This window comes from Macrotis lagotis, unplaced genomic scaffold, assembly GCF_037893015.1.
Source record: "Macrotis lagotis isolate mMagLag1 unplaced genomic scaffold, bilby.v1.9.chrom.fasta BILBYCTG019, whole genome shotgun sequence".
Classification (NCBI taxonomy): domain Eukaryota; kingdom Metazoa; phylum Chordata; class Mammalia; order Peramelemorphia; family Peramelidae; genus Macrotis; species Macrotis lagotis.
Window position 1 is genome coordinate 330,011 of NW_027421926.1, and position 287,871 is coordinate 617,881.

At 36.3% G+C, this 287,871-nt stretch overlaps 1 protein-coding gene, 1 long non-coding RNA gene and 1 pseudogene across 3 annotated transcripts; 1 reads left to right on the forward strand and 2 right to left on the reverse strand.

Annotated features, from left to right (window-relative positions):
* The first annotated feature begins 52,860 nt into the window (after positions 1 to 52,860).
* Positions 52,861 to 78,179, forward strand: LOC141504005 (uncharacterized). The gene is made up of 3 exons (XR_012473176.1): positions 52,861 to 52,961; positions 55,156 to 55,355; positions 77,967 to 78,179. It is a non-coding gene; the product is annotated as an uncharacterized LOC141504005 (long non-coding RNA).
* Positions 78,180 to 82,295: 4,116 nt separating this feature from the next.
* On the reverse strand, positions 82,296 to 231,483 carry LOC141504008 (uncharacterized). 2 transcript variants are annotated; one of them, XM_074208856.1, is made up of 36 exons: positions 231,169 to 231,483; positions 223,424 to 223,538; positions 223,116 to 223,292; positions 218,687 to 218,793; positions 216,500 to 216,614; positions 216,192 to 216,368; positions 211,698 to 211,804; positions 203,290 to 203,421; positions 202,193 to 202,293; positions 182,707 to 182,743; positions 180,215 to 180,278; positions 173,741 to 173,876; positions 173,069 to 173,118; positions 169,298 to 169,362; positions 165,085 to 165,145; positions 164,440 to 164,459; positions 163,640 to 163,700; positions 162,663 to 162,759; positions 157,990 to 158,018; positions 157,816 to 157,894; positions 155,757 to 155,785; positions 155,581 to 155,659; positions 153,799 to 153,827; positions 153,622 to 153,703; positions 143,190 to 143,266; positions 135,536 to 135,768; positions 120,893 to 120,926; positions 120,208 to 120,346; positions 112,063 to 112,255; positions 109,254 to 109,407; positions 107,257 to 107,391; positions 97,182 to 97,490; positions 95,910 to 96,218; positions 93,474 to 93,748; positions 92,546 to 92,730; positions 82,296 to 82,726 (listed from the first exon to the last, which is right to left on the reverse strand). In XM_074208856.1, the coding sequence occupies exons 1-35, from the start codon at positions 231,384 to 231,386 to the stop codon at positions 92,703 to 92,705; spliced, it is 4,053 nt and encodes a 1,350-aa protein (XP_074064957.1). In that variant the 5' UTR covers positions 231,387 to 231,483; the 3' UTR covers positions 82,296 to 82,726; positions 92,546 to 92,702. The 2 variants fall into 2 exon arrangements, with proteins under 2 accessions (XP_074064957.1, XP_074064956.1); XM_074208855.1 differs by lacking the exon at positions 162,663 to 162,759 and adding an exon at positions 170,169 to 170,307.
* LOC141504016 (large ribosomal subunit protein eL42-like) lies at positions 90,071 to 90,544 on the reverse strand (annotated as a pseudogene).
* Positions 231,484 to 287,871: the final 56,388 nt, after the last annotated feature.

Here is a 287,871-nt window from a genome sequence, read left to right on the forward strand (position 1 = left end):
ACCCAAAGGTCAAAAAAAGAGAGAAAAGGAGTTCCCCCTGAAGTTCCAGCGGCTCAAAAAGCTCAAAGTTCCCTCTTATTTGCCCAAAAAAGAGAAGCTAAAGAGCAAGGCCAATGAGAAGTGGTTTCAGCTACTGCAGCAGGTCATCCTGGGACAACCCATCAGGGTGGCTGACCTCAACCTCACTGATGATAGTCTGGAGCTTAGTGAGAAGAATCAGGAGTGGCTGAAAGTCACTCTGCAGAAGCTCCAGGAACAAAAGCAACTTTCCTAAAATACCTACCAATGCCTATGCCAGCTGCTGGCTAAGGCCCTTTCAGAGTCACAAAGAGAATGGCTGTACTTGGGAGCCCTGGAAGTCATCACCTCACCCCAGAGAGGGCTTGCTGACATTCAGCCTCAACTCTCCCAGGCTGAGACAATATCTCTATAGACTCAGGGCACTTAAAGACCTTCCCTTCCATCAAGAGAGAAGAGGCTAAGCTTTGGCTCAAAACTATAATTGAGTCAGAGTCAGTGGTGTCCATCCTTGCCATTGTTCCGGGCCTCCTCTTTGGCTACCAGGGTCTCCACTGGCTCTTCCACCACTATGAAAGCCTCAGATCCTATGTCCCCTGGAAATTGGACAAAAGAGGTTTTCAATGGAGTTCAAGGGCAAGGGGGTGGCAGCTCTGTCATCCTTGAGAGATATGTCCCAGAGTGCTTCTGCCTATGTGAAAAAGTTACCTTTGATCTGGCAACTGAAAAGGGACATCCAGGCTTGGAAAATGAACAGTTCCCCACAGAGGGATTTGGGGAAGCGGGCCACGGAATCCTCTGCCATTCTTCCAAAGGATATGATTCCACGGGATACTTTTGTGACTCTGTACCATGTCTTAGTCAGCCTGCAGAAGCACTGTGAACAAGACCATTCCTCCTGGGAGGACCAGTAGTTCATCCAGCTCCTAGACCTGTACCATCTCAGACACACCAGGATCCACACACTGTTAAATGAACTCTTGGGGAAAAAGCAACAACTGCCACTGGACATACTCTGTAAGCAAGCCCTGGAAGTTGAAGATGGGGTGCCTGGGGAGTGCCTCCTCTACAATATACACTGCAGGCCTCCCCGGACACCAGAAGACCAATCCAAATTCCAAATGGTCCTGCCCCTGCCTGGGCGAAATCAAGTACATAGTTGTCTACCGAATGGCAGTTCACAGTATGGGATCATGGAGCTGACATGGAAGAGATTCACCCAACCTGACCCTGGCCATGCTGACAGGTTGCTCCACATCTCCATACCCACCACAGCTCCAAACACTGCCACGTTTCCCACCAAGTACTCCGTAAGACACCTGCCTCCATGCTTCTCAGTGTTGCCTGAGGAGAGGTATAGTCCAAGTTGTGTCCTTCACCCTGCTTTCTCACTCCAAATAAAACATAATTTCTTACTTTCAATAGAATGGCTCTGGCCATTCCAAAAGGAATATTTGAAATTCCCCTGGTTCATTGAAAGTCCATCTTTTTCCCTGGAAGAGGACATTCAGCCTTGCTTGGTAGTTCATTCTTGGCTGCATTCTAAGCTCTTTTGCCTTCCGGTATATTGTATTCTAAGCCCTACAAGCTTCCAATGTAGCTGCTGCTAAGTCCTGTGTGATCCTGACTGCAGCTCCACGATATTTGAACTGTGTCCTTTTGGCTGCTTGTAATATTTTCTCTTTGACTTGGGAGTTCTGGAACTTGGCTATAATATTCCTAGGGATTGGTTTTTTGGGATCTCTTTCTCTGGGGGATCAGTGGATTCTCTCCGTTTCTATTTTGCCCTCTGCTTCTAGAATATCAGGGCAATTTTCCTGTAGTAATTCTTTGAAAATGATGTCAGGGCTCTTTTCCTGATCATGACTTTCAGGTATTCCAATAATTTTTAAATTATCTTTCCTAAGTCTGTTTTCCATATCAGTTGTTTTTTCAATGAGATATTTCACATTTTCTTCTAATTTTTCATTTTTTTTTTTGTTTTGAAGTATTGATTCCTGATTTCTGGTAAATTCATCAATCTCCCTTTATTCTATTCTTTGTCTGAAGGATTTGTTCTCCTCAGAGAGTTTTCTTATTTCTGTTTCCATCTGGCCAATTTTGCTTTTTAAAGCATTCTTCTCCTCAATAACTTTTTTTAACTGTTTTGTCCATTTGACCTAAGCTGGTTCTTAGTATGCTATTTTCTTCAGTATTTTTTTGGATTTTCTTGACTAAGCTGCTGACTTCATTTTCATGTTTTTCCTGCATCTCTCTCCTTTCTTTTCCCAGTTTTTCTTCCAATTCCTTCATTTGATTTTCAAAGTCTTTTTTGAGCTCTGTCATAGCCTGAGCCCAATTTCTGTTTTTCTTGGAGTCTTTAGATGCAGGAGCTTGTGCTTCCTCATCTTCAGACTGAGTATTTTGATCCTTCTTGGGCTCAATTGCAAAATATTTCTCAATAGTCTTCCTTTTGTTTGTTTGCTTGCTCATTTTTCCAGTCTGGGCCTGGTTTGGGGTGCTTCCTGAGCTTTTGGGACACTCCCACAAGGGTCTCAGTGTGTGAGGCTCTGTCCTCCCTCCTGGTCTGTGAATAACCATATGCACTCCAGTCTGCCACGGGCCTGAGTTGGGTGGGGGGCCCTGCTGTTCTATGGGGGGCCTAGACTGGGATCAGGATCTGAATGTGGTCAGAGCCCCAGAGTCCTGTTCCAGAGGCAGAGGACAGAGCTCTGCAGTCTCTCTCTCTTCACTCCACTCCCTCAGCTCAATGGGCTCATGCCCTGGGCGCTCCTGCCTACCAGCTCCACATGCTTCTGTTTCCTGGATCAGAGCTGGGGAAAGACCATGCTGCTCACTGTGTGCCCTGAGGGCTGGGCTCCACATGCTAGCTCCGACAGAAGTCCCCTGCTGTTCCCCCACTTTGTGCCCAGTGCTCCTCGGGGTGCAGCTCAGGAGACTCCCCCGCTGCTGTGAGCCACAGCTCCCAGCGCCCTGGGGCTGCCTCTTGGAGGCTGAAGTTCTTTGGCTATGGCGGGCCACCCCTCCGGCAGGCCACCCCTCTGATCCCGTGGAGCAGAGACCCCCTGCTCTTCTCCAGGTTATCTTGAGTAGGAGAATTGCCTCACTGGGTCCCTTTGTGGGTTCCATCTCTTGAAAGTTTAGTTAGAGTCCTTAGCTTATGAGTTTTATCAGAGAGCTCCTAAGACTGGATACCTTCTTGTCGCCATCTTGGCTCCGCCCCTCAAACATGTGAAGGACTATTATGCAGGAAAGCGATCCTAATTGTTAGTCTAAAATCTAGAACAATGGAAATTTTAAGCAAATAGACATAAGTGTGATGTCAGGAAAACTTTGTAACAATTAGAGTGATTTATGAATGTGGTGGGTACGTTAGGAAATGATGTATTTCCCCTTTTTTCAATCAAAAGTTTGATAACTGTTTATAGGATATGTTGTAATTTTATTGTTTAATTATTTTTGCATTCATATCTGAGTCTTCATTCTTTTTGTTTGTTTGTTTTTTAGCTTTTTGCAAGGCAATGGGGTTAAGTGGCTTGCCCAAGGCCACACAGCTAGGTATTTATTAATTGTCTGAGACCAGATTTGAACCCAGGTACTCCTGACTCCAGGGCCAGTGCTTTATCCACTGAACAACCTAGCCGCTCCATATCTGACTCTTCATAATTGCATTTGGAGCTTTATTAGCAAAGATATTGAAGTGATTCACTTCCTTCTCTACCACCAAGGAAAATGAGGTGAACAGGGTTAAGTGACTTGCCCAGTATCAAATAGCTAATAAATATCAGATTTAAATTAAGGAAGATGGACCTTCCTGACTCCAGGGCCTGCACTGTAATCACTGAGTCATCAAGCTGCCCCCACATTGCATTAGGAATAGATTGAACTAAAAGGCTGCCAAGATGCTGTTCAATTCTAATATTCTCTCATTTTGAAATTCTATGGATAACTACTACCCTCTGGCATTATTTGATTTTTCTGAGTCTCCACAGGATTGCAAAGTAGAATTAAGAATAAAAAGATATTGATTAAAAACATAATATATTTTAGAAAAAAATTACTATTAAAATGGTTTTTAAGTGGAATTAAGATGTTCAAAAGGACATTTCAGTAAATCTGTAAACTCATCTATTTGAATTTATTTCCACTTGGTGTTCTGTATCTCTCTTACTCATGTTCTACCTTAGATCCTCTAATGAGGAGTAATGTCATATTCTGGAGGTCTTTTTGAGGTCTTTTTTCCATTTTATGAGGACTAAGTGACACCTTTAGATATGTCATTAATTCTCCTTTTTTCTTGTTCAATGACCTATTCTGAGCATATATCTCCTCAGATATATATATATATATATATATATATATATATATATATATATATATATATATATATATATACACATATATATTTTATAAAGTTTATATTCATCATTCCTTATTGGAAATGTGATGTGCCTACTGATATCCACTATTTTCTTTTCAGTCACCCATAACTTGAATTTTATATGATTTCTTCTAAGATCCATAAATAATCAGTACCACTAGAAAGATGAGTTGAAAGATGGGCTGGAAGGCCGATAATTATTTAAATGACATCATCACAACTTCTTTTGTTTTTGTTTTTGTTTTTTTTTAGTATTTGTCAAGAAATGTAACTTGATCTTAGCATTTGCATTAAAGACCATTAGAATGTGAACTATTTGAGGGCACAGAATTTTCTGTCTTTCTCTGTGTTCCCAGAGTTTAGCACAGAGTATGCACTTAATAAATATCTATTGTCAGACTGATTCCTTATTGAAAGAAGATGCCCCTTAAGTCCGGCTTTGGTCTACTGAATGAAATGGTATTTTGAATCACCAACTCATGGGATTTTTGTATTATCCAAATTTTTTTATTCATTTGTTTTTGTAAATTTGTCTATTGACTGTGGCATATTCTTTCTGAAAGTTCATTTCCTTAATGCAGCAAATGTAGGAAAGCATCGCACACAGGAATTTATGCTATGGAACAAGCCTTGGAATCCTAGGAATTGGAAAAAAGCCTTCACGAACAGGCCAGGCTCCTAAAAGACCTCAGCAGCAGAAAGAAACAACAAAAAACAATAATGTGTAGGGGCGGCTAGGTGGTGCAGTGGATAAAGCACGGGCCCTGGAGTTAGGAGTACCTGGGTTCAGATCCAGTCTCAGACACTTGATAATTACCTACCTTTGTGGCCTTGGGCAAGCCACTTAACCCCATTTGCCTTGCCAAAAAACCCAACAAAAACTAAAAACAAAAAACCCCAGAAAACCAGATAATGAGTAGATATTTTGATTGAATACAAGAGAACTTAAAATAGTGATAAATTTCATAGATGACATTAAAAAAGAGAAATCTTCAACACTAGTTGAACTCTTTAGAAGCATTAAAGATTTGATGAGACATAGAGTAATGATTTCATTGATGTAGTAGCTCCCCATTTATATTTATATTTTATTCTTATAAAGATTTTCTCAAGTTTAAAATGTATGCGTATCTACCAATAGTAAACATTGTCCTTCCAGTGTACATTTTTGAATGCGACAATGTCTGAGATTTTTATCTAATCTTTTGTTATCTTCTCCTTTATTCCAAAACTTATGAAATGACTCCTCAGTGCTTTCTTAATTATATCACAAGTAGATTACTTCATATTTGATCTGGTTTCAGAAATCATCATCAGTGTCATTTCTACATATTCTTCTTGGCATCTAAGGCATTAAAATGCAGTTGTGGTGACTTGATCAAATAATTATGAAATATATATTGATGTAGAAATATTGAAAAATAAGTTCCATTTTATAATGTATCTTCAGTCAATTTCATTTGTAAATATTTATGAATTCAATAGAATCATTTAGATCTAGAAGAGATCTTACAGGTCATCAAGTCACTTATATCTTTACCCCCATTTTACAGATGAGAAAAGCAAGGCACAAAGAAGTTCATTGACTTACCCAGGACCACAGAAATAGGAAATATTTCAAGGGGGATTTGAATTCAAATCTTTCTGAATCCATGTCCAGTATCTTAGCCCCCGATGCCTTATTGCCTTTCTGAAACCTCAACTGAATTTCATAAATAAACTTTTTATAGTTTTGTTTCTTCCTTTTGCAGTTGTATGAGTCTTCCTCAATGTTTTACAATTGAATTTTTATTCTGCATCAGGTTGTCTTCCTTGTCTCCTAGCTTTAGTAGGGAACTTAAAAGTGTTTGGTAGGGGCAGCTAGGTGGCGTAGTGGATAAAACACTGACCTTGGAGTCAGGAGTACCTGGGTTCAAATCTGGTCTCAGACACTTAATAATTACCTAGCTGTGTGGTCTTGGGCAAGCCACTTAACCCCATTTGCCTTGCAAAAAGCCTAAAAAAAAAGTGTATGGTGGCTAAAGTAGTTTCTTGGCTCTTTGGACCTCATTGAGCTGCTTGATTTTTATCAGTTAATCTTGATTATTACCATTTCCCACAAAAATTTTAATGCCTTTGCCTTTTTCCATTTCTGATTTGTTTCTGATACTTATTTCCATTTCTGTCTTTTAATAACTAATTTCAATTATTGTTATTTTTTTTTTGGTACTTATCATCTAACTCTTCAGGAAGAACATATTCAGGAGAGACATACAGCAGACCAACACATATTCTCAATAAGCCTACAAAAGTTTTTTGCAAACATGGGCTATATTTTCCAGAATACTTTCTGGAATCCCTACCTGTTCCCATCTTGTTTTTAAGCACTAAACATCAAAATAAGTTTTGACTTTTCATGACTTCATTCTCTTCCATAGATAGAGGCATGGAGATTACAATTACCTTCATGGTGGTGGTCTTATAGATACCTAATAAACATTGCAAAATAATATGTTCAAATACCATGAAGAGCACTGGTTCTTATTACTTTGGTACACAGTGAAAGCAATTGTAATCTGTCCTTCTAAGTCATCCTTCAGTCTAAGTACAACCTTGTTTTATCTATTTGCTTATTTCAGTAGCATCAATATGAATGTTATTGATTTTGTGGTATAGCATGACACTTTATCGTTCATTGAATATTTAAATTGTCAATAGTTTATATTTCTAAAATGACTAAAGCAATGTTTGACTCTTGCCACCATGTTCATTTTTTAGAGGAGGGATTCCATTTTTACTTTATTTCATGGTTTAGCCTTCATGGGTTAGACCACTGTCAGTGGTCAAGGTATTTGACAGGGGATCCCTATGTACTTAACTCAGTTTGTCATTCATTAATTGAACAAGAATTTATTAAGCACCTACTCTTTAGCAGGCATTGTACTTACTCTGGGGGAAAAAAAGGACAAAATAGTCCCTACTCTGAAAGAGCTTACATTCCATTGTGGGATAAAAACAAAGCAAACACAGCAACCTATATAAATCTAAGGAAAAAACAATATGATTACAAATGCATACAAAGTAATTCGGTTGTATATAACTTATATATACTTGAATTGAGCCTTCAAAGGAAATTGGGGATTCTGAAAGACCCAGGGATGTTAGCATTATCTCTCCAGCATGGGAGAATGCCATTGTAAGTTCCTGGAGAGAGGAGATGGAAAGTCTTTATAAGGAACAGCAGGTAGTCTAATTTGCTTGGAACTTAAAGAAATAATATACAGTAAGCCAGAAAAAGGGATACTGAAGCCAGATGCCCAAGAGCAGTTTTTTCCCCCTAGAATACATGAAACTTTACACTTGTGGTAGAAACTACTAGATTGTGTATTTCATGGGCATAAGCTTTCAGGACCACAGAGTCAGTTCCTTGTCACAGTTTGAGCTCAAAGAAATATGTCTCTGTTAACAGGTTGGAAAAACCAGTCACTGTCATGAACAGACATCCAGAAAACGACTCCTTATAGCTCTCAATGATTATCTTTGACCCCTTGTAGCCCTCAGTTCTTGTCTTTGAAAGTCTTCCTGACTTCCCACAATATTCGACAGATCTATATCCTCCTCTTACCTGTGGTATTATGAAGGCCTTCTCAACCACTTCTACTACCCACTACTACCACTACTAACTATAACTCAGACTTATACCATTCTCTGACCCCAAAATAAAGTCATTCTTATTGCCATGTCCACAGAAGGGCCAGGGTCACTATCCTAGAGCTTGTAGCTAAAAATGCTTAGCAAAGGGATATTTAATTCTTCCATTTTGTGGAGTTTTTTTGTGTAATGTGACCAGATTCAACAAATTCAATAGCTACTTGGGGCATTTCTAGCAGACCCATTTTCCACAGCTCAGTATTGCAACAATTTTCACAAACTGCATGTGGGGAACATCTGGGGTCAGGAGTACCTGAATTCAAATCTGACCTCAGACACTTAATAATAACCTAGCTGTGTGGCCTTGGGCAAGCCACCTTGCAAAAACCTTAACTCTCTTTCTCTCTCTCTCTCTCTCTCTCTCTCTCTCTCTCTCTCTCTATATATATATATATATATATATATATATATATATATATATATATGTATATTTAATTGACTTTTTAAATATCCCTTTGGATAGATTAGAATCTCAAAAAACTCAGTTCAGCAAATGGAGTATCCATTACATGATCTTCCTTGGACTGTTCATTAACTGAGGAAGATAGAAAGATGGTGAAACTGTACAAAGTCTATATTGGGGAGAGTTTCAAAGTTTTTAAGAGAAGATGAAATGGGTAAAAATATGACATAAATTAGGATATGGAATAAGAAAAGAAAAGTTCAAAGGGAGGGCTAAGTTTGTCTGAAAGATCAGGGGTAGTTGCTTGGAGAAGGTAGCATTTAATCTGGTCCTTGGAAAAAATCCAGATGATTTTTACCTGGTGAAAGTATGATGTAGTAGGAAGAGTATCTGACTGTATTGGAGCAGAGAGGCTAACAATGCTGGTCTTGGTGCTAGCTCAATCTCACCTTGGATAGGCACCCTGACTCTGGGACTCTGGTGAAGTCACTGACCCTCTATCTGCCTCAGTTTCTTTTTTAAAATGAGATGACTCTATGAGGCAGCTGGGTTGCTCAGTAGATAGTGCACCAGCCCTGGAGTCAGGAGGACTTGAGTTCAAATGTGGCCTTAGACACTTAATAATTACCTAGATTACCTAGCTGTGTGGTCTTGGGCAAGTCACTTAACCCCATTGCCTTGCAAAAACCTAAAAAAAAGTCTTCAGCCTATTCTCATACCAACTCTCATTATGAAGCTCTCTGTATAGCACTTTGAGTTCAGAAGTAGGGATACACACAAGGCTAAGCAGAACCCAAAGTGCATGTGACATACTATATCACCTTTAACCTTGATCCCTTCATCTCTTTAGTGCTGATCTGTCATAACTTGATCACATATTGCTTATTGAAGATGTAGGATTGGAAACAGGATCATGTAAACTTTAATTTTTAACAAAATGTGGAACAGTATCCCTACCTTCTATTTATATTTTTTTGATGTAAGACCTGGTGAGATTCATCTACTTAACTATTCCAGGAGATGATTCCATATAGGACAATACATATTGGTTCTTTCTTTCCAAAAAACTGAAACATGGGAGCTCAAATGGCCTTTGAAGATGTAGGTCAGTCCAGATAAATAGATGTGTCTGGGAGGTAACAAAACATTAATCTTCCAGGTTTGAAAGTATCTGGAAGCATATTCCTAAAGTATATGAAAAATTAACCAAACCAGTTAAGGGCATTCCCTGATGTTAAAAATAGATCAAAATTAGGTCTCTGTCACTGATTACTGTGTAACCTTGGATTCATATCTTGATTTTAACTACAATTATCCTTCAAACTCTCCCCATCACAGTTTTGATATTTTGCAGGTCAGTATTAGAAATTAAATGGGAATGTGTGTGTGGGGGGGAGGAGTTTTGCAGACGTTATAGAAGACATATGGATGCCAGTCAATGACACAGAACCTATGATTACTTAACCTAAATTTTGCAATAAGATATACTGTATGTACTCCAGAAAAGAAAAAAAGAAAAAATTAAGACTTTTTCTCTGCTATGAAGGCAAAATATTTTACAAGAAATTTTCAGATCATAGGAGTGCTGCCCTCCTAACCCCTCCATTGGGGCAGAGATAACTGTACTTTGTTATATTTAGTCTCTTTAAATTATGAATAATACATAGATAGATAGAGACCTGTCTGTAGATAGATAAATATAGATACACTTATTGTTTTCCTATTAGAATATGAACTTGTCAGACACAAGCATTTATTAAGTACTTAACTTACAATTAAGTATTTAGCTTACTTAAGTACTAGATACTGCAAAAATAGGAATCATTTCAGTAGTTTGGCTTTTTTTTAACATTCTCTAGTTCCTAACATGGTTCCTCTAGTAGGCATTCATAAATTATGAATTGATTGTTTTACCATGACCTCAGTGTTCTCATCTGTTAAACAAGATTAGAACTAGCTTACCTGTAAAGTTACCTTATAGCTCTATTACAATATACTGGTGCTGGCTAAATTTGTTACTGCATTCTTTTGGGTTGTAGGTATAATAATGCATTCATAAGAAATCATCATTTCATATCTATTTTTATAATTACTTTGTAATCATTATAGTAGTCTCTTTAAGTGCTAAGGATATTTTATATTTTGAAATGATCTTTAGAAGACCCTATGTAGTGATGATCCTATACTAAATTTGTTTAAAGAAAAATATATTCAGAATCTGAGACATGAATACCATGTTAACAAAATTCAAGTTTCTTTGCATATAATCAATTGTGATAAGCTGATGATTCTGATAATAGACTAATGAACTAAGCTAGTATCTAAATTTATTAATAATTTCTTTGTTTACAACAGTTTAAAACATTTTTTGAGTTCTGTGTATTATCTCAAGTTCATTATTCCTCATTCATTTTATTGTTCTGAATATTATTTCAATGTTATTTCAGTTGCAGCAGGAGTTAGAAGAAAGTCTAGCCAAGGCAGGTATGTCCAAATTATTTCTAAATAAAATATACTTTGTTTGATGTTACAATTAATTTTTATATGCAGGAAAAACTCACACAAATGTTAGTCATTATTATTGTCCTTAAGATATTGGTTGATTTTAGAGCAGCTCATCAAATTACTCCTATAATATTTCTATTTGTTCTCTGGAATAGAAGTATATGAGCTGCAATTCTAATTTTGTTCATACTAGTCAGTTTACACTCATGTTGATATCTTATGTCCTTTATTGTGTTTGTCTGTTTTAAGAAAGTGTGAATCACACTTTCATTTAGTTCATTACTTGCATTTTTATTTTTTTGTTAAATTTGTAACTAAATTGTTGAAATATTGTTCTTGCAGTACTATTGATTACTAGACAAAAATGTAATTTAAGACACCGCTAGTTAAATTGATATTTGTAGATGGTTTGGGAAAAGTGGAATTAGTTTTGATATGAGCTTCAAAACAAACCTGCATGGTATGTGACTTTCAGGAAAGCTTGAATTTAAGTCATCCTTTTGATACATAGTGCATATGAGACCATGGACAAGTCATTTAACTTCAGTGATCAAGAAACTCTAAGACTAAGTTGGACCTATGACCATTGTTATGATTCTCACACCTGGAATTTGACATGATGAATTATGAATACCTAGGGGAAAAAAAAAACATCACACACACACACACACACACACACACACACACACACACACACAATGTAAATTGTTTTTTCCCCAGTTAATGTCAGATTTGAATCTGTCTTGTAGGGCTTCTCCATTAGAATCAACTGAGGAATCCTCAAGTTTACCAAATCTGAAGCAGGATCCAGTTTCCAGAGCAACTCAGGAATACATAGACATTTTAAAGAAAAAGTACTTGATTTAAAGGAAGAAATATTGTACATCTATCAAATAAAATGAATATTTGGCTTTCCATTAAATATATAGATGTGAAACATCTAATGTATTAGAAAATGTGTTTTGTCATACATTTTAATATGTAGTATGCAAGTATTTAAAAAAAGATTTGCATAATTCTTTATTAAAAACTTTGTTTCTTTATTTTTGAAAAACTGGTCCCAAATTAGTAGTTGTTGTAGGTAGTCTACAAACCATTAAATTGTTTTTAATACTTGTGCTATTTATCTATCTTTAAAAGTTGTACTCTGTTTTCTATATAATTACATTTTATGTTGGCCTAAGCATTTAGCAAATTTATGTAAAATTATTTGGATATATTAATGCTATATCTACTCTCAGAGTTTGAATTTATCTGCAACAGTGCTGTAAAATTTATAGATTTGTTTTTTAAATTGAAATTTAAGTTATTTTACGCTAAAATGCACTTAAACATTGTTTTAAACTTAATAAAATAGATCTTTCTCTTGAAGTTATATATATGTAAATATATATATATATATGTATATATATATATATACATCCTATATATTTATATATGCATAAAAACACTCCCCCCCCCAAAGACTAGATTGGATACACCACTGCTTGATGATCAGATCTTGTTGTACAGTTGTATCAGTCCTGTCTGTATCTTTGAGATTCCATTTAGAGTTTTCTTGGCAAAGATATTGAAGTGTTTTGCCATTTCATTCTCCAACTCAGTTTATGATTGAGAAAACTGAGGAAAAAGGGTCAAGTTACTTGTCCAGGATTGCGTAACTTATAGGATAGAAGAGCATAGTTAGTAGAGGTTCTCTTCTTTATACAAGTAGAAATCTTGTCTACAGGATCAGCACTCTCTCCATTGCATCAAAAGACAGTAAATATCAGGACTGGGATTTCAGAGTTAAACTTTCTGATTTTAACACACTTTTTTTATTATATTATAAATATCAATATTTCTTATATAAAATGAAAAATGATGACTATATATTTAATTGAAACTTTATTACATAGATTTTAAAATATTTTTTTCTTTTTAAAGTAATATTGATGTGTTTTATTTTTACATTACATTTTCATATTGAGAGGTCCCTTGAAATAAAATAAGACTAAAGAAAAAAATAACACAGCGACCTCATCTAATAGTGCATGCAAAATTTCTATATCTGTGGCTCCTTCCTTTATTCCCCCCTTATCCCTATTCACCTCATTGAAAAAATAAAAGAGTAATTCTTTATGACAAATATGCATAGGCAAGGAAAACAAATTTTCTCATTGAATATATACAAAAATATAGAGTATCTCAAAAGTCATAGTACATTTTAGGCTTTAATTACTTGAAGTATGAATGCTATAAATTTTTGAAAAACATAATTTGGAAGTTTAGTTATTTAAATTTTAAAATCATTTAGTTTTGCCAATTTTGAATAAACAATTTTAATTTTAACAAGATGGAGCACTCTGCCAGTATATTTTTCTATATATATAAATTTATAAAAATATATATATGAAAATTGGGATTATATAATATAATATTTACATACATATAAAATATGTATGGGAAAATTTTAAATACATATTTTCTCTATATAAACTACAACAGTTTCTGAATGAAGACTTTCTCAAACTGATGGATCAGTCAAAAGAGGTCTTCTCCCTTAGCCACTTTTGTTATCTGATCTGTCTACATTATGAGCATGAAAGCTCATGTATCGGGCAAAAATTCTTACTTTTGATAATCTGAAAGCTAAAATTGCAAATTCAGCCCTATATAAATTCAATCCTATTACTAAATAACAACTGATGAAATTATTTTATATTATGACACAAGACAGTGATGTTTAATAACTTCACATTTTAAAATAATTAACCTTTCAAATTGGTTTTATAAGTTCTTCAACATTTCTACATCTGAAGAGATAAAAGTTCAAAAATGCACTAAGGATTTTGAAGTATATTGTATGCACTGTAACATATTATGTAACCCTAGACAAATCACATCTCAGTGCCCTGGGCAATTTTCTGTAGGAAGGGGAAAAAATCTACCTCAGATCCAGGATCTAACCCTTCCTTGGCAGATCAATTCAGGATATTAAGAAGAAGGCTGATTAATGAAAATAGAATCAAATCAGAAGAAATAATTTGTAATGCTATCTATTTTTATAAATCAAATTTCTATTACATATGTGAGTATAGTTTTTCCCCATTACATGTAATGCTTCCTGATGGTTTTAGACAGATATTATATATCATTGTATATCACTTATTCCTGTGCTCTCAGTGTTGGAACTGTGCCCAAAGAGCAATAAAACTGATTTGACTCTTTGACCCAGCAATACCAATACTAAACCTGTATCCAAAAGAAATTACAGAAAATGAGAAAAGTCCCACAAGTTCAAAAATATTTTTAGAACCTCTCTTTGTAGTGCCAAAGAACTGGAAACTGAAGGGGATGCCTATTAATTGAAGGGCTAAACAAGTTATGATATATGAATATTATGGAATACTGTTGTTCTATAAGAAGCCATAAATGTTCAGACTTTAGAGAAGCATGGAAAGAACTTGATGCTGAGTGAAGGGAGAAGAGGACCAGGAGAGCACTGTACACATTAATAACATTGTAGGTTGATCAACTCTGATGGATGTGGCTCCTCTCAACAGTTCAGATATCTAGGAGAACCCTGGGACACCTGTATTAGACAATGGCATCCACATCCAGAGAGGGCAAGTCAACAACCAAAAAACCCCGTAGAATCTGAATAGATACTATGTTCAATTTTTAAAACTGCTCTTATGTTTTTCCTGTGCCATGGTTTTCTTTCTTTTCCCTTAGTCCTAATTCCTCATACACATACTGATTAATATGTAAATATGTTAAACACAAAAGAACAAGCACTGTTTGCCACTGAGGGGAGGGGGATAGGAAGGCAGGGTGGCAGAAAATGTATAAATTATACATAGGTTATTGGATGAATGTTGAAAAACGTCCATAATATGTAATTAGAAAAATAATATATCAATTAAAACATCAGGAAAAATGAGTACTGTATTTTGTCAAAAGACTTTCATCTTTTGAGATGATTTTATGCTTTTATGATTGTTTATTTTGTTACTGATATGGTCAATTAAGCTGATTGTTTTCCTAATAATGTATTATCCCTGCATGGCTGGTATAAATTCTACCAGATCATATTGTATTATTCTAGTAATAATTTCCTACATTTTTACATTTGATTGTGAAGGTTTTGTGCCACAGTATAGGCTCAATTTTTGAGAAGGTCCCAGATATCACAGAAAAATAGATATATTGCTTTATATTCCACTCAGTTTTCTCCAGAGGTTTATCATATCTCATTTTTCTAAAATTCTATTCAATTTTTAACTTTCTTCTTGTTTATTTTATGGTTAGATTTATATAATTATGAGAGAGAGGAGGCTGATGTCCTCCACTAATATAGTTTTGCTGTCTTCTTGTCACTCTTTAGCTTCTTTCTCTAACAATTTGGATGTCCTAACACTGCTTTCCGCTTCCATTTATGGGAGAGTTCATTCCATTCAAATTCAAAGTTTTGATTACTAACTCTATATTTCCCTCCATCCGATCTTCACTCTTTTTGTACTTTTCTCTCACCTTTGCATTCTCACTCCCTCACCAGAGTTTTGATTTTGACTGTTGCCTCCCTCAGTTTGCCCTCCTATCATCTCTCACTTTGTTTTTCTTATCCCTCTCCCTTTTTATGTTTGTTTACTTTTACTTTTTTTGCCTTTTTTTGCAAGGCAGTGGGGTTAAGTGACTTGCCCAAAGCCACACAGCTCATTTTTTTTAAGTGTCTGAGGTTGGATTTGAATTCAGGTCCTCCTAACTCCAGGTATGGTGCTCTACGCGCCACCTAGTTGTCCCCTACTTTTTCTTTTGCATTTAATTTTATCCTCCTTTTTATCAGCTCTTCTTTCCCCTTTCCTTCCCTTATCTGTATAATAAGATAAATTTCTAAACTCAATTGAGAATGTATGTAATTCCCTCTTTGAACTAAAACTGTTGGGAGTAAGTGCTTACATCTTCCCTTATGTGGCATTATTTAGCCTCTAATGTCTCTGTCTTGTTGTCCTAATGTAATTCAGCAAATTATCACTAAGAAAATAAACTGTGATGGTTAGGATTTATATCAAGAATTCATGGTTCAATCAATATTAGGAAAACAATCAGAATATTTTACCATATTAATATTGAAACTAAAAGAAATCATATGATCACCTTAATATATGTTAAAATCTTTTGACAAAATATTGTACCTGTGCCTATTAAAAGCATTAGAGGACATAGAAATAAATTCCTGAATATGATAAGCAATATCTACCTAAAACCATCAAGCATTCTATGTAATGGGGATGCACTAGAAACATTCCTTTATAAGGTCAAGGATAAATCAAGGATGTCCAATTAAATCTATTCAATATAAGATTCAAAATGCTAGTTTTAACAAGAGAAGAAAAATAAACTGAAAGAATTGGAAGAGGCCATGGGAAAGGAAAACTCAGTCTTTGAAGATATGTTATAATCTGAGAACTTTTAGAAATAATCAGCTAAAGAACCTGAAAAGATTAACTTTTTTTCAAAGGAGAAGGATTAAAATAACCCATCATTTCTATATGTGACCAACAACGTCCAACAGTAGTAAAAAGAGAAAATCCATTGAAAGTAACCATAAACATGAAATTCTAAAGAATCTAATTCCTACTGCAAGACAGTGACTATATGAACAAATTACAAAACACGTTTCATGTAGATGAAAGCAAATCTAAACATATTAAATGTTAATTGCTCATGGTAGGCTGAGCTAATAAAAATGATACTAATCCTTAAATAAAATTACTTTTTCAGTGCCATAGCAATCAAAACTACCAAACTATTTTATAGACCTTGAAGAAATAGTAACAAAATTCATCTGAAGGAACAAAATCAAGAACATCAAGGGAAGTAATGAAAAAAATGTTAAAATGTGTCCTATCCATAACAGATCTAAAACTATACTATAAAACAACTGGCAACAATATTTGGTACTGGCTAAGAAACAGAAAAGTGGATCAATAGAATAGTTTAGGCACAAAAGAAACTCTAGTAATATGCATTAGATAAACCCAAAGAATTTGGGGGTAAAAACTAACAAAAACTAGCTGGGAAAACTGAAAAAGTATGGTTAAAAACAATACATAGACCAACATCTCATAACTATACTAAGATAAGGTCAAAATGAGTACAGAATTTAGACTTAAAGTATGATTGCTTAAACCACTTAGGAGAACAAGGAATAATCTATAAAATGAGGAGAAGTTTATGACCAAAGAAGAGAGATTAAAATTTTAAATTACAAAATGAATGATTTCAGCTACATTAGATTTTACATAAACCAATTCAAGACTGGCAGCAATGTAGAAAATTGGGAAATAATTTTTACTGCTCATGTTTCTGATAAAGGAATAAATTCTAAAATACATAAAGAATTGAATCAAATTTATAGAAATAGAAGTAATTTTCCAATTGACAAATTATAAAAGGATATGAAAAGGAAGTTTTCAGATAAAAAATTCAAACTATTGACATTGGAAAAATGTTTCAAATTTTAATGCAAATTAAAATAACTCTTGAAATATCACCTCACACCTATCAGATTGTTGGAGAAGATGTGGGAAAAATGGGACACTGATGCACTGTTTGCAAAGTGAAATGATCCAACTAATCTGGAAAGCAATTTAGAACTGTCCCAACAGCAATAAAACAGTGTATATACTTTGATCCATCATCACCACTACTAGGTGTATATCCCAAAAAGGGCATAAAAAAGGGGAAAGGATCAACATGTATAAAAAATATTTATAGTGGCTATTTTTGTAGTGGCAAAGAATTGGAAATTGAGGGAATGCCCATCAGAGGGGAATGGCTGAACAAGTTCATGTTTTATGAATAGAATACTATTGGTTTATAAGAAATCATTAGTAGTTGGATTTTAGAAAATCCTGGAAAGATTTGCATGAACTGATGCTGACAGATATGTAAAATCAGGAGAACACTGTATACATTAACAGAACCATTATGAGATGAACAACTATGATAAGAACAAGTCCTCTCAGCAGTTCAGTGATGGAGAAGCCTGAGAAAGCAGTTATGGAATATGCCATTCAAATCCAGAGGAAAAAATTAGGGACTCTGAATGTAGAGAAAAATGATACTATGGTCACTTTTTAAAATTTGTTTTATTTCTTATTTTTTCTCTTTATTCTAATTATTCTTTCACAAAATTATTAATATGGAAATATGTTAAACACACTTGTACACATACAATCCATATCAGATTTTTTACTGTCAAGGGTTTTGGGGAGGGAAAGGAGGGTGGAATTCAAGTGCTTACTATAGGATAAATGTTGAAAACCATATTTGCATGTAATTGGAAAAAATTATGTGTGAATATATCGAATATAGTTTATAAATCGTGTTTCAATCATAAACACTTTATTTTCTAAGACATTTGAACTACTGAATAATTTTTTTAAAGGAAAGTTATGTTAGAGACAGCTAGGTGGCATAAGTGGATAGAGCATCCTGCTGTCATGAGGGTCTGAGCTCAATTCTCAGTCTCAGATACTTCACATGTACTGTGTGACTTTGGGCAAGTCACTTAACCTCACCCCCTTGTTAAAAAAAAAAAAAAGACAACAAGATTTAGGGATCAGCTAGGTGGTGTAGTGGATACTGAGTTCAAATCCAGCCTCAGACAGTAATTGTCTAGCTATGTGACCCTGGGCAAATAACTCTTAGCCCCATTGCCTTAAATAAAATTTTTTAAAAAGTTACTTTAGTGAACTTACAAAAAGAAGTAATTCAACAGTTTTATTTGTATTTCAGTGCTAGAATCTCATTTCTAAAATAGCTATAAATACTGTTAATTTTATTTGTTAGACATTTTGCAAGTAATGCTCAATCACAGTTCTGACTCAATACAAATATTTGCTAAAATACTTGTCAGTTCACTGAAATTTAGTGAAGAGCCCAAAAGAAAAATAAGAATACATTTATATTGGAAGGAAGCCTGTTTAGGATATGATTCTGAATCTGCTCTGATTATGAAATAAACACACTATAGCCAAAAGCACTCCAGCTTACAACTCTAGACTGGTCAAGTTTTATAGTTTCTATTAAGAGTCAGTTTTTTGGTTTTGAACTGATCCTTACCCCTAACCCCAATATACACTCATACCAGCTCAGTTGATTTAATGTCAGATGACAATTTGTTAATGTGTTAAAGGCTATTCCTTTACAAAGGATATTCCTTTACAAAGGATATTCCTTTAATAGAATGGAAAGATGCAATACCATTAGCTGGGGAAAAAATTAGTCACCCCTTTGAGTTTTAGATAACTAAGCCCTAGAATTAGTGTAAGAGTTTATGAATGTCACCACTTGTTTCAGCAGGAAGCAGATGAGAAGCATCTGAACTGAAAGACATTTCATCAGAATTAGAATCATTTGGCTCCTTGCATCTTTTGTCTATTTCTCAGGTTTTTAAGTCAAGATCCTTACCTCACTTCCTTGCCCTGCATTTGGATTTTCTTTCTTTTGGTTGCTTGCCTAGTCTTTGAACATCCTCTTCACTTTTGGTCATTTTGTATTTTTATATCCTTTCTCCTTACTTAGTCTTTACCAGGATTTGACTCCAGAAAAGGGTTACAGTGAAACAAGATTTAAGTGGAAGTAAAAAAGCATTATGGCCACCCATTTCATTCAAGAACTCATCTTTTTAACTGCAGGTTCTGTGGGCAGGGAAGAACTTGGATTGTATTCAAGTGTTTCAGTTAGCTGGAGTTCCTGCTGCTCTGTTGCAGCTAGGCAGGCCTTTTTATCTGTTCCCTGTATCTGTCTTTTGGGAAACTATATAAAGAACCTTTATAAAAGTTAGATATAAGCCAAAATTGAACACAGTGAACACTGATCAAGATTAGATGATATAAAAATATGAGAAGGCCTCTTTGCCAACATGAAGGACTATAAGAATGGAACACTACCAGAAATGCTATCTATAAATAGAAACACATATCTCAATTTGCCAGGTAATTTGATGGCTTAAATTAGTAAGGTTGAAGAGATACTGACAATGAGGATTAATAGTTTGACTGAAGAAGGAGCATTACAATTTTTAAAGTACTTATAAAGTACTAACAAAAATGAAAAAATTTATGATAGAAATCTATTCAAAATAATAAAGTTCATAAAATATCTAGGAACTAATAAACTAATACCTATATTCACAAAGCATCCTTATAAAAGTTAAGGAGATAAATAATTGAAGAGTTAATTTTTCATGGTTGATTACAGACATAAATATATATTTTCCTAAATTAGATTTAAAATTCATTTCTATAACAAATAACTCAAAGGTTTCTTTACAAACAAGGAAGAACAGAGGAATAAAATTTATTTGGTGAAACATAAGAACTAGAATCTCAAGAAAGGCCTCTTTTCTGAAACAAGGATATAATAGATCACCAGAATTCAATAATAACACAGCAATTATCAACAGTATTTTTTTATGGTATAAAAAGTAGATCAGGGGCGGCTAGGTGGCATAGTGGATAAAGCACCGGCCTTGGAGTCAGGAGTACCTGGGTTCAAATCTGGTCTCAGACACTTAATAATTACCTAGCTGTGTGGCTTTGGGCAAGCCACTTAACCCCATTTGCCTTGCAAAAACTAAAAAAAAAATTAGATCAGGAGAAAAGAGAAACCTAGAAGCCTTTAAATAAAGTAGTGCATTATTGTATGAACCAAGAGAGAAAAACTGTCAAATTTTAAAATATCCTCAATTGACAAAGAATTTATAAAGTTAGAAAATAATATCAAAGAAATTAGGTTTGAGATTGACATTTTATACTATTAACCACAACCTAGCTGAGGTATAGGATTTGTGACTTAAAAATGAAAGGTACATTATTTTTAAATTATAGGAAAATGAGAAAGGGTGCTTACTTAACAATATAACTACATAACTATGTGTAGGATTCTTAAAAAGGCATAGAATTATTATACAATATAAAAGACCATTTTTTCACATTAAATTTAAATGGTTGTAGTAAAGCTAAGATGAATGTTGAAGCCAGAAAGAACTAGATTCAAATCTTGTCTGTGACAAGGACCAGCTACATCATCTTGGTCAAGTCATTTGATTCTCAGGATCTCAATCAACCATAAGTTGGTGATCTGGATTGGTGGATGAAGTTTCTGAACAAAAAGGTGTATAGTAATGGACAGAAAGTCATTCTCAGAATCAGAACTGGATTAAGCTCTCACCTCTGACATATAGAAGTCACATGAATGATCACAACCTCTGAAAGACATTTTTGTCTTTTTTGTACCCTAGGTAACCCTCTATGGCTATAAATTGCAGAGAAGGTGCCAATCTGTATTTGAAGAGAAGGTTCCTTATAGAGAACTCCTTGACTCAGGTCAAAGAAGACACCAGCATCAAATACATATGAAAAAAATAAGGGATGGAAATAAAGTCATAAGATGAGCCATTGCCAATAGGATTTTGAAAATATAATTCTCTGAAGAATTGCCAGCTATACAACAAAAATGCATTAAGTTACCCATATGTAGATGAAATCGGTAGAATATAATAAAAGATGGACAATCATACTAATTCTGTTAATGGAGCAGTGATACTACCATTCCAGAAGAAAAAAAAAATTGGAAGGATAAAGACATACATTCTAACAGTAATTGCTAAAAAACAATTAATAAAATTATTGATCCAGGCAATGAAACTCACATCCTTTCTCTCCATAAAGAGACTGGGACTCTAGATGCATAAGACTTTATGTGTCTTCAGGTAGAGTCCTTTTCTCTCACAGGGATGAGGTTGAGGCTCAACTGGAAACATGGGGACTCCAGTGAAAATGCAGGCCACAGTCCTGGTCTTCAGTGACAGCGGAGATGATCAGTTTGATGTCTAGCCATACTGGAGCTCTCCCACCCGCTGTGCTGGAGCTCTCCTGCCTGATTACAAAGCCAAAAGCTTCCATTACTGTTACAAGGTTAGTACAGATCCCATCCCACGGCTCCTGTGCTGGCTCTCTGCTCTCTAGCTCTGGCTCACCCACATTCGGCTGATACAGACCTTCTTGGTAATGTTCTTCTTTGTTCTTCTCTGGATTTACTGGATTTGAATTCTGTTAAGAGGCTCATTTCATATTAGTTCTGAGGGGAAGTCAAGAGACCTTAGCACAGTGCCTGACTTCTCTCTGCCAGCTCAGATTTGTCCTTCTTTCAGAAGAACAAATGATGATTTTAAGATCCCAAAATATCATTCTTATAAAAGTCTGGTTTGTATAAATGGAAATGTATTAGTGATGACCCAAGAGCCATTGTATTTCTTTTTAATGGGGTTTCCAAGAAGAACCTGACAGAATTTGTCATAATATTAATTTGATGTTAACCCCTGATGGTAGTCCTTTATGGGAAATTAGACCTAATAGTGTGAAAGCAGATTAAAGAGAGCAAGAGAACCTAAAGGGTGAGTAGGTAGATATCACATACCCAGATGAGAGATTGAAGCCCTGTTTGGGAGCAATTCCTAACAACTGGTTTAAAGTATGCCGTAACATATTTATGATTTTACACAAAAATATATACTGTCACTCGTTAAAGATATGATCATATGCTGGTATTTCATTTTATGACTGATTTGAAATTGAATCAAAATTCACTTTATTTTGAATGGAAGTCACTTCACCTTTTGTTGGGGGCCACCGACCAAGGTTGGTTGGGTAAATCCCTGCCCTCTCACTTACCTTTATCCATGGTAAGTCTTCGGTCGTCACCGGCCTCCAAAGAGGAATAACCAGACAGAGCACCCGAGGTATCGAAGTGGTGTTTATTCAAGAGTGATCACATCTCTCTCTCTCTCCCCCGGTCGTGCCACAATCTATATACCTGAGGCCACACCTCCTCCCACCCTCTAACCCAATAATACATAAGTCTTCTGAAAATCTCCTTATAAGGTACTTCATACAGCCAAGCTAGCCACATCCCTTAGTCCCTCCCCCAACAACCTTTTTGCCTCCATTTCATCACCTGTAAAATAAGCAGGGGAAGGAAATGGTAAAGCACTCTAGTATCTTTGTCAAGAAAATACCAATTCTTGTCATGGAGTGTTGAGCAGCACTGAAACAACTGAACAAAAGCAATTCTGCAAGATATGTTGTGAAAAATTCTGGGAAAAGTAAGTGTGCTAAGTTTCCTGTACTCAAAGACTCTTTAATATTGCCAAGATCAGAGTTCAAGCATTTGCTGTGTTAAACTGAGCGAGTCACTTGATTTCTATTTACCTCAGTTTCTACATCTATAAAATGGAGATGATATTGATATCACCAATTTCCAGGGTTGTTATGAGAATCAAATGAAAAAATAAATATGAAGTACTTAGCACAGTGCCTAGACATAGTAAGTGCTATAACTATGTTAGCTGTTATATGACAAAGAAAATGTTGAAAGTGGACTGTGGTTATTGTCACCAGGAAACTTGAATAATGCAAAAAAGCAAACAATTCAAATGAATCTTTATTTTGCTGCTCACATTTTCCCCCAACGCTTTTCTGTATTTATATTATTTATAATCAGTATTAATAGATTCATGCTAATATATCCCAAAGAAATATAGCTACAGATGCATCAAATGTTGGATCATAATGTAGTTTTAATAAGATTTCCATCTTTTGGAAATGTATTTTTATTGTGTCATAAGATGAAAAATCTAAGTCAAAAAGAGTGCTGACAATTTTGCATTTCTCAGGTTTAACCACAAATGAGTTTGGTTGACACAGATAAATGATGATCCTGACTGCTTTACCTCCTCCGAAAGATGCTATTTCATAACTTCCCATTCATTCTGAAGGGAAAAAAATGGGTCAGTTTGTCAATTTCACATTTATTGCTTTTATCTTTACAAATATGAAATATATATTCACTTCACATTATATATTATACAATTTAACTATATTATATTTATATAAATATTAAATATAGATTCACTTTTCACATTTTATACATATAAAATAGTAAGATTCCCAAGTTTCAATGTTATAAAAGCCAACATAGTTTCAAATATTTCATTAGGTTGAGCAAACTAAATTTCAGCTAAAAGTAGTCAATTATAAAAAATGGCATTCATTCATTCATTCATGCATCAAGAAATTATTAAGTGTTTGTAATATTCCACACTGTGAAGAATTTTAGAGATACAAAAAAAGAAACCATCCATTTTCTCAAGAAATTTTAATTTTTATATTATCTTCTTATTTTATTGCTATTATTTGTTTTATAGCCTCTTTTTAATTTTCTTTTTATTTAAAGCAATGGGGTTAAGTAACTTGCCCAAGGTCTAACAGCTAGGCAATTATTAAGTGTCTGAGGTCACATTTGATCTTAGGGCCAGTGCTCTATCCGCTGAACCACCTACTTATCCCCTATATTTGTTTTAAAAACCACCTATATTTCTTTCCATGTCCCTCTGTTCTTTCTACCTCACCCTGCACCAAACCATTTTACATTATTTTCCATAAAATATTTCCAGGATAGAGAGTATAATGGTAACAATTAACAAGAATTTGGACAGACTTTGGGAGATGGTGGAAGACAGAAAGACCTGGTTTCCAGGGGGTCAAAAAGAGTCAGATCCAATTGAACAACTGAATAACACTGATACTACTTAATTGACTGGAGAATACCTTACTATTTCCCTTGTTATTGCCCCAAAGAAAGAATATAGTAATTCAACAACTATGTCCCTCAATCTCTATTTCACTCATGTAGTTTTCAAATTTTATCCTTTCTCAAATAAAAACCATCTAAATTTTCTTGTCCAAGGACCTGTAATTGTCTTATCCATTCCTATGTTTTCAATTTAATTACATATATAATTTCTATATGTGGTATAATATTATATGTCCCTGAATCCACCTCTTTTATGCCAGAACTTCTTATTATTTAATCCTATCTGCCATTTTTGTCAAGCTTAAACAGTATTTTTTAAAAAATATTATTATAAAGAATATTTGTAAATGTGATCACATTTAAGCATGAGATGTGAAAGGGGGAGACATTAACTTCTGCATTGTGGGGAAAGGAACAAATATGCAATAGAACTGCCTCATTTATGTTAGGTAATTTAGATTATTATAGGCCAGGGAATTCACCTTTTTAATGTAATCATGCCACAGTGGGCCTTTAATATTCTGGTTATGAATATAAATGTCTCAGTCATTAAAATATTCCTTCTTGAAAATGGTTGCCATCAAAATGAATGCTTGCTTTGTATGTGAATAGAAGTGAGATTTATATACATGACGATGAAATGTTCCAGAAATCTAAATAATTTGGGAACATTTGCTAAGGTCATGGAAGGTCTTCATAAATCACTCTCTGGGGACTTCAACTTTTATTTTTTAAATTAAGTCAGTCAACCATTTGAAATTTGTTTTTAGTTTTTTGTTTTTTGTTTTTGCAAGGCAAACGGGGTTAAGTAGCTTGCCCAAGGCCACACGGCTAGGTAAATATTGTCTGAGACCAGATTTGAACCCAGGTACTCCTGACTCCAGGGCCGGTGCTTTATCCACTATGCCACCTAGACGCCCCTTTGTTTTTAGTTTCTAAGGGAAATTTAACAATGATGATGATGTCCACCCATTGAAGGGCACCTCTTCCTGTCTGTCTCTCCATCTGTCTGTCTGACTATCTATCTGCTGTCTCTCTCTCTTTCTCCCATATATATGTAACTATATAAGTATGTATGTATGTGTATATGTATATTTTTTAACTATTTGACTACAATTTTGTTTAGTATTGATCATGAACTTTGTGCACAAGACGCTAAACAAAGTTCATGAAGATAAAGTTTGCATTATACTAAAGTCTTGTTCTAAATTATTAAAGCCAAGACTGTCATTTTGTCGTCATTTTTGTTGGTAAGCTTCTGAGAGAACTGATTATAAACTTGAAATATGCAATAGGGATTCCACTCCTTATTCTCCAGATTGTCTCTCCCCTCTACCATAGAAACTTCCTTACTCTGAAACTTCATTTCACCTCTAGACTTCTCACACTGGAATTACCTTCTGCCCCTTTAACCCTTTCCTCTGATTTTAAAGAAAGTACCCAGGGCTCTATTCCTAAATATCTGGACTTTCACCTCCATGCCCCCATTTAAGTAGATCCTCCCTCTCACCAACATTGCCCTACTTTTCAGCTTCCTTATATGTACCATCCTGTCTCATTATGATGTAAGTTCCTTAAAGGCAGGCGTAATCATTTTGCTACTATTTGTATCACCAGTAAATAACAGTATATATCTGGCACAAAGTAAGTACTTAATAATTTTTTTTTGTTTTGTTGACTTGTTAGATAAAAAAAAATACTTGTGATATTTACTTATTTTAAAATTTGGTGTCTTAGACATGACTTTAATACGTTTTTGATGATGATTCATTTCTTATCAGTACTCCATTCATAAAAAGCATCAAAGACTGTAGCTTTTCCCAAGTAATAAAAATGCATCTACTGAAAATATGACAAGAAGCTAATAGTGAGTGAAACTTTTTACTTGGCCATTTTCAGAGGATACGTCTGAGTCATTAGAAGTCGGATGGGAAACTTCAGACCAAAGAATGTGGTAATTCCATGAAGATGATAAAAATCTAATAGATTAGAAAGCCAAAAATATAAGAGAGCTATATAATGTCTTATGTAATCTTTGAAAAAGGAATACCACAGAAATGCAAGTATGAATTTTTTTATCTGAAAAAATAACATTTGTTGTTTGAAATGACTATCTGGGAGCAAGAGGGGAGGAGGAGGGTTACTAGGAAAACCTATGCTGATTTAAAAAAAAGCCAGCAATTAAAACTTTTTCTAAATAAAACATTATATTCAGCAAAAATAGATTATTGGTTCAGCTAGATGGAGAACCTACCATCCCTAAGTCTTACCATTCTGGGGTTAGAAGCATTAGCCAGAATGTTGTGCTGATTTTCAGGGCAGCTAAAGAGTCCAGGAAGTTATGTCGATGGTTCAAGCCTAAGTTCTGAATTAAGTGTTAAGATTCATTGCCTTTTAGGTAACAATTAGCCTAACCTATGTGGGGTAGATCTTGCTCCTCCTACATTACTTGTACTGTGTGTCTCTGGACAATTTTTTTGCAATGTATTATTATGATAAACAATTAGAGAACTTTGCAATGTCACAAAATGTTGGACAAAAATAACTACAATAAAGCCATCAATAACTGTGTCCACAATATCATCTAGATTTCCCCCCACTGCCTTGGGTGTTCCTGTGGTGGGGTTCCCAGACCTTCTCCACTAGTAGTGTAACTTCGGGCAAATCATTTTATTTCCCTTTCGCATAATGAACACATTGAAACTTTAACTTGTTTGGCACTTCATTTCATGTGAAAGTTTTTTGAAAAGAATAAAAAAAACTATGAAAAATCAATTTTACCACATAAGGGTACCATACCTTTGTTTTATTTTCCTTATTCCTAAAACACAGATTCTATAATGATTCTAAATTAAGCCAAAATGGTGCAGTCTATACTTTGCCCTGATAATGAGGAGGCAGTCTAATGGGAAGTAAAAAACCATGTTACAAAACTCCATATATTAAAGTTTCCTCTGAGCATAAGTTCCTTGAGGTATGGATTTTTATTTTTGGATCTGTATCACCACAACCTATCATAGTTCATGAGACAAAATAGGAGTGTAATAAATGCCTGTTGATTGATTGTGGAACATTTCTTATCTGTTATACTCATTTAAGCAGATGGATCGTACCTAGGAGTCTCCATAATATCTTCCTGACACATTTAAAAGCAGTAATACTCTTGACCAACCTTGTTGCTTTCAGGGATATTGAGTTTTATAGCTTGTTTGAGCTCAGAAGTTCTGAGCAATAATGAGTGCAGTCAATAAGGTACTCAAACTAAGTCTGACATTACTATGGTGAGTCTTCAAAATTGAAGGGCCACTAGACTTCCTGAAAAGGTTCAACTGATCCAGACCAAAGTTCCTGTACTGATGAATTGTGAGCTCAGGTTCTTGAATGATCACCAAATTTTCAGCCTGGCTAAGATAAGGAGACTCAGTCTAAAATAAAATAAAGAAAAGAAAAGAAAAGAAAAGAAAAGAAAAGAAAAGAAAAGAAAAGAAAAGAAAAGAAAACAAAAGAAAACAAAAGAAAAGAAAAAAAAAGAAAAGAAAGAAAATCATACATAATAGACCAGGAAACATATCCTTACTACCTTTTTTTCATTCATTCATTTTTACTTTATTTTTTAACATTTCAACATTTTATTTGTTTTTCCAATTATATACAATAGTAATATATACCATCACATTTTTTGCAAGGCTCTGAATTCTACAATTTTTCCCCCCTCCTCCCTTTCCTCCTCCCCCACAGAAAGCTGTCTGTCACTACATTGTTTCCATGCCATACATTGATATAAATTGAATGTTATAAGAGTAAACACAAGAATAAATATAAACCCCCTCCCTGCCCCAAGAAGATGGGAAACCTCAAAAATACAGAGAAAAAGAAAAATGTACTTCAGTCAGTGTTCAGATTTGAATGACTCTGTCTCTGGGGTGAGTTGCTTTCTTTATCATAAGTCCACCAGAGAAGTTGCTTCAATATTTTTCCCTCAGTTGCTGTTACTAGCGGTACCTCCACTCTATTTCTCCCCACTCTCATTTATTCTTTTCTCTCTCTCCTTTCATCCTGGCCCTATCCAAAAGTGTGTTGCATGTGAGTACCCTCTCCCTCCATCTTCCCTCTCTTCTATCACCTATTCCCCCCTTACCTCCCACCCTAATCCCCCTCATCCCGTCCTTTCCTCCCATCCTTTTCAAGGGCAAGACAGAGTTCCTTGCCCTATTAAATGTTTATGTCATTTCCTCCCTGAGTCATTTCCGATGAGAAGGAAGGCTCACTCATTCCCTTTTGTCTTCACCTCTCCACTCCATTGAAAAAGCTTTTTCCTTGACTCTTACATGAAATCTCTCAGCCTCTTCTTCATCTCCTTTTCCTTCCTCCCAGTACTTTCCCCCATCGCCATTTACCATATCATACTTAAATTCCACTCCTTCCTATGTCCTGTCTCTATATGCTCCTTCTAACAGTGTTTATAAATGAGAAAATTCATATGTGTTATTAATATCTTCTCATGCAGGAATACAAACAGTTCAACATCATCACGTTCATCATAGTTAGTCCCTCTCTTCCACTCCCTCTATGGTTCACCAGAGTGCTATACTTGGAGATCAAACATTTGTTCAGTTCTTGTCATCTCAATGGGAAAGTTTGAAAGTCTCCTATTTCATTGAAAGTCCACTTTTTCCCCTGAAAGAGGATGTTCAGTTTTGTTGGGAAGTTGATTCTCGGTTGTAAACCAAGATCTTTGCCTTCTGGAATATCATATTACAATCCCTATGAGCCCTTAATGTAGATGCTGCCAGATCCTGTGTGATCCTGACTGTGGAGCCTCAGTAGCTGAACTGTCTGTTTCTGGCAGTTTTTAGAATTTTCTCTTTGATTTGGGAGTTTAGAATTTGGCCATAATATTCCTGTAAGTTTTTCTTTTGGGATCCCTTTCAGGGGGTGACCATTGAATTCTCTCGATTTCTATTTTACCCTCAGCTTCTAGGATCTCAAGGCAATTTTGCTGTATTATTTCTTGAAAAACAAAGTCTAGGCTCCTCTCCTGCTTGTGGCTTTCAGATAGTCCAATAATTTTGAAATTATTTCTTCTGGATCAGTTTTCAAGGTAGGTTGTTTTTCCAATGAGATATTTCACATTTTCTTCTAATTTTTTGGTATTTTGGGGAAGAGTTTTATTGCTTCCTGGTTTCTTGCAAAGTAATCAGCTTACTTTAGTTCCATTCTGCATCTGAAGGAGTTATTTTCTTCAGTGAGTTTTTTTAAATCTCCTTTTCCAGCTGGCCAATTCTGCTTTTTAAGGCATTCTCATTTGCCTTTTGTTTGGCTTTTTCCATTAGGTCTAAACCGGTTTTAAACGTATTGTTTTCTTCAACATTTTTTAAATATCTTTCACCAAGCTTTTGATTTGGTTTTCATGTTTTTTCTGCATGGCTTTCATTTCTCCTCCCAATTTTTCCTCCACCTCTCTTGCTTTTCAAAGTTTTTTTTTTTTGAGCTCATCCATAGTCTGAGCCTATTTTCTATTTCTCTTAGCAGTTTTGGATATGGAAGCTTCAATTTTGTCATCATCTGAGTATGTGTTTTGATCTTCCATGGTACTAAAGTAATTCTTTATGGTCAGAGTCTTCTTTTTTCTGTCGTTCACTCATTTCCTCAGCCCAAGAAAGTATAACTGCTTTCTCCTCTGACAATCCCATTACATAATAACAACTATTAAGAAATGATTTTGAGGGGCGGCTAGGTGGTGCAGTGGATAGAGCACTGGCCCTGGAGCCAGGAGTGCTTGAGTTCAAATCCAGCCTCAGACAACTAATAATTACATAGCTGTGTGGCCTTGGGCAAACTACTTAACCCCATTTGCCTTGCAAAACAAAAAAACAAAAACAAAAAAAATCAGGGAACTGGGCCAGGATTAATATTAGATGTTCTCTCTTGTAGAATGGAAAGGCTACTACAGTTTTACCAATGTCTACAATAACTGGTACTAGCAAACTAAAGTGTCTTCAGGTTTCCCTATGACTAGACAGACTTTTGAAATTGCCAATGAAGAAATTTACTACAACAGCAATTAAATCATAGCACAGAAACAAACTTAAAAAAGATTCAGAGGCAGCTTGGTGGTGCACTGGAGAGAGTTGGCCCTAGAGTCAAGAGGAACTGAGTTCAAGACTAACCTCAGACAGTTCTTACTTATTATGCCTATGACTTTGGGCCAGTTGGTTAACTCCATTGTCCCCTTGTAGCCCCTTCCTAAATACAAAAAGAAAAAACCCAAACCAGAGGCTATATGAATCAACCTTTCAGACATGCACACACACACACACACACACACACACACACACACACACACACACACACAGACAAACGACCCAGCATTGAATTCAGTTGGATGCACAGATCTTGCCATGATATACAAGTTAAAAGTTTATGTTACGCTCAAGGAATGAGGTGACCTCCTGTGCTGTGCTCTTATATTTAGGCAACTAAGAAAACTTTGTAGAATCTTTCATTTTTAAAGGGACATTTTAATATCAAGGGTAATTCCATTACCTTTTTTTAAGTTTACTATCATGTTGCCTAATTTAACTAGTGACATTGACAATTTAAAAAATATTTTATTTATTTTTCCAGCTACTTGCAAGAATGGTTTTTACCAATCATTTTTTGCAAGGTTTTGAGTTTTATATTTTTCTCCCTCCGTCCTTCCCCGCCCTTTCCCCTGACAGAAAGTAACCCAATATAGGCTCAATATTTATAAACATGCTAAATATAGATCCATATTGATCATGTTGTAAGATAAGAACCAAATCCAAATCGAAGAAAACCTTAGAGAGAGAGAAAAAAATAGCAATACATAAGACAACTTTTAAAAATTTGTGATAATGAATTTTGATCTTCATTTAAACTTCCCAGGTCCTTCTCTGAATATGGATGGTATTTTCCATCGCAAGACTTTTAATGTTGACTTTGATTATTGTACTGCTGAAAGGAACAAGTCCATCATAGCTGATCATCATTCCAGGCTATTGCTGTGTGCATATTGTTCTGGTTCTTCTCATCTTGTTCAACATCAATTCATACAAGTCTACAGACTTTTCTGAAACTCCATCCTTTGTGATAGAGTAATAATGTTCCAAGATATATATATAAACCATAACTTGTTCAACCACTTTCCAATTGATGGACATCCCCTCAATTTCCAATTCTTTGCTAACTACAGAAAGAACTGCTATGAATATTTTTGCACCAGTGGAATTTTTACCCTTTTTCCTGATCTCTTCAAGATACAAACCCAATAGTGGTATTGCTAGATCAAAGGGTACGCACAATTTTATTGACTTTTGGGATAATTCCAAATTGCTCTCCAGAATGGTTGAATCAGTTCATAATTCTACCAACAATGCATTAGTGTCCCAATTTTCCCACAACCCCTCCAACATTGACTATTTTCCTTTCTAGTCATATTGGCCAAACTGATAGGTGTGAGGTAGTACCTCAGAGATGGTGTAATTTGCGTTTCTCTAATCAATGATTTAGAGCAATTTTTCATGTGACTATAGATAACTTTGATTTCTTCAACTAAAAATTCCATTTCCATATCCTTTGACCATTTATCAATTGTGGAATGATTTTTTTTTATAAATTTGACCATTCTCTATATAATTTAGAAATATAAAGTACATTTTTAGGAACACTAGATGTAAAAATTGTTTTCCAACTTACTACATTCCTTTCAATCTTGGTTGCAGTGGCTTTGTTTGTGCAAAACCCTTTAAATTTCATGTAATCAAAATTATCCACTTTGTTTTTCACAACGTTCTCTATCTCTTCTTTTGTCATAAATTGTTCCCTTTTGTAGATTTGACAGGTAAACTATTCCTTGTTCTCCTAACTGGCTTATATTACCTTTTAAGTCTAAATCCTGCACCCATTTTGCATTTATTTTGGTATACAGTATGTGATGTTGGTCTACATTTAAATTCTTCCATATTAACTTCCAGTTTTCCCCAGAGTTCTTATCCCAGAAGCTGAAATTTGGGTTTATCAAACAATAGATTATCAAATAGTCATTTAATTCTGCTTCTTTTGTACCCAATCTATTCCACTGATCCACCACTCTGTTTCCTAGGCAGTATAAGACAGTTTTGATGACTGGTGCTTTATAATGTAATTATAGATCTGGTAAAACTAGACTACCCTTCTTAGCATTTTTATTAATTCCCTTTATGTTCTTCATCTTTTCTTCCTCCATATAAATTTAGTTACTATTTTTTCTAGCTCACTAAAGTAAATATTTTGAAATTTTGATTGGTAATGCACTGAATAAGCAATTTAATTGAGGAAGAATTGTCATTGTTAGTATTTTAGCTCAGTCTACCCATGAGCATGTTTCATTGTTCCAGTTATTTAGATCTGATTTTATTTTTGTGGAAAGTGTTTTAGAGTTGTTTCTGAGTCTACGTTGGCAAGTAGAATCCCAAGTATTTTATGTTGTATATGGTTATTTTAAATGGAGATTTTTTTCCCATCTCTTGCTGCTGTAGCTTCTTAGTAACATATAGAAATTCTGAGGATTTCTGAAGGTTAATTTTATATCTTGTGACTTTGCTAAAGTTGCTAATTATTTCCAGTAGTTTTTTAGATGATTTCCTAAGATTCTATAGGTATACCATCATAACAGTTGCATAAAATGAGTTTTGTTTTTTCATTACCAATTCTAATTCCTTCCATTTCTTTTTCTTCGCTTATTGCTAAAGCTAATACACCTAATACAATATTGAATAATGGTGATGATAACAAGCATCCTTGTTTCACCCCTGATTTCATTGGGAATACTTCCAGCTTAGCCCCATTATAAATAATGCTTACTGATGGTTTTAGATAGATAATCCTTATAATTTTAAGGAGCATTCCATTTATTTCAATGCTCTCTAGTGTTTTTAAGAAGAATGGGTGCTGTTTTGTCAAAAGCTTTTTCAGCATCTATTGAGACATGATTTCTGTTAGTTTTGCTATTGATATGGGCAATTATGCTGATAATTTTCCTACCATTGAACCAATACTAAATTCTTGGTATCCTGTTTGATCATAGTGTATTATTCTAGTAATAACTTGCCAAAATCAATTTGCTAATATTTTATTTAAAATTTCTTCATCCATATTGATTAGGGAAAATGATCTATAATTTTCCTTTTCTGTTTTGCTCCTCCCTGGTTTAGGAATCAGCACCATATTGGTGTCATAGAAGGAATTCATAAGAAGTCCTTCTCCTATTTTTTGAAATTGTTTATATAGAATTCAAACTAAATGTTCCTTGAATGTTTGATAGAATTTACTTGTGAATTCGTCTGGCCCTGGAGATTTTTTCTTAGGGAGTTCCTTGATGATTTGTTCAATTTCTTTCTCTGAGATGGGATTATTTAGGTATTTCATTTCCTCTTTTTTTAACATGGGTTGTTTCCATTTCACATAGATTGTTAAGTCTATTTACATAATGTTGGACAAAATACTTCTGAATTATTACTCTTATTTCCTCCCCATTGTTGTCATCTATTTCATTTTTGATAATGGTAATTTGGTTTTCTTTTATAATCAATGTATGCCGGGTTTTTATTTACAACGCCGGCTTCTTTATGCTAGTCCGTCCTCTTACTCACCAGTCCAACGCATGATGAGTCTTCGGGGTACCTCCGGCCCCCACTCTTTGATGGGGGAAGAACCAGACAGAGCGCCTGAGGTGGATAATGAGTCTTTATTCTTCTGTGATCACATCCCGCGCGCTCCCAACCTCTCAGCAGACACTTTTATCCCTTCTGTCCTCCCTCCCATGAACTCTTACCCAATGAGGGGCCGAGTTCTGTAACATTCCCTTATAAGGTGATTATGTTTCCCCCGCTAAGCGACCGCCAAGCCTCTTCCCCCCACCCCCAACATCTCCCCCTTTCTGTTTTACAAGGTTATCACTTGGTGTGACCTTAAGTGGTGCTGAGGTTAGCCTTAAGCGGTGTCATTTCTACTGGCCTCTGATAGCCGGGGGCGAGGAACCCTGTCTTAGGTCATCTCCTTCAATCCAGGACCTTGCCCGTCCTAGGCGCCCGACACCCTCAGGGCCTGTCTTAGGTGGCTGGGTTAGGAGAGGTTGCCCGTCTTGGGGTTTACCTCGTCTTACCCCTAGGTGTCACATGTCATGCATGGCAGCTAGCCAGACTTGGGGATCCTCCCCCGTCTCCATGGCCATGAAGGCTTTCTGAGTAAGAAGCATATAGCCCCTCTGTCGCCTAGCTAGGCGGCAGAAACAGACAAGTAGGGTGATTCCCAGAATCAGCGTCCTTGTTCACCCTCAAGGGGGTACCCTCCCGCCATCTGGCAATCCCTCCATGGTATGGGATCCTCGATGTCTTCCCCTGTGGCCACACATGAGGGGCCCCACCGAGGAATCGTGAAGTCCCGTTGAGTTTGATTCACCAGGGGTCGCCAACCCAGAAGGCCTCGGAGCTGGGTCCCCTTTTTTGTCCCTGCTGGGCTGACAGTCGTTTGCGGGAAAAGGCCGACGCAGGGGTCAGTCGGGGCAGTGCTATAGTTAAAAACCTTCTGCCCTGTGGAGTTGAAGTTCCAGGACCGATTTTCTTCCCTGATGTCGAAACATAGGGAGTTGTTCAGGTCCCAGCAGAAGGAGTTCTGGACCGGTGCTTCAGCGGGGTCCATATATGCAGAAGGGAGCCCCATCGATGTATTGGTCACTAGCAGCCGAGGGTAGATCGGGGAGTTCCGTGCTACCGGAAGGGGAGAGGGAATAACTCGAAGTATTCCCCATGTCGGATTTCCTTCAGATGGAGCACCTCGAAGGATCCCTACGACGATCAGAAGGCCTGAAAAAGGAAGAAATTCCTCTCACCCCGTAGGGTTGGGCATTAATCAAGGTCTCTTATCTTGTAAACAGGGAGCCATCTTTCTGGCTCTTCTATCTTATCCTCGGGATGAAATGACAGGTGGCCCTGTCTTCTGTTCTTTACCGTTACAGGGCCATGCCAACCTCCCTCTTCATCTCTCCACATGACTTTAGAGCCTGGTAGGGCCTTGGTGGGAGAGGGCAGGAGCGTTGGTTCTTTCTTAGCATGTCCTTTTGGGGAGAAAAATCTCTGGGCGGCTGTAGTGCCGTCATCCCTGACTTGTAGGAAATTCATGGTAAATAGTACCTGAGACAGGTCTAAATGGGTCAGTGACCTGCCAACTCCCCCTTTCTGTTTAAAGAGCGTAGTTTTGAGTGTGTGATTTGCTCTTTCTACCAAAGCTTGGCCAGTGGGATTGTAAGGGATCCCGGTGGAATGGGAAATGGAAAATTCTTTGCAAAAGGAAGCAGAGGCTCTCGAGGTGTAGGCGGGCCCATTATCGGTTTTGATAGCTGAGGGGACGCCTAAGACAGCCATCTGGGCATATAGATGTGAGAGAACGTGTTTAACCGCTTCTCCTGGCTGTAGAGAGGCGAAGGTGAAGGAGGAGAAGGTGTCCACCGAGACATGGATGTACTTACGACCCAGGTGAGTAATGTCCATCTGCCAAAGAGCATTGGGGCCGTCCCCACGTGGGTTAGACCCCTCCGCGGGGAGGGCTTGTCTAAAGGGAGCACAAGAAGTGCAGGAGCGCACAATTTGGCGAGCCTCCTTCCGGGGAATGCTGTATAGGCGCCGGAGCGACCTGGATGACAAGTGATACTTACCATGTGCCAGCTGGGCAGGTGTGGACAGGTTTAACAAGAGAGCCCTATCTGCCTCCGCATTGCCCTGGAATATGGGGCCGGTGGAAGAAACGTGAGAGCGCACGTGAAGAACAAACAGGGGGTGGTTTCTATCACGGAGGGAGGATTGCAGCTGTATAAGGAGTGGGCTAATGGAAGAAGTCGAGGAAATGAAGGCATCTTCTAAACGAGGGATTAGCATGGCACAATACATACTGTCAGTAATAAGATTAAAAGGGGTGTCTCTGTAGAGACGGAAAGCCTGAAGTATAGCATATAGTTCATTCTTCTGAGTGGAGTCAAAGGGGGTATCAAAAATCCAGGTGGTGGGTCTAGCAGGGTCATGGACCACAGCACGGCCCAACCTGGTAGCGTCAGTGAAGACATTAGCGCCGGTCACTGGTTCTGGGGACACTAGAGGGCGCGGGCGGGAAAGGTGCAGTTCAGCGAACACTCTAACCACGGGAGGTGGCGTGAGTCTGGTCTGAGAGAGGGTAGTCAGGACAGTGGCCCAAGCGATAGATCTATCAACTAGCGAGTGGGTCACCTCCTCTGGGAGGGTAAAGTTGAGGACAGGCAAGAGGCCAAAGAGACGCTGGCATCGCTCTGAGGCCTGAAGGCAAAATAAGGCCAGGGCCTCGCACCAGTCCCGGATGATGCTCTTAGTGGTCTGGGGGTATAGCCATTCAAGGCATACATGTCTCTGGAATAAACATCCCCAGCCAAGGGAACTGTCCCCCAGTGTGTGGAAGAGGACAGGCGACTCCGGGTCGTATTGAACCAAGAAGGAAGAGGTTCTGCGGAAAATTCCCGAGAGCGCCTGTCTTGCCTGGGGGGTCCAACTTCTAGGGGATGACAGATGGGAGTCGCCTTTAAGGACATCATATAGAGGTTGCATTAAGGAGGATGGGAGGGGCATAGCGGGACGCAGCCACTGTATGGCGCCAACAAGCCTCTGAAAATCATTAAGAGTAGTGTATCCCTCGACGTTGATCGGAGGAAGTGCCCTACTAAACTTTCCCGGAAAAATCCTATGCCCCAAGTAATCATAGGGGAAATCCATCTGTAGCTTTTCCGGGGCTATGTGAAGCCCCTTCTTGCGGAGGACATGGGTGGTGCGTTGCAAGCAAGCCCGAGCCCCCGTCACAGAAGGTGCTGCAATCAAGATATCATCCATGTAATGTATGAGCATGCAATTCGGGAATTCTTTTCTGATAGGATGTAGCAGAGTATCCATGTAAAGCTGGCACAGGGTGGGGCTATTGGCCATTCCCTGCGGTAGGACGGTGAACTGATAACGTTTACTGGGGGCTTGGAAATTGATCACGGGGAGGGAAAAGGCAAATTTTTCTTTGTCCTCCGGGTGGAGGGGAATGCTATAGAAGCAGTCTTTAACATCAATCACTATAATAGTCCACCCTTGCGGGACTGCAGTGGGCATAGGGAGACCAGGTTGGAGGGTCCCCATGGGTACCATGTTGGCATTTACTGCCCGAAGATCAATCAACATTCTCCAACTCCCCCCCTTTCTTTTTTATGACAAAGACGGGGGAGTTATACGGGCTAAGGGACGGTTCCACTTTGTTCTCGCGCAGGAGGGTCATTACTATGTCTGTGAGGGCGATGAGCTTTTCTTTTGTCAGGGGCCACTGCTCAACCCAAATAGGTTTCTTATTAATCCATGTTATTCTGGGGGAAAAGCTCATCTCTAGAGTGGCCCCAATTAATTTCCCCGCAGGCTATCAGGGGTGGCAAGTGTCAGGTTAAGCTGGCTCAAGATGTCTCTACCCCATAATGCATAAGGGAGGTCGGGTAGGCACAGTGGGGTGAAGAGTCCAGATTCTTCCAAAGCTGACCACCGTAAGGCGTGTGCTGCTTTCATGGCAGATCTATTGCCCCCCACCCCGGGCACTGCTTGAGGGCTCTGTAGGAGTGGCCACTAGGGCCTCCACTGTCCCCTATTTATGACAGAGCAATCGGCTCCAGTGTCAATTATCCCTTCGAGCTTCTGATTTTCCACCATGACGGTTAACAGTGGTCGCCCAGAGCTGACCGTGTGGACCCAGTTCACATGAGCGGGAGGGGTCCGCAAGGGCAGCGCCTTTCCCACCTCTTGGCCCTGTTTTACCAAGGTGGGAAAGGGGTGGGGGTTTGTGACCCTTACGGATGTGGGACTTCCGGGACCAAAAATGACCTGGGTATGGGTGACTAAGTCCACACATCTCTCAGCCCCTGTGATGAGCGCTGGGAAAGTAGTTAGCTCGATGGGAATCATCGAGGTTTCCCAAGGCCCGATCTCTCTCTGCTGTGTCCCTTCTCTATAGTCAACCCTCACGGGGATAGTCACAGTGATGGGGCCGCTGTCTTCGAGCACGGGGGGGGGGGGGGGGGGGGGCCGTGGCCGGGCCCCTCCCTTTCCCTTTTCCCGACTTCCCTTTGGATCGGCAGAACCTGGCTATGTGACCTGGCTTTCCACAGGAATAACAGGTCGGAACTGAAGTGGAGGGGGGCCGCTGCCTGCACTGTGCTTTGAGGTGCCCTGGCTTTCCGCACCCAAAACAGGTGGGTCTCACCTGCATACCGCGAAGGGCGGTCAGGAGGCTATCCTCCCGGTTCTCCATGGCAGTCACTAAGGCTTGAATTGAATCCTCGCTGGGCATGTCCAGCAATTTGTCAACAATTTCTTCTAATGAAGCGTCGAGGGGAAGGCTGCTAATGGCTGCGATCCCTTTGGGGCGAAGTCCCTCTTTAATCAATTGTCTCATAAGTAGATCAGATCCCGGGGTGTCTCCCATTATACGAGTCACTGTCTCTTTAACCTCGTTCACAAATGAGAGGGGTGTCTGATCTGCTCTCTGCTTCAGCCCAACCAACTTCTGTGTGGCTCTCCCCCCTTTCATGGCTCCAATCTTATCCCAAGCTGCAACATGTGTTTCTTTAACAGTCTCTAGCTCAAACTGGCCATACCGGGCCTGAACAGCAGGGTCAGTATAGGCTCCAGTTCCACACAGAAGGTCAATGGCTAAATCCAGGGGAGTATAACCCCGGGATTTTGCCAGCTTAGAGGCCTCTCTGCGGGCCTGAGCCTTAAAAGCTAAATATGAGGAGGCATCCAGGCACGCGGCTGCAATTTCGTCAAAGTCAGCAGGGGTCCAAGGGTGCGTAGCGAAGAGGTTTTGCATCAGTCTTTTTACATAAGGGGAGCTTGGGCCGTATTTAGTCACGGCCTCCTTAAGTTCCTTAAGCATCTTAAAAGGGACAGGGCGGTAGTCTCGGGCTCCGGTAAGGGGGTCTGTAAATACCGGGTAGAGGCCCCAGTCATCCCAGTCCACCTCCTCCCCTTTCTCTATTGCTATGGAGGCACTCGCGGCAAGTAGGCCGGATGGGCAGAGCCCTTGAGGGGATCTCTGAAGGGCGGACAAGGAACACGGGGGATTTTTTGCCTCTGTTTCCTGGCTGGGCCGCCAAGTCTGGGGCGCGGCAGCTGTCCAATCAGCGCGGACTCCTCCCTCCTCGTCAGCAGCCTCCCGGTCCCACCTACTCACACTCCTCTTCCTGCCACCCCTGAGGACTGTTTGCACCCCTCCCTTCCCGCGCTCGGAAACTTCCGGCCCTGAATCTCTAAGTGCGCCACATTCATCGCCCTCCCCCTTTCCTTTCTGTCTCGGTAAGGAGGGGCATGCGGCATTTTCTTCTCCCTGGGGGCCCCTTGTTCCCCCATTGTTTCTTCTAAGTTCCTCCCATGGATACAGGGGAGGGGGTGGCCTTCCCTCTTCCTCTGAGCTCTCTGAATCCGATCCCGCCAACGAGCTACCCACCTGAGTGCTGATTGGTCGTGCCAAAGTAACCTTCTGGGGATGCAGGGCTGCATCCACTATCTTATACACTGTAAAATCCTCAGGGGTCAGTTTTCCCGGGCAGGTGTCATCATAGGAGGCCATCTGCTGCCCTACCACCTTCCATTTACCTGGTTGGATCCCACTATGTTGCACCCAAGGGCAGATGTTCCAGATATTCTCAACAAAAGCACGGCACGTCTTGATAGGTAATTTACAGCCATGCTTAGCGCAGAGTTTATAAAGCTGCGCTGCAACGACCCCTTTCTCCTCCGGCTGAAAGGCGGGAATACTATTCCGGCCCCCCATGCTGTCTACTAGCCGAGGCTGCAATCCTAACAGGTGGCAGAACTGGAAAATTCCCGTTCGGCAAAAGAGAAGGAGGCAGCAGGGCACAATCAGACAGGCCAGCACGGCAAGGAGCGTGATTAGAGCAGAAGGAGAAAGGGAAGAGAAAGGAAGCATAGTCAACACAGTAGGGATATGTCCTTCAGGCAATATCTGAGAGTAAACGCCCTCTCCTTCCTCCCGGTCGGAAACGACCGAGGCTGTCTGGAGAATCCGACCAGCGGATTCAGACGTTCCCTAGCAAAATCAGGTCCCTGTTCCGGGCGCCACTTGCCGGGTTTTTATTTACAACGCCGGCTTCTTTATGCTAGTCCGTCCTCTTACTCACCAGTCCAACGCATGATGAGTCTTCGGGGTACCTCCGGCCCCCACTCTTTGATGGGGGAAGAACCAGACAGAGCGCCTGAGGTGGATAATGAGTCTTTATTCTTCTGTGATCACATCCCGCTCGCTCCCAACCTCTCAGCAGACACTTTTATCCCTTCTGTCCTCCCTCCCATGCACTCTTACCCAATGAGGGGCCGAGTTCTGTAACATTCCCTTATAAGGTGATTATGTTTCCCCCGCTAAGCGACCGCCAAGCCTCTTCCCCCCGCCCCCAACATCTGTATGCAAAGATTTATCTATTTTATTGCTTTTTTTCATGAAATGAACTCTTAGATCTATTTATTAGTTCAATAGTTTTCTTGCTTTAATTTTCAGAATTTCAATTTTGGTATTTAAGTGGGGATTTTTAATTTGCTCTAACTCTGTTTTAGATGCATACACAGATCATTGATCTCTTTATTTTATTTATGTTATGTAAGCATTTAGAGATATAATATTTCCCCTAATAACTGCTTAGGTTATATCCCACAATTGGGTATGTTGTCTCTTTACTGTCATTTTCTAGGATATAATTATTATTTTTTCTATGATTTGCTATTTTATCCATTCATTTTTTAAAATTTGCTTATTTAATTTCCAATTAATTTTAGGTCTATATCTCCATAGTACTTTCTTGCCTGTGATTTTTATTGTATCATGATTTTGAAAAGGATTCAGTCAATATTTGTGGTTTTCTGTGTTTCTTAATGAAGCTTTTATGCCCTAATACATGTCAATTTTATATTGGTGCCATGTACTGCCAAAAAATCCATATTTCTTTCTGTCCCTATTCAATTTTCTCCAGAGGTCTATGATATCTAAGTTTTCTAATATTCTATTCATCTCCCTAACTTCCTTCTTGTTTATATTATGGTTAGATTTATCTAATTCCAAAAGAGGGAGCTTTATGTCTTTCACCAATAGTTTTGCTGTCTATGTCTTCCTTCAACTCGTCTAGTTTCTCCTCTAAGAATTTGAATACTATATGACTTAGTGCATGCATGTTTAGCATTGAAAGTACTTCATTGTCTATGGTAACTTTTAGGAGGATATAGTTTCATTCATTTAATGAGATCTAGTTTTGCTAAGGCTTTCTCTGAGATGAGGATTGTTACCCCTGCTTTTCTCATAATGTATTCTGCTTCAGTCTTTTACCTTTACTCTTTGTGTATCTCTGTGCTTCAAATGTGTTACTTGTAAACAACATATTGTTAGATTCTGATCTTTAATTCACTCTGCCATCGACTTCAGTTTTATGGGAGAGCTCATCTCATTCATGATAACAGTTATAACTACTAATCTTTATTATACTCCATGCTATGTCCCTCCATTTGTCTTTCCCCCCCCCTTCCTTTTCCCTTATCCCTCCTCCCTGTCTTGCTACTGAATACTGCTTTCCTTAATATGTGCCCAGTTACTGTCTACCATTCTCTCTTTCCTTTCCCCTTTCCCTTTTGCTTTTGTTTCTTTCTCTTCCTTCTATAAGTTCCTCCTTCCCTCTCTCTCTTTCTCTTTCTCCTCCTAATACTTGACAGGTAAGATAAATTTCAAGACTCAACTGAGTGTATGTTAATCCAACTTTGAGCCAAATCCCATAAGAGCAAGATTCAAGTGGTTCTCACCTCCTACCTTCTTTCCCTCTATTGAAATAGTTCCTTTGCATTTTTTCATGTGATATACTTTACTCTACTTCTACCTCCCTCTTCTTCCCATCTCTTTATAGTCTCCCCTTTTTTAATGTCTTAATTTTTTAAAAATCATTTAATCAAAATCATGGAAATACCATGAATGTCCATACCTTTACCCCAAGTATATTCCCTCTAAAAGAGATATAATTTTCAAGAGTTGTAAGAATCTTCCTTTCAGATAGGGATGGAACCAGTTTAATCTTATTGGATAGCAGTCTTTTCTTTCAAATGCAAAGATTTGAACTCAGCTTGACAATAAAATATATTACTTACAAATTAGAAATCAAAGTACTAGGAATCATTGAAGACTACTAATTGAAAGAGTTGAACGTGTTTATTGATATGAGAAGTGTACAATGATTAGAATTGCAGCATTGCGGCTTGAAATCACCGCACAGTGTGCTATGTTTCTTACCATTCCACTTGACTTTTCTATAATATCCTTCTCAGAAGATGAACTTTTCAAAGTATTCATACAGCTCTCTGTATAAGATGATATCCTAGAGAAGTGTGACCTTGTCCAACGTAGCACAAATTAAGAAATCATGGTTATATTAAAGAAATACTATTATGCTCCAAGTAAAGTAAGAAATTTAAGCCAAATTGGTTAATTCGTCAAACAAAACTGCTTGATACATTTATTATTTTACATAAAATGAGAAAGAGCATAATAACCTTTAACAAGCAAAAGAGGATGAAAAGGGAGAAATAGAAACACAGGTAGATTTGGCGAAAAGTAACACACAGTGTTTAAAATGCATGGATTTGAATGCAGCTTGACAATAAAGGATATTACTTACAAATTAGACATCAAAGTACCAGGAATCAATGAAGACCACCAACTGAAGGACTGGAGCGTGTTTATCTATATGAAAAGTGTACAATGATTAGAATTGTTGTATTACGGCTTGAAAGCGCCGTACAGAATGCTGCATTTCTTACCATTGCACTTGACTTCTCTAGAATATCCTTCTCAGAAGCCCAACTCTTCAAAATATTCATACAGGTCTCTGTATAAGATGATATCCCAGAGAAGTATGACCCAATCCAACATAGCACAGATTAAGGAATCATGGTTATATTAAACAAATACTATTCTTCTTGAAATGAAGTAAGAAATTTAAGCCAATTTGGTTAATTCATCAACCAAAACTCCTTGAAACACCTATTCTTTTACATAAACTGAGAAAGAACATAATAATCTTTACAAAGCAAAAGGAGAAGAAAAAGGAGAAATAGCAATACACATGGTTTTGGGGAAAAGTAACACATAAGTGTTTAAAATGCAATGATTTGAATGCAGCGTGACAATAAAGGATATTACGTACAAATTAGACATCAAAATATAAGGAATCATTGAAGACTACTAATTGATGGAGTTGAAAGTGTTTATCTATATGAGAAGTGTACAATGATTAGAACTGTTGTACTGAAGCTTTGAAGTGCCGCACAGAATGCTGCGTTCCTTTGCATCGTACTTGACTTCTCTGGAATATCCTTCTCAGAAGCCAAACTCTTCAACGTATTCATACAGATCTCTGTATAAGATTAGATCCTAGAGAAGTGTAACTGGGTCCAATGTAGCACACAATAAGGAAACGTGGTTATATTAAACAAATACTATTGTACTCCAATTGAAGTAAGATATTTAAGCCAATTCGCTTAATTCGTCAACCAAAACTGCTTGATACACTTATTCTTTTACATAAAATGAGAAAGAGAATAATAACCTTTACCAAGCAAAAGTGGAAGAAAAGGGAGAAATAGCAACACAGGCAGTTTTGGAAAAAAGTAAAACATGAGTTTGTAAAATGCAAGGATTTGAACGCAGCTTGACAAAAAAAGGATATTGCTTACAAATTACACATCAAAGTACTAGGAATCATTGAAGACTACTAATTGAAGGAGTTGAACGTGTTTATCTATATGAAAAGTGTACAATGATTAGAATTGCTGTATTGTGGCTTGAGAGCGCCACATATGATGCTGTGTTTCTTAGCATTGCACTTGATTTTCCAGAATATCCACCACAAAACCCAAACTCTTGAAAGTATTCATACAGCTCTCTGTATAAGATGATATCCTAGAGAAGTGCGATCTAGTCCAAAGTACCACACGTTAAGGAATCCTTATATTAAACAGATACAATTGTACTCCAATTGAAGTAAGAAATTTAAGCCAATTCAGTTAATTCTACAACTAAAACTGCTTGATACACATATTTTTACATAATATGAGAAAGAGCATAATAACCTTTATGAAGAAAAAGAGGAAGAAAAGGTAGAAATAGCAATAAACATAGTTCTGTGGAAAAGTAACAGATAAGTGTTTAAAATTCAAGGATTGGAACCCAGCTTGACAATAAAGGATAATAATTACAGATTAGACATCAAAGTACTAGAAATCATTGAAGACCACCAATTGATGGAGTAGAATGTGATTATCTATCTCAAAAGTGTACAATAATTAGAACCATTGTATTGCGACTGGAAAGCATGGCACAGAATGCTTCATTTCTTAGCATCACACTTGACTTCTCTAGAATATCCTTCTCAGAAGCAGAACTCTCTGTATAAGAAGATATCCTAGAGAAGTGAGACCCAGTTTAGCGTAGCACACATTAAGGAGTCATGGTTATATTAAACAAATACTATTTTGCTCCCATAGAAGTCAGAAATTTAAGCCAATTTGGTTAATTCATCAACCAAAACTGCTTGATACACTTATTCTTTTACATAATATTAGAAAGAGCATTATAACCTTTACCAAGTAAAAGAGAAAGAAAAGGGAGAAATAGCAATACACATAGTTTTGAGAAAAAGTAACACATAAGTGTTCAAAACTCAAGGATTTGAACGACGCTTGACAATAAAGGATATTACTTACAAATTTGACATAAAAGTAATAGGAATCATTGAAGACTACTAATTGAAGGAGTTGCATGTGTTTATCTATATGAAAAGTGTACAGTGATTGGAATTGTTGTATTGTGGCTTGAAAGTGCCACACAGAATGCTGTGTTTCTTAGCATCACACTTAACTTATCTAGAATATCCATCTCAGAAGCTGAACTCTTCAAAGTAATCATACAGCTCTCTGTATAAGATGTATAAAGTTAATAGAATGTTACAAAACCTAGATGTGATAAAGCTGTGGAGGAAATTGAATCGGGATAGAAAGGAATACACTTTTTTATTCAGCAGTACATGGCATTTACACAAAAATTGACCATGTACTAGGAGTTAAAAACCTAATGATAAGTTGCAGAAAGGCAGAAATGTTGAATACATCTTTTTCAGATTATAATGCAATAAAATTCATATGCAGCACTGGGTCAGGGAGATATATACCCAGAACTAATTGGAAACTAAATAACCTCATTTTAAAGAATGAGTGGATCAAACAACAAATTATAGAAATAATTATTTCATTCTAGGTAATGACAATAATTAACAACATACCAAAACCTATGGGATACATTCAAGGTGGCTGTCAGGGGATATAATATATTTTTAAATGCTTACATGAAAAAATTAGAGAAAGAAGAAATGAACTAAATATGCAACTAAAAAAATTAGAGAAAGAACAAATTAAAACCCCAATTAAATACCAAATTAGAAATTCTGAAAATTAAAGGAGAAATTCATAAAAGCAAAAGCAAGAATACTATAGAACCAATAGCTGGTTTTATGAAAAAACCAATAACAGTGATAAACCTCTGGCCAATTTGGTAACAAAAAAGAAAGAATAAAGCCTAGTTGCTAGTATCATAAATGAAAAATGTGGATTCAGCACCAATGAGGAGGAAATTAAAGTAATGATTTCAAATTATTTTGCCCAACTCTATGCCAATAAATTTGACAATCTAAGTGAAATGGATGAATATTTACAAAAGTATAAGTTTCCCAGGTTCAATGAAGAGGAGATTAAATATTTAAACAATACTATCTCAGAAAAAGAAATTCAATGATCCATTATTGAACTCCCTAAGAAAAATTCTCCAGGCTTAGACGAATTCACAAGTGAATTCTATTAAACATTTAAGGAACACTTGGTCCCAATTCTAGTGAAGATGGAACTCTATCTAACTCTTTCTAAGACACCAATATGGTGCTGATACCTAAACCAGGAAAAGTTGAAACAGAGAAAAAAAGGTACAGCCCTAACACCCTGATGAATATAGATGCAAAAAATCTTAAATAAAATATTAGCAAAACAGTTACAAAAACTTATCTCAAATACAATACATTATTATTGAATGCAGGGTTGGTTCAATATTAGGAAAACTGTTAGTATAATTAATTACATCAATAACATACCTATCAGAAATTGTATGATCGTATCAATAGATGCTGTAAAAGCGTTTGACAAAATACAGCACCCACTCCTACTAAAAGCACTAAAGTGTAGGAATAAATGGTTTTTTTCCTTAGAGTAATAAGCACTATTGATCTGAAACCATCAACAAGCATTATACTCAATAGGGATAGGCTTGAAGCATTCCCAATAAGATCAGGAGTGAAACAAGGACGCCCATCATCGTCACTACTATTCAATATCATATTAGAAATGTTAACCTCAGCAATAAGAGAAGAAAAAGAAATTGAAGAAATTAGAATTGGTAAGGAAGAGACACTCACTCTTTGCAGATGACATCATGGTATACCTAGCGAATCCCCAAAAAATCATCTAAAAACTGCTAGAAATAATTAGCAACTTTAACAAAATCTCAGGATGTAAAATAAACCCTCATAAATCTTCAACATTTCTATATATGACTAGCAAGATGCAGCAGAAAGAGTAAAAAGAGAAATCCCATTCAAAGTAACCTTAGACAATATAAAATACTTGAGTCTACCTGCCAAAGTAAACTCAAACACTTTTTGAAAAATAGTTACAAAACACTTCTCACACAAATAAAATCAGATTTAAATAACTGGACAGACATCAACTGTTAATGGACAGGTCAAGCTAATATAATAAAAATGACAATTCCACCAAAACTAAACTACTTGTTTAGTGCTCTACCAATCAAAATTACAAAACAATTACTTTAATGAGATAGGAAAAGTTGTAAGTAAATTTATATGGAGAAATAAAAAGTCAAGAATTTCTAGGGATTCAGTGAAAAAAAGTGCAAAAGAAGGTGGCTTAGCCTTACCAGATCTAAAAATAGAAAGCATCAATTATCAAAACTGCCTGCTATTGGCTTATGTTATAAATGAATGAAAAGAAAAACCTGCTAGAGTGAGAAAAAAATTGTACATTTTATTCATGAACCTTGCAAGATACATTTTAAAAGATACAGGTACCTCACTCCTAGGCATGAGACACCAATTAGTCTTCAAAGGCAGGTCTTCAGAAACTCTTTCCCTTCCCTCTTGGATGTTCATAGGCTATCAGAGTTTGAATTACAATCGAAGAGGTCTACCTATTCCAGGACATGCCCTTAATTTGATCCCCCCAACATCATCTGACTGCATGATATTCTAATGAACCCCAACCACTTGTGGGTTAATATTCAATTACCTAATTGTGCAAACTCAGTAGCATTAGGTCACTCTTGACTGGTTGAAAACCGGTTTGGGGTTTGGTATCCCTGGAATGGGATTAGGAAAACTCTTCCAGTCTTGTGATTGGCTGGGCCATTCCCCCTTTGTAATGGATTCCCTAAGGGCTCCCCTCCACACCCTGTGAAGACCAACACCTTACATTTCTCACAGATTAGAAATAGAGTGGTTGATCATTGGAAGTGACTAGGTGTAATAGCAAGAAATTATTATAGTAATCTGCTGTTTTATAAACCCAAAGAGTCAGGTTATTGGGATAAAAACTCTCTCTTTGATAAAAACTGTTCAGAAAATCTGAAGTTAGTATGGAAGAAACTTAGATTAGACCAATACCTCATACCCTATTCCAAGATAACATCAAAATGGATAGTCATAAAAAATGCATTAGTCATAAAATAAACAATATTATAAGCAAACTAGAAGATCAAGGAGTTTACCTATGGAAACAGATCTATGGAAATGGAAGCAGTTTATGACTAAGGAAGAGATGGAGGACATCATTAAACACAAACAAGATAATTTTGAGTCCATTAAATTAACAGGCTTTTGCACAGACAAAACCACTGTTACTAAGATCAAAAGAAATGTAGCAAATTGGGAAAAAAATTTTGCAACTAGTATTTCTGACAAAGGACTCATTTCTAAAATATGCAGGGAACTGAATCAAATTTTCAAAAAAAAAAGCCATTCCACAATTAACAAATGGTCAAAGGCAATTTACAGATGAGGAAATCTAAATGATCCATAGTCATATGAAAAATTTCTCCAAATCATTACTCACTACAGAAATGCAAATTAAAGCATCTCTGAGATAGCACCTCACCACTTTTAGACTGGTCAATATGACTAGAAAGGACAATGATCACTGAAGGGATGTGGGGAAATCTGGGACACTAATACACTGTTGGTGGAGCTGTGAACTCATCTAAACTTTCTGGAGAGCAATTTGCAATTATGCCCAAAGGACAACAAAAATGTGCATACCCTTTGATACAGCAATACCACTACTGGGTTATTCCCTGAAGAGATTATGTAAAAGGCTAAAAACATCACTTATACAAAAATAGTCATAGCAGTCCTGTTTGTGGCAGCAAAGAATTAGAAATTAAGTGAATGTCCTTTAATTGGGGAATGGCTTAACAAACTTTAGTATATGTATATCCTGGAATACTATTGTTTTATTAAAAACCAGCAAGGATGGAAATTTTGGGAAGCCTGGATGGATTTGCATGAACTGCTGCTGAGTGAGATGAGCAGAACCAGGAAAAACATTGTACATCCTAACAGCAACATGAGGGTGATGATCAACCTTCATAGACTTGCTCATTCCATCAGTGCAACAACTAGGGACAATTTGGGACTATCTGCAATGGAGAATACCATCTGTATCCAGAGAAAGAATTGTGGAGTTTGAATAAAGACCAAAGACTATTATTATCTTCAAATTAAGGGGAAATACACTGTTATCTTCTTATGTAATTTTCTTATCTCATACTTTATTTTTCTTCCTTAAGGATATGATTTCTCTCTCATCACATACAATTGAGATCAATATATACCATGGAAACAATGTAAAGACTATCACAATGCCTTCTCTGGGGGAGGGGGTAAGGGGGAGGGAAGCAAGAATGGGGGAAAATTGTAAAACTCAAAATAAATAAAATCCTTCTAAAAACAGAAGACTTATTAAAATTTTCTTTTATCACTGTATTGAGAATTAAGCTTGTCATAATTGATCATTATACAATATTGCTCTTATTGTACACAATATTCCTCTGATTCCACTCACTAAACTCGACATTGATTATTGCAAATTTTTCTAGTTTTTTTCTAAAATCTGCCTGATCATCTTTTTCATAAAATAATAGTATTCCATTACGTTATTAAACCATAACTTTTTCAACTATTCCTCTATTAATGGGCATTCCATCAATTTCTAATTCTTTGTCACCACAAAATGAACTGCTATAATTTTTTATAAGTAGGTTCTTTGAGATATAAATATGGTAGTGATACTGCTGGATCAAGGATATGCACAGATTATTGTCTTTTGAGCATAGTTCCAAGCTGGTCTCCAAAATAGTAAAAACAATTTTTACTTCAATTTTAAAACTTTGACTTCTAAATTCTCTCCCTTCTTCCCTCTCTATACCCTTCCACCTCTCCATTCAGAAGGCAAGCAATTCAATATTGACTACAGATATGTAGTCATGCAAAACATCACCATTTCCATAATAATCATATTATGAAAAAAACATAGATGATTCCCCCCTCAAAAAAACCCCACCAAAAACAAGAAAAATAAAGTTTAAAGCTATGCTTCATATCTGTATTTATAAAAAAAAATCTGTATTCATTATCATCAATATCTTTTTCCTCTGGGGTAGAATTTTTCTTGCTGAAGGTAACTAAGTCATTCACAATCCATCATTTTATAATATTGCTGGTACTTTGTACACATGATATATCACTTTGTATCAGCTCTTGTAAGTCTTTCTAGGTTTTTCCAAGAGCATCCTGTTCATCATTTCTTATAGAAGAATAATATTCCATCATAATCATATAGCACAATTTGTTCAGTCATTCCCCATTGATGGACATCCCCCAATTTCCAATTCTTTGGCATCAAAAAAGTGCTTTATTAAATATTTTTGTATATATATATATATATATATATAGGCCTGTTCCTTTTTTTTGAATATTTTATGGGATATAGACCTAGTATGGACATTACCACATTAAAGGGTATGCCCTGGGCATATTTTCAAATTGCTCTACAGAATTGTTGAATAAACTCACAACTCAGTCAGCAATACATTAATGTCTCATTTTTCCCACATCCCTTCCACCACTTGTCATTTCCCTTTTCTTTGGTTCTATTAACAAATCTTAAAAAATAAGGTTGCACTTCCGAATTATTTGAATTTATATTTTTCCAATCAATTGTCAGAAAAGCAGAATAAGCAAAACATAAAGGAGGCATGAAAATTCTTTGAAGAGATTTTCTTAAAATGTTGAAATGGCCAAAGAGAAAAAGATATATGAAACATCAATGAAGAGAAGAACTCATTAAAAATCACAGTAGACAAAATGGAAAACTGTACAAAAATTCACTGATGAAAATATTCCTTAAAATTAAAATTTAGGTGGATGTAGCCAAGAGTAAAGGCGGGGATTGCCCCAGCTCTCCCTCAGATGGCTCCGAATATATTTAAATAATAAATTCTACAATGGCTGTACTCTCAAAATGATGAAGTGAAACAATTTTCAAAGCCAAGAGAACTTGGAAGATCAGCAGAAAGGTTAGTTTCCTTGGCATGAGAAAGGATCACAGTGCAGCACAAGCCCCAAGGATCCAGGAGCAGATAGCCGGACTCCTTCCGCGCAGGCCAGCACAGGCATGGAATGAGGAAGCAAGCAAGAAGGAGGCTCTTGGCCACAGAAGAGATCAGTATCCAAGGACTTTAGGTCCCAGCTAGGCAGGCCAGTTGTGAGGACCCCACCCCAGGCACAGAAGACACACTCCAACCCCTGGAATGCCATGCAGCAGATGGGATTAGGTAGAATTATCTTAAAGCAAGGAGCAAGCCTCTAGCTCCTGATGTCCCAGTGCAGAAAGCCAGCGACCAGAACACTCCCCCCAAGCACAAGAAACCTTGACCCCCTGTACACCTGGTTTAGAGCTCAATTTTTAAAATGAATTAAAAATCTCCTAACAGTACTAATTATAGAAAGTTCAAATCCTTGGACTTTGAGCTTTTGAAAGAGCTCAAAAAGGATTATATAGATTAAGAGAGAAGAAAATTGGGAAAAAATGAGTATTATGCAGGAAAAATATGAAAAATTGATGAAGGAAATGCAAAGCTCCAGTGAAGTGAAGAAAGCAAAATGATGTTTAAATACAAATGAAAACTGGGAGGATGGACAGACAAGAGGGATCATTTCCTAGGGCATACTCAATCAAGAACATAGTTGATGTGGCCTTTTTTATTATAGTACACTATATTTGTCAAAAAGTCATTTATTTTGTGGTTTGTAAAGTCATGTGTTAGCACAGTAGTTCTCAAAGGGTGGTCTTGTCATCCTGCTTGAGATGTTCCTTAGACCTTTTCAGGTCAAGAGATCATAACTATTTGAATAATGATTCTATTTTAATTTCTACTATGATCACAACCTATACTTACAAAATCGAATATATCAAAACCTACATTAAGAAAAGCTCTTTGGAGAGGTCACAGCTTTTAAGAGTGAAAAAAGATGGAAAAAATGAATTATTGCTGTGTTCTGAATATCTCCCCCTTTCCTTCCCCCTCAAGGTACAATAGGAAGAAACTCATAGCAGTGGTCAATGTTTGCTTGCAGAAAGACCTGAGAGGGGAAGCTGAAGTTGTTCCTGAGTCACAGGGGCAGGGAGAATTTGGATTCATTGGGCAACATGACCTAACATCCTTGCCAGATAAGGAAGATAAGATTTTGAAAGTTCAAACTTCCAAAGAATCCTGGTGCATATGCACAAATATGAGGAGAAGGGAGGACTTAGGGAGACTGGGTAGAACTTTGGCTAAAAAATGGATTCATCAGAATGATGAAAAGTTATCCTGATAGCATCTTCATGTTCTAGGGTGGAGTTCATAGACTTTTTAAGTGTTATATTTCTGTTTTTGTTAACAGGCTCTTGCTTAATATCTTATGCACTATCTATGAGCTGTCCATACCCATTATTCATGTAGACTGAAAAATCACATGTGGGAGTTGGGGAAAATGAACATCTACAAGCTGTAAGTAAAATATGATGAAAAATTTCCTGGATTATGTTTTGCATAGGGCAAAGAGCCAAAGACAAAAACACGAGGCCAGAGAGTCTGCTGGGTATTCCTGGGCCAAAAGTTACAGATAGATTTGTGATTTTTATGAATGTGATTATAGTGGCTGAAACAAGATCCTTCATGAAAGTGTATTGATTTATTGGATATTCTCTTTATCAAGCAGATTGCAACCTATGTACCTTTTGGAACCTCCCTCTCATTTCCCATCCATATCTTTCTATAAATCCTCCTCAGGAGGTCCATCCAGCATGACTCTCCCCCTAGACCTCTTGACATAACATAGATTCCAGGAGAACAAAGAACTTTGGTATTAGGTTATTTTTTGCTCCAGTCATGTGATATCAGGATCACTTTCTTGCATATTGCATATGGCACACTGTATTACTCAAAATCCAAGGGTTTAAATAGTCTTTTCTCTAAACTATTCCGACACTTTCAGGGAGAGTTAGCCCAAAGAAAAAACAAATAGAAACCAAAAAGCAAGAAGGTTGCTAAAACAAAAACAAAGAAGTTCCTTGGGTTCTCTGAAAGTCTCTGTCAGTGGTCTCAAAGATTAATTTTATGCTCATTTTCCACAATGCTCCCATAGTTGGATCTCAGATAAATCCACTTGGAGGTCATGTTAATCCCTACTGTCCCAGGTCTGCCCTACCATTTCCTTGCTTGAAACAGTCCTAGATAACACTGTGACATCTTTCCAGTTCTACAAATTTCCCAACAGGACCATTTTATTTCTAGTTCTTTATCTGTAAATGAACAAATACATGGTCATAGAAGTATCAATGTCAAATTTTAAGAAAAGACCAAAATTGTTTGCCTCTCATGTTTTGGGGTTTTTTTCTGTTTATACAAGTCAATGGGGTTAAGTGGTCACACAGCTTAGTAATTATTAAATGTCCAGTGTCGGATTTGAACTGAGGTCCTGCTGACTGCAGAGCCAGTGCTCTATCCACTGTGACACTTAGATGTCCTCTATTTTCAAATGGGATCAATGACATCATAGTAAGACAGAGGCAGAGTTTCACAAAGTTGTCAGTCTCATATTCTCTTCCAGAGAGGTCAAAGTCCTCTGGCAAAGCAATGGTTAATATAAATAGAGTTGCCCCAGGAAGTAGTAGAAGATCTTGACAATCACTAAGTGGTGGGAAACTAGAGTAGAATAGAGATGAGACTTCATGAAATTGGTGACCAACTGACTATAAGGAGAAAGTAGAATTGAACTAAGCATAAATGTGTGTCATTTTCAATAATGCAGTATGGAACTGGAGAAATGAATGAACTGGGACCCTAAGTCTTATTGACATTTCTTACCTTCTGATGACAGTTTTAGCAGGTACCCAGTTCCTATTATTGTTAGTGGAAGTGGTTTGCTTGGTTATAATTGACAGAAATGCTCTACAATTCATGGTAGTTGTGTTTGGGGATCATATCAGTGTTAGCACTTCCAGATCTTGCATACTATTATACTACTCTGCCTGGAAGAATTTATCTGAAAATGTCTATCCTGAGATAAATAAGGAAAATTCAAGCAATATCTTTGATCAAGTTCATGCATCTTATTGTTTCTGAAGTAGTGTAAGTCTCCTTAACTGCATTTAAAAGTTAAGCAAACTTTTATTTTAAATAAATCACCATCTGTGTTGTGGGAGATACAATGTCCCTTTAGAGACTGAGAGTTAGTGAAAGGGAATAAATTCACATAGGCCCTGGGATTTTAAAATTGTTCAGGACTCATTACAGAAGGCTTACAAAGAGAACAGATTAAAACCTCCTAGAGAAGCAGGCTAGGTGAGGTCTGAGTGAGTGAGAGAGAGAGGGGACAGTTTAGGCCAAGTTTTTAGAGTCTTGCCCATTCTCTGGGTATTGAAGGAAAAGGGGAAATCCTTTCTGCCTTATGTAACCAACCAAGTAAAGGTTGGAAGCTGGGGTTTGGGAATGAAGAGACAATATAATTTTACATTTAACAATGGAACAATAGGATTTAATTTGCATACCAGGAGCAGATAACATTTTACAGTTTTACAAAATTTGACAGTATAAAAGATTACAAAATTTGTTTCAAATTACAAATTTCTTATATCCATAATTCTCTTTGTCATTTCCCCCCTCAAATTATTTGCGACTCACATTCATCTGAACTTTTCAGGATCCATTTGGAAGTGAAAGCATTTTAGTGGGAATTCAATTGAGGCAAAGTCCAAAGTATGTTGGCTGCCAGGACCAGGACAACTGGCTGGAATCCTGCAGAAGTGGCCACTGGAGATTTACAGCTGGTGACCGAGAGAAGTGAACCTTAGGGAAAAGACTGAGCAAGCAAAACCAAAGAAGGCCATTTAACAGAGAGAAGTAAGTAGGGGAAAAACCTAGAAGTTCTATAAAGAACAAGTATTATGTTTTATGATCCTAAGCCAGAATCAGAATATTTTTTCATAAGAACATGGGTTCCAATATAACAGATTCATTAATGTTTGCCACATTGAGTTGAAATTAAAAGCTCAAGAATTATATAAACAAGACTGTATATGTCCAATAAGTTTCTATTTTACCTTTAGCCGTGTTTAGAATGAACAAAAATCCTAGCTGAAGAATGGATCTCTCCTTTAAAACAGTTTAAAAATAGACCAATAAGCATTATCCTGATATAAATAGTCATGCTGATATTTCTTTTCCTTAAGGAATAAAGATAAAGAATCACATCCCATGTTAAAAAAAAAACCCAACATTAAATATTTGTCAATTACTAACAATTTTTAGAAGACAGAGTTCCAATGGCTTATTCTTATGCTTAATTATTGTGCACCTTAGCATGATTATGGCAATTTGCTATTAAAGAGCACACAGGGACATAAGGACATGATACCTTATGCATTATCTGTCCTTTACAGGCAGAGGTTGACTCTATAGAGTCAATTCTCTTCAATGAGTCAGGGTCCAGGTTTGTTAGGTAAGGGATTCCTTTAAAAGAATCCTATCCCAGTTGAAGCTAGGGTTGTTCTTTCAAAGGCCACTCACTCTATCTGGAGTACTAATGTCAAACCTCACAAGTCAAATGCTTTCATTGCCATATTGTTGTGTTTATATTTTAACACACCTGATGTCAGACAGATCAATTATCTTTATCTATATCTATATTAACTATATATCTATTCTATACCTACATCTATATCTATTGTACTTACCTATATTACCTATAATCAGAGCTTCAGGAGGCTTGAACATTTAAGGAATCAGAGTGTTCCAAACTGTGATTAGGATTGAGTCTCAGCAGAGAGATTCAGAGAAAAATCATAATTCAATTTTTTGCTCATGTACCTAAGGACATGAAATGAAATACAATAAGCAGAACTGGAGGTATAAAAAAATACAATAATCTTAATTCACATTTAGAACTGGATTTTTCTAAAAGCAACTTTTTACAATGAATCCTTTTTGTTATTAACCAAGTTTAAAATATATATATATATATATATATATATATATATATATATATGTATTATATATATATCTTTAGGTGACTTTAGGTGACTTTAAATTTCTAAGATGTGTTCAGATATTCAAGCCAATTAACACATGAATTATGATATTTTACAAAACAATATTCCCATTATTATTTTACACATTATTTAGTAATATTAGGAATCCAGTGAGTGGTCATGGCTTTGATATTTCCCTTTCAATAGCCTTACCAAATAATCAGTTATTAATTCCAGGCTTCAATACTATAACAATATTTAAATAGCTTTTATCTTCATAACAGATAACCAAAAATCATGTAACTGATAAAATTCCTCAGTATTTCACCCATCAAAAAGTTTTCTTACTAGCCACTACATAATAATAGATTACCCAAATTTTCACAGATCATGATTGTTTGTTACAAATAGCTACATTTTTTTATAAATACTTTATAAATTTATAAATACTTAAAATCTCAATTAACCTGGGCTGAATACAACACCAAAGGTATTCATCACAAAGCTTGTAATCTACATACATTTTAAAACCATAGATGAGGTTCAGTTTTTTCTAAGCCAGTGAGAGCCAGGAACAATTCAACTGCAGATAGTGCTGAGTTTATTTATTTTCAAGTTTAAACCTGATTTAAAGGAAAATATAGTCTGTAATTTCTAATTGAGGTCAAATGACATTAAAATTCCCGAGTAAGAAGGTACCTCAAATCCTAACTCAGTTACTGATTATTTAACATTTTTATAATAATTTAATTATAAAATAATTAAATTCAAAACATTAAATCAAAGGAATAAACATTTAACTCAGTAATAACAATCAGGAATCAATTCAGTTCTGAATTACACACACACACACACACACACACATACACACAAAGACACAGAAGGGCATTTAAGACACATAGGCACACACAGAAATAGGTACAATTCTTTTTGAACAAAGGTTATTCATTGAGCCAATGGTGTAGTGAGATATTCAGAATTCTGGCCAGTTCAGTCAAATCTCAAATGTAGAGAAATCAGTGAAGAGATGTGAAAAGACTCACTGAAAAACTATACAGACAGATATCTTTGAGTTAAAACTCATTTTTAAATAATGCACACATATATTTATATTATGAATTTTGAATTGTAACAATTAGAACCTGTCAAAAAAATAATTTTAGAATCAATTTCTTGAAGGGGCGGCTAGGAGGTGCAATGGATAGGGAACCAACCCTGGAGTCAGGAGTACCTGAGTTCAAATCTGGCATCAGACACCTAGCTGTGTGGCCTTGGGCAAGGCACTTGAACACACTGCCTTGCAAGAAACTAAAAAAAAAACCCAACAATTTCTTGAGAAACTTCATATGTAAAAATGGCCAATGACTAGTAAAAATTCCTTAATAAAATCAAATGCATTCTTAAGTTACCTTACACAGATCAAATCCAGTTATACAACTGCAGAGATCTTAGCTTATTAGCACAGGGTTTAATTAAAATGGAATCTAGATTTCCCCAATCCCAGAAATAGTCCACAAGTTAACCATAAATTAACTTTTGGATTTTCAGTTCCTCTTCTTTTAAATCAATCCCTCTGCTTCCCCTTCCCAGCCTCCAAGGGTGGGGCTCTCCTAGAGTTAAAGCCTTAAGGGAATGGGGGACTGGAATTCAGTAACCACAGGTAGGCCCAGAGAAGAGCCCCTTCACTCTGTCCCTTCCTCCCCAAACCAGGGAGAAGGCATGGGGGTTCCCTACACTATGGGGCAAGACCATGTTTTGGGAAACTTCCCCAGTCCTGTAGACTACATTACAGCTGGGACAAAGATCAAGCTTCTGGGCCCTAGGAGTTAAGAACTTCCCCTCCCCACCTCCCCACAGCCATCCGGAGAGGTGGGGGCTACAGAGAGGGAGAAAGAGATCAGAGAGACAGCGACAGAAGGAGAGAGAGAAGCAGAAACAGAGAGGACTGGAGAGAGAGGGAGAGAGACAGAGAGACAGAGAGGGAGGGAGGGAGAGGGAGAGAAACAGTTAAGTAGAGAGGACTGCCCCAATGAGAGAGGCAGTGAGTGCAGTTTAGGCAAAATTTTTATAGTCCTGCCCATTCTCTGGATACTGAGGGCAAAGGGAAATCCCTCCAGCCTTAAGTGATTGAAACCAGGTAAAAGGTTAGGAATGAAGAGACAATACAAATTTTACATTTTACAGTGGAATAATAGGAGTCGATTTACATACCAGGAGCAGATAATATTTTACATTTTTACAAAATTTAACAGTATAAAAGATTACAAAATTTGTTTCTAATTGCACATTTCCTATGTTCATAATTCTCTGCATCATCTGAGCTTAAAAAAGAGCCAGGTAGCCACTAGGAGCTCTTAGAGAGCTCATTTATACTCTCTGTGCTGGGCCATGTGGAGATCATGATTGTTGTTGAACTACAATATGAATTACAAATACCTGTGTAGGAAATCTCTAGAAAAGATCTCCTGAATCTGAACAATTACTTTTGCAGTTCTGGATGAATGTGTTCTAATTGGCCAGTCAAACTTAAGTCCTACTAGGAAGTACTGATCAATTCTATATATTCTGTTGGAGAAAATTCAATGGGGTAGGATGAGTCTTAAAACTCTAGATGAAACATTTTCTTTGAGTTTTGGTTAGGATAGAGCATTTTATATATATTTAAGGTATATATATATATAACCCTGAATGTAGATCAGTGCTTCAGTTAACTGAGATATTTTCATTGTAAAAATTATTATAACTCTCTGTGACTGAGTATCTGTTCTCCGGTTTTTATGGCTAAGCAGAGGAAGGTTATTCTAGTGCATAATGTGCTCAAATCTCACCCCAGATAAATATGAACTGTATAGACTTTACCTGTCTTGGTTTCTTCATATATGAAATTATGAGCTGGGTTTGGATAGCCTCTAACATCCCTCCCAACTCTAAATCTATGATCCCATTGATGCAGGGGAAAGAAGAGAATTGTGAATGTAACAGAAAGAATTTGGGTGGAGATGTTTTTGACTATCACTGACTCTTGAGATGTAAATTGACTAGAAGTAGAGAATTATAATTGTAACAGAAACAATTGTAATCTTAAAATGCTGCTTGGAGTGGAGACCCCCCCACCCCCAATTCTTAATGTACCATTGATTCATTGTTTAATGTAAAATTTGTATCCTGATCTCCTTGGGCTTTACCCTCTACCTAATTCCAGATTCAGTATAGAGGAAGGGCATTCACTTTTTGCCCTCTGGATGAGTGGCAAGACATAAAAACCTGGGTTGGACCCTGCCTTAGGGCTGGCTCAGTCTTCTCTGACAATGGCTCAGCAGATCCCTTGGCTGTTCTTTTATCTCTCTCTCTTTCCCTCCCCCTGGCCATTTCTATATCTTGTAACCTTTTTAATAAATTTTTGTTTTGATTTCCACCCATGCTTTCCTGAGTCTGAATAAAGATTCCTCATAGGCAAAATCGAATTCAAGCAGCCATCAGCTACACTATGATGATGAAATATTGTATAAACTCAGCCTCCTCTTCTAAGAACAGACCACCTTCATATTAGAGGTTCCAAGATCTTTCACAGAACTACTCAAGGCAAAATTACCTCTCAGTCTCCCACCAGGATGATCATCTCACAAATCTGTTAGTATCGTCCTTAGCAAGCATGAGCTGTTCATGTTAATTGTAGCTTATGAGAATCTGAAAGTCTGACCCAGTCACATCCAAGGAGCAGTCTAATGACCAGGGACTCCTGTGGTTTCTTACAGTTCCAGCTATGGTATTTATTTACCACATAATTTGATTATTCATTACACAAGCTACTGAAAAAGTTGTTTATAACATTTTTACCATTAGTGGTCTGTCCTAACAGATTTTTGACATATACTTATCAATTATCTATAAGAATGCACATGATGATCATACCACACAAGCTCTTATGATATTGATAACACTTGATAGGAAAAGAATTTATTCAGTACAAGTCTACCCCAAAATGGAGTCAGTTATGCTAAGCTGGTAAACTTATTTCTACTGCCTTTTTTAAAGGTAATAATATTATTCTTTCATTTTTGTTTCAGGATAAGATTGATTTTCTAAGATAAATATGATAAAACATTATATTGTTATATTTTTTGCATTACTCAAATTTATCAGAGAAAATACAGAAGGGAAAAGATCTGGGGTTAGAAGAGTGGGGAAATGAGGGAAAAGGATAAGAGAAAAAAGAGGGAAAAGAGTTAGAGAAGAAGATATCACAACCACTATAATATTAACCAGGGCACTGTCTCCTAGTTGTGCCTTTCCAACAGAACAAAAGAAAATCAGTTCATTTTTTGTTAAATTCCAGAGCAGAGAGAGAGAAAACAAACAAACCATAAACCCAGCTTTTTCTAGACAATCAATTTTATGTTTTTGTTGTTGTTGTGCTTTTTTGGGGGAGAGACAAAAGAATGAAAAGATAATTGAGACAGGTATGGAAAGCATCACCATAGTCATTTAAGTCTTCCTTTTATGCCCATTAATTGAGAAATGGCTAAACAAGTTATGGTCCACGAATACTTTGGAATATTATTGTTCTATAAGAAATCATAAATGGTCGATTTCCAGAGAAGCATGGAATGAGTTATAGGATCTGATGCTGAGCAAAGGAGGCAGAACCAATATACACATTAACAATAACATTGTGAGATGATCAATGTGAGGTATGTAGGGTGTTGGTCTTCACTGGGTGTGGAGGGGAGCCCTTAGGGAATCCATTACAAAGGGGGAATGGCCCAGCCAATCACAAGACTCGGAGAGTTTTCTTAATCCTATTCCAGGGATAGCCAACCCAAAACAGATCTCAAATGGTCAAGAGTGACCTAGAGGTCTTGACATAATGCAACTGTTTGTGCAATTAGGTAATTGAATATTAACCCACACACCCCCTGTGAAGATTGAGGTCCATTAGCATATCATGCATTGTATGATGCGTGGGGGAGATCATATTAGGGGCATGTCATGGAATGGGTGGACCTTTTAGATTGTAACTCAAATTCTGAGAGCCTATCAAAATCCAAGAGGGAAGGGAAAGACTTTCTGAAGCCCATAAATTACCTGACATTCCAAGACCAATTTGTGCCTCATGCCCAGGTGAGGTACCTGTACCTTGTAAGGTGTATCTTGCAAGATTCATGAATAAAATGTACAATTTTCTCTCATTCTAGCAGGTTTTTCTTTTCATTCATTTATAACAATTAACCTTGATGAAAGCAGCTCCTCTCAGCAGTTCAGAGGGCTAGGACAGCTGTATAAAATCGGCCATGGACAATGTTATTCCCATGCAGAGGAAGAAAATCAAAATGATACAGAAGGGGAAAAAACCCCCCTTCAGAATCTGATGAACACTTTTAAAAATGATCTCTTATGTATCTCTTTCCCTTAAGCCTAATTCCTCATGCTGAAAATGACTAATCTGTAAACATGTTTATAAAAAATTTGAATGTAAAATGCTAACCTGACTGTCACTGAGGGGAGGGGGAGTGGCCTGAGAACATGTGAGGAAATTTTGTAATTTAAAATATATATATATATATATGCAAATGAAAGAAAAATATTTTTAAAAAATTTTAAAAATGAATTAAACAAAAAAAGTCTTCCTATTATCTCTCATGGCACTTCCAAAGAGAATCAAATATCTGGGTCACCCCCCCCAATACATTATTTTATTTTTTTACCAAAGGAGATTTATGTTATGAGGTAAGAGCTCTGTGAAACTGAACATTGTTACCAATGAATAATTTTGAGAGAAATTAGTTGGTGGGAAAAATGAACCTGGAAGGAAAAGTGACCAAAAACCAGAAAGAAGTAGAGAGCAAAATGAAGGTCAATTCTTGGTAAGAGGTGGTAGTTACTGAATTACTAAAACAGCAACAGCAGTTTTATCATTACAAATGTGTATTTGTTGGATGTTCAAAATTTGATATTACATGATCAAAAGTTCGAAATTACATGATAAGAACAATGTATTCTTTCCTTCCCTGTTGTCTTTAGCCAGGATTTCACCTTCTAATAGTGTAGGGTGAGAATAGAGCTTCAATCCCTTTCAAAGCATATTTTGAGTCACTTGTAGCTTAATATATATATTTATTTATATGGTCCCTTTGCAGATGCACTGATGTAATGAATTTATTGGATTGAAGCAGTTTTCTCAGTAGGTGGAATTGTTGTCAGGTTGGTGTCATCAATTTAAGACTGAGAGGCCTTAAAGGTGAAAGAATTCACCTGACCTGGAATTTTAAAACTGTTCAGGATTTTATACAAGTTTGCAAAGTGTGTAAATTGTTTAAAGGCAGAACTGAAGAACAAAGACCAGGTGATTGTCTGAGTGAGAGAAAGAAGAAAGTGTAAAGGAAAATCACCAGGAGACCTGGCTAAGAGGGACAGGACAGACAACCATAAGGGCTGGCTTAGTCTGGCCTCATGGCATAGGGCCCCATGGTTCTCCAGTGGGCTAGAGCAGGGGCATGTGATCTAACCTAGAAAGAAAGAAAGAAAGAAGAAAGAGAGAGAGAGAGAGAGAGAGAGAGAGACAGTCCTCCTTGCAAGCTGAAGGTAGGGTGAAGAAGAAGGAGGCTTCTCCTCTGGTCTACTCAATGCACTTCTGTAGTAGGTCAGAAAAGGGTGGCTCTTGGGGAGTGGTCCAGCACATGGCTCCAGGTATTTTTCAATAGGCAAGTTATATGCTGGTTTTTCCTCTCCCAAGGTGGGTGACCATTCAGTCCCACACATCATTTCCTGTCATGCCATCATATGCTTGACCCATCAATGACCAAGATCTGGTAGATTACAAATCAGAAGCTAGAGGAAGGGGAACAAGCTGAGGTCACTCCCATCTTGGGGAATTCACATTGAACAATGAAGAAACTTTGAACAAGAGGGAGTGACAAGATAGATACAGACAATATTTATCCTCATGCAAAATTTGTTTCCAATCACAACATCCCCTATGTCCACAACTCCCTTCATCTGAATGTCCAGGAGGCTACATCCATGGCCCCTCTCAGGCTTCCTTTAGCAAGGCAGGGAGATATTTTCTTTGGGTTAAACTCTCTTCACAAAGAGGAATAATCCAAATGAAGATTTTTCTGTTTCATCCTGGGTTATAAGAAAGTTAAAAGAAAGAAGACTGCTCATAGCAGACTATTCATATAAATGCTATAGCTTATCTTGGTGCATTAAGATTATTTCCCTTTCCATTCAGATGGATTTTAGGCACCTTGTTGGTCTTCTACTTCCTGATTTTAATTTGCATAGTTTCTGAAAATATATTTAACATTTACCTTTTTGCTTATGAGAACAAAATGCTAATAATACTGTTGTATACTATACAAACCCCCAGTATACTTTCATTTAAAAAGGTGTGCTGTATGTACCTTGGAAAGAGTTCTGGTTTTGGAGTCCACTGCACATATGGATACATACCCATCTTTGGATATTTTCTGGCCTAGAAAGGGAATTAAAATATATTAAAACAAAAATTAAGCTTTGTTACTTGTGGATATCAGTCTTTTCAAAATTTTCCCCATTCCTTTTCCATAAATAAATCTTCCCTTGTAATATCAAAGAAAAAGTAAATTAAAGTTTCATGGCACCTTTATGGATGGCATATGAACTCTTCTGCATCTATAGTCCCAATCTCTTTAGAGAAAGAAGGGAACTGTGTTTCATTGACTGGACCAATGGTTATCACAAGCTATTATAACAATAACTCTTCTTTTAACCCTCCAAATTTATTTTTTAATCTAAAATGGTAAAATCAATTCACTTCTCCAACAATAGAAAATTAGTGGGCCTGCCTTTCTATATGAATGTGTTCACCACTGACTTCTCCATCTTTTATTATTTACTGCCAATTTGTAGGATGTGAGGTAAAACCACAGAATTGTTTTCATCTGCATATGCCTTGTGGAGGATGTTGCATTTTTTGTCATTTAGCTTGCAAATCTTCTTATGAGAACTTATTTTCATATCCTTTTGAGAATGACTCATGACTTTATTTGCATTCCTTATAGATCTAGGATATCAGAATTTTTTAGTAGATATCTGATGTTGCCAATGTCATTGACTTGAGTCAAGAAACTTCCTTTCCAAAAGCAGATTTGTACCTTCCCTGCAATTTCTAGTTATAGAGAGTAGCCTGGGGCAGTAAGAAACAAGATGACTTTCAGCTGGGATCAACCACATGACTATTTTTTGTCAGAGGTGAAAGTTAAACCCAGTTCTTTCTGATTGACTTCCTATCCACTTTACCACACTACCTCTCACCTGTGTGTAAGGGGACATTCTGTCGGCAACTCCTTTTGTTGAAAAGAGATTGTTAAGTTGATTCACTGAGAATGTGGAATGATGTGCCCATGCAGAACCAGCCTGCTGGTCTGTGTCACAGGCAAGACTTGAATCTAATTCTTTTTGGCTTCAAGGCTAATTCTAGATCTACTATAGTTCTTTTATCTTTAATGTGAAAATGGTCTTTTGTATTTTATGATAACATCTTTCCCTTTTTTGGTTAAGAATTCTACCTAGAGAATATGGCAGAGTAAAGGCAGAGACTAGCCCAGGTTCTCTACCAAACCACTCCAAATACCTAATGACTCTAAATGACTCTAATAATGATTCTAAACAAAGTGTAGCATGGCAGAGCTCACAAAAAGTCCAGGTGAAACAATGTTCCAGCCCAAGATAATTTGGAAGTTCCTCTGGAAGAACAGGGTGAGAGAGGAATATAGAAGTCCACAGAGCCACTGGGGCCACACAGGAGTGAGCAGACCCCAGCCATTCAGGAACAGGAAGTTGGGTGACTGAGTTCGAGGTAGCAATGGTGGTTTCCAGTTGTCTTAGCCCAGGGAATGACATGGACAATTTAGATGGTCAGTTGGAAAACTCTGCCACATGCCAGAGGGAAAGGAGCACAGTTTAGTGCAGGTCCAGGTCTCGGGAGCCAGGGATTCAGCAGCAGCAGCTGCTTCTGGAGCTCTAAGTCCACAATAAGGGGGTCAGAAGGGCATTGCAGTGGTCTCTGTTATTCCTGAGACAGGACTCTGTTGCTTTGCCTATACTCAGATCTGGGTTGCAGTCTTGGACCCTAGTCTCAGTCAGAGGAGTGCTTCCACAACAGAGCTTACTGTCCTATTAGAGCAGGGACTATCTTCACGGTTCCAGGTCAGAGAGGTGTGTTTATGGTCACCCACAGATCAGAGTACAGACTAGGAGAGCAGTCACAATCTCTCATAAAATCCTGGAAGAATTGAAAACTTGCAGGGCCCTAGAAGTAGCTCTGAAAACAACTCCAAAAGCCCTCAAAAGCTTGGGATTTTGTGTCTTCTGAGCTGGAAGCAGAGCCTCATCTTAGAGAAGAATTAAATTCAAGTCATAGGTTAGAGAAATGAGCAAACAGCAGAAAGAAAAAAAAATTCAACTTTAGACATTTTCTCTGGTCATACGGAAGATCAAAATACACTCTCAGAAGATAACAAAATCAAATTTTCTGCATCTAAAGTCTCCAAGAAAAATATGTATTGGACTCAGGCTATAGAAGAGCTCAAAAAGGAATCTGAAAATAATATAAGAGAGGTAGAAGGAAAAATTTGGAAGAGAAATGAGAGGGAGGCAAGAAAACTGAGTCAACATCTTAGTAAAGAAGTTACAAAAAAATGCTAAAGAAAATAACATCTTAAAACCAGTTAGGGGAAAATGAGGTCCAAAAAGACAATGACAAAAAGAATTCTGTAAAAAGCTGAATTGGCCAAATAGAAAAGGAGATAAAAAAAGGCTCACTGAAAAAAATAATTCTTTAAAAGGGAAAGGGAAGTTGATGACTTTGTGACAAATTACGAAACAATAAAACAAAACCAAAAGAATGAAAACTAGAAGAAAATGTGAAAAACCTCATTGGAAAAGCAACTGATCTGGAAAACAGACCCAGGAGAAATACTTTAAAAATTATTGGACTGTCTAAAAGCTATGACACTCCAAAATGAATCTAGATGTCATTTTTCAAGGGATTATTCAGAAAAAAGTGCCCTGATATCCTAGAAGCAGTGTAAAAGAGAAATTGAAAGTATCCACTGATCAATTCCTGATAGAGATCCCAAATGAAAACTGCCAGGAATATTATAGCCAAATTTCAGAGTAAAGGAGAATTATAGTATAGGAAGCCAGAAAGAAGCACTTCGATTATCCTGTAGCCAGTCATGATAACACAAGATTTATCAGCTTCTACATAAAAAGGATTGTAGAACTTGGAATATGATATTCTGGAAGGCAAAAAAAAATTTGGATTACAACCATTAATCAACTATCCAGTGAAATTACACATTTTCTTTCAGGGGAAAAGATGGACATTCAATGAAATATGGTACTTTCAAACTTTCCTGATGAAACGACTAGAGCTGAACAGAAAATTTGATCTTCAAATACAAGACTCAAGGGAAGCATGCAAAGTGAAGAGGAAAGGCAAATCATAAGGGATTTGATGTTGAATTACTTATATTCCTGCATGGGAAGATGATACTGATAACTCATAGGAATTTTCTCATTTAAGAAAGCAGTTAGAAGGAGATTATGTAGATAAGTCACAGGTGGAAGTTGAATTTGAAGGAATGATCTATTGAAAAAGATGGAGTTAATGATATTTCACATAAAAGAGACAAGATAAAAGCTTCTGCAGTGGAATGGAAGAGATGGAATAATAATCACCCTAAATGGATATAAAAGTCTATCTTACTCTAGAGGAAGGAAGAAGAGGAAAGGAATGGGAGAAAGGGAGTAGGAGTATGGTAAATAGGAGACAGAAGGTAGGGAAGACTGTGAGAGGGAGTAATCAGATGTAAAAAACTTGAGGAAGTACAGAGTGAATGGAGAGAGAGAGAGAATAAAATAAATGAGGGAGTCGGGGATTGGGATGGAGGGAAATACAGTTTTCAGTTGCAACTATGGAACAAATATTGAAACAAGTTTCTCTGATAAAGACCTCATTTCTCAAACATGGAAAGCTGAGTCAAATTTTTAAAAATGGAAACTATTCTTTAATTGATTAATGATCAAGAGATATGAATAAATTTCAAATGAAAATATCAGTGTTCTCTATTTAAATAATTTTTTTAAATGTCCTAGCTCACTATTGATAAGAGTGATGCAGGTTGTAGCAATTCTGGGGTATTACCTTATACCTATTGAATTGGCTTGTAGGATGGAAAGGGAAGACAGTTGTTGGAGGGAATGTAGGAAAGATGAGATATTAATGTTCTGTTGGAAGAGTTGTGAATGAGTTCAACAATTCTGTTGTACAATTTGGATCTATACCCAAGGAATTATAAAACGATGCCTACTCTTTGATCTAGCAATGTCACCACCAGGGCTATATTCCAGAAGAGATGAAAAACAAAAGTGAAAAGGACTTGTGTGAATAAGGATGTTTGTAGCAACTCTTTTATGGTGGTAGAGAAATAGAAAATGAGGAGATGCCCATCATGTGGGGAATGGCTTAACACATTGTGGTGTGTGATTAAAATGAAATGCTATTTTCTTATAAGATGATGAACAGGATGCTCTCAGTAAAAAACTTGCATAGTCAGAGCAATGGGAAATGTACTGTGTACAAAGATACATCAGTGTTGTAGGATCAGTTGTGAATGGCTTACCTTTCCTAAGCAATACCCAATACCCAAGGGACAATAAAGGACTTAAGATGAAGTCAATCCATCCCAAGATCAGAGCTGATGGTGTCTGAAAACAAACTGAAGGATGCTTTTAAAAATTTTTTCTTGGGTTCTTCTGGGAGGGGTGGGGGGTTATGTTTACTTTTAAATCATGACTATTGTGATTTTTTTAATGACTACACATTTTACCCTTTATCAAATAACTTGAGGTAGGAAGAAGGGAGAGCATCCAAATTCTAAAAGTGAATGTAGAAATTTAAAATAATTAAAATAAGAACCATACCTATAGCTTAGTTGTAATTGTTAATAGCACTTTTCTCATTTTCCTGTATGAACCATTTATATTTAGGTCATACATCCTATTACAACTAGTTTGAGGTAAATGGTATAAAATGATAATCTAAAGCTTTATTTCAAAAAAATTATTTTATAGCTAAGTGGCTTTTTTTTTGGTCCATTAGGGCATATTTGAAAACTCAATTTATTTGAGAGTTTTTATTTCTTGGTTTACTGAACACTGGACTACTGTATTTAATTGCTCCTGGTTTCTCTTATTTTCTGAACTACTTTTAAAAACATAACAATACTGAATGCTGTTTCATAATGTAGAGATGTTAATTGTAGATCTCTTTTATCCTTGTTTCAGAAAAAAGAAGTTTCCTTAGATTCTGGGTCTTATGTTTCACCAAGTGAATTTTATTGTGTTTTTCTAGTTTTTCCCTTTGGTTCTTTGCTATAGAACATAGGTTGAAATTACTAGTTCCTCAATTATCTTCCTTAACTTTTTAAACCTTTATATTTGTATTTATGCATGTATGTAAAGTATGTTTGTCTGTATGCAATTGTTTTATAGATATCCAAGGAAGGTGTTGATAGGTTGGATCATAGATATTTTATATGCTTTGCAATTATTTTGAATAAAATTCTCTCATTATTTCATTTTTTATTGCTGTATAGGAATGCTATTTTTTTTTTTTGGTTTCCATGCTAAACATTGATCAAAATTGAAAGTATTGAGAGAAAAACCATATCCTAAAGGAAAAAAAAGAAAATATAAGAGATAGCAAAATTAGGTAATAAGAGCTTTTTTAAAAAAAATTAAAGGAAATAGTCTTTAGTCTTTGTTTAAACTCCACAATTCTTTGGATACAGATGGTGTTCTCCATCACAGATAGCCTAACATTGTCTCTGATTGTTGCACTGATGAAATGAGCAAGTCCTTTAAGACTCATCAATCCCATGTTGCTATTACAGCATACAATGTCCATCTGGTTCTGCTCATCCCTCTCAGCATCAATTCATGCAAACCCTTCAAGGCTTCTCTGAATTTCCATTCCCCCCAGTTTCCAATAGAACAATAGTATTCCATAACATACAAATACAACAATTGATTCAGTCATTCCCCAATAGATGGACATTCACTCATTTTCAAATTCTTTGCCACCACTAACAGGGCTGCTATGAATATTTTTGTACAAGTGATGTTTTTACCCCTTTTCATAATCTCTTCAGGGTATAGACTCAGTACTGGTAATGCTGGATCAAAGATCCAGAAAGTTTGGATGAATTCAAAGCTCCACCAACAATGTGTTAGTGTCTGAGATTTCCCACATGCCTTCCAGCAGTGACCATTATCCTTTCTGGTCATATTCGCCAGTCTGAGAGGTGTGAGGTGGTACCCCAGTGATGCTTTAATTTGCATTTCTCTAATAAGTAATGATTTGGAGCAATTTTTCATATGACTATACATCACTTTGATATTCTCATCTATAAATTGCCTTTGCGTATTCTTTGACCAATGGGGAATGGCTCTTTTCAAAAATTTGACTCAGTTCTTGGTATTTTTTAGAAATGAGTCTTTTGTCAGAAATATTATTTGTAAAAATTATTTCCCAATTTACTACCTTTCTTTTGATCTTGGTCATAAGGGTTTTGTCTGCATAAAACCTTTTAAATTTAATGTAATTGAAATCATCTAATTTTTAATGATGTTCCCCATGTCTTCCTTGTTCATAAACTATTCCTTGATCTTCAAGTTTGCTTATAATATTTTTTTTATGTCTAAATCCTGCATCCATTTGGATCTTATTTTGGTATAGGGTTGAGGTGTTGATGCAATCCTTGTTTCTTCCATACTGGCTTCCAATTTTCCCAACAGTTTTTATTGAAGAGAGAGTTTTTTATCCCAACAGTTGAACTCTTTGGTTTTATCAAACAGCAGATTACTATAATCACTTCCTGCTATTGCACCTAGTGTATTCCACTGATCCACCACTCTATTTCTTAGCCAATACCAGACAGTTTTGATGACTGATGCTTTATAATTTTAGTTGTGGTAGTGCTAAGCCACCTTCTTTTGCACTTTTTTTCATTAAATCCCTGGAATTCCTTGACTATTTCTCCATATGAATTTTCCTACAATTTTTAAAAGCTTATTAAAGTAATTTTTTGGAATTTTGATAGGTGGGGCACTAAATAAGTTGTTTAATTTTGGTAGAATTGTCATTTTTATTATATTAGCTCAATTTCTCCATGAGCAGTTGATATTTGCCCAGTTATTTAAATCTTGTTTCATTTGTGTGAGAAGTGTTTTGTAGTTTTTTACATAGAGTTTCTGAGTCTGCTTTGGCAAGTAGACTCCCAACTATTTTATATTGTCTGAAGTTACCTTGAATGGTATTTCTCTTTCTAGCTCTTGCTGCTGCATCTTTCTAGTCATATATAGAAATGTTCAGAACTTAGGCATGCTTATTTTATATCCTGGAACTTTGCTAAAGTTGCTAGTTATTTCTGGTAGTTTTTAAGATGATTTCTTGTGATTCCCTAAGTATACCATCATGTCATCTGCAAATAGAGAGAGTTTTGCCTCTTCCTTCCCAATTCTAATTCCTTCAATTTCTTTTTCTTCTTTTATTACTGAAGCTAACATTTCTAATACAATATTGAATAGTAATGGTGATAATGGTAATCCTTGTTTCACCCCCAATCTTCCTGGGAATGTCTCTAGCCTATCCCCATTGCAAATAATGCTTGTTGATGGTTTCAGATAGATGCTGCTTATTATTCTAAGGAACAAACCATTTATTCCTATGCTCTCCAGTGTTTCTAGTAGGAATGGGTGCTGTATTTTGTCTAAAGTTTTTTCAGCATCTATTGATATAATCATGATTTCTGATAGTATCTAACAGTTTTCCAAATATTGAACCAACCCTGCATTCCTGGGATACATCCTACTTGGTCATAATGTATTATCCTAGTGATACTTTGTTGTAGTTTTTTTGCTAATATTTTATTTAAGATTTTTGCAACTATATTCATCAGGGAGATAGGTCTATAATTTTCTTTCTCTGTTTTAACTCTTCCTGGTTTAGGTATCAGCACCATCTTGGTGTCATATTAAGAGTTAGGCAGAGGTCTGTCTTCACTTATTTTTTTCAAAGAGTTTATAAAGAATTGGACCTGATTGTTTCCTAAATGTTTGATAGAATTCACTTGAGAATCCATCTGGTCCTGGAGGTTTTTTCCTTAGGGAGTTCAATAATGGCTTGTTGAATTACTTTTTCTGAGATAGAGTAATTTAGGCATTTAATTTTCTCTTCATTTAACCTGGGCAACTTATATTTTTGTAAATACATTCATTTCACTAAGATTATCAAATTTATTGACATAGAGTTGACCAAAACAATTTTGAATTATTACTTTAATTTCCTCCTCATTAGTGGTGAGTTCACCTTTTTTCATTTATGATACTAGCAATTTGGTTTTCTTCTATCTTTTTTTTAATCAAATTAACCAGAGGTTGGTGAGTTTTATTGCTTTTTTTTTATAAAATTGCTTGATTTTATTTATTAGTTCAATAGTTTTCTTGTTTTTGATTTTATTGATTTCTCCTTCAATTTTTAGAATTTCTAATTTGGCATTTAATTGGGTTTTTTAAAGTTGTTTTTCTCTTTTTTAGCTATATGTTTAGTTCATTTATTTCCTATTTCTCTAATTTATTCATGTAAGCATTTAAAGATGTAATGTGTCCCCTGACAGCTGTCTTCTCTGCTTCCCATAAGCTTTGATATGTTGTTTCATTATTGTCCTTATCTGGGATGAAATAATTCTCTTTTTAATTTGTTGTTTGATCCACCCATTCTTCAAAAAGAGTTTATTTAGTATCCACTTAGTTTTAGATCTATTGTATTATGATCTGAAATGGATGTATTCACTTTTTCTGCCTTTCTGAATTTTGTGTGAGTGGCATATACTGCAGTAAGAAAGTATATTCGTTTCTCTCCCCATTCAATTTCCTCAAAAGGTCTATCATGTCTGTGTTTTCTAACAATATATTTACATCCTTAAATTCCTCCTTGTTTACTTTATGGTTATATTTATCTAAATCTGAGAGTGGGAGGATGAGGTCTCCCACTATTAAAGTTTTTCCTTGTCTATGTCTTCCTGTTACTCATTCAACTTCTCTTATAATAATTTGGATGCTATACCACTTGGTGCATATCTATTTAGTATTGAAATTGTCTCATTGTCTATGGTACCTTTTAGGAGGTTAGAGTTTCCTCCCTTATCTCTTTTAATGAGATCTATTTTAGATCCTTATCTGAGATAAGGGTAGCTTCCACTGCTTTTTTCACTTCACCTGAATCAAAATATAGTTTGTGCCAACATTTTACCTTTACTCTATATGTATCTCTTTGCTTCAGATAAATTTCTTGTAAGCAGAATATTGTAGGATTCTGTTTTTAATCCACTCTGCTATTTGCTTATGGAAGAGTTCATCCCATTCACATTCAAAGTTATATTCTTTATTGCCCTCCATGCTATCTTCCCTCTGTTCATATTTACCCCTTTTTTCACTTTTATGTTCCCCAGTGTTTTGTTTCTGAATACCACCACCTTCAGTGTGTTTCCCTTCTCATATCCAACTCCTTCCCCTTTCTTTCCCCTTTCCCTTTGCCCCTGCTTCCTTCCCTTCCTTTCATTAGTTTCTCTCCCCCCCCCCCCTTTTAATACTTGAAAGGTAAGATAAGTTTCTTAACTGAGTCCGATGAGAGTAAGATTTAGGTGGTTCTCACCTCCTCCCTCCTTCCCTCTATTGCAAAATAGGTCATTTGTACCTCTTTATGTAATGTGATTTACCCCATTCAATCTCCCCATCCCACTATCTTTTTACTGTTCCCCTCTCCCCCTTTCTAAGGAGATATTTTAAATCATTCTGTCAGAGTCATGCCAAAATATACTTTGGCTAAGTATATTCTCTCTAATAGAGTTACAAATCTCAAGAGTTATGAGAATCTTTCTCCCAGATGGGGATATAGTCAGTTTCATCTTACTGGATAGCTGTTTTTTTCTCTTTTCCCTTATTTTACCTTTTCATGTGTCTCTCCAGTCTTCTGTTTGAAGTCCAAATTTTCTATTTAGCTCTAGTCTTTTCATCAGGAAAAGGTGGAAGTATCCTATTTCATTAAATGTCCATCTTTTCCCCTGGAAGAGAAGGCTCAGTTATGCTGTATAGAGGATTCCTGGCTGCATTCCAAACTTCCATATATCACATTCCAGGACTTTTGATCCCTTAATGTTGATGCAGCCATATCATGTGTAATCCTTATTGTGGCTCCTTGGTATCTAAATTGTTTCTTTCCAGCTGTTGGTAGGATTTTCTCTTTTATCTGATAGCTCTGGAATTTGGCCACAGTATTCCTTGAAGTTTTCAGTTTGAGATCCCATTCAGGAGGGGATTGATGTGTTCTTTCAGTTACTATTTTGCCCTCTGGTTCCATGATGTCAGGGCAATTTTCCATCGCTAAATCCTGTAATATTGAATCCAGGCTTTTTTTTCTCTTCAGTCTTTTTTGGAAGTCCTTTGATACTTATGTTGTCTCTCCTGGATCTGTTCTCCAGGTCAGTGGTTTTGCTAATGAAGCATTTTACATTTCCTTCTATTTTTTCATTTTTTAGTTTTTGTGTAATATATTGTTGTCTCATTAAGTCATTAGTTTCCACAGATTCCATTTTTTTAAGAGAAGAATTTTCATTTACCTTTTTGCAATTCTTTTCCAATTGATCAATTCTATTTTTGAAGGAATTTTCCATATGCTCAATTGAGGTTTTGAGAGAATATTCTCTGCATTTGCCCACTAGGTTTTGAGATAATTATTTTCTTTTTTCATTTGTCCAACAGTATTTTCTAAGGATTTGTTTTCTTGTTGCAAAGTGTCAATTTTCTCTCATTTATTTCCCAATTTTTACAATTGATTTTTAAAGTCCTTACTGATCTCTTCTAAGAAGTCTTTGTGCACTGGTGACCAATTCATATTCTCTTCAGAAGTTTGAGCTCTGAGTTAGTAGGGTCTTTGTTTTGAGGTAGCTTCCAATAGACCCCTCCCCTCCTTCACGGACTTTTCTTCATTTTCCTAGTATCTTGTGTTGGGGGAAGGGCTGGTTCACAGATTGAAAACCATCGAGGCTTTGCTCCCTGGGCTTAGTAACACCATGTGTGCTAGTAGGGGGTGCTAGAGGCTTTCTTTTTAGTTTCTTTGCACTTTATTTGCGACCCACTCCCTAGGCCTCTGGAGGGGGTGGTGAGGAGAGCAGCAAGGTCTGAATTATCCTTGAACAACGTGGTCTAGGCCCTTGGGCTATTAAGTTAATTTCATTATTCACTTAGTACTGAGACAGATCTGCTGCCCCTGACCCTGGTGGGCATGGGGGGGTGGAAGTTATTATTGTGTTTGTTCTGGGAAAAGTCCCTTTGTCTCATAGGAATGGTGAGAGCAGTTCAACTGGAAGCTGGAGCTCTCCTTCCTGCTCTCCTGTCTTCTCACAAAGACAAAGCTTCTGAGAATGTTCTGAGGTTAATCCCAGGACTCACCACATTGCCCCTGTACTGGCTTGCTCTCTGCCCCTGGCTTACCCACGTTCCTCTGAGACATTAGCTCTCCTTTGTTATTTCTGCATTTTGTGGATTTGAATTCTGTTGAGAGGCTTTATTTATATTAATTCTGAGGGAAAGCCAGCCACAAGACCTTAGCATAGCCTGACTTCTCTTTGGTTTTGGCCAGAAGTAGGAATACTATTCTTAAAAACTTGTTTTATATACTACTTCTTTAGTGAAACTACTAGTTCTCATTTGTTTCAATACTGATTATCTGGGGAGTTATTTGTAAGCCATCGTTATCTGCAAATTGGGTTATGTCCCTCTCTTACTACCTTGTCACAGATAGCATTTCTAGTAATATTTCCCACTCACAGTAGTTCCCCAAAAAATAGATACAGAGAAGAGATAAATAGTGCCTGCTAACCTAGGTACAACAGAGTAGCAAGAACCCTGATTCACTGAGACACTTTCATACAACCCAGGTTCCCCCCTGATGTCACCGGAACCTGCAATTAAATATATCATGTATTCTAGAGTGAAGTAGATGATCATAATGATCTTCTCCTTCACTTAGATCTTGCTTTAGTATAAATTTAGAAAGTCAGAGTTTATATACACAGTTTATATTCCTGGGGTCAAATACATGTAAGGAGTAAGAGTAAGGACATAGAAATACTAAAATACCATAAATGAAGAAAAAAAAAATCTAAAACTAGGCAAAGAATGAAAATCCAAAGGGCATGGTAAGGAAGTGAATGAAGGACCTTGGTAGGAGGTATCAGTTTAAAACCAAAAACTGACTTTTTATAAGACAACTAACCCTAATACTTGTAAACAGGAGGGCTTTGGTTATATTGAGTTTATTTTCAGTATTAAAGCAGATTTAATAACACTCCTAAGATCATTGTGGTTAAATGTTTCCAATGTAAATTCTTTTTATTTTTTCTTTTGGACTCTTCACTAAATGTCAGTAAATGCTGACAACTATTTTAGTAAATATTTGGACAGAGCCAGAAATGTGATTACTGGTAATGTGTCTAACAAATATAATTCATAATATTTATAGCTATTACTTTAGTATTGAGATTCTAGCATTGAATTCACAACAAAGCTATAAAAATACTACACTTCATAAACTTTACTTCACTAATATAATTTTCCAGAAAAAATCTACTCAGTAGTTCAAATGTCTTATAGAATGATTTTGATTAAAAATGTCATATTTGTTATATATTCACACTTGTAACAATGTTAATAATATGAATAGATTTCTTCTTATCTAATTCTATTTTCATCAGTCCGCCTACTGATAAATTTCCTGGACTCATCTGCCAAAAAGAGACTAAGTCTTAGATCCCAGGTAGATTTTTTCTCATTGCAAAGTGTAATTTCTATTGATAATCTGGGCTTACCCTTGAAGTACTCCCTCCCCCAATGCATGTTTCTTCTTTGTAACTTATCATCACAACTTCCCTAATATCTCATAAGTATGTGTTAGAGGTGGGATTTGAGTCTGGGTCTTCTTGATTTCAAAGTTTCTATCAGTCATGCCATGGTACATCTTTCCAGGTATATCATTGATTGTAAATTAGTAAAATGGATGTTTGATTTACATTTTCCCATAAGAATTGGTTGATTGGAACTAATTCTGCAGTATCAGATCACTCTATCTAGAAAATAGTTTATCAACCTAGGAGGTTGAACAAAGGATGCTTAGCCTCAGCCAACTTCAGGCAACATTATTTCAGTTCATGGCCAGTGAGTTTGTCCTACTGAGCAAATATGCATGGACTTAAGAAAATATGTGGATAATTTGTTCACTTTTCAAACAGATCTATTCAAGCAATCTTGCTGAAGGTAATGAAGAAGTGAGACTACAGACAATTAGGAAAATGGACTTTTCCCAAGTCACTTCACAAGTCTATATTGGGGTGGAAAAGTTAACTATTAGTCACAGGGTTCTGATAACATACTTGATTACTATGTTTTCTGTAGGGTCACAGAGCTGAAAGGGACCTCAGAGATCCTGTGTATTTAGCAAACCTATATCTAATAGCCTCACTAATCCTCAATATACTGTGGGAACAAGAGATATTGCTATTTTATTTACATTGATGAGATATATGTTATTTAGCTCGAGCTTCCAAGCTGCCCTCCTCTCTTTCTCCTGGCAAGCTTCTCAATCACCAATTTCTGTGACTGACTAATAATCATTCTCTTAAGGATTTTTTTCCTTTTTTTTCATCTTGGATTATCTTCTTTCCTGTCTTAGAAGTCTTCTCACATAATGTGAAATGTTCCTTCAGTCCCTGTTTACTTTCTTCCTGAATGGAGGGATCCTAACACATAAAATTGAGGAATGCTAATTACAAGAGAAATATGGCAAATCTTCTTTAGGGGAGAATCTGTATAACCCCCGGAGAATCCATTTTAGCTGCATCTTATCTACAAATGCACTAAGATATTACTGATCTCTAGCAGGCTTTCACTGATATTAGCATAGTCTATTCCAGCAGACAGAAAACTAAGAAAAAAAATCTAAAGGTTAAAGTAAAACCCCCAATTTGTTTAGCAGTTGGCTATAATTAGTAACCTATCTTTTTAAGTCAAAACAATAGGCATTTAAGAATTTACTATATGAGGGGCGGCTAGGTGGCACAGTGGACAGAGCACTGGCCTTGGAGTCAGGAGTACCTGAGTTCAAATCCGGCCTCAGACACTTAATAATTACCTAGCCACACGGACTTGGGCAAGACACTTAACCCCCTTGCCTTACAAAAAAAAAAAAAAAAAACTAAAAAAAAGAATTTACTATATGAAACATTTACTGTATGAACGTTGAGTTAACAAGATGGGCCTGGATTCAAGTCCAGAAAACCTGAATTCAAATCCAACCTATGGTATTTATTGTGTGACCTAGGGAAAGACACATCTCTGTTTGTCCAAGAGGCAGATAGATGCCTTGATGCATGGAATTCTGGGCCTGGAATCAGGAAGACTTGAGGTCAAATTCAGTAGAATTTGAATCCAAATCCTCTGACTGTTGGAGAGAATCAAGAAGATTTCTGAGTGATAAAGCATGCCAACTACATCTTGACAAAAATCTTAAACCTAGAGGAACAGAATGATGGATTTTCAGGTAAGACCAATGTGTAATTTTGTTTTTCTTGATTATATATTTATTACAAAGGAAGGACTTTCACTTATTTATGTGTTTTTGTGGGTGGGAGGGAATAACCTGTGAATAGTGAAAGTGATTTAAAAAAAGATAAAAAGAATATGGAACTTTAAAAATTTGCTTCAAAGTCCTTTCCTTCACTCCTCCTTACAATGAATATCCAACAATTACAAAGAGTCAGTGATGAGACATATTATCAAACTTCTTGATACCGAGGTGGTAGTTTTAAAGGGAAAGAATGCTTCAAAATTCTGAGCTCACTTTTAAGATTTTACGAGTTGAGAAGCAGAAATGCTAAAAAACTTACAAAACCAATTTGGAAGTTAGCAATTTTATTTGTTTTTCTTGCTTTCTTTTACAAGGCAATGGGGTTAAGTGACTTTCCCAAGGCCACACAGCTAGGTAATCATTAATTATCTGAGGCCGGATTTGAACTCAGGTCCTCCTGAATCCAGGGCCTCTCTCTCCACTGCACCACCTAGCTGCTGCTAAAGTTAGTAATTTTAAAATAACAATATAATCATTAACATTAAGAAAAATAAAAAGTGTCATCAGATGCTACTTAGTAATATAATTCCATTAAAAAAGGATTGCTTTTCCACACCCAACCTTAAGATCATTCAATGAATGAAGTTTTTGAAAGATACATAAGTTTTGATGTAATCACAAATGAAGAAATATAATAGTAGTAGCTAAGTAAGAGGATCTTCTCTAATAACTTATCAACCTGTTTATGAAGATATCATTCAGAAATTGTTGTACTAGCAATATATACTGGCAGGGAATCCTGTCTTATTATAATTTTTTTTTAGGTTTTTTTTTTTTTTTTGCAAGCCAAATGGGGTTAAGTAGCTTGCCCAAGGCCACACAGCTTGGTAATTATTAAGACCTGAGACCAGATTTAAACTCAGGTACTCCTGACTCCAGGGCCGGTGCTTTATCCACTGTGCCACCTAGCCGCCCCCCTGTCTTGTTAAAATTAAAATTCTTTATTTGAAATTCATATAACTAAATAAGTATAAAAAGTTTAAATAACTAAACTTTCATATAATATTTTTAGTAAGTTTGTAGCATGCGCACTTGATGTTATTAAAGCTTTAAATTGCACTAAGAGTTTTGGGACATTGGATATTTTTGTATATGGTCACTGAAAAAATTTGTTTTGATATATTACCTATATTTTTTTTGGTTGGTGCTTGTCCTTCACTATCAAAGAAGAACAAAACCACATCACTATATTTGAGACAAATTACCCACCATGGCTGATTAGACCAATATGAGCTACCACAGGATGGGCATAAATAGTCCATGTGAACATCTGGAATGGGTACTCTAACCTTAGATATGTCATGTTTTCATTGAGCTGCTTCAATTCTCCCTTCCTCAGTGCAGAACCCAGCACACTGATGAGGGTACACCATGTGAGCTCTCTGTAAAATAGTTTATTGGAGCAGGTGTATGTCTGGTATTCTGACAATGTGTTCAGCCCATTGTAGCTGCACACTCAGGAGTAATGTTGGAATACTAGATAGCTTAGGTCAAGAAAGGACTGCAGTGTCTGGTATCTTCTGCCATGTGATCTTCAAAATCTTCCTAAGACAATTTAAATGGAAGCGATGCAGTTTCCTGACATGGTACTGGTAGACTATCCAGGTATATAGCAAAAAATGTCAGCACAATGGCTCAGTAGACCTTCAGTTGGTAATCTAATACCTCTTCTCTCTCACACGTTTTTTTCCAGAGTATTCCAAATCCAGAGATAGCTCTGGCAATGCATGTGTCAACTTAATTGTCAAAGTATACCTTCTTGTAAAGGACACTGTCCAGGTAAGTGAACTTGTCCACAGTACTCAAAACTTCTCCATTTGCTGTAATCAATAGTTTCACATATGGATGGTGTGGAGCACCTGTGTTTTCTTGGTGTTGATTTTACAACCAAATTAGCACAAGCAGTAGAGAATTGATTCATACTTTTTGTGTCCAAGTTTCAGAGGCTGCATTGAGTGCACAATCATCTGCAAACAGAAGAACATGCACCAAAGTCCCTTCAGTTTATCGTGGCTTGTAGCCTTTTCAAGTTGAAGAATTTGCCATCAGTGCCATAGCTGACCCTGATGCCCTGTTCATACTAGGAAAACACATCTGATAACAAGGTTTAAAAACATCATGCTTTAAGTATTCCCATTGGTGACTGGGATATTTTGAGAGCATCATTCATTATTCAGACCCTGGGCATGCACACCATCCCGAAACTGATGTACAATAGTAATGACTTCTCTGGGCAAGCACATTTTGATAAAATTTTCCATAAGGCCTCATGACTGACATGACCTTGGCATCAAAGGCCTTGGTCAGATCTACAAACCTAAAAACAGACCTCTGTTTTGCTCCTGGCATTTTTCCTGGAGTTGTCAGGCAGCAAACACCATATCGACTGTTCCTCTACCCTTTCTGAAGCTACATTGGCTCCCACAGAGGTGACCATCTTCCAGATAAAGCATCATCCTACTGAGAAGGATTCTGGAAAGAATCTTACCAGCAGTGACTAAAAGAGAAATACTGCTGTGATTATCACAAGACAATCTATTCCCTTTACCTTTATAGAGATGGACGATAGAGGCATCCTTTAATTCTTGGGGGGATTATCTTTTCATGCCATGTAACCTGGAAACTTTCAATTAGTTTCTGGATGAGCAATGGACCCCCACATTGTATATCTCAGGACTTAATAGAATCACCACCAGGTGCTTTGCCACTTGAAAGGAGCCTAATGGCATTCAATAACCTCTTCTTCAATTGGAACTTCAGCTAGTGAGTGATTGACTTCAACTTGAGGTAAAATTGTCAATGACTTCTGCCTTAATATATGATAGTCCATTAAGAACAATGTGGAAGTGTTAAGTCCATCTATCTAAGATCATGGTCCTATTTTTAATCAGCACTGAGTAGTTCAGATGCACCCTATGTCTTTGGGCCATAAAAAGTCTTCAGGGCACTTTGGTTTATTACAGTCTATTGTGTGTGTAAATTGAATTTAAGTGAGGTAGAGCTCCATGAAGTCATCCACCTCACTCTCTCTTCCAAAGTCATCATGATTCAGCATAGCAAGACAGAATCAAGACAACTGGTGAAGACTCAAGATTCAGAGGATGACTTTGGCATCATCAATGGCTAACTAAACTCTAAGTACTCCACAGCACCTGCTTCAGCTGACTTCATGGCCATAGGAACAAATTGTTCTTCTCTGCCCATTCCACCATTCCATGCTTGGAGTAGACACTCCCATTTCTCACCCATGAGCTTGAGACTCTTTCAATTAACCTCAACCTGGTTTAGCCATCCTGTTGTAGCAGTGATGCAGCTGCTGTGAATGCTATAGTTTCTTGGAGCCTCAGGGGGCAGTTAAGTAGCTCAGGTGGACATCAAAGGTGGAAAGCAGCCCTGGAAAGGGCTTGGCAGTCCTCATATCAAGGTACTAATCTTCCTTGAACACACCCTACACCCCAACTTAACTGCCTATGTGTAATCTAGTGAGGGAGTACAGAGAGTACTGGGTCTGGATTTAGAAACTCTTATGCATGAAAGTCTATGATCTATCCAGTATACTTGGAGCCCTATTCAAGTCACTTAACCCTTTTGCTTCAGTTTCTTTATGTGTAACATGAACTGGAAAAGGAAATGGCAAACTATCCCAGAATCTTTGGCAAGAAAATTCCAAATGGAGTCACAAACAGTCAGACCTGCCTGAATTGAACAGTTAGTTCAAACAATGGTGTGACTAGCCTTTCATAGACTTAAAGAAAAAAAATATCTATCTATCCATTCTTCTCTTTAGGATCTGAATGAATCTAAGCTTTGTGATTAGAGCCTTCACAAAGACAATCATCGTTACCCTAAAAATTGCAAGAAAAATGATCTATTTGATTTATTTAATTAAAATTTACAAACAAAAAAGTTTATGTGCATTGTAATTTAAAATGAGTTAATAACAAGTTTAAAAACATTTTATAAATTTTATGTCACCATTACAGATTTATTAACATTTAAATATAGATAACAGAAATAGCAGCAAAATAATTCTACCTAAATTTACTTAATGCTTAGGCTTAGATACAAGGATATTAAACACAAAACAAAGTACAAACTTTAAAGATAGATGATGAAAGGATTACAGTCAAATTAATGATTTCTAGAGTGTTTATATTAGCTAACAATTTGAGGAGCAGTGTTATAAAGAAATAATAGCTTTAATAAATGATTAGACAAATATACATATATGTTATTTATATATATTTCTATATACATAATACATACTAAATATTATGTAAACATAATATACATTTATGAAATGATCTATTTCTTCCTTTAAATTATGAACCTTTTCTTTAAAACCTCTGTATATTCCTGAGCTGCTCTGGAAGCTAGAGCCTCAAAATCTGAGGATTCTTCAAGAGAAAGTAATGGAGAAGGCATACCAGAACTAGATTCAAGTTCAGCTTTGGCTGGGGAAAAAAGAAAGAAGAAAATAAAAACCAATTTACATTATGCATAATATACATATACATATACATATACACATACACATATACATATACATATACATATACACATACATATATATATATTTATTTCTATTATATTTTTTTCTGTTGGGATTCATTAAGGAATTCTGGATGTGCAAATCATAAAAAAGGGCCATTATTTCAAATGAAGTGTAAGAGTTCCCTGAACACTTTGAATTTACATGACTTGCCCATGATCTCACAGCATGAGGACTTGAACTCAAGTTTTCTAGAAGTCACATACAGTTGTTTTGAAACTCAAATCAAAATATATCCCCACAATTGACAAACCATCTACAAATATCATTTTAAGTATCAGAATCATAAGCTATAATTTTGTCCAGTAGTCACCAGTACTGAAAGAAAAAAATTTTCATATCATAAATTTAACAAAAAAAGTAAAGTAGATGCAGGTAAATGAAAGTCAGGTTCATACTTTCCTCAAATAGGTAAATAACACAATTAGTATAGCTGACTTCATTTTGAGTCCAAAGGCAATAATAAACACAATTAAATAGGAAGTAGATCTCAACATGTGCATAAGCAAACAGAACACCATGAACATAAATATAACTGCAGCTTACATAGCAACTTCTGCTGCAGAATACATAATAGAAGTAATATGTGAATAATTTAATGAGTTTGCTCTAAAATCAATATGTATATCTTATGTGTTATACCAATGACTGATATTTGTGGTAGGTATTCCAGCATATTAAAAAGCCGTTAAGACAATCAAATCATAACATTTTAGTTTTGAACAATTTGGACATAATTTCATTAAGTCCTTTGGTTAGATTGTTGTGAAACTCCTGCTGCATCTGAAATAACATTAAAATAATATTTAGAACAATGAAGAAAGTGAGGAATAAGGAACCTGAGATAATACACAGAAGTCCAGAAAATCTTTTAAAAGAGTTGCACACAGAAAGAAATTACCAATAAACTCGGAAACTAGCTTGGTTTGATTGCTTAGTCATTCAATAAAAATATATTAATCTAATAAAATAATACTATTATTAACATAATCAGAACTTTATCAAAATTGATTATATGCAAAGAAACTTGGATTTTGTTAGTGCAGTAGTCATGTCTCAGGTCTTGAATATATTTTTCTTCCATGTTTTTGCCATTTTTTTCAATAAAATATTTTTCTTTAGAAATAAAATGTTATATTCTATACTTTAAGATTATCAATATCAAATTTTAATACTGGATTAACCTACAGATAGTCTAATCACAAAAGAAGCATCAATTTAGAATGAGCAAACCAAAAAATAAAATTCCTGGAAATTGTTAAATAAAAAAATTCAGAATAAATGACAGAATTAAGACATCCTAAGGATAGACTGAAAGTATTAAATGAAAACATGTCATACATTTCATAACAATAGCAATATTTCTTAATCCAGAGGGAAATAAATTTCATTTGTTTTTCTAAAATTTTCTAAAGCCACACTTTGTGGTTATATGGAATATAGTAGAAAAAACTAAAAGAAATTCTGCTTACTACTGTAATTTGTAAAGAAAGTGGTGACTGGTGCCAATCTTCAATTTTTATAACAACTTCACAAAAGTGGGAAGAGAAGATGAAATGGGAGAGCACTATTGTTTTCTTTTCAGAAGGCAGAAGAAATAGAATAGCAAACATTGCATATAAATGTTCAAGCATGCAAAGAAAGTGTGAGGGGTAAAGCATCAGCAAAACACACACACACACACACACACACACACACACACACACATACATATATATATATTCTTATATTTAATGGTCCTATTTAAATTAGCACTGATGAAAAAATATATTTCTCACCATAAAAGAGAACCTAGCAAAGAAATGTGCAAATGTCTGTTTTTGTTCATGGAAACAACATTGGAAATTTCTTTTGTTCTGGTAGTAAACTTGGAGATAAGTGAGGAAGAGAGTTTGAATCTTTTTCTCAATTTCATTTTCTTTTTAAAGGTTGTGAAGGTCTTAATTTTTTCTTTTTAAAATTTTCATCCATTTGCATATGTAAATTTTTAAGTTACAAAATTTCCTTCCATCTTCCCTTCCCACTCTCCTCCCCTTAGCAGCGAACAGCCAGGCCAGCATTGTACATACACATTTTAATTTGAACAAGTTAGTAAATTTTAGTACAAGGAATTAGGATAAAGGAAAAGAGATATATAAGATATAATTTTTAAAACGTGTTAATTAGATTCTGAAGGGTTGTTTTTGTGAGTGTGTGTGTGTTTTGTTTTGTTTTGTTTCTCTTCCTCTGGATGGGGATAATGTAGTCCATAGCTAGTCTAATACAGCTGTCCTAGCTCTCTGGACTGCTGAGAGTTGCTGCTTCCAACAAGGTTGTTCATTTCACTGTTTTGTTATTGATGTGTACATTATTCTCTTGGTTCTACTCCCTTTGCTCGGCATCAGATCCTCTAAATCATTCCATGCTTCTCTCAAGTCTGACCATTTATGATTTATTTTATTTTTATGTTTTTGCAAGGCAAATGGGGTTAAATGGCTTGCCCAAGGCCACACAGCTAGGTAATTATTAAATGTCTGAGGCCATATTTGAACTCAGGTACTCCTGACTCCAGGACTGGTGCTCTACCCACTGTGCCACCTAAGCTGTCCTTAAGGAGCATTGTTGTACAATGGCAATAGATAGTGGAAAAGTACTGAGAACTGTTAGTTATATATAGTTCAGAAATGATCTTGCCTTACTCTATACTTTAGTTAACAAGGTTTACAGTGGTATGTTTGGAGTGCCAAAGGGACAGAGGGAAGTAGTGTACTCAATACTTTGACTGAGGAGGCTTGCAGGGCTATAGTTGGAGTAATATAGAGATAGAAGGAAAGAGTGTGTTTAGAAGCACTGAATATTAAAAGATTATGTAATGATTTTACTTTGCTTGATACTTTGGCTACAATTGGAGGGAGTGTGCTTGGACAGGGGTGGTATAAATGGTTTAGGAAATGATTTGTATTAGCATGATGCCTTGACTCATGAGGATTTTATGTCTACTTGAAAAGAGGGGGTGGTATAAATCAATTGTAATTTGATATGATTTATGACTCTTGAGAAATATATTTCAAATGGAACAGAAGAAGTGAAGCTACTTGGTGAATATGAGGCAATGCTTCTTATCTGTCAATCAAGCAGTCAATTGTTCAGTCTTTCAGAATGGTACTTCTATAAGGACAGATTAAAGGAGTATATATTTTTTTCTTTTAGGTTTTTTGGAAGGCAAATGGGGTTAAGTTGCTTGCCCAAGGCCACAGAGCTAGGTAATTTATTAAGTGTCTGAGACCGGATTTGACCCCCAGGTACTCCTGACTCCAGGGCCGGTGCTTTATGCACTGCGCCACATAGCCACCCCTAAAGGAGTATATTTTGACAAAGGTGTTATAGATACAACACAGAGTTAAAACAATGAAGATTTGAAATACATTAGGAGAAGGAAGGGAATTAGGTGATAAATAAAACCAGGTGAAGAGGCCCAAAGACCTATTATAGTAGAGGGAAAGAAGAGAGGGTAGGAACACTGAGTAAATCCTACTCTCAACATATTTGGCCTAGAGAGAGAAAAACAAAAAATTCCCAGTGAATTTAAAAATCCAACCTACCCTACAGGGAAATACGGGGAAAGAAAGGGGAAGAAGGGATTGATAAAAGGGAAGGCAAAGGTAAAATTAAAAGTAAAGTAAGAGTTAAAATTTGAAAGAAAAGTTATAAGGTAAGAAGGAATAAGTGAAAAGGAAAGAGAAAAGTATAAATGGGCAAAGATAATTTGGAGGGGAAATATAGAATTAGTCATTTTAAATGTGAATGGGATGAATTCTCCATAAAATAAAAGTGGATCACAGAATGAAAAACCACAATCCTACAATATGTTGTTTACAAGAAACACATTTCAGAGAGAAACACACATTTGTTAAAGGTAAAAGGCTGGAGCAAAATACATTATATTTCATGGGTAACAATCTGGATCTCAGACAAAGCCAAAGCAAAAATAGATTTTCAACAAAATAGAGGATTGCCAAAATTTCCTAATAAAAAAGCCAAAACTGAACAGAGAATACAAAACTCAAGAGATGCATAAAAGGGTAACCCTTTAGGGTTATTAGGGATAATTAGGGATTAGTTATTAATTATTAATATTTAGGGATAATTAAAGGGGTGAATATAATTGAAGAAACTGAGTTTAGAGGATATGGATATAGTTGGTTCTTGTCATTCCAATGCCATCACTAAGTTTGAGACAAATAGATGCTGAAATTTGTACTAGTAACTTATGTCTCAGTTCCCTTTGATGTATTTTAGAGCTTAGCACTTTCTCTGATGATGGCATCTTATGCTAGGCTGTCCTAAGCCCTCTCCTGTACCTTACAATCAGTTGTAAAGTTCTCTTAGACCTTGATTTGGCTTTGCATGATGTTTTGGTTCATGAGGATTGTGTGTCCATGGAGGCCCCATGAAATGGGGCCAAAATATAAAGTGATTATAATATGATGTGATTCATGACTAGAGAAATGTATTTCTAAAGAGGCAGAAGATGGGAGGCCTATGTGGCAATAAGTGACTGTGAGGCAATGTCCCTTATCAATCTATCAAACAATCAATCAACCAAGCTATGATTGTACTTTGATAGTACTTTGAGCTCATCAAGCAATTAATCAATCTTTGATTGAAGGTACCTGGATTGATAGTACTTGACTGATAATGCTTCTATCAATAAATAACAGCAAATGAAGAGGTACAAAAATGTACTATAGTAGAGGGAAAGAAGTGAGGATATGAACAGTGAGTAAAACCTGTTCAATAGATTTGGTCCAGAGAGGGAATAAGATATGATCCCACTTGAGTTGAAAAATTTATCCTACTGTAAAAGGAAGAGGGGGAGAGGGTGAAGGGAAAGAAAATGTAAGGGAAAGGTATAAATGAAAACAAACTGAAAGTTAATCTCCCAAATGGCAGAGTGGCTCACATCCCACCCCAGATACCCAGTCACATGGTTCCAAGTAGTCCACCCAACCCCCACCCCCCAAACTTGAAAGAAGTAAAAAACAAAACCTGCATTGTATTTGACTACCCTCTCCCACAATCTACCCCTTCTCTATCCTCCACATTCCCCCTCCTTCCCCAGCCCCTTTCTCCCATTCCTTTCTTTACCCTATTAAGTGTGTATGTTGTTTCCCTTCTGAGCCATTTCTGATGTGAATGAGAGTTCACTCATTTTCCCTCACAACCTCCCTTTCAATCTATTTCAAAATTTTTCCCTAACTCTTTTCCATAAATTATCTTAGCCCATTCTAACTCTCCTTTCCCTTTCTCCCAGTAAATTCCCTTTTTGCCCTTTGACTCCATCATTTACAGTATATTATACCTTCATATTCTGCTCCCTCCTGTGCCTTGTCTAAATAAGCTCCTTCTAATTGCTCTATTAAATGGGGAAGTTTATATGAGTATTATCAGTATCATTTCCACAGTAGGAGTATACACAGTTTTACATCATTAAATATCTCATAATTTGCCCTTCCCATCCACCCTCTCTGCTCCATCCAAGTCCTGTACTTGAAGATCAAACTTTCTGTTCAGCTCCAAACTTTTTAATATGAAGGTTTGAAAGTCCCCCTCTGTGATGAATGTCCATCTCTTTCCCTGGAAATGGATATTCATTTTTGCTGAGTAGTTGTTTCTCTGTAACATTCCAAGTTCTTCTGTTTTCCAGAATATTATATTCCAAGCCCTACAAGCCCTTAATGTGAATGTTGCTAAATCCTCTTCAATCCTAATTGCAATTCAATGATATTTGAATTGTTTATTTCTGGCTGATTGTAATATTTTCTCTTTGACTTGGGAGTTCTGGAATTTGGCTATAATATTCTTGGGAGCTATTCTTTTGCCTCTCTTCAGGAGGAGACTGATGGATTCTCTCTATTCTTTCTATTTTACCTTTTGCCTCTAGGATTATCAGGGGTAGAAATTCTTGTTTTTTAAAGGTTTTTGCAAGGCAAATGTGGTGAAGTGGCTTGCCTAAGGCCACACAGCTAGGTAATTATTAAGCGTCTGAGGATTTGAACTCAGGTGCTCCTGACTCCCAGGCCGGTGCACTGTGCCACCTAACTGCCCCTAGAAATTCTTTAAAAATGAAGTCAAGGCTCTTTTCCTGATCATGACTCTCAGGTGGCCCAATAAATTTCAAATTGTCTCTTCTGGACCTGTTCTCCAGGTCAGTTTTTCTTTCAGTGAGGTATTTCTTCTAGTCTTCAATTCTTTTGGTATTGTTTTATTGTTTCTTGATTCCTCACAAAGTCATCAGCTTCTTTTTAACCCCATTCTACATTTGAAGGAGTTGTTTTCTTCAGAGAGCTTTCTTATCTCCTTTTCCATGTGGCTGATTCTGCTATTTAAAGTATTCTTCTCCTCATTAACTTTGTGGACTGCTTTTTCCATTTGACCTAAATTGATTTTTTTTTAGGAAGACTCAACATTTATTAAGCACCTTTAGTTGTGAAAGGTACAGTGCTGAGCACTGTACCAAGATACATAGAGTGACACAGACAAACATTTAGCCCGTGAGAGGGCATAAAGGCTAATATGGATTTATGAAACACAAACGATGTAAAATGAAAAACATTCTTTACTGTTCAACATCTTGCCCAGCTGTCATTCCTACCTCTCCCTAAACATAATTTTTATCAGTTTTCAATTCACAGGGATTTCAATCACTATTGATTAGTTCACAGAGAATTCAACCTAGAAATAGGAAGTCACTTCATTAATACTTTGAAAACAAGGTATGAATGAGTTTGACTAATAAATGACCAGGCAGTTCAATCATTAATATTTTTCAAACAGGGCAGCCCCTAAAAGTGATGAATTAAGTACTTTTAATTTGCTGAAAGTCTATAATAGGAATAAAATTTTCCTGTATTTTTATTAGTGATTTTTTAATTGATTTATATTCCTAATTTATCGAAATTTCAAGCTGCCTAGGAATCCAGGCTGTCAGCAACTATGTTAGCCATAGTCCTAACAACCAAGTTCTCCAGGCTCCTCCCCCAATGATCAGCTGGATTTTCTCTCTACAACATAAATCTCATTTAAGTAGATGATTAAATTACAACATTCGGTTACATCTTCAAAAACTATTCCTATGTGGGAACAGTTTCACATAGTACCAGACTTGGTTTTTTTCTCAAGTCTTTTCCTTTCCAAGACAAAAAACACAAAAACCAAGGAATGGAATGAGATGGGATTTTCCCTATCAAGATGAAAACAATGAAATTCAGAACTGGATAACTTGGCCCTTTTTCTTCTTAACTCCTCCCAATTCAAAATGCTTAAACTTCTTCATGGCAAGCTTCCTCTTAGACCTGCAGCTGGGTTCCACACAGTCAAGCCTCAGTACAATCTTTTTTTTTTCCTTTTTCTGAAAGCTTTCTTTTAGTCTGCCCACCACAACTGCTCTGCTTCTGATGGTTTCATCTTTTCCCCAGTTCCTTCTGGGAATCCTGGCTTTTCTCGAACTGTGTCACTTTCTGAGGCTTGCCGCACTTTTTGCACAAAGTTCTGCGGATTCAGGGACATTCACCAAAGGACGACGCCCCGCTCTCCACCAGGCTCCTCCTGTGGCCAGGCCGCGGGGGTCCCTCAGGCGAGCTCTCAGAGGCGAGCGCCGGACCAAGGACGATTACGAACTGCAGAAGACTACCAACTTCGAGGGCTGACGGTGGAACACTCCTAAATTGATTTTTAACATGTTGTTTTCTTTGACTTTTTTTTTCTGTGTCTCCTTGACTAAGCTGCTGACTTGGTTTTCATGTTTTTCACTTCTTTTCCCAATTTTTCCTCTACCTCCCTTACTTGCTTTTCAAAATATTTTTTTGAACTCTGCCATAGCCTGAGCCCACTTCCTACTTTTCTTGAAGGCTTTGGATATAGAAGTTGGACTTTGTCATCTTCTTAGTGTGTGTTTTGATTTTTTCTGTTTACTCATTTCCCCAACCTTTTGAGGTTCCTCCTAACCTTTTGAATTGTTATTGGGACACTCCTGCAAAGACCTCCGTTCCTTCAATGTCTTATCAAAGACTCTGACTGTTCTCCTGGCCTGTGCTCTGGTCTGTGGATAACCACAAGCACTCCCCTTCCCTCTGCCTTCAAGCTGTGATGGGTCCCTGCTGTATGGTAATGGGACAGCTCAGTCTGCAACCAGGGTCTGAATATGGTCAAAATACAAGAGTCCTATTCTGGGCACAAAGGACAGACCTTGACAGTTTCCTCCCAAACCCTTATCTTCCATAGGCTGACCACTCTGGGAGCAACTGCCAGGTGGCTTCCTGCTGTGTGGCTCCATGGGCCTGCTTCCATTTCCTGGGATCTGGGCTGCACTGAGGGCCATGGTTTTGATGAGGCCTGGGCTCCATGCTCCTGCTGGTAGTGGTTTTTCTGCTGATCTTCCAAGTCGTGCTTGGTGTTCCCTGGGATGGGATGTCTAGAAACTGCTTCTGCTGCCACGAGCTGCCCCATCAACTCCCCGAGGACCCAAGCATCCAGCAGATAAGCCAGGAAGGCTGGAACTCCTTTGTTCCACTACCTTTGTGTGGGGATCCTGGCTGCACTGCTGTCCCATCCAATCCTAGGAAACAGAGCCGTCCTGGATCCTTCCAGGTTACTTTGGGCTGCAGAATTGCCTCCCCAGGTCTTTTTGTGGTTTCTGTCTCTCAAAAGTTTAGTTAAGAGTCAAAATTTTAAGGTTTTGGGGGAATATTTGGGAAGCTCTTGGAAATTCCTCTCCTCATGCCACCATCTTGGATCTTCCTCTTTCCTAATATTTTATTTAAAATTTTTGCATCTGCCCTCTTTAGGCAAACTGGTCTATAGTTTTCTTTCTCTGTTTTGACTCTTCCTGGTCTAGGTATCAGTACCATATTGTTGTCAAAGACAGCATTTGGCACAATTCTTTCTTCACCTACTAAAAATAATTTATATAGAATTGGAGTTAATTGTTCCTTGAATGTTTGATAGAATTCACTTATGAATCCATCTGGTACTGGAGATTTTTTCTTAAGGAGTTCATTGATGGTTTTCCAATTTGTTTTTCAGAGACAGGGGTCCTTAAGTAACTTTATCTTTTTTTTCCAACTTGGACAGTTTATATTTTTGTAAATATTCATCACTTAAATTGTCAATTTTTTGGCATAAATTGGACAAATTAGCTTTGAATTACTTTATATTATTCTCATTTTCAAAATATCTAACTGCATTTTGGAAGGACTGACCTGTAGCAGCTAGCAAAAATAAAATATTTAACAAATATATGTGTGTGTGTGTACATGACACATTTAAAAATAAGTATTCTTCATAGGTTCATAAATTGAGAACAGAAAGGGATCTCAGAAATCTCCTAATTAAACATCCTTATTTTAAAGGTAAGGAATTGGATGCTCAGTAGGTTAAGAGATTTGTCCAAGGTTTTACAGTAGTACCATCAGAGGAGAAACTTGAAAACAGGTCCTCTTAAGTCGACAAATCATAGTATCATCTTTCCACTCTACCATACTGCATCTTTTGTACATAGCTAACATTTTAAAAAATATTTGGTTTATCAATATTTGTAAAGGTATAATCTTGACAGTTAATCTCCATTTCCTAATGAAGTCATAGATTGGTCTATAAGAATTTTTGAAATTCAAAATGGAAAACGTAAAGGCAATCTGATAAGTTTAAGCATTATTTTCTCAATGCCTCTATTTGGGCTTACCTGTTCAATTTGTGTGATATGAGAAACTCTCTGAGTCTCTCTGCTGCTGCCTGATTTTCCTGAAGTGAGTTTTTCAATTTGGAGAGTTCCAGTTTCAGATCTCTAATTTGAAACTCCTGGTTTATCATAAAAGCACTGTGATTTTCTGTTAATTTGTCTAAGTTCTAGTAGTGTGTTGCTTGCCTCTAAATCAGAAGGAAAACAAAGAATGAAGTTAACCAAAAAATGCTCAACATCAAATTATAAGATGTTTATAAACAAGTTTTGTTAGGTTTCATTTTAATTTCAGCCAGTGATTTGGAGAATAATTCTGAATTTCTAAGAACAGATTCTTATTTTGAAAATACTCATTGAAATTTAAAAATATTCTGATTTGATTTTAGTTCACTGGTTCTTATTCTACTGCTCGAATTAGATCATTAAAAAATAATAGGTATAATAATATAAAAATTTTAACTCCAGAATCTTCCAGAATGTTTTATTACAATTAAAATATTTTACAATAAAAACTCAGTCTTAAATTTTTTGAATTATGCCAATTTAAAAGACTCAGTTGTATATATGGTTATTTTAACTTATGTCAAAATCTATTTTTTTATTATGATATCAAGCTTATACAGAATCTTAGAAAAGAACACAGAGTGAGAAAAAAATTTTTAAATGTATTTTGGACTTCTATCAGGGAAACAAAATCCTAAACCTTCATTTACATTGAAATACAGTAAAAGCATAGTATTGATAAATAATAAAGGGTTGGCTAGGTGGCGTAGTGGATAAAGCACTGGCCTTGGAGTCAGGAGTACCTGGGTTCAAATCCGGTCTCAGACACTTAATAATTACCTAGCTGTGTGGCCTTGGGCAAACCACTTAACCCCATTTGCCTTGCAAAAACCTAACATAAAATAAAATAAAAGATAAATAATATAACCTGTTGATTGTTTTTAGATTTTCTAAAATCTTCTGCCTTGTTCGTTCTTTAAGCTCACGTTTAAATTCTTCGAGTTGACCAGGTACTACCTTATACATTTCTATTTGTTGCTTCAGATTAATTACTTCTTCTTTCAATTCTCTTCTTCTCTTTTTCAATTTTTCATATTTCTCTTGTGCATTTTTAATAGAAATCAGCAGTTCTTGATGATTTAGACTTTTTGGTTCTAACTGTTTACATTTTGAAGCTACTGCTTTCAAAGGTAGGTCTTTAATCTGTATAAAATATAAGATTAGCAAATTACACAAATAGAACAAAGGTTTTTCAACTCCAATATTAACTTAAAACTACTAAGACAGAATTGTTTTTAAAACTTCTAATAAAATTCTAATAAATTCTAATAAATCATTATGCTTACTTCCTTTGGTGCAACTACAAAATGCATTTCCTAAAATGCTTTCTTTAGATTAATTTTACAAATCAGAATAAAGTCTGAAAAACACCATGAAATTAAATCACTATCTCAAATAGTCTGTACAATCCACATTTATTACTTGATTTCATAACGTCTGCCATATTCTCTAATTTTTTCAAGTGTCTTTTCTACCCAATTTTTAGAACAGTGAATAGATATATCAATAAAATACATAGTAAATGGATATCAACAGATTTTTCTGATATCATGCTAGGTTTAAAGCAATAATAAAACTTTCTTAAAAGGGATATGGAAAGAAATGTGATTCCTGGGGGAGGAGCCAAAAATGGCTGCTTGAAGGCAGGAATTCCCAGAAACTCATTCACCCCAAAACTCCAAAAGCCATGAAATTATGAATCTAGCCAAATCTAGAGGGGGGAGAATCCACATAAAGACTGAGTGATACAATTTCCTGGTCAAAGAAAATTTAGAAGATCTCTGGGACAGGTCTGTTCCACAAGAACAGGGGGGTTGGAAAATGAAGCAGTGCAGCCATAGCCCAGGCACAGCACAGCTTGGTGGTTGCCTGGGTCCATGACAGAGGGGGTAGTTTAATCATCAGGGACAGATGGAAGGGGTGGTGAGAGAACTCTGCCACACCACAGTGTAGAGTGGAGCTCTGGTCTCAGGGCAGCCCTGTGGTGAGAACAGGCTGCAGGACTTGTCAGAGCCACCCAGCACATTCAGAGCTCTTAGCCCAAAGACTGTAAGGGGTTGCAGAAAGCTACAGAGATTTCTCTGCTCTCCTCGAGGCAGGACTGAGCAGTTTGCCCACACTCAGATCCAGGTTGCAGTTTGGGCTCCAGCACGAACATAGCTGAGCAGGGACTATCTTCATGGCTGTAGGGCAGAGTCCAGGGCCTGAACACAAGCTAAAAAGGAGTCAAAGTCTCTCATAAGACCTTTGAAGAATTAAGGTCACTGTGGCTTGTCCCAAACCTCCCCCCGCTCCAAAGCTATGGAAGTGTGGTAAATCAGTTGTAGGCTGAGAATATGAGCAAATAATGGAAAAAGAAGAATAAGACCATAGAAAATTACTTTGATCCCAGGGAGAATGAAAGTACATATTCCAATGATGACAAAAATGGAAGGTTCTGTATCCAGAACACCTCCAAGAGGAGGTTTCTTACTTATTAGATTAGATAAGGTATCTTGCAAAAATAAATTTACCTGGTCTAGCAAACTTTTTTAAAGTAACATAAATTAAGAGAAGTCAGAGTAAAACTGTAACAGGAAAACATTGGAATAATTAATTTAACTACTACAAATAATATACATTTCAGTATGAAATGTTAATTCAAACACATGACTGTATATACTAAGAATAAAATCAAAAATTTTTCTGGTGGTAGTTTTACCATCCACTGTATATATGAGAAAATCACTGTCTGTAAAAAAGTATCTATCTTCAACAAAGGAAAACACTTGGAAAGTAACTGTTAGTTAAACAATGACAAAATATAGTGATAAATAACAAATATATACTATTATCATGCCAAGAATTAATTCTTGACCTAAATTTTAAAGGAAAGTAGTTGCTAATCTTTGGAATTTCATTAAAACTAAATCTAGTGTTTGATATTTCTGAAATTAATTGAAAGAAATTTGAATTAAAACTAGTCAGATTGAAAAACATGTTTAGATATGAAGAGAGTAATATAATATCCCACAGTATCTCGATTCAAATGTCTGATTATAATTGTAACATTATTATTAGCGTTTTTTTTAAATTTAAGCATTTGAAATGGTTCATTTCACTGCAATATTAAATATAAACTTCTGCCTTTAAAATTTCAAGAACTGATTATCAGGCTGTTTTTATCATGTTATTATTTCCTCACTGTTTAACATCTGCTTGCCGAAAATTCAAATTCTAATTTATCTTCATCAATTTTCTTTTAATTTCACTTCAAAAAGTTAAATACTAATGAAATTCATTTAAATTTAATTTAAAGGCATACCTCTCCTTTTGCTTTTTCATGTCCATCTTTACACATTAACTCCTCTATAAAGGAGATGCATTCATTAAATGACTTCTGATAGCTCTTTTGTAATTCAAGTTGCTTTTCATTACGTTCATTAAGTTGATTGATGATATCATTATACTCCAGCATGAAATCACTCTCTAATACTTTGCCTTGGTTTTGGACATTTTCTTTTTGTTTATCTTTAAATTTGTCTCCTAGTTCTACTTTGATTGCATCAACTTCTTCCTTTAGCCTACAAATTTCATCTAGCAAATAATTCTTGTTTTCATAACTCTCAGCAACCTAAGTACAACAAATGGGAAAAAATGCTAGTGAAAATAAAATTATGCATTATGATTTTTCCTCAGAAATCAAATATAAAACCCAAGGTAGCAAGAATAATATTTGAAGCAAAAGTAAATCGAAGAGTTTCATCTAATTCATATTTCTGTAAGACTCAGTTTCCCCTAAGCTAAGTGACACAGTGGCACAGTGGATAGAAACTTAGAGTAAGAGAAGACAGTGTAAAACTGCTAAAGGGAAAAGTTGGAATAATTAATTGAACTACTACAAATAAACTACATTTCAGTATGAAATGTTAATTCAAACACATGACTGTATATACTAAGAATAGAATCAAAAATTTTTCTGGTGGTAGTCTTACCATCCACTGTATATATGAGAAAATCACTGTCTGTAAAAAAGTATCTATCTTCAACAAAGGAAAACACTTGGAAAGTAACTGTTAGTTAAACAATGACAAATATAGTGATAAATAACAAATATATACTATTATCATGCCAAGAATTAATTCTTGACCTAAATGTTAAAGGAAAGTAGTTGCTAATCTTTGGAATTTCATTAAAACTAAATCTAGTGTTTGATATTTCTGAAATTAATTGAAAGAAATTTGAATTAAAACTAGTCAGATTGAAAAACGTGTTTAGATATGAAGAGAGTAATATAATATCCCACAGTATCTCGATTCAAATGTCTGATTATAATTGTAATATTATTATTAGCATTTTTTTAAATTTAAGCATTTCAAATGGTTCATTTCACTGCAATATTAAATATAAACTTCTGCCTTTAAAATTTCAAGAACTGATTATCAGGCTGTTTTTATCATGTTATTATTTCTTCACTGTTATAACATCTGCTTGCCGAAAATTCAAATTCTAATTTATCATCATCAAATTTCTTTTAATTTCACTTCAAAAAGTTAAATACTAATGAAATTCATTTAAATTTAATTTAAAGGCATACCTCTCCTTTTGCTTTTACATGTCCATCTTTACACATTAACTCCTCTATAAAGGAGATGCATTCATTAAATGACTTCTGATAGCTCTTTTGTAATTCAAGTTGCTTTTCATTACGTTCATTAAGTTGATTGATGATATCATTAAACTCCAGCATGAAATCACTCTCTAATACTTTGCCTTGGTTTTGGACATTTTCTTTTTGTTTATCTTTAAATTTGTCTCCTAGTTCTACTTTGATTGCATCAACTTCTTCCTTTAGCCTACAAATTTCATCTAGCAAATAATTCTTGTTTTCACAACTCTCAGCAACCTAAATACAACAAATGGGAAAAAATGCTAGTGAAAATAAAATTATGCAATATGATTTTTCCTCAGAAATCAAATATAAAACCCAAGGTAGCAAGAATAATATTTGAAGCAAAAGTAAATCGAAGAGTTTCATCTAATTCATATTTCTGTAAGACTCAGTTTCCCCTAAGCTAAGTGACACAGTGTCACAGTGGATAGAAACTTAGAGTAAGAGAAGACAGTGTAAAACTGCTAAAGGGAAAAGTTGGAATAATTAATTGAACTACTACAAATAAACTACATTTCAGTATGAAATGTTAATTCAAACACATGACTGTATATACTAAGAATAAATTCAAAATTTTTTTCTGTCAATATGTTGTCCAGTACAATAGGTAAAAAGAAAAAGTAAAATTGGTAAATTGAAGAGTTTCATTTATTTCATATTTCTTTTTTTTTGTTTTTTTGCAAGGCAAATGAGGTTAAGTGGCTTGCCTAAGGCCACACAGCTAGGTAATTATTAAGTGTCTGAGACCAGATTTGAACCCAGGTACTCCTGACTCCAGGGCCGATGCTTTACCCACTATGCCACCTAGCTGCCCCTATTTCATATTTCTATAAGACACAGCTTCCCCTGGGCAACTAGATGGCACAGTGGATAGAGCACAGGCCCTGGAGTAAGGAGGATTTGTGTTCAAATCCCATCTCAGACACTTAATAATTAAATAGTTGTGTGATCTGCCCTGCAAAAAATCAAAAAATTAAAAAAAAGACTCAATTTCCCTAAAGATCTGGCCTTAAAATATACACCAATCAGAAGACTACTTAGGATATTCAGTCTTCAAAATAGATGGACATTTCTGTCTATGATTTAAAGTATCTTTTACAGACCCTGTCTGTCTTTCAGTATATTTTTCTTCCTTTTCTATATCCATTCTACCCTATACCGGCTTTTCATAGGGATATAATAAAAATAACAATACCAAATATTTATAGTCTTTTTAAAGTTTACCAGGTACTTTTCCTGCATTATTTTATTTCAGACTTGAGGGAAATCTACTCATGCTATTATCCTTATTTTACAGATGAAGACATAAGTGAGAAGTTGTTAAATAATGTGTCTATTGTCAGAAGCAATATCTAATTTCAGGTCTCTTCAGACTTGGTCTTTTAAAATAGCTCATTTCTCCTTAGGTGTTGAAGATGTGCAGTTGTCCTACATTTAGACACAGTGTCCTGGTAAAATTATCTTAGCTGCAGACTAATAAAGTTACAGTTGTCTTAAAACTTGTTAGTATACATGTTGAGATCAGTCTGTTCTCTGATAGATCTGAAGCATTATCATATAGCGTCAGTTATTTAGACCTTTTAGTTGTTAAGTCCCACTTCTTATTTTAGGGATGGAAAACATGAGATCCAGAGTGCCAGTCAAGGAGATGGTAGCCTAACCCCAACCTAATTTCTTTAGTAGTAATTTTCTTTAAAAAAATTGTTCATTATTTCATTTTATTTTCACAATTACATTTATAAATAGTTTTCAACATTAATCCCTTAGCTAGTTTTCCACATTTTCCTGTCATCCTCTCTTCCCTCCTTAGACCCTAAGGCAGCAAACAATCTGGTAAAATTTGTACATGTACAATCGTTTTAAAAATATTTCCATATTAGTCATGTTGTGACAGGACTTAGAACTGGGGGGTGGGTCATGAGAAAGAAAGAAAAAGACAAAAAAGAAATTTAAAAACTTTAAAGACTAAGTCTGAAGAGACCTGAAATATGCTTTGTTCTGCATTCAGACTGCAAAGTTTTTTCTGTGCATGTGGATGACAGTTTCTATAAGAGGAATTTAAGGATTCTCCCTGCTCAATCAACTGCTGAGAAGAACTGAATCCAACATAGCTAATCATCTGATGTTGCTAATCTGTACAATGTTCTCTTGACTCTGCTCACTTGACTCAGCATCACTTTATGCAGCTCTTTCCATGCTTCTCAAAGTTTGGTTACCCATGATTTCTTGTAGAACAATAGAACTCCATAAGGTTAACACATAATTTGTTAAACCTTTCCCTAACTTATAGGCATCCCCTCAATATCCAATTCTTTGCCACTAGAGAAGGCATGCTTTAAATATTTTTGAACATGTGGGACACTTTCCATTTTTTGTGAACTCTTTGGAATATGGAGGTAGTAGTGATCTTATAGGGATCAAGGGGTTTTCAGAGTTTTATTGTCCTATGGGCATAGTTCCAAATTGCTCTCCACAATGAGTGGATCAGTTCACAACTCCACCAACAGTACATTGTTGTCATCTTTGTCAATCAATAGATGTGAGGTTATACCTCAGAGTTGTTTTAATTTGCATTTCTCTAATCAATAATGATTTGGAGAATTTTTATAAGACTATGCATAACTTCAACTTTTTTCATCTGAAAATTGTCATTTCATATCCTTTGATCATTTTTAAATTGGAGAAGAACTTGTAATATTAACTTGTAAATTTGATTCTATTTTCTATATTTTAGAAATGGGTCTTTTATCCCAAACACTAGTTGTGAAAAGCTGTCCCCCAGCTTTCTGAATTCCTTCCAGTCTTCGCTGCATTGTTTTATTTGTGCAAAAAGCTTTTCAATTCAATGTCATCAAAATCATCCATTTTGCAATTTGTAATATTCTCAATCTCTTGTTTGGTAATAAACTTCTTTCCTCCCCATAGATCAGAAAGAGTATTTCTTATTTTCTGGATATGCATGACATCAACCTTGTTGTCTAAATCCTGTATGCAATTCATTCTTCTTTTGGTATCTATATTATGATATTTGGTTCTCTGCCTAGCTTTTGCCTTAATGTTTTCCAGTTTTCCTGGTAGTTTTTTGTAAAATAGTAAATGTTCATCCCAGAAGCTAGTGTCTTTGGCTTTATCAAAGAGAAAATTACTATGGTCATTTATTAGTAATTACATTGCCAGATTGTCCTTCATTCCCACTCCTATAGATGAAATGAAAGCTATCATCTGTAACATATTTGTGACTATTTATTAATAATACTTTTTAAAAACTTCCTAAATAATTCAGCTTCGGGAACATAGGGGTTAGAATCAAGAAGACCTGAATTTGAAATCATCACTGGGCTTTTAGTAGGATGTATAAGCCTGGATAAATCACATAATTCCCCGTAGCCTGTTTCCTCATTTGTAAAATAATATTCTGTGGTGCTTAGTCCACAAAATTGTCATCAAGGTGCCATCAGATAATGTATATAAAGTTATGTGAAAACCTTAAAGTGTTACATCACTGTTAGCCACTGTTACTCTTTTTAAGTGTTAAATCAAATATCTCTGTATGAACAAGAATATATTCCTGACTTCATAGTAGAGTAGATGACTTTGGAGGTTCTGACAGAGTAAGGCAATGGTTCCACTGCTGGGGAAGAGTCAAAAAGGCAATGTGAACCTAGGAAATTCTGGGAATTTTTCCTGTTACTATTTTAAATGAAGCCTCTACACATAGAATGAAGCTTCAGATCCCCTAAAAAATGAACCAAGTTCTCAACTCACAATTTTAAGGAGGAACTTCGGTCTGCCTGGGAATATTGCCCAGAGTAGGTGAAAGATCTAGAAAACCAAAAGGAGACTCTTAGCTACCTTAGTGGAGCTTAGGTCAAGTTTCTGAAAGGCAGCATTACAGCAGGCCAGCAGTGAGAGTCCCAACACCAGCTCAGGAGACAAAGTTGGGACCCTGGGAATGCTGGTTCAACAGAAGGAACTGAGTTGGGCTACCATAACCAGGAAACAAACTACTACATAGACAATGCCATAGGCAAGTGATAAACAAGGGATATGATCCCAACCCAAGCATAAATACACTCACTGTGCCCCAGGAAGAGAGCTCAACTATCAAAATGAGCAAAAAATCCCTAAAAGGGCCCTAACAATAGAAAGCAATTACTCTGCTAGGGAACAATAAAAATGTTATTTCAGAAGAGGACAGCAGTGACCAAAATGTCTATATATGAAGACTCAAATGAGTTTATAAATTAGCCTCAAATCCACAAAATAACTCTTAGAAGAAGTCTAAAAGGATTTTAAAAATAAAAAAGAAAGGAAAAATGGAGAAAAACAATGTGAGCCATGCAGAAGAAATTTTGAAAAAGTGACTTGAAAAGTAGAAATGTTCAACTGGACAAAAAGAAAAGGAAAACACAAAAGCTAACTGAATAAAATAAAACCCTGAAAAGCAGCATTGGATAAATGGAAACTAATGACTCTATGAGACACCAAGATTCCATCAAACAAAACCAGAAGCCAAAAAAAAAATAGAAAATGTAAAAAACAGGAAAAACAACTGACTTGGAAAAATAGATCCAGAAGAGTTATGAATTATTGGTCTACCTGAAAGCCCTGATCTAAAAAAAGCCTAGACAGTATCTTGTGAAAAATTATCATGGATAACTTCCCTAAAATCCTTGAATAAGAAGACAAAATAATTCTTAAAAGAATCCACTGATCAATCCCAGAAAGAGATCCCAGAATAAAAACTCTATGGAATGAATATTTTAGCTAAGTTTCAGAATTATCAGTTAAGATAAAAAAATTCCAAGACACTGAAAAGAATTATTTTGAATACCAGGTAGCTACAGTCACAGTTTCACAGGACTTGGTAGTTGCAACCTTCAAAGAATCAGAGGGACTGGAATATGATATACTGGAAGGCAAAGAAGCTTGGATTACCACCAAGATTCAACAACACTATAAAAACTCAGCATATTCTTTCTGGGATGAACTTTCAACAAAATATTAGATTTCAAAATTCTAATAAAAATTCCATAACTGAACAGATAATTTGGTCTTCAAACACAAGATTCAAAAGATGCATAAAAATGTAAATAGAAAGTGGAAAACATGTTAATCAATAACATTATGCTATGATTATATATCCCTAATTGGGAAGAAAATTCTTTTAACTGTTGAAAAATGTTTTTCTCTTAGGATAGTTAAAAGTATACTTAAATGATATGGGTAAATATTGAACATGGAAATGATGCTTTAGCTGAAACTTTTGCTCAATAGGAATGAATATAGTAGGAGAGAGTCTGGTTAGAGGGTATGATATAAATGGATCATGAAATGATTTTGCTTTGCAAAAAGTTCATGAGGAATGCATTTCTATAGAGGGTACTTGGAAAAGGGTGTGGTATAAATAAATTATAATTTGATGATGCTTATGGTTCTGGAGAATTGTATTTCTAAGGGGATAGTTGAGAGGAGTATAATTGTACAGAGGTTGTGAGTATGAAGTAATTATGAGATAATGATGCTTATAAATCAATCAATCATTCAACCCTTGAGAACTGTACTTCTATCAGGTCAGATGACAGGAGTATATCGTAAAGGAGGTTGAGCTTACAAGGTTTGAAACAATTAAGACATGACAAGAATTATACTGGGAGAAGGAGAGGCATTAGAGGATAAATAATAACACATGAGGCACAAGAAGAAAAGGTGTGAGCATAGAGCAACTGATTTGGCCCATTAACTTAAAAAACTTATCCTACAAGGAAGAGGAAAGAAAGGGGAAGAAGGGACCCATAAAAGGGAAGTCAAAAATAAATGTAAAGGTAAAGTTAAAAAGAAAAGGGGAAAAAAGGATTATAGAAATAAGGGTTAATTGAGAGGCAGCAATCTAAACCAAATCATTAGTGAGGAGGGATAAGGAGAAAGGAAGGAAATAAAAAGGGGAAGCTAGCATGGAGGGAAATACATTGTTAAATAAATGGAAAAGGGATGAACTCTCCCAGAAAATGAGATGTGGACAGCAAAGTGAATTAAAAACCAGAATCTTACAATATATGCTGTTTACAAGAAACACATTAGAAGCAGGGGAGATTGGTTGGTCTTTGTCTTTTTATCGTAGAAGATAAAATTGACATCACTATGTTTGAGACAAATGACTTGTGTTTGACTGGCTACTCAGACCCATACAAGTTTGGAATGCTCCACCACAGGTTGGGCTCATATAATTCATGTGAACAATTGGAGTCTTTACTTTAAACATAAGTCCTATTTCATTTGAGTTGCTTCAAGTGTGCCTTCCTCAGACAAATCAGCACCCTCTCTGATGAGGAAACACCATGCTGGGTGTTCCTGTGCTAGTGTCTCCCATGCTGTACTATCAATTCTAAATTTCTTAAGAAAGACCCTCAGTGTCTCAGTTTCCTCAGACCCCTTTGTTAGTGCTTGCCCAATGTGAGTTCTCCATAAAGTAATCTTTGGCAAGAATACTTCTGTCATTCTAACAGTGTGTTCATCCCATTGCAGTTGCACACTCCGTAGTACTGTTGGAATGGTAGCTCAAGAAAGGACTCTGTGTCTGGTATCTTCTGCTAGGTTATCTTCAGAATCTTCCTAAGAAAATTTAAGGGGAAGCAATTTGTTTTACTGAAATGGCACTAATAGACTGTCCAGGTTTCACAGGCATACAACAGTAAGGTCAGCACAACAGTTCTGTAGACCTTCATTTTGACAGTTAGTCTAATAATTCTTCTTTCCCATACTTTCTTTTGGAACCACCCAAATCCTGAGCTAGCTCTGTCAATGCATGTCTCAACTTCATTGTCAATGAGGTACCTCCCTGGAAAGGACACTGTCAAAATAAAAGACTTTGTCCTCGGGACTCAAAATTTCTCCATTTGCTGTAATTGATGATTCCACATATGATGGTGTGATGCTGGCTGATGGAGCTCCTGTATTTCCTTATTGTTAATTGTTAAGCCAAAATTATCACAATCAATCCATACTCACAATCCAATCTCAACTTCAGAGGCTGCACTAAGTGCACAATCATCTGCAAACAGAGGATCATACACCGATACTCCCTCCACTTTGGTTTTGGATGGTAGCCTTTTCAAGTAGATGAATTTGCCATCATTGCAAAGCTGATCTTGAGGCCATGATCATTCTCAGTGAAGGCCTTTGATAATGTGGTTGAAAACATTTTACTAAAAGGAATGGAAGCATGGGAACATCCTTGTTTTACTTCACTGGTGACCGGGAAAGCGTGAGAGCATCATCCACCATCCAGAACCCAGACGTGCACACATGAACTTGACATATAATACTGATGAACTTCTCTGGGCAACCAAATAAACCGTAATGTCTTGATGGAATCAAAGGCTTTGGTCAGATCTACAAATGTTGCTTACAGACCTATGTTATGCTCCTGGCATTTTTCTTGGAGTTACTGGGCAACAAAGAACCTATGCACTCTTTGAATTGTTCCTCGACCCTTTCTGAAGCCATACTGGTTCTCAGAGAGGTAACCATCTTCCAGGTGAATTATAAGCCTATTGTAAAGGACTCTAGTAAGAGTCTTACCAGCAATGACTAAAAGAGAAATAACCTTATAGAAGGACAATGGAGGCATCCTTGAATATTTGGGGAATAAACTTTTCATGCCATATAACCTGGAAAATTTCAGTCAACTTTTGAATGAGCAGTGGAACCCCCCCCCCCCACACACACACACCCTTGTAGATCTCAGCTGGAATAGAATCAACAGCAGGTGCTTTGCCATGTGAAAGCAATCTAGTGGCATCCAAAACCTCTTCTTCGGTTGGAACTTAATCTAGGAACTGATTGACTTCAACTTGAGATAAATGGCCAATGACTTCTGCAATGTTTGATAATGCTGTTAAGAGTACTATGGAAGTGTTCAGCCCATCCCTCTAGAATCATGTCCCCATCACTACTCAATGTAGCTCAATCAGTACTGAGTATCTGAGAAACACCACAGGTCTTTGGCCCATAAATAGCCTTCGGGGCATCATAAAAGCACTTTGGATTATTACTATCTGGATAAAACTCAATTTCATCTGACTTCTTACTGAGCCAAGAGTCCTGCATCCCTAAGCTTTGTCTGTACTTTACTTTTTATGGAATTAAATGCTGCCTTCTTAGAAACAGACAAACTATCCTTCTAGTAAACCCTGTGGAGTTCTTGTTTTTCATTTAACAGCTTCTGTATTTCCCAATCACTTTCTTCAAATCAGTCTTGGTGTTTGTGAATGTTCTGAACCAGATGAGTAAATGTAATGCTATACATCAGATCTCTGAAAGCTACCTACACCTTTTCTGATCGACTGTTGTCAAATCTGGTTGGCTCAGTTGTTCTCCATTTTACCAGCAAACTGTTCCTGGTCAGAGAGACACTCTAATCTCTCAACATTAATTCTTCTGGTAGTCACTGAAGCAGAGATAAACTCACAGGGAAAAAGGAAAAGGCTACAATAGAATATACTGTGATTCAACTGAAATTTTAAAAAAAAAGCAAGGAAAGCAATCCTGATCACAGACAAAGCAAAAGCAAAGTTAGATCTCATTAAAAGGGATAAGAAAGGAAATCTTCTTAAAAGGTGCTATAGGTAATGAAGTAGCAATATTTTTTTTTGGCTTTTGCAAGGCAATGGGGTTAGTGATTGGCTGCAGGTCACATAGCTAGGTAATTATTAAGTGTCTGAGGTTGGATTTGAACTCAGGTTCTTCTCACCCCAGGACTGGTGCTTTAACATCAGTATTAAACATATATGCACCAAGTGGTATAACAACCAAATTCTTAGAGGTGAAACTAAACAAATTACTGAAAGACAAATAGCAAAACTGCTAGTGGGGGAACCTCACCCTTCCTCTCTCAGAATTACATATATCTAGCCACAAAAAACAAAAATTAAGAAGGTGAATAGAATTTTTAAAAATTTAGATGTAATAGATCTCTGGAGAAAAATGAGTGGGGGGTGTGCAGTTCATGGTATCTATTAAAAAACTGTTTCTATAATAAGGCATTAAAAACCTTTCCATCTAATGCAGAATGGCAGAAATAGTAAAAGCATCCTTTTCAGATCTATCCAACAAATTTTAAAAGAATAGTAAAAGTATTGTGCAGAACAAAGTATAAAAAGTTGATGTTGTACTCCCATCATAGCAAAACAGGACCATGAGTATTTGGTTCCATTCAGGACTGGAGGAGGAAAAAAAAGCTTAGTAGCCCTTCTAAAAACCAGGATGGTATGAACAATGAGCAGCAGAGTTAAAAGAATCTCTTCAGTCCCCAGACATCAAAGAATTACTAATGACTAACAATGTAATGTTTTCCTTCAAATGATTTTTTGAAAATAAAATGAAAAATCGAAATTTTGGCATTTGATGAACTTGTGATTTTATCATATTGAGCAATGACAAATGTGAATGAATGAATTGTTGTAATGTATTGAGCCTTATTTTAGAAATCTAACTGAAATTATATATTTTTGTAAATGCTTTTATTTATTCTCTTCCATGAAATAGGAGTAAGACAACAAAGTGAAAGAGATAAAATTATTATCATATGTTTTTCAATCCTTAGTCTCTTCCGTGGAAAGAAAATCAGATGAAATCACTTAAGTAAGGAAGCAAAGTGGTTTGTATCTGAGATGTTCCCTACTACCTGGTTGCATTGCTTTCTCCCCTTAGGGGTAGGTTGCTCCCTTGGAACAAAAAAGAGAAGAGGCATTAATTAGAACCAGGGCTTTTGTTCAGTATGAGTATATGTGTTTCTCAAGAGGGATCATTTAATTCAAAGTAAAGAAGCCATAAAGTCAATCAAGCCACTTGCATTGATTTTGGTCCACAGTTGCATCACTGATTATCGCCTGCAGTCAAATGGAAGTGTCTGAGGATGACAATTTGATCAAAAAATGAAGAACAAAAATCCTGAAAATTTAAATATGCAATTAGTTTTGAAAATGACCAAAGTGAATACCGTTAAATCCTGCATCATTTTGGAAGCAGCTGCTTCCTTTTCTTTCCTAACATTATTCAAATTTTTCTCTTGCAAAGCTCTGGTATGCTTCTCCTGAGAAAGTTGTCTCTGAGCATCATTTCTTTCTTCTTCAACCTTGAAAAAAACAATTTCATAAAATTTTTAATCGTATTTTTCATCAAAAGTCAACAAAAACTTTTCATCATTAAGTGAAAGGTAGCACTTGAAAGAAAAGGTAAATATTTAAAAGAATCTAAGAAAAATAGGCTATTGAAAATTAAAAACAACTAGGATAGAATTTTTAAATTCTAAAGGAACATTAAGAACTATTCAATTCAATACACATCCATTTAGTCTTTATTCACACTAAGCTTGTTGTCTTTCCTCCTGGGGAAGGCTACTATCTCCATTTATGAATGGTAACACTAAAGATGTACATTTTTCAACTTCTATCTGTTACTTTTAGATGGAAGCAGAACAAGCTTCATCTTTCTTCCACATGACTGTCCCCTTCAAAAACATGAAAACAGTTATTGTGGCTCCCTCTCTTTTCTCAAGGATAAATATATTCTGATCCTTTAACTGATCCTCATATTTCATGGATTAAAGGCTCTTCTTCCTGTTTGACATCCTATTTACTAGCCACTATAATTCTGTGCTTGATTGATTATTCTTTATAATTAAAGATGACCATGTCAACAAGTGAATAATGGTGTGACAAGCAAATTACATTTATTAAAGGTGGGGCAGTGTTGTGCAGGATAGTGTGTCTGGAGTAGTTCCTTCTCAATACCTCTTCTGGATCCATCCTAATCCAGTGACCTGCTAGATTAGAAACAGGACTTCAGGTGATGTCTGGACACATTGGGAGAACCTAGTCTGTTAGATATGGGTATTCCCCATGAAAACAAAGCACCATGGCATTACAGCAATGCCAGGCAAAGTCATCAGTATGGTGTTTTTATGAGTACAAATTTACGAAAGTGTGGTAATCCTAATCTGTTTCTCAATGGTGTAATCATCAGTACGGTGATTCTGTGGTAACTACAAATGAAGAAAATCAGTACAGGTGACAAGTACAGGTGAGGTCTGTTAAGGTCAGAGTAGAGAGTTATTTTTATTTCCTCCATTTTGGAAGCTATGCTTTTCTTAAAGTAATACAAAATTGAAGCCCTGACTCAAATTAAGATTAGGCTCAATTCAGATAAAATATCATCTAATCATATTTCTTCAACTTTTACTTGTGAAATTAATTTTTATCCAATTATAAAATTTTACATTCATCTTATTAAAATTCATCTTAATAGTAGATCAGATTTAGTAAGACTTTTCCTCTTAACCATTAAAAATGGGCATTAGATAATTTTAATTTTGTAAGAGCTAAAGATGTTAGAGAATAATAAACTTTTCTGGAAACCTGAAGGATGTGTGGTAAAGTGGAATACAAAAACAGAGAAAGGCAATTTCATTGGCCTAAAGAAATCTCAAGTTAGGAAACTCCCTCAGCTAATGTAACCTGACACCTTTTCTGGAACTTATAGTCAAGGAGAGTTGTTTAGAGCAATGATGTCAAATAGATCTCCCAGTATTGAGTTTTGTGGGCAGCCCTTGGAGAATTAAAATACCTCTTGCCTGGAGTCAGGTGAAATGATTTGCCCAGGAGCCCACAGTCAAGATGTGTCAGTGGAAACACTTGAATCTAGGGTCTTCTTCGATCTGAAGCCAGTTCTAGCAACTACACCAGTTTTATGCACTGGTTTTCTTCTGTGAGATGATATACTTTTTAAAATACCAGCTCTGTCTACCTTGTAAGATGTCTATTTAGCCTGCAATTTCACATTTAAAACCATTACAATTTATGAATATATGTTTATAAATGAATCCACTTACTAAACCTGTACATTAGTACTATATCTCTTCTTTAGGATTTAAAAACAACCGTTACAATATTCACCTTCCAAATCTCAGAGAAAGACTGATTTTAAATTCCTATTTACCTGTTTCAAATAACTTTTCATTTTTGTCAGTTCTAGCTCTTTTAGCTCCTCTTCTTTATTATATTGTTCTTTGGTTGTTCTTAATTGTTTCTTCATTTCTTTAAATTCTATTTCTCTCCTCAATCGACTTTCTTCCTCTTCTCTTAATGTAAACCTAGATTAAATTTCTCATTTTAAAATCATAATTCAATAGAAATAAGGACTTTAATGATATGCTCTAAGGCAGGGGCAGGGAATCTTCACCCTGCATAGTGGTCTGGGGTTACTGAGATCATCACAGGGAGAACTCCAAATTCAATAAATCTGGGAATTTTCTAGAATTAATCAAATTTGGGCCAAATATAACCCATGAGTGATATAAATTTCCAACCGGTCCTTGAGTCTAAGCCAAATTTATAAGGATACAAAACATTCCTCAATTGAGTTGTCAGATGAGCACCAGCCTTGGAGTCAGGAGGATGGGGGTTCAAATTCAGCCTCAGACACCTGCCACTTACTAGGTTGGGCAAGTCACTTAACCCTAATTGCCTTGCATCCAAGGCCATCTCCAGTCATTCTGATTCTTATCTGGCCACTGGACTAGATGACTCTGGAGGAGAAAGTGAGGCTCGGTGATTTAGCACAGTATCCCTCACTCAAATTCAATCCATGTGCTTGTTATGGTATTACTTCCCTGATGTCATGATCTTTTTTGAGAACATGAAGGACAAACATCAAGCTCTAAATCATTATTAGAGAAATCATGAGGCACTACTCAAACCTATTCGGATTGGCTAAAATGACAAAAAAAGAAAATTATCAATATTGGAAAGGATGTGAAAAAATTGGGACACTATGCACTATTAGTGGAGATGTGAACAGCTCCAACCATTCTGCAGAGAAATTAAGAATGAGGTAAATGAAATTGCTCATAAAATTTACTTCAGCAATATTGCTAGTGGGTTTATATCCCAAAATCATAAAAAGGGGGTAAAAGACTCACATACAAAGAACTGAAAATTCAGGGGATCCCCTCCAATTGGGTAGTGGCTGAACAAAATGTGGTAAATAAACGTGATGGAGTATTATTGTTTCCTAAGAAATCATAAGAGGATGGACTTCAGAAAAGCCTGGAAGACTAGCATGTGTTAATACTGAGCAAAGTGAGAAGAACCACGCCACCACTGTATACATTAACAGAACCAATGAAGGATAAATGGCTCCTCTCAGCAATTCAGTGATCAAGGACAATTCTAACAGACTTGTTTTGGAAGATACCATCTATGTCTGGAGGCAAAAACTATGGAATCTGAATGCAGAAGAAAGTTTACTATTTTCACTTTTCAAAACTTGTTTCATTCTTTTCTTTCTTTCTTTTTTCATATTTTCCCTCTTTAGATCTTATTATTCTTTCACAACATGCCTAAAATGTTAATAAGTTAGCTATTATTGTACCTGTATAACCTATATCAGCTTACTTGCTGGCATGTAATGGGAGAAGGGAATGGAGTGTGGTAGGAAAAAGATGAGTGTTGAAAACTATCTTTGTTCACTGGGTGTTTTGGATTTTTGTATTCAGTGGACAAAAATTCCATAAATTGGATACATATATCCACTTCCCTCCTTCCCTGCTTGCCTTCTGGGCTTTACATTCTTTGCTGAACAACTGAACAATTCAATTCTGAACAAGAAAGAGAATTAGAGGAAATGACTTTTAAAAATTCTTGACTTCTGCTACATCTGAGTGACCCTGGAAAAAAGTACAGAAGGGGGGTGTCGCTAAAATTCAGGACAAAAATTAGGTGTGGGAAATTTTGACATTTTCCCATTATTATTGATTATTCAGAGTTGGTGCCATACTTTATTTTTGGGGAAAAAAACAACTACTTCAAGAAATTGTGTGATAATTTTGAAAATTCACTAAAATTGTAAAATGTTCAAGAGGAAATATTGCAGTGAACTCTGTGAGATGGAGACTGAAAATTTAATTTTCAAGATTCCTTTATAACTTTTAAGGTACCTAGCAGTATTCCTAGTCCAACACTAGTCTAAGTGTCTGCCCATAGGGCAGCCCTGGGATCAAGAGGGAACTGAGTTCAAATGTGGCCTCAGACATTTACTACCTGCGTGACCTTGGGAAAGTCATTTAACCCTTATTGCCTTGCATCCAGGACTATCTCCAGTCATCCTGGTCACTGAACCCAGATGACTCTGCAGAAGCAAGTGAGGCTGGTAACTTGGCAGAACTCTTTACTCAAATTCAGTTCACCTACTTGGCATGGCATCCCCTCCCTGATGTCAAGATCTTCTTTGAAAATAAAGGACAGGGGTGGCTAGGTGGCATAGTGGATAGAGCACCGGCCCTGGAGTCAGGAGTACCTGGGTTCAAATCCGGTCTCAAACACTTAATAATTACCTAGCCATGTGGCCTTGGGCAAGCCACTTACTCCATTTGCCTTGCAAAAACCATTAAAAAAATGACAAAAAAGCTTCCTACATGGAGGTGCCTGAGGTGTCAGGGATCCTGTCCATACTATTCAAGACAGCTTTCTGGAGAGGAAACCACAATTTGAAGTGATTGATAGCAAAAACATGGGCTTTTTGTTAGAGACTTTGTTTTGTTTATTATTTTCAGTACTTTGTTAATAGTGGGCACGAATTGGAAATAATTCCCAACAGGAAGATGTATCAAGCTCCATGGAGAGAAAATGATTATATAGGATTCTTTATATATCATTTTTTTGCCTACCTAACCTCAAATCCTCTATCATGATGCTTCAATGTAAGTGAAATGTTCTGGTCTTCTTATTCAAACTCTTGAATTCCATACCTGAGACTCCAGAGTTCTCTCTTCCATTCAACTTTTTGTTTCTCTAGCTGGGATTTCATTTCTTTAATTTCTAATAATTCTTCCTGCAGTCTCATAACCTTCTTTTCTAAACTCTTACATTGTCTTTTCTGTAGTTCTACTGACTGTTCATATTTATTAATTATATCCTGAATTTTCCAAAGGTTAATGGATTCTGTAAAGATATATATCCAAGGAAATTAAAATATTAGTATTTTAAAATCTGCAGAATAGTAGCAATATTCTTAGAATTCAGAAACACTGGTATCGATAAAATAAAATCTACAAATAACTCCTAAAGTTATACACTAAAACATTATTGTGCCAATAGATATTCATTGAATTTGAAAATAAGCTATTTGCCTTCAGACGTTGTGGATATTTTAACGATCTCTCTCTTATACATGACTTTAGTTTTTAAAAATAATTTTCATTTTCCTTGTATTTTTTAAAATTATTTTTTCCAATTATTTACAAAGAATTTTCAGCATTCATCATTTTGCAAACTTTTGGGTTTCATATTTTTCTATGACCCTCCTTCCCTCCCACCTTCCCATGACAACAAAAACTCCAATATAGAGTACATATGTACAATTATTTTTAATGTGTTAGTCTTGTGAAAGGGGGGGAAACCAAGAGAAAGATAGGAAAAACATAAAAGAAGAAATAAAAAACTGACTAGCATATCTGATGTGCATTCAGAATCCATTGTGTTTTACTCTGGATGTGGGTGGCATTTTCCATAAATAAGTCTCTCAAAATTGTCATTGAACTGAGGAGAGGAGCTACATCCATCACAGTTTATCATCTCACAATATTGTTGTTAGTATGTATAGTATTCTCCTGGTTCTTTTCACTTCATCCAACATCTTTTCTTTCTTACAAGTCTTTTTGGGCTTTTCTGAAGTCAAGTCACTGATGACTTTCATTTATCGTAATTGGTTCATTCATTCCACAATCTATGGGTATCCCCTCAATTTTCAATTCTTTCCCACTACAAAAATGGGTACAATAAATATATTTTGCACATGTGAATTTTTATCCCTTTTTTATGATTTCTTTGGGCTACAGAATGGTTTTACTGGATCAAAAGGTATGCATAGTTTTATTGCCCTTTAGACTTGATTCCAAATTGCACTTGAGAATAGTTGCATCAGTTCACAGCTCCACCAACCATTGTGTCCCAAGTTTTTCCACATGCCTCCCAACATTCATCATTTTACTTTTTTCCTTTTTGTCACACTGATAAGTGTCAGACAGCACCTCCAAGATGTTTTAATTTGCATTTCTGTAATCAATAATGATTTAAAGCACTTTTCCAAATGAATATGGATAGTTTTAAGTTCTTCATCTGAAAATGCCTATTCATATTCCTTTAGCATTTATCAAGAGGAGAATGACGTATATTCTTAAAAATTTGACTCCATGGGGCGGCTACATGGCACAGTGGATAAAGCACCAGCCCTGGAGTCAGAAGTACCTGAATACAAATCCAGTCTCAGACACTTAATAATTACCTAGCTGTGTCGTCTAGGGCAAGCCATTTAACACCACTGCCTTGGAAAAAATAACCATAAAAACATTTTACTTCATTCTCTCTGAATTTTATCAGAAACAATAGTTGTGAAAATCATTTCCCAATTTCTACAGTCATCCTAATCTTGGTAGCATTGCTTTTATTTGTGCAAAAGCTTTTTAATGTAGTTAAAATTTTCCATTTCATGATTTATTATTATTATTATTATCTTTTCTTTTGGTCAGAAACATCATTTCGTAGATCTGACATATGACTACTCTCCTAAGTATTATGGTATCACCCTTTATTTCTAAGTCCTGTCCCCATTTCAATCTTATCTTGGTGTAAGATATGAAATGTTTGTCTCCGCCTAATTTGTACCATACTACTTTCCAGTTTTCCCAGCAGTTTTTGACAGACAGTCAAATTTAGGCAATGGGGTGGCACAGTTCATAGATCACTGGCCCAGAGTCAAGTTCAAATCTGGCCTATAATTACTTAGCTGTGTGACCTTGGGCAAGATGGTTAATCCCACTGCCTCACAAAAAAAAAAAACCACAGTAGATTACATGATCATCATTTACTGCCACTTTGTTTTTACCTATTTGATTGATCCACTTTTCTATTTTTTAGCTAATTCCAGAGAGTTTTTTTATGACTACCATTTTATAATACAGTTTAAAATTTAGTACATCTAGGTCACCTTCTTTTACATCTTTTCATCAATTTCCTTAATGTTTCTGACCTTTTGTTGTTCCAGATGAATTTTGTTACCATTTTTTTCTGGTCCCATAAATACTTTTTTAGTAGTTTGGTATTGGCACTGAGTAAGTATTTAATTTGCATAGAATTGTGATTTTTATATTAGCTCAGCCTAACCATGAGGAACTGACACTTGACCTTAGTTCTGATTTTACTTGTGTGAAAAATGTTTTATAATTATGTTCATAAAGTTTCTGGGTTTGTCCTGGGAGGTAGATTTCCAAGTATATTATTACTTATATTATGTAGTTACTTTAAATGGAATTTCTTTCTTACTGATGGGCTTGCTTGGCTATATATAGAGAAATGCTGATTATTTATGTGGGATTATTTTATATCCTGAAACTTTACAAAAAGCTGCTAATTGCTTCAAGTAGTTTTTTTTAGTTCTCCTTTCCCCTTAGCTCTCTTGCACCCATACCCTCTGTTATCAAGATATGTTCCTTTCTGTGGTCCTGATGGAATTACAGTTAACAAGGGTTATTAGCATCATTACATCATATCCCTCTTTCCAAGTACATACCTGACAGCCATTTCAACAAAAATCTAACTCTCACAACCTAAAAGCTCAATAATATCAGTCAGTTTAGTCCCATACCCTCTTTCCAATAAGTTCCCTCCAACTGTCCCAATAAAATAGCAACTCTGAAGCATTAAAAGTTGATCACATCATAGTCAATTTATATTCACACCATCTAAGTAAGCTCCTGTGTGGGACAGCACTCCATGGGAATCAAGAGTTTAGAGTCTGGGCCAGAGAGCATAAAAGGGTGGTCTTCTTTCTTATGAGGAAAAAGACACAATCTCCCTTTACTCAAGCAGCATCAGCCAGGGAGTGCCAAATACAGAAACTCACAGGATTTTTTTCCCCCTTATCCTAATTCTGTCTCCAAATTCTGTCTTATCCCACCATCAACTGGTAAGACAAGTTCACAATTCCTTTAGAAATACTAACCAACAGGTGTAAATCAATTTTTTTTTGGCAAGGCAATGAGATTCAGTGACTTGCCCAAGGTTACACAGTTAGGTAAGTATTAAACATTGGAGGTTGCTTTGAACTCAGATCCTCTGGACTCCAGGACCTATGCTCTGACTACCGCACCACCCAGTTGCCTCATAAAGCAATTTCAATCTTCATTAACTAAATATTCATATCTAACCTCTATCTCATCATAATGTTATAGCTTTGATTCTTTTATTACCATAGTTATTCATAGCTAATCTGTACCCTAATAAAAGTGATGGTTTTCCGAACCTCATTATACCTTTCCTCTGACCAAATTTGAGGCATCCAATCAGAAAGTAAGCTAGTCCAATTCCCCATCAAATTACCTCATTTCTTTCTTTTTTTTATTTTTTAGTTTTTTTTGCAAGGCATTGTGGTTAAATGATCACACAGCTAGTTAATTATTAAGTGTATGAGGCCAGATTTAAACTCAGGTCCTCCTGACTCCAAGGCTGATGTTCTATTCACTGCACCCCCTAGCTGCCCCAAATTACCTCATCTCTAAGACATCATGGGTTACTAAGAAAACTGGATTGATTTTGCTTGCAAACTGAAAAACGAAGATAAGAGTTTATATGAGTATATTCATGAGGAAACTTCACTGAAGGACATCTCTCACACTCCTTTCAACTCTCCTAAGAAAAATACATTTCTTAAGGGTTAAAATCATTATCTTCCCATGTAGGAATGTAAACAAGGTCAGTTTTACTGACTAACATTTTTCCCCTTTCCATTGAACTTTTTATTCATCTTGCATTTGAAGATCTAATTTTCTATTTTATCAGGCAAGTTTAACAGTTCTCTCTCCAGTGTGCTGGAAATTCATCTTTTCCCTTGAAAGAATATGCTGAATTTTGCAGGGCAATGGAATCTTGGTTGAAATCAAGTTACTTTCCCTGCAGAATTTCATATTCCAGTCCCTTTTGATCTTTTAATGTTGAAGCTTATAAATCCTGCATAATCCTGACTGTGATTCCCTGGAATTTAAATTGTCTCTTTTTGGTTTCTTGGCTACAGTAATTCTTGAATTTTTATTTTGGGATCTCTTCCTGGGAATGATTAATAGATTTTCTTTCGAGGATTATTTTTCTAGTTAAAGATTTCAGAGTGGATTTTCATGATAATATCCTCCAAGATATTGTCTGGTTCTTATTCTGATTATGGATTTTAGATAATTCATAAATTATCTCACCTGGATCTATCTTCCAAGTTAATTGTTTTTCCTCTGAGACACTTTACATTTTTTCTACTTTTCCAGCTGTTTGGTTTTATTTGATGGGATCTTGGTATCTCATAGAGTCGTTAATTTTCATTTGTGCAATTCTAATTATTTTTTTTTCAGTTAGCATTTGTATCTCCTTTTCCAGTTAGTTAATTTTACTTTTAAATGACTTGTTTTACTTTGCCTGGTGGTCAATTTTATTTGTAAAGGAATAATGTTCCTTTTTTACTTGCTCAGTGTTTCTTTAAAATGTATTTTTTCTTCTGTCATTTTTTTTCATTGTTCCGCTGTCTGTCTGTATGCTCTCATTTATTTTCTCCATTTTTCTTTCTTCCTCTCTTCTTTGGTTTTGAAAATCCTTTTTGATCTTTTCCAAGGGGTCTTTTTGTTTTGGAGGTCAATTCATAAAGCCCTCTGAGACTTCATTTTGCCTCTGCTTTTGTCTTCTAAGATGGTGCATCAGAGTTTCTCTGATTAGTGGTCTTTTTGGTTTTTGTTCATTTTGACAGTTGATGTTTGTTCCTGGGGTATATGGTATATAGCCTCAAGCTTTTTGTGCTGAGGGGGTAGAGGTCAGTCCCTGGGTTCCCATTCTGGCATTTCCAGTGTTCACATTTTGCTCCCTGTGCTCCCCAGTGCCACACCAAAAGGACATAAACCTTGCCCTCTGCGTGGGCCTGCTGAGGCAGAACCTGAGGTGTATTGCAACTTATGGGATGCCCAGCTCCCCTGCCTATGCTGAATTACAATCCCCTTTTACTCACAGACAGATCTTCCCTCTAGTTCCTCTAGGATTTCTTGCTGAGAAAGTTATTTTACTATTCTTTTTTTGAGATCTGTCAGTTTAGAGTCCATTTAGACTCTTTCAGAATTGTTTTGGGAAAAACTCCAGGAGCTTCCTAACTTCATACCACCATCTTGGCTGCATCCCAGAAGTACATCCCACCCATTACTTTATTAAAAAACTATTCGTAATCTTCGTATTATTCACAATCTTAGAAAAATATATGTGAAAAGTAAAGATACTGATATTTATTCTTATTGGAACAAATAATATTAATACAATGGATTTAATATCTTTCTACATGCAAACATGCTCAATTATTTTACAAGTGTCAAAACTATGTTTTACCCAAAACAGTTATATGTAAATCCTGCTTCTACTTTAGAGATTTATTATGTAAATCTTTATGTTACATTCATACAATAAACCCTGTCCTCATTTACTCATTGCCAAAACTTCTGGTAACTTTAACTCAAATTTAGTTGAGATACCAGAAGAAAGGTTACAGAAATCTGAGCATTAATGAAAATAACTGCTGCAAAATCAGAAAGTTTATAATGCAAAGAGATACACAGCTAAATTTAGACAGTTAGAAAAGTGTGTTATATCAAGTTACAGATTCAGCAGATTTGGTTATTTGTTTTCCCCCAACAACTTTCAAGTCTTCATATATTTCTGTGTACTGAAGAGATCACAAAAAAGGGTAAAAATCCCACATGTAGGGCAGCTAGGTGGCGTAGTGGATAAAGCACCGGCCTCGGAGTCAGGAGTATTTGGGTTCAAATCTGGTCTCAGACACTTAATAATTACCTAGCTGTGTGACCTTGGGCAAGCCACTTAACCCCATTTGCCTTGCCAAAAAACCTAAAAAAAAATCCCACATGTACGAAAATATTCATTGCAGTTTTGTTTGTAGGGGCAAAGAATTGGAAATTGAGGAAATGCCCATCAAGTGGGGAATGACTGAAGAAATGGAATTATATGTTTGTGATGGAGTGCTAGTGTTCTATAAGAATTCATGAGGGACAGGATTTCAAAAAATCCTGGAAAGACTTACAGGAATTGATGCTGAGAGCAGAACCAGAAGAACATTATATACCTCAACAACAACATGTGGCGATGATCACAAATAATGTATTTGCTCACTCCATCAAGCATGATAATCAGGTATAATTTTAGGGAATTTCTGATGAAGAATACTATCTATATCTGGAGAAGGAATTGTGGAGTTTGAACGAGGATCAAAGCTTATTACCTTAAATTTTTTAAAATTGTATTATATAATATTATATAATTTTGAAATTCTAATGTATTCTTTTTCCCTTCTGGATCTGATTGTTTCACAATATAATCAATTTCATTCTATGCTTATAATGGATGCAAATATAGGGAGGGAGGGAGAAAAAAATTGCAAAACTCAAAACTTTGCAATAACAACTTTGGTAGAAGCTATCATTGTATGTAATTGGGAAACAAAAGAAATATATACATACATACATATATACATATATTGATGTGGATATACATATATATGTTTATATATATAAAGTCTTCAAATAGTTCAGTGTTTAGTAGAATTGAAGTAGTAAGGATATGAGAGATAATAGGGATCCTAGAGGATTGTAGTAGGCAGTGAAGTTGACAATAAGGGAGATAATGATCATTATAATGATGATAATAATAATAACAATAAATTCAAATATTCAAAGCAAAAGAGGTTTTGTTGAGTTTCACACATTTAGTAGGTATATAAATCAGAATTTGAACCAAAGTATTCATAGCATCATGTCTAGTAAACTAACCAGTATGTCATACTGACAGATATATTACATAAATCAGACAAAATATGTCTGAGATTAATTGACATTTTAGTAAAATATTTTAATGCTTTAGTTATTCTCTCTATGAAAGGGAACATTGTCTAATATCTTTATGCATCTCCTCCTGTAAATCTCTTCAATGGTTCTCTAATATAAGTCAATCAAAATTCATCCACTTCATCCTAGCACTCAATAACAATTACTTTAGTAATATAGCTCATATATATGTGACTTACAAAATAAGTTTCCCATAACAATCCTGCTATTTAAGACATTTGATAGATTAAGAAGTGGAAGCTTTGAGTTTAACTGATTCATCTGTAGAAACAAAGCTAGGACCTTTAAAATTTGCAATACCTTCCCTTCCCATATTTACTTCTTATTGCTAATGATTATTCAGTAAAGTTGGATCTGTTATTCTCCTATGTCATTGTTCTGTTGCTGCCTATTTGCTCACAATTTCTATGCTTGAAATGCTCACTCTCTTCCCCATACTCCCTTGAGCTACATCTACTGAATTCATTCCCATCTTTTAAAAACTCAACTCAAATTCTACCTTCACAAACAAGTCATTGATTCTTAATGTTCTTTCCCATTATTTAGTTCACACAACTGTATATCTATGCTCTTCAAATATTTATGGACATTTTAATATTAGTTCTCTCAGTTGTCTATATCTCCCTAGTGGATTGCACATTCAAAGAAGACAAGTATTATGTCTTATCCAAACTATGTTTTGGGGGCACACTAGGTGCTTATTGATTCCTTTTGAATTGAAGCACATCATAGGGTTATCTCTGAGAATTTCTGAGGCTGAAAAATTGACATCCTGCAGCCAATACAATCTTTTTTTCCAGACTGGCAAGACGTGCCACAGATTATACTCCAATGTTAGATCTTCCAAGAACCCAAAGTTATCTATACTCTATCATGAGTCAATGGAGTAGGATTTCAGTGGTATCTTCTTGTATATACACAGATCTTTGATTTCTGTTTAATACTATTATTTTTTCTTACCTTTACAATCAGTGCAAAGTCGTCCAATCAAAAACATAACACAATTATAAATTGAGGAAGTCCAATCATAATCCTTTATAGATATGTCATTTGACTGAGTGAGGTCATCAAGATCATCTGTAACCTTCTGTACTTTATCCTAGAAAATATATAATAGTATTGTAAAATAAAAACTTAAAAATAACTATGGCTAACCTATATCTAGCACTTTAAGGTTTCACAACACTTCATATACATTATATGGCAACCTCAACAATTTTGTGGAATAAGCGCTACATGCAATTATTTTATAAATGAGGAAAGATACTAAGGGAAGTAATGTGATTTGTCCAGGATCTCATAGCTAATAGCTAAGAGCCCAAGGACGAATTCAAACTCAGGTCTTCTTGACTCTATCCACTAAGTCTCCACACTACATAAAGTTGACTTACTTAGGAACCTTAAGAAAAGTAACATAAAAATTCATAATATCGCTTAAGATGAAAAACAGTTTCCATTTATTTAAGGCAGGAGGGGAAATGGAATGAAAATTGAAAGAAAACTAATATAATTAGTTTTATTTAACATTTGCAATATGCACATTTAACTAGGAGACTTTCTGAAAGTATCCATTTTCAGATTATAAAAAAGGATCCTATCTGCTCACTGAAATATGTATCATTTTGTAACCATTTTTTTACAATACCTTATCCTTTTCATTCAATGTTTTCATTGCAACCCTAAAAGACAAATAAATCTTTTTAGTGTGAAAGATTGGTTATCATTTCAAGTGTTAGTTAACATATGTGTGTATATATGTGTGTATATCTATTTGAAAAGTATGTACTTTTCCATGTTTCAAGTCAATCACATAAAATATGGAATTATATTTAATCTCATAGCCATGGTTTATAATAGTCTTCTTTGTCTCTTGAAAAGTTTTTGAACGAACAAAAAGTTTCTTAAGTAACATCTGAATGTCTTCCTATATATAAATAACTTGAGGGATTACTTTCTTTTTTATTTTAATACATATATTTATTGATTTTTGTTAAAATATGAATAATTCAATGGATTTAATTAACTTATTTCCAGATTACACTTATCTAAAAGTCAGTTATATAGTCATCACTACATAGGTATGACATTGCATAAGTGACTTATCCTCTCAAGAATGAACTAGATAGCATCTGAGATCTGTTCCAGCTCTAAATTGTTCTGTGATCTCCAATTATACATTCCCATCAAAGAAAAGAACCAAGACAACAATGGAAAAATCTCTTGGCAACAAGAACAATAATTTTAAGAAGTCATGATTTCATATACTCAAGTTCTTAGGAAAGCACTTCAGTCCCTTGGAAAATTTTGACTCATATAGTAACATTCCTAGGTTTACAGCCCTTTTGCATATTAAAAATAGAAACCTAAGAATTGACAATTGATGATAAGGTTCTAGAATCCACATTAAAAAAGTAAAGTTAAAAAAGAAATATGGCAATCCAGGTTGACCTTTAAACCACTGAAGGAATTAGTTTTTGGTTTTTGTAAGGCAATGGGGTTAAGTGACTTGCCCCAGGTCATACAGCTAAGCAAGTATTAAGTGTCTGAGGTGGAAACTGAACTCAGGTCATTCTGACTCCTGGGCCTTTGTTCTGTCCACTCCACCAGCTAGCTTCCCCAAACAAATCCATTATAAAGGAAATTCTGCTTGTGATTTAAATTGGACTATTTATATTTACTCTCTAAAATGGATGTGAAACTAAAGTTTCCTAGCTTCTTCAAAGGGGACAAATAAAAGAAAAAGATAATCTCAGTTAATGACTTTAAATTCTTCAGGAAGGGAAGTTAATCAGATAGAACTTCAGGTCTGATTTTTTAAAACTAGGATGCCTTTTGAAAATTCTAGGGTCTGGCTTTCATTTTATTACTCCCAATACAATTTAAGGCTGAATGATAAAGCAAGAAAAGAGATTATCCCAAGAAACAAAAATCAATCAACACAAATATAAAAAATCAAATTTTACAATTGGGAGCTTGCCAAGAAAAATACAATAAGAAATAAAGTAATGAAATTAATAATAAATAATAGTCTTCTGAGACTTATCAATGAAAGTCTAATTTCTCTATTTTGAGATGAATTCAGTTATTATTCCCAAAACTGTAGTTAGGAACACCACTAACATGTTTCTTTTATGTTTTGCTTAGTTTGTTTTCCTCTCATAGGATAAAATTGTAATGGACTGTAGTTTTTAAGAAATAATTATATTACCTTCATCTTTTGAAAGTGCTTTCATATTTTTATCTGACTGAATCTATGTGACCCAGTAGATAGAATATTGAGTCTAACAGGTCAAAAAGTCCCAAATTCAAATTCAACCCCAGATTCTTCTTGTCTGTGTAACCCTGAGAAAGTAATTTAACCTCTCGTTGCCTAAGTTTCTTTATCCATAAAATATGGATAATAATAATAATAATAATAATAATAATAATAATAATAATAATAATAATAACTCCTACCTTCCAGAGTTGATATAAAGATTAAATAAAATATTATTTGGAAAACTCTTAGTATTGCCTGACACAAAGTTGACAATTAATAAAAGCTTGCATTATTTATTCCTTTTCAACAACACAATATGATTGGTAGAGCAAGTTTTATTGCTATTAATAAGGAAATTAAAATTAACCTTATGTTCTACCAGACATCATGGATTTTCCTAGAATATCACATATAAAATGGTTATTATTATAGGAAAGTCAGTAAATGGGCTTTTTTCTGAGGATAATGAAAAGGATATCAAGACATCATAATTTATACACTCTAAAGGGCATTATCTTATTTTTTTTCACTTTTTTATTTAATATTTATTCTCATTTTGTACAAATAATTTTTTACATTAATAAAATATTCTTGTTTAAGAGTAAACAAAATACCCCCTCCCTCCATAAATATAGATTTCCTTGAGCAGTAAATGGGAGAGAAAAAAATTAAAATAAAAAATAATAGTAATAATTGCAGGTATGGAGAGGTGGCACAATGGACTGAGCGCCAGCCCTGGAGCCATGAACACCCGAGCCCATATCAGGTCCCATACACCCAACAATCACCCAGCTGTGTTGACATGCAAGCCACCCAAACCCCACTGCCCTGCAAAAACCAAAAAAAAAAAAAAAAAAGGAAAAAAGACCCCAAACAAAATAAAATCATAGTAATAGTAGGGGTGGCTGGGTGGCGGGCAGAGGGAGTACCCAGGTCCAACTCCAGCCTCAAACACCCAACGATCACCCTGCTATGCAGCCCCAGGCAGGCCACCCAGCCCCATCTGCCATGCACCACCCCAAAATAATAATGATGATGATGATGATATGATAATAATAATAATAATAATAATAATAATAATAATAATAATAATAATAATAATAATAATAATAGTGCTTGAGTCTTTGTTCCAACACCAGCAACTCTGTCCCAGGTGGATCACATTTTTTATGATAAGTCCATGGCAAAAGTTACTTCCATATTTTTCCACCATTGCCATTGATGATCGCAACTCCCTCCTTTCACATTTCTCCACTATCATGTACTCTTATTTTCTCTCTCCTTTCACTCTGACTCTGCTGTAGGGCAGCTGATAGGTGCAGCAGACAGATCCCTGGCTCTGGGGCCAAGAGGCCCTGAGCCCCCATACCACCCCTTAGAGGCCCAGCATCCACCTGGGCCTATGGTCCCGGACAGGCCATCCAATCCCAGCCCCTTGCAACAAATAAAAAAGAAAATGTGTTATATCTGACCACTCTCCCCCCATGGTCCATACTCTCCTCCTTCATTCACATCCCCACCCCTTCCCCCTGTCCCCTCCCCTTCTTACTCCAGATGCCTATACCCCATTGAGTATATATGCTGTTTCCTCTCCTAACCACCTCTGATGAGAGCGAAGATTCCCTCCTTCCCCCTTGCATATCATTGCAATAGCTCATTGTAATAAAGAAAAATCTTATTACATGAAATATCTTGGCCTATTCCCCCTCTCCTTTTTCTTTCTCCCATTACATTTCCCTTTTTTCTATTGACTCCAATTTTGCACCATATTTTATCTTCAAATTCAGCTTTCTCCTGTTCTTCAACTCTAAAGGCTCCCTCTACCTCCTCTATTAACTGAGAGGGTTCAAATGAGTATTATCAGTGTCATTTTTCTATGCAGAAACACATGCAATTCATCATCAAGTCCCTCATATTTTCAACTTCTCCAATCTCTATGTTTCACATGAGTCCTGTATCTGAAGATCAAACCTTCTAATCAGCTCTGGCCATTCCAACAGGAACATTTGAAATTCCCCTGGTTAATTGAAGGTCCATCTTTCTCCCTGGAAGAGCACATTCAGCTTTGCTGGGTAGTTGATTCTCAGTTGCATTCTAAGCTCTTTTGCCTTCCAGTATATTGTATTACAAGCCCTACAAGTTTCCAATGTAGTTGCTGCTAAGTCCTGTGTGATCCTGACTGTAGCTCCACGATATTTGAACTGTGTCCTTCTGGCTGCTTGTAATATTTTCTCTTTGACTTGGGAGTTCTGGAATTTGGCTATAATATTCCTAGGGGTTGTTTTTTTGTTATCTCTTTCTCGAGGGGATCGGTGGATTCTCTCCATTTCTATTTTGCCCTCTGCTTCTAGAATATCAGGGCAATTTTCCTGTACTAATTCTTTGAAAATGATGTCAAGGCTCTTTTCCTGATCTTGAATTTCAGGTATTCCAATAAATTTTTAAATTGTCTTTCCTAAGTCTGTTTTCCATATCAGTTGTTTTTTTCAATGAGATATTTCATATTTTCTGCTAATTTTTCCATTTTTTTTGGTTTTGCAGTATTGATTCCTGATATCTGGTAAATTCGTTAATCTCCCTGAGTTCTATTCTTTGTCTGAAGGATTTGTTTTCCTCAGAGAGTTTTTTTTCATCTCTTTTTCCATTTGGCCAAATTTTGCTCTTTAAAGCATTCTTCTCCTCAATAACTTTTTTGAACTGTTTTATCCATTTGACCTAAGCTGGTTTTTAGCATGCTATTTTCTTCAGCATTTTTTTGGATTTCCTTAACTAGGCTGCTGACTTCATTTTCATGTTTTTCCTGCATCTCTCTCCTTTCTTTTCCCAGTTTTTCTTCTAACTCCCTCATTCGATTTTCAAAGTCTTTTTTGAGCTCTGTCATAGCCTGAGCCCAATTTCTGTTTTTCTTGGAGTCTTTAGATGCCGGAGCTTGGGCTTCCTCATCTTCGGACTGAGTGTTTTGATCCTTCTTGGGCTCATATGCAAAATATTTCTCAATGTTGTTCCTCTTTTTTCTCTGCTTGCTCATTTTCCCAGCCTAATCCTGTTTTGGGGGTGCTTCCTGAGCTTTTGGGACACTTCCACAAGAGTCTCAGTGTGTGAGGCTCTGTCCTCTCTCCTGGACTGTGAATGACCATATACATCCTCCTCTGCCATGGGACTGAGGTGGGCAATGGCCCTGCTGTTCTATGGGGGGGCCTAGACTGCGATCATGATCTGAATGTGTTCAGAGCCCCAGAGTCCTGTTCCAAGGACAGAGGACAGAGCTCTGCAGTCTCTCTCTCTCTTCACTCCCCTCCCTAGGTTCAATGGGCTCATGCCCTGGGGGCTCCTGCTTACAGGCTACTCCTTCTGTTTCTGGATCTAGGCTGTGGTGGCCATGCTGCTTGCTGTATGCCCTGAAGCATGGGCCTCACTTGCTTGCTCTGGCAGAGGTCCCCCCGCTGTTCCCACACTTTGTGCCAGGTGCTCCCCGGGGTGAAGCTCAGGAAACTCCCCCGCTGCTGTGAGCCCAGCTCCCAGCACCCTGGGGCTGCCTCTGTGAGGCTGAAGTTCTTTTGCTCTGGTGGGCCACCCTTCTGGCAGGCCGCCCCTCCAACCCCAGGGAGCAGAGCCTTTCTGCACTCTTCCAGGTTATCTTGAGTAGGAGAACTGCCTCACTGGGTCCCTCTGTGGGTTCTGTCTCTCCAAAATTTAGTTAGAGTCCTTAGCTTATGAGTTTTATGAGAGAGACCCTAAGAGAGGATCCTTTCTTATCGCCATCTTGGCTCCGCTGGGCATTAACTTTTAACAATCTAACTGGCCATCTCAGGTTCAAAATAAAATTCCTTAGTTCATTCAGAAGTCAAATTTACTAATCCACAAGATCCTATGGCTATAATGATGTTCCATGCATATGGAAGCTCACTATCTATTTTTTCCATTAATTTTTTTTTTTGTGGGCAATGGGGTTAAGTGATTGCCCAAGGTCACACAATTAGTAAATGTTTGAGGCCAGATTAGAACTCAAGTCCTCTGACTCCAGTGCCAATGATCTATCCATTGTACCATCTAGCTACACCTTACTATCTATTCTTCTTAAACAATTGTTGTTGCTTTTAAGGCATAAGAAAATTGTAGGGACAATACTAAGCATCACTAATTAGCAAAAATAATTCTAAAGTAAAATTCCAGACATTCAAATTAAAGAGCTTATCTCCAAGAATTACATTTTCCTTTAGCAAATGGAATAAGTGCCATACACCCAGAAGAGTATATTCTTTTAAACACTTATAGAAGGCTAATTAATGTCTTTTAGTCAGGCTGTATATACATTTTGCATCCATGAGTCATCCTCACTCTATGACCAAAATACCCAAGTTTTGGAAATGCAGTGGCAACAAAGGCCTTTTTCACTTGGAACTGCAGACATGAACTCAACTTCTCTAATCCTTCTTGTTTTATTAAATGGAGACTGCTTTATAAAGGAGCCTTCCAGGCTAGTTGCTAGACACTGTGCTAAGCCCAAAAGATACAAAGAAGTGTAAAAGATGGTTTCTCTTCTCAAATGAACATACAACCAAATGGGATAGAACATACAAATGATGTACAAAAATGACATATTTACCAGGATAATAGAGGGATAATTTCAAAAAGGAATATATTAAGGAGTTTTCTGGCCAAGACAGCCGAGAAAAGCCAGGCACATTGACAGTAAAACTCTACTGATGGGAAATCTCCAACTCCCTCTCTTAGAATTAGATAAATACAATCATAAAATAAACTGGAAGGAAGTTAAGGAGATGAACAGAATGTTAGAAAATTTAGCTATGACAGACTGCTGTAGGAACTTGAATGAGGATAGAAAGGAATATACTTCTTTTTCTGCTGTAAATGTAAACTGCACAAAAATTGACCATGAATAGTGCATTAAAACTTCATAATCAAATGTAGAAAGGCAGAAATATTGACTGCATCCTTTTCAAACCATTAAAAAAAATCCAAAAATGGCATTAAGGGCCCTGGAGAGATAGATCTAAAACTAATTGGATATGAAATAAGCTAATTTTATGAGTGGATCAAACAACAAATCATAGGAAGAATTGGTGATTTCATTCAAGACGATGCCAATAACAACAAAACATGCCAAAACTTATTGGAAATAGTCAAAGCAGTAATCAGAGGATATATTATATCTCTAAATGCTTACATGAATAAAATAGAGAGAGGAGATCAATGAACCAAGAATGAACCTAAAAAGTTAAAGAACAATTTAAAAATTCCCAATTAAGTAAGAAATTGGAAATTCTGAAAATTAAATGTAAAATTAATAAAATCAAAAGCAAGAAAGTTATTGAACCAATAAATAACATCAAGAGTTGGTTTATGAAGAAAACATTTAGAAAGATAAACCTTTTAATATGATTAAAAAAATAAGAAAACCGAAATTACTAATATTAACACTGAAAAAAGTGAACCCATCAGCAATGAGGAAGAAATTAAAGTAATAATTCAAAACTATTTGACCCAACTTTTATTTGAATAAATTTGATCATTTAAATGACATAGATTTATATATACAAAAATATAAATTGCCTAGGTTAAAAGAAGAGGAAATTAAATGCTTGAATAACCGTATCTCAGAAAAACAGAAATTCAACATGCCATCAATGTGAATTGTACCAAATGTTCAAGGAGCAATTAGTTGCAATTCTATGTAAACTATTTGAAAAAAATAGATGAAGAAGGAGTTCTGCCATATTTCTTGTATGACATCAATATTTTGCTGATACCTAAACCAGGAAAAGTCAAAACAGGGAAAGAAAATTATATATCCATTTGCCTAAGGAATATGGATGCAAAAATTGTAAATAAAAGAATGGCAATGTGATTACAGTAAGTTATCACTAGGATACTTCACTATGATTAAGCAGAAATGCAAGGCTGGTTCAGTATCAGGAAAGCTATCATCATAATTGAGCACTTCAGTAACTAAGCTAGCAGAAATGATTGTTTATCTCACTAGATGCTGAAAATAACCTTTGACAAAATATTACATTGCTTTCTACTAAAAACACTAGACAACACAGAAATAAATGGAATGTTCCTTAAAATGATTAGCAGTATGTATCTGAAACCAATAATAAGCATTATATGAAATGGGAATAAATTAGAAATATTCCAAAAAAGAACAGGGGTGAAACAAGGATGCCCATTATCATCACTATTATTGAATATTGTGTTAGCAATATTAGCTTTTGCAATAAGAGCAGAAAAGGAAATTGAAAGAATCAGAACCAATAATGAAGAAACAGAATTTTCATTCTTTGCATATACAACATGATGGTATACCTAGAGAACCCTAGCAAGCCAGCTAAAAACTACTGGAAACAATTAGCAAAGTTGACAGATATAAAATTAAACTCACACAAATCCTCAGCATTTCTATATCTTACTAACTCCTACAGCAGCAAAAGATAGAAAAAGAAATTCCATTTCAAAATAAAACATAAAATACATGGGAGACTATCTGCAGCCTCAGAAGCTCCATGAAAACAACTGAAAAGCACTTTTCACACAAATAAAATCAGATCTAAATAAATGGACAAATCTCAACTGCCCTTAGGATGACTGAGCTAATATAATAAAAATGGCAATTCTACCAAAATTAAATTTCTTAAGTGCTATACCAATCAAACTTCCAAAAAGTTACTTTAGTGAGCCAGGAAAAAATAGTAACTACATTCATATCGAGGAACAGAAGGTAAAGAATATCAAGGGAAATAAAAAAAATGCAAAGAAAAGCAGCCCTAGCTATAACAATATACAATTATATTATAAGGCATTAGTCATCAAGACTGTTTGGGACTAATAAATACAGTGAAAAATCCAGTGGAACAGGTTAGGTGCAAAAAAGACAGCATTAAAAGACTATATGGTAATCTATTCTTTGATAAACCGAAGGATTCCAACTTCTTGGATAAACACTCTCTGTTGTTTTAGAGGAGTTTCTATTCTAATTCTCTTCTGGATGCCCTGCTTTAGAAAAGTATAGGCAAAAGTTTTTAAATATAATCTTGCAGGGGTGGCTAGGTGGCGTAGTGGATAAAGCACTGGCCTTGGAGTCAGTAGTACCTGAGTTCAAATCTGGTCTCAGACACTTAATAATTACCTAGCTGTGTGGCCTTGGGCAAGCCACTTAACTCCATTTGCCTTGCAAAAAAAAAAAAAAAACCTAAAAAAAATAAATATAATCTTGCTCCAGTGATTGATATCGTGCCTCTTTGTACGAATTCTGTCCAATTTGGATTTTCCAAGCTTTCCCCGTTTTTCATTCATAGATGCATATTGGATCCACATTAGGCAGTGACTTCTTGTAGTCATTATTTCTTTCCTGAGAATTGAGTCACAATACCTCTTTTAACTGGATACTTGGCACTTAAGAAAGGCTCACCTTTCTTAAAGTTTCAGCAGTCACATTCTTACAGACTGAAATCCTCTTTCTGTAGATCAGGGATGGGGAAACTCTTGCCTATGTGCCAGATTGGCCTAGTTTTGCCAAGGCAACTAAAAGTAGGGCTTCAAATTCAATAAACCTAGTAGCTTTTAATGGGTAAATTAAGGAAATGTTTCACCAAGTATAACCAGCAAATGATATTATAAATATCTAAATAACCCTTGGTAGAAAAAAGGTTCCTCATCCCACTGTAGATGATCCCTGTTGAGACACCTGTTTGTTCTTCCACAATTTTCACAGGAATCACATTTTTAGCCATGGAATTAGGGTAACTTTTTGAGAAAGCTGGATAGCACTTACTCGAATGGGTATCTGTTCATTTGGTGCACTTCCACAGTAACTCCCATGTCTGACAGGAGATGGTTCCTTCAACGTCCTTCCCTGAACCAAACAGGTCCTACCTGCCTACCTACCTGCCCACAAACCTCCCCAGATATTATTTTCAAGATAAATGTTAGTCAAAACGCTTAACCTGTGATATAGTACCAATGATTTATTTTTTCAGTTGTTCATATGCCAAACTCCTTGTTGTGAAGATTCTAAAATAAGAATTTGGTCAGGATATTATAACGATTGTTGGTATGAACTAAGTCATCAACAAATATTAAATGATTCCATTATTATTGACTATATTCTAAGTTTTTGAAAATATTATATATAACAATCAACATAATCATAAATTTTACTTGTTATACATACGTATGTTGTATTTACTATATTGTAATCTTGAAGAGGTCAGGAAGCATGGACTTATTCATCTTTCTATATTTCTCAGGGGCCTGGCATAAGGCTCTTCACATTGCATGTTATTAATGTTTTTATTTTATTTTAATTTTTTTTAGTTTTTGCAAGGCAAATGGGGTTAGTTGGCTTGCCAAGGCCACACAGCTAGGTAATTATTAAGTGTCTGAGGCCAGATTTGAACTCAAGTACTCCTGACTCTAGGGCCAGTGCTCTACTCATTGTGCAACCTAGTCCCCCCATTAATGTTTTTTAAACAAGTTTACCAGTACATTGGATGGACTCTTACAGAAGAAATATGAGAGGACATGGACATTCTTCTGACAGGATGAGGAGCCATGATCTTTCCCTCTAGAGAAAGAACTCTTATTGAGAAGACCATGCACAGATGTTCTGCAGTCCTGAAGTATCAAACATTGTGAAGTCTAATATAATTCAGAGATAGGAATTCTATGAAAGAATATTTGACTCTAAGTATATAAATACTTAATAAAAAAATAAAAAATATGTATTTATATCAGTTATCTAATCAGAGAAAATCCTATAAATTAGAGGTAGAAAAAGCAGTTAGAAGTAAGCAAATTCTAACACTAGGTAAAGAAAATGGGTTCTATTTCATCCCAGGGTCTTAATCAACTTTTACCTTTGCACAATTCAAAGTTAAACAGAGGATGCTATGTTAGTCATATTCTCATATTTATCTATATATATCTACTGCATTGCAGTAAAGACTACAGCAATTAGCAGAGTACTTGGCTCACAAGGAAGTGTGATATATTTATTGAATGAATAATTATAGTTCGAATTCCTGTAGAACTTTCCAAAGAACTGTCACCACAATCCTGTGACTAATGCCAAGTATTATTATCCCCATTTGACAAATGCGCGATATTGTTGTAAGTCCTGCTGCTAATGCTGGTAGTGTGGTTTAGTCGAAAATGGAGGGAATCTGGAGTCAGAATGCCCATGTTTAACCTGAACTCTGCTTCTTTTTCTTGTGGGATCTCAAGCAAATCACTGTTCTGCCATAATTTGAACCCTATCCTTCTAACTACAGATTTGATGTTCCTTCCTCTAATCTTTAGCTATGGTGAAGACAGCATTCCTATTAAGTAATGTTTATCCAGCTGTGTTCTGTCACCACAAGGAGCAAAGGGGAAAGCAGTATCACTGAGACTGTTCCATTATATTGGAGGAAACAGTCATTTCAAAGGTCAAATAGTGGGAAGGAGTATGATTATGTAGTCTGGGCCTCCTAGCTTTAGTGCAATAAAAGCTTTTTCTGGCATTTGGAACACATTTACCTGAAAGGAAAGTGCTAGTATGGTGCCTATGTCTATAAAGAATAGTCAACTGTCAGATAAAAGGACATTAGCATAATATTTTTCCATGAGAAAATACAATAGTAGTTTACTTTACTTCATCATGCTCTTTTCCATTTAAAATCTTGTCATCACAACTTTGGAAGAGCATACTAGTAAAGGAATGACTCTTTTCAAAAGATGTACCAGGATCCTTTGAAACCCAACAATCAATTTTTACAGCTTTCAAATTCATGGCAGAATCTTTGCTGGAAAAAAAAATCACGGAGGGATGCTTAAATTGTCCATTATTGAAAACTAAGAAGGAAACAATGGAGGAAATTAAGTGAAAAGAAAACAATGAGGAAAATTATTTTTTTCCTTCTTTTTTAACACATAGAACATATTGCTCCCAGACTCACTTTCTTAACTAAGACCTTGATCCTATTATTCCCCAGATCATAAACACTTAATGAACAATCTCTTCTGAAATGCATCAAATCTGAACTGCCTATTCTTGCCTAAAATTAGTAATCCAAAAAGGTTTTCACACTTCTTTTTAGAATGCAACTTCCATTCCAATCAGATTTGTATCTTCTTTGGTCTAGGAATATATTTTGCTTGTTTATCTACAAACCTTCACATTTATGTGTTTTCTTCACCTAACATGCCCCTCATTTCATGCCTATACTTGGGTGAAAAGACATCAACTGCACAAAATCAGCCAGTTGTGATTAAACAATTTGTGAGCAAAATATTTGGGAATCTGATAGAAGGCAGGTTTGATATGAGCCAAAAAATTCCAGGAAATTAAAAGGATCATAACTCAAATTCTAAGATGCACAGAGACCAAAAGATGGTCAGAAGTATTAGAAGCCTGTATTTATATTTGGGAGACATTTTGGGAAAGACGTTTAGAACTCAGAATGTACACAAAGAAGAGAAAGATGAAGACCATTCAAATAAGGAACAATAGAAGACATTGCAGATGTTTATCCTAGATAAGAGATGAAGAGTAGGGAAAATATGTAGTGGAATGTGTCCTAAATATATTAAAGGTTATCATGTTAAATCGACTCCCTATTATGGATAGGACACAGGACAGAGAAATACAGTTAGAATCAATAGATGGAAAAAAAGAAAAATTCCCCCCAAAATTAGACTTATTTAAAGAGAAATGGACAGCCTTAGGAGTTAGCACATTTTTGTCTCTGTGTGTTGTGTGTGTGCATGAGCCTGTGTACATACATGCAAACCAATGAACAATCAAAAATTTTGGAAGATAGTTCTTTGATACTGCCTCTAATTAATGTCACAAACCTTCTAGTTGCTCTATTCATGAAGTCACCTTCCCACTCTGATAAGCTATCAAAGAAAAATTTTATTGGGAAAAAACAAACATCTGGCACATTTGATAATAATCCTTGATACAATGAGTTCTAACCTGTATCTTATTCACAGATGTCACAGAATTTGAATAGTATGTGCCCTTGTCGGCAGCTATGTGGTGCAGTGGGCAGAGCACCAACCCTGGAGTCAGGAGGACCTGACCTCAAAATCTGGCCTCAGACACTTATATCACCTAGCTGTGTGACCATGGGAACCATGCCTTTCAAAAACAAATCAAAACAAAAAATAATATGCCCTTGCAACTTAACTGTTTCAATTAACTTTTTAAAAAACTTCTCAAAAGTATAGTCATTTCTCTGGTGCTTTAGAATTATTTCTCTCTCTCATTGCTAGGCATATTAAGTCCAATGAAGTCCTTTTATCTAATGGTGAGAGAGAGATCTGAAATACACCAAAATATTCATAGTAATACTTTTGTAATAGCAAATACCTAGGAATGAAGTGGTTGCCCATTGACTTGTTAAATAAATCATGGTCTCTCAATGTAATGGAACATGACTATATGTGATTAGAATTGATAGCTACATTGAAGCAAGAGAATATTTATATAAATTAATAGAAAAATAAGAATAACTAAGAAAACAATATAAAGCATAACTGCTATAATGTAAATATTAAGGAAGATAAAACAACTGGAACTGAATTCTGTGAAATTAAAATGACCATGCTTGGGTTAGATGAAAAGTCACCTCCTTCCTTTTCAGCAGGATAGAAGTGTGAACCCTACATGTAATTAAATATTTGTGCTGAACTCTATTTTGCTTTTTTTTTTACCTTTTGGTTTTAAGGACTGTTTCTCTTTAAGAGGAGGAGAAATCTAGTGGGAAATGAGCCTTGATTCATAAACAAAATATGACAATACAAAGCATTCTCTTGCAAATAAGTGATATGATATGACTAATGGCCACTTATCAGGGGAAAAGTAGACAGCTTTCTCCCTGTGATTCCATGAAGGCACAGTATATCAGTTTTGAGTACATTTGTCATAGAAGTTATATATTTATATAAGTACTGTCTTCTTGAACATGCACAATTTTTACTGAAAATTAATTATCTTACAAAATGTTTAGTTAATGTTTTTTTAAATTATTTGTTATCAAGTTAAGGAAAGTAAATTTGGACTTGGTTTTCTACATTTTCTACTTCCTAAAGAAAACTTCCAGATTAAAATTCTTTTGAGTTGGAACTTTAGAGGTCATCTAATACAATTCCAACTTGAAATGGGAATGGGAACTTGCTTTTCTGTCAGTTTGCCCTCTAGAATCTTACGGTGCTCTAATTTTTTTTTTTTTTTTTTTTTGGTGAAGCAACAGGTAGCAGTTATCGGCCTTTGCTCTTCCTTAGCTTTTCCAAAATCCACAAGAGCCCTAGGGGATGTGATGGAGGGGGTGCTAAAAAGGCCCTTCATTCTCTAACTTTATGCCAATTCCCTTTTTCTTTCTTCCCATCCTCAAAGGACCCTAAACCTTTTTTTTTTCTTGCAGGAGAGAACCAGAATCCTCTTCCACTTGGACCCCTATTCTGCCCCATAACCCACCTTCTACATGGTGGTGAGTATGGGGGGGTTGTTCTTTTTAATGTTTTGCACATCCTCAATTAAAAATGTGAAATTCTTGAAAGCCTACGTTGTCTGACTTTTTCTCAGTGATACATGTACATAAGCACTTCTTGTAACACTTCAAATGATGGGGCATTTGGTAGCTATGAATATATTATAGTATCTCTTTAGGACTTATTTATACTCTTGCAAAAATGATTTTGCTTTACTCCTGGTCTTTCAAACCTAATATTGAATGCTATTCTTTTGGATCTCATTAAAGGCTACCTACCCTCTTTTGATAGACACTGATATAACAGTCCCAGACTAAAAAAAAAAAAAAAAAAAAAAAAAAAACCAAACAAAACCAAAACATATTGAAAGCAAAAAAGAAATACTTATTCAAGGGACTTTCATTTCTTTCTTAGCAAAAAACAAGACTGAAGCTGATGAGTGTTGAATCTGACTCCAGATTTTGAGTGCAAAGTGAACTTATTATTAACCTTGAATTTTTGATAATGTTCCCATTATTTTGACAAACTTACCCCTTTAAAAGATGGTACCCTGGTGCTGAACTTTCCTTGGAAGAAGAAATGTTCATTATTGGCATTTCTTTCCCAGTGATATTATTGTTTTGATTTTTACCATACTGTTTCCTCTCCATAGAAACCAGCTCATTAACTTTGCAAATTATTCTATTTTCAGTTAACGTATCACCATGCTTTTCCTCCAAATTTTCTATTTCATTGTGCAGATGCTTTTTCTTTTCCCCTTCAACCTAAAAGGAAAGCTTATTACTTAGTATAGTTATCATTTTATTTAATATATTTGTTTACTTAGGGACAAATACTAGACCTGTGATTTAACTAGTGCAAAGAACTCATAGAAAACCTCCTCTACCAATGCTGTTCTGCACCTTCTCAGCAACTTAGCTATCAAAAGTTATTTACAAGTCTGAGAAGTTAAATGACTTGCCTATACACACACACACACACACACACACACACACACACACACACACACAAACACACACACATATGTCAGAGGCAGAAATTTAAGGAGGTGTTATTATGCCATGCGCTCTTCTCATTTTCCCACATTTATTTTGAAACACCTAATTATCATAATTGTTTGCAATTAATTGCATCTTGGAAACAAAGAATGCCATAAGTTTTAAATAAATTTTGCTTGAAAGAAAAACTTGCTCAACTCTCAATATTACTTCCTTTTTCTCTCATTTTGCTTTTCTCTTCCTTCTTTCATTTTTTCCCTCATTTTCCCCTTTTAACAAGCAGACAGGAGCAAAGAGTCATAAGCACACACATATTCAGACTCCTTTTTTACATTTTCTGCCTTGATCCCAAAATGAATGGAAAGACCAAATTGAGGGCTGAAATGACTACTTTGACTTATTTTCTACCATCCCATTTGTCATTTCTCATTCCTTACTGTAGAATTCAGGGAGCAGAAAAAGTTAGTCATTGAACTATTGGGCCACACTCATAACAATATAGGAAACTGAGCAAAGAAGTTTTAAGCATTGGCATTGTTTTGTCCCATAAAATCAGAGCTATTTACTGTGTACATTCACAGAAGTGTAATCTTTATAGATCTGAGAAAAATATAAACCTAATGCTATCACTTTTTAGGTGAGGATCCTAAAGCCCAGAAAGATTAGGTAGCTTGGACAAAATCATCCTGATAAACTAGTAGCAGAATACAATACACTGGATGGAGGTACCTACATTTGATTCAGAAGATACATTCAGAATAAAGTTGAATTATTTTGTATGTAAAAAGAATATATGAGAGGGGCAGCCATGTGTCCCAGCAGACTGACCCTGGAGTTGAGAGGACCAGTCTCAGACAGTTATTAATTGCTTAGCTGTGTGACCTTGGGCAAGTCACTCTACTCCGTTATCTTGCAAAAGCCAAGTTTAAAAAAAGGAATATGAGAGCTAACATTGGGTGGTCAGAAGTTTTAGATTTAAATATCAATTTGACTTTGTCCTGATTTTCTAAGTTTCAATTCCATTGTCTGTAAATGGGCAGTGATTTAGTAAATAAAAGCTGTGGAGGTTATGCAAAGAAAGGGACTGAAGTCCCTGGATGTGAATTGGACATGGTATTAAGAAGATTCTCTCTGAGAATAAGACTCTGTGAGCTGGTGTGTCTTTCATGCACCTCTTGCCTCTTGCTTATACAAGGATATACCAACAAGGTGAAACAAGATAAAAACGACTCTGGTATAGAACATCCTGAAACACCCTCTAATTTCAGTTCTGGAAAACAATTCCAGGAGGCTTTGAAAGCATGAGATATTCTGACACTGTCCTCACTGAACTCAAGTGATTAAACTTGACATCTCATGACACTGAAACCAATATTCATATTAAATCTAAGGATCCTTTTTTAAATAAATCTCTGAGATAGTTACAATTCACCAAAGAGTTATCCTGGGCCTAGAAAAAAGGTGATTGTTTTTTGATTCCTGGTAAATTCTAGCCTTAATTATCTTACTAATAATTCACACATTTTTCCAAAAAAGGTTTTATTGGGAACAATTAAAAATAAATATTAGTTCATTAAAAATTTATTCAAGATACTTAATACATTCTTTTATTTTATTTTGTTGAAAGTATTAGTACACTAGGACTTGAGATGAAGATAGTGAAAAGAAGTCAGGCACTGTTTTAAACTCTCATGGCTTAGAACCAACAAGAATCAAGACTCTTGACAGATTTTGGATTAACAGAACTCACAGAAGAACAGAGAGGAATATTTTCCTACAGGGTCTATCATGGGGGATTGTTGACATGGCCAGGATAGAGTGCAGAGACCTGGTTCAGGAGGGGGCAGGGTATGTGATCAGGGGGATAGCACAATGGAGCCTTTGTTTTGTAGGAGATAGGAGGCCTGGGAGAACTCCAGCAGGACTGCCCAGGGAGCCCAGTTGACAAGCACTGCTAGTCAAAAGTACTCTGTACCTTGAGTTCCCTGGCATTCCCATTAGAGCCCCCTGCATTCCTGTGGAAGAGTCTGGCTTTCTCCAGTACACACACACAGAAACAGCCTCAGGTGTTCACACCTTTTCCCAAGACCCAGGAGACTATTCAGAAAGACCATCTGATGCTGCCAGTCCTGAAGGCCTCACCCAGAGGCTGGATTGTATGTGACAGCCCAGGTTCAACTTCAGCCCCAGCTACAGCCCCAGCCCTAGTGAGGGGGCCAACACAGACAGCCAAGACAAAGCTTCTGGTGTTCCTTATAGGTTGGTCCACTGAGCAATCCCCAGAATTCCTAACTCCTGTGAACAAGGCCTTCAGGGTTCTTAACATTACATGACTGTGAACCAGCCCTCCCCAACACAAGACTACAGGGAAAGCTAACAGGCCAAAATGAATAAAGGCCTGTGTAATGCAGGGTCTATTAAATGTTTCCTTGGACATAAGGCCACTAGCTCAGAAAAGGAGGACAGAAGGGCCTCTTTATGTCAAGCTTCAGAGAGAATTGGTGTCCAGCCCAGAAAGACTTCTTTCTGATATTTTCTAAGAGTTTAAAAATCAAATGGAAAAATTGCAAAATATATGGAAGAGAAAATTAACACCATTCAAGAGAAAATTGATATCTTACAGCAAAAAAGGAAAGAAGAAAATAGATGCTTTAAGAATTCAATTGGACAAATACAGAAAGAAAACAATTCCCTCAAAGACAAGATTGGGCAGATGGAAAATAGAATTGACCAGATGGAAAATTTGATGCAAAAGTTAAATGGAGAAAAATAGACTGGGATTAGTGGAAGCTAATGAATTCATGAGACACCACCAAGAATCTGTGAAACAAAATCATAAAATGAAAAAAATAGAAGAAAATGTAAAATAAAGCAATGAAAACATGAAAAATGGATTCAGGAGAGAATTTAAGAATCATATGACTATCTGGAAATCTTAATCAAAAAAAGAGCCTGGTATTCTTTCTTCACGATATGGTTGAAGAGAACAGATCTCATATTCTATAGTTGAACACATTGAGGGAGGTGCTGTTCAGAAGCAAAACATAGCAGAGGAGGGAAAAGGAGAATGAAGGGGAAAAATACAAACGGAGGGAAGATAGCAAGGAGGGAAATAAAGAGTTAGTAATTATAACTGTGAATGTGAATAGGATGAAATCTCCCATGAAACAGAAGTGGATAGCAGAGTGGATTAAACACAAAAATCCTACAATATACTGCTTATAAGAAACACACATGAAGAAGAGAGATACAAATAACAGTAAAGCAAAAAGGCTAGAGCAGCATATTTTATGCTTCAGCTAAAGTGAAAAAAAAGCAGGGGTAGCAATCTTTATCTCAGAAAAAGCATTTGCAGGAATAGTTCTCATTAAAAGAGATATATCCTAAAATATACCACAGAATATGAAGTAATTTCAATACTAAACATGGAAGCATCAAGTGTATAGCATCCAAATTTTTAGGAGAGAAGCTAAGGAAGACATAGACAGCAAAACTCTACTGGTAGGGGACCTCAAACTTTCTCTCTCTGAATTAGATAAATCTGATAAGTATGAAGGAAATTAAGGAGGTAAACAAATTGTTAAGAAAACTTAGATCTGAAAGAAGTGTAGAGAAAATTGAATGGACTTAGAAAGGACTATACTGTTTGTTCCGAGGTTCATGGCATCAACACAAAAATAAATGACCACAGATTAGGTCATAAAAAACCTCATATTCAGTTACAGAAAGTTAGAAATATTGAATGCATCCTTTTCATGTCATGATGCAATAAAAATAAAGTGAAATGAGTGGATCAAACAAAAAATCATAAAATGAGCTATGATTTCATCCGAGAAAATGACAACAATGAGACAATATGCCAAAACTTGAGAATACAGCTAAAATCGTTATTATAGGAAATGCTATATCTCTAAAGGCTTACATGAATAAAATAAAGAGGAAATCAATAAAATGTACATACAACTAAAAAATAAAGAGAAAGAATAAATTAAAAATCACCAAATTAAATACCAAGTTCAAAATTCTGAATCTAAGGATGAAACTACTAAAATCAAAAACCAGAAATCTATTGAATTAATAAATAAAACTAAAATTGACTTTCTGAAAAAAATAAATAGATAAACCTTTGGTTAACTTAATTAAAAAAAAGAAAGCAGAACACCAAATTACTAATATCAAAAAATGAAAAAAGTGAGCAGCAAATTAAACAAATAATTCACAACTATTTTGCAAAACTGTATTCTAACAAATTCAATAATCTAAGCAAAATATACGAATATCTACAAATTATAAACTACCCAGGTTAAAAGAAGAGGAAATTAAATATATAAATTACTCTATCTCAGAAAAAGAAATTCAACATGCTATCATTGAAATCCCAAAGGAAAAAACCTGCAGGGCCTGATGAATTCACTAGTGAACTGCACATTTGTTCAAGGAACAATTAGTTCCAATTCTATATAAACTATTTGAAAATAATAAGTGAAGAAGGAGGTCTACTAAATTCCTTCTATGACACTACTATGGTGCTGATACCTAAAATGAGAATAATCAAAACAGAGAAAGGAAATTAAGGACCAACTTCCCTAATGAATATGGATGCAAAAATTTTAAATAAAATGTCAAATAGCAATTACAGTAAATAATCACTAGGATAATAATATGATCAAGTAGGATTATGCCTACTTGCAAGACTGGCTCAATATTAGGAAAACTATCAGCATAATTGACCATATCAACAACAAACCTAACAAGATTATCTCAATAGATGCTGAAAAATCTTTTGACAAAATATAACTCATCATCCTGTTTTAAAATACTTGATAGCATAGGAATAAATGGAATGTTACTGAAAAGGATGATAATGAATATCTATCTAAAACCATCAATTAGTATTATACATAAGTTAGAAGTAGTTCCAGTAAGAGCAGGGATGAAACAAGGATGCCCATTATCTCCACTGTTATTCAATATTGCATTAAAAATATTAGCTTTAGCAACAGGTGAAGAAAAAGAAATTAAAGGAATCAGAAGAGATAATGAAGAAACAAAACTCTCCCTCTTTGCAGATTATATGATGGTATACCTGGAGAACACTAGAAAAATCATCTATAAAACTACTAGTAACTTTAGCTAACCAGAGAAGTAATTGTGCAGTTTAAATGAAGACCAAAGCTTATTATCCTCAGTTTTTTTTGGTTTATTTTTTGCTTTTTTCGCAAGGCAATGGGGTTAAGTGGCTTGCCCAAGGTCACACAGCTGGGTAATTAAGTGTCTGAGGCTGGATTTGAACTCAGGTACTACTGACTCCAGGGCTGGTGCTCTATCCTCTGCGCCACCCAGCTGCCCTGATCCTCAGTTTTTAAAAGTTGTCTTATGCATTATGTCATTTTTTTCCTCCTTAATGTTTTATTTCTTCCATTTGGATCTGATTCTTCACTCACATCATTATGAATATAGATCAATGTTTAACATGGTTATAAATGCAAAGCCTCTATCAGATTGCTTTCTGTCATGGGAAAGGGGGTAGAGAAGATGAGAGGGAGAGAAGTGTAAAACGCAAAACCTTGTAAAAATGAATTGATTAAAAGCTATTATTACTGCATGTATTTGGAAAAAATGAAAATATTTAAATTTAAAAGGAGAAATTATTACTAGACTAGAGAACAGAAGAAAAGATTTACAGAATGTACAAGACACATTCTGCTCAGATTTCACCAAGAATTTGCAAAGGTTTCTCACAAAATCTTTGTGGACTAGGTGAAATATGTGGACTGTATTAAAGGAAAAGTAGGTAGCTTTGGAGTAGCTCCATTGGGAAAAACCTAATGACTATTAATTCAATATGGAAAGCAGTTAGTAGCTTTCTTTTCAGACTTATTCTGCTCAACATTTCAAATTATCAATCAGGATGAAGTGATAGACAGAATCCTCATGATATGGAGGTTACAGATAAATTAAATCACAGAACTAAATTTCTAAGGGTAATGACAAAAATAGAACAATGGAATGGTGCTAACAAGGTACAATTTAAAAGGGGAAAATTAGAAAACCCTGGACTTGGATTTTTTTAAAAAAGCAGCATATTTACACAATGGGCAAAGTAGTTTTTCATAGCAGTACATGAAGTGCTTGTTGGGGGTTCTTAAGTTTACTGTAATGTGACTAACAGAGCTAAAGTGACCTTTCCCTCCAGCAAAAGAAGTGCAGCATCCTTAGTGAGAGACATAAGAATCCTCTACTGTGTTCTAGTCAGACCACATCTGCATTATTATGTTAAGAGCATTGGGAAACTACTACTCCTTCATAGGAACTACAATAGACCTTAGAAGTCATCCATGATTCATATAACAAGAAGGTCTGCTAAGCAACTGTGAGTGTCTAGTCTAGTTTTAGGGATGTTATGATGATAGCCATCAAATATTTAGAGAATTAGAATGCAGAAGACAATCTTGACTGGTTGAACTTGGCTCTTTTAAGTCAGAACCAGGAGCCCTGGGTGCACATTATTGGAAGGAAATTATAGTTCATCGTAAGAAAAACATCCCAAATGATAAAAGCTGTGAAAATATATAATGGGAAACGTTATTTGAGTACTAAATTGTCAGTCATAGAGGAGCTTCATCTACTTTTGAGAATACTACAGACGGGATTCATTATTTCGGTTAAGGATAAATCAACTTTGATCATCAATGGCAAGATTTTATTATCATGACATCTTCAAAACCATCTATTAACATTCACATTGATAGAATTCCATGTACTTGTCTAAGATCATATGGATTTCTAAATTTTGACATTCCAGATTATTATTTTGCTATTGGTGACTAATAATTTTAGACTGTTTATAAGAAAGAATAAGATGCTCTTTCACTTGCATCTATGACATTTCTGTTCCTGCAATTATTTTGCTTACAAAGGGAAAATAATTAAATGATCATTAGCCTAAGTTAACATCCTTATCTTGCAACAAATTTGTACTACTGCCACCAGTAAACCCTATTCTGGAATTCTCCCTTTACTCTATTCATATAAAACATGAATGATGTCCCTGTACTCTACAGAAAATTTTAACTCCTGAAAGCAGACAAAAATGCATTTAAGAGTAAAGTAAGTTCAGAAAATTAGCACAAAAGCCACTTTTACTGAAATTAAATAGAAGAAATTTCAATATCATTTTTACATACCTGTTCCTGGTCACTTTTATCAAAACTTTCTTGGCTTTCCTCGGATGATCCTTTAAATTCCAATTCTTGTGGTAAATCTATATTAATATTTAAGCAAAAGTTTACATTACCCTTATATTATTTTTCCTTATATAAATGAAGATCTCCTATTATCAGCAATGACAGTTATGACAGCTTTAATTTATTATAATCAATTTTAAAATAGAAGAAATTTCTATTTTACTAATTATGACTTTAGCTGATGAATCTGTATTCTCAAATCTATTGCAAAATTTAAATTTGTTGGATCATACCCATTTTATTATAAATCATAAGAAGCTGTGATGACTTAAATGCATTTAATCTAGCTGAAATTACTACATTGGAAAATAAAAATTAAATAGAGAGGTAATGATCTGTGTGTGATCAATTTATTAGTTAGGCTAGCAGTAACCCAAAAATTGGATCAATGTTCTTTCTCAATGACCTAAGACCAGGAGGGAGGGATTACTAAGCCTTTATATAGTTTATGGAATTACAAGAGAACTAAAAACAGAGTTGGGTAGGGGTTAAAGCAATGAGCTTGGTTATAGAGTAAAAAGCATTATAGGGATGGGGACAACATGATGGATTAAGTGAAAATTGTTATTGACAGGTTAGCAACAACACGTTCCTTCTCTCTTCAATTAAAAAATGTTCATTTTGAGGCTACTTGCAAGGTTAGAGACTTCTTCAGAAAATAAGTCATTCATCTCTGAAGGACAGCATGGTTGCATATAATGATACTAGATGAGACTCCTCCAAATCTACTTCCCTCATTCAAGTTTAACAAATTTTCTTTACATAAGAGTAGAAAAGTGATTTACAAGAGAACTGGATTTCTAATTTAGCTCATTATAGGATAGATGGAGTTCTAAACTATGGTCAGTGACAAAAAAAGTCATAACTTAGGCCATGAGAGTACAAAATAATTTTAAAAAGGACAAAATCAAATAATCTGATTATTTCAAATCACAGAGAGAACAAAAACTGAATCTTAGAATATAAAACCATTGGCCAGGACTGCCTCAAAAGAAGTAGGAAAAAAATGTCCTGAAATCAATGGTGCCAAGTGGTATAGGGACATGAAAGAGCTGTCTCATTACTATACACTATAAACTTTTTCTTATTATGTGAATATATTATGAAAACAAGATATATATAGAAATGACTACAGTGGTTAAAATGAAATTCCCTGTGAAACTTTGGTTATCTCAGAGCTAGCTAGATGGGGTATGATAACATGAAGAGATATCGACAGAGGTAAAAAGAAAAGTAACAGAACTTCTAAAAATTAAATGCACAGTTCAAACAAATCTATTGAAACAAAGCCAGCATAAACAGTTAAACCTGAATATGACACAATTATCTTCACTGATATATCTTGGATAATAGAATTAAAATTACATTCACTAATATGGTAATTACATTCCATTCAAACCTATCTTATGGAAACAATTATTGGGAAACATCAACTAACCAGATAATTTGAGAAGATCCATGATTAAGTGAAGGAAGGGTGAAGATCCCATTCTTTTATAGGATACAGAAAATGGGATGGCTATTTTATATTATGGAGTTACATTGACTGTATTTAACTTTGGGGAAGATAACTAGAAACAGTTACACAGTATATCAATTTTATCCATGTGACAAATTCTTAATTTGTTCATGCACTATCAGTCAAATTACCATCCAGCTTTATGACTTTTATTTTTCTTATTTATGCATCCTGTATTTTATCTCTTAGGCAACGTGAGGAGAAACTCAACAACTTATTTCTTTCATTTATTGGATTGTCTACTCTTACTCCCTTCATCAAAAGTAATCTGTTCATGTAGTCTCTATGAAATTATTAAGATTCTTGGAGTAAGACTTTTCTTTTGTGATATCCTTTTAAAAATAACATACACTTAATTCTTTAGGATTAGAAAGAGGAGACTAGGGCAGCTAGGTGGCATAGTGGATAAAGAACCGGCCATGGAGTCAGGAGTACCTGGGTTCAAATCCAGTCTCAGAAACTTAATAATTAGCTAGCTGTGTGGCAAGCCACTTAACCCCATTTGCCTTGCAAAAACCTAAAAAAAAAGTAGAGACTAAACATGTTATGTTTAACCTATGATTTATTTAAAGTGTATTCTCAAATGAGGAAAATACCTTCTCTGTCACTTCTAGTCTTCGAGAATTGCCTAGGGAACCAAGTACCTTGATTGATTTACAAATGGATTATTTGTCACTTAGCCAGTATGTGTCGTAGATGAGACCATATCTTTTTGGCTTTGAGACCAGCTAGCTATAGATACAATTCAGTGAATGTATTTTTTTTAAAAAAGAACTGCTATTTGTTTTAAACACATTTGCCTTATTTTCCCCCAAATGTGATGAATATAAATTTGATTGTAAAATAGATTTTTTAAAAATAATCTAACTTCTTGAAGAGAAGTATTTTAACTTTCAATATTCATTGCAAATTTTGCATGAAGACAACAGTTAATAGAGTTTAGATAGTCCCTTTAAAATGTGAGCAGACTATAAATAAAGGATAATGATGCATGAAAGGGATAATCACCATATTATAAAATAACCATCCCATTTTCTGTATCCTATAAAAGAATGGGATCTTCACCCTTCCTTCACTTAATCATGGATCTTCTCAAATTATAATACATATTTCCCCCATTTTTACTGACTAATTACTAGTTATTTTCACTTTTCAAACCCATTTATCTGCCATTCACCCTAACATTAATGAAACTAGTGATTCTAAAGTTATCAATGATATCATAATTGCTATATCTGACAGAATTTATCTCGGTCTTTTTATTATTGACTTTACAGATCCTCAGAAACTGTTGAGCACCTTTGTGTGAACAGAGATGATCCCTTTTGGTAGATTTTCTTGGTTTGTTGGGAAGTGTCAAAACAGTCCATACCAGACTATCATCACATTTTGTTGGCATTACTTGACTGATTTACAAATGGATTATTTGTCATTATATACCAGCTAAATTTCAGAAAAGCATTTGACAGATTGCCTCATGGTATCTTTAAGGACAAAATGAGAAAAATGAGAACACACACAAGCTAGAAGAAGAATTAATAGATAGATGCTTGGAAGAATTTGTTGGACTTTGGTGGATTATATGCTCAAACTGAAACAAAATGTATCACAAAAGCTAGAACAATTGTATTTTTCATTAAAAGAGAAACAATGTTCAGGGGAAAAGAGATGTAAATCTGACTGATTTTTGCCTTGGTCAGATCACTTCTGAGCTTTGCTTTGGACACCACAAATTAGGGACTGGACTTCTCAGCATGTGTGTCCCTCCTGGACCTTCAAATTCAAAATGAAAAACCTGAACTGATCATGTCCACTCTTCTTCCTCCAATGCCCTCAGTTCTTTAATATTTCTTATCTTTTTTTAGACATGTCATCTTCTCAGCCATCTGGGTCTATTTTTTGACATTTATTTCATCCAAGTATGTGTCTGTGTGTATAGAGAGACACACTCATATCCAAAAGTTGCTTCCTCTGCAACATCTATTATCCTCTCATACTAAGTCAGCTGCTAGGCGCTGGCTGAGGCAGAACGCCGCAGGGACTGGGGCCCGGTGGGTGGGGCACCCGGGGGGAAGGGCTGCTGCAGATCCCACGGAATCCAAATCCATCTTTCTGCTTCATGACATCATCAACTTCTACCTGGGTTTTTGCAATAAATTAGTAACTGGTCTTCTTATCTCTGATTCCTACCTCCTCTGATCTTTTCTATGTAAAGCTGTCTATAATCTTCTTCATGCACTTAAGTAGGACATTCTCCTGCTCTGAAGCCTTCCCTAATATCCTGCTATCTCAGTTTAGGGGGCATCACTCCTATGAAACATTCCTTCCACATCCATTATGCATTTTCATGTCCTCTTCCCCCTAACTTTTCCTACAGCATTTTATAACTCTTTCCTTTGCCATCTTGACTGCAGACATTGGAACACAGTTACATGTTTGTATGTTGTATCCCTCCATAGACAATAAATTTCTTAACACAATAAGCTAGTTGTTTTATCTTTACATGCTGGAACAAAACAGTAGACACTTGATAAGCATGTGAAACATAATCAATGCTTAACATATATTAACTGGAATTGGAAAAAATACATACATTTTTGGATTTATTCACTTAATGCAAAATAGAAAAAAGTTGGCAAGTGCAAAAATGTGATTTCAGAGAATTCTGGGGCAGAGTGAAGATGGTGGTGTGAAGTTAGTATATCCCATAGCTTTTCCCTACCCAAATCTAAAAGAAGCCTCAGCACAGACACTAAAGCTACAGATCCCACCACAAAAAGGAAAAAAAAAAGTCCAAATAAATTTTTCAACTGTAGACTTTGCAGAGAATCTTCAGTAAATGTCTGCTTCGTCAGAGGAAACAGGGAAGTGAAGTGCAGGTAAGTGGCAGAGCAAGGAAAGTCAGTGCGTTGCTTTTAACCAGGTGCAGTCCAGGTCCGGACAGACTGAGAGATTGGCAATTAGCAAACCAACAGGGAGGATTCTAAGTCCAAACAAAGTCTGAGCTCTGGAAACACTAAGGCTTTCAGGACTGGGGTGGGAACATAGCCACTACATAGCCAGAACCTGGACATAAAGAAGAAAAGAAATCTCTGTACAGGCAAGGCCTGTACTGCAGAGATAAACCAAGTGCAGACCCTAGCCCCAGCACAAAAAAACTTGGGGCTATACTCCCTTTATACCAGGAGCAAAACTTAACAATCAAAATGAGCAAAGCTAAAAGCGTGTTAACCATAGAAAGCTACTAAACAGATAGAGATGATAAAAATGCCACCTCAGAAGAAGAAAGCAGTGACATATTACCTACTTGCAAAGTCTCAAAGGAGACTTTGAATTGGACTCAAGTATAAAACTTCATAGAAGAGATAAGAAAAGAATTTAAAAACAAAATAAGAGAGAAAGAAGAGAAACAAGAAAAAAATGAAATGAGAATCATGCAGGAAAATTATGAGAAATTTACCAAAGACATGAACTCCTTTTAATAATCAACTGGAAAAAGAATGTAAATCATCAAAAAATAAAATCGACCAAACAGAAAATGAATGCAATTCATTTAAAATTCAACTGACAAATTGGGAGGGGAAGACAACTCAGCAAAATGTAAAATTAACCAACGGGAAAAGAAAGCACAATTAATTGAAGAAAATAAAATCCTAAAGATGAGAATTGGGCAAATAGAAACTAAGGAGACATCAAGATAATGTAATATAATAAATAAAATAAATAATAAACAAACAAATAAATAAATAATAAAAATAATGAATAATAAATGAAAAAATAAAATAAAATAATGTAAAGTACCTAAACGTAAAGCACATATAAAGGCCCAGAAGAAGAAAAAGTTATATGAATATTAAAATTAAATTAAAATTAAAATTTCTTTGAAGCAATCTTTTTTCTTCCTTAAGTATAGAACTGCAAAACTTACATGTTTTTCTAATTTGGGGTCTAATAAACTGCGATAAGATAATAATTTAAGAACATTAAATTCAATTCTTTCACAAAGTTGATGCTCTAATGAGCAATAATGCAATGAGACTGATTGTTCAATTGTACTGCAAATGTTCATAGTGTAGATGATTCCCTAATTAGTTTCAAATTTTGACAGATCAGAGAGATTTTAAAATAATTTGTATTTTTAGCACTCACTGAAGAAAAGGGTTTTGAAAAGGTATTGAAACAAATGGTTTCAATACAGTACACTTTCATGTTAGCAATTTATGTTCATTTTTCCATATACACGTTGCTACTGGCATTCTTCTATTTCTATCAATAAATCCATCTTAAAGTTTGTTGATTCATTCATGAAAGAAGGTAGATAAAATAGACTAAGAAATGAAGAACCAAAACATTTAATTTTCACAGGTACTACAAAATAGCAAAATTTGTTTTAATCATCTCAATAACTCAATTAGTTTTTTAATTACTTATTACTGAAAGAGATATACTGGGGGCGGCTAGGTGGCAGGAGTACCTAAGTTCAAATCTGGTTTCAGACACTTAATAATTACCTAGCTGTGGGGCCTTGGGCAAGCCACTTAACACCACTTCCTTGCAGAAAATAAATAAATAAATAGAAAGGAAAGAGATATACTGTACAGAAGAGGGGAGAGATTAGTCTGGTTGATCTCTGCCTTGGTCAAACCACATCTGGATTATTGTGCTTGCTTTTTTTTACAAATTTTAGGACTAGAGTTCTCAGTCTAGTTTGCCATCCTGGAACTTCAAATTCAATATGAACAAATCTGAAATCACTTCCTTTCCTTCTCTCCTAAATCTCCAACATCCTTGATCCTTTAAGAGTTCTTATTTTTGTTAAAGAAAAGTCATCTTCTTTGTCCTTAAGTTCTATATATTTGACACATCCTTTTATCCACATATGAATGTGTACTTAGACCAAAAAATATCCAAAAGTTGATCAGTCCTTTAGATTCTACCTCCACAACATCTAACATGCACTGCTTTTCCTTCATTTCCAAAGTCACCTTTCTATAAGAATACATCAACTTTTACTGTTTTTCCTGAGAAAAATTACTCTCTTATTTTCAATTCCTATATTCTCTGATCTTTTCTAATCCAAAGGTGTCTATAATATTCTTTTTTAGATTTACCTTTAATAGTTATTTACGCATTACAAATATAGTCTTGTTGTAAAAATAAACACAATCCCCCTGCCCTCACAAAAATAAAAAAAAAAAAAAGCTTCATGAAAAATAAAGTAAAAATAAAAGAAAAAAAGTACTTTAGTCTGTGTTCAGACCATCAGCTCTGTCTCTGGAATGGATTGCATTCTTTAGCAGAAGTCCATCAGAGAAGTTATTTCCATATTTTTCCCCACAATTGCTATTGCTGATTGTACTTCCCTCCATCCATTCCTCCTTACTCCCATTTGTTCTTTTTGCTCTCTTCTTCCATTCTCCATACTCAAAAGTGGCATATGGGGGAGCCAAGCAGTGCAGTAGCTCTTGGGGTCAGGAGGACCTGAGCCAAATCCCATCCCAGATACCCAATCACCACCCAGCTCTGTGGAACCAAACAAACCAGCCAATCCCACCACCTTGTAAAATGTAAAAAAAATAATGTATTGTTTCTGAGTATCCTCTCCCATGTTCTACTCTCTCTTCTATGACCTGCATCCACATCCCTCTGTCTGCTTTCTCCTCAACCCATTTCTCTTTTTTCCTTTAGGGTAAAAGATGTATAGGCCACATGAAATGTATATTTTTCTATCCACTCTGAGACATTTCCATTGAGAGTGAAGGCTCACTCATTTCCCCTCACCTTCCCCCTTCCACTCTATTGCAAAAGCTATTTCTTGTCTCTTTTAAGTGAAATTCCTGACCGGAGTTTTTCTTTCCTTTTCTTTCTTTTTTTTTTTTTTTTTGATTTTCTACTTTCTCTGGTCTTTTCTGTCCAAAAGTGTCTATAATCTTCAGAATGTAATTAAATAGGCCATTTTTTCCTGCTCTTAAGCAAACTCTAGTACCCAATTGTCTCAGTTCATGAAGCATAAGCCCTCTTCCCCTCAGTTTTCTAGTGCACTTTTATCTCTATCCCTTGCCTCTATTACTCCAGAAGTAGAAACAATTTATCATTTTGTATGGTGTATCCATTCAAAGACACTAAATTCCTTGAGGCAAAAACCTTCTTATACTTGCAGGCTGCAATAAAATAGTAGGGAAAGATATACATGGGATACGTGTGACAATACATATATTATTGGATTTCTGTACCTTCACACGGTATTAAATATCCATAATCATCAAACTGATACATGAAAATGGTGTTCAGCACCAAAATCTTCTAGATAAGGTTATTACAAATTCACACATATATATATATATATATATATATATATATATATACATATATGAAGATGAGGGAAAAGGAAAATACTATAAATGTCATCAACATCAACTAAACCAAATTCTTACATGAAAACAAAAATACTAATTGGTTATCAATCAAGAAAAATTGGGAATATGAATAGTGAGAATTCTTTAAAATAGACTTCTTTTTGTCATTAATTATGGAATCATACGACTTACTTGACTGTTGTTTTTCCTTAAGTTTTTTTTCTACATTTTGCTTTGATAAAGAATCATCCAGTACAATAATGTATATTATGGTCTATGTTAAATGCCAAATTAGTTATAGTAAATGTTTCAGCAAAAATCAGATAATCGATCATTATAAAATATCAATTTAAATACCTGACAATTAGGATGCTTCTCAGGAGAATAAGAAAATAGAATAAAAGTTTTATTATCAACTTAACTGAAACACTGTGTTCAATCCCAATTTCATGCAAAATAAATAGGCTTGGTTTCATTCCATTACTGGATTTAAAGCAAGAACATTTTAATTTAGCATAATTCTAAATATGGTATTTGCATGACAGCAATTAATATCAATATTAGCACTTGCAATAAAACAAGACTGTAGTGTTAGCATAGCCTGTAATTTACACTTCACACAGTTCAGATGTCAGGAAACTGAAAGATAAATATGAAGATATAATTGAATTAGCATGCCCATCAATGACTCACATTCATCAAAATTTTTTAAAAAAATGGAAAATCAAGTACCACAGCGGGTTACAGTGAAGGTTGGTACTTCAATCTAAGCAACAAGACTGATTTTAATTATACTACAAACACTCATAGCATGGATGATTCCTCATTTTGTTTTAAAATATGCAAAATTAGGAAATATATTAATGATAAGGGTTAAATAGATTTTTTAAAAATCTATTAACAATATTCTTAGCGCTGAAGAAAAGGGCTACAAAAAATGTTCTTAAGATATCCACTAACATGTACATTTGCATGGTAATAAGATATATTCACTTACTTCCATACAAACACCTACTGGCATTTCTCAATTTCTTGCATCTGTCAATAAATCCATCTTAAACCTTTGTGATCCATTCATGAGAAGGTAGACAAAACACATGTAAGAAATGATGTGCCAAACGTTTTGATTTTCAAAATCATTTTTTTAAGGTTTTTTGCAAAGCAAATGGGGTTAAGTAGCTTGCCCAAGGCCACACAGCTAGGCAATTATTAAGTGTCTGAGATTGGATTGGAACCCAGGTACTCCTCACTCCAGGGCTGGTGCTTTATCCACTACACCACCTAGCCACCCTGTCAAAATCATTCTAACAGAAAAAATTGTTTTAATCATCTCAATGATTAATTCAATGATGAAATAACTAGTTATTACAGGAGATATATTGTAAAGAGGAAGGGAGAAATTAGTCTGGCTGATCTCTGCCTTTGATACACCAAACATGAATATCATGCTTGTTCTAGACACCACATTTCATGATTGGACCTATTAGTCTGTATGCCTCTCCTGGACCTTCAAATTCAACAGGAACACATCTGAACTCATCAATTCTTTCCCTCCTCTCCACCTTCTCCACAGGTGTCACTTCTTTAAAATTCCTTATTTTTGGTAGACAGATCATCTTCTTAATCCTCCAGGTCTGTATGTTTCACCCTCATTTTATCCTTATATATATATACAAAATCATATCCAAAATTTGTTAAGTCCCATTAATTCTTCCTCCACAATATCCAACATTCACTGCCTTTTGTTCATTCCCAAATCCACCTTTTTACTTCAACACATCATCAACTTTTACTGATTTGGGGGGAGGGAAATATTACTAATTAGTTTTCTATTTTTCTCCTACTTTCTTTGGTCTTTTCTATCCAAAGATGTCAATAATCTGTCTAAAATATATCTACAGGTCGTTTTCCTAATCTAAAGCATTCTTTGGTACCCTGTTTCTCAGTTTAGGGACATCATAACTATAAAAAAATTCTTAACCACCACCATTACTGTTTTGTATGCCCACTTTTCTCTCAATTTTCCTAGAGTACTGCATATTGCATTAAAGATAGTACATTCCTTGAGGCAACAAACTATGTGTCTTTATCCGCACATGTTAGAATAAAACAGTCGGCAACGATTCATGTGATACATAAGAATGCTTAATGCATGTTAACTTGCATTAGGAGAATACCTAAATTAATTGATTCATGCATCTTGATGTGATTACAGAAAAAAGCCAACAATTATAAAAACAATGTGAAATAAGGTATTCAACATTCAAAAATAAAACATTCTCTTAGATACGATTTTTACAAATTCACTTATTCTTATCTATGTGAAGAAGAGAAAAAATTACAATACCATCAATATTATCTGCATCAACATAATCAAATTATTTCATGAAAATGAATAGAAATGAGGAGGCAGGGAAGAAAAATAAGAAATATGAATACTGAAAACTGTTTAAAATCTTCTTCATTTATTCCTAAATTGTGGAATTATATTACTTACAGGACTTTTGTTTTTTCTTAACTCCTTTTTCTGCTTTTTTTCTTAGGAAAAAATCTTTCATTTTGGTAGTGGATTGAATAAGCTATACAAAATAGAAAATTCAATACCAAAGAGTTAAATTTAAATTTTTCAGCAACTATCAGAAAATCAATTATTATTCAGTATCAATATTAATACCTGCCAAAAAGTATGCTTCTCAGGTTTACCTGAAAATAGAATAAAAGTTTTATTATCAACTTAACTGAAACAATGTATTAAATTCCAACTTTGTGAAAAAAGAAATTGACTTGTTGTATTACTATTAGATATAAAGTATGAATATTTTAATTTGTTACAATGATAAATATGGTATTTGCAGTATTAGAATCTTAGAATTTGCAGAATGAGACAGAAATTAGAATCAATATTAACACTTGAAATAAAACAAGACTAGTATTGGCACAAGCAGTCATTTACACTTCACACAGGACACATTTCAGGACACTGAAATACCTATGGTAAATGTTCCTTAAATTAGTATGATCATCAGTGAAACACATTAAATTTTTCCTTTTTTAAAAAAACGAAAATCAAATCCCACAGTAGGTTACATACAAAATTGATATTCCAACTCAAGCAATAGGATTCTTTAATTCGATTATAATAGAAATGCTCATAGTATGGATGATTCCTTAATTAGTTTCAAAATTTGCAAAATCAGGGAATATAGGGTAAAATAGATTTCTGAAAAATTCATTAACCATATTCATAGCACTGAAGTAAAGGGATACAAACAAATTTTCTTAGTAAGTCCACTAACATGTACATTTACATGCTAAAAATATATATGCACTTCTTTTCAATCACATAGTATTATCAAGATTCCTCAAATTCTGGAATCTGTCAGTAAATACATCTTTTTTTTTTGTTTTATTGCAAGGCAAATGGGGCTAAGTGGCTTGCCCAAGGCCACACAGCTAGGTAATTATTAAGTGTCTTAAGCCGGATTTGAACTCAGGTACTCCTGACTCCAGGGCTGGTACTCTATCCACTGGGCCACCTAGCCACCCCCACCAAATATATATTAAACCTTGATTCCATCATGAAATAAGGTAGATAAAATATATCTAAAACATAGCATCTAAGAAATGATATACCAAACTGTTCAATTTTCAGTTATTTCAAAATAGGTAAAACTGTTTAAATCATCTCAATTGCTAATTCAATGCAATAATCACTCATTCTCAAAAGAAATATAATGTACAGAGGACCACAGATTGAGCTCAGCCTTGGGCACAGTATATATAAATAACATACTTGTTTTGGATACTACATTTTATAACTGAACCTCTCAGTCTGTAGGTCCCTCCTGGATCTTAAAATACAACAGGAACAACCCTGACTCATCAATTCTTTTCTTTCTCTCCACTCTTACCACAGGGTACACTCCTTTAATATTTCTTACTGTTTTCTTAAAAAACAGGCCACTTTCTTAATGCTGAAGGTCTATATATTTTATTATATACTTAGTTATCTTTGCACGTTGGAATAAAGCAGTAAGCACTGACTTGTGTGTGATATGTGATAGAGGCTATATATATATATATATATATATATATATATATATATATATATATATATATATATGCATGTAGGTTACATGCATTATTGGATTTGCAGCACATTCGAGCGATAAAGGAAAAAAGACAGTAATTATCAAAATGTATCATAAAATGGTATTCACTACACAAAAATAAAACCTCTTAGTTTGAATTTTAAAAATTCACTTATTCCCATAAATGTTAGAGAAGGTGAAAAAAGGAATATATAATCACTTTCATCTGCATCATCTAAAGGAAATTATTCCATATAAGTAGGATCACAAATTGGGAGGTAGGGTAGAAAAAAATTAATATGCTTGTGGAAAACTATTTAAAATATATTTCGTATTTAACTAAATTACGGAATTATAAAACTTACGTGACTTTTGTTTTTTCTTAACTTGCATTACTTCTTGTTTTGAGAAAGAATCTTTCATTTTAACAGTAGGATGAATGGTCTAATGAAAAAAGTAAATTAAATACCACAATAGATATAATTACAGTTTTCCAGCAAATATTAGATAATTAGCTAAAATAAAGTATCAATATTATTACCTGCAAATTAGGATGCTTCTCAGGAGAATCTGAAAATAGCATAAAAGTTTTATTATCAACTTAATTGAAACACTGTATTCAATCACAATATCATGTAAAATAAATAGGCTTGGTTTCATTCCATTACTGGATTTAAAGTAAAAACATTTTAATTTAGCATAATTCTAAATATGGCATTTGCATGAAGGCAATTAATATCAATATTAGCACTTGCAATAAAATAAGACTGTAGTCTTGGCATAGACTGTAATTTAAAATTCACAAAGTTCAGATGTCAGGAATCTGAAAGATATATATGAACACATACTTGAATTAGCATACCCATCAATGACTCACATTATAGTCAAAATTAAAAAAAAAATGGAAAATCAAGTACCACCGGGGGTTACATTGCAGGTTGGCACTTCAATCTAAGCAACAAGATTGAATTCAATTATACTACAAATAACCATAGTATGGATGATTCTTCATTTTGTTTTAAAATTTGCAAAATTAGGAAATATATTACTAATAAGGGTAAAATAGATGTTTAAAAAATCTAATACCAATATTCTTAACACCGAAGCAAAGGGCTACAACAAATGTTCTTAAGATATCCACTAACATGTACATTTGCATATTAATAAGATATCTTTGCTTACTTCCATAGACATTTTTTTCTACTGGAATTCCTCAATTTCTTGTATCTGTCAATAAATCCATCTTAAACCTTCTTGATCCATTCATGAAAGAAGGTAGACAAAACACATCTAAGAAATGATGTGCCAAACATTTCGATTTTTAAAATCATTTCAATAGAATCCTCTCAATGATTAATTCAATGATGAAATAACTAATTATTACAGGAGATATAATTTATAAAGGAAGGGAGAAATTAGTCTGGGTGATTTCTGCCTTTGATACACCACAAGTGAATATCATGCTTGTTCTGGACACCACATTTCATGATTGGACCTATTAGTCTGTGTGTCTCTCTTGGACCTTCAAATTCAACAGGAAAACATTTGAACTCATCAATTCTTTCCCTCCTCTCCACTTTCTCCACAGGTGTCACTTCTTTAAAATTCTTTATTTTTGTTAGACAGATCATCTTCTTAATTCTCAAGGTGTGTATGTTTCACCCTCCCTTTATCCTAATATATATAAGTCAGAATCATATCCAAAATTTGTTAAATCCCATTAATTCTTCCTCCACAATATCCAACATTCACTGCCTTTTGTTCATTCCCAAATCCACCTTTTTACTTCAACACATCATCAACTTTTACTGATTTGGGGGGGAGGGAAATATTACTAATTAGTTTTCTATTTTTCTCCTACTTTCTTTGGTCTTTTCTATCCAAAGATGTCGATAATCTGGCTAAAAGTATACATACAGGTCATTTTCCTACTCTAAAGCATTCTTTGGTACCCTGTTTCTCAGTTCAGGGACATCAGACCTACAAAAAATTCTTAACCACCACCATTACCGTTTTGTATGCCCACTTTTCTCTCAATTTTCCTAGAGCACTGTGTATTCCAACAAAGATGGTACATTCCTTGAGGCAACAAACTATGTGTTTTTATCTGTACATGTTAGAACAAAACAGTCGGCAATGATTCATGTGATACATAAGAGATGCTTAATATATGTTAACTTGCATTAGAAGACTACGTATATTAAAGTAAGCACTCATTGGCATATGATATATGATAGAGGCTTTATATATTTATGTATATACATACATATGCATGTAGATTACATAAATACATCATTGGATTTACAACACACTCTAGATAAAAAAGACAGTAATTTATCAAAATGTATTATGAAATGGTACTCAGTATATAAAAATAAAACATCTTACTTTGAATTTTACAAATTCACTTATTCTCATAAATGTAGAGAAGGGGGGAAAAAGAATATGTCATCAGTTTCATCTGCGTCATCTAAACCAAATTCTTACATAAAAGGAGCATCACAAATTGGGAACCCAGGTAGAAAAATAATAATATGCTTGTGGAAAACTATTTAAAATATATTTTGTATTTAACTAAATTATGGAATTATAAAACTTACATGACTTTTGTTTTTTCTTAACATGCATTTCTTCTTGTTTTGAGAAAGAATCTTTCATTTCAATAGTAGGGTGAAAGTTCTATATAAAAATAAATCAAATACCAAGATAGATATAATTAAATTTTCCAGGAAATATCAGATAATTATCTATTTTAAAAGTATCAATATTATTACCTGCAAATTTGGATGTTGCTTTACATTATCTGAAAATGGAATAAAAATTTTATTATCCACTGTATTTAAACAGTATAATCAATTCCAAGTACATACAAAAGAAACTGGCTTTTACATTATACATGACTTAAAGTATGAATATTTTAATTTGATATGATTTTATACGTGGCATTGCTAAACATTAGTTAGAATCAATATTTTAGATCCTAATAGAATTATGAATACTTGAAATAAAGCAAGACTACTGTATTGTCACAAACAAATTCTCACAGATCAGATTTCACAGGACTCAAAATACATATGTGAATATATACATATATGAGCATGCTCATCAATGACACACATAATAGTTATGCTTTTGAAGAAATAAATAATCTGGTTCCACAGGTAATTAAATAGAAATCTGATGTTCTAATTAAAGCACTGAAAGTGATTAATTCAATTATAATAAATATGCCCATAGACTGACTATGTTCCTGAATCAGTTATATAATTTGCATGATCAGGTATTAAACAAACTGGAAAGATAAAATAGATTCTTAATATTTCCACTCAGATGAATACTTGTACATTAATAATATAAATTCATTTCTTCCCATACAGATATTGTTACTAGCATGCTTATATTTCTTGTATCCATTAATCCAACTTAAAGTCTGTTGATCCATCCATAAAAGAAATGATGTAAAAAAGTTTCAATTTTGAAAGTTGTTTTAAAAAGGATAATTGCATAATCATCTCAATGACTAAGTTAATTTTTGAATTAATGATTAACCCTTTCCAACTATGTAAATATCATTATCATAAAATAGATATTTACAAAGACACAGTAAATCTCAGATGATAAAGTTTTAAGTTTTGGAATACTTTTTTTTGCATTATTAAATTAATTGCCTATACTTCAATTCCAGTGTGTCTTAAGAATATTTTAATAAGATTCTGGGAGCTAATTTAGAGAGGTAAGCAAGAAGTCACTATAGCCCTCCCATATGCAATCCTGATCTCAGACTGAGTAAAATATAAATAGCTCTAATGAAAAAAGAAAATGAAGTAAACTACATTTTGCTAAGTTATATAGGCAATAAAGCAAAAAAAAATATTAACCATTATGCACCAAGTGCTATAGCTGTAAAAAAAAAAAAAACTTTAAGGAAGAAGTTAAGATATAGGAAGGAATAGACAACAAATCTGTGCTATACACAACTCCACCTATCCCCAAGAACTGAAAATATATAACTAAATATAAACAGAATGAAGCTAAGCGGGCAACTCGAATATTAGCAGTGTTCAATATGATGTACCTTTAGAGGAAAATGAATCAGAAATGAAAGGATTAAACCTTTTTTTCATCAGGCCCAATGGAGCTTCCCAGCAGGAACCTCCTGGCAGCTGCTCCCTAAGTGCTCAGTCCATGGAAGCTAAGGGAGTGAAGGGAGGCTGTTGAGGTCTGTCCTCTTTCCATGGAACAGGCTTCTGGGGCTTTGACTATATTCAGACCCTAGTTGCAGTCTGGGGCCCACATAGAGCAGGGGCCTTCTTCACAGTCCCAGAGAAGAGGGATTTGCTTGCACCTCCCAAAAGACCTTGAAGGAACTGAGGGTCTTGAGGGGGTGTCCCAATAATACTTAAATGTTCAAGAAGCACCCCAAAACTAGACAGAGGTTGGGGAAATGATTAAACAGAAAAAAGGAACCTGACCATAGACAATTTCTTTGGTCCCAAGGAGGACCAAAACACACACTTTGAAGATGAGAAAGTCCATGCTTCTGCATCTAAAGATTTGAAGAAATATACAAGTGGGGCTCAGGCTATGACAGAGCTCAAAAGAGATTTTGAATATCAAGTAAGGGAGGTAGAAGAAAACTTGGGAAGAGAAATGAGAGAGATGCAGGAAAAACATGAAAACCAAGTCAGCAGCTTAGTCAAGGAGATCCAAAAGAAGGATGAAGAAAATTACATATTATAAATCAGTTTAAGTCAAATGGATATAACAGTTCAAAAAAGTTAATGAGAAGAAGAATGCTTTAAAAAGCAGAATTGGCCAGATGGCAAAGGAGATAAGAATGCTCTCTGAGGAAAACAAATCCTTCAAATGTAGAATAGAACTAAAGGAAATTGATGACTTTGTGAGAAATCAAGACGCAATAATTCAACACCAAAATAAAGAAAAACTAGAGGAAAATGTGAACTATCTCCTGGTAAAAAGAACTGATCTGAAAGAAGAAATAGATCCAGGAGAGAGAATTGAAAATTTATTGGGCTACCTGAAAATTATGATCAGGAAAAGAGTGTTGACCTCATTTTTAAAGAAATTCTACAGGAAAATTGCTCTGATATCCTAACAAGCAGAGGCTAAAATAGTAAGAGAGAATCCACTAATCTCCTCCAGAAAGAGAGCCAAAGACAACCCCCAGGAATATTATAGCCAAGTTCCAGAACTCCCAAGTCAAAGAGAAAATATTACAAGTGGTCAGGACAGAATTCAAATATCATGGAGCTACACTCAAGACTTAGCAGCAACTACATTGAGGGCTTGTAGAGCCTGGAACATAATATTCCAGAAGGCAAAAGAGCTTGAAATGCAACCGAGAATCAACTACCCAGCAAAATTGAACATCCTCTTCCAAGGGAAAAGTTGAATTTTCAATGAAACAGGAGAATTTCAAGAGTTCTTATTGAAATGATCAGAGCTGAGCAAATTTGATCTTCAAGTACAGAACTCAGGGGAAGCATATACAGGGTGTCCCAAGAGGGGTAAATTATGAGGACTTGAAGGTGAGCTGCATGGTATTCTGGCATGGAACGATGATACTGATAATACTCATATGAACCTTCTCTTTTAATACAGCAGGTTGAACGAAGCCTTTATAGATGAGGCACAGGAGTGAGCCAAATTTGAAGGTATTATATCTTGCAAAAAATGCAGTCAATGGGTGAATGGGAAATGTACTGGGAGTAAGAGAAAGGAGAGGTAGAATAGGCTGAGATATTTATATAAAAAGAGTCAAGTAATAGCTTTTGCAATGGTTTGGAAAGGGGGGAAGGTGAGGAGGAATGAGGGAACTTTCTTTTTCAACAGAAATGACTTAGAGAGGAAACAGTATACACACCCAATAGAGTACAGAAATTCAGAAGAAAAGGAGAGAAGGGAGGGGGGATGTGGGGGCTAGAGAGAGGTAGATCATAGTCACATTTTCATAGTTACATTTCATAGTAACACATTTTTTTTTTTACTTTTTTCAACATGGTGGGATTGGGTGGCCTGTCTGGGACCACAGGGCCAGGTGGTTGCTGGGTCTCTGGGGTGGGATGTAGGCTTGGGGCCCATGTGGGCCCCCAGGGCCAGTGCTCTCTCTGCTGCACTACTCAGCTGCTCCACAGCACATTTTAGAAGAGGGACAGAGTAAAAGGAAAGAGAAAACATAATAGATGGTGGTGGGGAGGAATGGATGGAGAGAATTACAACCTGTAACAGCAACTGTGGAGAAATATAGAAATAACTTAAAGAATGTAATCCACCTGAGATAGAACAAGCAAGCAAATGAATAAATATACCGCAATCTCAGCAACTAGAAAAATATCAATTGCTTATGGGGTAGGCAGTGACAGCATAATTAAAATGACAGTTTTGCCTAAATCAATTTACTTATTCAACTCCAATTCAGCACCAATCAAATTACAAAAATAATAACAAAGTAATAACAAAATTCATTTAGAATAAATAAACATCTAGAATGGCAGGAAAATTAATGAACAAAATATTTTAAAAGGTCAAATAATATTATATTTTAAAGCAGTCATCATGTAAACTACCTGGTACAGGCTATCATCCCAGTACCTTTACCAAGAAAAGACCCAATCAAGTCAAAAAGAGTTGTACAGGACTGAAAAATGACAACAAAACCGGGGTAATCTGGGCTGGGTATAAATAGACCAGTCCTCTGATGGTTTAGGTTTGATATTGGAACAGGAGTGGATGAATGGAATATATTAAGTACAAGATGCAATAATCAAACAACATAGCTACTAAGTAGTTGATAAATTGACTGCATTTCAGTTAAAATTTCACTATTTGACAAAAACTACTGGGAAATTTGAAAAAAAGAAGGACATAATCAAGTTCTTTACCAACATCTCATATATGTACCAAGATAGTCACAATGGGTACATGAATTATATATAAAGGGTATCACCATTAAACAAATTAGAAAGGCAAAGAACAATTTACTTAACAGCTCTATAGAGAAGAATTCATGACCAAACATAAGACAGAGAGTATTACAAGATAGCTAGTTTTGGTTATATATATATATATTTTTTAAAAAAGGCTTTTATACACACAAAAGTATGGCAATCGAGATGTTAAGGAAAGCAGAAAGTTGGAGAACAAATCCTTCTGTTAAAAAAAGGTCTCTTAGTCAAATTAATAAGACTAGAAGTCAACCCCTAATTGATAAATGATCAAAGAAAATGAACGGATGGTTTTCAGATGAAGAAATCAAAACTATTTCTAAATATGTAAGTCATTTTTGTTTAGAGAAATGTAAATTACAAGTTTTGAGAAACCACCTATAATACTAATATTTCAAGAAAAGCAAAATAATAAATGCTGGAAAGGATGTGGTAAAATTGAGATATTAATACATTGCTGTAGAATTAGAAACTGATCCAACCATTCTTGAGAGCATTCTGGAGGGCTTCCAAACTGGTCCAAAAATACCACCACTGGGTCTGTATTCCAAGTCGATGAGATAAGACAGGGGAAAGGACCTATACATAGAAAAATATTTAAAGCTACCGTTTGTCATGGCAAAACTTTGAGTTTTGTGAGAGGATACCCATTAATTGGGGATTGCCTAAATAGGCTATGGGATATGAATGTAATGTAATAATTGTGCAATAATGAATGAACAGGCAGATTTCAGAAAAACCTGGAAAGACTTGTACAAACTGATGAAAAGTCAAATGAGCAGAACCAGGAAAACCATGTCTACAGTATCATCAATATTGTGTCATGATCACCTATGAATTACATAACTCTTCTAAGCAACAAAATGGTCCAAAAGAAGTATGAAAATTTCACCAAGGAAAAGGCTATCCATCTACAGATGAAGACCTAAAGGACTCTGAACATAGACTGAAGTGTATTTTTTCCAATTACTTTATTCTTTCTCATGATTATTTTTCCCTTTTTTAGTTGCTTCTTTTTTCATAAAACTGAGACTAATATTGGAAATATGATTTACATCATAATACATGTATAAACAATATCATAGGGCCTATCGTGATCAGAAGAGGGGAGGGGAGTCAGTGAAGACAATTAATTAGAACTCAATATCTTATACAAATGAACGCTAGAATTTTCATGATATCAAACTGGGAAATTTGCAAAAACAAAGTTCTTTAAACATGATCTTCAACTTGAGGGATAACAAGTCATCATCTCTATGGGACACCTATGGGAATCTGCAAACACCATTTTCTGATATATTTGCTGTGTGACCTTTGCAAGACCGAGGACATAAATACCCAGGCCATTGTACAGCACTAGAAAGGCTAAAACAGTAGACAATCTGCATTGGTTCTAATTTCCACAATTAGAATTATCTACAGTGATGAAATCATAAGTACTGGCAGAACAATGACTTACTTTGCCGTGCAGCACAATTCTCTGATGGTCTGTGAGTATCAAGTTCCTCCATAGGTTCTTCCTATAATAAATGGGATGAAATGGACAAGGTCATCCATAAATTTTTATTAGAATACTGTTAACAAAAGTAATGCAAAAGTATGTAACATATTTGAACGGGCAGATGTTGAGACTCCTAAAATTCAAATCTTACAAATCTTTAGATTTTTCCTATCATTTCTTTTAGACTTTGGTTTCAGGGGAAAATTTTCTTCATAAGTTAAAAATAACAATTTTCAGCATCATCTATGCTAATAAAAGTTTTAATTCTTATTTCATCAAATTCAAACAAAAGGAAAGGAGAAAACTGATATAATAAAATTTATTCTCAAAGAATACTGGCATATGTCTTACTACATAGAAAAGCATCTGGTCTTCTGATGTTCAATTAATGACTGATTGACTAAATGAATAAATTACATGCATAAATTGGTAAAACACAAGAGGTAGAGCAAAAATAAATGCCTTCATTCTATTGTACTCTGTTCCAAAAAATGCAGGGCTCCAGAATGAGGACCTTTAGAAGCTGTTCTACTCTGTGACAAACTAGTTCTGATATCAGAGAGAAGCTCTCTGACTTCTCTGGGGTTCAACTTCCTCAAGTGTGCTGGATTAGATTATTTTCAGAACTCTTTCAGCTCTGAAATTTTCACTCGAATTCTACCTTGGCAAAAAGAAGCAATTAATAAATAAGTAAATATGAAATGTAATTGTAAAATCAGCAATCAGTATTAAAGGTTCAAAATAACAAAAGAAAATACCTTTGTATCCCAAGATAATTCTGAATTCCAATCCAAATGATGACATCATAGAAATAAAATAGAGGCAAAAGACCACATTATCAATTGAAAATACCCTACTGAGAACAAGATAACTGTTCATATAGGCAGCTGATAATTGCTTCAACATAAAATAATTGAAAATTTCTACACAAAACTTTCTAGGAGACAAGAACAGATAAAGAGAGCAACATTTGAATTTAGGAAGTATGGTCAAAGAAGGGCCCTTTAAAACAAATTATAGAGGCTAACTGATAAGTTTATACAAATGTATTTAGCAATTTTTTCTAAAACAACACTTCATGTTGTGGGTATAAAGGAGAAACAAAATTGAATTACACATTTTCATAGGTTAAACACATTACATCGACAGGTTTACACTGACATTTTGCAAAAAGAAAGGTCTTTAAGCATGTTCTTCAACTTGAAGGATAGCAAATCATCACAGCTATGGGGCAACTTTTGGAATTAGCAAGCACCATTTTCTGATATATTTGCTTAATTATCCAGGCCACTGGACAACACTAGAAAGGCTAAATCAGTTGGCAACCCACATTAGTTGAAATTTTCACATTCAGAGTTCTCTACAATGAAGACATCTTACGTACTGGCATAAAAATAACTTACTTTGTCTTGTAGCACAATTCTCTGATGGACTGTGAGTCTGAAGTTCCTCCATTGGTTCTTCCTATAATAAGTGGAAATGAAATGGACAAGGTCCTCCCTAACGTTTTATTATTCTACTATTAAAAAATTAATGCAAAAGTATGTAACATACTTCAACTGTTAGATGCTGATACTCATAAAATTCAAATTTTACAATTGTTTAGATTTTTCCAATCACTTATTTTAGACACTGGATTCAGAGGAAAATTTTCTTCATATGTAAAAATAATTTTCTGTATCATCTAAGTTGATAAAATTTTATAAAAATTTCTTACCCTCAAAGAATACTCTAGTAGGGAAGGTAAGATACCCTTCTGATTGCAGGGGAGTGGCCTGAAGTTCAAAACCTTCACTTAACAAGGGAGATCAGCACTGTCATCTGCTCATTTTTCATCTGGATGCACTCCTTTGGGACTTCTCTTATTTCTGTTCCATGACCTAGGAAGGCCTGTCATCAGCCTTGACACTACACCTTTTCACCACTGCAATTTTTCACCACCCCTGATCCCCTTGTTGGAGGAAGGTAAATGTGTTTACAGTGACTCTGCACAGAAACCTCATTTCTCAGCTAGCTGAACTATTTGTTACTTCTCTGGTTTCCTGTCTCTGACAGTTATCAGCTGTGTGTGCCTGGGCAAGTCATTAAAACTTGTCTGAACAGTTACCTGCAACAGAATGAGCTAGAGAAGCCTATGGCAAATCACTCCTCTGTCAAAATGGAGTCATGATGTAACAGACATGACTCAACTTGATGAATAACAAAACATTCCGTGTATGCTGATCTCTGTTTACCATAGATATTTTTCTATGTGTATTTATACATGTCTAGGTATATTCATACACACAAATGAGAAAATACTGGGAAGAGAGGACTTGATCTTCTTAAAATCCTGAACTATGCATGAATCTATTTCTCTGAACAAATCATTGCTGAAATTTCAGTATTCAATACAATTACCACCTGCACTCAAGGTTTTCAACAATTGGATTATATCTTTTCCCTTCATTTAATTTCCTGTATTCCTTCTGGATCTTTTGAATACATAAGAAAGTCTTTGAGCGTCTAATGGAACATAGGTTTTAATCTATCTGGTATCAGCTAATGACAATCTCCATTCCACATTGTGCATACACTAATAACCATAATCATACTCATTACCCTTTTCATTTCTTCCCACTTCATATCTCCATCTTTGGATGGACATTTATTAACACCATAAAGGTGTGCATTAATTCTCTCATTCTGCCTATCTCAATTTCAAAAGACATTCTCCTGGGACCCAGATTCCTTACCCAACTTTTGCCAAAATTAAATGGAAAACTAGCTGACAATACTCTAAATTGGTAACAATCGATGATAAAACTAAATCTAAAGACTTCCTGAAAATGCCCATAATAAAACATGACCTTGTCATCATATGAGCCTCAACCCTTTCTAACTTTCTCATTTCTCTTTGTGATAGCTTCATTCTTTCAAAATCCTAAACTTTAAAAACTCATAAATTTATCCATGTCCTTTTTTCTTTGCAGGCAAGCTATCCCTGCATACTCCTTAATCTTTCTCTAAAATAAGGAAGCTATTATTAAATTCTTCTCTTTCCACAATCATCATTTCCTCACCTTAGACCTCCTCCAGTTAAACTTCTATACTGATCACTCAAAGTTTCATAAAACATAAAATTTTCAAATATTATTTGTAGGGTATGACTATGCAAATCTTAATGCAAATCAAATCCCAAATCCTCACACTATCCTTCAAAGTCTCAACAAACTCTATTTTGTTTATAAAAAAAATGATATTTCCTAATATACGCCTTTTGTTAAAAGATAAAATTAGCCCATTATATGCCTAAGAAATACTGTATTTCTCCATGTATGATACACACTTTTTTTTAATCTTTGGGGTCTAAATATTGGGAGTCTTATACAGTGGTTGTAGGATGTTTTTGACTTCCATTTCTGGCTTTTTCTAGTATGTTGCCTTTGTGCACATTGTTTCCCAGTTTTTACAGGTATATATTAGGTCATTTTTGCCACATTCTGCCCAGAAATGTCTCATTGAGACTTTCATACAGTGTTGAATTCAAATTCAAAGTACTCCAGTTTGCAAAAAAGTGAATGGAAATCATGCTGATGAACCTCAGTTTGATCTACCTGTTACTAAGAACACAAGAGGAGACTGTCTAGGTGAAGGAAAAAACCCTACTGAAAAAGCCAGGGCAGAAGAAGCACAGGAGAGGCAAGTCAGACAAATGGCCTGAGTTAGAGAGGGGATTCAAGAGCTGGATTCAATAGCAGAGAGAGATTGGAATTTGCCCACAAAGAAGTTTCAGCAGGAAGCAAGAAGAATTGCTAATGAAAAAGGAATGACTAATTTCAAAGGAGGCTACAATTGGTGCTTCAGGTTCATGAAAAGGAATGCACTAAGCATGCAGCCAGGCACCAGATTGCCCAAAACAGGCCTAAAAGATATGAACAGAAAGTCTTTGAATTTCATGAAGAATAAAACTTGAGTTCAATTATTTTCTGTAATACATTTTTTTTCAGTTTCTAGTCTCCAAAATCCAGTTGTGACTTATACATGGAGTGCCCAAATCCATGGTACTGATCTTCCTACTTGTCCTCCCTCCAGGAAGGTTTTCTCCTCTTTGCCAATCAAAATGTCAAATCATCATTAAGCTCTCTAATGAAGTCTGTTCTGATTTACCAGAGCTTTCTGTCATTTCCCTTTGTATTGCTCTTAACAGTAAATATCATGTAGATATTTGCAAGCAATTGGCCCTAAAATCATCTTATCCTTGCCTATGTCCATGCCCATCACTTAAAGTTAAGCTACTTCTGCAGTAAGGAAGCAGGCACTAGACTCAGTCTTTGTCAAAAGTCTTTCACTATACTGGCATATATCTTACTACCTAGAAGAGTATATGGTCTTTTGCTGTTCAATGAATGACTTCCTGACTAAATGAATAAATGCATGGCCCCAGTGTGAGGACATTTGGAGGTTGTTCTATTCTGTGACAAACTAGTTGTGAGATCAGGGAGAAGCTGCCTGAATTCTCTGGAGTTCAGCTTCATGTGACCCAGATTTCTGATCCTACTTTTGCCAAAAGACATAGAAAACCATATGATTTTTTTATTGTAAAGTTGTTGCAATTTATGCGATAGTTTTCGGACCATTTAAATCAAGCTATCATATTAAAAAATGTAACCTTAGTCTATCATCATATAAGATCCCCCATTTTGAAATTTCCTCATTTCTACTAATGATAGCTACATTTTTCCCAATCCTTAGCTTTTTCCTGCTGTAGTTAAGTTGTCCTTATGTACTGCTTAATCTTTTTTCTAAAATAAGGAAGTTACAATTTATCCTTTCCTATTTCCACAGTCAGCATTTCATCACCATAGACCTACTCCAGTTAATCTTCTAAAGCTAGCACTCAAAGTCTCAATTCCCACTATCTTATTTATAGAAAATAATGGATGTTTCCTATTGCTGGCTCTCTTGAAAGCTAAACCTCACTCTTTACATTTCTTATGAGAAGTACCCTAACTAACTTCTGTCTATCCTCTCACCTGGAAGGTTTTTCTTTCTCCTCTTTGTCAATAAAAATTTCAACCCATCCTTACATTTTTTACTGTAGTCTTTTCTGATTTACCAGAGCTTCCTCAGTCATTTCTCTCAGCAGCTGTGTAAACATCATATGAACATTTCCTAACAATTGGCCATAAAAGCATCTTATTTGGGTCTATGTCCTATCCCATCACTTAAATGCAGCAAGGAAGCAGTTGTATACTAAGCAATTGTATACTAAGTCTAAAGTCTTTTACTTTACTGGAGTATATCTTAATAGCTAGAAATGCATGTGGTCTATTGGTATTCATTAAATGATTGATTGACTAAATGAGTGAATGACTTGTTAAAATTTGTAAAGTATTAAGGAGTAGAATAGTATGTGTATGGCTTGACAGCAAGGATCTTTGGATTCTCTTCTATTCTATCACAAACCAGTTAAATGAGTAGTTGTACTAGATTATTTTTAGGACCCTTACAACTCTAAAATTCTCATTCTAATTCTACCTTGGCAATTGCAATGATTAGTATATCCGGAAATCTGAAATGTAATTTTAAAAGCAGTAGTTAATACTGAAGTTTCAAAAGAACAAAGAAAAATACCTCTGCAACCCAAGCTGCTTTTGAATGATCTCCTTCTTCCAATCCAAATGCTGCCATCGTAGAAACTGAATACAGAAAAAGGTCATATCACTAAAGATGAGAAGATGAAAACTGTACAACTATGTTGATACATAATAGCTTCAAGTAAAAATTGCAAACATAAAAATTCCAAGACACAAGGACAGATTAATAGAGCAACATTTGAATTTAGGAATTATTGGCAAAAAAGGGTCCTTTTATGAAAGTGAGGGCCCAAGTGGAAATTTTATGAAAGACTATATAAGAACTGTATTTTCTGAAACAAATTTAATATTATGGGGAAAAGGAAATACAAGAATTGTTTATATTTAGCATACTCCATAGGAAAACACATTGAATGTATAGATTTAATGTAAAAAGTAAATGTGTATGTTACATTATTCACCTGAATGTTCACTGTTGAGATGAGATGGAATGGGAAGGAAGGACGGAAAGAAATTATGCAACTTAAAAATATTCATAGGTATGTGAAAACTGTTGAAAAACTTTTATAGCATGTAATTGGAAAAAAGAAAAAATATCAATTGAAATATAGAAAAGTAAATAAAAAATGAATAGGTTATAGTAGCTTTTTACAACAAGAAAATTCTCTCAACATTTTCTTCAAGCAAAGGGATAGCATAATATAGATATGAGGTGAGTTTAGGAATTAGCAAGTAACATTTCCGATATATTGGGTCTGTAACCATGGCAAGACCCTAAAGGTCTTGCCAGACTACTTGATAAGACTAGAAAACTGTAAAATATTAGCCAATCTGCATTGATAGAAATTACCTTATAGGGAATTACCTACAATATTGATTTCATGGGCCCTGGTAGGATAATAACTTACACTGGCCAGTTGCACAATTCTCTGATCTACTATGAGTCAGAAGTCCAGGGGAAATACTTGGAGTTTCTTCACTTCGTATAACTTCTCTAACATCAGTTTCAATTAATACATTTTCTTTCTTTTCGATTATTGGTTCTTCCTATAATTAATTGGAATGAAATGTACAAGGTCCTCCAAAAGTTTTGATTAATCTCTTACTAGTACAAATAATGCAAAAGTATCTAACACACTTAAATTGTCCCTTCCTCTGATCAGAGAGGAGAATCATCAAGTTGTTTCCTTAAGTATAAAATAATATATATTAAGAAAGATGTGGCAAACCTCTCTAGTAGCTTTACCAAGTTATAAAGTTGTTATAAATGAAATTGCTGAACAAGAAAACACTGCAGTGTAAGTTGATCTATGCTTATTATGTAAACACAGACACACATATAAATCTATGTTTTTATTGAATATGTATATTCATAAACATAAATGTGTGCATTCTGGGAAAAAAAGAGTAGGACTTCTCCGTCTGTAAAATTCCCAATGATGGCCCACATCTGTTCTACAGAAAAAAAATCACTGCTGATTGTTAATAAAATTACAACTTTCTCCAGAGGTCTCCAACATTTGGATTATATCTGATCCGGTCCTCTTCATTTAATTTCATGTCCTCATTCTTGAGGTCTTGAATTCATGTGATGGCCTCCAAGCTTCTAGTGGATAATGATTATTAATCTGTCTGCTACCTGGTAACAAACTCTATGGAGTCTGTAATTATTCTAAATTTTGCATACACTTAACCATAATCATGCTCATTGCCTTCTACTTTACTTCACACTTCATGCCTCTGCCTTTGGTTATTTTCAACATAAAACTATGAATTAACTGCTTCACTCTGCCTATCTCAATTACAAGAAATATTCTCCGGTGACCCAGATTTCTGACCCTACTTTTGTCAAAAGAAATGGAAAAACCATATGATTTTACCTTACACTTGTGGCAAGCTATGAGATAGACTGATTTAAGCATTTTTGGAAAACTACCACATATAAAAGTGACCTTAGTCTATTAACATATAAGCTCCAGCCCTTCCTCATTTCTAATAGTTATTGCAACATTTTTCCAAATGGCCTTAAAAACTCATATTAGGGATGTTATCTCTCCAATATTGCTTAATCTTTCTCTAAAATACATAAGTTGTAACTTAAACTTTCCTTGTACACACAATTATTATTTAATCACCTAAGACTGATTTCAGTTAATCTTCTATGCTGATCCCTAAAAGCTTTCCTAAAACACAGTATTTCAAAAGATTATTTTATATATAAGAAATGACAGTGGCTCCTTGATAAAATCAAATGCCAGATCCGAAATCTATCAATAAAAGTCTCAACTCACACTACCTCATTTCCAGAAAATAATTCATGTTTCCTATTATAGGCCCTCTATTAAAAACTAACGCTCACTGTTTGCACTCATTAGGAGTATCCCTACTTACTTCTACCTACCCTCTCTCTCCTGGAATATTGTTTTCAGTTTTCTTAGCCTATCAAAATTTTAACCTATTATTAATCTCTTTAATGGAGTTTGTCCTGATTTACCAGAGCTTTCTCTTAAGTTAAGCTACAAATGCAGTAAGAAAGCAGGCTATATACTAAGTCTTTGTCTAAAGTCTTTTCATTTAACTGGAATATATCTTACACCAAGAAGAGCGTATGATCTTTTGATATTTAGTGAATGATTGGTTGACTAAATGACATGTAGAAACTGGTAAAATATAAGGGGTAGAATGGAAATGCAAGGCTCCAGAATGAGGATCTTTGGATTTTATTCTTTTCCATCACAAACTAGTTGTGAGATCAGAGGCAAGCGGCCTGACGTCTCTGGGAAACTTCTCAGTTTCCTCCTGTGCTTGGACTAGACTAATTTTAGGGCCCTGCCAACTCTGAAAGTCTCATTCTAATGCTACTTGGCAATTGCAATGATGAAAAAGAAGTGACTGATTTCAAAGGAGGACGCAATTGGTGCTTCAGGTTCATGAAAACAGAATGGACTAATAAGCATGTGTCCATACGAAGAGACCTGAAAGCTATGAACAGGTCCTTGAATTTCATGATGAATAAAACTTGAGTTCAATAACTTTCTGTAATACAATTTTTTTTCAAATGTCAGGGCGCCAAAATTGAGGTGTGTCTTATACATGGGCAAATATGGTACCCTTACCTCCTCCTACTTACCCTCTCCCCAGGAAGGCTTTTCTCCCTCCTCTCAGACAATCAAAATTTCTACCTATCATTAATCTCTTCAATGGAGTCTTTGCTGATTTGCCAGAGCTTTTTCTGTCATTGCCCTTTAATTGCCCTTAGCAGGTGAGTAAACATCATGCAGAAATTTGCAACAATTGGCCCTAAAATCACCTAATCTCTGGCTATGTCCTATCCCATCACTTAACGTTAAGCTATTCATACAGTAAGGAAATAAGCTCTGTACTTACTCTTTGTCTAAAATCTTTCACTTTACTGGAATATATCTTATGACCTAGAAGAGCATATGGTCTTTTAATATTTAATGAATGATTGATTGACTAAATGAATAAATGACATGTAGAAATTGGTACAATAATAAGGGGAAGAGTAGAAATGCATGGCTTGAGAGTGGGGATCACTGGATTGCTTTCTGTTTGGTCAGAAAGGAGTTGTGAGATCAGGGATAAGTTGCCTGACTTCTCTGAGGGACAGCTTCCTCATGTATTAAATGAGTGCTTGGACAATATTATTTTTAGGGCCCTTCCAGCTCTGATATTCTCATTCTAATTCTACTTTGGCAATTCCAATGATTAATAAATAAGAAAATTTAAAATGTCATTTTAAAATCAGCAATCAATATTGAAATTTCATAATAGCAATAGAAAATACCTCTGCATCCCAAGGTGATTCTGAATCTTTTCTCTCTTCCAATCCTAAAGCTGACATCATAGAAATAAAATATAGGCAAAAGACCACATTATTAACTGAACATGGACTACTGAGAAAAAGAAAACTATACACCGATTCATAGTTGCTTCAACATAAAGGAAGAGAAAATTACAACAGAAAAGATTCCAAGAGACAAAAACTGATTAAGAGAGCAACATTTGAATTTAGGAAGTATGGTCAAAGAAGAGTCCTTGAAAACAAGCTAAGGGCTAATTGGTAAGTTTGAGCAAATCTGTTTAAGAATGTTTTCCCAAATACACAATGTTATGGATAAAAAGGAGAAAAAAAATCAATTTAATACACTTCATAGGTCAATGAGATTAAATGTATAAGTTTACAGTGGCATTTTGCTAAAAGAAAGTTCTCTAAGCATGTCCTTCAACTTGGGGGACAGCAAATCATCATAGATATGGGGCAAGTTTTGAAATTACCAAGTACCATTTCCTGATATATTTGCTATATGACCATGGCTGGAGACCAAACTTAATTACCCAGGCTATAGGACAGAATTAGAAAGGGTAAAACAGTTGGCAACCCACACAGGTACAAAATTCCTCATTGGGAATTATTTACAATGATGAAATCCTGTGTTCTGGAGAAACAATAACTTACATTTTCTAGAGGCACAAATCTTTGATGTGCTGCAAGCATCAATTTCACTGGGAATATTTGGAGTTTCATCAGTTGCTTGTTCCCCAACACTATTAACAATTAATTCTCTATATTTCTTCTTTTCTGTTGAACATTCCTATAATTAATGGGAAAGAAATGCACAATGTTCTCCTAAATTTTTCTTAAATCTATTGCTAGCATAAATATTGTAAAGATATCTAACATACTTTAATTGACAGTCTTAAGAGCCTAAAAATCAAATCATTCAAACCTTTAGATTTTTCCCATCACTTATTTTAGTCATTCAATTTATGGGAAAACTTTTCTCCAGCAATAAAAATATTTGCAACATTATATATGCTAATAAATGTTTCAATTTTCACTTCAACAAATTCAAATACTAGAAAATAAGAAAAATAGATAAAATAAACAATTCTTATTCTCAATGATAATCTATTAAGGAAGGCAAGATACCCTCTGAATGGAAGAGAGTGACATGAACTCCAAAACCTCCAATAAAGAGGGGTGACCAGCACAGAAGTTTCCTCATTTCTCTCCTGGCTACACTGCTTTGGGACTTCTCTGACTTCTTCTCTGTGACTTAGGGATTGATTCCATCAGCTTTGGTACTCCACCTAATCACCACCCACTGCCCCAGTGGCTGGTGGAAGAACTATGGATTTACAATACAATGGCCCTGCACAGATACCTCCTGTCTCATGCTGCTTGCACCATTTGTTACTTCTCTGATGTCTCCCCCAAGAACCAAGAGGTACTTTCCACTAATCCCCAAAGTCACACTTGCCTTTTAACTTGTATGTTTTCTTCCACCGTTAGATTGTAAACTTCTTGAGAGCAGGGACTGTCTGTCTTTACTATACTTACCTCCCTGGCATATAACACCTTGTCTGGAACATAGTAGATACCTAATTATTGGTCACTAAGATCTAAGGAGGCTGGAATGAAAAACTGGTGAAATGTATTAGAAAACTACGAAGTGCTATCAGAGTTGTAAGCTTGTAAGGTTACCAGTGAAGTTGCTGCACAGGTGCCATCTTGTGATTCAGATCGTTTGAAAGCTAGAATCTCAGAAGGCAAAAAAGAAGGCAAAGAAAGATATTCCCAGCAAAAGGAACAGTATATGAAAACATACTGAGGGAGGAAAAGGGCAAGACAATTTCAAGAAATGATGTGCCATCTAGTTTATTTTTCCAAATAATTCAAGTAGATTGATTAATTATATTGTTAGCTATGAAATGAACTTTTTCAATAACTATGAGAAACTAAGTTATTTGTAGATGTCTTAGAACTTAGAACCACAATTAAATTATGAGGGAAGTACACAATGGCAGGGTCTGAACCTTTGTCTCTGTATGCAATAAAGTATTGAACTTTATGATTAAAACATGGAATTATTATGTTATTTAAAATATAATGGAGAAATTGGAAATGAAATTTTGGAATCTGATACTATTTTTTCTATTCTTTTATATGAGGTAAAGCTAATATATACTATATAAAACAGAAATTAAAATTTTAGAAACTACATCTCTTTTTAAAAATCTAGACTAAGATAAAGTTGTCCTTGAAAGATCCATCAAATGATGTCCAGGGGGGCAGAGCCAAGAAGGCTGAATGAAGACAGCATTTCCCAGAAACTCCTTCCCCCCGAACTCCAGAAAACAAAAAAGTGACGACTCTAGCCAAAATTTAGAGGGACCAAACCCACAGAAAAACTGAGTGAGACAGTCCAAGTTAACTTAGAAGTTAGGCAAGAAAACTGTGTTTCACCGGGACCAGGGGTTGGAAAAAAACAGCCACAGCTACACAGCGCAGCCCAGCCCAGCCCAGCCCAGCCCAGCCAACAGCTTGAAGGGGTGTTGAAAGAACTCTGCTGCAATTGGGTGAGTGTGGAGTGAGGAGCACTGCCTGCAGAACCAGCAGTGAGAATCTGGAGAAAGCAGCCTGCACCCCCAGAGACAGTAAGGGAAGTCTGCAGAAATTTCTCTGATCTCCCTGGGGTAGGACTCTGCTATTTACCTACATTCAGATATAGGTTGAAATCTGGGTTTCCATATAAGATAGCAGGATCCTGCTTATAACCCCAGGGCAGAGAGAAATATGGGGCCATCTACATATCAAAGCAAAGGCAAGAGAGCACAAGACCTTGGAGGAATAAAGGTCCCAGTAGGGTGGCCCCCCAAAAAACCCCAAAGGCTTCAAAGTGCTCTCTTGGGCTGAGGAAATGAGTTAACAATAGGAAAAAAAAGAATCTGACCATAGAGAATTATTTTAGTCTCATGGAAAATCAAAACACATACTTAGATGATGACAAAATCAAAGCTTCCATATCCAAAACCTCCAAGAGAAAGAAAATGGGCTCAGACTATGGATGAGCTCAAAAAAGCAATTAAGGGAGATGGAGGAAAAATTGGGAGCAGAAATTGACCGCGATGCAAAAAAATCACAAAAAGCAAATCAACAGCTGGGTGAAAGATATATACAAAAAATTAATGAAGAAAATAATGCTAAAAACCAGTTTAGGTCTAATAGAAAAAGCAAAACAAAAGGCAAATGAGGAGAGGAATGCCTTAAAAAAGCAGAATTGGCCAGTTGGAAAAGGGGATTAAATAGTCCTCTGAAGAAAATAACTCCTTCAAATACAAAATGGAACAAAAGAAAGCTGATGACTTTGCAAGAAATCAAGAAGAAATAAAACTCTTCCACAAAAGGCCAAAAATTAGAACAAAATGTAAAATATCTCAGTGGAAAAACAACCGACCTTGAAAACAGATCCAGAAGAAAGTATTTAAAAATCATTGGGCTATCTGAAAGTTACAATCAGGAGAAGAGCCTAGACTTCATTTTTCAAGAAATAATACAGCAAAATTGCCCTGAGATCCCAGAAGCAGAGGGTAAAATAGAAATCGAGATAATTCACCAGTCACCTCCTGAAAGAGATCCCAAAAGAATAGCTTCCAGGAATGTTATAGCCAAATTCGAAAACTCCCAAATCAAAGAGAAAATTCTAAAAGCTGCCAGAAACAAACAATTCAACTACCAAGGTTCCACTGTCAGTATTACACAGGATCTGGCAGCATCTACATTAAGGGCTTGTAGGGATTGGAATATGATATTCCGGAAGGCAAAAGATCTTGCTTTGCAACCGAGAATCAACTACCCAGCAAAACCAAACATCCTCTTTCAGGGGAGATGAACTTTCAATGAAACAGGGGACTTTCAAACTTTCCTATTGAGACAACCGGAGCTGAACAGAAAGTTTAATCTCCAAGTACAGGACTCAGGTGAACCATGGAGGGGGTGGAAGAGAAGGACTAACTATGAGGAACTTAATGATATTGAACTGTTTGTATTCCTGCATGGGAAGAAGATATTGCTAGCTCATATGAACTTTCTCATTTATAAGAGTTTATATAGACAGAACAGAGGAAGGAACAGGATATAACAGTATAATATAGTAAAAAGATGGAGTCAGTGGGTGATAAATGAAAAAACTGGGAGGAAGGAAAAGGAGATGAAGAAAAAGCTAAGAAATTTCACATAAGAGTCAAGAAAAAGCTTTGTCAATGGAGTGGAAAGAGGAAAGGCAAGGGGGGAATGAGTGAGCCTTCACTTTCATCATAAATGGCTCAGAAAGGAAGTAACATACACATTTCATAGGGTATAGAAATCTATCTTACCCTAGAGAAAAATAAGAAGAAAGGGACAGGATAAGGTGGAATGAGGGGGAGGGAAGTGGGGAATAGGTGATAGAAGAGAGGGAAGATTGAGGGAGAGGATACTCAGATTCAACACACTTTTTGACAGGCCAGGAAGAAAGAAGAGAGAGAACTGAATAAATGAGAGTGGGGAGAAATTGAGTGGAAATACAGCTAGTAATAGCACCTGTGGGAAAAATATTGAAGCAACTTCTCTGGTGGACTTATGATAAAGAAAGCAACTCACCCCAGAGACGGAGCCATTGAAATCTGAACATAGACTGAAGTACAATTTTTTCTCTTTCTCTATTCTTGAGGTTTCTCATTTTCTGGGTGGGGAGGGGGTTTACAAAAGTTTACTCTTATGTTTATTCTTTTATTTTTTTTAAGGCAATGGGGTTAAGTGACTTGTCCAAGGCCACACAGCTAGGTAATTATTAAGTGTCTGAGGCCAGGTTTGAACTCAGGTACTCCTGACTCCAGGGCCAGTGCTCTATCCACCGCACCACTTAACTGCCCCTATGTTTACTCTTATAACACATACAGTTTAGGTCCATGTGTAGCATGGAAACAATATACAGACTATCAGGCAACTTTCTGTTGGGGGTGGAGGGAAGAGAGGGTGGTGGAAATATTGTAAAATTCAAAACCTTACAAAAATGATAGATACATATTACTATTGTATATAATTGGAAAACAAATGAAATGTTAAAAGGTAAAAAAAAGAAAGATCCATCAATCACCCCCAAAAAGAGATCCCAAAACAAAAATGCCAAGGAATACCAAATTTCAGAATTCTCAGTTAAAAGAGAAAATAATGTAAGTTAAGAAAAAAGAAGTATTAATACCAGGGAACCGGTCAGGAAGTATTATACTGATCCTACAGCTTCAATATTAAAGGATTTGTGAGCCTGAAATATGATATTGTGCATGTCAGAGAAGTCTAGATTACACTCAAGAATCAAGTACTCTGAAAATTTCAGTATATTCTTGCAGGGAAAAGATGAACTTTCAAAGAAATAAAGGACTTTCAAACTTACTTGATAAAGAAGACCAGAAGGGAACAAAAAACTTGATCTTCAAATTCAAGGCTCAACAGATGCATCAGAAGATAAATGGAAGAACGGGGAAATGCTAGTTAATAAGATTAAGCTGTCTACATCCCTAAATCATAAAAACGATTCTTAAATTTCCTGAGAATTGTGTTTCTCTTAGAACAACTGAAGGGAAATTACTTAAGAGAGCATGGGTACAAACCTGTGAGGTGATCCAACTCTTGTTTCTTGAGGTGTGTATTAATATTGGGATAGTTGGAAAGACTGTTCTTGAAAAGAGTGTGTGAATATAGTTTGATTATGATATAATGATGCTAATGACTCTTGAGAACTAAACTTCTATGAGGACACTTGAAAGGAATAAACACTGATGTAGGGTATAGATGCAAGATAGCTAAAAAATAATTAGGACATGCAAAAAAGATTAGGTTTGGATAAGAAGGTTGAGATATTGGAGGATAAAGAATGCCATATGAAGATGCCCAAATGACCTGATATAGTAAGAGTTATTGTGAGAATGGGAGAGCACTGAATAAATATTATTATCAACAGATTTGGCTCAAAGAGGGTATAACGTATCTTCCCAAATGTGTTTAGAAATTTATCCTCTACCCTATAGAGAAATAGGGGAGGGGGAAGGGGGCAGAAAGGGGAAAAGGGAGTAGATTGATAAAAGGGAGGCCAAATTGAAAGGAGGCAGATGTCTAAAGCAAAACATGGGTGAGGAGAATTAAAGGGAAAGGAGAGTAAAAAAATACAAATGGGGAAGATAGAATGGAGGGAAATGCAGAATTAGTAATCATAACTGTAAATGTGAATGGAATGAACCCACCCATAAAGCATAAGTGAACAGAAGATGAATTAAAAAATAGAATTCTGGAGGAGGATCTAATATAGCAGCATTTCCAGAGCTTCCTAAACAATTTGAAGTGGCAGACCCTAAAGTGACAGAACCCACCAAATAAAAAAAAAACTGAGTGAAACAAGTTTTCAACTCAAGATAGTATGGAGGAAGTTATGGTCTATAAATGTTATGGAATATTATTGTTCTGTAAGAAATTATGAGCAGGGGCAGCTAGGCAGACCAGTGGATTGAGCCCCAGCCCTGGAGTCAGGAGGACCTGAGTTCAAATCCGGCTTGGACACTTAATAATTTCCTAGTTGTGTGAGATCTTAGGCAAGCTCCACTTTAAAACTTTTGCAGTTTGGGTCTCCATCTCACTTTTTTGGGTACAACAAGACAAACTTTAAATAAGCCTGGAAGGTTGCCGGTCATGAGCTATAAACTCAGATCCTCTGACTTCAAATTTAATACTCTTTGTAATACAGAGATATATACAAATCATACAAGGAAATATGGAAAGTGATCCAGAAACAATAGCAGGAAGTAAATTGTATATACATTTATTTTGCCTAGTGTGTCAATTAAAAAATAAAACCAAAAATAAAGTTAGAGGTAGAGAAACTTGAAAAAATCCTAACAAAAACTTCTTTGCTGTTATCCAAATGATATGAATTCATCTAGTGCTAAAACTAAGGTTATTATAAAAAATTTTGTATATTTTTGTTGATAGCTATTTTCACAATAAACATTATTTTACATAGCAAACTGAAATTTAAGACTATGAAGACAATTTAAGACTATAAAAAATTAAAGACTATAAAAATTTAAGATTACAAAACTTTGAGAGAAATTTTACCTTAGTATCAAACTCTAATTTTTCATCTGTGGATGGCCCATCATTAGGCTCAGAGTCAAAGAGGCTTTTTAAAAGAAAAAAATAAGTTTAATTTTTTAAATTGTATTATTTTTAGAAGAGAATCCTCAGAAAGTCTGTTTAGTTGTCATGTGCTTTTCCACCAAATATTACAGGATAAAGGATGACTTAATAGAGCAAGATAAGTAAACTAATTATAGTCCAAGATTCAATGTGGCAGAGAAGATAATATTATAGAAGCTATCAGTAGATCTATCTTCCAAACTAATGACACTTAATATTTTTAAACTCCACTAAAGATGATAAATGAACACAATAGACCATGACATATCACACAAGCACTGAAAACTTGCAATGCAAGTGTAGCATTTCATTACTCTGTCTTCCTTACTACTTTCTGACATTTTCCCACTGAGTCTTTCATTTTTCTTGAAGTTACCTTCCACAGATTTCAACTCTACTCCAAGCAGACTTATGTTTGCTGTTCAGTCATTTCATAAGTGTCTGAATCTTTGTGACCTGATTTGGTGTTTTCTTGGCAAAGGTAATGAAATTCTCTTCCTCAGCTGATTTTATAGATGAGGACTGGGTCAGAGGTACATGACTTGCCCAGGATCACTATTTAATAAGTGGCTTGAGGATAGAAGATGAGTCTTCCTAATTCAAACAATGCTCTATCTGCTATGTCTCCTACCTGCTCTCTGGGAGTAGGTCAACTAATTATTATAGTTTCAGAAAAGCATTTATGACCAAGTGCAACCATTCCAAGATCTAATATAATCACTAGCAAACCTGGCTGAGTTAAATTCATCTCTATCCACCTCTCTTTCACTTTGATTCCATTTTCTCCTCCTTCTAACCTTCAGTTATCATCTTCCTTATATCCTCCTCCATCTCTTCAAATCCTTCTTTGACTCATTTTCATTTCCTCCTTTAAAGGGAGCCTTCATCCTTCACCTCAAGTCATTTCAATTTCTAAAGGTTTCTTGAATTTCTTTATATTATTAATTTTTAATCTTTGAGCTTTTCCAAAATTCTATCACAATCCCTTCTCCTGCTCCCTTTTTTCACAATCTTCTTTAATCAAAAGTGGGAAGATAGACCCCAAATATTCAGCTTCTCTGAATCTGATTCTTCCTACCCACCTCCTGACACATTCACTCCTCTCCTTTACCTCTTGTAAGATTCTCTCTTTTCTTTATTTTTATTTTTTCAAAGATGGTGTTATCAAATCTAGGAATATTTCATTCTACTTGATCATCTGGAGAGTAGAAAGGTTTTTTCTTCAGCCTTTTTATTTTCTTCACTAACAGCAACAGACACACAGCACAAAATCTGCACAAAACCTTTTGTGCTGTGTGAATGTGAGCACACTATTGGTGGTCTTTACAGCGAATGGTCTGTGATATTTGTTTACCTTCTTAGGAGCTCCAGAGAAATTATGTCCTTTGAGCAGGATTGCCACTTCTTCTCAAGGAATAATGCCTGCTTGCCCAGATGTTTCTAATTGCAAACAAGAATATTCCTGCCCAAGTCTCAATGTGAAAAGCAGCATTCTACCACTGTTGCCGGTCATGAGCTATAAACTCAGATCCTCTGAATTCAAATTTAATACTCTTTGTAATACCAGCCACTTTCAGGTTCTTTCTATTGCTTTTCTCCTCCTTGCTAAGAAATTACCAGTACCACTTCCTGTCTTGACTTAAAAGATACCCTATACCAAATGACTTAAGGGCACATTGTTGATGATGCCTTTATACGTGATAATCCTGAGCACTTACAAATATTTCCACAATGATAAGCCAAGTCAGATTTGTACTATAGATATGACTTAAAGGCGTCATTAGGAATCCATTCCTGATAGCTCATACATCATGTGGTCATAGCTTCCCCACCTAACAGGGCTTGATCATTCTTTATTCATGTAATAAATATTCATTAATAGTTATTTTAGGGGATGGTGAATAGGGAGTAGATCTAAGTAAAAGGTTACCAAATTCAAATTCTGCCTTTGTAACATAATGGCTTTGTGACCCTAAGCAAGTCATGTAATGCCTCAGGTCTTCTCAGACAACCCTAATACTAATTTATTTTAATAAAGATATATTCTAGGTGTTTAATAAATATGATTCTGGGGGTGGCTAGGTGGTGCAGTGGATAGAGCACTGGCCCTGGAATCAGGAGGATGTGAGTTCAAATCTGGCCTCGGACATTTAATAATGACCTAGCTATGTGGCCTTCGGCAAGCCATTTAACCCCCATCGCCTTGCAAAAATTAAAAAAAAAATAAAATATATGATTCTGTGCAAGATATTGAATTAAAAAACATGATTTAATATCATGTTTTGGATGGTTTATATTGAAGATATGGCACTTTTGGGAAAAGGTCACTTTGCCTTGTATATAAGTATCTATTGACTAGTATTAAGCATGTGAATTAACTACAAGGAATATTCATCTTCTGTAAAGCCTACCTGTTCATACAGTCTCCTGGGGAAATTTCTTCCACTACTGCAGAAGGAAATAAAATACAATTAAAACAGACACCAATCCAGGACATTAATATTAAAAGTATAATTCATGGAGTTTAGGTCAAATTGATTTTTTTGTATGGGAAAAATGACAAAAACAAAGTATACAAAAGGAATTATGCTATAGCCAAGTGTCTTAAGCCTCAATGCTCTGTGGGTGAAAAAGAGACCTACTTAAAGCATCAGAAATCTGCCCAGCAGAAAACATAAGCAGAACAAACAAGGTGACAAAACATAGCCTCTGGGCTTTTTGAAGTAGGTAGATTTAAAAACACCATATTTGTTTAACTTTCTCCCCACACTCCTCACAGATGGAATGTCTGGAGATTTAATACTGCTACATTCAACATGGCATAGCATGACTTGCTTGGCCCATTCTATAAGTCAGGGCAGATCCAGAGACAGATCTAATTAGTATGCCATAGCATATTTCTAGCTCTGCTCCATGGGCAAGAGGTCCAGAAACAATCTATCTTCTAGAGATCTCTATTGTCCATAAAAAGAAGAGACTGAATTGTTGCAATAGATTTTCTCTCTCTCTTTTTTTTTTTAATTTATTTTCACTGCCGGTCAAGATGCTGGAGAGAAGACAGGCACAGTGTTAACTGCAAACCACTGAGAGCCAGCCCCCATACAACACAAGATCCTAAAAAGATGAAGAAAGGCCATAGAAAAGGGGGCCAATGGAGAAATATTTACAAGTAGCAGATTTGAACACAGATAGATCTAGCCCTTCTGAGAATATGAATTGGTCTCCAGCCCAGAAAGATTTCCTTTAAGAAATCAGGAAAGAGTTTAAAAATCAATTGTAAAAACTAAGAAAAGAAACTCAAGAGAAAATTAACATGCTACTAGAGAAAATTAATACCTTACCACAAGAAAACAAACCCTTGGAAAGTACAATTGAACAAATACAAAATGAAAATAACTCTCTCAGATCTTCAATTGGGTAAATGCAAAAAAGAAAATGATTCTCTCAAAACTACACTTGGGCAAATGGAAAACTCCTTCCAAAATATAATTGGCCAACTGGAAAAGGAGTTGCAAAAGATAAATGAAGAAAAATCTTCACCAAAAAAAAGAATCAAATCAGCAAACTAATGACTTCATGAGACAAGAAGATTATGTTAAACAAAACCAAAAGATGGAAAAAATAGAAGAAAATGTAACATATCTCATTAGCAAAACCACTGACCTCGAGAACAGATCAAGATGGTAGAACCTGAGAACTTTAGGCCTTCCTGAAAACACTGAAGAGAAAAAAGCATGGACCTAATATTACAGGATTTGGTGATGGAAAATTGCCCTGATATCATGGAACCAGAGGGAAAAATAGTTATTGAAAGAATATATAGATCCCCTCTGGAAAGAGATCCTAAAATGTAAACACCAAAGGAATGTTGTAGCCAAATTTCAGAACTATCAGATAAAGAAAAAATCCTGCAAGCATCCATAAAGAAAAAATTTAAAGAAGGATTATGCAGTACCTGGCTGCAGCAACATTAAGGGATCAAAAGGCCTGGAATGAGATATTCAAAAGAGCAAGGGAGCTTGTAATACAGCCAAGAATCCACTAACCATCAAATCTGAGCCTTCTCTTCCAGGGGAAAAGATGGACATTTGATGAAAGAGGATACTTCCAATATTTCATGATAAAAAGACCGGAACTAAAGAGAAAATTTGGACATCAAATAAGAGACTCAAGAGACACATGAAAAGGTGTAAAAAAAGAATAAAGAAAAAAAACTGCTATCCAATATGATGAAACTGGCTATATACCCACTTTGGAGAAAGAGTGTCATAACTTTTGAGAATTGTAACTCTATGAGAGAATATATACATAGCCAGAAGTGATGGACACTCATGATTTTCTGTGACTCAGGTAGAATGATTTAAAAACGATACTTCCTTTAAAAGGGGGACAGTAAGGAGATGGGAGGATGGAGGAGATTGAATGGGGTAAATCTCATTATATCTAGTGGCACAAAAGACCTATTGTAAAAGAGGGGAAGAAGGGAGATGAGAACCACCTGAATCTTCATCTCATCAGACTTGTCTTAAAGTTGACTTAGACACACTCAGTTAAGAAACTTATTTTACCTTTCAAGCATTAAAAGGGGAAAAGGGGAGGGTGTACAGGGAGGGAGAGAAAAAAGGGGAACTAATAGAAGGAAGGGAAGAAGGGGAAAAGGGAAAGGAGAAAGAAAGGGGGGGTTGATATAAGAGGGCAAACACACTCAATGTGAATGTATTTAGAAACAAAACACTGGGGAATATTGATAAAGGGAAATAAAGGGGAAATACAAACAGAAGGAAGATAGCATGGACATCAATAAAGACTTAATAAATATTACTTTGAATGTGAATGGGATGAACTCTCCCTTGAAACAAAAGTGAATAGCAGAGTGGATTAAAAACCAGAATCCTATAATATGCTGCTTACAAGAAACTTATCTGAAGCAGAGAGATACATATAGAGTAAAGCTAAATGGTTGGAGCAAAATACATTTTGCTTCAGCTAAAGTGAGAAAAGGATGGGTAGCAATCCTTATCTCAGACAAAGCAGCTGCAAAAATAGATTGCATTAAAAGAGATAAGGAAAGAAACTATATCCTCCTAAAAGGTACCGTAGACAATAAAGTAATTTCAATACTAAATATGTGTGCAGCCAATAGTATAGCAGCCAAATTCTTATAGGAGAAGTTGAAAGAGCTACAGGAAGACATAGATAGCAAAACTCTACTACTGGGAGACTTCAACCTCCTGCTCTGAAATTTAGATAAATCTAATCATAAAATAAACACGAAGGAAGTTAAGAAGGTAAACAGATTGTTACAAAACCTAGATATGATAGACCTAAGGAGGAAACTGAATGGGAATAGAAAGGAAAATACTTTTTTCTGCAGTACATGGCATTTACACAAAAATTGACCATGTGCTAGGACATAAAAACCTAATGATCAACTGCAGAAAGGCAGAATTAGTGAATACAGATTTTTCAGATCATAATACAATAAAAATCATATGCAATATTGGGCCAGGGAAATATAGACCCAGGACTAATTGGAAACTACATGAATTCATTTTAAAGAATGAGTGGATCATACAACAAATTACAGAAAGAATTAATTATTTCATCCTAGGTAATGACAATAATGAAACAATATACCAAAACCTATGAGATATACTCAAGGCGGCTGTCAGGGGATATATGGTATCTTTAAATGCTTACATGAATAAATTAGAGAAAGAGGAAATAATGAACTAAATATGCAACTAAAAATTAGAGAAAGAACAAATTAAAAACCCCCAATTAAATACCAAATTAGAAATTCTAAAAATTAAAGGAGAAATACATAAAATCCAAGGTATGAAAACTATTGAACTAATAAAAATAAAACTAAGAGCTGGTTTTATGAAAAAAATAGTAAAATTGTAACCTCAGGTCAATTTGATTAAAAAAAAGAAAGAAGAAACAAAACTGCTAGTATCATAAATGAAAAGTGTAAATTTACCACCAATGAGGAAGAAATTAAAGTAATAATTCAGAACTATTTTGCTCAATGCTGTGACAAAAAATTTTGACAATTTAAGTGAAATGGATGAATATTTACAAAAATATCAGTTGACTAGATTAAATGAATGGAAAATTTAAATACCTAAAAAAAAACCTATCTCAGAAGAAAAAATTCAACAGGCCATTATTGAATTCCTTAAGAAAAAAATCTCCAGGGACAGTTGGATTAACATGCAAATTCTAGCAAACATTTAAGGAAAAATTGGTTCCAATTCTATATAAACTGTTCTGAAAAATAGGTGAAGACAGATCTCTGCCTCTTTCTATGACACCAATATGGTGCTGAAACCTAAACCAAGAAGTGTTAAAACAGAGAAAGAAAATTATAGACCCATCTTCCTAATGAATGTAAATGCAAAAACCTTAAATAAAATCTTAGCAAAATGACTACAATAAGTAACATTATGATCAAGTAGTATTTATCCCAGGAATACAGGCTAGGTTCAATATTAGGAAAACTTATTATAATTAAGCATATCAATAAAATACTTACCAGAACACATATGATCATATCAATAGATGCTGAAAAGCTTTTTGACAAAATAAAGAACACATTCCCACTGAAAACACTAGAGAGTGTAGGAATAAATGGGTTGTTCTTTAGAATAATAAAACAATATCTATCTGAAACCATCAACAAGCATTATATGCAATGGGGATAGGCTTGAGGCATTCACAATAAGATCAGAGGTGAAACAAGGATGTCCATTATCACCACTACTATTCAATATCATATTAGAAATGTTAACCTCAACAATAAGAGAAGAAAAAGAAATTGAAGAAATTAGAACTGGTAAGGAAGAGACAAAATTCTCACTCTTTACAGATGACGTGATGGTATGCCTAGAGAATCCCAAAAAATCATCTAAAAAACTGCTAGAAATAATTAGCAACTTTAACAAAGTCTCGGGATGTAAAATAAACCCTCATAAATCCTCAACATTTCTATATATGATTAGCAAGATAACGAAGAATGAGGCAGAAAGGGAAATCCCATTCAAAGTAACCTCAGACAAAATAAAACACCTGGGAGTCTTCCAAGGCAGACTCAAACCCTTTTTGAAAACAATTACAAAAAACTACTCACACAAATAAAAACAGATTTAAATACCGGGGCAAACATCAACTGTTCTAGGCTAGGTCAGACTAATAAAATAAAAAATGGCAATTCTAATAAAACTAAACTACTTGTTTAGTGACCTACCAATCAAAATTCCAAAAAAATACTTGAATGACTTAGAAAACTTGTAAGGGGGGCAGAGCCAAGATGGCTACAAGAGTAGATCCTGTCTTAGGCGCTCTCTCATAAATCTTCAAAACTAAGGACTTCAACTAAATTTTTGAGAGACAGAACCCAAAGAGGGGCCCAATGAGACAGTTCTCCTACTCAAGGCAACCTGGAAAAAAGCAGAAAGGCTCTGTTCCCTGGGGTTGGAGGGGCGGCCCACCAGAGGGGTGGCCTGCCAGAGAAAAAGAACTTCAGCCTCCAGGAGGCAGCCACAGGGCACTGGTAGCCAGTGTTCCCAGCAGTGGGGGAGTTTTCCTGAGATATGCCCTGGGGACCACCGGGAACAAATTGGGGGAACAGCAGGGGGGCCTCTGCCAGAGTGAGCACTTGGAGCCCAGCCCTCAGAGCAAACGGAGAGCAACTTGGCCAAGGAAGCACTGTTCCGGGAAACAGAAGAAGCCAGAGAAGGTGAGCAGGAGCCCCCAGGGCATGAGCACATTGAACCCCCATAGGGAGGGGAGGGAAGAGAGAGAGAGACTGCAGAGCTCTATTCTCTGCCCCTGAAGCAGGACTCTGTGGCTCTGAACACATTCAGATCCTGATCACAGTCTAGGCACCCCACCAATAGAACAGCAGAGGCCCCCTCCACCTCAGCCCCATGGCAGAGGGGGACACATATGGTCATTCAACACCAGGAGGGAGGACAGAGCCTCAGACACTGAGATCCTTGTGGGATTGTGCTAAAAGCTCAGGAAGCACGCCCAAAACAGGCTTAGGCTGGGAAAATGAGCAAGCAGAGGAACAAGAGGAACACCATTGAGAAATGCATTATCTATGATCCCAAGAAGGATCAATATAATCAGTCTGAAGATGAGGAAGCACAAGCTCCTGCATCTAAAGACTCCAAGAAAATAGAAATTGTGCTCAGGCTATGACAGAACTCAAAAAATACTCTGAAAATTAAATGAGGGAGTTAGAAGGAAAAACTGGGAAAAGAAAGGAGAGAGATGCAGGAAAAACATGAAAATGAAGTCAGCAGCCTATTCAAGGAAATGCAAAAAAATGCTGAAGAAAATAGCATGCTAAAAACCAGCTTAGGTCAAATGGATAAAACAGTTCACAAAGCTACTGAGGAGAAGAATGCTTTAAAAAGCAAAATTGGCCAGATGGAAAAAGAGATAAGAAAACTCTCTGAGGAAAACAAATCCTTAAGACAATGAATAGAACTCAGGGAGATTGATGAATTTACCAGAAATCAGGACTCATTACTTCAAAACCAAAAAAAATGAAAAATTAGAAGAAAATGTGGAAACATCTCATTGAAAAAAACAACTGATATGGAAAACAGATTTAGGAAAGATAATTTAAAAATTGTTGGAATACCTGAAAGTCATGATCAGGAAAAGAGACTTGATATCATTTTCAAAGAATTACCACAGGAAAATTGTCCTGATATCCTAGAAGCAGAGGGCAAAACAGAAATGGAGAGAATCCACCGATCCCCCTGAGAAAGAGATCCCCAAAAAAACAACCCCTAGGATTATTATAGCCATGTTCCAGAGCTCCCAAGTCAAAGAGAAAATATTACAAGCAGCCAGAAGGACACAATTCAAATATGGAGCTGCAGTCAGGATCACACAGGACTTAGCAGCAACTACATTAAAATGTCGTAGGGCTTGGAATACAATATACTGGAAGGCAAAGGAGCTTGGAATGCAACCGAGAATCAACTATCCAGCAAAAATGAATGTCCTCTTTCAGGGAAAAAGATGTACTTTCAGTGAACCAGGGGAATTTCAAATATTCCTGTTGGAATGACCAGAGCTGAATAGAGGGTTTGATCATCAAATACGGGCCTCAGGTGACTGAGCGTACTGATGGGAGAGTGAGTCCTGGAGTACGGGGTGGAACAGTTACTGCTAAGCTAGAGACAGGATTCAAACCCACATCTTAATTCCAGGTTAATAACAGTCTCAGAGGCAAATCACTCAACCTTTCTGATCTCCAGTTTCTTGAGAAAGGCACTTACCACAAAGGACTGTTTGAGGATCTGATGAAGTATATATGAAAACCCTGGCAGATCCTAAACTAAGTTAATAACAGTGATGATTATTACCTCCCTTAAATCCAGAAAATTAATGTTTGCAAAATTGATTTGAATGTGTTTAACATTCTGTTTGTTCTACTTTGTGCTATTACTTACCTATTTCTGAAGACTCCTTCCAGTCCTCCAGGAGCAGGAAAGATATCTTAGGGGAAGGATATTCCAAAGCCTAACAGTCTCTTTGTAGATGTTCAATAAATGTTTATTGAAAGTGATGCTATGGGGAACATTTATTTAGGCAATTAAAATGCTTCTAAAATTATTACCTGAGAAAATTTGAATTCAATGAGACTCAAAAGCCACAAATGTAAAATAAAGTTTTTTAAAAAAAATCATAGGGACTACACATGTATCACTTATATCCAATTGTTATTCTAAGGGAGGGGAGAAGGGAAAGGAAGGAGAGAGAGAATTTGGTACTCCAAATTGTTTAAAAATCAATATGTAAAATTGTTTTTAAGGTATTATATAAAAAGAAAATATTAATATTATTAATAAAAAGAAAATACAAAAAAAGAAAAAGTTTTAAGTAAATTTATATTGAGAAATAAAAAGTCAAGAGTTTCCAGGGATTCAATGAAAAAAAGTGGAAAAGAAGATGGCTTAGCCTTACCAGATCTAAAATTATATTATAAAGTATTAGTCATCAAAACTGCCTGGTATTGGTTAACAGAGTAGTGGAAAAGTGGAATAGACTAGGTGCAATAGCAGGAAATGATTATAGTAATCTGCTGTTTGATAAATCCAAAGAGTCCAGCTATTGGGATAAAAACTCATAAAAACTGTTGGGAAAACTGGAAGTTAGTATGGCAGAAATTTTCAAGTTTCTGCATTCCCATTTATTCTGTCCTCTCTTTCACCCTGTCCTATCTCAAAAGTGTACTGTATCTAATTACCCTCTCTGACTATCTTTCTTCCCTCTCTTCAATCACTTTGACCTGCCATGTTCCCTTTTGCTCAATTCCTTTCCTGTTTTCCACTAGGGTAAGATAGATATCTAAACCCTGTTATGTGTGCATGTTATTTCCTCTCTTCCAATGAGATTGAAGGTTCACTCATCCCCCCAACATTCTCCTCTTGCATTCCATTGCAAAAGTTTTTTCTTGACTCTTACATGAAATATCTTAGCCCATTCTCCCTGTTTTACATTTCTCCCAGTATATTCCTTTTTTACCCATTGACTCCATCATTACATTACACTTTCAAATTCAGCTCCTTCCTGTGCATTGTCTATAGATGCTCATTCAACCTAAATGAGAAGATTCATATGAGTTCTCACTATAGATGCAGTTCAACATCCTTAAGCCCTTCATAATTTGTATTTCCTTTCCACCCTCTCTGCTTCAACCAAGTCCTGTACTTGGAGATCAAACTTTCTGTTCAGCTCTGATCATATCAACATCAAATTATGAAAGTCCCTTATTTCACTGAATGTTCACCTTTTCCCCTGAAGGAGGATGTTCAGTTTTGCTAGGCAGTTGATTTTATTTGTAATTCAATCTCTTTTGTCTTCCAGAATATCATATTCCAAGAATTATGAGACCTTAATGTAGATGCTGCTAAATCCTGTGTAAACGTGACTATAGCACCAATTATTGATTTTTTCTTTCTGGATATTTGTAATATTTTCTCTGAGTTTGGAGTTCTGGAATTTGCTTATTATATTCCTGGGAGTTTTTATTTTGGGATCTCTTTCAGGAGTTTATTGGTGAATTCCCTCAATTTCTCTTTTTACCCTCTGCTTCTGTCCAATCTTAGGTTATCTTAGAGCTGCATTAAAATAATTATTCAAGGGTTGAACCCAAATTAAAACATACAGTCCCCATTCAGGGGAGGTAGTGCTACATGGGCTTGGAGGCCAAGGTTCACATATAAAAGGTTGCCTCCAAACATCTTAGAAAATAGGGAAATGTGTATCATCAATATGACAGGGGAAGATGTGAAGTATGAAAGCAAACACAAAACAACAAAGTGACAACACAACACTATAAAGGTAAGTGCATATTGACTGGTCTGAATGCAGCCCACAGATGGATCAAAAATTCTGTGCCATATGTTCCATCCATAATACTGCTTAAAAACACCAGTGAAAATTAGCATCGATGAAATTATTTGTTAGTGATGGAATTAAATCTATTGTACATTATTACTTGAAAATTATTGCTTTTATTTTTTTTGCTCACGAAAATTAAAACACAGGTGGGCCACATAAAATCCCACTTCAGGCCACATGCAGACTGAGGTCTGTATTTTGGACAGCCCTGTTCTAGATCCTCAAGGAAATTTCTTTTCCTGTCAATGGATAGCCGATTAATTTTTAAATTATCTCTCCTGGATTGGTTTTCCTGGACAGCTGTTCTTTTGAAGAAGACATTTCACATTTTCTTCTAGTTTTTATTCTTTTGGTTTAGTTTTTATTGTTTCTTGAATTTTTTTTAGGTTTTTTTGCAAGTCGATGTGGGGGGGGGGCATTGACTGACTCATCCAAGGTCACACACAGGCAATCATTAAGTGTCTGAGGCCAGATTTGGACTCTGGTCCTCCTCTCTCCAGGGCCAGTGATCTATTCACTGTGTCACCTAGCTGTCCCTGGTGATTTCTTACAGTCATCAGCTTCCCTTAGGTCCATTCTACATTTGAAGAAATTATTTTCTTCAGAGAGCTTTTTTACATCCTTTTGCATCTAACCAATTCTTCTTTCTAAAGTAGTCTTCTCATTGACCTTTTGAATTGTTTTGCTATTTGACCTAGACTGGTTTTAACATATTTTCTTTGGTATTATTTTTGTATGTCTTTCACCAAGTTGTGGACTTGGTTTTCATGATTTTTCTGCCTTACTCAAATCTCTCTTCTCAATTTTCCCCCTACCTCTCTTACCTGCTTTTCAAAGTCTTTCTTGAGCTCTTCCATAGCCAGAAACCAATTCCTATTTTTCTTGGTGGCTTTGGATATAGAAGCATTGTCTTTGTCATGTTCTTAGTGTATATTTTGATTCTCCATGGGACCAAAGTAATTTTGTATTGTTAAGATTCCTTTTCTTCTCTTGTTTACTCATTTCCCCAGTTGATGACCTGATTTTAAAGAACTTCCAAAGTTTTTCGGGTGTTTTGGCACACCCCCTTCCGACTGCTCTCTTGGCCTGTGCTCTGGTCTTTGAATGACCACAAGCACTCCCTTCTAGTCTGGACCTGTGAGGAGGGTCCCTGCTCTGCTATGTAAGTAAGGAGGACCTGACTACAATATGAATCTAAGTAGGGCCAAAGCAGCAGAGTCCCACCCCAGGGAGAGCAGAGACATTTGTAATCTCTTCCGACCCCCTTAAAATCTGTGGGCGGAGAACTCTGGATGGCTATACAGGTTTCCAGAGATGGGCTGCACTGAGGCCTTCACTGAGGCCTGTGCTGACCTGGACTCTGAGCTCACTCTGATGTAACAGAGAATTCCCACTGTCTTTACAAGCTGTCCTAGGCAATCTCTGGGCCAAGAGATCTGGAAAGCCCTCCAGCTGCCTTGGATCCAGGTTCACCATAGAAGGCTAGAGCTGTTTTGCTCCAGCGCAGGGAGGTGGTAACCCAGGCTACCCTGCCACTCTATCCAATGCATCTTCCTAGTTGTTTTGGACCGGAAATATTTTTCACTCGGGCTTTCTTTGGGTTCCATCACTCTAGAATTTAGTTAGAGGCATAATTTTATAGCATGCCACCATCTTGGCTTCAACCCCGCCCCCTTTTATATTTTTTTCCCCCTTCCAGTCCATCCTGGGGAAGTGTTGCTATTTTTCCTTCCTTCTCAAAGAAGACTGTAACATCAGGAAGGTGATGCCATTACGAGTACATGAATTGGATTTTAGTGAGAAGATACTGTGCTAAGTCACAGCTTAATTTTCTCCTCCAGAACCATCTGAGTCCAGTGGCCAGATAAGAATTAGGCCCTTAGATGTGAGGCAATCAGGATTAAGTGACTTGTACAAGGTCACACAGTTAGTAAGTGGCAATTGTTTGAGGCTTGATTCAAACTCCCTTACTCCTGACTCCAAGGTCAATGCTCTATCCACTGTGTTACCATGCTGCCGGATCTTGGGGAGGTAAAAACAAAAACTAAAACTAAAACTAAACTAAACCAAACTAAAACTAAAAACAAAAACTAAAATCTTATGATATACAATGGATATCTGCAATTTCTTCTGATCTTCTTAATGAAAATATATCGAAGATAGTCAGATGGGAAGTGAAATAAGAACTTTTCTTTTCCCTGTCAACTTTCACACTAATCTAAGGGAAGTAATTAATGGAAGACCACTAGCCCATTTCATTGGGTGTATAATTATTTGCTTCAGAATCATTTTCCAACCTTTCTCCAATTCATCCAACAAGATAGGATGCATTCAAATAACCTTCACTGCTCTAGACAGGCAAATATTCTGAAAATTAGAATCTTAAAGTTTAGAAACTTGAGGCGTGTTAGTTTAAGCAATCAATCGATCATCCGGTATGCAGAAGTAGATTTTAAACCTATGACTTCTTACAGTAAAGGCTAATGCTCTATCCAGTCTTTCCAACTGAGTATGATTGCAAGAATGTTCACTTTGTTTACACAAACTTTGAGAATTTATGGTTAACTCTACACACTGATGAATTTTAGAATAAGACTTCAGTATAGAAGACAATACATATGGGGTACACAGAAACTATGACTCCAATATTGTTTCTTTTCATTAAAATCTAACTAAGCTAAAAATTTTGTCATATTGTGCAGGAACAAATGATATTCCTAAACACTTTCACAAAGGGTGGAGGATCAGAAGAAGAAAGTTAAATTCATACAGAACCAAGTCTCTGGTTCTCCTCCCTAGTTAGATATGATAAGGAAAAAAATTATAAAAGCCTATAAGCTCTAGTCCCATCAAAGATGGAGAAGTGGAAAATTGCCTTTAGGGTAATTTCATATCACAGGCATAATTCAAAGATTATGCTATGTGGCAAGGTGATTACTATTTCTCAAAAGCCACTTAGGGCATAGGATCTCAAGTAACTTAAGTCCTATAGCTGAACTCTCATTCATTTTTTTAAAATAGAAAATACCCAAACTATGCAAATAATGATGGCAGCAAAACGTAAGTATAATTAGCAATTACATAGTCACGTTGAAAATGGAATAAAGATCAGAGTAATGTCAGTTTGATACCCCTTCCCTTGTTTGGCACAAAAGTTACTAAGTTGAACTAGACATATAAACAAACAAAATTAGATACTTTGCAAAAGTATCTGACTAATTTATCTTCATACATATATATATATATATATATATATATATATATATATATATATATATAGAGAGAGAGAGAGAGAGAGAGAGAGAGAGAGAGAGAGAGACGAATTATACTGGTAATATGATTTATAATCAGTATACTTTGAATGCAACCATGAGCAGAATTGACTCCATCTAATAATGAACAATACAAAAGATTCCCATTCAAAGTAGTTTTTGAAATAGGAATTTTGAAGATCTTCATATTTTAGATAAAAAGTTCAAGCTGTTAAGATAATTATTCAAAAATTAGTGGAAATGTTAACAGATTCTATGGCTATTTTTTCCCTAAAATTATCTCTTAATTATTCTTAGCAAAATTTTCAAAGTTGATCAAATGCAAAAACTGTAATGCTGTTTTCTAAAGGCATTCCACAAGGAAATATCAATATAATAGATCTTATTTTATTATTTCTGTGAATTGCTTAGAATAAACAAAAATAGAAAAAACACCACCAAAAATACAAGTTGAACTACAGCAGAAAGTAAATTAGTTTAATTATTGTTTGAGCAAATATTTTGTTTATCTCACATTACATCACTACCTGAAATTCTTGTTTTTAGTGTCTGCACTGGATTTCTATATACTTTTAGGTAAAGTCATGGATAGAATAAAAGAATGAAATCACAAAGAAAAATGAATATAAGCAATTTTATTTACTAAATTTGAAACTACTTAAAAAGGTATAAAGATATTATTAAAAACTTAATGAGAAAGAGTCAACTGATTCTCTTTCACTAACTGTGCTTTACCCCTCATTTCAATACTTTATGTGCCAATCTAACAACTCTGCTTCTCCTCCCTAGTTAGGTATGATCAGAAAAAAATGCCTCGTCAAAGACACATAATCACCTACTGGTGATATGGTTCTCTGTACTTACTACCATTCTTGTTCCTTACCCAATAACACAATACTAAAAAAGTTCCACTTATTCATTAAATGCTATTGTAGAAAGAAAGTCATTACTTCCTATAACAGAAAGAACAGGGCAAAAAATAAAAAGCAATGAACCCAGATAATACAGGCAAAATGGCCTCTCTTCCATCCCATAACTATTGTAAATTTGAATACTAATAATTTTGAGAAAATTTATCTTTGCTAGGAAAAATATAATTTATCTGGCATGGTTTTCCATTCCATGAGGAAAGAACTATTCCTTTAAATGGAATAAATATGAATAAATGCGTTTGCATAAAATTCTATATATAAATAGCAATTATCAAGAAACTAAACCAAAATCATTTGACTCTCAAACTGTATTCCATAAAATTTAATTTCTACAAAATTTAGAACATCAATCTTAACCTTTACAAAGTTATTATGGATGTGAATTAACACTATAATATAGATACACTGGAAATTAAGGTTGGTACAAATCATCTTTTTAAATTTTTTAATACAGAAAATTAGCTTACCCAAATACAAGTAAATATAGTTCACTTTGGCTATGCACTTTGGTGATAACTGAGAACATTTTATTTATTGCCTCCTCCACCCCCACAAAAATGACAGCACTTAGAATTGTCTTGAATACACAAAATTAATTGTGCAGGATTTTCATATTCACTGAAGAACTGCACAGTTATCTACATAATTTTGGCAGAAAGACATAGCTACATTCTCATATATCTTTAAAAGGTGATGTAGTTTTAAATGTGCATAAATAAAATATTTTAAATCAAACTATCACATGATAGTCAATAAAGCACCTGTCAAATTAAAGAATGCTTTCATGGAATCATATAATGTACAGCTAGAAGTCTTAGAAGTCATCTCACTGAATCCCTCTATTTTAGAGATGAATAAACATAACCTCAGAGGTTAAATGATATTCCCAAGGAATTCCAGGAAGTCCTAACTAAAAAACTAATACTTTCCCTACTGTAAACAGATATCTTCTAATAAAAAGAATTAAAAATTATTAGATGTGTGATTACTTTGCAAAGACTGAAGGAAACTACTTTAACATTGAAGTTTCCTCAAATGATTTAGTTGAATTGTATTTCCTTTAAAGTAAATTCCAATTCCAAGTTTCTTTAAAAGTATTTTGCTACTCTTAGCAGTTCATAGAGCTAGGACAACTATAGTAGACTGGCTATGGTCAAAACACCACCCAAAAATAATAAACAAAAAACCTTTCAGTGTCTGATGAACACCTTATAAAAATATATTTTACGTGTCTCTTTCCCTCAATCCTAATTCCTCATATTGAAAATTACTAAACTATAAACATATGTATCAAAATTATGGATATACAGTGTTAACTTGACTGTTCACCCCTGGTGGGAGAGGGGTGGCAAGGGAGGGTGGAAGGAAATGTTGTAATTTAAAAATATGCATATATATATATGTGGATTAATGTTGAAAAATTTTCATAACATGCATTTGAAAAAATAAAATATGAATTAAAAAGCATTTTATTAATTTTTCATTAAAGGGAAAATGTTATTTTTTAAAATTACCAAGTTTATAGAATAAATTTCAAAGGTTATGAGGACAAAAGACACATGAGGAAAATAATTTGAAAAAGTTAAAACATTATTTGAATGAGTCATTACTGTTTTTAACAAAAGAGGATAAAATATGTAAGAATTAAGAATTAACTAAAATGCCTATATTTTATTCAATAAATTATAAACCATCCTGTTACAAGATGCTTACAAAATTCCACTTTTCCTTTTATTTCTGATGTGATTTTCTTTTCTTTCTTTTTTTTTTGAGCAGTAAGATAGTAGAGTAATAAAGCTTGAGCTAGAAATGCTCTCAGAGGTTTTTCTTTGAAAGATGATTGGTCTTGCAGCTGGGGAATGTCAAGTGTCTTGTCTAGTTCATACAGGGAACATGAGGGGTAGGACTGGAATATAGATTCTCTAGCTTCAAATCATGGTCTTTTCACTCTAGTGTGCCTAATTCTCTTGATTTAAAATATTAAATAGATTTTCCAACTGTTAGGCACACAGGAACTGTCTTCAGCCTTGCCCTAAACAGAATGTGAAAGTAGTTTTATCTGTGCAAAAGCTTTTTAATGTAAGCTCAGTTCTAGTTAGAAGTTAAGTCAGATTTAATAGCAATTTTTAGATTTTCCATTAAACCTATTTTAGTGTGATAAAGAAGCAGTTCAAAGATTCTTAAAAAGCAAAAAAGGAATACAACTTTTTTTTATCACACAAGACCGATAGGACCACAGGATCACTTTTAGATTTAGAATAAATATATTCAAAATAAAATTCAGATTTTGATTCTATGTGTAAGGAAAAATTTATTAAAAGCTCTTAAGTTGAAAGCAGGGGCAGGGAACATCCCATCCATAGGACATATTTGTGTAGCATTGCTAAGGTAACGACAGGTCAGACTCAAAATCAAAATCTAGCAGCTTTCTGGGATGAATTATTAAATTGCTTCATCAAATATAATGTGAGAATGATGCTGAAAATATCCAAATAGCCTTGGTAGGGAAAAAAATGTTCCCAAGCCTGATTTAGCAGGAAAAAGGGTATAAATATGAGGATTAATTGGAAAGAAAAATGAATTTTAAAAAAAGCTAGAGTCTACATTACTATAAATTATAATGTGCATCTTTTTATCATTTTTACATACATACTTTGTTAAACACGATTACAAATTTGTAATTTTTGGCATGAAGAATTAGGATTAAGGGAAAGAGATACATAAGAGACAATTTTATAAAGTGTTCATCATATTTGGTTGGGGTATTTTTTTCCTAAGTTTTGTTTTGTTTTGCTTTGTTTCCTCTGGTTGGGGATAATGTAGTCCATTGCCAGTCTCATACAGTTGTCCTACCTCTCTGGATGTCAAGAGGAGTTGCTTCCACCAAGATTGTTCATCTCATAATGTGGTTGATGTATACATTGTTCTCTTGGCTCTACTCCCTTTGCTCAGCATCAGATCCTGTAAGTCACTCCATGCTTCTCTAGAGTCTGGCCATTTATTGTTTCTTCTCAAAGAATAACTATCCATAGGGTTCATGGACCATAACTTGTTTAGACATTCCCCAATTGATGGGCATCCCCTCAATTTCTAATACCTTGCCACTACAAAAAAGAGCTACTATGAATATTGTGGAACATGTAGGACTTTTTCCATTTTTTATAATTTCTTCTGGATATCGTCCTAGAATTGGAATTGCTGGGTCAAAGGGTATGAATATTTTTATTGCCCTTTGGGCATAGTTCCACATTTCTCTCCAGAAAGAATAGATCTGTTCACAACTCCACCAGCAATGCATCAATGTCCCAGTCCTGCCACAATCCTTCCAGTATTGATCATCTTCCCTTTTACACATCTGGGCTAATCTAATAGGTGTGAGATGATACTTCAGTGTTGTTTTAATTTGCATTTCGCTAATCAATAGTGATTTTTTCATAGGATTGTTTATAACTTTAATTTCTTCACTTGAAAACTGTTCATATCCTTTGACCATTTATCAGTTGGAGAATAACTTGTGACCTTATAGATTTGATGCAGTTCTCAATATATAATTTTGTAAATGAGTCCTTTATCAGAACTCCTGGTTGTGAAGATTGTTTCCTAGCTTTTCTGTTTTCTTTCTAATTTTAGCATCAGTGATTTTTATTGAGCAATAAATTATATGCCTCTTTGGCTTGCAAGAATTATTATTTCAAGTAAGCTGGACAGTTTCAATTCCTCTGCAATAGAGTGAAGTGTTACTTATGAACTAAAAGATTTATAAATTATGAATTAAAATGAAATGACAAGATGCACAATTAAAAGAGAATTTGTTTGTCATAATATATAGACTTATTATTTATGTGATATAAATATATTCTGAGGAAGATGGATAATAGTTGATAAATACCACTGTGATTGACTAGCCATATTCTTCATGATCTGAATAAAAAATTTAATTCAAATCAATGATATTAAAAATGAATAAACACAGAAACAAAGACAAAATGATATTAAAAAAGGAATAAACACGTCAGAGGACATTCCAAACCCTTCACTTTATATCTGTAAATTGAAACAAAATGAAATAATATTCAAAGATTTAAAGGAACTAATTAGTGGCCGAGCCAGGGCTAGACTACACGACAGCATTGTTCCAATTTAGGAGGATTTGGCAATCAATGGTTCAATCGTTGTGCAACATGATGAAATAACAAAACTAAAATTATGATTGCACAAAAAGTAGAGTATCAGTTTTCAGAGACCAGAGGAAAAAAGACATTTGGGATACAATACTATGGATAAATTGGGACTTTTCTACCATAAATTTGAATTAAAATAATAAAACAATCAATAGAAATAACAAGGGAGTGCTCAAACCAAAAACATAATAATTTGTCAAAGTACAAGAAAATTAATAACTTTTTTTGTTTTTAGGAAAATTGCATTTTTTCATAGTTACTGTGTACAAAACAATTCAAGAAATAATAGAAAGAAAGTAATATGTTGTTTCAGGGAAGTGAAAATGACAACCATGTCCCAGGACCAGTGTTCCATCATACTCATTTTTGATGATAAGGGTCCACTTCCCTTTGATAATATGATTTATATGAACATTTATATGCAAAAGGCTCACTATTAATAAAACTCAAGGAAAAAAATGGTTCTTACTTTATAATTGCTCTAAGCTTTGCCAAAAAAATGAAGATTTAAGTTTTATGGAAACAGCTTACTACTCAAGTTCTAACGAACTGAGAGATCACCAGTTTTAAGTTTTAATAAAGGGATAAGGTGATAACATTACTGAGACACTTAGCTATCAATAAATTTTACAGATTTCTTGATGAATAGAAAATAATGTGGAACAAATAAATGTCTTATAGCATAAGATGACTATCTGAAGGAAAACATTGTGCTTAAAAATTGTGCTTAAAATTTTCATGTGTACCTAATATGATAAAATATATGAAATGATAGAACTTCAAACACTTTTTTGTCCTTAAATGTTTGCCATATCAATTTCATGTTATATAGCTAGAAATATACTATTTTTGCGAAAGAATAAAAAGAGAGGTTTAGTAATCACCCAACTAACTATAGGAATTTAAAATATTTTAATGGAAAAGTACATTTCTAGGCAGTAGTAAAATATTCTTCAATTTAATTATGGCTTTTCCTGCCACAGGGAGTTCTCATTTCTTCTACAGAAGAGATTCCATAGCTCATCTCTTTCTGATATATGGTGTAATGTACAGTAGTTAAAAGTCCATAATAACTCAATCCTTTTGCTGTTACTGTGAGGAAGCCATATAAGTGTTCTGCTCCTCACTTTCATCATCATTCAAATGGGAGTAACCAGAAAACCTCTACAATTTTTATTACAAGTTCATGGCAAAATTCATTTGAAAAATATCTTATAAATGTGAGATAAATTTATTTTTACAAGCCCAGGTCATTAAGATTCTAAATGGCTCAGCTAGAAGGACTGATTTATAGGAGCTACGTCAGAAAACGATCTCTCTCCTACAGTTTAACTGCCTGAATCAAGAGGTTGTAAAGTTTTCCTAAGGTAATGCTGGGGGGGCATGTATGGAATATCCATCAAAAATCTCGCATTGCCTGCTCTCTGATTCCCCTAATTCTTGTGACTTTTTAATACTCTTTAGTATCTATGAAGGGAAAACTATAGGACCATTTAAAAGTCTTGTTAACACTTGACGTTTCCATAGCTTAAATAAATGATTTACATGGTTTGAAAAAGTATGAGGACTCTGCTGTTCCACTATTTTTACTGTTTTGTCACTTTTCTGTTCATATATTAGACCAAGCCATCTGTACGTTTGTGTGCCTTTGTGTATGTTGGGGTGAGCACATGCTATTTTAGAGGAGGCCCTTATAGGTTTTATTTATTTTTCCCATATTTAAGAATCAGGAGCAAATAATATTAATAAATATAATACATTTTAAAATTTTAAAGTTTTCATATAATTGGGTTAAATTATTTAGAATAATGTAGAAATCTGAAAATTGTTACTGTGGCCTACAGAAAGAAATGTTTGGCTAAAGCAGATAATGATAACACAAAATGTCTTGAGACAGTTTTTAGCAAATATTTCAAAACAATGAAACCACAAGGCTAATTAGGTAATTAACCAAAATAAACTAAATCCTATTCCTTCAAAACATAAAATGGAAATGGAAAAAATAATTACATTTGAACTGAAAGGTTGTTTTTTTCCCTCAGTTTTTTAAATTGACTATTTCATTGGCATTGTCAATCCTACCTTCTTTGATCATTGTAGATCCACCCAAAGTAGATTTAGAAGTCTTCTTTAATTGAATACGTTTCTCCCATAGCTCACGATATTCTTCTAGGGGGCGACTCCTATTCATAAAATAAAATATGAGGCATAGTACGATTACATCAACCAAGATAAAAATGATATGCACCAAGTCTGTGCATATCTCAAACCTTAAATAATTACATTAACATTATTATTTTTTATTTGATAAAGTATGTAGGGTATAAATAATCATTCAATCTAAATTTAATATAATTACCTTCAGAGTCACCCTGTAGAATTGTAGGTTCAGAAGTGAAAATGTCTATAAAATTATCAACTCCAATGTCTTTATTTTATAGATTAAATAACTGAATCCTAGAAAGGGTAACATTTGGCCAAGGTCAGACATATAGTAAGAGGTTTGATCTCTCTTTAGGTTCCCTGTATTAACTCCCTTTAAATTATAATAATGAACATTAATATTCTTGATTTATTCTTTTCAATTATTACTCATTTGAAGGCATTCAAGACATAATATGAATTTTCCTTAAAACTAACTTTGGTTATATTGTAATTGAGAGGTGTTAGCAAAGGTTAAAAATCAAGGACACAGGGCAACTAGGTGGCTCAGTAGAAAGAGGACCAAGCCAGAAAGATGTGAGCTCAAATCTGGCCTCAGACATTTAATAACTGCTATGCTATGTTACCCTGGACAAGTCACTTAACCCCACTGCCTTAACAAAAAAAAAATTATTGCCTCATTAAATCAGAATTATAATCAAATTATAAAACTTTTCTGAAGATCAATTATTAAAATATAAGTAAACCATAAAAAAACAAAGAAAAATTGCCATTATTATTTCTGATGAAAATTCTAATCTCAGATTATCCATATTATTATGCTTATGTTCTATTGAACTTAGCTGACCTAATGTTTTCATTTGCTCAATTTCTTCTTAGTGCCCTTATGAATGCTTGGCAGAAGGTTAACATATTTTACATCTTTGAATGCCCCACTCAATCTCAATTACATGGAGGAAAACTTCTTTTCATTGAATTTCTATAATGATAATTAGAATTACAATGAAACGACTTACGTTGCCTCACAAAAAGCAAAATTATAAACTGTCCATCCACGTTTATCTCGGCAAGAGGGATCAGCATTATATTTAGTAAGAAGTTCAATCATGTCTAGCAGGCACCTCTTTGCAGCAATCATGAGGGCTGTTCTAGAATAACAAAGAATTCACATTTGAGAATCTAAATAAATTAATTAATCAGATATTTTTGATAAGCTTCAATAAGAGGATATTTCACTCCTTAATGTTACTATGCATATGGAGTAAGAACATGTACTGATGAATATGAGTACTTTTATTGCTTACATGCAGCATTACAAGTGACAATTAAGACCAGAATATAGAAAATGGATTTTTGTCCTCTTAGAGTTTAGCAGGGACTGTAACATTTAAGATTCACAGTTACCCCTAGTGTACTAGTTTTCAAAGTAAAATAGATACTGTTTGAAAATTATTAGATTAAAAAACTGTCAAGTTTGGCAAGTCAATCCATTAAATTTCTACTTCAATGCCCCCTCATAATGTGGAGAAGACCCTTGGATGTCAAAAGGCTAATCCGGAATAAGCTGTTTTTTTTTTTTTTATTTCTTAACCACGATGTAAGTCTTTGAACAAGAATATAGCAAGGAAGGGGTGGCTAGGTGGCACAGTGGATAAAACACCGGCCCTGAGATCAGGAGTACCTAGGTTCAAATCTGGTCTCAGACACTTAAAAATTACCTAGCTGTGTGGCCTTGGGCAAGCCACTTAACCCCATTTGCCTTGCAAAAAAAAAAAAAAGAGAATATAGCAACGAATTCTATTATTTAAGGAAAAGGCTAAGGAAATAAAGGAAGATTCATCAAGGGAATGTTAACACCAGTAGTGAAAGCACATTAACCCATGAAGGCAGTTTCTAAATATGCCTTATGGGTCTGAGTTGTATCAGTAGGGGAAATATGCACATTGATGAAAATAGAGATCTTATGAAGTACTGAGTGAAGGTTTGCTGTGCTTTGATGACTTAGTGATAACTGATGCAACTACCCGGATCTGTTAAAGGCTAAGAACTCACTATCTGAAAAAACTGCTGTGAAAACTGAATGACAAGAGGACACGAAGTACAGAAAAATGATTTACACTGTGTGGACCAAGGTAAGATCAAAAGGAGTGCAAAATTTAGACGTAAAAAAGTGACACCATAACAAGATTAGAAGAGCAAAGAATAGTTCACCTGGTAGTTCTATGGAGAAGAGAATTCATGTGCAAGCAGGAGAGAAAGCATTGCCAAATGTAAAATAGATTATTTTGATTATATTCAATTGAAAAGCCTTTGTACAAACAAAACCAATGTGATCAAGATTAGAAAGAAAGCAGAATGTTGGGAAACAATCTTTACAGGTGGCTCTGATAGAGGTCTCATTTCTCAAATATATAGAGAGGTTGGACAGATTTATAAAAATAGAAATCATTCCCAAATAGATCAATGGTAAAAGAATGCAAACAGACATTTTTCAGATGAAGAAAATCATAACTCTCTATAAGCATATGAAGATCTCTAAATCATTTTTGATGAGAAAAATGCAAATTCCAACAACTCTGAGATAGTACCTCACACCTATCAGACCAGTAATATGACATAAATGGAATGTAGAGATGTGGGAAAATATGACAGTAATGCCATGTTGGAGCTGTGAACTGATCTCACCACTCTGGAGAGCCATTTGCAACTATGCCTAAAGGGAAATCAAACTGTTCATACCCTTTGATCCAGAATTGACACTACTAGATCTATATACCAAGGAGACCATGAGAAAATGGAAAACGTGGCAAAATACTAGAGATGGAGGTGATTCCCATCAATTGGAGATTGTCTGAAGAAGCTGTGGTATGGGATTGAAATGGAATAGTATGGTGCAAAAAGAAATGATGAACAGATGAATTTCAGAAAAATCTGGAATGATTTGCACAAATTGATGCAAAGTGAAATGAACAGAAACAAGAAAACCAAGATCAGCAACATCATCACTCTGATGATGAGCTGTGAATGCCTCAGTTCTTCTCAACAACACAATGAACAAGTAAAAAGTATTCACTAAGGAAAATGCTCTCCACATCCAGATAAAGAACATGATAAATTCTGAATTCAAATTGAGGCATATTTTTTCACTTCCTTTATTCCTTTATTTGTGTGTGTGTGTGTGTGTGTGTGTGTGTGTGTGTGTGGGTGTGTGTGTAAAGATCTGTTTCTTCAATCACAATTGTGAACATTTTACATGGTAGCATATGAATTGAATTTCAAACTGCCTACTCTTTTTTGAAGTGGGGAAGGAAAGGAGTGAGAAAAAAAAGTTGGAATTCAATATCTTGTCAAAAATGAAAGCTACAAATTGTCTTAACATAAAATTGAGAAAAAATAAAATACTATTCAAACTAAAGTTAATAGTCAGAAGTGAATGCTGAAAAAGATACCACAAGCAAATTTTGACAACTCAGTTCAATGAAAATTATTACACATCAATATTTCTGTCTTTTTATTTTATTGGGACATGATATTTCCCACTCCTTTTAAATCTTCCCATCTTTAAATACCTTAAAAATGATATAAAATTCTACCTGAGGGGCGGCTATGTGGCATGGTGGATAAAGCACCGGCCTTCGAGTCAGGAGTACCTGGATTCAAATTCAGTCTCAGACACTTAATAATTACCTAGCTGTGTGGCCTTGGGCAAGCCACTTAACCCCATTTGCCTTGCAAAAACCTAAAAAAAATTCTACCTGAATCAGACTTGTAAAGTACCATTGCCCCTGTCTCACAAGGTATATAAGATACTGTACTGAATGAATCCAAATGTTCCAGTATGGATGGTAAAGAAGACAGAAATACTGGTAGTTCATATCTATTCATCTTCTAATTCCAAACATAAATTTTTGGATGAACTGGTTTAGTCTTGATGTCAAAGAAATCAACTGATTTTAATGTTTTTTCCTCAATTATATTTTTACAAATTGTGCTGTATTCTGAATTTGAGTTAAGGTTAGCCATAATAGTTCTCTCTTTTCACAGAAATCATGTTTCCCAGCTGATGTAATTTTTGCATTCTTTTGGTCTCTTCTTTGGGGCAACTGCTTTGTATTCAATAGACATCTCAAAAATTACATATGTCCACGGTCAAGTTAGAGCAGTTCTACACACATGCTAGTTAACTGGATGACTGATAGGTCTATTTTCTAATTCCATTTTGGGGAACTGACAAATATACTTAATCATAATGTCTATAGGTGATCTACCTACAGTTTCTATCCATCTTTATCCTTTCTCTAATTTTGATGTTTACTAGTGAGTCCATGAGTTGAATGAATATAGACAACTCATTCAGAAATTAATATAAAAATGGTAACCAGTCATTTTTGTGAGGATAATGTCAGTTCCGTTGTTTGGTGTTGTTGTTGTTGTTGTTTTGTCATTTTGGTGTTAACAAACAAGTTTATCATATGCAATTGTTAGAATCAAACACACACGCCACACCAAACAGCTTTGTTCACTAAGTGTCAGCATTAACTTGTATGTATAGAGTGAGGCACATGCCCACCGAAGGCATATAGGATAACCTGAGCAGAGACCAAATAGAACAGAGACTGCATATGAGGATTTCCAAATACTCCTATTTTGAGTTGATATTTTGCTAATTTTATCAACCTTGGAACATGAAAAAGGCTCCTTGATGAAATCCAAACTTAATAAGAAGGGAATAGTGTAAGAATCAATGCTGAGGGGTAGAGCCAAGATGGTGACAAGAAAGGATCCCGTCTTAGGCACTCTCGCATAAAACTCATAAGCTAAGGACTCTTAACAAAACTTTTGAGAGACAGAACCCACAGAGGGACTCAGGGAGGCAGTTATCCTACTCAAGGTAACCTGGAAAAGAGCAGAAAGGCTCTGCTCTCTGGGGCTGGAGGAGCAGCTCGCCAGAGCAAAATTACTTCAGCCTCCCAGAGGCAGCCCCAGGGCGTGGGAGCTGGGCTCACAGCAGCAAGGGAGTTTCCTGAGCTACACCCCAGGGAGCACCAAGCACAAATTGGGGAAAAAGCTAGGGGACCTCTGCCAGAGTGAGCACGTGAAGCACAGCCCTCAGGGCATACAGCAAGCAGCTTGGCAGGCCAGCTCATCTTAGTTCCAGGAACATAAGCAGGGGGAGCAGGTAAGCAGGTGCCCCCCAGGGCATGAGGCCATTGAACCTAGCGAGGGGAGTGAAGAGACTGCCAAGCTCTGTCTTCTGTCCCTGGAACAGGACTCTGAGGCTCTGAACACACTCAGATCCTGATCGCAGTCTAGGCCCCCCCAAAGAACAGCAGGGCCTCCCCCACCTCAGCCCCGTGGCAGAGGGGGGTGCATATGGTCATTCACAGACCAGGAGAGAGGACAGAGCCTCACACACTGAGACTCTTGTGGGAGTGTCCCAAAAGCACAGGGAGCACCCCAAAAACAGGCTTAGGCTGGGAAAATGAGGAAGCAGAGAAAAATTAGGAACACCATTGAGAAATATTTTGCATATGAGCCCAAGAAGGATGAAAATGCTAAGTAGGAAGATGAGGAAACACAATCTCCTGCAAATAAAGGCTCCATGAAAAACAGAAATTGGGCTCAGGCTGAGACAGAGCTCAAAAAAGACTTTGAAAATCAAATGAGGGAGTTAGAAGAAAAACTTGGAAAAGAAATGAGAGATATGCAGGAAAAACATGAAAATGAAGTCAGCAGCCTAGTCAAGGAAATCCAAAAAATGCTGAAGAAAATAGCATGCTAAAAACCAGCTTAGGTGAAATGGATAAAACAATTCAAAAAGTTATTGAGGAGAAGAATGCTTTAAAAAGCAAAATTGGCCAGATGGAGAAAGAGATAAGAAAACTCTCTGAGGAAAACAAATCCTTCAGACAAAGAACTCAGGGAGATTGATGAATTTACCAGAAATAAGGAATCAAAACTTCAAAACCAAAAAAAAATGAAAAATTAGAAGAAAATGTGAAATATCTTATTGAAAAAACAACTGATATGGAAAACAAACTTAGGAAAGATAATATAAAAATTATTGCCAATACCTGAAAGTCATGATCAGGAAAAGATCATTGACATCATTTTCAAAAATTACTACAGGAAAATTGCCCTGATATCCTAGAAGCAGAGGGCAAAATAGAAATGGAGAGAATCCACCAATCCCCCCCGAGAAAGAGATCCCAATAAACCAACCCCTAGGAATATTATAGCCAAGTTCCAGAACTCCCAAGTCAAAGAGAAAATATTACAAGCAGACAGAAGGACACAGTTCAAATGTCGTGGAGCTGCAGTCAGGATCACACAGGACTTAGGAGCAACTAGACTGGAAGCTCGTAGGGCTTGGAATATAATATGCTGGAAGACAAAAGAGCTTAGAATGCAACCAAGTATCAACTACCCAGCAAGGCTGAATGTCCTCTTCCAGGGAAAAAGATGGACTTTCAATGAACCAGGGGAATTTCAATTGTTCCTGTTGGAATGGCCAGAGCTGAACAGAAGGTTTGATCTTCAGATACAGGACTAGGATGAAGCATGGAGATTGGATGAGAGGGGGAAAATATGAGGGACTTGATGATGAACTGCATCTTTTCCTGCATAGAAAAATGACACTGATAATACTCATATGAACCTTCTCAGTTAATAGAACAGGTAGAGAGAGCTTTTATAGTTGAAGCACAGGAGAAAGCTGAATTCGAAGATAAAATATGGTGTAAAAATGGAGTCAATAGAAAAAAAGGGAAATGGAATGGGAGAAAGAAAAAGGAGAGGGGGAATAATCCAAGATATCTCACATAAGATTTTTTCTATTACAATGAGCTATTGCAATGATATGGAAGCAGGGAAGGCAAGGGTGAATGAGGGAATCTTCGTTCTCATCAGAGGAGGTTAGGAGAGGAAACAGCATATTTACTCAATGGGGTATAGGCATCTAGAGTAAGAAGGGGGGCAAGGAGGAAGGGGTGGGGATGTGAATGATTGAGGAGAGGATGGACCATGGGGGTAGAGTGTGAAAATATAACACATTGTCTTTTTCACTTGTTGCAAGGGGCTGGGATTGGATGGTCTGTCCGGGACCATAGGACCAGGTGGATGCTGGGCCTAAGGGGTGGTATGGGGACTCAGGTCCTCTTGGCCCCAGAGCCGGGGATCTGTCTGTTGTACCAATCGGCTACTCTACAGCAGAGTCAGAATGAAAGGAGAGAGAGAAACTATAGTATATGGTAGTCAGTTGTGATCAGCAAATGTAACAGTGGAAAAATATGGAAGTAACTTTTGCCATGGACTTATTAGACAGATTGTGATCCACTTGGGACAGAGTTGTTGGTGTTGGACCAAAGACTCAAGCACATTTTTTATTATTATTATTTGGGGGGGATGCAGGGCAGATGGGGCTGGGTGGCCTGCCTGGGGTTGCATAGCAGGGTGATCACTGGGTATCTGAAGTAGGATTTGGACCCAGGTGCTCCTGGCTCAAGGGCCAATTCTCTCTCCGCCACCCAGCCACTCCTACCATTATTACCATTTTGTTTTATTTTGGGCCTTTTTTTCCTTTTTTTTTTTTTGTTTTTGTAGGGAAGTGGGGTGCGGGTGGCTTGCATGTCACACGGCTGGGTGATTGTTGGGTGTATGGGGCCGGATGTGGGCTCCTGTGCTCATGGCCCCAGGGCTGGTGCTCCATCCATTGCGCCACCTGGCCATACATGCAATTATTACTATTTTTTTTATTTTAATTTTTTTCTCTCCCCTTTAATTTATTGATCAAGCAAGTCTACATTTATGGGGGAAGGGGGTGTTTCATTTACTTTTAAACAAGAATATTTAATTAATGTAAAAAAATTATTTGTAAAAAATGAGAATAAATATTAAATAAAAATAAAGTGAAAAAAAATTCAAGCATAAGCTGACTTCACATACTATACTGTTCCATTAACAAACTGTTACCTTTCTAATAAATATTTGAATTAAATTTAAAAAAAGAATCCATGCTGAAACAATGGATGAAAAAATGAGTATTTTCAAGATTCCAAGATATTCAATGGGCAGCCCCATCTGGTTGATTTATCTACATCTTTGTAAATGTATCGCTCTGTATAGACATATCCACGCATACCATCTGGATGGACACTGAAGAATAATAATGCATTCTGTTCATTAATTATTGGGAAAAGGAGATCCAATTGGATCTCATTTGATAAATGATACAACACATCCAATGATCCCATTGCCACAGAAACTCATTTTATAAACACCAATATTCTCCCAGAAATGCTATAGACAGTCACACTAATTCTTTCCAATTTCCCAAACCAAATACATGATAATAGAAGAATAAAAATTTTAAGTAATCTCAAAGATCATTGAAACTCATAGGGTGAATAATGACTTTGATATAATAAGTTTTATGAGAGACATTATCAAAGATATACAGGAGGGGCAGCTAGGGGGTGCAGTGGATAGAGCACCAGTCCTGGAGTCAGGAAGACCTGAGTTCAAATCCAGTCTCCAGCACTTAATAATTACCTAGCTTAGTGACCTGGAGCAAGTCACTAAACACCATTGCCTTGCAAAAAAAAATATTCATAAAGAGAAAAAAGAGGTGGGCTAAATCTTGCATTAAAAATAAAAGCCAGAGAGCAATGGTGTTGAATGTGTCATCAAACATTAAAAGAACTAGCAGGAGGTTTCAGTGTGTTTCCTAGATTCTCTTTGGTTTTTGGAAAGACAATGACAAAAATCAGGTTGCATGAGAAGGCATGTATCAGTGGCAGGAATACTCACAATGATAAGATCATGGGTCCACCAAGGTATTTCATCATATTAATCTTGTATTTATTTGGGTTTATCAATGTCAATATTCCTTTTGTTTTGTTTTGTTTTTGGCAAGACAGTATGGCTCAGTGACTTGACCAAGGCCATATACCTAGGTCAATTAAAAAGTGCCCGAGTCCATATTTGAACTCAGATCCTCCTGACTCCAGGGCAGGTACTCTATCCACTTGGCCCTCTAGCTGCCTCCAATGTGAATATTCTTAAGGGAAATCAAGGGGGAAAGAAGGAGAAAACATAGTACAATTTTCATGGGTGACATTAAGATTATTTAATAAAGCGAACAACTAAATCACTAGAGTACAAAAACTTTTATGTGATTATATTACTCACTTAAAATTCACTAAAGAAAACTTCAGACATCACCAATAAATGGTCTTCTCACTTGCAGAGATACTTTCTTGCAGAGTTGGAAATATTAGTTTTCATTTTTATAGTTGTTTTTGAAAACATTTCACCCTTTCCTGTTGCTAATCAGAATTATTGTTATTAAATTAATATTTCGTGATTTATGCTGTTCTTATGACTCTAGAACCATTTTTAAATTTTCAAGCTTTAATTACTGTACCTTTGATGCTTATCCACAGCATTCACATTTGCTCCATTCTTTAAGAAAATTTCAACCATTTCTTTATTATCTGCTTGAACTGCAAGCAAAAGTGGTGTAAAGCCATCCTACAAAATCATATTGAAGATATTGTTAGAGTATACAAGTATTCTCTTTATGCTTCAATTCAGCTTAAGACACTGTGAACATCTTGTGAACTTGCTAATGACATGTTAAATGATATGATACAATGAAACTTTGATACAATGAAACTTTGGAGTGACAAATTAGGGCAACCCTCGCTCATTTAAATCCAAGTCATGGCATCACCTCCCTGATGTCATGGTCTTTTTCAAGAATAAAGGACAAAGAACAACAGCAGCTGCAGGAACCAGTGTGATCATAAGCAAATTATGTCACCTCTCTGGACCTTAGTTTCCTTATATAAGATAACTGAATGAAACTAGATAGCCCCTAGGCCTCCTTCCAGATATTAATCTGTGACCCGGAGATAGAACCAAGCATGTGACAGAGACAATTTCTTTAAAAGATTTTTTTTATTATGCTATTTCTACCTAATAAATTACCATTGTGTTATCATAAGTAAAGGTCTCAATGTAGAAAAGCACTGTATGCAAATATTTGGTGGCACTGTTGCATTGGGGAAGCAGAACTAATAAATAATACAGAGAAAAGGGGAAGCAGAACTAATTTATAATACAGAGATAATTCAGTAGAGATAGTTGTGATGAAATGTAAAGAGAGCTAGTCTCAAAATCAGCCTGAAGCTATCACAAATGTACTGGTTGGGGGACCCTAAGAAGTCACTTAACATTTCAGTATTTCAGGACACTCCCTGAAACAGGGTGTTTTTCTGTGTTTTTTTTTTTCCACAGTGAATGTAAAGATTATTTTCAATATACAAATGTTGGGAGATTTTGGGGTTACATTACTCTATCTCCTTGCCTTCACCCCTCCCCAAGAGAGTAAGCAATCTGATATAGAGTATACATGTACGATCATGTTAAACTTATTTCATATCATCATGTTGGAAACAAGAATCAGAATGGAAAGAATCATTAGAAAGGAAACTCAAAAAATGAATTTGAGAAAGTTAAAATAACATGTTATGGGTCTGCAATCAAATGACATAATTCTCTGGAAGTGGTTGGCATTTTCCATCACAAGACAGACAAGATTTCTTAACTCTGTTTGTGTCCAGAATACTGGTTTTAAGTGCCTATAATATATAGAATACAAAGAAAGACAATTGCATTGTAATAACTAGAATGTTATTGTTTTTTTAAAGGTAATGGATCTCAGATTTGGGATTCCTTGTCTATTTCTTAGCACCATGATTATTCAATATTGCATTAGAAATGATAGGTTTAGGAGCAGCTGGGTAGCACAGTGCATAGAATACCAAGCTTAGAATCTGGAGGACCTGAGTTCAAATCCAGCCTGAAACAGTTAATACTTACTTAGCTGTTTGGCCTAGGACGAATCACTTAACTCCATTGCCTTCCAAACACCACCCCCCCCAAAAAAACAGGGAAAAAAAGAAATGCTAGATTTAGTAAGAAGGAAAGAAAAAAGTTATAAAGAATTAGAATAACAGTGAAGAAACAAAACTCTCATTCTTTGTAGATGATATGATGGTATCCTTACAGAACCCTAGAAAATAATCTAAAAAACTACTTGAAACAATTAGTACCTTAAGAAACATTGCATAATTATAAGATAAACAAACATGAATTATTAGAATTTATATATATATATATATAGTCAACAGAGTTCAATTGTAAGAAATTGAAAAGGAAATTCAGTTTAATGTAACTGTAGAAAAAAATACTTGGTGGGACGGCTAGGTGGCACAATGGATAGAGAGCACCAGCCCTGGAGTCAGGAGTACCTGAGTTCAAATCTGCCCTCAGAAACTTAATAATTACCTAGCTGTGTGGCCTTAGGCAAGCCACTTAATCCCATTGCCTAGCAAAAAAACTAAAAAAAAATCCTTGGAAATCTGCTTTCAAAAGATGGACCCAAATACAGTATGAGGACAATTACAAAACAACTTTGCATATAACTACAGATTTCAAAAACTGAAAAACGTCAATTGCTCATTGGTAGGCCAGGCTAATAATGATAAAAAGGACAATTCCACCTAAAGTAATTATATATTCAGGGTCATATCAACAAAAGTACTAAAATATATTATAGAAATATAAAAAATAGAAATAAAACCCATCTGAAGAACAAAAGGTTAAGAATATCAAGGGAACAAATAAAGAATACAAATGAGGATGTAGAACTAAAATCATATTATACAATTTAATATATATATTAGTTCTAAATAAAGTATTATAAAGGGGCAATCAACAAAAGGTGTTTAGTATGACTAAGAAATAGAGAAATGAATCAGTGGAATGGTTTAGGTATAGAAGAAATAATAGAAAATGATTATAGTAATCTACAGCTTGATAAACACAAAGAATCCAGCATCTGGGTTAAGAACTCACTATTTGGCCAAAACTACTGGGAACACTGGAAAAGAGTATTCCAGAAACTATACTTAGAACATCTCACATTCTGTACCAAGATAAGGTTGAAATGAGTACATAATTGAGAGATTAAAAAGGGGATGCCATAAGAAAATTAGGAGAAGGGGGAATAAATATTTTTTTCTGTAAGATTTATGGAGAGGGAAAGAATTGAGGATCAAACAAGATATAGAGGACTAAATAAAATGCAAAGTGATTAATTTTGATTGCATTAACTTAAGTTTTTGTACAAAACCAATGTAACCAAGATTAGAAGGAATGCACAAAGCTAGGAAACAATTTTCACAGTGGTTCTGATAAAGGACTCATTTCTAAAATATTTGGAGAACTGAGGCTAATTTATAAGAATACAAATCATTCCGTTTAATAACTAACCAAAGGATATGAACACACAGATTTTAGATGAAGAAATTAAACATATCTAAGGTCATATAAAAATGCTCTAAATAATTATTGATTAGGGAAATGTAAATTAAAACAACTCTGTGATACCCCCACTGATACCACTGATCAGACTGGCTGATATGACAAAAAAGAAAAAGGATGTTAGAGGGGATATGAGAAAACTGGGAAAATGATGCAGTGTTGGTGAAGGTGTGAACCAATCCAACCATTCTTTAGAGCAATCTGAAAGCAATTTCAAAGGGCTAGAAAACTGCATACCCTTTGACACAGAAATACCTCTCCTAGGCCTGCATCCCAGAGATATGAAAAAGGTGGAAAAGATTGACATATAACAGCTCTCTTTGTAGAGGCAAAGAACTGGAAATTGAGGGAATACCCATCAGTTGGGAAAGAGCTAATCAAATTGTAGTATATGAATGTGACATAATACCACTGTTCTCAAAGAAATCATGAGCAGATGGATTTCAGAAAAACCTGCAAAGACTGGGTGAAATGATGTGGAGTCAAGTGAGCAGAATGCGGAAAACATTGCACAATAACAACAACGTTGTTGATGACAGATTTAGTTCTTCTCAGTCCCAAAATGATCCGTGATGATTCTAAGAGACGTGTGATAAAAAATGCCATTTAAATTCAGAAAAAGAGTTATGGACTCTGAAAGGCAAGTAGATGGTACAGTGTAGAGCACTGGCCTTGGAGACAGGAGGACAGGAATTTGAATCTGACCTCAGACATTTGACAATTGACACTTTTTTAGCTGTGTGAGCATGGGTATATCATTTATCCCTGACAGCTGCACATCCAGGGTCATCTTCAGTAGTGCTGATCCAAAATTGACCACAGGGCAGAGATGCCTCTGGAGGAGGCTGATGACAGTACACAGCCCACAATCCCCACACTCAATTCCATTTCATGTGTTTGCCATGGCATCACCTTCCAGATCTCTTGATTTTCTTTGAGAGTGAAGGACAAAACATTATTATCAAATCTTGGATGCAGATAAAAGAATACTATTTTCATATTTTCCATATTTTTTCTTTATCATTTCTGATTTTCCTTTTATTCTAATTCACCTTTCACAATATAACTAATATGGAAATATATATGACCTTATTGTTTATATATAATATATATCAAATTACTTGCTGTCATAAGGAGAATGAAAAATGTGGTAATGAATGCTGATATCTACCTTTACAAGTAACTGAAAAACATTTAAATTTAAAAATTGAAGAATCACAAAACCCTAAATCCCATATCTTAACAAAAAAGGAATTCTCTAAATTGAGATTAAATCATAGGAGCAGGTATTGGTCTAAATCAAATGAAGGCACTAAATCATTAGGAGTTCCAACAGAAATGAAATTTCTTCCCATGTTGCCCCAAAATTCCAAAGGCCAATGAACTTGACTACAGATTTATTTTTAGTTCTTTTCAGTAAAAAAATACTTACAGGAATAGATGAATTATAAATTATGCGAATTGGAAACCACCTGATTACCCATTTTAGCTCATAAAACACTTTATCATACAAGAGGTGCTCTTCTACCTTGTTCAGTGCCTCAAGATCACAATCATATTGAAGCAGTTTTGAAACTATAGCAGTGTTCTGGCCATTGGCAGCATAGTGAAGCAGAGTGTTGTTGTTGAAGCTATCTGCAAGCTTAAGGTCTGCACCATGCTTAAGAAGGATAGATGCACATTCCTCCTCCTGACCTTGTATTGCCTGTCAAAATTATATAAAGAGATCCTGTAATATAAAATTTAGTGTACTAAAATATCATTAATGATATTTAAATAAGTTAGAAGAGAGAAATCAAAATGAATTTCATTGATCAGCAGTTAACAAGTGCCTACCCTCATTAAAGGTGTTAGACCTTCTAGGTCACGTGGGTTCAGGTGGCATTTTTTCTCCACTAGGACAGTCACAACATCTGGATATCCATAAACACAAGCCAAGTGTAGAGGGGTCCTATGGAAAGAAGAGAACTATGTGAGGGTTCGATAATGTGCTACCAACCATCAAAGTTGTACAATTACTTATTAGTATAATTTTTAACATAAATGTATTGTTATACTTATGCCTGAACTGTAACTCCCTGCCATAATAAATAAAAACTGCCACTATGGTCTCCTGAAGAAATACAAAAAATGCATTAGCTCTTACTGGTAGTTATATGCTCACTAATGTCATAAAATTTTCCTCGGGTAGGTCAAAATAGGAAGAATTTTTTGTTATCAATAGCGAATCTCAAAAACTGTCTTTATTGTTCAACCATTCCAGTTGTTTCAAATCTTAAGGGGTTCATCTGGAGTCTTCTTGGCAAAAGTACTGGAGAAGTTTGTCATTTCTTTCTCCAACTCATTTTAGAGATGAAAATACTGAGGCAAACAGGCTCAAATGACTTGCTCAGGGTTACACAGTTAAGTGTACAAGGATGGATTTGAACTCACAGACAAGTCTTAAGGACAAATGGTCTGGTATTCTATCCAATGTCTGAACAGATCATCTACCAAGGTGTAACAAAGTTATGATATGTCCTGGGGTCGGGAATTATCCACATGAACAAAATCATGTATCCCTCAACAATGAATGTGCATATATTCATCTGTTGTGTATATAAACATGTAACATGCCAGTACTTATACTTCTTGGCATTTAGGACAACAAAAATGTTAAGAAATACTTAGAATACAGCCTATTAATTTTTATTTTTAAAACTAATACCAATTGTCGCCTGCCAAGTCTTAGCTTTGAATCACTCTTACCATCTTCTGCCTTGGATCCTGTTATGTATAAATACAAATTGTATATATGTTTGTTTCTAAATAAAGGTGGAGAAAATCAGAGTCCACTACAAATTTGTATTACATCATCTCATATGAGCTCCCCATGTTGTACATTGGCACTTTCATTTTATTACACCAAATAGTTCACTACTTCTACAGCAACTCTGCTCAAATTTTTAAATATTCCTCAAACTCTCATGGTTAACTATGCAGCTTCTCAGTTAAAAATCTTGCTTCATATTTTACTAAACAAAATAAAGTTATTACCTCCTTCCTCCTCCAATGCCTTCTGCCTCCAATGACTAATGATCTCTTCCTTCAACCTTCTCACAGAAGAGGTTGGCCTCCTCCAAATCAATAAAAATGCCTCTACATGTCTGAGTGATATTTCTAACTTATCTGCTTCACCAGCTCCCACCATCTATCCTTTCCATTTTACTCATAGTCAATCATATGATGATCTGTACATCAAATGGGTGGGTCATAAAATTTTAAAAGAACTAGCAGGAGATTTCAGTGTGTTTCCTGGATCCTCTATGATGAATTTATGAAAAGACAAGGAAAAAATCATGTTTAATAAAGGATGGAAAGAATATAATCTGAACCAGTGGCAGGAATACCCACAATGATAAGATCATTGGTCCACCAAGGTATTCCATCATATTTATCGTTTATTTACTTGGGTTTATGAATGTACATATTCCTTTTGCTTTGTTTTGTTTTGTTTTTGACAAAGCAATAAGGTTGAGTAACTTGACCACGGTCTTATACCTTAGGAAAATTATAAAGTGTCTGAGGCCACATTTGAACACAGGTCCTCCTGAATCTAGGGCAAGTACTCTATTCCACTTGGCCACCTAGATGCCTTCAATGTGAATATTCTTAAGGGAAATCAAAGGGAGAAGGAGCAGACAACACAGTACAATTCTCATGGGTGACATTCAGATTATTTAATAAAGAGAATCAACTAAATCACTAGAGTACAAAAACTTTTCTGGGATAATATTACTCACTTAAAAGTCAATAAAGAAAACTTCAGTCATCACCAACAAATGATCATTGGCACATCCCACATACAGAGATTTTGTTTTTGCAGAGTCAGAAATAATACTTTTCACTTTTATAATTGATGTTTGAAAACATTTTCACCCTTTCTTGGCGCTAATCAGGATTATTGTTGTTAAATATTTCTTGATTTATGCTGTTCTTATACCTCTAGAACCATTTTTAAATTTCAAGCTTTAATTACTATACCGTTCATTACTATCCACAGCATTCACATTTGCTCCATTCATTAGGAAAAATTCGACCATTTCTTTATTATCTTCTTTAACTGCAAGCAAAAGTGGTGAAAAGCCATCCTACAAAATCATATTGAAGATATTGTTAAAGTATATAAGTATTCTCTATATGCTTCAATTCAACTTAAGACACTATGAACATCTTGTGAACTTGCTAATGACATGTTAAATGACATGATACAATCAAACTTTGATACAATGAAACTTTGGAGTGACAAGACCAGGGCAACCCTCACTCATTTAAATCTAAGTCATGGCATCACCTTCTTGATGTTATGTTAATTTTCAAAAATAAAGGACAAAAAACCAACAGTAGCTGCAGCAAACAGTGTGATCATAAGCAAATTATGTCACCTCTCTGAATCTTAGTTTCCTCATATATAAAATAACTGAATGAAACTAGATAGCCCCTAGGCCTCCTTCCAGATATTAATCTGTGATCAGGCAATAGAAACCCAGCATTTGGCAGACAATAATTCTTTAAAAGTTTTTTTATTATGTTATTTCTACATAATAAATTGCCATTGTGTTATCATAAGTAAAGGTCTCAATGTAGAGAAGCACTGTGTGTAAATATTTGGGGGAACTGTTGCATTGGGGAAGCAGAACTAATATATAATACAGAGAAAATTCTGTAGAGATAGTTGTCATGAAATGTAAAATCAGCCTGAAGCTATCATAAGTGTACTGGTTGGGAGACCCTGAGAAGTCACTTAACATTTCAGTATTTCAGGACACTCCCTAAAACAGGGTGTTTTTCTGTATTTTTTTCCAAAGTGCATGTAAAGATTATTTTCAATATACAAATGTTGGGAGATTTTTAGGGTTACATTACTCTATCTCCTTGCCTTCACCCCTCCCCAAGAAAGCAAGCAATCTGATATAGAGTATAGATGTACAATCATCTTAAACTTATTTCCATATTTATCATGATGTTGGAAACAAGAATCAGAATGGAAAGAATCATTAGAAAGAAAAATCAAGAAATAAATTTGAGTTAAGTTAAAATAACATGTTATGGTTCTGCAATCAAACGACATAATTCTCTGAATGTGGTTGGCATTTGCCATCACAAGACAGACAAGGTTTCTTAACTCTGTTTGTGTCCAGAATACTGGTTTTAAGTGATCTATAAAGTATAGAATGCAAAATCAATTACATTGAAATAACTAGAATGTTATTGTTTTTTTAATGCTAATGGATCTCAGATTTGGAATTCCTTCTCTATCTGTTAACACCATGATTATTTAGTATTATATTAGAAATGTTAGATGTAGGGGCAGCTAGGTAGCACAGTGCATAGAATACCAAGCCTAGAGTCTGGAGGACCTGAATTCAAATCCAGCCTCAAGTATTTCTCAGCTGTTTGACCTTGGACAAATAACTTAACTCCATTGCCTTGTAAACACCACCTCCCCCCCTCAAAAAAAGGCAAATAAAAGAAATGTTAGATTTTGAAAAAAGAGAATGAAATAATTAAACGAATTAGAATACACAGTTAGGAAACAGAACTCTCACTCTTTGAAGATGATATGATGGTATAGTTTCAGAACCCTGGAAAATAATCTAAAAAACAACTTGAAACAATTAGCAACTTAAGAAAAGTTGCATAATTATAAGATAAACAAACATAAAACATTAGAATTTCTATATATTACCAACAGAGTCCAATAGTGAGAGATTGAAAAGGAAATTCAATTTAATGTAATTGTACTAGACAAAAAAAAAAAAACACTTGGAAATCTGCTTTCAAAAAGACAGACCCAGATACAGTGTGAACACATTTACAAAATACTTTGCACACAAGTATAGATTTCAAAACTCGAAAAGGTCAGTTACTCATTGGTAGGCCCAGCTAACAATGATAAAAAGGACATTTCTACCTAAATTAAATTATATATTCAGGGTCATATCAACCAAAGTACGAAAAAAATATATTATAGAACTAGAAAAAATAGAAATAAAATTCATCTGAAGAATAAAAGGTTAAGAATATCACAGGAACAAATAAAAAATACAAATGAAGATCTAGAACTAAAACTATATTCTATACATATATATGTATATACATATATAAATTAGTTTTAAATAAACTATTATAATGGGGCAATCATCAAAACTACTTAGTATGACTAAAAAGTTGAGAAGTGGATCAGTGGAATAGACTAGGTACAAAAGAAACAATAGCAAATGACTATAGTAATCTAAAGCTTCATAAACAGAAAGACCCCAACATCTGTCTGGCCAAAACTACTAGGAAAACTGGGAAAGAGTATGCCAGAAACTAGACTTAGAACAGCATCTCACTTTCTTAAACAAGGTTAGGTTGAAATGTCAGATTATGAACAGGGAAAGAATTAATGATCAAACAAGAAATAGAGCACTAAATATAATGCAAGATGGTGAATTTTGATTGCATTAACTTAAGTTTTTGCAAAAAACCAATGCAACCAAGATTAGAAGGAATGCACAGAGCTAGGAAACAATTTTCACAGTTAGTACTTCTGATAAAGGACACATTTCTAAAATATTTGAAGAATTGAAGAAAATTTATAAGAATACAAGTTATTCCAGGTATAAATGAGCAAAGGATATGAACAGACAGTTTTTAGATGAAGAAATTACCCATTTTAGCTCAAAAAACACTTAATCATACAAGAGGTGGTCTTCTACATTGTTTTGTGCCTCAAAGTCAGAAATATATTGCACCACCTGTGAAACTATAGTTGTGTTCTGGCCATAGGTAGCACAGTGAAACAGAGTGTTGTTGTTGAATGTATCTGCAAGGTTAGGGTTTGCACCATGCTTAAGTAGGATAGACTCCTCCTGCTGACCATCTATTGCCTGTCAAAATCATATGAAAAAATGCTCTAAATAACTATTAATTAGAGAAATGCAAATTAAAACAACTCTGGGATACCACCTCTGATCAGATTGGCTGGTATGACAGAAAAGGAAAAGGATGTTAGAGGGGATATGAGAAAACTGGGAAAATGATGCAGTGTTGGTGAAGGTGTGAACCAATCCAACCATTCTTCAGAGCAATCTGAAAGTAGTTTCAAAGGGCTAGAAAGATGTATACCCTTTGACACAGAAATACATCTCCTAGGTCTGCATACTAGAGATGTGAAAAAGGTGGAAAAGACTGACATATAACAGCTCTCTTTGTAGAGGCAAAGAACTGGAAATTGAGGGAATACCCATCAGTTGGGGAAGAGCTAATCAAATTGTAGTATATGAATGTGACATAATACCACTGTTCTCAAAGAAATCATGAGCAGATGGATTTCAAAAAAACCTGGAAAGACTGGGTGAAATGATGTGGAGTCAAGTGACCAGAACGCGGAAAACATTGCACAATAACAAAAACATTGATGATGACAGATTTAGTTCTTCTCAGTCCCAAAATGATCAGTGATGATTCAAAGAGACGTGATAAAAATGCCATTTACATTCAGAAAAAGAGTTATGGACTCTGAAAGGCAAGTAGATGGTACAGTGTAGAGCACTGGCCTTGGAGACAGGAGAACAGGAGTTTGAATCTGACCTCAGACATTTGACAATTGACACTTTTTAGCTGTGTGAGCATGGGTATATCATTTATCCCTGACAGCTGCACATCCAGGGTCATCTTCAGTAGTGCTGATCCAAATCTGACCACTGGGCAGAGATGCCTCTGGAGGAGGCTGATGACAGTACACAGCCTACCATCCCCACACTCAATTCCATTTCATGTGCTTGCCATGGCATCACCTTCCAGATCTCTTGATTTTCTTTGAGAATGAAGGACAAAACATTATTATCAAATCTGAATGCAGATAAAAGAATACTACTGTTTTCATATTTTCTATATTTATTTTTTCTTTATAATTTCTGGTTTTTCTTTTATTCTAATTCACCTTTCACAATATGACTAATATGGAAATACATTTACGATTATTGTCCATGTACAATATATATCAAATTACTTGCTGTAATAGGGAGAATGAAAAATGTGGTAATGAATGCTGATATCTATCTTTACAAATAATTGAAAAAACATTTAAATTTATATTTAAAAATTAAAGAATCACAAGACCCTAAAACTCCTATCTTAAAAAATTATAATTCTCTACCTTGAGATTAAATCATAGAGTAGGCAATGGCCTAAATCAACTGGCAACTTTAACTCATTAGGAGTTCCAACGAGAATGAAAACTCCTCCCATGTTCCCCCAAAATTCCAAAGGCCAATGAACTCTTTAACTACAGATTTATTTTTAGTTTTTTTCAGTAAAATATACTTACAGGAATAGATGAATTATAAAATATGTGAATTGGAAACCACCTGATTACCCATTTTAGCTCATAAAACACTTTATCATACAAGAGGTGTTCTTCTACCTTGTTCAGTGCCTCAAGATCACAATCATATTGCAGCAGTTTTGAAACTATAGCAGTGTTCTCGCCATAGGCAGCATAATGAAGCAGAGTGTTGTTTTTGAAGCTATCTGCAAGCTTAGGGTCTGCACCATGCTTAAGCAGGATAGATGTACATTCCTCCTGCTCACCTTGTATTGCCTGTCAAAATTATATAAAGAGATCCTGTAATATAAAATTTAGTGTACTAAAATATCATTAGTGATATTTAAATAAGTTAGAAGAGAGAAATCAAAATGAATTTCATTGATCAGCAGTTAACAAGTGCATACCCTCATTAAAGGTGTTAGACCTTCTAGGTCACGTGGGTTCAGGTGGCATTTTTTCTCCACTAGGAGAGTCACAACATCTGGATATCCATAAACACAAGCCAAGTGTAGAGGGGTCCTATGGAAAGAAGAGAACTATGTGAGGGTTCCATAATGTACTACCAACCATCAAAGTTGTACAATTACTTATTTGTATAATTTTTAACATAAAATGTATTGTTATACTTATGCCTGAACTGTAACTCCCTGCCATAATAAATAAAAACTGCCACTATGGTCTCCTGAAGAAATACAAAATATGCATTATCTCTTACTGCTAGATATATGCTCACTAATGTCATAAAGCTTTCCCCAGCTGGGTAAAAACAGAAAGACTTTTTTTTAATCAGTAGCAAATCTCAAAAACCATCTTTATTGTTCAATCATTTCAGTTGTTTCGACTCTTAAGGACCTCATCTCCAGTCTTCTTGGCAAAGGTACTGGAGAAGTTTGTCGTTTCCTTCTCCAACTCATTTTAGAGATGGAAAAAAATCCAGGCAAACAGGATCAAATGACTTTCCCAGGACTACAATTAGTGTCCAAGGAAGTATCTAAACTCACACAAACAAGTCTTAAGGACAAATGGTCTGGCATTCTATCCACTGCTCCTAGTAGACCATCTACCAAGAAGTAAGGAGGTTATGATATGTCATGGAGGCAGGATTATCCATATAAACAAACTCAAGTAATGAATTTGCAAATATTCATCTATTGTGTATATAAACAAATTCTTCATCTTTTGTTGTTCTTCATGTGTCCCCTTTTGGCTTTTGCCTTCTTCCAGAGTGTCTAACACTTATTTGTTCCCCAAACTCCCAGCTGCAATAGTGAGGGCTTTTTCATGTAGCCAGAGAAGAATAGAGACTACTTTCTAATTAAGAATCACTGTGCCAAAACTCTACAAATATTATCTCATTTGACTTTTGCAATAACTCTGGGAAGGAGGTGCTATTATTAGGCTCATTCATAGTAGGGGAACCCAAGACCATAGAGGTTAAATAAGTTCTCGATGGCATACAAAGTTTCTGAGGGGGAATTGACCTTCCACTTTCAGTACCCTATTCACAGTTCAAAAAAGGTTTTCACAAGACAACACTGACTTAAATTAACAATTAAACAATATATATGAATATTTTTACATCTCTTGATACTTAAAGAAAAAGTTTAAGTAGAAAAGGAGGGAGAAGAAATCAAACCTTTTATTATGGAAACTATGATGGGAACTTTATAAAAATTGAGATGTTAATTCAAGTTACACTAATTTTCTCTTTCTTAATCCAAGTTTCTTAAGGTAGGAGTTTTCAGTCATCAAAGGAATAAGAAAGAAAAAGGACAGATGGGGTCAGGGTGGATAGAGAGATAGTATTGGGAAGGAGTTGACAGAAAGAGGAGAAACAATTTTGAAAGATATGTTGATATACATTTGTGAAATTGCTTAAGCAGAAAACCGAGTGAATAGTGAAAGAAATCAGAAAGGAAGGAAACAAAGAAACAAAAGATTCATATTAAGGGAAAAAAAGTTGAAAGAGAAAGATTCAGCCATTCAGCCAGTTGAGTGGCACTATGGTGGGGAAGGAAATTTGGTTGTTGTGAATTTTAGGAAAGGATATAAACATAAGAGTAAAGGGGAGAGGGGAGAAGAATCTGTGACAGCTTTCAATATGAGTTCATATGCAGCTGGTATTTGTGAAACCAGTGTTCATGATTCTGGTAATGTCTCCCTTATGGACAAAATACAGTTGATTTAAAAACTAGTGATTTAAAATCTAGCTGACACACTACTCAAATTTTACTGGCAAGGATTCTCTTCTTTAAATGAACATATTTAAAAGTATCTAAATCTTGGAAAGGGATTAGCATTGGTAGGATTTTTATTTTCTTTAGTTTCCTTTAACATTTGTATTTTAAACCATTTGTTGCTTACACCCATTTCCATTAATCTTGAATATATTTAAATGATTTTTTAATAATCACATAAATAAAAAACATGATTAATAGACTCCATTAAAATCTTGACATTTGCCAGGTCCTATATTCTTATTGAAATTAGACTCAGGTTTTTAAAACCATATACATGTGATGGGAAAAGGTTATTAATCTGGAAATCACAGAATATCCATTACAAGGAAGTCACTGAGGATAGTCAGCCAACCATGAAACAGCTCTAGCTTCAGCCATTTCAGTGAGCCTCAACTGCAATAACCTATGGGGCTGATTTCAATTAAGTAATCAACTTTGACTCTGTAAATGTAAGTCCAGTATAATGATGTGGACCTACGTCCAAAAGCAACATGCCAGTGCTTATACTTCTTGGCATTTAAGAGAACAAAAAATATTAAGGAAAAACTTAGAATATAGCCTATTACTTTTGATTTTGAAAACTAGTGAATGAAAGATATTGTAAATGATATGAATGTGCGGCCAGTTTATTTTCACCAATTAAGAAACTATATAAAATTCAGATTGCAAAAGTAGAAAAGTGCACTTTGAACCTTCAAATTTCCAATCAGGATTCCATATATTTTCAATATTTAAATAAATTTGCTCATCCTTGAAAAAATGCATTTGCAATTTAGTTTCCACACGTAACATTTCTGAGACTCATGCTTCCAGTTCTGATTGCATATATTGTTTTATAAACTAAATAGAGGCTGCACAACATGATGGATAAAAAATTTCCCTGGAAACTTGCAGGAGTACAAGTCATATCTCTGATACAGACTAGTTGTGTGATCCTAGGCAAGTCACTTAAACTCTCATTGATTTAAGCAATTTTCTGGATTCTAAGGTGCAGAGAAGATACTGGCCTGCAGTGGTAAAGGGAGTTCCCTATAACAATGAAACCACATATCCAATCCATATTCCATGAGAAGCTCCAACATCCACATATAACTGGATAGCTATATTAGGTATGCAGACAAATTAATAAAGCTGATTCCATAAAATATTCATGAAAAACCAGTCTCTCTACATAATAGGTGTAATTCACACCCGTTGTTACTCTGTCTTTACAACTTATGGAAATTGTGTTCTAAATCTTTATTTTAAATGGAAAATAATGATGAGTAGCCAGTTTTCAAGAATTTAGGATTTTTTATGGGTAGGGGAGTTCTTATTAGATTGATTTATAGAAAAATCAATAGAATAGATGTGACCTTTCTTAATGTCATTTGAGAGGGTTGTAAAAAACTTGCCTAGAGTGCCCTCCCTCCTCACTTCCATTTCCAGGCTTCTTTCTGGTTGCTAAAATCTCATCTATCACAAGAAGCCTTTCTCAGTTTCCCTTAAAACTAGTGCTTTCCCTAAGAAATTATGCCCAATCTATCTTTTTTTTATTAAAGATATTATTTGTTTTACAATTTTCCCCCCAATTTTACTTCCCTCCCCCCAATTCCCAATCTATCTTGCACGTAAATTGCGTGTGTGTGTATAGTTTTATATAAATATAGATTTTAAGCAATGTTACCCTACAATCTTTGTCTCCTCTCATATATATCATACTTCAACATATATGTTAATACTCTAAAACACTCACTTCGCAGTTCCTTAAGCTCCTTACTTCAAAAGATCTGCTTATAAGGATGGTTATATATGAAATCCTGACTAGAAATTTGATGGTTCAAAGTGCATTTTTTACTTGTACAAACTAAATTTTGTATATTTTCTTAATTGGTGAAAATAGAGTTAATAAATGAAAGATATTGGAAATGAAATGAATAGGGGGGCAAGTTTACAACAGGACAGTGTTTCATTGTTTCTAATTACACACATAATTATTTGCATATTTTCACATTTAAGAGTTTGCACAACAATATGACCAGAAAGGACAATGATCAGTGTTTGAAGGGATGTGAGAAATCTGGGACACTACTACATTATTGGTGAAGCTGTGAACTCATCCAACCTTTCCGAAGAGCAATTACAGATTATGCCCAAAGGGCAAAAAAAAAAAGTGCATACCCTTTGACCCAGAAATACCACTACTGTGTCTATACCCTGAAGAGATGATAAAAAAGGGTAAAAACATCACTTGTACAAAAATACTTATAGCAGCCCAGTTTGTGGCGGCAAAAAATTGGAAATTAAGTAAATGTCCTTAAGTTGGAGAATGGCTTAACAAACTGTGGTATATGTATGTCATGGAACATTACTGTTCTACTAGAAACCAGGAGGGATGGGAATTCAGGGAAGCCTGGAGAGATTTGTATAAACTGATGCTGAGAGAGATGAGCAGAACCAGAAAAACTTTGTACACCCTAACAGCAACAAGGGGGTGATGATCGACCCTGAAAGACTTGCTCATTCCTTCAGTGCAACAACCAGGGACAAGTTTGAGTTATTTGCAATGGAGGATACCATCTGTAACCAGAGTAAGAATTATGGACTATGAACAAAGACCAAAGACTATTGCGGTCAAACTAGAAAAATAAATAATATTATTATGTAATTTTACTATCTCATACTTTGCTTTTCTTTCTTAGAGATATGATTTCTCTGTCATCACATTCAACTGAAAATCAATGTATAACATGGGAACCAATGTAACCACTGTAAACATTAGCAGAATGACTTCTTTGGGGGGTGGGGGAAGGGAAGCAAGCATGAGGGGAAAATTGTAAAACTCAAATTAATAAACTCTTTAATAAAAAAAAAAAGGAAAAGAAAAAGAAAGTTTCCCTGGAAGCTTTCAAGACGACAGAGTTCAAGTTATGCCTCTGAGACATACAAGTTGAGTGACTGTAGGCAAGTCTTTGAACCTCTCACTGATCTGAGCAATTTTCTAGATTCTAAGTTGCAGAGAAGATACTGACCTGCAGAGTAAAGGGAGTTCCCTATAGAAATGAAATCACATATCCTATCCATATTTCATGAGAAGCTCTAACATCCACATATAACTGGATGGTTACATTAGGCATGCTGAAAAATTAATAAGGCTGACCCTATAAACTACACAGTCTCATTACATTATAGGCTTATGCCTGTTTTTATAGTTTTTATAGATTATGGAAATTGTATTCTAAATCTTTATTTTAAATTGAAAATACTGATGAATTACCTGTTGTCAATAGTTTAGGATTTTGGAGGGGCAAGGGAATTCTTATTAAGCATTTTTTAAAGAAAAATCAATAGACTAGATGAGACCTTCTTTTAATAGATGTCATTTCATAGGGTTATGAAAGATTTGGAGCAAACTGTAGGAGATGCATTTTCTAGAAATATCTGAGTCTTCTGCCCTGTACCAGATACAAAAGATTAGCCTAATGTTTCCAATAGTTTGCTTTGAGAGAGGAAGTGCTGTTCCAAAAACAAAACATTTATATCTTCTGACTGTAGGCATTTTCACCAAATGTCTGGCTGCTCCCCACCCCCACCCCCATTCCTATGCATGGAATTCTTTCCTCTCTCTTCATTTCTTGCCCTATCTGGCTTACTCAAGTCCAGGATAAACCCTGCCTTCTACAAGGAGGTTTTCCCAATCCCCTTTAATGTGGATGTCTCCCTCAGTTGATTATTTTGATTTTATCCAGTATGTCATATCTTGTTTGTACCTAGCCATTTCCTGTCCTTTCCCCTTTTACAATGTGATATCCTTGAGAAGGGGGACTATATTGCCATTCTTTGTATCCCCAGATTTACATAAGTAGATCCTTAATGAATATCTATTTCTCACACATAAATTCCATGTCCTGACATTCTTCACTGGCTGCCTCCATGCCTAGAATGCTGTTCCACCTCTTTTCTACCTTCTTGTTTCCATCTAGTCTCTGCTAAAGTCTCACCTATCTCATCTATATTTCCCTTCAAACTATTGTCTGACCTTTGAAATTATTCCCGATCTATCTTGCACGTATCTTGTTTATACATAGTTTGTAACCAATGTTATCCTACGATCTTTCTCTCCTCTCATATTTATCATACTTCAACATATATGTCAACATGCTCACTTCACAGTTCCTTAGCTTCTTCTTCATAAGATCTACTTACAAAGATGGTTACACCTTTGATTACACACAAATGCACTTCGAGTATTCTTACTAATTCTAAATTTCTCTTATTTGATAAAAATCGATCTTCTTGCTCAGTCTTGCAAACCCACTGCTTTTATCTGCACCATGACCTCTAATCAGAGACCATCTCTACTGTGTTAGCTACACTTTCTGCCTGTCCCCATTTTGATTCTTGGTAAACCAAGTGATATGTTTATTCAACTCTACATCATATTGCTGCCCGCCCCCATCACATTGCCAATGGTCTCCTGTCAGGTCTTAGCCTTGAACCACTCCTATCTTCTGCTGCCTTGCCTTCTATATACATGCTGCTAAATAAAGGTGGAAAAAATCAGACAACTGTGCTCATAAGGTACACCAGAAATGTATGTTACATCACCTCAACTGAGCTCTTCCTGAGGCAATGCAATGCTTTTATATTTAATTTCCCTAAACAATTCATTATCCCAATTTCCATGGAAGCTCTTTTGAACCTTTTCATTACTCCTCAACCTTTCATAGTTCACTATACAGTTTTTCAGTTAAAAAGCTTGCCACCAAATGAGGCTATTACCTGAGACCATCTTGTACCCCATCTTTCTTCTCAAAGATCAACCAATGCCTTCTGCCACCATCTCCTCCTTCAGCCATCTCAAAGAGGTGGTCTTTCTTCTAGTCAATGAAAATGCTCCTATGTGTCCAAGTAAGACTCTTATTTCTTATATCCTCCACCAAATTGCTCCATCTATCCTTCCTGTTTTCACTTTCCTTCAATCTTTCCTGAATACTGGCTACTTCCTTCCTAGTCTACAAACATGCCCATATTTTCTCTCCATTCTAAAAAAACTTTATCATTGTACATCTCTGCCATCTCTTGGACCTAAGTACCAGAGAGGACCCTTGACAACAGATATCTCCTGTCATTTTCTTTGACACTCTACAGTCATGATTCCAAACTCTCCAAAGATACTAATGGTCTCTTCACTGCCAGATCTAGTGGTCTTTTCTCAGCGGTCATCTTCCTTGACTCTGAAACAATAAGCCTCTTATCCACGGTGTTCCCTTCTCTCTAGGTTTTGCAGCTCCTGGCTCTGCTCTTGAGTCTGGGGTCCTCTCCTCAGTCTCTGCTGAAGACCTCCTCCATCGGACCAACATCCCAGGACACATGCCCACCTTCTCCGGCTCTGTTGTGGTTAGAAGGGCCTGGCACCGAGTGGGCCGGCTCTGCCTTGGCACTCTGACCCTTGACCTCCATGCGGATGCATGCCAGCAGCCGGGGGGCACCGGGGGTAAGACAGCGGGGCCTCCAGTCGGGGAGACTCACCTTGATCCCGAGTTCGAGTCTGGACACAGATGCTTACTACTGGTGGGACCCTGGCAAGTCCCCGACGCCTGCTGGCCTCAGTTTCCTCATTTTTAACACGAGCTGCGGAAGGACGCACGAGCCATCCCAGAAACCCCCCAAAGGGCTCCCCGGGAGGCGACAGGCCTGGAGACTCCACATTTCAGCAGCAGAAATTCCTCTCGGAGCCCAGGTCGCCCCCAGGGGCGCAAGGCTGGAACCCGGCTCGGGGTGACATTGGGGGCGGGGCTTCGGCGCTGCCCCGCCCCCTAGGGGCTCCGCCCCGCCCCGTGGGAGGAGGAGCTTTGCTCCAGGGGAGGGGGTCAGAGGTGCACGTGGGGGTGGGGGAGGGGAGGAGGGCCCCTCTCTCCGCCCCTTACCTGTTCCATTCATCCCCATCGTTCAGGCCCTGGTCCCCCTGCAGGAGCAGCCGCAGCACCTCCCACAGGTCCCCAGCAGCTGCTGCCCGGTGGAGCTTCCCCATCTTCTTGTTCCTCTTACAGTCCCGGGGCCCGGGCCCGGTGTCCCTCCGTGAGGAGGGGGAGATACGGGACTGAGATCGCCCCGTCTTGGGGAGGAACTGGAAACACTTCTTCATCTGCTTGGCGTCGGGCTCTCGGCCTTCTGCGTGTCCAGTAGCGGCTCCGGCAGAGTGAGTGTCCACGCTCCGAACCGCTATTTAAACTCTGAGGCTGCGCGTGCGCACTGCGGGGGGAAAAAAACAATTCCATCCAGGAGAACCAGGCAACCGGAGCCAGGCCGGGGAGGGACAAACTGCGCATGCGTCTGCCTGGCCCCGCGGAGCATGCGCTCGGGCCCTATCACCGACCCTTGTGACCCAGGAGAGCGCGCCCCCGCTGCAGCTGCTTCCGTGTTCCCTGCCGGGCACGCTCCCGGGCTCCTGCGGCCCCGAGAGTTCTGCGCAGCCGCAGACGCTTGACAGGGCTCAGGGACCCGGGCCGTGGAGGCCCCGCAGGGAGGCTCCTGGCTTCTCCGGGCCCAGGCCGTGGGGTGCGGGCCCAGGACTCGGGAAGACCCGGGGTGCAGCGCGGCCTCAGGCCCCGCGTGGGGAGCGCGCTCCGGGCCGTGCCCTCGGGGTGCCAGGCCCGCACTGCGGGGACCCCCACGGAGGACTCTGCCCACGGGCGTGGGGCTGCCCGAGGAGGGGGCGAGAGGCGGAGCCCGGGCACCTCCCCTGGGCCAGGGTTGACCTGAGGATCCTTGTGGCGGGTGCGGGCGCTGCCCTCCTGCTGGGCATTGAAATTACTGGGTTGGCTAGTTGGCACAGTGGATAGAGCTCCGGCCCCGGAGTCAGGAGGACCTGAGTTCAAATGCGGCCACAGACACTTAATAATTACCTAGCAGTGCGGCCTTGGGCAAAACACTTAACCCTATTTTCCTTGCAAAAACCTAAAAAAAAATTGAGAATTTATAAGGCTTATTTCCTGCAACTTTGCTAAAATTGCTAATTGTTTCTAGTACATTTTTGGATGGTTTCTTGGGATTCTCTAGGTAGACCAGCATGTCATCTGTAAAGAGTCAGAGTTTTATCTCTTCCTTCCCAATTCTGATTCCTTCAATTTCTTTTTCTTCTGTAATTGCTAAAGCTAACATTTTTAATATGATATTGAGCAGTAGAGGTGAGATTGGGCACCCTTGTTTCACCCCTGATGTTATTTGAAATGCCTCGAGCCTCTCCACATTGATTATACTGCTTGTTGATGGTTTCAGATAGATACTGCTAATTATTCTACAGAACAGTCCATTTATTCTTACACTCTCTAGTATTTTTAGTAGGAATGGATGCTGTATTTTGTCCAAAGCTTTTTCAGCATCTATTGATATGGTCATATGCCAGGGTTTTATTTACAACGCCGGCTTCTTTATGCTAGTCCGTCCTCTTACTCACCAGTCCAACGCATGATGAGTCTTCGGGGTACCTCCGGCCCCCACTCTTTGATGGGGGAAGAACCAGACAGAGCGCCTGAGGTGGATAATGAGTCTTTATTCTTCTGTGATCACATCCCGCTCCCTCCCAACCTCTCAGCAGACACTTTTATCCCCTCTGTCCTCCTTCCCATGAACTCTTACTCAATGAGGGGCCGAGTTCTGTAACATTCCCTTATAAGGTGATTATGTTTCCCCCGCTAAGCGACCGCCAAGCCTCTTCCCCCCGCCCCCAACATCTCCCCCTTTCTGTTTTACAAGGTTATCACTTGGTGTGACCTTAAGCGGTGCTGAGGTTAGCCTTAAGCGGTGTCATTTCTACTGGCCTCTGATAGCCGGGGGCGAGGAACCCTGTCTTAGGTCATCTCCTTCAACCCAGGACCTTGCCCGTCCTAGGCGCCCGACACCCTCAGGGCCTGTCTTAGGTGGCTGGGTTAGGAGAGGTTGCCCGTCTTGGGGTTTACCTCGTCTTACCCCTAGGTGTCACATGTCATGCATGGCAGCTAGCCAGACTTGGGGATCCTCCCCCGTCTCCATGGCCATGAAGGCTTTCTGAGTAAGAAGCATATAGCCCCTCTGTCGCCTAGCTAGGCGGCAGAAACAGACAACAAGTAGGGTGATTCCCAGAATCAGCGTCCTTGTTCACCCTCAAGGGGGTACCCTCCCGCCATCTGGCAATCCCTCCATGGTATGGGATCCTCGATGTCTTCCCCTGTGGCCACACATGAGGGGCCCCACCGAGGAATCGTGAAGTCCCGTTGAGTTTGATTCACCAGGGGTCGCCAACCCAGAAGGCCTCGGAGCTGGGTCCCCTTTTTTTGTCCCTGCTGGGCTGACAGTCGTCTGCGGGAAAAGGCTGACGCAGGGGTCAGTCGGGGCAGTGCTATAGTTAAAATCGTTCTGCCCTGTGGAGTTGAAGTTCCAGGACCGATTTTCTTCCCCGATGTCGAAACATAGGGAGTTGTTCAGGTCCCAGCAGAAGGAGTTCTGGGCCGGTGCTTCAGCGGGGTCCATATATGCAGAAGGGAGCCCCATCGATGTATTGGTCACTAGCAGCCGAGGGTAGATCGGGGAGTTCCGTGCTACCGGAAGGGGAGAGGGAATAACTCGGAGTATTCCCCATGTCGGATTCCCTTCAGATGGAGCACCTCCAAGGATCCCTACGACGATCAGAAGGCCTGAAAAAGGAAGAAATTCCTCTCACCCCGTAGGGTTGGGCATTAATCAAGGTCTCTTATCTTGTAAACAGGGAGCCATCTTTCTGGCTCTTCTATCTTATCCTCGGGATGAAATGACAGGTGGCCCTGTCTTCTGTTCTTTACCGTTACAGGGCCATGCCAACCTCCCTCTTCATCTCTCCACATGACTTTAGAGCCTGGTAGGGCCTTGGTGGGAGAGGGCAGGAGCGTTGGTTCTTTCTTAGCATGTCCTTTTGGGGAGAAAAATCTTTGGGCGGCTGTAGTGCCGTCATCCCTGACTTGTAGGAAATTCATGGTAAATAGTACCTGAGACAGGTCTGAATGGGTCAGTGACCTGCCAACTCCCCCTTTCTGTTTAAAGAGCGTAGTTTTGAGTGTGCGACTTGCTCTTTCTACCAAAGCTTGGCCAGTGGGATTGTAAGGGATCCCGGTGGAATGGGAAATGGAAAATTCTTTGCAAAAGGAAGCAAAGGCTCTCGAGGTGTAGGCGGGCCCATTATCGGTTTTGATAGCCGAGGGGATGCCTAAGACAGCCATCTGGGCATATAGATGTGAGAGAACGTGTTTAACCGCTTCTCCTGGCTGTAGAGAGGCGAAGGTGAAGGAGGAGAAGGTGTCTACCGAGACATGGATGTACTTACGACCCAGGTGAGTAATGTCCATCTGCCAAAGAGCATTGGGGCCATCCCCACGTGGGTTAGACCCCTCCGCGGGGAGGGCTTGTCTAAAGGGAGCACAAGAAGTGCAGGAGCGCACAATTTGGCGAGCCTCCTTCCGGGGAATGCTGTATAGGCGCCGGAGCGACCTGGATGACAAGTGATACTTACCATGTGCCAGCTGGGCAGGTGTGGACAGGTTTAACAAGAGAGCCCTATCTGCCTCCGCATTGCCCTGGAATATGGGGCCGGTGGAAGAAACGTGAGAGCGCACGTGAAGAACAAACAGGGGGTGGTTTCTATCACGGAGGGAGGATTGCAGCTGTATAAGGAGTGGGCTAATGGAAGAAGTCGAGGAAATGAAGGCATCTTCTAAACGAGGGATTAGCATGGCACAATACATACTGTCAGTAATAAGATTAAAAGGGGTGTCTCTGTAGAGACGGAAAGCCTGAAGTATAGCATATAGTTCATTCTTCTGAGTGGAGTCAAAGGGGGTATCAAAAATCCAGGTGGCGGGTCTAGCAGGGTCATGGACCACAGCACGGCCCAACCTGGTAGCGTCAGTGAAGACATTAGGGCCGGTCACTGGTTCTGGGGACACTAGAGGGCGCGGGCGGGAAAGGTGCAGTTCAGCGAACACTCTAACCATGGGAGGTGGCGTGAGTCTGGTCTGAGAGAGGGTAGTCAGGACAGTGGCCCAAGCGATAGATCTATCAACTAGCGAGTGGGTCACCTCCTCTGGGAGGGTAAAGTTGAGGACAGGCAAGAGGCCAAAGAGACGCTGGCATCGCTCTGAGGCCTGAAGGCAAAATAAGGCCAGGGCCTCCCACCGGTCCCGGATGATGCTCTTAGTGGTCCGGGGGTATAGCCATTCAAGGCATCCATGTCTCTGGAATAAACATCCCCAGCCAAGGGAACTGTCCCCCAGTGTGTGGAAGAGGACAGGCGACTCCGGGTCGTATTGAACCAAGAAGGAAGAGGTTCTGCGGAAAATTTCCGAGAGCGCCTGTCTTGCCTGGGGGGTCCAACTTCTAGGGGATGACAGATGGGAGTCGCCTTTAAGGACATCATATAGAGGTTGCATTAAGGAGGATGGGAGGGGCATAGCGGGACGCAGCCACTGTATGGCGCCAACAAGCCTCTGAAAATCATTAAGAGTAGTGTATCCCTCGACGTTGATCGGAGGAAGTGCCCTACTAATCTTTCCCGGGAAAAATCCTATGCCCCAAGTAATCATAGGGGAAATCCATCTGTACCTTTTCCGGGGCTATGTGAAGCCCCTTCTTGCGGAGGACATGGGTGGTGTGTTGCAAGCAAGCCTGAGCCCCCGTCACAGAAGGTGCTGCAATCAAGATATCATCCATGTAATGTATGAGCATGCAATTCGGGAATTCTTTTCTGATAGGATGTAGCAGAGTATCCATGTAAAGCTGGCACAGGGTGGGGCTATTGGCCATTCCCTGCGGTAGGACGGTGAACTGATAACGTTTACTGGGGGCTTGGAAATTGATCGCGGGGAGGGAAAAGGCAAATTTTTCTTTGTCCTCCGGGTGGAGGGGAATGCTATAGAAGCAGTCTTTAACATCAATCACTATAATAGTCCACCCTTGCGGGACTGCAGTGGGCATAGGGAGACCAGGTTGGAGGGTCCCCATGGGTACCATGTTGGCATTTACTGCCCGAAGATCAATCAACATTCTCCAACTCCCCCCTTTCTTTTTTATGACAAAGACGGGGGAGTTATACGGGCTAAGGGACGGTTCCACTTTGTTCTCGCGCAGGAGGGTCATTACTATGGCTGTGAGGGCGATGAGCTTTTCTTTTGTCAGGGGCCACTGCTCAACCCAAATAGGTTTCTTATTAATCCATGTTATTCTGGGGGAAAAGCTCATCTCTAGAGTGGCCCCAATTAATTTCCCCGCAGGCTATCAGGGGTGGCAAGTGTCAGGTTAAGCTGGTTCAAGATGTCTCTACCCCATAATGCATAAGGGAGGTCGGGTAGGCACAGTGGGGTGAAGAGTCCAGATTCTTCCAAAGCTGACCACCGTAAGGCGTGTGCTGCTTTCATGGCAGATCTATTGCCCCCCACTCCCGTCACTGCTTGAGGGCTCTTAGGAGTGGCCACTCGGGCCTCCACTGTCCCCTATTTATGACAGAGCAATCGGCTTCAGTGTCAATTATCCCTTCGAGCTTCTGATTTTCCACCGTGACGGTTAACAGTGGTTGCCCAGAGCTGACCGGGTGGACCCAGTTCACATGAGCGGGAGGGGTCCGCAAGGGCAGCGCCTTTCCCACCTCTTGGCCCTGTTTTACCAAGGTGGGAAAGGGGTGGGGGTTTGTGACCCTTACGGATGTGGGACTTCCAGGACCAAAAATGACCTGGGTATGGGTGACTAAGTCCACACATCTCTCAGCCCCTGTGATGAGCGCTGGGAAAGTAGTTAGCTCGATGGGAATCATCGAGGTTTCCCAAGGCCTGATCTCTCTCTGCTGTGTCCCTTCTCTATAGTCAACCCTCATGGGGATAGTCACAGTGATGGGGCCGCTGTCTTCGAGCACGGAGGGGGGGGGGGGCCCCGCGGCCGGGCCCCTCCCTTTCCCTTTTCCCGACTTCCCTTTGGATCGGCAGAACCTGGCTATGTGACCTGGCTTTCCACAGGAATAACAGGTCGGAACTGAAGTGGAGGGGGGCCGCTTCCTGCACTGTGCTTTGAGGTGCCCTGGCTTTCCGCACCCAAAACAGGTGGGTCTCACCTGCATACCGCGAAGGGAGGTCAGGAGGCTATCCTCCCGGTTCTCCATGGCAGTCACTAAGGCTTGAATTGAATCCTCGCTGGGCATGTCCAGCAATTTGTCAACAATTTCTTCTAATGAAGCGTCGGGGGGAAGGCTGCTAATGGCTGCGATCCCTTTGGGGCGAAGTCCCTCTTTAATCAATTGTCTCATAAGTAGATCAGATCCTGGGGTGTCTCCCATTATACGAGTCACTGTCTCTTTAACCTCGTTCACAAATGAGAGGGGTGTCTGATCTGCTCTCTGCTTCAGCCCAACCAACTTCTGTGTGGCTCTCCCCCCTTTCATGGCTCCAATCTTATCCCAAGCTGCAACATGTGTTTCTTTAACAGTCTCTAGCTCAAACTGGCCATACCGGGCCTGAACAGCAGGGTCAGTATAGGCTCCAGTTCCACACAGGAGGTCAATGGCTAAATCCAGGGGAGTATAACCCCGGGATTTTGCCAGCTTAGAGGCCTCTCTGCGGGGCTGAGCCTTAAAAGCTAAATATGAGGAGGCATCCAGGCACGCAGCTGCAATTTCGTCAAAGTCAGCAGGGGTCCAAGGGTGCGTAGCAAAGAGGTTTTGCATCAGTCTTTTTACATAAGGGGAGCTTGGGCCGTATTTAGTCACGGCCTCCTTAAGTTCCTTAAGCATCTTAAAAGGGACAGGGCGGTAGTCTCGGGCTCCGGTAAGGGGGTCCGTAAATACCGGGTAGAGGCCCCAGTCATCCCAGTCCACCTCCTCCCCTTTCTCTATTGCTATGGAGGCACTCGCGGCAAGTAGGCCGGATGGGCGGAGCCCTTGAGGGGATCTCTGAAGGGCGGACAAGGAACACGGGGGATTTTTTGCCTCTGTTTCCTGGCTGGGCCGCCAAGTCTGGGGCGCGGCAGCTGTCCAATCAGCGCGGACTTCTCCCTCCTCGTCAGCAGCCTCCCGGTCCCACCTACTCACGCTCCTCTTCCTGCCACCCCTGAGGACTGTTTGCACCCCTCCCTTCCCGCGCTCGGAAACTTCCGGCCCTGAATCTCTAAGTGCGCCACATTCATCGCCCTCCCCCTTTCCTTTCTGTCTCGGTAAGGAGGGGTATGCGGCATTTTCTTCTCCCTGGGGGCCCCTTGTTCCCCCATTGTTTCTTCTAAGTTCCTCCCATGGATACAGGGGAGGGGGTGGCCTTCCCTCTTCCTCTGAGCTCTCTGAATCCGATCCCGCCAACGAGCTACCCACCTGAGTGCTGATTGGTCGTGCCAAAGTCACCTTCTGGGGATGCAGGGCTGCATCCACTATCTTATACACTGTAAAATCCTCAGGGGTCAGTTTTCCCGGGCAGGTGTCATCATAGGAGGCCATCTGCGGCCCTACCACCTTCCATTTACCTGGTTGGATCCCACTATGTTGCACCCAAGGGCAGATGTTCCAGATATTCTCAACAAAAGCACGGCACGTCTTGATACATAATTTACAGCCATGCTTAGCGCAGAGTTTATAAAGCTGCGCTGCAACGACCCCTTTCTCCTCCGGCTGAAAGGCGGGAATACTATTCCGGCCCCCCATGCTGTCTACTAGCCGAGGCTGCAATCCTAACAGGTGGCAGAACTGGAAAATTCCCGTTCGGCAAAAGAGAAGGAGGCAGCAGAGCACAATCAGACAGGCCAGCACGGCAAGGAGCGTGATTAGAGCGGAAGGAGAAAGGGAAGAGAAAGGAAGCATAGTCAACACAGTAGGGATATGTCCTTCAGGCAATATCTGAGAGTAAACGCCCTCTCCTTCCTCCCGGTCGGAAACGACCGAGGCTGTCTGGAGAATCCGACCAGCGGATTCAGACGTTCCCTAGCAAAATCAGGTCCCTGTTCCGGGTGCCACTTGCCGGGGTTTTATTTACAACGCCGGCTTCTTTATGCTAGTCCGTCCTCTTACTCACCAGTCCAACGCATGATGAGTCTTCGGGGTACCTCCGGCCCCCACTCTTTGATGGGGGAAGAACCAGACAGAGCGCCTGAGGTGGATAATGAGTCTTTATTCTTCTGTGATCACATCCCACTCCCTCCCAACCTCTCAGCAGACACTTTTATCCCTTCTGTCCTCCCTCCCATGAACTCTTACCCAATGAGGGGCCGAGTTCTGTAACATTCCCTTATAAGGTGATTATGTTTCCCCCGCTAAGCGAACAACAAGCCTCTTCCCCCCGCCCCCAACAGTCATATAATTACTGATTGGTTTGTTGTTGATATCACTGATTATAATAACAATTTTCCTAATAATGAACCAACTCTACATTCCTGGGATAAATTTATTTGATCATAATATATTATCCCAGTGATAACTTGTTGTAATTGTTTTGCTAAGATATTACTTAAGATTTTTGTATCTATATTCATCACGGAGATAGGTCTATAATTTTCTTTCTCTGTTTTAACTCTTCTTGGTTTAGCTATCAGCACCATATTGTTTTCATAAAAAGAGTTAAGCAGAGTTCCATCTTCACCTATTTTTCCAAAGCGTTCATATAGAATTGGAACCAATTTTTCCTTAAATGTTTCATAGAATTCACTTGTGACTCCATCAGGCCCTGGAGTTTTTTCTTAGGGAGTTCAATGATGGCTTATTGAATTTCTTTTTCTGAGATAGCATTCTTTAGGTATTTAATCTCTTCTTGTAACCTCAGCAACTCATATTTTGTAAATATTCATCTATTTCACTTTGATTATCAAATTTATTGGCATAGAATTGGGCAAAATAATTTTGAATTATTACTTTAATTTCCTGCTCATTGATGGCGAGTTCACCTTTTTCATTTATGAGACTAGCAATTTGGTTTTCTTTTTTTAAATCAAATTGACCAGAGGTTTATCAATTTTATTTTTTTTTTCATAAAAAAACAACTTTTGGTTTTATTTATTAATTCAATAGTTTTTTTTTTTTTGCTTTTGATTTTATTAAATTCCCCATTAATTTTTAAATTTCTAATTTGGTATTTAATTGGGGATTTTTAATTTGTTCTTTCTCTAAGTTTTTACTTGCGTATTTAGTTCATTGATTTCCTTTTTCTCTAATTTATTCATGTAAGCAGTTAAAGATATAATATATCCCCTGAGAGCTGCTTTGAGTGAATCCCATAGATTTTGATATGTTGTTTCATTATTGTCATTATCTAGGATAAAATGATTAATTCTTTCTATAATTTGTTTTTTGGTCCACTTATTCTTTTAAATGAGGTTATTCTATTTCCAATTGTTTCTTGGGTCTGTATCTCCTTAGTTCAATATTGCACTTGGTTTTTATTGCATTGTGAGATGAGAAAGATGTATTCACTATTTCTGCCTTTCTGTAATTGATCATCAGGTTTTCATGTCCTAGTACAGGGCCAATTTTTGTATAAGCTCCATGTACTGCAGAGAAAAAAGATATATTCCTTTCTATCCCCATTCAGTTTCCTCAATAGGTCTACCATATCTAGTTTTCCCAACAATCTATTTACCTCCTTAACTTCTTTCTTGTTTATTTTATGATTCGATTTATGTAGATCTGAGAGTGGGAGTTTGAGGTCTTCCATTAGTAGAGTTTTGCTGTCTATGTCTTCCTTTAGTTCTTTCAGCTTCTCCTCTAAGAATATGGATTCTATACCATTGGGTACATATATATTCAGTGTTGAAATAACTTTATTATCTATGGTACCTTTTAGGTGGATAAAGTTTTCTTCCTTATCACTTTTAATTCTACCTATTTTTGCACCTGCTTTGTCTTGAGATAAGTATTGCTACCCCTGCTTTTTTCACTTCAGTTATAGCAAAATATATTTTGCTCAAACCTTTTAACTTACTCTATATGTATCTCTCTGCTTCAGATGAGTTTCTTGTAAGCAGCATTATAGTTTTTAATTCACTTTGCTATTCACTTATGTTTTAAGGGAGACTTATCCCATTCACATTCAAAGTTATGATTACTAATTCTTTATTGCCCTTGATGCTATATTCCCTCTGTTTGTATTTCCCCCATCCCTATTCCCCAGTATTTTATTTCTGAAGACTACCCCCTATATCACACCTCCCCTTTCTTTCCCCTTTCCCTTTTTCCCTTTTCCTCTTCCCTTCCTTTTGTTAGATCCTCTTTTCCCTCCTCCCCCTCCCTTTCTCTGTGCCACCTCCCCTTTTCACCTTTTAATACTTGAAGGGTTTTTTTTAAGTTAACTGATTATGTGTGGAAATTGACTTTAAGCCAAGTCTGTTGAGAAGAAGATTCAGGTGTTTCTCATCTCCTCCCTTCTTCCCTTCTATTAATATAGGTATTTGGTACCTCTTAGTCTAATGAGATTTAACCTATTCAATCCCCTCCCTCCTGTCTCTCCTGTCCCCCTTTTTAAGGAGGTAGTGTTTTTAAAATCATTCTATCTGAGTTGTAGAAAATTCTGAGTATCCATCACTTCTAGCTAAGTACATTCTACCTAATAGAGTTAAAATTCTTTAGAGTTCTTAGAGTCTTTCTCCCAAGTGGGGTTATATTAAGTTTCATCCCATTGGATAGCAATTACATGGATGGGTCATGAATATCCATCACTTCTGGCTAGCTATATTGTCTCTGTTAGAGTTACAATTCTCAAGAATTATGAGAATCTTTTTCCCCATTCTGGGATATAGTCAATTTCAACTTATTGGATAGCAGTTTTTTTTTTCCTTTTGCCACCCCTTATTTCTTTTTTTTACCTTTTCATGTGTCTCTTGAACCTGCTGTTTGATGTCCAGATTTTCTATTTAGCTCTGGTCTTTGCATCAGAAAATTTTGGAATTCTTCCATTTTGTTAAATGTCCATCTTTTTCCTTGTAATATAAATCTCAGTTTTGTGGGATAGTGGATTCTTGGCTGCATTCCAATATCCCTTGCTCTTCGAAATATCTCGTTCCAGGCCCTTTGATCCCTTAATTTTGATGCAGCTAGGTCCTGCATAATCTTTACTGTGGCTCCTTGATATTTAAATTGTTTCTTTATCGATGCTTGCGGGATTTTCTCTTTTATCTAATAGTTTTGGAATTTGGAAAAAGCATTCCTTGGTGTTTTCATTTTGGGATCTCTTTCTGGAGGGCATCAGTAGCAGTTGCTGGTTGCTTTCTCTGGAGTGTCTGCGACCTTGATTGAGGCCTTCTCTCTTAGCTTGATGGGAACCATTGAAGCTATTGAATCCTTTTGCCTTCAATCAGTGGTGGGCTTTACCCTGGGGTGAGGTCATCCCTCTCCCTATTGTCAGCTGGGCTGGTTATTCTGCTCATTATACCCGTGCCTGAGGCAGAAATGGTCTGTAATTGTTTGTTCTCGGAAGAGGCTTCAGCCGCAATGAAGGCATGGACTCAGTGTTACTCAGACCAAAGGAGCCCACTGATGGTGTCCACAGCTCTCCTGCACGGGAACTCGCCCCCCAGCCCTGTTGGCAAACTCCAGAGGGTCAGTGCCAACAACAGGGCCTCTGCTCCCTAGTTGACTCAAATCCCCATGGTCTAGCCCCACTGCTGATCAAGTGGGTGAAGCCCCCAGGCCCTCAGGTTCCCTGGTTCCAATTGAGCTGCTAATCTGGGTGATCTGGGGCTGATGAGCCAGCCCTCTGTGCTAGTATTCACGCACAGCTGTGGAAGACAAATCCTGAGGTAGATGTTCTTTCTCCTGGTTTTTCTTTCTGGGTTTTGTGGTTCAGGTTTCTGTTAAGAGATTTGTTTCATAACATAGATGGAGAAAGATCAGGCGACTTTAGAACTGTGCCTGTCTTCTGTCTGCCATCTTGGCTGGAAGTCTAAAACACCTTTCTGATGATTCTCTTCTAGAAAAAAAAATTAAAAATAATTAATCTTATTTTTTTGCTTTTTAAAAGACTCTTTGCCTCTGGGCCTGATGACCATTGGTCATGCACAGATGAAGAATTATCAGGTTAAGTTTCTCTCTGAAATATTTTTCTAATCTTAAATTTCAGTTGGGTGGGTACTTTGCTTTGTAAATCAATGTTTATTGCAAACATAGCCATCAACAAAAATAAATACGTAAAATTTTACACAATATCCTTAGAGTTTAGCACCAAATGAATTCATAGCATTTGGCTAACAAATAAGTTAAAAGTTAAGAATCTTTTGTTAGGATTTTTACAAGTTTCTTCACTTCTAATCTTAGTTTTGTTTTCATTTTTTAATTGAATCCCCAGGTTAAATCAATGTGTGTTACAATTTACTTTATGCTGATGTTTTTGTATTACTTTTTCTATTTATCTGCGTATTGCAAAAAAAAACTATTAGAGTTGGAGAGAGAGACCTGAGTTTATAACTAATGGCTGGCAATATGCCAAGCCTATCCAATGATTTTCTGCTCATTTTTTTTCTTAGAAAGATTTTATTTATTTTGAATTTTACAATTTTTCCCCTAATCTTGCTTCCCTCCCACCCCTCCACCCCCACAGAAGGCACTTTGTTAGTCTTTACATTGTTTCCATGGTATGCATTGATCTAAGTTGAATATGATGAGAGAGTAATCATACCCTGAAGGAAGAAACATAAATTACGAGATATAGCAGAATTTCATAATAAGATGACATTTGTTTAAATGAAAGTCAATAGTCTTTGGTCTTTGTTCAAACTCCACAATTCTTTCTCAGCATATGGCTGGCATTCTCCATCACAGATATCCCCAAATTGTGCCTGATTGTTGCCCTGTTGGCATGAGCAAATCCAACAAGTTTGATCATCATTCCCATGTTGCTGTTAGGGTGTACAATATTCTTCTGGCTCTGCTCATCTTGCTAAGCATCAATTCATGTAAATCCTTCCAGGCTTCCTTGAATTCCCATCCCTCCTGGTTTCTTAAATTGTTTCCCAGTTGATGGACATTCACTCAATTTCCAATTCTTTGCCACCATAAACAGAGGGTACTATGAATATTTTTGTAGAAGTGATGATGTTTTTACCCTTTTTCAAATATCTTTAGGGTTTAGACCCAGTAGTGGTATTGCTGTATCAAAGGGTGTTACCCTTTGGGCATAAATCCAAATTGCTCTCCAGAAAGTTTGGATGAGTTCACAGTTCCACCAACAATGTATTAGTGACCTACATTTCCAACGTTCTTTCCAAATTGATCATTGTTCTTTCTAGTCATATTGGGCAGTCTGAGAAGTATCAGGTGGTATCTCAGAGATGTTATAATTTGAATTTCTCTAATAATGAGTGATTTAGAGCAATTTTTCAAATGACTATGGATCACTTTGATTTCCTCATCTGTAAATTGCCTTTGCATATCCTTTGACCATTTGTCAAATGTTGAATTTTTTAAAAATTGACTCAGTTATCTGTATATTTTAGAAATGAGTCCTCTGCCAGAAATACTTCTTGTAAAAATTGTTTTTCAATTTCCTTACACTTCTTTTGATCTTGGTTATGGTGTCTTTGTCTGTGCAAATGCTTTTTAATATATTGTAATCAAAATTGTCTAGTTTATTTTTGATGATATTCTCCATCTCTTACTTGGTCATAAACTGCTTCCCTTCCCATAGATCTAACAGGTAAATTATTCCTTGATCACCTAGTTTGCTTATAATATTGTTTTGTATGTCTCGATCCTATATCCATTTTGATCTTATCTTGGTATAGGTTGTGAGGTGTTGGTCTAATCTAATCTAATCCATACCAGCTTCCAATTTTTCCAACAGTTTTTATCGAACAGAGAGTTTTTATCAAAATAGCTGGAATCTTTGGGTTTATTAAACAGCAGATTACGATAATCAATTACTGATATTGCACCCAGACTATTCTACTGCTGCACCTGTTTGTTAGTAAATACCAGAGAGTTCTGATGACTGATGCTTTATAATTTTGGATCAGGTAGGGCTAAGCCACCTCCTTTTGTACTTTTTTTCTTTATTTCCCTGGAGATTCTAGACTTTTAATTTCTCTCTCCCAAGCCTTCGCCTGGATACATACCTTTACCAGGTCTTCGGAAGCATGGACCCTTCTTGGGGATGGAGGGCAATAACTGGACAGAGCACCCGATTGCAGTCTAACAAGCAGGTCTTTATTGCTTACATAGCAGAGAAAAATGGCTCTCCTCTTCCCCAGCTCCATCCCTTTTATAGTGCTCAGCTCCTCCCCCGAGCTCCTCCCCTGTTCCTCCCTCTTGGGCAGTGCCACTCCTGTTACTGGGGCATCCCCAGCACCCATGTGGGCAGGTTCACACCCCCAGGTATCTCCTAGCCCATAGGTGGCCAAGGTCCAGAGCTGGGTCCATGACAATTCCCCCTTTTTGTTTAGACAGGGGGAGTATCTATCTTTGGTCGTTCTTCAAGATTCTGGAGAAGAGCATGAAGGTCAGCCTTTTTGTCCAATAGCACGCTTTAGAAACAAACATATATAGCAAAGGAGGTGAGGTTGAAATAGTCATAGTCTTAATAACCTACAGCAATGAAATTATTTCAGATCTGAATTAAACACACACAGAGACACAGGTACAAACACACAGAAACAACCTTTTTGTGTAAAATTTATCAAGCTGAGATTGATGCCCTGGCCAGCATCAAGCCCCAAAATATAGGAGCATTTTCCTATCCCTCCAGGCCAGTAGAGAGATGTGAAAATGTCCCATTGAAGTTTAATTACACAAAAGTTTAATTACATATATACACATATTATTATGTTTTTGAATGAACCAATTAAGACCTGTAAAGAGAAAATAACTTTTAGAATCAATTAGAATGTCTTGAGGAACCTGTCATATAAATTTATTAAGATTTTAAATAGCCAATTAATATAAAAAATTGAATGCATTCCTAAATAACTCTATAAAATACAGTTTTAACTATTCTAGTACAGAGATGTAGTCATAAGCACAAGTACTGGTGAGGTGCATTCTTCTTCATATTTCGCAGTGACATGTGGATGAGCAGTTCCCAGGGGAAAGGCAACTGGTGCAGAGCTGCTATTTGTTTGTATTATTTCTTTGTAGAGGAGATATAATCCCAAAATCATAGGTGCACAGAGGAATCGTATATTGTAGGGCCACATGTTGGAACCCCGGTAGAGCAAGCATGTACCAGAACCCAGGTATCTCCATCTCCTTTGGGGCAGGCAGAGAAGGCACTGTACCGTTATGATAAGAGGCAAGCTGCGTGTACGTCTGTGATGTTTCTTGGGTGCAATTCAGGGAATATGGGATGGATACATAGTTATGTTTAGGCAGGTGGTATGATTCTTCAGTTCTTGTGTATGATGAAAAAAAGGATGAAAAAAGTTTACTTTCTAATTTGATACATGTCTTATCCAAGCTTGTATCATCCAGGAGTGTAGTGTCTGTATAAAGACATCAGTGGATTGGAAGCATATACAGTAAAGTTGTACTTAGTTCGTTGTATCTCAGTGTTCAGTTTCCCCTACTCACTTGGTAGCATTGCCTTTTATCTTAAATGGAGGTGTTGTGTCATGCCATCCTAAAACTTTAAGAGCTGGCAGGTCCACCACCAGCCCCCAGAACCATGCACCTTGTTGATCTTCCTGCATTCTGTGTGACTAAGTAAGATTGTACCATCTACTGTTGAGATCTTGTGTCCTGGGTAGCAGACTCAGGGCAAGGAGGGCAAGAGTTAAGGTCTTCATTCTCTTTTCTTTCCTTGGGTGTCACCGTCCTCTCTGTCCTCATCTTCTTTTCCTTATTTTCATCTTCCCCGAGGTCTCTGACCCATTTGGTTGGTGCCCAGACTGGTTACTCCTTCTCCTTGCCATCCAGACTCGGATCTGGTTGAATACAAAGATACCCTTGTCCACTTATAATTATCAAGCCCGGGCCATGCCATTGGCCATCTGGGCTTTTCCAAAGTACTCTGTTGCCTGTTGGGCAGGGAGAGGGATGGCTAGTTGTGTGTGTGTGTGTGTGGGGGGGGTGTTCACGAAGTTCCTGCGAAAAAGTGCAAAGCTGGGGAGGTACCATCATCTCTCAATTGAAGAAAATTCATAGTGTATACAGCTAATTGTGTATATAGAAGGAGGCCACAAGTGGAAAAACAGGACAAAAGATGTGGTATAACATGGTGGGCTGCCTTACCCGGTTGAATTGATGCCATGACAAAATTGGAAAAAATGTCTATGGAGACATGAATAAGGATTTTCCCATAGTGGGTAACATCCATCTGCCATAAAGCATTAGGACAGTCTCCGCGGGGATTAATGGCACAATCAATAGGTGGGGGATGAAATGGAGCACAGCCAAGGCATCATTTCACTATGTCCCTGGCTTGATCTTTAGTGATACCATAAAGATGACGAAGAGAACCAACTGAGAGATGGTACTTATCATGTGCCTGATGGGCTTCCGAGAATAAAGGGCATAGCAATGCTCAACCTACCATATCATTGCCACTGTAGATGGGCCCAACAGCAGAAACATGGGAATGGACATGCAACACAAACACAGGACAGTGATGAGAGAGAAGATTTTGAAGGTCTACCAACAAAGAAGCAATAGTACTAACATGAGGATTGATAACAGCAGTAGAGAGTTCTCGAAGTGCCATAGCACAATAGAGACTGTAGGTGATAAGATTAATAGGCACGTGGGCAAGATAAGCAAGAGCACATGTATTAGCAAGGAGTTCATTTTTCTGGGCTGAGGCATACTCAGTGGTTAAAACTCACAATACTTGCTTTTGTGGGAGGTAAAAGGCTGCTCATTTGTTTTTGGTGGAGTCTGTGAACACATTTGGTCCATCAACAGGGGTAAGGGAAATAATTCGTGGTGGGGGGTGTAATGGAAGGCTGTCCCATCCATGCAGCATTGGGGATAATGGACGGTTAATGACATCACATAAAGTGAGTAGGGCAGCCCGTTCAGGGATAGAGTCAGTAAAATAATGAAGAGCACCTTTAGAAGCACAATATTTAAAAGAGGATATCTTCCAAACATGCAAAGACAACGATCAGACATAGCTAGGAATAAATTTGCCAGCATCGTTAATTTACAAGGGATGCTTCTTTTACTTCTTTGGAAATATTGCCATTCTATGACACCTTGCTTTTGATAGAGACAACCAATATGTGACCTTTGATTTAAAATGGTGGCGAATATAGGTTGCTCATGATCAAATTGAACTATGGACTCATGACACCTGGACAGGTTCTGTGCCATTGCCTCCTTTGCTTGTGAGGTCCAATATCAGGGGGAGGTCAATGTGGAATCTCCTTTCAGGATATCATAAAGAGGATACATCAAATCATCAGGAATAGGAACTGTAGAACATATCCATTGTATGAAACTAATAAGTTTCTGTAAATCATTAAGGGTCCTACACTTCTCTAAATTCACATTTGGGGGTATTCTAGATGCCCTTCCTTCACTAAGGGTGTGACCAAGGTATTGATAAAAGCTAGTTTCTTGTATCTTATGAGCAGCTACTTGACGCCCATATTTACTCAAAGAAAGTAGCATTTCTTCTGTTAACTCTTCTAGTGCCGAGGATTGCTTAGTAGCCTTGAGAATATCATCCATATAATGGATTATGATAGCCTTGGGATATTTACTGCACAACAGGTGAATGATAGCTGCAACATATGCTTGGCACATTGTTGGACTATTGGCCATTCCCTGAGGTAATACAGTAAACTTATACCTGGTTGATGGGCTTTGAAAATTTTTCGATGGTACCGTGAATGCAAATTTATCCCTATCCTCAGGGTGAAGGGGAATGCTATAAAAACAGTCCTTAATATCTATTATCTTTATAACAAATTCCCTAGATATAAAGGCAGGAGAAGGAAGACCCATCTGTAGCGGGTCCATAGGGACCATTCTTTTATTCACCGCCCGTAAGTCGATAAGCATTCTCCAAGTGCCAGCTTTCTTTTTTATTACAAATACTGGAGAATTATAAGGGCTGGTAGTAGGCTCAATTCTGTGTTGTAACAATAATTCCTTAACTATATCTTTTAATGCAGTGAGCTTCTCTGTAGAAAGGGGCCGCTGTTCCACCCACACAGGGTTATCACTCCTCCAAGTAATCTGTGGGCAGCTCACCATCGCAGTAGCCCCTAGGACTTTGTTGCCAGATGTGCAGGGCTGGTAAGTTTCAATTGTACCTGATGTAACCAATCTCTACCCCACAGGGCAGAACCCAGTCCCATAATCTTTAAGGGACAAATAAAGCCACTTTGTCCTTCATATCTGCATCTCAAGTGATGCTCTGCTTTTCTAGCTCCTTGATGGCCTCCCACCCCTAGAATAAGGGTGGTAGATGACATAAGCAGCCAGGACGGGTCCCACTGTACTGAACAATAACGGACACATCAGCTCCTGCGTCAATCATTCCTAACACTAATTTGCCTTCTATATCTATCTGTATAACGGGCCGCTGTAACCTGACTTCAGTACACCAATTTACTTGTGGGACGCTCTCACTCTCAATCCATGGCAGAGATATTCTTCGGCCAATAGCCGTGCCAGGGGGAGGGGTTACTGGGTAGCAGTGTGGGTTGGTAAGATACACAGTAGTGTCTTTTGGGTGTGTTGGGTGTGGACAAGTACATGGGAGTAGCCTGTAGTACGCACTACTAGTCGGGGAAATGTGGCTGGTACCACCTCTAGGGAGGCAGTACTCCAGGGGGTGATTATTAACGAATCTTCTTCCTTTCCCTGCTCGGCAACTGTTAGAATAGTTTGACCTAAATCCTTTCATTTTGTAGTTCCCTCTGATAGTGCTCCTACAACCCTTTTGGTTCTGGGTCTGGCCCCATGGGCATCTCTGAAGCTACTGTGATTGGATAGGCTCTGGTGTTGGGGTCCCCATGGGGAGGGCCCCTCCTCCCGTTTCCTAAAACCAATGTTTTCTTAGATCTACAGAACCTTGCCATATGTCCAATTTTTCCACAGGAATAACAGGTGGGCTGTTTACTGCCCCTCTTTTGAACTGTACGGCACTGTGCCTTAAAATGCCCTTCTTTTCCGCAATTAAAACAAGCGCCCTTTCGTTGTTTAAGGCCTTCACTAATCCCCTGAGCTATTGCCATCGCCATGGCTTGGTGTTCTCTACTTTTGGGGGGGCCTCTAGGAGGTGCTCAATGATATCATTTATTGAGGGATTGGTGCCCAAACCAGCCAAGAGCTGTTGGTATTCGGGGCGAAGACCCTCTTTCACCAACTGCAGAATAAACAGTTTGGAACCAGTTGCGTGTCCTAAAATGTGTATGACTGTCTCTTATACCCTGCTGATAAAATCTGTAGGGGTTTCATTGGCTCGTTGTTTAAGACCAATAAGTTTCTCCCTTTCTGCCCCTTGGACTTCTAGCTTCCCAAAGGCTCTGACATGGCACAGTTGAATAGCTGTAAATACCATAGGTTGTAAATGTATTTGGTCTCTAGGTCTTTTCCATCTTCCTGTCCTTGTATTCATCTCAAAAGCCTCATCGGGGTTGGTGATACCCCTCTCCTCTATGTACGGTTCTGCCTCTCTCTTTACAAGGGCAGTAAAAGTGACTGCTTGTCCTGGGGTGAGCACTGCACCTGCAACCTCTTGCCAATCATAAGGGATCCAAGGCCATGCAGCAGTGGCGTTGGCTAATAAATTTCACATATGGTGAAGAGGGGCCGTACTTTGCAACAGCTTCCTTGAGATCTTTCAATACTTTAAAAGGAAATGACTCATGACAGCGATTGCCACCCTGGCCATCATCAAAAACAGGACAAAGAGTTGGAATAATACCCCAATCTTCCCAATCTACAATCTCCCCTTCTTCAGTAGCCGCTTTAAGGCTGCATGCTATAAGACTTTCTGGAGCAGGGCCCCTGCAAGAGCCAAAAGTGAAACTGGCTCAGTGTTTCAGAGTCCTGAGGGACAGAGAGGTGGAGACCTCTTCCTCACTGCTCTCTGCCTGTGGGCATGGCATAAACACTCCCTCCTTTCTCAATGTCTACTGTGCCACAGCCCTAGGTCTTAATTTCTGCTGCGGTACAACCCTGATTCTGACTTCCTCCCTACCCTTCCCTGGTCTTGCTCTACCCTCCGAATGGCTACTTCCTCCTCCTTCTTCCCCAACTCCATATTTATTATGTTTCTTATTAGTTTCTCTAAGTTCTGCCCGAGGATCAATCGGAGGGGAGGGATTACAATTCTCATCCTCAGAAGATTCTCCTAATGATTCTTCCACTTGTGTGCCAATTGTTTCTCTCCCACAGGGACTGCTTAATATGTGGCTTAAATTGATAACACTTGCCTAATTTATATAACTGAAAAGTTAGAACTGTCTTTTATTTGTGCCTAATCAGGGGAAAACCCAGCCCCCTGCCACATAACTTCATCCCAGATTAATCTCAAATTAATCTGAGGCTGTCCAGCTCTTCCCCCCTATTAAGGGAGGCCAGGTGGAAATTCCCATAGTCCCTGTTCAGGTGCCAATTGCTTGGGGACCTATCCCGAGCCTTCTCCTGGATATGTACCTTTCCCAGGTCTTTGGACGTTAAAGACCCTCCGTGGGGACGGAGGGCAATAACTGGAGAGAACACCCGGTAGGAGTCTAACAAGCAGGTCTTTATTGCTTACATAGCAGAGAAAAATGGCTCCGGTCTTCCCCAGCCCCATCCCTTTTATAGTGCTCAGCTCCTCCCCTGAGCTCCTCCCCTGTTCCTCCCTCATGGGCAGAGCTACTCCTGTTACTGGGGCGTTCCCAGCACCCATGTGGGCGGGTTCACACCTCCAGGCATCTCCTAGCCCATAGGTGGCCAAGGTCCAGAGCTGGGTGCCTGACAGCGATTATGTCTTTGTGAGGTGGAAGGAACAATCTCACACCATACAATCAGTGGTGCTTCCTTTGTTGGGTTCTACTGCATCTGCTCCCAGAAATCCGCAGCCTCTATAGAGGGCTATTACTACCATAGGAGCTCAGATTGGTATCAGTCCTTACATCAGACTCATGTTCCTGAACATGGCAGCCCAATCTATGAATTCTGGTGAGAATTGACTGTTCAGAACAATAACCAAGTAAAGCTGAACTTGGCAGAAAAGATTCCAGTCGATCAGGAGAACAGTGTACCTGCCAAAAGTGGAAGGTAGTGTGTGCCATGTCCTAAGGAGCAGGTGCCCCAGGTGACTCTGTGTCAACCCATAGAGCCTAAGAGAAGGGATGACCGGGGAGCAGGGAGGGGAAGAAGCTAATGGAATTCTTCCTGCTTCGTAATAGCAATTTAACTTTAATCTGGTTTTTAAGCTACCTTTAAATGCACTTTTCCTTATTGCACAGTTAACTTCTGTATTACAGAAATGCCTCTTCCCTCACCCCCATTCTAAATCCGAGCAGAGTTGATAGTTTCTAGGATGATATGTCAGTATTGGTTTGGTATGCAGTGCTTTGAACTAATTCTTTCTAATGACAGATTTATGACTGCACCCCAGTACCCCTGGTCTGACACTTTGGTCATTCCAAAGAAACCACAGCCTAGTCCATCTGTGTATCAGCAAAGTTTTGTGCAGGGAATTGGTGAGCCACCACATCTGCTAATGAAGAACATGGCTGAGGCACTATTTATTCTTAAAGGGCCTAATCAATCTTTAGTTCTGATTGATTAATGGGGTTAACCCAAGCTGCAAAGTCCTGGAATGTTAACAACTCAAGGCTAAATAAATAGTTGTTAGATTCCCTTGGCACACAATTGGGAATAACTAAATTTAACACTTCCAAGCCCTCAATAGGAATGGATCAGGATCCTGCTTACTCAGTACATTTGCTCACACACAGATTTGAGGGTAAAACCAAACAGTAAAAAGAAGATTTTTTTTAATTACAAAAATTATTTTTATGGTCCCCTTAGCAAGGACTTTATGGCAAATGCAAAATTACTCAGAATTACATTTTATTGTTTTCACATTGGAAACAGTGAATGTTGACTTATTAATTTTTATACATACACATATATATTTAATCAACCAGCAGTTTTTGAAATTAGTTATCCTGGTACAAAAGTTTGCAGCATTTCATAAATTAGTGCTAGTTAAGAGAATTGTTTTTTGGTCAGATTAACATTTGTACCTCCTCCTTTTGCTGCACAAAACAATGCTTGACAACCCTTTTCTATCAGGCAGACAGAGCAATTGTTCTTGTATAACAATGACTTTGAAATGTTGGGGGATGAGGAAGAAACATTAACCATGTTCAAATAATAACCTGAGGCTTCTGTGCGTCCCAAAAAAATAAAATAAAATTCCATTTTTAGAAGGTGAGGTCTGAAAAGCCATTCATGATCAAGGAAGGGAGTGTCCCTCAATTTAGGATGGAGTTAGATAGCAGACACACCTGCTGGGAGGAGTGTCAATGAGGCCTTGTCAAGAGTGATGGTTTCTTCAAATTCCAGCATTTTGTCCCTTAAAGGTTATGCCAAGATTTAAACAAGGCAAATCTGAGTTATGCTAAGACTTAAGGTGAATTTTCTCCTTCCAGCTTGTTGCCAGTACCCAGTGATTTAATGGGGATTAAAAGTTGTCAATAATTATCACTTTCAGTATCTTATTTGGATCACCTCCCCTGTTCTTCATTAGAATATAAATTACAGGAGGGCAATGATCTATGTCTTTTTAGACTGGTTATCTCCCAGTACCTAGTGTATTGCTTATCACAAGAGAGACATTGGATGGAAGTTTGTTGAATGCATACATGGATGAGAATTGAGGTCCCCATATTTGGAAGTCTATAAATGGAGTCTAGAGTCAACTCATCAAAGATGTTATAAAGGACATTCCTCTTTAGATCTAGACTGAACCACTGGGCCACAGAAGGATCTTGCAGTTCTAAGATTCTGTGATTTTCCACAGAAGAAGGCTTTTCTGGACATGAGCAGATACTTCCTGCAACCCTGGTGGAGAGGTCATCTTCTTTAACTGACTCCTTGTAGAAAGGGACATTCTTCCACTTGTGTTCACTCTTCCCAGATCCAGAGGGTGAAAGTTACCCAAAACTTAATAACCATGAACTGAACCAGTGAAAGGAGAGGGATTACCTTATCTTTCTCCATCTTTTACTTCACCATAGAGACATTCCCATGGAGATGTTTGTTTCTGTTCTATTCCATTTGTTGTTCTCAGGGGTTGATTCTGGAGGTGATCCCCATTAGATCTGAAAGTTCAAGCCTTGATCCCCTTGGAGTCAGGTGGTATTTTGCACTGAGCCTGATATGAATCACAGAGACAGTGGGGTATATGGGATACGAGCCTGAGCTGTGGGGTGGGTTTTGAACTTAGAACTTGTGGCCAAGCTCCACATAGTTTGAGCTAAACTATAAACCTACTTTCCTTCTCCTTTCAAGAATAATAAGTAGTATGGGGTGGAAAGGGAGAATTTTGCCTTCCACATGTAGTGGAGCAAGGGCATGTACTTATGTTTAAACCTAATGAAGGAATAATTACCCAGAAAAACCTGATTTGTTTGTTAACAACTAAATGGAACTGGGTACAAGGGACCGCCTTCCCTTTTCTCTTTTTGGGGAGTTCCAATATCAGGGACTGGATATATTTTCTTTCTTTTTTTTAGGTTTTTGCAAGGCAAATGGGGTTAAGTGGCTTGCTCAAGGCCGCACAGCTAGGTAATTATTAAATGTCTGAGGTCAGATTTGAACCCAGGTACTCCTGACTCCAAGGCCAGTGCTTTATCCACTATGCCACCTAGCCGCCCCTTGGATATATTTTCAAAGAGTCTAGACACTCCTAAGTTTCACTAAAGTCTTCCATAGAACCTGGGGGGAGGGTGAAATATATTTTAGACCATTTTAGGCAGTGAAGACCAAGGTAACATGTGTTGCATATATTTCCTGGCATAAAATTGGGTTTCTTTCTTTATAGAGGCAACTGTAAATGTTTTCTGACTAGTTCCTTCATTTTTATATATCCAAAATCTTAGGGAAATTTGACAATAATTTTATAAACAGTTAATTTATATGCAGTAATTTGTAAAATTTCTAGTGTCTATTTCCTCACTAATCAATTCTTTTTGTATAATTTTGAAAAGTTTTCATTGGTGGATTGGTTGATAGTTTGAATATTGATATTGTTTTCATTATTGAATTCTCTATTAAGTATTGATATACTGATTCTGATACTATTCTATATTATTCAATTCTGTATAAATATTGATTATGAAGCTGAAAGTGTGAAATCTGAAATCACTAGACTGCTTCTATTTAGTAGCATATGAATATCTTTGTTTTTTATTAGTATCTTTTTTCTTTCTTCTCTGCCATCCATCATTCCTTCCTTTCTTCCTTCTTTCCTTCCTTTTTTTGAACCAGACATAGACTTCTTTTCTTTGTGAAAGCAAAAAGACTTATAATATCTTAGTATAAAAATGCCAGAGCCCATAATGTACAAGTAAAGTGACATTTTTTGCTGCTTCTCTGAGACTACTTATCTTCTTATCCTAATAAGTGAATTAAAAGTTTTTTGGATTACCCAGGCAGTAGCAAGGACTATGAGTAAAAGTTAGGGTTCTCTTTGAAATAAGCGATCCCAGAAAACATTCTTAATCTCTCTAAGTTTCACTTATCCATTGGGGAATCCCTTTAAAATTTTTCTTAGCCTTGAATTGAAAGGGACACTTTTTGTTCCAAATCTAGTTAGATGATCTTATGAACTATAGGAAAAGTCTGTACCCTGGACATTCTCATTTTGAGAAAGGATGTTGTGAACTGACCCAGGTCCAAAATACTTGTGGAGAGTTTCTTGATAGTTTAGAAATGTTAGTGTGGGCCAGGTTTTTGTCTGACACAAAAAATCAGTTTTCTTTGTGTTTACTTTTTCTTTTGCAGAAGTTGAAAATGATCTTTTAAAGCTATATCTGGGGGCAGCTAGGCAGCAGCTAGTTGGCACAGTGGATAGAGCACCAGCCCTGGAGTCAGGAGTACTAACTTAATAGTACTAGGGAAAGATGAAAGCAGATTTTGGGGAGGATGTAACTAACTCTACATTTTGTTCTGTATTTCTCATTTTTGTTTATATAACTCTCACATTAATCAAGTGTAGAAGCTGATTTCCTTTAATGTCTTCCTTGCTTCCCTAAATGGTACAAAAATTCTTAATTGCTGAAAGAGAAATTCAAGTCTATGGATTTACTCCCCTCTTTTTTCTACCCTTTGATTTATTGAAACTAGAAATAATGCTAGATATGCATTACCTATATTGATTGATGTTCATTCTCTTTAACAGTACACTTCTTTTTTCTGTATGAACAATGGAATTGAAGTTATCATTTTTACATGGATGCGTTCAGGGAATCATTGCCCTCTACAATCTGAAAAGTACATGTAAAATTTTTGTCTCTTCTTTCATACCAGAAAAGACATCTGAATTTCTTCTTTTCATTTTATTGGATGTTTACAGCAGAAACAAATTGCAGAATTTGGGTTCATTATTTGGTCATAGGTTCTATACAAAACTCAAAAAATTCCTTTTTATGTTTTTTCCCAACTTTTGAGAAATTGAAATCACAATGATGAAAGTCGTGATGTGGAAGGGATAACTGTAAAATGAGTAATGAACATTTTCCTTTGTATCTTGTGATATATAAATATGACTAATTGACATATAGTCCCCTCAACTACTGATAGGCATGTCATCATAAAGTAATCAACCCTGTTTCTCTTATTTGTGTTAGCTTACTGTCTTACCTAGTCAAACCAATAGAAAATTAATATGAGAAGCTACAGAAATTACATGACTTATGCTCCCCAGAGTCCACTGAGAAAAACAGCTCTGAATCTGGAAAAAAGGATTATGTTTATATATGTGTGTATGTATATATATATATATATATATATATATATATATATATATATTTACTACAGCCAATTTGCAGGGATTACAAATACAGGGGTAATATGTATTGAAGCATATCTGAAAATGCTTAATATGTGAGACACATTTTATTATCTACAGTATGGATAGGAAAATATCCTTTGCTTGATTGGGCAGCTGGAAAAGACTCTGACTTTAAAATTTGTCAGATTGAAATACCCTTTCTTTATCTTGCACACTGCTTCTTACCTACTCATTCCTACAGTATTCTGTTGGTGAAGATCACAGTTTACATACAGATTGATTGTCATGACATATGTGAAAGGGAATAGACTTTCATCTTCAACTGTCCCTCTTTTACCCTATCTTAAGTAAATGGAATGGGGGTGGGGTGATATGTTTCTGCTCTTTTTCTTCTGTCCTTAGCTTTGGGTGCTAGACATGAGTGCCACTCAACTTAGGGTTTTGAATCTTATTGATTTGGGGGCAAGAATCAAGGTACAATGAAGCTAGCCAGTTCATCCAGGAATCCAGGAAAAGCCAGAATACCTATTTTCTGAGTTTCAAGTGGAGATGGGACTTGGATCTTGGATAGGCCTTGATAGGAATGGAACTAAGAAATATATGCAATCCTCTTGTTTTCCCCAGTGTGTAAAATGGTGCAAAGTAGGTTTTTTTTTATTTGTGTGTGTATGTGTGTGTGTGCGCATGTGTGTGTGTGTGTATGTGTGAGACAGAGAGAGACAGAGACACAAAGAGAGACACACAGAGAGAAACAAAAAAGGGGGAGAGAGAGAGACAGAGACAGAGACAGAGACAGAGACAGAGACAGAGAAAGTCAGCTAGAGACAGAGACAGACACAAACACACACACACAAGGAGGAGATAATGCTCCTCACGTTGAAGCAACCTTTCTGAATATTTATGATTTTACCTCCTGTTGTTAATATCCCTCTATGAAAACTAATTTGACTGCTAGTGGCTTCATGGAATAAGGAGTATATGATTGGGAGAACATCAAATCTCAAATGGTCAGGGACATTTGCAGAGAGCCCAGAAATTCTTAAACTCTTAAGGGTACTGGAGAACTTTGGGAGAAAAGTAAAATGTAACAAATTTCATCTTTAGACAGTGAGGGTCAGGGTTGTCTGTGTTAAATCTACATGAATTTAATTCTCCAGGTTCTACCTTTTCTTCGAGTATTTTTTTAAAGCCAACCCCTGTGTCCTTATTCTCTCTATCATTTTCCTTTGTCTTTCTGTTTTTCTGACTCTGTGTTTGTATGTTTCTTTGTATTTTTCTATCTCTCTGTCTGAGTCTCTTTCCTACCAGAGCAAGCTTTCCATATGAAATCTGTGAGAAATCTGAAGATTTTAGAATACTTGCAATCACTTGGAATATCGTATGCCTTCTTTTTTTTACCTGCCAACAAACAGAAGGACATAGATGTCTTTTTTTCCCATTACCTTGTCTTTGTTGATTTTATGTGAGCTTATATGGGTTTGAAGTAGCTGTATAGCTGAGATTGCAGACAGCATTTGAATAGGACAGGGATTTTTAAAGAAATTTCCCTATTTTGATATCAGAAATGCTCAATCCTTTGTCCAAGTCATCCTTTATCAGTGATCCTTTCAGTAAAGGTACACAACAGGCTTGATACTCTGGTTTAATTGTTGTGTTTGGTGTCACTTTATCATTAATGATGTCTTTTATGGAATGATTCTTTGAGTTTCATGTATCTTCCTGCCTCAAGCCACAGGGCTGAGAATTTGAGTTTTCTCTTTAAATATATCTGAAAGAAAATTAAGGGGAATGAGATTGTGAAATTGAGGTAGCTCTGGGAGCACTCAGATAAACCCAGACCTTCCCTTTTCCTGGACCCAGCCACTCTCTAGTGCCACACTGAACCCAGAGGGGACTTCAGAATTTTGCAGATTGAACCTGATGGGATATGGGGGATAAGTCTTTCTGCTTTGCAGCATAAACTTCAGAAGGAAAATAGACTCACAGAATCATTACAGAACTGGCAGAAACCTGATTCACAGGTAGCTCCTTCCCTTGTTCCTCCCCTCCTTTCTCTTTTCCTCTGCACTGGATCTTATAAGCCTAGAAGTCTCTGCCCTCTTCTCTGCTCTCCTTCTGGACTCAAGTCCAATCTCACCTCTGCCAGAGGGTTTTCCTGCTATTTCCCAGTTCCTCTCTCTTTTCAGACCATTTTCATTGTCTTTCACTATATTTGTATTTATCTAGATATTTATATGTTGCTTCCTCCATTAGAATATGAGTTTTTAAGGGCAGGAATTATGATTTTGTTGATTGATTTTCAATTTCATGGTAGGTCCAGTGCTTGACATGGAAGACCTGCTTAATAAATGCTTCTTAACTAACCCTTGGGATATATATATATATATATATATATATATATGTGTGTGTGTGTGTGTGTGTGTGTGTATGTGTGAGTGTGTAAATAAGATGTAAAAAACCTCAATGTTGTACATTGTCCAAAAAAGAAGGGGTTTCAATAGCTCTCCTTAAAAATTGCCACATAATTTTTGTTTAGTTTTAGTGAATGACTTATTTATATTAGGGGATGGAGATGAAGGCTGCAAAACTGGGAGGATAATCTCGAAGGGCTTTGTTCCAGGTGTATCTTTGGACAAACTCACTTATAAATTGGTCAGATAGAAATCTATCGGCTGCAAAAATTCCTGGATCTGAGAATTACTTGGTGCTATGTTTGTAGAGCTGCCCATTCGTGAATGAGAGAAGTTCCCAAACCTTTACCCCCAATACCACATCTCCCACACAACAGCACCAGATTTCCACCAACTCTTATCCTAATCAAATTATTAACATTGGAAAACTGTTTCAAAGAAAATAAATGTTTTCCTCAACATTATTTATTTATTCAGTGTGGAATTTGAAAACAGATTACCAGTCTTCCCCAGTGAATACATTGTCATCTTGTCCCAACTTATGGCCCAAACATAAGCCAACAAAGTCTCAGAAGTAACTGAATATCTTGCTACCCTGCCCTATCTCCAGAGACCATGCATGACTATATGGATGACTCCCTACCTAGAGGCAAATGAATGAAGGATAAGGGCTTAGAAACTCACCTAACAAGGATACTTTTGTTGATTGTTGTTCAATTGAAGCTGTCTTTGGAGAGACTGTGGTTACCTGTGAGATATCTTTTGCAGGGAATTTTAAGGCAAATGACTCTGCTAAGGCTACTGGAATAGTAGAATCTTGTCCAACTGTAGAGTCAACTTTTAAACTTTGAGGTATTTGAAACACACCCATCTTGAGGGTGTAATAGAAAAGAAAGAGCTTCTCCCTAGTGCTGGATTTTTAGGGCTTTTCACCAGAAGAAGAGGGAACTGCTTGAACAGAGCAGCAGCCTGTCCTTCTTGGGACAGACTTGTCTCCTTTCTAGGCAAGGGAAGTTCAACAATATTTCAGTGGTATTGTAGGTTCAGTTCCAGTTCCCCCCAAAAGGTGAGTATCCCAATAGAGTGAGTCACATGAATTTTTGAAGGTCCATATACATGTTATGTTTATCTTATTCTGAAAACAAGTGGGCATTAGTATTAAGTCTAAAAATGTACATATCTTAACTAAAAATTTTATCTTCAGTTATTGTGTCTAATTCTTTGTGAATTCATCTGTGGTTTTCTTGGTAAAGATATTGGAGTTGTTTGACACTTTCTTCCCTAGTCCATTTTAAAGTTGAGAAAACTGAGGCAAAAAAGATTAAGTGACTTGCCCAGGATCACATAGCTAGTGAGTGCTTGAGACTACATATGAACTCAGGAAGATGAGTCTTCCTGTCTCCAAGTCTGGCATCCTATCCACTGTGGCAACTAGCTGATCTGTTTAAAAATTCTTTGTTGCTGAAAATTTCTAGTCATCATTTAAACCTTCATCAACTTGTCATTTTTTTGCTTGTAGTGGGTCTTGCCTCCATGTTGATGGCTGGCTGTTGAATGATCAGGTTAATGGTTGCTAAAGGATAGACAGAATAAGACAAAGTCTCAGAAGTAACTGAATATCTTGCTACCCTGCCCTATCTCCAGAGACCATGCATGACTATATGGATGACTCCCTACCTAGAGGCAAATGGATGAAGGATAAGGGCTTAGAATAAGACAACAATGAAGTTATTTACAGAAATTCGCTCTTTTTATTGACCACCTAGAGGGCATTGTAGAGTTTCTAACTGTGATAAGTTTTTAATGTTGTGGTGTCTCAGGGATCAATGAGGCACTAGCTTAGAGTGGAAATGGGGATACCTGGTGAGTGGAGCAATCAGAGTCATGAGAACATTTAAGGAATATGTTCTCTGATTTCAAAAAAGTGAAATTTGTAGCTCTCCAAAGCAATGATAATAGTAATATCAAGGTTCACTTCTCACAGATCATCATGACAGATAATGAATTTTGATAGTTCTTTCTTCCAAAACCTGGTTCAGTATCTTTCTCAAAAAGACAATCATACTTCAAATAACTATTAATTCAAGAGATGCAAATTAAAATAGCAATGTGGTAACTAACACCTCACCTCTATCAGACTGGCCAAGATGATAAAAAGGGAAAATGATCCATGTTGGAAAGGTTGTGGGAGGATTGGGACATTGATGAATTGCTGGTGGAGGTATGAACAGATCCAGCCATTCTGGATAGCAATATGGAACTATGCCTAAAGAACACAAAACTGTTCCAACTCTTTGACCCAGGTCTAATTCTAGGTCTATATCCAGGAGAAATCATAAGAATGGGAAAAGTACTATGTCTTCCAAAATATTCTCTAGCAATTCTTTTTGTAGTGGAAAAGAGTTGGAAATTGAGGTGATGCCCAACAATAGGGGAATGGCTAAACAAGTTATGGTACACGAATACTATGGAATATTATTGTTCTATAAGAAACCATAAATGGTCAAACTCTAGAGAAGCATGGTCCTGATGCTGAGCCAAGGGAATGATGGACACATTAACAACATCATGAAATGATTCACCTTAATGGAAGTAGCTCCTCTCAACAGTCTAGAGAACTAAGTCAACCTTATTAGACCATCTATAGTCAATGTTATCCCTATCTAGAGGAAGAAAAGGCAAACAAAACAAAACAAACAAAAAATCCCTTCAGAATCTGATGTCTTTATAAAAAATTATCTCTCATCTATCTCTTTCCCTTAATCCTTTTTTAATTCTCTTTTCCACTATTTTTTTTGGTTTATTTTCATCCATGTGCATATGCATATTTTTTTCAGAAATAAAACTCAGTTTTATTTAGAGGATACAACACTTGAGTTTCTTTTTTAAAAACCAGCCTGGGAATTCCAGGTACCATGGATCTATTATTAATAGGAGTGCTAGGCTGTAAAATCAATTCAGATCTGTCACACAGATCTACCCTTAATCTTCATCAAAATGGTCTGGTCCTACAACAATTTCTGTTTCAGAATCTGATCTGTATATTAAAAGCTCCAAATCTAGTCCAAATAATTTTAAAGAACTTTCTCAGATCAAAAAGTCTATCAATCTGGCATGGCTTGGATATAGTTTTGCCCTATTTCCATTCCAAAATCCCCGCATGTACTATATACAGATTCAAACCCCTATATATAGTATACACACACAGACCCATAAATACTGTATATGTGTGTATAGACCCCCTCATGATATATATATATATATATATATATATATATATATATATACACATACATACATACAGAGATAAAGAGAGAGAGAGAGAGAGAGATAAACCACCACAGTTATGTTTATACAATTTTTTATGTATGTATAAAGCACCTCTTGGTAAATATATGTGTGTGTGTGTGTGTGTGTGTGTGTGTGTGTGTGTATCACCACATGCACACTTTATATACATATATTTATATATATATATATTCACATACACACATATATACACATCTATATAAACCCCCACATGTACTATATAATATATATATATTATATATGTATATACACATATAAATCTATACTATATATATATATATACATATACATATACATATACATATACAGCAATATACTAATTCTGTTTATTGATGCAAAGAATTGGAAAAATATCCATCCATTTTTAACGGATCAACTGTTTTTTGAATATGTATATGATGGAACACTATTTTTCTACTAGTAACAATGAGGAACAGCCTTTCAGAAAAGCCTGGAAAGAGTTGCAGGAATTGATGCTGAGGGAGATGAGGAGAATGAGAATAATATTTTGCACCTTAACAACAATATGTGATGATGATCATCCTTGCTGCATATGCACATTCCATCATTACAATATTCAGGGACAATTTAGCGGATCCAAGATGGAGAGCTGCTCCTGGCTCCAGGGCTGATGCTCCATACACTGAGCCATCTGGCTGTCCTTATTGTTATTTTTTCATTTTAATTTTATTTTTTTCTATTTCCTTTATTGCTCATGAAGTTCTATTTTTTTGGGGGGGAGTGGTTATTATGTTTACTCTTAAGAATATTTTAGTCATGTATAAAAAATCATTTGTACAAAAATAAAAATAAAGACATAAAGAAATGAAAAAAAATAAAAGAAATCCCATCTGATATGATAACTTGTGTGACTTTGTCCCACACAAGTGGGCCAATCCCCTGATTGTAAAAGTCAAGAGTTGACCATCTGAGTCCAATTACTTTGTTAGCAACATAACTACTTAAAATAAAAAAACACTAAAATGAACAAATTCCATACCTAATTTCTAAAGGGACTACATCCCAGTTGAGATTCTCTCAGACACTTTCCTGGTCTACTTTCTAAACTATCCTGAGAACGGCAACCTCCCCAGCTTAGAGTTTCCCAGTAAGCTCAGAGTCTCTTTTCCTCCTCTTCCACCCCACTACCTCCTCTCCAATTCCATTTCTCAATTAAATCTGTCTTATAGTAATTTAAGTAGTTGCTATAGCTACCAAAATAAATTGATATTTATGGTTATGCAGAATACATAAGAGCAGGGTTAGGTACAGTAGTGGTGGTTATGGAGTCACAGACAAAAGAGTCCCCGGGCCCATTGTCATTTACAATCTCCTTTATATTTTTTGTACTCAATAGTATAGGAATCTGATGCTATGCTCAAGGACTTTTCAATATGATGAAAAAATAAACAACAATAACTGTGATACAAATGAGAGAAGATAGATATAGAGAAATTTAGGAGAGAAATTGGAAGTGAGAAATCTCAGGTGAAATAAAGTCCTTAATGATTAATTATATAGTCCCACAATCTATGATCTCTCTGTCTTAAAGTTTAGACAGAAAAGAACTCATCAGAGAAGTTTCCTTAGAGATAAAAAGATAGTATAATAAAACTAGTGACATAACAATGACAGAGTAGTGAGGGTTTTTGAGAGTATCATTGATTTCAAGATTACTGATTCATCACTAGCTCTGGAAGATGGTAATGCATGGGATGTGAACTAAAAAGCAGATGAATAGGATGAGAAAGGAACAATAATGGATTCACATTTGTGAATTAGGGAGACTCAAGGAGTATCATGGAGCTGGGAGATAAATAGTTGATATCTGATGGAAACATGGACTGAGAAGTTCAATTGAGAGAAATTCTGATATCAGAGGTTCAGGAAGGGAGATTCCTACTGTAAGTTTATTAAGAAATTGTGTACAATACTATCATCATTCTTTGTATTTAATTTGAGTTTTGTCCCTTAATGTTTTCTAGAGCTATTATTATTTTATATTTTATTTCTTTTCTTTGTAATCTATGGAATAGAAGAAGCATTTCCATTATAAGTAAAATAAAATATATCATTGCATTAGAAACTACCAATATGAATTTGAAATTACCTTGCACAACTTCTTCCTTTTAAAAACAAAATAAAATTATATTGTAAATTTCTTCTTTTTCTTCATCCCCACTTACACTATAGAGATAGTTGTCATTAGATACAAATATGTATATGATTATATATAAAATTATTCTATACATACTCCTATTTCTCAGACTGATGCAAGGGATAGATGAAGAGAGTTGTGAATGTAGAAATTGGGTGCACCCAGCTCAAGGCCATAGTTTTCTCTACCAACCTGTGGCCCAGCCAATACTGTTTGGCTGTTCTCTCTCTCTCTCTCTCTCTCTCTCTCTCTCTCTCTCTCTCTCTCTCTCTCTCTCTCCCCCTAACCCTCCCTATGTCTTGTAGCATTTTTTTGATAAATTTTTGTTTTATTTGCATCCATGCCCATGATTCCTGAAAGGCAGAACCAAACCCAAGTAGTCAGCCACTACGTAATATGACAAGCCAGCTGAGAGACTCTACCCAGACTAGGAAATGGATTTAGCTCCATAGTTGAGAAGTGCTGTAGCCACTGGCTACCTTAAATTCAGTTCTGTCTACAATGAAGCATTATTCAGACTTGGCAAAGCAAGGGTGGAAATAAAAAAAATATTAGAAAGGTTACAAGACATGGGAAGAGCTAGGGTGGAAGAGAGAGAGAGAGTGATCTGGAGTACAGCTCATGTTTTGATGTCTTGCCTCTCATCCAGAGGGTAAAAGGTGAATTTCTTTTCTTTAATTAGACCAGGAATTAGATACAGAGTAAAGTCTAAGGATATCAGGGTACAAATTTTACATTAAACAATGAATCAGTGGAACATAAAGAATGGGGCTGAGGGTGTCTCCAAACAAATAGTCTTTGAGATTGCCATTGTTTGTTGCAATCATAATTTTCTACTTTAAGTCAATTTATATCTCAAGATTAGGTGGTGGTCAACCCCACCCAATTTCTACATTCACAGTTCTCTTCATCTTTCCCCTGCATCATCCCACCCCTCAAAATTATTCAGGACCAGATTTTTCTGGGCCTTTCAGAATCCATTTGAAGATGAATGTATGACAGCAAGGGCTTCATTGAGACAGGGTCCAAGAGAACAATTGACTGGCACATATGTGGGCATCCTTCAGAGGCTGGTCTTGGAGTTATACAGCTAAGATAAACAAAACTCAAAGGGAAAAAATTGAGGTAGCAGAAAAACAGAGATATTGTAACAGAGAAGGCTAATTACCAATCATTCCATAATTAGGAATAAATTAGAAGATCTATCAGGGGCAACATTTATATTATGATTCTAAGTCAGTATCAAAATACCTTCTATAAGAACATGAGGTCCAATATAATAGATTCATTGATGGATATCACATAAGTTGCAAACAAAAGTTCAAATATAGTATGAACAAATGTACTGAAAAGGCATTTTAAAAACTGCACATGTCTAAAAATTAATTTGCAACAAAATTTTCTATTTTAGTTTTGTCCATGCTTAGAATGAACAAAAATTTTAGTTGAATAATAGATCTATGAGGACATGTTCCCTTAAACAGTCAGTATTTTTCAATGGGCCTAGTTGAAGCTAGAGTCATTCTTTCAAAAGTCACTTACTTCATCTGAACATCAAACCCCATAGGGTTAAATGGCTTCACTGGCATATTGTCTTTCTATTTTATCATACATGATGTCACGCAGATGAATATGTTTTAAGATAGTAGTTACCTATAACCAGAGCTTCAGGTGGTTTGAAGACTAAGGAGAACCAAGAATGTGCCAGGCTGTAATTGTTATAAGAGATCCAGGGAAAAAAATTCATACTTCAATTGTTACCCACGTGCCTAAGGACAGTGCTTTAAATGAAATTCAATAAACAGATTTTGAGATGTAAAAACAACAATTCTAATTTATACACACACACACACACACACACATATATATATATATATATATACATACATATATATTTAATAAAATAAACTTTTTAACAATAGATTCACTTAGTTATTAACTATTTAAAATAACTAAACTGAAATAACTGACTAGGATTTTCTGCATCATCTCCATACTTCTCACATAACAATTGGCTAGAGATTGCCATAGAGAAATCTCAAATTATCATCATTATTTTATCTTCCTCATGTTACATAGGTGCTTTTGCTTCAAAGCACCCAGTTTAGTCGCAGTTTACACATATAGCTAGAAATATCTCTGTGTAAACTTAAATACTATCCACCTTCAGAATACAAATTACTCTCAGAATTATTTGAAACCATTAGGACATCTTAGTAACTTTTAATTTCCAACATGTGTTATTCATTGCAATTCAACATAAAATAATAAAAACAACCATGCATTCAAATCAATTAAAAACATGAGTTAATATGCATGAACCCACAGATTTATCCCAGAAGGGGATCATAATTTGTGATATTTCCCTTACCACCCCTTCAGAATAATCACATGCTAATTCCAGGTTTTAACATTACAGTATTAAAATAATGTACTTGTTCACAAGAGAACCAAACACTTTTAATATGTGTTTGAAGTTATAAAAGAATATCACACAACTGATAAATACATATATATATATATATATATATATATATATATATATATATTCCCTTCCTTAAGCATGTGATGATAGATGATGAGACAAAGATTATAAACTTCCATCTTTTACGAACAAAAGACCTTGTGAGATTCTGGACAATTATCAATATTGATTTAACATTGAAACAAATCAGATTGCAAAATTTGGTACAATGTTTCTCTTTACCAAGAGAAATCAGTAAATTATATGATTCAATATTCTCAAATTCCTTGACATACAATTTATCCCAATTATGTTTCCCTTCTTAATAACAGATATAATTATCAAGATTTTTACAAAACTCATGTGACTAAATTACTCTCAGATAGTTTCTTTAAACACAAGGAGATGACCTTTTCCTATCAAAGGTCTTCCATCCCTCTTTTCAAAACTTCTTGAAGGCAGGGGGTCTAAATTTACTAAACCCTAAAATCTCCATTAACTTAAGTTGAATACAGCCTTCAGTCAATATTAGGTTAACAAAAACTTAGTTCACACCTGAAATCATTTCAAACTTTGCCACTCACAAACTTTCAAATGGCATAATTGGATAGGCTCAGATCCCAAGTTCATTAATTACTTAATTTTAAATTAGACCTTTTTAATCAATTAAATTCAACCCCAAACTAAGAGAAGTAACATTAAACTCAGGTAACTGTAGCTATTTCATAGCTGAATGAGACACACATAGTCACAGGAGTTTAGACACAGACACAATTCTTTTCATTAAATTTACCAAACTGAGATTAATATACCCTAGCTGGTACCAGATCTCAGAATAAAGAAACATTCCCACCTCTCTGTACCAGTAGAGAGATGTGAAAACATCCCACTGATCTTTAAATACACATGTATACACATATACACGCATATATTTATATTAGTTTTTGAATGCAACCATTAAGACTAGTCAAAAAAAATAACTTTTAGAATAAATCAGAATTTCTTGAGGAACCTCATACTGTTCCTTAGTACCCTGGTTGTGGGTCTGTCCTGTTTAGACTGAGAGGAGAAATGGAAGTTCTGAGGTGTGTTTGGTTTATACCCCATTGTGAGTGAGGGTTGGTAAGGAAGGACATTTGGTGTAAGTCCAATTGATGCGTATGCTTTCCTATAAACTGATGAGAATTAAAATATGGGGGGAAGTTGATACCGAAAAAGTCCCCCCACTTGTGTGCTTGCCCCTTGGGAGGAATTAAATTTGAAAAAAGCCTTGGGTGGTACTCTCTTTCTCTCTCTTTGAAATGCTCTTTCTCATTCTCTGCTACCCCAATCCTCTGGGGGGGGGTGAGGAAGAAGGTAAATCTTCCTTTTTAGAACTTGTAAACAACCTATGTCTCACATGGAACTCATGCTTTGCTGCAGGAAGGGTAGGCCTCCCCCTGCCAAAAAAACAAAACAAAACAAAAAAAAACAAACTTGTTTTGGTCCCATTGTTTAAAAGAAGGGACTCCCATGCCTTCTTCCTGGTTTAGGGAGGAGAGCAGAAAATGATCACATTATTCTTAGAATACATGTGTTTATCAATTCCAACCCCCATTTGGCTGGCCTGAGAAAGCCCCACCCTGGGGAGTGGGAAGGGAAATGGGAAGATTGATCTGGGGAAATCTTGTGGTCAATTAGTTAAAAGAAAAAAGAGGGGAAGATAACTTTTTTCTGCAAAAAGGAAATTCAGATTTCATCTTTTAAGCCTGTGCTAATAACTAATAGCTCTGTAATAGAGTAACTGGATTTAAACTTCATAAAGTTACTTAAGAATACATTCAACTTTAAATATTGTTTGGCTCTTTGATAGGACAAAGTGAGTAAATTACCTTGCCTTGAAAGGAAAAAGAAACTATCTGAGAGTGATTTAATCACCTTTGAAAGTTTTGTAACAATTCCTGAGAATTTATGTGTGTTATTTAGAAGGCAAACATAATTGCGATAAATTGTATGTCACGGAATTTGGGAATATTGAATCATATGTAATTTACTGATTTCTTTTGGGAAAGGGATATTGTATTAAGTTTTGTAATCTGATTTTGTTGTGATGTTAAATTGATATACATTGTCAACAATCTCACAAGGTCTTTTGTTGGTAAAGGAAGAACTTCTTTGTGGGTTTTTTTTTGGTTTGTTTGTTTGTTTTAGTTTTTGCAAGGCAATAGGCTTAAGTGGCTTGCCCAAGACCACCCAGCTAGGTAATAAGTAAGGTGTCTGAAGCTGATTTGAACTCAGGTACTCCTGACTCCAGGACCAGTACTCTATCCACTGCACCACCTAGCTGCCCCAGAAAGAACGTTTTTTAATCTTTATCTCTTATCATCTATCATTACATGTTTATGGAAGGGAATAGATATGTATATGTATTTATCAGTTATGTGATATTCTCTTGTAATTTCAAGAAATACTAACAGTTTTTGGTTCTCTTGTGAACATGTAAACTATTTGAACACTGTAAATGTTAACGCCTGGAATTAACATGTGATTGCTTTGAAGGGGTAGTAAGGGAAATATCACAAATTATGACTCCTTCTGGGATAAAGCTGTGGATTCATGCATAATAACTCATGTAGTTAATTGATTTGAATACCAGGGTGTTTTTACTATTGTTTAACTGCATTGAAATCAGTAAGAAATGTTAGAAATTTAAAGTTACCTAAGATGTTCTAATGGTTTAAAGAATTCTGAAAGTAATAATTTGTATACTAAAGATGGATAGTAGTTAAAAGTTTATGTATAGAAATTTCTAGCTATATATGTAAACTGGGACTAAACTGGTTATTTGCTTTGAGGGTAAGGCACCTGTGAAACATGGGAAAGATAAAATAATGATTTGAGATTTCTCTAGCCAAATGTTATGTAAGAAGTATTGGAAATGATACACAACCTCCTAGCTATAAGATGTTTAGTTATTTTAAACAGTTAATAACTAAATGGATTCATTGCAAAAATTGATTTTGTTAAATATATATGTATATGCATATATATATATTTATGTGTGTGTGAATTAGAATTATTGTTTTTACATTTAAAAATTTTTTTATTGCATTTCACTTTACAGCTCTGTCCTTAGGTACATGAGCAACAATTGCATTATGATTTTTCACCCTAGATCTCTTATACCAAGTTACAGCCTGGCACAATCTCGGTTCTCCTTAGTACTCAAACCACCTGAAGTTCTGGTTATAGGTAACTGCTATATTATGACATATTTATTTGCCTGACAGAAAGACAATTGCCAATGAAGCCATTTAGCCCTATGGAGTTTGATGTTGAGATAAAGTAAGTGACCTTTGGAAGAACGACCATAACCTCCACTAGGGTAGGATTCTTTTAAAAATAGCCTCCCCTGGCCCACTGAAAAATATTGTCTGTATAAAAATCATGTCATCGTGTTGCTCTCTGCTTGTAATAACAAATTGCCAAAATCATTCTAGGTGCATCATAATTGAGTATGAGAGTGAGCCAGTGGGTCAGAATAATACCTATTAACGTATTTTTTATTTATGACGCATATTTAAAGGAGAAATCCATTATTCAACTAGAATTTTTCTTCATTTTAAACATGACCAAAACTAAAGCAGAAAATTTTGTTGTAAATTACTTTTTGGACATGTACAGTTTTTGAGTGCCTTTTCAGTACAATTGTTTATACCATTTCTGAGCATTTGTTTGCAATTTATGTGGTATTCATCAATGAATCTGCTATATTGGAAACTGTGTTCTTATAAAAGCTATTTTGATACTAGCTTAGGATCATAAAGTATAATGCTTGCCCCTTATAGACCTATTTTTTTTTTTTTTACTAACTATTGGACCTTTGTTAAAGAGTCTCTCTGTTACAATTATCTCTGGTTTTTGCTTGCTCGTTTTTTCCCTTGAGTTTTATTTCTCTTAACTGTATAGCTCCAAGACCAACTTCTGCAGGATGCCAACCATATGTGCTAGTGTATTATTCTCTTGGACCCTGCCTCAATGAAGCCCTGGATGTTATACATTCATCTACAAATGGACTCTGAAAGGCCCAGAAGAATCTGGTCCTGAATAATTTTAGGAGGGGGGGAATGATGCAGGGGAAAAATGAAGAGAACTGTAAATGTAGAAACTGGGTGGGGTTGACCACCACCTAAACTTGAGATGTAAATTTACTTGAAGTAGAAAATTATGATTGCAACAAACAATTGCAATCTCAAAGACTATTTGGGTGGAGACTCCCCCAGCCCCATTCTCTATGTTCCATTGATTGTTTAGTATAAAATTTGTATCCTGATATCCTTAGGCTTTACCCTGTATCTAATTCCTGGTCTAATAAGAGAAGGGGATTTCACCTTTTGACATAACCTGAACTGGACTAGCAACCTGTGGCCCAGTCAAAAATTCATGGCCGTTCTTTTATTTCTCTCTCTCTCTCTCTCTCTCTCTCTCTCTCTCTCTCTCTCTCTCTCTCTCTCCCTCTCCCTCTCCCTCTCCCTCTCTCCCCCAGCCCTATTTCTTGTAACCTTTTAAATGAATTTTTGTTTAATTTCCTCCCATGCTTTCCTGAGACAGAATAACGATTCCTCATAGGCAGAACCAAACCCAAGTAGCTAGAGGCAAACAAGACCTTTCTCTGGTTGCAAATATAATTAGTTAATTCAGTTATCTTTAATACTAAAAATTCTTAAAATGAATATTATTGTTACCATACAAAATGTTCTCTTGCTTTTGCTCATTTTACTCTTCATTATTGCATGCAAGTCTTTCCAATACTAATAATATTTTCTTTTTTCTTTTTTCCTCCAGGTTACATGCAAAAAAAATAATTTCTACACTCACATTTAAAATAGTGAGTTTGAAATTCTCTCCCCTCCTCCCACCCCATTCCTACCCATTGAGAAAACAAGGCATTTGCTATAGGTTTAAAATTTGTAGTCATGAAAAACATTATCACAATAGTCATGTAAAAGTAAACATTGCCTCTCTCTCCAAAAAAAGAGAAACCACAAGAAAACAAAATTTTAAAATATGCTTCAATCTATTTTAAGATATCATAAATGCTGTCCTTGGAATGCATAATATTCTCTATCATAAATCCTTCAGATTTCATGAGTCACAACATTGTTGAGAAAACACAAATCATTCACTCCTGATTTTCTTATAACCTTGTAGTACATTTCCCATTACATCTGCTCATGTTTGTTTCTTTTTTTCTTATTCAGAATAACCTGTTCATAATTTCTAATAATGGAATAGCATTGCATTTTAGTCTCATACTAGTTATTTGTTCAGTCATTCTCTAACTGATGTGCATTCCCACAACTTCCAATTCCTTGCCAGTAGAAGAGAATTGCCATAGATATCCTTATAGAGATAGGACTTTTTCCTTATTGTTTTCCTTACTTTTTGGAATATAGACCTTGTAGTGGCTAGTTTCAAATTAATCTATAGAATGGATGAATCCTTTCAGAACTCTTCCAACAGTGCATTAATTTCTCATTTTTTCCTATATCCCCTCCAACATGTGTCATTTTCTCCTCCAACATGTGTCATTTTCTCTTTCTATTTATTAGCTAGTCCAATTGGTATAAGGAAGTACCTCAGAATTGTTCCAATCTGTATGTTTCCTGTCACTATTGAGTTAGGACATTTAAAAAAATAGATAGCAATTATAACTTCATCTGAAAACTGTTCAAAACTTTTCATCATTTGTCAGTTGAGGAATGGCTCTTATCTTTTGAATCTCCTTTTCAGTTTCATCAATTGGTTTTTAAGGTGTTCCTCTCTGGCTTTTTGGACCTCCTTTTCCATTTGATGAAATCTGGTTTTAAGATGTTATTTTTTTTAGTATTCCTTTCATCAAGCAGCTGACTCAGCTTTCATGATTTTCCTGCATCATTCTTATATCTCTTCCCATTTTTTCTCAATCTCCCATACTTGATTTTCAAAATGTTAATTGAATTCTTCCAAAGTCTGAGCCCAATACTTATTCTTCTTGGAGGATTTGGGTGCAGAAACTTTGATTTTGTTTTCTTCTGAGTAGGTATCTTGCTCTTCCATATGACCATAATAACTGTAGATTCAATTTTTTTTATTTTATTATTTTTTGCAAGACAATGGGTTTAAGTGGCTTGCCCAAGGCCACACAACTAGGTAATTATTAAGTGTCTGAGGCCCAATTTGAACTCAGGCATTCCCAACTCCAAGAGCCGGTGCTCTATCCACTGCGACACCTAGATACCTCTCAATTGTTTTTTATTGCTTGCTCATTGGCCCAGTCTATGATATGATTTCAATTCTTTGTTAAGGTGGTACTCTTCATTCAAAGTGGAGTACAAACAAAAAAAGTTTTTGAGTCTATTTTCAGAGATGCTTCTAGGGAACAACAAGTTTTCAATTTTTTCAAGGTCTTATGAGCTAAGGAGTGGCTATGACTACTTTCCTGGCCTGTTTTCTGTTCTTTGACTAACCACAAGTACTCATTTTTGCTCTGGAACTATGAGGAGGGTCCTTGCTAGGCTTAAGCAATAAACTCTATTATGCTTCTTCACTTCCTTGGACTGGGACCTAAGACTGTGAGTCCTGCCTCAAAAATAGCGAAGAGACTCCTGTGGTGTCTGTTCAAAAATCTTCTATGAGCTGAGAACTCTTGAAGCAGCTGCCTCTGTTGATTCAGTGGCTTTCCTGTCTCCTGGGGAGGGGTCTGCACTGTTGAAGCCTGCGCTGGACTAGGCCCTACTCTCATTCAGGTGGCAGTCCTCCTGCTACCCTTCCAATCACTCTTAGCAATCTCCAGACTAAAAGGTCTGAAATGACTGCCACAGCTGTGCTACTTACCCCACATTCTGTTCCTGAATAACTGGGGCCCATCACTCCACAGTATCTTTTTCTGCAATGTGCTCTTCGCTCTCCCTGTTGCAGCAGACATTTTTGTGCCAAACTTCCAAGCTGTCTTGGCTTACAGAATTGTTTCACTCAGTCTTTTTTGAGGATTCTTGATTAGAGTCATCAGGTAAAGGTATCTGGAGTTATTTGGGGGAGAGCTTAGGTGAGTCCCTGCTTTTACTATGCCTCTCTTCTATTACTATTCTTTTGCATGTTTTCTTTATTCTATATCAATTTATTAAAGTCATCAAATAATATATTTTGAAAGTGTTTAACACTGTGTCTGGCACAGTCTAGTGCTACACAGTACATGTTTATATATTCTTCTTCTCCCTTTCCTTCCCCACTTCCATTTTCACATATCTTTGAATTTTTCATATTTGTAACTCTGTAACACTGCTTTTAAAATTTTCTTCCTGTATAATCTTGGGCCTGTCACCTCTATGGACTTTAGATTCCTCTTCTGCAAAATGAAGGGGGAGATCACTATGACTGTCAATATACCTTCCAGTAAATGGTATGATATCAAAGACTGAAATCGATCCCTATAATGCATCCTTTGCCAAAAAGACTCATGGCAAAAAGAAGCTCAATTGCTCTCATTGTTTTGTCTAATCATCTTCTTAATCCTGAAAATTTACAAGAGTTAATATGTTGTTGTCCTAATGGCTTATTTCCTCCTGAAAAATTTGAATAAATAGGAATCTTTCTTTCCTTATTGATTTACTGTTGCGTGGAGGTGAGATTTTTGGTCTAGTAGGATGGTCAAGGTAGCCTCACCTGTCCCCTTCCTGGTTTCAAGGTGTTCCAGGAGAATGTTTGGTTCTGGATTGCACCAAACCATTCTTTATCTTGGCAAGGTTCTATCTACCCAATCAAATCTCAGGTGATTGATGATAATCTGACTGGGTATACCTATAGTTTAGGAGAGACTAAGCTATCTATCTGCATTCATTCGTTTGTTCAATCATTCATTCATTCATAAGCCCTGTGTCAGAGATTCTCATCAGGTTCAATGGCACAAGATATGATTAAGTTTTTGTTTGTTTTTGTTTTTGCTTTTGTAGCTTGTTGCTTCTACCAGGAAAATATGGAAAAATCACTTCCAGCATGATTCACATGCTGTTAGCAACAACACTCCTTGTGAGCCCTTTCATGTGCTTTCATAATGTTCCTGCACTGTTTCCTCCTTCTAAATCTTTATTCAGGTTAGTTCCATAGGAAATTAATTATTCTACTGCCATCTAGTGGTTAAGACCTGATTTCTGAACTTCTACCTTACTAAAATGCTGTTCCTGTAAAAATCATGCTAGTATTTTTTTTAATCAAAATTGGTCATGGGTTTGCAAGTTTTTAATTCACAAAATTTATATAGAGATTAAAGAAGCAGCACTCCCCATAGAACCAACCAAAGTAAAGCAAAAGCACTGTTTTATATAAACATGTTCTCTGGATCAAATTACAGTACAGTGCCTAGTTTATAAGTTTCTGCAGGGATCTGGAGGAGAGTAATGTTAGTGACTCTGTACTACTCTGCTTCTCTTAAATCCAATTCACTGGGAAGTCATGAAATTACCATATATAATGGTCATCTTTGAGAACGAAGAACAAACAATAATAGAAATAAATCTGGGGTCAGCTAGGTGGAGCAGTGGGTAGAGCAGTAGCCCTGGATTCAGGAGGACGTGAGTTCAAATTTGACTTCAGACACTTAATTACCTAGCTGTGTGTCCTTGGATAAGTCACTTAACTCCATTGCCTTAAATAAATAAAAAATAACATGAAATCATTAATATTTCTAATATTGTATACAATGTCCTTGTTCAGTCAGTTCACCTATCCTCAATTTATATAAATCTGCTGATTGTTCTGATATCATCCTGCTTATCAATTTCTTATAGCACGATAATATAACATGACATTCATATCCCATAACTAGTTTCAATGTCTTTAAAAAAACTAGTTTGGTTGCACTGAGAAGAAACTGTTTCTCTAGCCTTTCTCTCATATGAATTCTATCATAATAATTAATTTCCTAAATTATTTAAATATACTGACATTCCATGGGCTTGGCCACAGACAACTGGCATCACATTCTCAAAGTTTTAGTACAGAAAAACCTAGAGGCCCAGGGAAGGTAGAGTTCTATTAGAAGCTTGGGTAGTAACTTGAGATGGGAGCTTCATTTGGTTGAATCAACTCAAGATATTCTCAGTGCCTTTCTTTACTTAATGAATATCCTTCTGTTACTGTGATTTAATAAATCTTTTGTTCCTTGTAGAATGACCTTCGAGTTATGCTTTCTTTTCAGTATGGAACCCAAGTTAGCTGGGCATTAGTTTGAGTTTAGCCTAATGCAATACAAATGCCATAGTCTTGCAGACTGAAAAGTAATGAGCTTTTGCAATAGTGAGATGGGCAATGTAGAAGTTGAGCCCTCTTGACTTTCACATTACTACTTTTGGGAGCTGCCTCAAGAAGTGCCCATTACTTACTTGGAAAACGTACTGAAAAATTTAAGAGTTGAAAGAGGGCATTTTCAGTCATCTCTGTATCTTGAAGAATTGTGCCCTAGAATTAAGTCTGCAAAAGCTATGACAAAATATATGTTAGGTTTCTCTAAGTTTGTTGTACCTTCCATAGCAGTAATTCAAGACTTTTTAAAACTGTAGTAGGGGATCTCTTAAAGAGTTTTGTTTTGTTTTGTTTTGACAAAGATTAAATTGTTAGTTGGAGAGGGTATTTTCCACTCCTTGGAAAAGAACAAATTTGGGAAGGTTAGCTGCTAGAGTTTATAGAACACTGACCCAGGCGTCAGGAAGACCTGTTATTAAATCTGACCTCAGATACTTACTGACTCTGTGGCCCTGGGCAAGTCACTTAGCCCAATTATGTAAAGGAAAAGAAAAGAAAAAGTGCTCGGGGACCTATCCCGAGCCTTCGCCTGGATACATACCTTTCCCCGGTCTTCGGACGCACGGACCCTCCTTTGGGGAAGGAGGGCAATAACTGGACAGAACACCCGGTTGCAGTCTAACAAGCAGGTCTTTATTGCTTACATAGCAGCGAAAAAAGCTCTCCTCTTCCCCAGTCCCCTCCCTTTTCTAGTCTTCTCTTCCTCCCCCGAGCTCCTCCCCTGTTCCTCCCTCATGGGCGGAGCCACTCCTGTTACTGGGGCGTTCCCAGCACCCATGTGGGCGGGTTCACACCCCCAGGCGTCTCCTAACCCATAGGTGGCCAAGGTCCAGAGCTGGGTCCAGAGCAAAAAAGATAAATTCAGAAGTGCTGGTTGTATTCTGTCCTTCCTCTCACTGGAGATTTTTGCAAAGTTAATAGTCACCAACATTTATTTGCCTCATGAGAGGCCTTCCAACTTTTTAGTTCTATCATTTTTCAGTTGTATCCAACACTCCATAACCCCATTTGGCGTTTTCTAGGCAAAGATGTTTCAATTGTTTGCCATTTCCTTTTCCAATTCATTTTACAAATGAGGAAACTGAGGTAAATAGTTCTAAGTAACATTCCCAGGTCACATGTTTGCAAGTGTCTGAAGTCTGTTTGACCTCAGGAAGATGTGTTTCCCTGCCTCAAAGCCTGGCACTCTATCCATGGCACCAACTAGATACCACTTTCATATTTAAGAGAACCATAAGAGAACAGTGAAAACTCTGGTTTTGAGTATTATTTTAGAAGAGGGAAATCAACTGAACCAGCAGCCCTCAACACTGTAATTGTATATGGAAATAGCAAGTCTCTGAGGGCTCTGCAACAGAGAGTGAAAATCAATCAAGATTCCAAGAATTCTAACATCATATGGTATTGAAGAAATTGAATTTGATGTCTGTTTCTTTAAATTTGGATTTTGAAAGACTAAATATGATTTTCCTCCAAGGATTTTGTCCTTTTTCTTTCACAAAAGCCATGTGAGTAAGAGATATTTGAAAAGCTAATATTCAGTTTTCCCCAGGAGTACAGAAAGCTGGGATGAGAATGTGCAGAAGTGAATCCTGATATTAATAGTTTCCCACATGCTTAAGGTTACTGTTTTAAAATAAGAGACCACTAACTTCATTCACAACCAAAACATAATCCTTTGACCCAGGACTCAGTCCATCTTAGGAATTTCTTAGATTCCACCACTCAGGAATTGTGGCCTGCTTTTGTTGGTTCTCCCCACACACTCTGTTTTTTTCCTCTTTCTCCCTTAGTAGTCCACATTTCAGATATGTATTAACATTCATAGTTTATTTGATAAACAGAAAAACATTAACCTTCAGATTTTGGTCCTTAGAAGTATGAAAAAGAATTAGTTTACCATAAACATCTATTAATATTTCTCAAAAATTTTTTAATAAAGATATGTTTGTTAGTCCAGACCACTAAAAATATAACCTTGAAAAAAAATTTAACTACAATTTTATTATTAGAAGATGGGATTCAAAAAATTCTTCTCCACTGAGGAAGGGAGTGACTCCCAATTCAGAATGGGTTTAGATAGCAGACACACCTACTAGGAGATGAATCAATGAGGACTTGTCAGGAGAAATGGGTTCTCATAAACCCCAACTTCATTGTGTCTTACCAGTCATTCCAAGACCTAAATAAGGCAAATGTGAGTTATACTAAGATTTCCACAAAGTTAGGTGAATTTTCTTCCTCCAGGATGTAACCATCATGCAGTGAATTAATGGTGATTAGAGGTTGTCAAGAATTATCTGTGTCCGTGTCTTATTTTTACTACTCCCCTTTCTTCATTAGAATATAACCTGCAAGAGGGCAATGACATATGTCTTTTCTAGACTGCTTATTTCCCTGAACCTAATGTATTGCTTGTCACAAGATAGGCACTGGATCAAAGTTTGTTGAATGCATACATTAATGAGAATTGCCATTGCCATCTTTGGAAGTCTACAAGCGGAGTCTAGATGTCTACTCATCAAAGATGTTACAAAGGGAGATACTCTTCAGACCTTGGTTGAACCATTGGAACTCTGAAAATTTTACAGTGTTGAGATTCTGTGATTCTCCATGGAAGGACGATTTTCTGAGCCATAAAATGGATCCTTTCCGTAACTTTGGTGGGGAGGTCACCTCCTTTAAGGGGAGTCTGGGACATTCTCACTCTTCTGCTTATTTCTGCTGTATCTAGCATGTGAAAATCAGTTTACTCATAACTTAGTAACCATGAAATGTATCAGTTAAAGGAGAGGGATTTCCTCCTCCTTTTTCTCCCTCTTTTACTTCAACTTAGATAAAATAGCATAGAACTGTTTGTTTCTTGTCTATTTCATTTGTCCTTCTGAGTTATAGGTGCTGGAGGTGATCCCCACTGGGACTGAAAATTCCAGCCATGATCATCCTCCAGACAAGGTTCCAGGATTTATGTTGTAGCCAGTCTGGTAGGGAAACTCAGAGAAATTGGGTTGTTTGGGAATGGGTTCTCTGGGGTGGACTTAGAAATTGTGTCTATGCTCTATAATGATTGAGCTAAACTGTAAACCTACGCCCCTTCTCCTTTCCAGACTATTAGGTAGTATGGGGCGGAAGAGGAGGATTTTGCATTTCATGTGTAGGAGGGAGCATAAATTTATGATTATATCTTATCAAGGCATAATTACCCTGTAAAACTTGATTTGTCTGTTAATGGCTAAATGGAACGGGGATACAAGGAACCTCCATCCCTCTACACTTTTGGGGGAACTCCATCGTCAAGGACTGGAGACATTTCCACAGAGTCTAGATATTCCTTATCTTCTTTTTTTTTCCTTAGATTTTTCAAGGCAATGGGGTTAAGTGACTTGCCCAAGGCCACATGGCTAGGTAATTATTAAGTGTCTGAGGTCGGATTTGAACCCAGGTACTCTTGACTACAAGGCTGCTGCTCTATCCACTGCGCCACCTAGCAGCCCCATTCCTTATCTTCTTAAAGATGCCAGGAAACCTTGTGGAAGGGTGAAATGTATTTTAGATCCCTCAGGCAATGAGGGCCAAGGTAGCATGTGTTGAATGTCTTTCCTGAGACAAAATTGGTTTCCTTGTTTTTATGAAGGCAATGGGAAATGTTATCTGACTAGTATTTATGTATACTCAAAACTATATGATCCTAGAGAAATTTGAAAATGATTTTATGTTTAGCTGATTGTTAAAAATTTTAGTCAATTCTATTGATATAATAAAATTTCTAGTCAACTCTATTGGTATAATTTTTTAAAGTTTTTATTGGTTGATTGGTTGATAGCTTATATACTTATAAATTTTTTACATTGCTGAATTCTGTATTGTTGATATATTGATAATACTCCATATTATTCAGTCCTGTACAAACATTGCTATACAGTGGGAAGTGTGAAATCTGGAATTATTAGACTGCTTCTATTTAGTAGAATATTAACATTTCCTCATTTCTTTGGGGTTTTTTTGTATCTTTGTTTCTTTATTCTCTCTCTCTCTCTCTCTCTCTCTCTCTCTCTCTCTCTCTCTCTCTCTCTCTTTCATCCTTCATTCATTCCTTTCTTCCTTCTTGCCTTCCTTCTTCTGGAACCAGATCTAGACTTCTTTTCTTTTATGAAAGCAAAAACACTTATAATTAATACTCAGAGTAAAAATGCCAGGATCCATAATGTACACTTTGCTTGACATTATTTTCTGTTTCTCTGAGACTACTTCTTATCCTAATAAGTGAATTTATATTTTTTATTTCCCTGATAATAGAATGGATTATGGGTAAAAGTTGGGATATTCTTTGAAATAAGAGATCTCAGAAAAAAAATTCTTCATCTCTCTCAGGATTATTTATTCCATGAGGAACCCCTAAAGAATTGTGGTTAGCTTTGTACAGAAAGGGAAATTTTTTGTTCAAAACCTGGATGATCTTGTGCACTAAGGATTGAGTTTCTACCCTGGACAATTTTCTTATTTTTGAGAAAGGATGATGTGAACTGACCCAGGTCCAAAATCCTTGTGGGGAGAGTTTCTTTGTAGTTTAGGAATGTTAGCATGGGCCAGGTTTTTGTCTGACCCAACATCCAGTAATTTTGCTTTTGTTTGTTTGCTATTTCTTTTTGCTGAATTGAGAAATATCTTATAAAACAAAGGCTAAATAAGCAGATTTATTTGTTGCATTTTCTTGGGGCAGCTAACTGGCACAGAGGATATAGCAGTGGCCCTGGAGTGAGGAGTACCTGAGTCCAAATCCAGCCTCAGACACTTGATAATTACCTAGCTGTGTAGCCTTGGTCAAGCCACTTAACCCCATTGCCTTGCAAAAAGCTTAAAAAAAAAAGAAAAAAAAAGAAGAAAAAAGCATTTTCTTAAAGAATCTTTACATTAATGAATCTGTGAAACATTTTATTTGTTTATAATTGTGATTTTCATCCTTCCATATGGTTTTCACCCCCTCATTGTAACGTTAGATGTTTTGAGACGTAATGGAATAGTACTGGGGAATTGTGAAAAAGAGATTTGGGGTAGGATGTAATAATTCCATTTTGTTTGGTGTTGTCACTTTTCTTTATATGACTCTCAGTAATCAAGTGAAATATTTGGTTCCACTTATTGTCTTCTTTGCTAAATTCTAAATTGCTAAAGAAGAACTTCAATAGTCTTTGGAATACTTTTTTCCCTTGTCTACCCTTGGATTTAGTGAAACTAATTATATTGTCAAAAACACAACTCAGCTCATTTTAATATATCAATTGATATGCATTCTCTTTAACAGCACATTTCTTTTTTTTCTTTGTATGAGGAACTGAACTGTTATTATTCTTTATATATTGAAGGGGTAAAGCAATCCCTGCCCCATACAATCTGGAAAGTTTTTGTAAAATTTTTTTTCACTAATTCCATACCAGAGAAGATATCTGAATTCCTTCTTTTTCTTTTAGTGGGTGATTACAATTCCTTATTGTAAAATTTGGGTTCATTATTTGGTCAGATTCTGTGACATCTGTCAATGTTTTTATGCTGTTCGCAACTTTTGTAAAACTCCAAAACTTCCCCTTTAATAAATTTCCCTGACATGATTATTGAATTCACAATGGGGAAAGTCCTGATTGGAAGGAATAATTGTAAACTGACTAGTCAAACATCTTTTTTCTTTGTTTCTAATAATATTTATATATGGTGAGTTGACACAGAGTCGCATTAACTATTGTTAAAATAATATCCTGTTTTTCTTATTTGTCCTGGTTTTATTGTCTTACCTACTCAAACCATTAGAAAATTAATAAGATAAACATGGGAAAACACAAAGCTTGAGCTATCCAAAATCTACTGAGAAGTATTCTGAATCTGGAAAAAAGGATTATGACTCAAAAATATCAATTTCAGACAATGTGAAGGGATGATAAATCTCAAACAAAGGGGAATGTGTAGTGAGGCATGTCTGGGAATGCCCAGATCACCTAATAGGGAAGTACATTTTGTTATCCATAGTGAGGATAGGAAACTATCCTTTGACTGACTGGACAGATGGAAAAGACTCTGACTTTAAAACTCACTAGACTGAAATACCCTTTCTTCATCTTGCATAGTTTTCTATCCATCATTCCTACTTTGTTATGTCAGTGAAGATCACAGTTTACCTACAGATTGGTTGTCATGAACTGAAATATGAGCGGAGAAGGACTTTTACCCTGTTTTACCAAAAATGGGATTTTCGTTTGTCTTTCTTAGATTTAGGTGCTAGAGGTGATCTCCACTTGAACCTAGGGTTCTGAACCATGTTTACTGTTGAGGAAAGATTCCAGGTGAGATGCAGAAGCTAGTTCAACAGGGCATCAAGGAAAAGTCAGAATGTCTGGTTTCTGAGCATCAAGTGGAGGTGGGCTTAATTCTTGGGTGGGTACTTTATAGGAAAGAGCTAAGCTATATATGTAATCCACACCCTTTCCCAGAGTGTAAAATGGTGAAAAGTGGGAACTTTTTTGTATTTGTGTGTGTGTCTGTGTGTGTGTGTGTGTGTGTGTGTGTGTGTGTGTGTGTGAGAGAGAGAGAGAGAGAGAGAGAGAGAGAGAGAGAGAGAGAGAATGCAATTTTATGCTGAATATTTATGATTTTGCCTCCGATGTAAATTTTCCTTTATCCAATTTATTTGTTAGTGGTTTCATGAACTGGGAATTATATACTTGGGAAAAGCATTAAATTCCAAATGGTAGGAGGCATTTGTAGATCCTAGATATCCCTCACACTCTTAAGAGTACTGGAGAACAGTGGGGGGGGAGAAGTAAAATGTAAGATGTATGGTCTTTAAACAGTGAGGGTCAGAGTGAACTGTGCTAAATTTAAATGACTTTAATTCCCCAGGTACCACCTCCCCTTACAGGATATTCTTAAAACCAACCCCTGTGCCCTTGTTCTCCTTGTTCTCTCTGTCATTCTTTTTCTCTCTAACTCTCTGTATTTGTTTTCTCTCTCTCTCTCTCTCTCTCTCTCTCTCTCTCTCTCTCTCTCTCTGTGTGTGTGTGTGTGTGTGTGTGTGTGTGTGTGTGTGTGTGTTTCTCTGCCTTTATTTCTTTCTGTCTCTGTCTGGCTGACTCTCTTTCATTTGAAGCCTGATCAAAATTTTCCTTCAAGAGGAACTTTCAATCTCAAATCTGGAGTCAATCTGTGAAGATTTTGGAAGAACTTAACTTGCTTGGAATATTAAATGCCTTCTTTTAGTTTAAATGCAACATGTATAAGGGCATAGTTCTCTTTCATCCCATTTCTTTGTGCCTGTGTTTGTTATATGTGTGTTATGTCTGGGTGTGAAGGAACTGGGTAACTGAGATTGCATAGAGCATTTGAATAGGTTGGAGATGGACAGAGCTTTCTAAAAAATTTCCTTAACTGGATATCAGGAATACTCACTTCACCCTTTGTCCTTTAGTAAACACACACAGCAGAGTTGATGCTCTCACTTAATAGTTTTGAATGATGCCAGTATATTATTAATTATTTCCTCTAAGGAATGATTCCTTCAGGTTCCTGTATCTTCCTGCCTCAGTTGATATAGTGAAGCTTAATAAAGATGTATCTGAGTATTCTTTTTAATTAAGCTGAAAGATAAATGGAAGAAGATGGCTCTGCTGTGAACTTGACATACCTCAAGGGTCACTTGGATCAACCAAGACCTTTCCCTTTTCCTGGGCCCACCCATCTTCCTGTACCACACTTAGCCCAGGGAGAGGGAGCAGAACTGCTGAAGAAAGATGCAAGCTGAACCTTCTGGAAGACGACATAATCTTCGTCTTTGTTGCTTAGATTCACAGAATCATTATAGAAAAGGAAGAGACTTGGTCCACTCATTGTTCCTCCCCTTGCTCTTCCCCCTCCCATCTCTACTCCTCTGCACTTGCCCCTGCAGCCTAGAATGTTCTGCCCTCTTGTCTGCTCTCATTCTGGACTCAGATTAAATCCCATCTCTTCCAGAGGGCTTTTATTTTGTTTTGCTGGTGGAAGGTCCTGTCTCCATCTTGTTGGCTGCTGACTGAACAGGGTAATGTTTCCTAATGGTTGGGGAGACTGTGGCAACTTTTAGAATAAGACAACAATGAAGTTTGTCACAGAGATTGACTCTTCTTTTCCCTTGAATATTTAGAGGCCATTGAAGAGTTTCTTATTGTTCTAATTTTTAATATTGTTGTGTCCCAGGAAAGGGAGAGAAATGGAGAATGTCTAGTTAGTGGAGCAATCAGAACCATGGTAACATTTAAGGATTAAGTTCCCTGATTTCTATGGGTGCAATTTTGTGACTCTCCAAAGCAATGGCAATAGTACATCTGATCACAGACCACAGATCATCATGACAGATAAAAAAATTTGATATTTCTTCCTTTCAAAGTCTGGCTCAGTATAGACAATCAACTTATCTAAAATATTCTTTATTCTAATATGCTTACAAGAGTAAATATAGGTATGTCACACCAAGAACCCTTAAGAAACAAAAAAAGAATTTTGCTTTTTTATGTTAATATATAAAATGCCTAATATGTTTAATCAGCAGAAAGGAGATCATTATAAAATCACTCTGGCATCAATCGAAATGTTTATATTTTAGCAAATGATGGTCAATTATAATTAGATTACAATAAATTAAATGCATAAAATTTAAAATATATTTTACTTTGAAATGTAATGCAGCTATCAACAATACCTATATGCTTATACTTTTCACTGAAATGATCCTTTGATTAGAAATAGTTTTTGAATAGTAACAGATTTATTTTCTTATCAAGACAGTGTCAGGCACATAGCAAACATTTAAACATATTCTATCCTATAAACTTTCTATGATGGGTATAAAGAAACAAATATGTGTAGTCATTATCCTACCTTTTTCTGAAAAAAAATGTTTGTGATGTACTAGAATCTAGTTGATGGAAAGAAGAAAGGGGTAAGTTGTATAGTGTATGAACAAGTGTTATAAAAAAAACGATAAGCCTTTAGATTTTGTCCGGCTCACAGGGGTTTTGTCAGAGGAAATGTCTCAGCTTCAGAGCTTTATTTTTCTTTTATTGTGTACTCATATTTTCTGCTGCTGCTGCTGCCCATAAGAGCAAATGCTTAATTTTGTGTTGAATGTGACAGAGGCTTTAATCTTATGAACTTTGGAAAATATTTAAGCCATTAATAACACAGGAAAATGGCAGCTATCATTAAGTTGAAAATACTTGTTTGAACATTAATTTTTAATTACTCATTAAATTAAATTGTTTTTTGTTTTAAATTGTTGTTTTTCCTGAGATAAATATATGCCTTTTGCTCTTCTCTGATTTCCATAATTTCACTACAATTCTGGTATTTTAAATTAAATTTCATATAGTTTGATATAAAGAAGGCTACCTGAACTATTTGAGTAGAGCAGAGTTGAAAAAAGACAATTTTAATGGAGAAATCAAGGTTAAAATAAATGATGTATAAATTTTGAGTCTACATAGGTATAAAGCATATAAATATAATTTTATTCCTATTAGTCACATTTTTAAAAATTCTTCTTAGCTTCATTTTATTCAATTTTTTAATGCTGGGACTTCTGAGTGGTACTTTGAGAAAAAGATATCATTACATAGAACCCAGATTTTGGGGATTTTGCAAGCAGTTTAAAACAATGCACTATGTTTTTTTTTGACTGATTTATTGGCTTCTTGTAAAAGTGTTTGTGTAAATCCAAGTCATTTTCATGTACCAGTGAATGACAGGAGAAAGTATTTATCTAAAATACCAATGCTGCCTTATTTTTTAACCACACAAAGGAAACGTGAGAATATTCTTATATGAAGCTCTGGAGGAAACACAGAGACTCAGGTTGATCAAACTGGTGAGGCTCTGCCTATGAAATTCAATAGACTCTAGGGTAAGGATAAGGATCAGTGTAGGAGCAGAGTTCCTAACCTTTTACTCTCTTTTTAGGGGCAAGACAAGTGATGGTGAAAGGGATAAGAATGTTTATAGCAGGAATTCTTCCACTTTTTTTGTACCATGATTCCCTTTGGTAAGCTGGTGAAGCCAGTAGACTTCTCAGGATAATGTTTTTAAATGCATGGCAAAACATAGGATTATAAAAGAAACCTACTACATTGAAATATAGCTATTAAAGTTTTTTCAAAAGTTCATAGTTAAGAACCCTTGATATAGTCTCTTTGAAGCCTATCCAAGAAAAGATATTAGAGCAGATCTAGACAGCCAGTCAAACACACATTGTTAAGAGTTCACTTGTACTCACTCTACACTTATACACTCACATACTTGCACACTCACATGTTCCCACACTCACACACTCACATTCAAGCATCTGATGACTTCCCAGGAAGAATACACAGTGTGAGTACAGAGAAGAAAGACCTCTAGGCTATTCAAATGGTTTCAAATATATTTAGGGATGTGTTTGTGTGTACATACAAATGCATGCACACTCACACACACACACACACATATACACATTCTTCATATACTTTCATATATATAAAATTCAAATTCACATTTCCTTTGTGAGGTGAAAAATAAGGTAGCATTGGTCTTTGAGATAAGTGCTAACCCTGTCAGCACTCCAACTCACTGCATATGACAGCCAGTAACTTGCATTTGTCCAGCAGCTTTATGTGAATCAATACAGTAGTCAGTAAAGCATTACTACAGTGTCTTGGCTGTTAACTGAAATTTAAGGGTTTATCTTTGAGACTGAAGTTATAATTACACTTGAGTACTTGTATGTTTTCTTATCATCATAGTGAAATTACAGCATGCTGGTAAACAGTATTTGTGTCTTGCAGTCAAAGATGGGGCTAGAATGAAATTTCAAAGAGGAATTGAATAAGGCGTAGACCTAGAGAGCAGTAAAGAAGATGCTTGGAGAAAGGGCTAGAGAATGCTCATTTTCTATTTGTTTGAGGTAGGGAATACATGGCTTGTTATATCTGAAATAGATAGAGTATTAGCCCTGGACCCTAGAATCCTCCATATTTTGGTTAATCAAGGCTCTACTTCTCCTT

Coding starts and splice junctions, on each gene's coding strand:
- LOC141504008 (XM_074208855.1), bottom strand. CDS start 231,386: ATGAAGAAGTGTTTCCAGTTCCTCCCCAAGACGGGGCGATCTCAGTCC. Junction 180,279..182,706: donor CCAGGAGACTGTATGAACAG/GTAGGCTTTACA, acceptor TCTTTTAAAAAG/CCTCTTTGACTCTGAGCCTA. Junction 120,927..135,535: donor GGGTACCATCTTTTAAAGGG/GTAAGTTTGTCA, acceptor TTTGTCTTTTAG/GGTTGCAATGAAAACATTGA.